Genomic DNA, 288,358 nt, shown 5'->3' with positions numbered 1-288,358 from the left:
TGTGGTTGTCTGCATTTCATTCTCTCCTTACTAGTTCTGTTCATCAGCATTATTGTTTTCCTCTTACTATGTTGTCCTTAGGATAAAACGGGTGTGTTATTCACTTTGGCCCCCTGAGTCCAGCAAGGTAAAGTTTCTCTCTCAGTGATGGTAGAATTGATCTCTTTCTATCCGCCTTTCAAAGCCTGCCTGCAGATTGTTACATGGTCAGTCCTCCTAAAACTCAAACCAAAAAGCCGCCCTACAAAACCCAGTAAGGACAACAACAACAACAGATAAACACGCATGATCAAAACTCTTCCCTGGATGTCCAGGATGACAGAATCCCAAATGCCAATCCAGGGGTCAGATAGTAAATATCTATGGTGTCTGTTACAAGGATTCAGTTCTCCTGCTGCAACATGAGAGGGGCCATAGCCCACCCATAATCAATGGGTGTGGCTGGGTTCCAATAAACCTTTATTCACAAAAGCAGGGAGTAGGCAGAATTTCACTGTAGTTTTTAAAATACCTGCTTTTTATTTAGCCCATTGGAGTTTAAGCATTTTGGGGCCATGGAGCTTTCTCTCCCAATAAAATCTTAAATGCTCTTCATCACACCCACATAATAAATGTTGCACACAATGAAGCATCCTTTTTTGGTTTCAAGTTACACATCTCCAAAGGGCAGTCTCTCTAGTGCCTTCTGCCTGCATAGCCATCACCTTCCTCTTTACATGCAAAAAGGTCACTTCTGAAAAGTCTTTCCCTCTTGGCAATCCAATTAAGGGTGTTTTTTCTTTCTTTCTCCTATAGTGTTTCATTCTGATTTCTCCCAATTCTTAGCATGCTGCTATATGTATACTTATCTCTATTCTGCTCCCCCCACCTGAGTTTCAGTCTCCAGATGGGATGTCCATGCCTGCCTCTGGTAGACATGTAATATTTCTTGAATTCAGATTTCATTGAATTATTTCTTCTGTAAGCTTAGCTGAAGAATTCCTGTTGTCCTTTTCACGAAGCCATGTGTGTGTGTTACTATTTGGAGGGAAGAGAGAGAGTCAAACAGATATGGGTTAACTCTGGCCACTGGTCAGCCTCAGGAAAGTTCTTGAAGTTATCATTTTTTCATGATGTTCCACCATATAAACAAGCACACCCAGTGCCTGGCACATTGCAGGCATGGAATAATATGTGCTCTACAAACCATTAAATGTTGCTTTTATTGTAAGACTGCCGGGCATATGAAATGGAACCATTTATATAAAGCACTAGGCCTATAGGAAAGCACATACTACATGAAAAAGAATGGTAGTTGTTATTAATCATGTGATCTTTCTACCTGCAGTAAATTTTGATGTCCTCTAAATAGCAGATCATTTTGTACTTTGGTGCTTATCACTTTCTATTTGACATTACAGTTTTTGAATGAATAACTTCATGATCCCTCAATGCCTTAAGGCACTTGAAGGTAGAATCTTTATGTTGACATCACCCAGCGCAACCCAAGGCGCAGATGGAGAGCTCAGTAAATGTGTTTTGTAGAAATCAATCGCCAGTGAATGTGTCATCCCTTAAATCCATCAGGCAAGAGACTATTAGGACTCCTTACTCGAGTGACTGGGGAGGGGAGATTTTCAGGGTCTGAATGGAGCCTCTGAGCACAAGTGTATGATGTCGTATGTGCCGTGACTCTGGGGTATGCATGCTGTGGGGATGGAAACTCTGGAATTGGACAATGAGGTAAAGTAGATGGGCACCTGCAAACCAAGCAGATCACAGGTGATTTATTTATTTATTTCACCTGTATCATCACATCTGGACTTTGGAATGTGAAGAATAGTGTTCAGTTGTTGAATTAAGTAGTACTTGAAATAACAAGTAATACTTGAAATATTAAGTAGTACACAGGAGACCTTGCATATCAGATAGATCCCTGGAATAGGAATTCCAACAGCTAGACCCAGGCAGAATACTAATCAGTGGTTTATCAAATTAATTGGATGATGTTGGATGAACCAAATATTAATTCAATGACATTACTCACAAGCTGTTTGACTATATAAAACCTGGTTAACCACTCTAGCCTTAAGATTTCTAACGTGGGTCAAATATTACCTATTTTACCCATTTGTTGGAACTGAAGAAAAAGGAAAAAACAAACACCAAACTGTAAAATTCCAGCAGTGTCTAACTAACACATGTGTAATCTTGCTATTTCTCTCCCAACCCCACCTCATTATCTGTTGGCAGTCAGCTTAGCACTCCTAAAATCAGAGGTCTGCAGATAGTGTCATGGAGCTTGATAATCCTGTAGGATGTTTTATAATCATATTGTGTGTTAAAGACAAATGTCATTATGAGAAGTTTTCAGAAAAGAGCATGGCCCCAATTTAGTGGGCCAGAGGTCGAAGATTATATGGGCTGGTCTGATATAACTCCAGGTACCACAGTAAGGAAGCAGAGATCTTGAAAAATGATAAGTAATGCCATCTCAGTGCTGGGCATGATGCCAGGCATGTCAGTTTTTTTGTGGTTTTTTTGTGTGTGTTTTAATGAAAAAGGAGAAAAATGGAGGAAATGAATAACTGAGTCCTCCTGTACACAAGAGAAAACGCAGGAGCACAAGAATGAGTCTGGCCCTGCCATTTGCCATAGGGGGGACGTCAGTTTGTGGGTGAGGAGGCTCGATCAGTGTGTCCTTCTGCTACCGTCTGTCTGATCAAACTAAGGTGAACCTCAGAGATTTTAACTAGAGAAATACATCTGTAATACCTGCCACTGGGTTTGACCAAGGTGAACCAAAGCAAATTTTGACAAGGTGCTTTGTAAAGCACAGTTAGTAAATCCTCAGCTTCCCTGAATAGTAGGTTTTATTTGTAAATAACAAATAAAAGAGTCCATTTTTACAAAATTCTCTCGTTTCTTTTCTTCTTTTGACTATAATGCCAAGCATGTCAGGAAGGAGACTCGGGAGATGAGGCTGAGGAGGGACAGCTTGTTCTCAATGGCAGGAGTGTTTGGAGAGCCAGCCACTCTTGAGGGTGGGCACTGGGTTTATTCAACTGTGTCATCTCAACACTGGGCATGATGTCAGGCACCTAAGGTTTTTGTTTGTTTGTTTGTTTAATGAATGAGGGAGAAAAGGAATAACTAAATTCTCCTGCACAGAAGAGAAAATACAGGCACAGAGGCATGAGTTTGGCCCTGCAAAAAGAAGTGCTCATACTTTCTCTAACTAGACACCCTCAGACCCTCACCACCTGCTGTGATTATGAGGCCTGTGGCAGGAAAGGGCTTCAGACCACTTTGGCCAGCGGTTACAGGCTGTTCGCATCCAAACAAGACCAAGTTCCACATCTACATCCCAAATCAGTGGGCCCCCTCTCTGCTTTCTTCTTCCAGAAATGGTATGAGGCATGCTCAGTCATGCAAAGCCCTCTGCTCTGCTCACTTCTCCCCTGCTCCATCTCTCCAGGCATTAGCCTCAAGCATCAGCTCTGAGAACCACACTGAAGAGAGAGTAACCTACTGAGGCTGACAGGGAAAGAGAAGAGAATATGCAGGTCTTGGAATAAAATACAGTGAGAATTCAATTCCAGGAAGGAGTACTGTGTCCAAACAGTTGATAGACGTAGATGTCTTTCTTCTCTGACAGAGGACAACGGATAGCCTTGCCAAAGAGGAAACCTCCCTCAAATGACCTTGTGAAGTCTCCAGGGAATATCGATACAAGGCTGGAACATGAGATAGGGAAGGGAGGATGATTATCTGCCTTCCCCCCCTTCACTTGTCAGCCCCACTTCCCCCTTGACTTGCCAGTACCTCTTCTTTCCCCCTGATTCCCATGCTCTGTCTCTGCACACTTCCTGCTAATAACCCGCACCCAGCCCAGCCCAAAAGCCTAGACCTGCAACTGGCTCCTTTCTCTTCCTTCCACATCTCTTCTCCCAGGTGATTCCATACCTGAGATGCTCAGATCTGTCATTGAGCCTAAGTGACTGTTCCTCCTGAGCTCCAGACATCTCTACAAGAGGTGGGGGTGAAGGCGAGTGTACCAAGTTAGGAACGTAACAGTAACATAGTCAAAAAGAGAAGCCAGTGGAGCTTTAGCTGAAGACCGCTAACATGAAGCCAAAACCAGAGGGATGTCTCGAGAATAAGATGAAGAGACGACATGCAGTGCAGGGAGGCAGAGTGGTTCAGAATGAAGACCACAGGTGTCAAGAGTGCACGGGGTCTTCCTCTTTCAAAAAGTTTCCTGGGGCGCCTGGATGGCTTAGTCGTTAAGCGTCTGACTTCGGCTCAGGTCATGGTCCCAGGGTCCTGGGATCGAGCCCCACATCGGGCTCCCTGCTCCACGGGAAGCCTGCTTCTCCCTCTCCCACTCCCCCTGCTTGTGTTCCTTCTCTCACTGTGTCTCTCTCTGTCAAATAAATAAATAAAATCTTTAAAAATGTTTCCTTCCAGGTCATGCATGCAAATTTAGTAACTTTGTAATTTTTCTGCTAATTCACCTCTCAGTGTTTGCTGCTTGGTAGATCCTGAGCTTCTTGAAGCTGGGATATTATTAACTAGTCATGTCTCAAACAAGTGGCCATTACAATGTCGAACATATACAAGGATTGATACAGAAGATGTTTAAAATAAGCATATGTCTTCAAGCCAACACAAAAAGAGTCATGTAGCTTAAAAATATCCCAACTCTAATTTTTTAGGTGCTCTGCTAATACTTTGTATGAAAAATCCTTTTGTCAAGGACACAGCAGTATTCTAGAGGAGGATTCAGTTAGCCTCAGTTATTGTCAGCAACAGAACCTTCAGAATCCAGGGTGGACCCAGAACTTTTTGCCAAACATGCCTCTGATGGCAATCCAAAAGATACTGAACGGAGAAGTGCTTCTAGATCCATATACCTCTCCCATGCCATGTAGGAGATTGCTCTAGAATATTTCAGCCAGTTCATTTATTTTGAATGATATTAATTACATCAAGAGTCTATTTCAGAGTCTGGTATGCTATTTATAAAGTCTATAATTTCACCAGTGACAACTTACATCTCCTTTTATTATGCTAATTAGCAAAACATCTGGTGTTGACCAGAGTTAAAGATAACAGAAACCCCTAGCTGCCATCTGTGGAGTTATGTATTTCTAATTAAGACAAGCAATAGCTTCTACAGTTTAAACTATCACACACTAATATCATAATACCCATGCTGAAGGCTTCCAAAGAAGACTGCTGATATTCTAACACCTCTTATCCTCTCCTCTCTCAGGGCTTTTGGAACTCTTTCTTCGGGCGCATTTTTTTTTTTTTTTCTGTGCAACTGTCTAAAGAAATCTACATGTGGTAGTCACGATTTTAATCCTTAAAGGTTTTAAAATACAGAACTTCTAGACTTAGTCCCTAAGATAAGAAATAACAATGTAGACATTTAGAAACAGTGCTGAATTTTCTTGTTCAGGGCAGTGATGGGTGGGGAGGGGAAGATGCTAAAGTTTCTGGACCCAATTCCTGTGGGGGGGGTAGGGGGGTTCCTACGATTCAATCCCATCCTGACACTGTCTTCCGTGAAGAAGGCATCGGATCTCAGGATTAAGGGCTCAGTCCTGCAAGACTGCTCCACCCTCTTCAGATGTCACTCAAAAGTCTGGGTTATCACCTGTGCTTCTCATCAACCAGCTTTAGATCAGGGATTCCAACGACCCTTTCTTGGGTTTGATTAATTTGCTAGAGTGGCTTACAGAGAAGCATTTTACTTACTAGATATTTATTATAAAAGGATATAATTGAGCAATAGGCAGATGGAAGAGATGCACAAGGCCAGGCATGGAGAATAGTCTCTGTCCTCACAGACGTGTATGACAGTGGTTGGTGCTTTGAAATGGAAGACAAGGATTTGGTTTAATGGAAAAAATGGAACTTGTGTGACACTTGCTGGTGGGCACAGTGATGTGGACAGGGAGGCAGAAGAAGAGGAAATGCATCAGGGAAGGCAAGGAAGTCTTCTGGGAGGGGTGTTTGTAAACTCACTTCCATTTGTATTAAGATGCATTCTGAGGGAAATGTCAAATTTTTAAAAAGATTTATTTATATATTTTAGAGAGAGAGTGAGTGTGCAAGCAGTGGGGGGAGGGGCAGAAGGAGAGGGAAAGAAGCACACTCCCCGCTGAGTATGGAACCCAACACTGGGCTCAATCGCAGGACCCTGAGATCATGACCTGAGCTGAAACCAAGAAACAGATGCTTAACTGAAGAGCCACCCAGGAGCCCCGGAAATGTCAATTTTTAAGAAAATAAGAAAATAAAGGCATGAGCTGCTCCCCAGGCCCCCTTCCAGCATTTGCACTGTCCTGCTTACAATAGCAGTGGAGGTCCCAAACTATACTTGCATGCCCCCACCATTTAATTCCTTCCTTCTGCCCTAGGGTCCCTGAGGGGACTCCAGGGCATCCCACAGCTCTTGGGAATCTAATATAAAACCTTCACTTTAGGGTCAGTTCTATCAACAAGAGAGTGCAGCTCCTTGAAAACAAGAGGAGTCGATGTCACTGCCTGGAAGTCCTCCCAGCCCAATGACTGCTTTTCCAACGAGGACAGAGAGCAGCAATATAGATCATAACCAGCTGTGCTAATGATGTTTGAGCACTTACTGTATGCTCCATACTGGCCACAACTTTATATGTATTATTTCATTTAATCCTTTCCACAGGCTTATAATAAAGAGTTTGTTAGCATTTCCAGCTTAGGGAAAACAGGCTCAGGAAGGATTAGTCACTTGTTGGAGTTTGTACACAGGATGCACCTGGAGCCACAGAGAAGGCCATGGGCACCTCACCTCCTGGACAGTCTGCCTCTCAAGTGCTGGACTTTACCTCTTAACTCCTCCCCACTCCCCACCCCCGGTCCCTGAGCTGTTGCTTACAAAGGTGGCATGCTCTAGGGCAGACAGCTAGGCTGGGAAGTCAGACAAAGACCCTTAGCCTTGGCTGTGTGACCCTGGGAAATGTACACAAGCTCTCTGAGTTTCCATGCTTCATCCCTTGCTCAGGATGATATCCCTCCCTCCCCCCCGACTCTTGGGAGCATTAAATGGGTGGCTGGCTTCAAATGCTCAGCTCACTGCAGCCGATCTCAGCAGTTGAGAGCCCCCCCACCCTCTGCCTCTCTGCCTGGGTGCCTCTTCCCAGCTTCAGCCCATTAGAATGTGCTCAGCCAGCAGCTCATTTGGAGGCTGCCACATCAAATCAGATAATAAGCTGCACAACACTGTCTCCATCACCACCTGTGCTTCACGGAAATCACATTCCGTTCAATTAAGTTAAGTGGACTCTGAAGTAGAGTCACATGGCTCTGCCATTCGCCTGATTTGGACAGAAAGGCAGGAGAGGTGCAGGGAGGGGAATGGGCCTCCTGGCCTGGGGTGTCCTGATGTGAGGACATAACAGGATGCCGTTTCAGAGAGGAGATAGGGTGCCCTCCTGCAGCCTTCATTTCCAAGGCCCTGAGTCCCTTCAAGGCACCAGCCCTGATTATGAACTTTTGGAAAACCAAGTAATGACAGAAGCCACCCAAGGTGACACTGCGGGGCCACAGCAGTCTGCAGGGGGGTCTCTGTGTAAGGTGTCTCAGCAGGCAGGTGTGCCTGGGAAATCCCTCTGCAGCGTCCAGGGTGGTCTCTGTTAGATGCCTTGTCTCACTTTTCATTCTCAGCAAACATGGATTATGTCCTTTTTTGGTGCCCGGGACTCAGCAGTTCTGTGGAGGCATGAGCTGCTCCCCAGGCCCCCTTCCAGCATTTGCACTAGACCAGCTTCAGTTGCCATGGTCTCTGAATATCACTATTCTGTCCCATAAAATGGGCATGACAGTTGTAAATCTTCACCTTGGAGCAGGTGAAGGTCAACTTCATAGCGTATGTTAAACTACTTTGCAAATTGGGAAGCAGGCCTGTGTTCTTTTCTCTTCTAAAATATGAGGCGTGCATCAATAGAGTATCGGTGTCCCATTGGTGTTGTAACGGATGGTCGGAACTTAGTGGCTTATTATCTTAAAGGTCTGGAGGTCAGGAGTCCAAGATTGGTCAAGGTCGAATCGGTCTATAATCAAGGTCGCATTGGGTGATAATCACTTGCATTCCTTTCTGGAGGTGCTGAGGAATAATCTGTTTTCTCACCTCTGCCAGCATTTAGGGGCCACCTGCCGCCCGTGGCTTCTAGCCTCATTCTTCGGTCTTCAAAACCAACAACCTGAAGCCAATCCTTATCACGTTGCCATCTCTCTGGTTCCCTATTGTCTGCTTCCCTCTCCCTTTATAAGGACACTTGAGATTACATGTGGCCCACCCAGATGATCTCAAAATCAGCTGATTGGTGACCTTAACCGATCTGCAGTCTTTGCTGTGTAAACTAACATATTCACATGTTCTGGGAACACGAAGGGGTTGCTGAGCTGGGGTGGATACAAGAGTTTATAAACAAGAGGCAGAACTGCTCCAATTTTTAAGAAGCTTGCACTCAATTGTGATTTGAATCCTGGGTTTGAATCCTGGTTCACCATTTCTCGGTGTGGCCCACCCAGATGATCTCAAAATCAGCTGATTGGTGACCTTAACCGATCTGCAGTCTTTGCTGTGTAAACTAACATATTCACATGTTCTGGGAACACAAGGGGTTGCTGAGCTGGGGTGGATACAAGAGTTTATAAACAAGAGGCAGAACTGCTCCAATTTTTAAGAAGCTTGCATTCAATTGTGATTTGAATCCTGGGTTTGAATCCTGGTTCACCATTTCTCAGTGTGGCCTTGGGTAAGTGACTTAATCTCTCTGGGCCTCAGGTGCCTCCTTAGTTCAGTGTGGGTAATAACAATAGTGTCTATTTCCTGAGGTTGTGGCTGAGTTTAAGTAAGCTAATGCATGAAGAGTGTTGCATACTGAGAATAGTAGGCCCATAACAAATAGCCAGTAGCCATCATCATTAATGTGATAGAATGTATCTGTTGAATGAATGAATATAGAAAGAAGCAAAAGGAGTCTTACCTGAGACAAACTCTGGATATCATGTAACCAAATTTCAAACTACATTCTACTGAGGAACAAGACATAGAGTCTGTTTGGACAGGATGAGAAAAGGGTTCTTAGAGAGGAGGCAATAGTTGGGGCTTGCAAACCCTGTACCCACGCTGCTAAGGAAGCCATGAGCATTGTCTCAAGGAATCTGCATAATAACCCATCCGACCAATAAGAACCCTGAAGTTCAGAGAAGATACGAATGTCTGAAGTCATGCAGCCTGTAGCGAATTCAAGCCTGCAACAGAGCTTTGTCAGAGTCAAAAGCTCCTGTCACGCAGTAATTACTCTGGAGAAATTAAATAGAGTCACTGTGATAGTTTACAGATTGGCGTGGCTAGGCTGTGGGGCCTAGCTGTGTGGTTAAACACAAGCCTGGATGTTGCTGTAAAGGTATTTTTTAGATGTGGTTAACCTTTAAATCAATAGACTTTGAGTCTACCGTCTAAAGCAGATTACCCTCCACAACGTGAGTAGGCTTCACTTAAATAAACCCTTGACAGCCTCAAGAGAAGAGGCTCAAATTTCCTGAAAGGGAATGGAGTCTGGAATTCTCAAGACTAGACAGAGACAGCATAGACACCCTGCCTAAGTTTCCAGCCTGCTGCCGTGTGAAATCTGGACTCAAGATCACAATGTCCCCTTTTCCCTGGGTCTCCAGCTTGCCAGATTTCAGACTTGTCAGCCCCCACCTTGTTATCTTTGTCAGTCCCCCTCCCCTACCTCTCTCTTTTTCTCTGGAGAACCCTGGGCAAAACAGTCACCACATTCTATGTTTAAATGTACCAGGGCAGAGCCATATAATTCAGATTAGCTTAAATAAGTGAAGGAGAACTCATGGAATTTGCATGGTTTGGTGTGAGGTGAACTATAGTGGGAATACAGGACTAGACCCAGCTTGCAGCTAAATATCCTGTGCCTCTGGGCACCCCACCCAACCTCTGGAGGCCCCAGCCCCATGCAGTCCATGGACCCTAGCTAGTTTTACAAAGCAATTGCCCTGACTCTTGAGAAACACTGTTTACTCTGGCAAGAAGTTGCAGACAAACTCAGGGTGCTTGAGGGTGTGTAATTACCCTTGATGTAACTTTAGGAAGTTCTCAAACCTCCAACACAAAAGTTTCCATGGATACCGAACTTTGGTGCTGAAAAGATATCAGTGATCCACCTCATCCTCTCCTCTTTGTTATGCATATGAGCAACTGTGACCCACAGGGCAAGTGACCAGACCAGGGTCACCAAGAGTGTGGAGTGAGTCAGAGCAGATTCCGCTCCACATTTCCAGTGCATGCCCTTAGGAGTTAAGGTATGATAAATGATGCCCCTGCTCCCAACCGACAAGAAGAGTAACATTTTATGTCAGAGCTGCTCCCATCCTCATGACTGGAAGTTTTCCAGAAAGGGCCATCAGGGGCCTCTTTAACAGAAGCAGGACATTCACAGGAAATGCCAAGTGCTGAGTCGTCTCTGCACAGAACCCTAACCAGGGCCTTCCAAATGTCAGTAGCTCAGGGAAAGACAGTATCCAACTATATGAATTCAAGACCCACCTCCCCAAATAGTCATTATTCAAAACTATCTCTTAGTGAAAATGGAACATAAAGCTGATTCTCTCTCTCTCCTTTTTTTTTTTTTTTTTTTTTAATTCTTCTTTGCCACAGATGCTTGCTGTGTTTGTCCAGGTCTGCTCCTGGGGCACCTTAGCATCAGGCTGCTGGCCGTTATAAGCCACTGTTGGTCTTCGGTCTCCAGTAGTAGTTTGCCAGGTGCTGATGCTAGTTGGTTGTTTTAGGAGCTACTCCGGGATACACCCAACTTTTGGACTTGATGGTAGGATATGGTTTCCCTCGGTCAGACTTACAAGCATCTAAGATGTCCATGGATGGTCCAGACATGGAGTCAGTGGCACAATGGGCATTAAGGCTGTTATCTGCACTCCACTTCCTTTGTTAGCAGCCTGGTCTGAATAGAAGTTTCTCCTTCCTCTCTGAGTGGTCCCTGAGAAGGCAGTAACCTCTACCACCAAGAGCTTTGTGCCTATATGAGAATGCCTAGGGCATGTTCAGCACCCATTAATGGCTTCTTAGCTGTGAAACTCGCATTTCTGTCGTCTGTTTGGAAGTCCTCGTGAGGGAGAGAACAAGTTCCTGAGACAAGTCCCTCTAGCTGACCAGGTTGTGTTGTCTGAACCTTTATTGCCTTGCCTCGTGGTGGGAGCATTTTGACCATTAAGACCCATGAAATGGTAGGGTCACGGTGGTAATATGATTAAAGTCTACTGACAGTATATTTTATATTACTTTGGAACACAAACATGTATTGTGCATGCAAGGGCTTATGCGATGTGCATTTAGTTATTGGTTAGGTTAATATTAAACAAAGGTAGTGACCATCTGCTATGGGTATCTTTTCTTTCTTTCCTTCCTTTTCACGTCTTCCTTCCTTCCTCCCTTCCCTCTTTTTCTTTTCTTTTTGGTATTGTGCGAGGTGTTTCACATGTGTAACACAGACTGAGAGACTCCTTCTATCCCCAGGGTTGCTCAGGCAGATGTAAGCAACTTACCTGTTAGAGCACCTTAGTTTAGGACTAAAAAAACAGCTGCTAAGTGATCCTTAAAACACATAACCTTGAACTTTAATTGTTGTAAGACAAAATTGGAAGGTTGATTTCTACTTTTTAAAAATGTTTTGAAGGACCCACTTTTAAAATGTCTGTTTTTTCAAGAAAAGTATTATCTTTGGGTGTATCCCGGAGTAGTTCCTAAAACAACCAACTAGCATCAGCCTCCAAAAACAGGCTGGGGTAAAATATTGGAAGTATTTTTCCATGTCAAAATCAGGTGATTTAAAAAATAAATAAATAATTGAAACTAATTTACACTAAATGCAAATCTTAAATCTCTAAGGTGTGTCTCATTTATTAGAAGTTAGATAACCATGTGCGATGCTGCTTAATAAAGTTTTGGAGTTTCTTTCATTCATTAGCTTGCATGACTTTTGGAAACTTAATTTTTCTGAGCCATTTTCTTTAACTGTCACAGAAGTGCTGTTCACGCCTCCCAGGGGGCTCCGTGAAGATTAAATATGGCTCCACATGTGACAGAGCCCGGTGCTGTGCCTGGAGTGGCATATGCCAGCCTGATAACCCCCTTCCCCCAACTGCACCTTCCTGATGCTTGTCCCTGGGATGCAGCAAAATAACTTTCTTCTAGATCCCAGAACTCTTTCTTTCACCTCTGAGAGGTCGTGATTTTCAGGTGGAGCAGCCTGTGAACAATCAGAGGGTAGGTCTGGCACATGATGCAATAGCCAAAGGATTAATTCTAAGAGAAATAATAGCAAACCTTGAATGGCTTCTAAGTGTCTCCATTCCTTCTCTGATGCCATCCTAACACCAATGTTGTAAAGTGACTACCATGTCTGCCCACATTTTTCAGTGGGAAAATGGGCACAGGGAGATTCAGTAGTTGTAGAGATGGCAAGACAGGTTATTAAGCCTCTTTGTCATGCCATGTCCTCATCTTAAAATGGGGATAACAATAATAGCTCTCTCATAGGGTTGCCTTTTAGGATTGAATGAAAGCAAAGCATTTAGCACAGTGTCTGGTCCAAGGAAAATGGTTCACCAAACCTTGAGCATCTATGATGTCGACATTCACAGGGTGGAACACAGAATTTAAAAAGTAGTGGCTCTTCATTAAATATGAGTCCAGAGGACATACACAGAACAGTGAATAGCAGTCTCAAGGAGCAGGAAGCATTAAACACAAGGCTCACTCTGCGTTCAGACTGTTTTGACGACAACACTACTCTGATATTTCTAAGTGGTGTGGAGGTGATGTGAGAGCATGTGGTCCTTGCATTAATGACCCAGCCTTTGGAAAGAAACCCAGCAGATCTTTTCTCCCTGCTATGGATCAGGTTCCAAGCATATTTCAATACCTGAAAAGATTCTTGTCCCTCTGCCCAACAAGGACCATGTCTGTCTTGATAAAGTCTTAGCGACCAGGCTTACCACAGTCTAGAGAAGGCAGCCTTTTTGTCCTGGAGACCTGCCCTGACCACTAGCCAGAGTGACTTCTGTTTTCGTTCATCCACTTACCATACAGCTACTGCCACCCCACCCTATGCCAGACACTGTGTCAGGTATAGAGGGGAGACTATGAGCAAGCCAGGCATCATCTTTGCTTTCACGGAATTTTTGGTGTATTACAAGTGTTAGCTTTTAATAATCTCATAAAGGAATGTAAAATCTTACAGGTTACAAAGTGCTTTTCACGATATGATATGAGGATGTGGAGACCTGACAGGGAGAAATGACCATGTCCAGGAGGTTGGAGGTGGGGGATCCTCACTGAGAAATGATGGTTGAGTTGAGGTTTGAAACAAAAGAGAAGGACTGACGGGTAAAGATATGAGTGTGAGTGTGTGTGAGTGTGAGTGAGTGTGAGTGTGAGTGTGTGGGGGGGCAGGTGCAGATTGTATGCATATATAGGCGTGTGCTGAGAGTAGCAGGTGCATTTTAAGAGCATTCTGAAATGGGAGAAAGCCCTGTCTAAAAGGAGGCATGGAGTGTTTGAGGTAGTGAAGCAAGGAGAGGGAGGCGGGGTCACAGCACATGCCCTTTTGACTGCTTACTGTTGTGATGGGTGGCCTATCCACGCACTTCTAGAAAAGTGCTGTCCAGTGGAACTTTCTTCGATGATGTCAAGGTTCTATGTCTGCACTATCCAGTTTGCTAGCTGCTGACCACATGTGGCTAGGATGACCAAAGGATTGAGTTTAAAATTTCATTTCATTATAATTAATTCAACTATAAAAAGACACAGTGGCTAGTGACTTCTTGTTGTATTGCTCAGGTCCACAGCCTGCTCCACAGTCATCCTAGATCCTAATAAGACTCTTACAGCTGATCACTCCCTGGTCTACCGTTTTATTATACAAAGAGCCCAAAATGGTGAAACTCCTATAGAAGACAGTGATCTGGGTCACCTGGGTGGCTCAGTCAGTTAAGCGGCTGCCTTCAGCTCAGGTCCCCAGGGTCCTGGGATCGACCCTCGCATTGGGCTCCCTGCTCTGCAGGGAGCCTGCTTCTCCCTCTCCTTCTCCCACCTATTACCCCTGCTTGTGTTCTCTCTCTGTCAAATAAATAAATACAATATTTTTTTAATAAAAGACACTGATTTGATATTTATTAGGATGAAGAAGGTGAAGAAAGAGAATAAAAAAGACAATTTGAAAGGGTAATAATACCCTTAATCTAGAGCTTTCTGAAGGGTTGATAGTGTTGATAATTGATGCTGATCTCACCGATATAGAGTTCCAGCCACTAACACTGATCTTACTGTTAACAGTATAAGTTCAGTGCTTACTGAGGGTTTTTATGCACCAGTCATTGCTTTGAGAACTCAGTCCTGTGCTACCCCAAGTTACCTCTGCAATGGCACTATCAGGGAGGTATTCTTTTTATCTTGGTTTTTTGAGTGTCAAAAGATGAATGCAGAGGTCCCACCTCTGTCTCGTGTAGGCGTCCATGATCTGTCACTGACAGCTGTCCATTCTTTGTCAGCTGGAACGAGTTCAGGATAAAAGTCTGGGGTCACTCATTCTGTTTGAGTGTTACTGACAGTTTCCTGCTTTGTTGCAAAATATGCCTTCTTCTGATTCCGTCCATTGTCCAGCTTCTTGCCCTCGGAGCAAAGCAGAACAAGGTAAAACGGAATGGAAAAGTCACCCAGTGGCTTGTGCAGGTAAAAGACCACACTTTGGGGGCAGAGGCTGGGTTTCCATAGAATTGTTGACTCCAGCTTCATCATGGCCATGGTGAGAGGCCTTCTGAAAGTCTCTAAATGGTCCCCTGCCTCTAAATACTGTATGGAACTCCACAGGAGGCAGCAAGCACCTCGACATCCTCAGGCCAGGAAGAGGGCAGCAGGTACCTCCTCAGACTTCCCCAGTTCTTCAGTTTTTTCACGTGTTGCATTCTCTGAGCCTTCTCTGTCCATCCCACCTCTGCCACCACTGCCCTGGCAGGGCACCTCCAACAATTTACTCATCCACACTGCTTACTTTGATTACTGGGTTCAGCACCCTAACTCTAGCACCCGGAATAGTGCAGGGCTCAGAGTAAATGCTACATATTGGTTGAACAAATGAGTCGGGAGCAATGATATTACTTTGTAAATACTCGTCTGTAGGTCTGTCTCCCACCCAAGAGTGAGAGCATCTTCATTCAGGGCTGTGGTGAGTGGCTGGCAGGTAATGTATATGCATGTGGGGACGGTTGGGTAGGGAATGTGGACCTGCATTTATTAAGAGTGTGCTGAGCCTGATGCTGGGCACTTTGTGTGAGCAGTCTTCATTGGTCTTCCCACAAACCTATGGGGAGATATTTTAAAGGCAAGAACACTGCTACTCAGAGAGCTTATATAGCTTGTCCAGCTTAGGCACTGCTTTTTGGAATAGTAATAGGCAAATCTAGTTCTCAAAATTCTGTCTTGCCTCTGCTCCACATGTATCCCCAAACCCACTTGATTATTATCTTATTTCTCTTTCTAACGTAAACTTGTTTCTAGTCACTTTCAGTGTTTTCAGGTTGGGGAAATGTATGATTTTCCTTGTTCCTACAGTTGGACAGTTTGATTTCTTATCTTTTCTATCACTGACACAAAGGGGTTTATTTGCCCCTATAAATCTACAAAATGAGAGTAATGGGATCATAGGATGACTTTAACCTTGGCGTGACTAGTTAGAACAGTGCCTAGCACACAGTGAGGCTCAGAAGGAAGGAGGGAGGGAAGGAAGGAAGAAAAATGCATCATGGTTGATAGATTTTGGTGCAGGAAAATCTGGTTTCACACATTGTGTGAGCTTGGAGGTGACTTCACTTTTTGGGTCCCCTTTCCCTGCATCTGTGCAGTGGGGAGAACAACACTCATTCGCAAGGGTTGTTTTGAGAATCATCTAAAATCAAGAATGACAACAGCTCTACCAATAGAAGGCACATTACAAGGGTTAGTGTGTTCCTCTTCACTCTGTATTTTGTCATACAAAGGGGTTCTCCTGGGGCTGAGTATTAGATAATATCCACAGTGGCGTGTGGGAGCCACAGTACAATGAACCTGATTATCCATCACACTGATGCCCACTGAAGTCTCCAGGATGAAATAGTTACACATTGTTATTCCAGGTGCTCTGTTGGCTGGATTTGACCTGATAGGTAAAGATGGATAATAATGATGATTTTTTTTCTAAAAAAAAAAAAAAAACATAGTAAAAGTAAGATATGCTTATGGTAGGAATTTGGCAAAATAAAAAATAAGAGTGGCAACTAGATATGAGCAACAGTCTCATGATTCAGAGAAGTCACCCTCACATTCCAGTATGTTCACCACAGATGTGTTTTCTTTGCATCTACACCTACCTGGACCTATTAATCATGTATGATTTATTGTACTTCTGGATTTTTAAGCTCCTTGAGGGCAGGGGTTTTCACAAAGAGTTGTGTTCTTTGACTCTATCTCTGATTCCTAAAGTAATGCCTGGCACATGAAGCGGGTTCTCAAATCACAAACATTTATTGGATTAATGGTGATTTACATGACTGGAATTTTCTATATTTCTATATTTTCTATAAAGCTGCATATCTTACATTTTCACTTAAGTGTTTTTATACAGCATTCAAAATTCTTTGACACACTATGCAAATAGGTGCATAACGCTAAACCTTTGGACCTGCTGTGATTTATGCAATTGATTCTTAATGTAGAAGAATTTAAATATCTTCAGTATTTTCAAAATTACTAATAATACTGTCATAAAGATCTTCATATGGAAATACAGAGAGATAATTGAAGCACAGTGTTCAGGACCTTAGGAGGCCACAAAAATCATATTAGACTATTTCTTTCAGAACGACTCCTTAATATAGATGCATGTCAGTTGGTTTTGAGGCTGTTGATGTACTTTGTGAAATTGCATCTAGAAGGATTCAGTATTTTTCACTTGTACCACCAGCATAGGAGAGCAGTCCTCTCAACCTTTGCTCATTACCAATATATATTTTCATTTTTGCTAGTTTGCAGTTGACACATGGTACCAAACTGTTACATTAATAAGCATTTCAGTAAGGCAAGGCTATTTATTTTTGTTAAAATTATTCAATGGTGTCAAGATGCTTTGTGTTAGCAACAAGTCAGTGTTGGCATGCAGGACTTAGGTATGCCTCTAGAAGAAAGACTAACACAATTGGAAAGTAAAACAGTAAACCCTCTGGCTTGTGGTCATGGAGCAAATGTGGCAGAGAATGCTTGGCTGTGAGGAGCAGAGAACATTACTTATTGCACATAACACAGATAAACCCAATAAATCATCTCTGTTAAAAAAATACAGATATTAGATATCATTGATGTCTAGTCAATATTAAGTAAATATTTATTGGGTTAATTGAATAAATAGACCTAGCTACTTTGACAAATAAGATTTGTCTTATTTATCTTCTGGTTAAATTGAGGCTTCTATCCGGTGGTAGATGCACTGATGAGAGTTACTTAAAATTCTAAGTCTTACATGGTACCGTTCAAAAAACAGTGCACCTTGTTAAGAGGGATGTGGCTAAGAATGCCTGAAAAAACAAACAAATAAACAAACAAAAAAACGCAGGGAAGGTGGGCCTCCAAGCATGAGGGTGTTTTACTAGGTAGCAAAGAGTTTTTTTTTTTAAAATGGACTCGTAAATGTCTGCTCCGTTTTTGCATAGCTAGTGCAAGTCATGCTTACCCATGCATTGCCCAGCCAACTAACCACACTGGGAAGTGCAACTTTAAATAATAGAGCTAGACATTGGGATTAATGAAGCCAGTGTTTAGTGGAATTGCACAGAATGCTTAAGCACACAATTTCCCCTATCCACTTTTGCAGTTTGAATTCGGTTGTATTCCTATTGCTATTTTGTCAATAAAGTTTCTCCAATGGATGCACTTTTATTTTCCCCAGGTCACTGCTCTATAACATTAAATGAAACCTGTGTCAGAATTAATCTCTGCAGAGCTTAATCTCAGCTGTTTGTGTTTTTAATTATTCCACTTGCCATTTTATTTTGCTGAGCCTACATGGTGGAAGAAATGGGAAAAATTGATGAACAGCAGAATGAAGTATAAACACATAGTCATATGTACATATTTTGCACAAGCTCATGTATATATGTGCACAAAAGGCTCATGTCATAATTAATCCATATATTCAAATTATCGAGGGCCTGGTGTTAGTCCTTCCTGCATTTAGGAACTTGGTGCAAACTTAACTGTGATTGAGAAAAATATGACAACCCTAAACCTTTCCAGACCCCTTCTTTCAGCACCTTTGTCTGTTCCACATAGCTACTTTTAATCTGTTCCGTGCCATTTATATGTCCTAAACATCTCTACTAGAAATACACCTCTTCCTCTTCCCTGGCACCACATCCTTTTTCTAGGAGTGCCCTTAGATAAACTCGCCCCTCCAAGTCATGGAATGAGCTGTCAACAATCTCCATGACTCTTCCCCATTTCTCTGGATGGATATCGGTGACCTGAACCAGGGAGATGCAATTCAGTGATTGGGCTGGAAAAATTTGATTTTTCCTTAGAAATTCAGAACTGGGATATTGAAACAGGTTTAATTAGTCATAGGCTCCAGACTAGATGAAAAGACTCCCATAATTCAATGCTGCAGGCTAAATTGGGGTTGTCAAGATGGAATACATGTAAAAGAAAAAGGAAACTTGTATGCAGAGAGAGAAAAAAAATATATATATATATGAGGAGAGATGCAAAATTAAGGGAACAAAAGTATAGTGGTCTTCTGTTGCTGCGGTAACACAACACCACACATTTAGTGGCTTAACAGAACATAGCATTATTATCTCACGGTTCAGTCAGAAGTCAGACACGGGTCTCACTAGGCCAAAATCAAGGGATTGGAAGGGCTGGATTCCTTTCTGGAAGCTTTGGGGAACATCCATGTTCAAGCTCATCCAGGTGGTTGGCAGAATTCAGGTCCATGGGAATTTAAGGACTGACGTCCCTGTTTACTTGCTGCCTATCAGCAGGAAGGAGAGGTCCCAGCTTCTAAAGGTCACCCACCTTCCCTGGCTCGTGGCCTTCTTCCTCCATCTTCGGAGGCAGCAATGGTGGTGATTCAGGTCCTTGTCACTGCAAATCTCACCTACCTGCTGCCTCTCCTTGCTTTCTCCTAATGCTATATCTCTTTTACACCAGCCCCCCATATTCTCTTGAGATTGGGCTCACCAGATGACCCAGGGCAATCTCCTGGTCCCTGCCCTTAATTATAGCTGCAGAGTCCCTTCCCAGCAGGACCGAGGTGGGTGTTTGACTGAGTCACCAGGGTGCGGGACGATGGAGGAGCATGTGCAGAACCTGCGACCCCAGGGAGAAGCAGACAGAGCTGTGGAGGCAGGGAGCCAGATGCTGGGAGGAGCAGACTGCCTTGATAACACTTAAACCCCTGGTTCAAATCCATCCTGAGGCTTTGAAGTGTCTCCTTCCCTGGGATTCCACGAGGTGTCCCTATGTCCTTGCAATAGAGCCCCTATTTGCTTACCTGGGCTTAAAAGGGTTCTGCTAACAAAAAGAAAAATAAACAATTCCCTCCATCTAAGACTTTTTGTCACAATTAAAATTTCCCAACATTAAACAAGATAGTGTTTAAGAAAGTGTACACTGGGTTCATTCTACATTGATTCAGACCAGGCTTGCCTATTTTCTAGAAGTTTGATTTCTCAGAGCCTCGGTTTTCTTATCTTCACAAGTGAGATTAGGTAGAATTTAACTCATAGAATTCTGGTAAGGATTAAGCAGAGAATGTGAGCAAAAATTATCCCTGCCAACAACATATAATACAAGCAGATGTGACAAAGTGAGCCAACAAAACTTCTAAGTTCATTTTTAAAGTTCCTTCACCCTTGGTTAGTAAGAGATACAGTAAGCAAGCTGAATTTCCCCAAATTCTCCAAATATTCACCAAAACACTCATGTATTTTTTCTCTTTCTTTTCTCTGTCCTTTCAAAGTCATTCAAACTCCAGCCAGATTTCATCCTTCTCTCCTAGTGGGATTAACCAGGCTTAGGTCCTACTAAGCAAAATACGGCTTATCTTATTATGCTTTGCGCCAGTCTCAGCCTACTGATAACCAGTGTGGTGGCTGGACCAACCCTTTTGGTTTTGATTGTGATTGCAAGATGCCTTTGGCAATAACCGTCAGGAAAAAAGAAAAAAAGATAAAAAATAAGATAAAAAGATAAAAAAAAGATAAAAAGAAAAAAAAAATAAAAAGCCTTGTTACTTACAAATCCTGGAAATTTCATAGCACACCTGGTGCCACACAATGAGGTTAGAGAGAAAAAGAGAGCGAGAGGGCCTGAAGTTCTGCATTGTTTGGGGTAGATGGTGGGGGGCCTAGGTTTTTACAGACTCACTCTCTATTGGTGAATTTAAAATATGAGTGTGGGAAGAGAACAGTGCAAGTAGTCCAAATGGTCAATTATCTAAATGATCTAAGAGTCCCTAAAACAAAGGAGCCTGGGTGGGGAGGGGAGGATTGGCTCTTTATCCAGTGGCAGGCAATGTTTATTGGAGACAGCCATCTATGCAGTGGGCGCCATCTTTGAAGGGGGTGCCTTGGCAATCCAAGCTTAAGATAGGTACTTGCATTACAGAAAGAAAACCCAACTCTCAGGGCTTATACTAGATTTTATAATGTTATTAGCATGATCAGTTTTACATTTATTTTAAAGGAAATGGAAAATTATGAGTTTTGAGCACTAGGGTCACAGATCTTTTTTTTCCCCTAAAACATTCGTTTGTTAAGTGTAAAGAACAGCTTAGAGAATCCATATTAGACAGGAGCTGGGAGACCAGCTGGATGGAACAAATGTCTGCAGGTGTGTGCACTGGTGGGGCAAGAGCCAAAGGAGTTCCTTTCTGAGGGAAGCTATTTTTGCCTGGGAAGGCTGTGTCAAGGTTGTCAGGTAAAAATAAATGAAACCTTCTCAGTCGGTGGTCAAGGTGTAACCAGATTGCAGAGTTTGAAGTCGTCCCTGTGGGAACAGTCAGGATGTCTGGGAATCATATAAGGATGTCTGGGCAGTGCTGAATCACAGACAACATGGGGTTGCTATGACAGAATCATATCTAGCAATCTCTCAGGGCTGTAAGGAGGAAATTAATGATGGAATTTGGAAAACTAAATGCAGTCATTTTAATAATAGTTATTAATAGTTAACATTGACTGAGGGCCAGCTTAGTGCTGGTAGTAAATTCTTTTGTAATACTAGCCATCAAACAGAATGAAATCTTGCCATCTACAATGACATGGATAGAACTAGAGTGTATTATGCTAAGCAAAATAAGTCAGTCAGAGAAAAACAAATACTGTATGATTTCACTCATATGTGGAAATTAAGAAACAAAACAGATGAGCATAGGGGAAGGGAAGAAAAAATAAAATAAGATGAAAATTGAGAGGGAGGCAAACCATAAGAGATGCTGAACTCTAGGAAACAAACTGAGGGTTGCTGGAGGGGAGGTGGGTAGGGGGATGGGGTAACTGAGTGATGGGCATGAAGGAAGGCACTTGATGGAATGAGCAACTGATGAATCACTAAATTCTACTTCTGAAACTAACAAACGAAAAAAAGTAATACCACAAAGCAAGGAATGCTAGTGGTCATCCTTTTAAATAAGTAAACAGAGAAACAGAGAGGTTAATGAACCAACCTCAAACCACATCACTCATAAAGGAGGATCCAGAGTTTGAACACAGGCCAAGACGTCTGAGGTCAGAACCTAAAATCTCAGTGGCAGTCTATCTGGGGAAATGTCCGAGGGAGCAATATAGGCAGGGAGGGACCTCTATTAAGAATAAGTGCTCCAGCCTTTAATATGTTGTTATTTTTTGGTGGGAAGAGGGAAGCAGAAGGAAATGAGAGAGTGGTGAGAAAAATCTTTGCCAGGTCTGATTGGCATGTTTTATGAATATTTCTCTTTGATGGTGTGCATGGTCTCTATACGAAAATGGTTCAGTTCTCTCAGTGGAAAACTCTACACTCCTACACACACAGATGTTTCAACGACCCTGGAGAGCTGACAGACTGTTGCACATGGAACACTTTCTCATCGCCTGTGGTCTCACACAGCTTATTAAATTAAGACTTCCAAAAGAGAGAGGCTATCAAGTTTACACCAATAGATAAATTGAGATTGTACTTACAGTTTACAGGGATTAGGAAAGTTGGCTCAGAAGCTTGTTCTATGTGTGTTCTTGTAACTGGAGCTAATAAAATGGACATAAATCAAGAGTAATGGGTGTTCTCCAGTGAGTACTTCCACAGATTAAATGAATGCTTAAACAATATTGATAGTCATTTATAAAAGGCTTTGAGGATAAAACCATTCTAACTTTGAAGTTTTATTGTAATGTAAATGAGGAAGATCAGTCTCCTACAAAGTCTTCAAGATAAGTTAAAAATGGAGAGGTGGTGATTCCTGGAGGGGTGGAGGAAGATGGCGGAGGAGTAGGAGACCTTGGTTCCGTCTGGTCTCAGGAATTCAGCTGAATAGGGATCAAACCATTCTGATCACCTACGAACTCAACAGGAGATAGAAAAAAAGAATAGCAACAACTCTCTGAACAGAAAAGCGACCACTTTCTGGAAGGTAGGACCTATGGAGAAGTGAATCAGAGGCGATATTCGGGAGGATAGACGGCGGGGGAGGGGGCCTCCGTTGGCCGCTTCTGGCAAGTGATAGAGCCTCGGAGCACAAAATCGGAACTTTTAGAAGTCGGCTCCGCTGAGGGACATCACTCCAGTGGCTAAGCGGGGGGTGGAACCCTCGCGGGACAGGGTGGTCTCAGGACCCTCGGGGTCAAGAAAGACCAGGGGTGCCTGAGTGCGGCAGAGCTCCCATGTATTGGAATGGGGAAGCCGGCTGCAGAGACAGAGCCGAGGCGCGGGCTATCAGCTTGGGGTTGCCATAAACTGTGATCAGCGACACAGTCGGGCCACTGCTCCTCCAGCAGGGACCCAACAAGCGGCAGATCCGGGGAGACTCCCCTCCCTCCCCCGGGAGGAGCGGTGCAGGAGCACACTGCAGGGACCTGCTGGGTTTGGAGACTCCACATGGGGTTGGGTGCCAGAGATAGAAACACTCGGTCACAGGCCGGGTGAGCATGGAGTGCGGCCGGAGACCGGGGACACGGGAGTGACTGCTTTTCTCTGGGGGTGCACTGAGGAGCGGGGCCCCGAGTTCTCAGCTCCTTTGGGTGGAGATCAGGAGGGCACCATTTTCACTCTGGTCCTCCAAAGCTCTACCGAGAGCTTGGAGGGAACAAAAGCACCAGAGAGCAAACCTGAGCTGATTGCTTAGCCTGGACCCACAAGGGCAGGGCAATTCCACCTCCAGCAAAGACATTTGGGAACCACGGCAACAGGCCCCTCCCCCAGAAGATCAACACAAACAGCCAGCCAAGACCAAGTTTACCAATCAAGGAGAACGGGAGAACTCCAGCGTTAGGGGAATACTGCACATAGAACTCATGGCTTTTTTACCATGATTCATTAGTTTTTCAAAGTTGATTTTTTTAACTGTTTTTTCCTTTTTTTTTGAATTTTTCTTTTTCCCTTTTTCAACCAAAATCTTATCGATCTGTTTTTTTAAAAAAAATTATTTTTCATTTTTTAGAGTCATATTTTATCCCTTCATAGTAGTTACCCTTATTTTTGGCATATATATATATAAGTTGTTCTCTCTTTAAAATTTTGAGATACAGTTTCTTCTAACAGATCAAAATATACCCTAAATCACTAGTGTATGGCTTTGTTCTAGTCTCCTGCATGATCACATTCTCTACCTTTTCTTTTTTCCTTTTCTTCTTTGTTTTTTAATCTTCTTCTTTCTTTTTTTAAACAACTTCTTATCTCATCAATTCCTTTTATAAAATATTTTATAATTTTCATCTTTACAGTCATCTTCCATCCCTTCATTGTATCAACCCTTTTTTGTACATATATAAGTCTTTCTTCCTTTAAAATATTAGGAGGCACTTTCTTCTAACCGACCAAAATACACCCAAAATCTAGTGTGTGGCACTGATCTATACACTAGTCTGATCATATTTGATCATATTCTGTTTTTTTTTCTTTTGTTCTGTTTTTGTTTTTATCTTTATCTTTTTCTTTTTTCTTTTTTTTCTCTTTCTTTCCCTTTCTTACACCCGGTTTCAGGTCTTTTCTCATTTGTATAGAGTATATTTGCTGCGGACGTTGTTAACGTGTTAGCATTTTGTTCTCTCATTCATCTATTCTCCTCTGGACAAAATGACAAGATGAAAAAAATAACCTCAGCAAAAAGAACAAGAGGAAGTACCGTCTGCCAGGGACCTACTCAATATGGACATTAGTACAATGTCAGACCTAGAGTTCAGAATCATGATTTTAAAGATACTAGCTGGGCTTGAAAAAAGCATGGAAGTTATTAGAGACACCTTTCTGGAGAAATAAAAGAACTAAAATCTAACCAAGTCGAAATCAAAAAGGCTATTAATGAGGTGCATTTAAAAATGGGGGCACTAACTGCTAGGATAAATGAGGCAGAAGAGAGAATCAGCGATATAGAAGACCAAAGGATGGAAAATAAAGAAGCTGAGAAAAAGAGAGAGAAACAACTACTGGATCACGAGGGCAGAATTTGAGAGATAAGCGATATGATAAGACAAAACAACATTAGAATAATTGGGATCCCAGAAGAAGAAGAAAGAGAGAGAGGGGCAGAAGGTATATTGGAGCAAATAATAGCAGAGAACTTCCCTAACATGGGGAAGGAAACAGGCATCAAAATCCAGGAGGCACAGAGAACCCTTCTCAAAATCAATAAAAATAGGTCAACACCCCGACATCTAATAGGAAAACTTACGAGTCTCAGAGACAAAGAGAAAATCCTGAAAGCAGCTCAGGAGAAGAGAGATGTAACCTACAATTGTAGAAACATTACATTGGCAACAGACCTATCCACGGAGACCTGGCAGGCCAGAAAGGACTAGCATGATATTTTCAGAGCACTTAATGAGAAAAATATGCAGCCAAAAACACTATCTCCAGCTAGGCTATCATTGAAAATAGAAGGAGAGATAAAAAGCTTCCAGGACAAACAAAAACTAAAGGAATTTGCAAACACGAAACCAGCCCTACAATAAATTTTGAAAGGGGTCCTCTAAGCAAAGAGAGAGCCCAAAAGCAGCATAGATCAGAAAGGAACACAGACAATATACAGTCACAGTCACCTTACAAGCAATACAATGGCACTAAATTCCTATCTTTCAATAATTACCCTGAATGTAAATGGGCTCAATGCCCCAATCAAAAGACACAGGCTATCAGATTGGATTAAAAAACAAGACCCATCGATATGCTGTCTGCAAGAGACTCATTTTAGACCCAAAGACACCCCCACATTGAAAGTGAGGGGGTGGAAAACCATTTACCATACTAATGGACACCAAAAGAAAGCTGGGGTGGCAATCCTTATGTCAGACAAATTAGATTTTAAAACAAAGACTGTAATAAGAGATGAAGAAGGACACTATATCCTACTTCAAGGGTCTATCCAACAAGAAGATCTAACAATTGTAAATATCTATGCCCCGAACATGGGAGCAGCCAATTATATAAGGCAATTAATAACAAAAGCAAAGAAACACATTGACAACAATACAATAATAGTTGGGGACTTTAACACCCCCTCACTGAAATGGACAGATCATCTAAGCAAAAGATCAACAAGGAAATAAAGACTTTAAATGACACACTGGACCTAATGGACTTCACAGACATATTCTGAACATTCCATCCCAAAGCAATGGAATACACATTCTTCTCTAGTGCCCATGGAATATTCTCCAGAATAGATCATATCCTAGGTCACAAATCAGGTCTCAAACGGTACCAAAAGATTGGAAATATTCCCTGCATATTTTCAGACCACAATGCTTTGAAACGAGAACTCAATCACAAGAGGGAAGTCGGAAAGAACTCAAATACATGGAGGCTAAAGAGCATCCTACTAAAGAATGAATGGGTCAAGCAGGAAATTAAAGAAGAATTAAAAAAATTCATGGAAACCAATGAAAATGAAAACACAACTGTTCAAAATCTTTGGGATATAGCAAAAGCAGTCCTGAGAGGAAAGTATATAGCAATACAAGCCTTTCTCAAGAAACAAGAAAGGTCTCAAATACACAACCTAACCCTACACCTAAAGGAGCTGAAGAAAAAACAGCAAATAAAGCCTAAACCCAGCAGGAGAAGAGAAATAATAAAGATCAGAGCAGAAATCAATGAACTAGAAACCAAAAGAACAGTAGAACAGATCAACGAAACTAAGAGCTGGTTCTTTGAAAGAATTAACAAGATTGATATACCCCTGGCCAGACTTATCAAAAAGAAAAGAGAAAGGACCCAAATCAACAAAATCATGAATGAAAGAGGAGAAATCACAACCAATAGCAAAGAAATACAAACAATTATAAGAACATATTATGAGCAACTCTATGCCAGCAAATTAGATAACCTGGAAGAAATGGGTGCATTCCTAGAGATGTATCAACTACGAAAATTGAACCAGGAAGAAATAGAAAACCTGAACAGACATATAACCACTAAGGAAATTGAAGCAGTCATCAAAAATCTGCGAACAAACAAAAGCCCAGGGCCAGATAGCTTCCCAGGGGAATTCTACCAAACATTTAAAGAATTAATACCTATTCTCCTGAAACTGTTCCAAAAAATAGAAATGGAAGGAAAACTTCCAAAGTCATTTTATGAGGCCACCATTACCTTGATCCCAGAACCAGACAAAGACCCCACCAAAAAGGAGAATTACAGACCAATATCCTTGATGAACGTAGATGCAAAAATTCTCACCAAAATACTAGCCAATGGGATCCAACAGCACATTAAATGGATTATTCACCATGACCAAGTGGGATTTATCCCTCGGCTACAAGGTTGGTTCAACATCCACAAATCAATCAACGTGATACAACACATTAACAAAAGAAAGAACAAGAATCATATGATCCTCTCAATAGATGCAGAAAAAGCATTTGACAAAGTACAGCATCCTTTCTTGATCAAAACTCTTCAGAGGATAGGGATAGAGGGTACATACCTCAATATCATAAAAGCCATGTCTGAAAAACCTACAGTGAATATCATTCTCAATGGGGAAAAGCTAAGAGCTTTTCCCCTAAGGTCAGGAACGCGGCAGGGATATCCACTATCACCACTGCTATTCAACATAATATTAGAAGTCCTAGGCACAGCAATCAGACAACAAAAAGAAATCAAAGGCACCCAAATCGGCAAAGAGGAAATCAAACTCTCACTCTTTGCAGATGATATGATACTGTATGTGGAAAACCCAAAAGACCACCCCAAAACTGCTAGAACTCATACAGGAAATCAGTAAAGTAGCAGGATATAAAATCAATGCACAGAAATCAGTGGCATTTCTATACACCAACAACAAGACAGAAGAGAGACAAATTAAGGAGTCGATCCCATTTACAATTGCACCCAAAGCCATAAGATACCTAGGAATAAATCTAACCAAAGAGGCAAAGGATCTGTACTCAGAAAACTATAAGATACTCATGAAAGAAATTAAAGAAGACACAAAGAAATGGAAAAAACGTTCCATGCTCATGGATTGGAAGAACAAACATTGTGAAGATGTCAATCTACCTAGAGCAATCTACACATTCAATGCAATCCCCATCAAAATACCACCAACTTTTTTCAAAGAAATGGAACAAATAATCCTAAAATTTGTATGGAAGCAGAAGAGACCCCAAATAGCCAGAGGAATGTTGAAAAAGCAAAGCAAAGCTAGTGGCATCACAATTCCGGACTTCCAGCTCTATTACAAAACTGTCATCATCAAGACCGTATGGTACTGGCACAAAAACAGACACATAGATCAATGGAACAGAATAGAGAGCCCAGAAAGGGACCCTCAACTCTATGGTCAACTCATCTTTCACAAAGCAGGAAAGAATGTCCAGAGGAAAAAAGACAGTTTCTTCCACAAATTGTGTTGGGAAAATTGGACAGCCACATGCAGAAGAATGAAACTGGACCATTTCCTTACACCACACACAAAAATAGACTCCAAATGTTTGAAAGACCTAAACATGAGACAGGAGTCCATCGAAATCCTAAAGGAGAACACAGGCAGCAACCTCTTGGACCTCAGCCACAGCAACTTCTTCCTAGAATCATCACCAAAGGCAAGGGAAGCAAGGGCAAAAATGAACTTTTGGGATTTCATGAAGATAAAAATCTTTTGCACAGCAAAAGAAACAGTCCACAAAACCAAAAGACAACCGACAGAATGGGAGAAAATATTTGCAAATGACATATCAGGTAAAGGCTATTATCCAAAATCTATAAAGAACTTATCAAACTCAACACCCAAAGAACAAATGATCCAGTCAAGAAATGGGCAGAAGACATGAACAGACATTTTTCCAAAGAAGACCTCCAAATGGTGAACAGACACAGGAAAATGTGCTCAACATCGCTCGGCATCAAGAAAATCCAAATCAAAACCTCAATGAGATACCACCTCACACCAGTCAGAATGGCTAAAATTAACAAGTCAGGAAAGGACAGATGTTGGCGGGGATGTGGAAAAGGGGGAACCCTCCTACACTTTTGGTGGGAATGCAAGTTGGTGCAACCCCTCTGGAAAACAGTATGGAGTTTCCTCAAACAGTTGAAAATAGAGCTACCATACGATCCAGCAATTGCACTACTGGGTCTTTACCACAAAGATACAAATGTAGGGATCCGAAGGGGTACGTGCACCCCTATGTTTATAGCAGAAATGTCCACAATAGCCAAACTGTGGAAAGAGCCACGATGTCCATTGACAGATGAATGGATAAAGAAGAAGTGGTATATATATACACAATGGAATATTATGCAGCCATCAAAAGGAATGAGAGTTTGCCATTTGCAACAACGTGGCTGGAACTGGAGGGTGTTATGCTGAGTGAAATAAGTCAATCAGGGAAAGACATGTATCATATGACCTCACTGATATGAGGAATTCTTAATCTCAGGAAACAAACTGAGGGTTGCTAGAGTGGTGGGGTTGGGAGGGATGGGGTGGCTGGGTGATAGACATTGGGGAGCGTATGTGCTAAGTTGAGCGCTGTGAATTGTGCAAGACTGTTTAATCACAGATCTGTACTTCTGAAACAAATAATGCAATATATGTTAAAAATAAATTAAGAAGAAGATAGCAGCAGGGGATGAATGAAGGGGATTAAGTTGGAGGGGGAGATGAGCCATGAGAGACGATGGACTCTGAAAAACCAACTGAGGGTTCTAGAGGGGAGGGGGGTGGGGGGATGGGTTAGCCTGGTGATGGGTATTAAAGAGGGCACATTCTGCGTGGAGCACTGGGTGTTATGCACAAACAACGAATCATGGAACACTACATCAAAAACTAATGATGTAATGTATGGTGATTAACATAACAATAAAATAATGAAAAAAAAGAAACTTAAAAAAAAATAGAGAGGTGGCACAATTACCATTTTTAAATTCTTCAAATCGGATCAATATGATTGTCTTTATTGTGTTAGTTCATGATTTTGGGTTTTTTTCATCAAATTTTTAAACTTAATGAAATGCAAATAAAGTATTCCTTTTACTATCCCATCCTTCTCTCTCTTCATATACATTTAGAAAGAAGAATATATAGAGATATTAATGATATGGATAAATCAAGGAACTTTATTGACATAAATAACTTCTTATACATTTGATTCTTATATAGTTCATCTATCTGTCTGTCATCTTATCTGTCTAACTATCAAACTCCTACTTTCCATTTCTTATCTCCCAGCTAATCTGTCACATCCATTTCAGGAATCACTTCTCCAAAAAGTTTTCTTGGGTTCTTCGGAGGTGTGAAGAGGAAACTTATTTTTACATTAATAGTCACATTTGTATTCAAAATGTTTAGGTATGTGGTAAAATCCCCAGTATGCTGCCCTAGGCACAGCCCCCAGCAGTGTCTTGCACACAGCAGATGCTTGTATTTCTTGTACTGTTTAACAGTGCTGAAATGAACTGATAGAGTGGTCAAAGAAGTGAGCTCACAAATGTCAAAATTATAATTAAAATCCCAGTCTTCTGTCTTTAAATTCTCTAGCATGAAGCAAAAATGTCAACTTTATTACTCAGTGTACTTTATTAATTAGCTAGCAAATATTTATGTAATTTCTGCTATGCATCTGGGTAATGTTCTTTGTGGGGAGTGTATGAAACAAGGTCACTAAGTTGCTGCTCTTAATGGCGCTTACATTCTCAACTCAACTAAGTTTACTTTGGTATATTAATGGGCAAGAATGAATATTTTACATTTGAGAATGATTTTCAAAGTTGAAGAAAGAAGGAGAGGCACCTGCTCAAACCTTACTTCCTGCTCTGTAAATTTATACTATCCATTTCAGGCACAACCCATTCTATCCGACTCTCTAAGAGTGATGCTTTTTAAAGCTCAAAGCAGTTTCTTCTTTCTTATAATTAGGAGCTTGTGTGTATTAAATACAGATCCCTTATGTCTTTTTATGACCCACATTTATGTTCCACTGCAAATGCTTTTTTTTTTTTCAAAAGAATATTAGTTAATGAATGTCCTTTTGGGATTAGATTCTCTAGTTTAATTACAGACAATCCCTGACTTAACGATGGTTCAACTTAGATTTTTGTACTTCATTGTGGCACCCAAGTGATCTGCATTCAGTAGATTCCATACAAGAAATTTGGAATGTGGATCTTTTCCCAGGCTAGGGACACAAGGTGTGCTACTCTCCCAATCCTCTCCGATGATGCCATATGGTAACAGCACCCAGTTAGCCAGAGATCATAAGGGTCAACAACCAACATACTGACAACCATTCTGCACTGACATAAACATTCCATGGGTCACTTTCAGCACAGTATTCAATAAATTACATGAGGTAGTCAACCCTTTATTATAAAATATGCTTTGTGTTAGATGGTGTTTCCCAACTTTAGGCTCAGGTAAGTGTTCTGAATTCATTAAAGTAGGCTAGGTTAAGGTGTGATGTTCAGTAGGTTAGTGTATTACATGCATTTTTGACTTAAAATATTTCCCATTTACCATGGGTTTATTGGGACAAGAACTCATCATAAGCCAAGGAAGATCTATATTATTCTTCCGAGATCTGTAAATTAATCTCTCTAAGTTATTGGTTTTTATTCTTTTATTATAGCATAATACTAGTAAATTCCTTAAACCCTTACTATCAGATTATCAGAGGATAAATGTTAACAATACATTGATTTAACCTGATATTTTACAGAGTACTTTCACCTTCTTTATTTCATTTGATGGCACTTTTGTAAACTTACATTTCCTGTTGTAATTTAGACACTTTTAGAAATTCTGTAAATAAAATTAAAGTCATTTAACACCAATATATTCAAGAAAAGGGCTCATGTATACTATATAAATATAAAACATAAATCAGTAAAGAAAACATAAATACAAAATTAATTTTACCAGATAGATACAGTTAATTTATCCATTAGATTTGCACCCAATTGGAATGCTATTTGGAAAGATAGTCAAAACTTCCAGTAATCAAAGGAAGTAAAATTTATAGCAATGGACATTTAAAAACCTAAAACGAACATAGTTTAAAAATGTGATTGTGCATTAGTTATTAATGACTGTAATGAAACATCAAATAAATGTGGTGAATAAAAGCAAGAATGAATGACCCAGGAAAAATTGCCAGCAGGAGTGTAATCTTGATAACAGAAGTGTGGTAAGAAGACGTGAAATAGGAAATGCAGTATAAGATTATCATGGAAATAGGCACACCTTGTATCTGTGTTTCTTCCTGTTAAACCTAAGGGAATATTATAGATGCATAAAAAAGTACATGTATTAACATGCTGGAGGGGAAGCAAAATTTTACTTCTGCCCTCTCAGGCTTTTTCTGTTGGCCCAGAGAGTTAAAGGGACATGAGACAGGCCAGCAGGAGAACAACACACACATTTCTAGGAGTTGTGCATGGCACAGAAGTCCTCACAAGGAAAAAAGACCCAAAGAAATAGTGCAAGCTACAGGCTTTTCTATGAGGTTGGACAAAGGCAATTGTGGGAAATCAACTAACCTCTGTGGGGAGGCTGAAGGGAGATGAGAATTATTTCAACAAAGTCTGTTTTTATAGAATTTTCTTGGTCTCAACTTTTCATCCTTGATGACGGGAATGTGACTTTCCTTCTGGTGTAGAGAGGGCACCATTTATGAGTGTTTTCATCTCCTGTTTCCAGGAAGAACAGGGAGATTAGAATGCTCTTTTCACATCTGCTGTTTTTCAAGTGCCTTTAGCTCAAAATAATCCATATGCAGAAGTGGCCTATTCTGGGATGGCATGTTCTGCCACCCTTCAATACTTACCACAGCACTACCTATAGGTAGCAAACAGAAAGCAGTGCAAAATTACAGTATTATGTGGATTGTTATGAAACATTATCCTGGTAAAACATTATAAAAACATTAAAAAATAATAGTTATAAAAGATGATGAGGGAATGCTATGAATAACTCCATGCCCACAAATTTGATAAATTAGACAAAATGAGCTAATACCTTGAAAGACACAACCTACCCAAACTTATACAAAGAGTAAAACAATCTAAATTCACCTATACCTATTAAACGGAACAAAGAATTAAAAAATTCTTCTGAAAAAGAAAACATCCAATCCAGATGGTCTTACTGATCAATTCTACCAAATATTTAAGGAAGAAATATACCAGTTCTCAGCAAACTATTCCAGAAAGCAGAGGTAGAAGAAACACTTCTTAATTCATTTCATGTGACTGCAATTATCTGAATACCAAGTACTACAACCACATAAGGACTTTACAATGGAAGGAAACTATAGACCAATATCTCTCATAGTCATAAATGAAAAGATCCTCAACAAAATATTAGCATTATTAATCCAAAAAAAATTTAGGACTCACACCATCCTATTTTAAGAATTATTACAAATTCACGGTATTCAAGACAATATAGTATTGGTGAAAGGACAGATGCATAGATCAATGGAATAAAATATAGAACTCAGAGGCAGACTCACTGAATTTTAGTGATGAAACAGCCCAGATATAGCCCAGCAAAATTTAACAAAGGCACAAAGGCAACTCAATGGAGAAAGGATAGATTTTTCAGCAAAGATGCTAAACTATTTGGATATCCATATACAAACAGAAAGACGAAAAACAGACAAAGACCTTGCACCTTATATAAGAATTAACACAAATGCATCACAGACTTAAAGATAAAATGAAAATATGCAGTGTGCCAAGTTAGATTTTGAGACTGCCATGACTGTGGAGACAGAACTACAGAAAGAATGGTGCTTAACTAGGGGTAATAGTTAATTATTCAGTGTAGTTTTATTTCTTTCCAAATTTGTGCATCTTGCAAATTTTCTATAATGAATGTCTATTATTTTTATAAGGGGGGAATTACACTAGACCTTTAAAGGCAGAGTAAAATTCATTAACTGACACAAGAATGAAGACTGTTGGCACAGCCAGGTTAGTGCTACCTGAGGGAACAGAGGGTACCCATCCCATCAGCCACGCTGGTGTGAATCTCCTTCTCTTTTATGGCTCTTTGCCTAGACATGGCAGCTGGAGGTCAGTGAACGTGGTGCTGTGAGTTGCTGCACATCATTCCCTTGCATAAAAGCAATGATAAAATAGGGGGAAACCAGTCAGAATCCACTTTTTTTTTTTGTACTTTGGAAATGAATCAAAAGCTTGCAACCTCCCAAGAAGCCTCTGTTACACATCAAAAAGGCTGGTTCTTAGTAAGAACAGTGGCTTCGTGGCATCTTAACATACTTCAGCCCTATCTTGCACTGTCAAATTAAAAATAACCAGGAAACTACCGGCCTGCATTCCCTGTGCTGTAGGGAGGAGAATGGGCCTCACTCACAAAAAATTGCAGTTTATCATTTGTTCTCACCAGTCTGGTGGCTCCTTGTTAGACTGACTTCAATGGATTGTTGTTATTTTGACTAACTTGAAATTAGCTTCCTGCTTAGGGTCCTAGGGAAGTGGGAGGGGGCATCTGTGGAAAACACAGGCATTTTCCTGGCTGTCATGGCCTGGGAGACAAATCACAGCTGGTATGACAATGGAACCACAAAGCTTGGGAGGAAAGACTAGGGAATTAGGTGTCCCTAAGGGCTTTGAAAAATTCTACCACATTCCCGAAATCTAGGAAGCCAGCTCATGCTCAGGAAAGATCTGAGAAGACCTGAGACTGTCACCTCCTGATAGTCTTGAGGTTCTGTTGAAGCTGGACTAGAAGGTTGAACGGTTGGAGCAGGTCATGGAGAGGACTCAGGTGGACTGCAGAGTTGGTGCCGGCAATGGGAAGCTCCCCTGTCCTTAGAATATGCACTCTGACCTCATCCAGTTCCCACAATGGGGGCCATTTCCAACAGTGCAGCCCTAAGAGAGCCATGTGGAAGTGATTGGACATGATGAGATCTCTCTGTAAACTCTGAAGATCCCAAAGGCAGGTGGGAGACTGCTGGTCCTGCGGCCAAGACAAGCTTCCTGAGTAAGTCCCCCTGCTCCTTCAACCTGCCACCCATCCTGGAGTGCCTGCCCTTTCCTCCCTCACTTTCTGACCTCCCTGCACAGCACCAGGTGATTGGGATTTCCTGGGAAGCTACCAAGGATGCTGGGAACAACAATGGTGCGGTCAGCCAGGTGGTTGGAGGCTGGGCCCTGGGACAGGAGCATCCTGGGGACCCCAGCTTGGCCACCAGCTCTGTGGGCAGAGTGGTGGCTAGTGTGTTCAGTGCTTGGGTACGTGGAACATGCTGCAGAGGTCTGGGTCTAACAAGCTGCCGGACAGGCACATGGGCCCCTGGCACCTAAGCAGAGGCTGGGAACTGGTATACTGGTGTTGGGGAGTGAAGCCAGCAAAGTGCCTACACCATTGAACTTCTAATACAAAGGAAAGCGAAAGCAGAGCAACAGTAACCCCAGCCAGTGGGGCAGCCTCCCCAATTCTGGAAATGTTTATCATGAGAGAATTTATACCTGCTGAGCTAATTGATTTAGCTGGCAAATTCAGGCCAGGAAAAAGTATCCAAGCATGGTTGGCACAGTGATGGGATGGGTGATGGCATTTTCCTGACCAGGCAGGAGGCAAAGAAAATGAGCAATGTCACTCCACTCCCTGCCCTCTGGCAGTGCTGCATGGAGCTCGGAGGTTCAATAACCCACTCTCTTCTTGAGTGGATTATTCTAGCCTGTGGGGAGGCTGGGGCCAATGAGGGGGAACTCCCTGGGCTCATGGAACCCTGGAAATCTATAGAGGAGGTACAACAAATCCTTGGAAAGTCGGGAATGAGACAGGCCATCTCTGCTCCTGTCTTTGAGGTCCCTGATGAGTCTACCTTCCTTTCAGGAATGAAAGCTAAGATGCTCCAGTCTGCCTGCTATGGAACTTGGATATTCACGCTGAGCCCAGTTTTGAGGCAAGGCATTTATGATGTTGGGCAATCCATTGCTGATCTGGGGAAACTGGCAAATCCAAGGTACTGGCTGTGGGAAAGACCAGGGAGAGAGAGGAGAGAGGGAGTTTGAAAACCCAGAAGGCTATTCCAATCTGTTGTAAAGCGTATGGTAAAAGTAATCTGGAAGCAAATGCAGTTGGATTTCACTGCTGTGGGCATCCCACCAGAAAAGGTAGACCAGCAACCCAATGCTTAAAACCTGAGCTGCAGTTCAGACCTGTGTCACCTGCAAATTTGTATTTAAATTCTAATTTGTTAACATATAGTGTAATCGTTTCAGGAGTAGAATTTAGTGATTCATCACTTACACACAACACCCAGTGCCCTCCTTAATGCCCATCCCCCATCTAGCCCATCCCCCATGCACCTCCCTCCATTAACCCTCAGTTTGTTCTCTCTCCTAAGTCTCTTATGATTTGATTCCCTCTCTCTCTCCTCTTTTTTCCCTTTCCACACATTCATCTATTTTGTTTCCTAAATTCCACATATGAGTGAAATCATATGGTATTTGTCTTTCTCTGACTGACTTATTTCACTTAGCATAATACACTCTAGCTCCATCTACATCATTGTAAATAGCAAGATTTCATACTTTTTGATGGCTGAGTAATATTCCATTGTATATATACACCACATCTTCTTTATTCACTCATCACTTGATGGACATTTGGACTCTTTCCATAGTTTGGCTATTGTGGACATTGCTGCTATAAACATTGGGGTGTATGTGCCCCTTCAAATCTGTATTTTTATATTCTTTGGGTAAATACCTAGTGCAATTGCTGGATCATAGGGGTGTTCTATTTCTAAGTTTTTGAGGAACTTCTATGCTATTTTACAGAGTTACTGCACCAATTTGCATTCCCAACTTATGGTCCTTTTGATGCTACAAATTGGGTGCCCCCCTCACCCCCAACCCCACTGAGAATAGGAGGATTTTATCTCTCCCAAAGCAGAGAGCATACTGAGCAATGATATCCTACAAAGTCAGACTTTGCAAACCTCTATTGGTGAATTCTACTTTTGGTTAGAGAAATCACACCAACACTGAGCAGGAATGCCAACTGGTAACCAGTAAGTCTACCACTCCCACAAAGGGTGGTGACTGCTCAACGGTACAAACTGCTTGGGGAACATAAGGAAATGAGAGGAACTATCCAAGAACTGCACCCAGTGGGTAATGCACACCCTGTCAGAGTGCTTTCAATGGCCCAGTGTGAAGTGAAGAAAAGTAAACAGCCTAAAAGTTGTGTAGGATGAAATCAAGTGCCAACACACACAGAGCAAGTTCCAGAAGAAGAGATGGAAGGGAATAGAAAAAAATATTTGAAGAAATAATAGTTAAACCTTTCCCATATTAGATGAAAACATTAGTCTACTTATACAATAAGCTGAACAAATTCCAAGTAGGATAAATTTAAAGAGATCCACACCAAAGCACATCATAATTAAATTGTTGAATGTGAAGACAAAGATGCTTGAAAACAGCAAGAAAGAAGCAACTCATAAGGAACAAGGAATCTTCAAAAAGATGAACAGTTTCTCATCAGAAACCATGGAGGCCAGAAGGGAGTTGGAGGACTTACTCAAATCACTGAAAGGAAAATCACTGACAACCAAAGAATTCTGTATCCGGCAAAACTATCTTCAAATAGGAGAAATTCAGATATTCTCAGAGAAAAAGTGAAATTTAGTTGCTATCAGAGCTTCCCTACAACAAATGCTATAGAGAGTGTTGCAAGCTGGAAAGAAAGGACACTAAGCAGTAACTCAAACCCACATGAAAAAAATAATAGTGGGAAATATAACATGTAGGCAAATATTGAAAAGAAAAACAGTACAATGTATTTTTTAAATCCTCTCAAAACTTCAGGATTTCAATTCTTGTGCTCATTTTATTTCCAGTTCATTACAGGTTCCAAATATTATGGATCCTCATGTTAATCCTAAAGAGCCCTCCTATGAATCCTGTGTTCCAGGCAATTTTAATGATCCATTTCTTTTATAAAATTTTGACAGTCTTTTTTCTCATTGTTCATGACTTTGCTATGGCTAGGGCAAATCTAATAGGCTCGTTTGGGAAGTATTACTGCATTGTTAGCTCAAGGACAATGCTGAGGTCCTTGTGTATTTCTCAATCTTATCTGGATATTTAGGAATATCTCCAGTGATCTTATGTGTGGATATGATACTAAAATGTGGATAAGAAAATAAATATTTAAAAAAATAAATACTTTAGGTGATATTTTATTAAAATATAATTGACATGCAATGTCCTATTAGTGTCAGGCATGCATCAGAATGATTTCATATTTTTACATGTTATGAAATGTTCCCCATGATAAGTCTACTTACCATCTGTCACCATATAAAGTTATTACTGTATTATTGACTTCATATCCTATACTGTATATTACTTCACCATGACTTATTTATTTTATAAATGGAAGTTTGTATCTCTTTATCTCCACCTGTTTCATCTGCCCTTCAAAACTTCTGCAACCCTCTGGTAACCGACAATTTGTTCTCTATCTATAAGTCTGTTTCTGTTTTGTTTTATTTGTTCATTTGTTTTGTTTTTTAGATTCCACATATAACTGAAATCATACAGTACTTGTCTTACTTTGTCTGGCTTATTTCACTTAGTATAATAACCTCTAGGTCCATCCATGTTGTTGAAAATGGCAAGATTTCATTATTTTTATGGCTGACAATATTCCATACATACATGTTCTTTATCCATTCATGTATTGATTGACACTTAGGTTGCTTCCTTATTTTGGCTATTGTAAAAACATTCTGCAGTGAATATAGGAATGCACATATGTCTTTGAATTTGTGTTTTCATTTTATTTGGATAAATACTTAGAAGTGGAATTGCTGAACTATATGGTAGTTCTACTTTTAATTTTCTGAAGAACCTCCATACTGGCTGCCCCAGTTTGCATTCCCACTACCAACAGTACAGAAGGGTACCCTTTTCTCCTCCTCCTCACCAACTGTTATTTTTGTCTTTTTGATGATAGTCAATTTGACAGGTATAAGGTAAAATCTCATTGTGGTTTTGATTTCCATTTCTCTGATGATTAGTGATGCTGAGCATCTTTTCAGGTGCCTGTTGCCCATTTGTGTGTCTTCTTTGGAAAAAATATTTATTCAAGTTATTTGCCCATTTTTGTTTGTTGGGGGGGGGATGCAGAGAGAGAATCTTAGGCAGGCTCCACACCCAGCATGGAGCCCAAAACACAGCTCAACTTCACAACCTTGAGATCATGACCTGAGCTGAAATCAACAGTCAGATGTTTAACCAACTGAGCCTCCCAGACTCCCTGTAACTGGCATTGATTTATAGTTACCATTAGGTTTAGATATAATGTCATGCATATTACAGTCTATATTAAGTTGATGGTCCCTTAAATTTGAACTCATTCTTTACTCTTCTCCCCTCCATGTTTTAGGTATATGTGCTCATACATTAAATTATTTTATTTTGTGAATCCTTTGACTTATCTTTACAGATACACTTAATTTTACTGCTTTTTTTTTTTTTTTTTTTGCTTCCTACTGTTCTTATTCCTTCTTATGGTCTTCCTTTCCACTCAAAAAGTCCCCTTTAACACACCTTGTAGGGCTGGTTAAGTGGTCATGAATTCCTTTAACTTTTGTTTGGGAAACTCTTTGTCTCTCCTTCTATCCTAAATGATAGCCTTGATGGATGGAATATTCTTGGTTGCAGGTTTTTTTCTTTCAGCACTTTGAATATATCATGCCTCTCTCTTCTGGCCTGCAAAGTTTCTCCTGAAAAGTTCACTGATAGCTTTATGGGGTTTCCTTTGTAATTAACTGTTTTCTTTTATCTTGCTGTTTTCAAAATTCTCTCTCAATCACCACTTTTTCCATTTTATTACTATGTGTCTTGGTGTGGACCACCTTGGGTTGATTTTGTTGGGGCCTCTCTGTGCCTCCTGGATCTGAATTTCTGTTTCCTTCCCCAAATTCAGAAAGTTTTCAGTTATTATTTCTTCAAATTTATTTTCTGCTACTTTTTCTCTCTCTTCTCCTTCTGTGATCCCTGTAAAGCAAATGTTATTATATATTATATTATATTATATTAATTATATTATAAATTATATTAACCATTTTAGCTTGATAGTGTCACTGAGTTGTCTAAGTCTATTTTCATTTATTATCTTCTTCTCTCCTCTTCAACTTGATTGCTTTCTATTACTCTGTCCTCCAGATGGATGATGCATTCCTCTGTTTCCTCTAGCCTACTATTAATTCTATCTGATTTCAGTTATTGAGTGCTTCATCTCTGATTGGTTCTTTTTTATGTTATCTCTTTGTTGAAGGTCTGAGGTCCTCCACTCTTCTCAACGTCAGTAAGTATCTTCATGACCATTATTTTAAATTCTCTATCAAGTGTTTTATTTATCTCTGTTTCATTTATCTCTCTTGCCATGATTTTGTCCTGTTCTTTAATTTGGGATATAGTCCTCTGTCTCCTCATTTTGTCTAACTCTGTGTGTCTGTTTCTCTGTGTTAAGAAAGTCAACTATGCCTCTTGCCCTTTAAAGCAGGGCCTTATGAAGAAGAGGTCCTGTAGTACTCTGCACTGCATTGTCCCCTTTTTGCTAGAACTTGGTGCTTCAGCAGTGTCTTCTATATATGTTGTATGCACCCTACTGTTGTGACCAGACTGTTTTTGTTTTAATCTGGTCATCTGCAATATCTCTCTTTGCCTGTCGTGGGCAGAGTTTTGTCCCTATGTTGTTTAGTGGTCCAGTCTGGGGCCACCTTGGGCTTGAGTTGAATCAGACCAGGCATTTGCCAGAGATGCAGTAGCACCAAACTGCAGGATGATTTCCCTATGTTGTCCCCTGAGAAGCTTTGGTTGGTAGATGGGGCTAGATGTCTGCCCCTAGCCCACTGCTGGGGCCCTGGTCAGACCAGTGCCAAAGCTTGTAGCACAGCTCTGGATGGGCTCCAGCCAAGGGCAGATGAGAAGGGGCAGGTCTACAGGAGGACACAGGGGCAGGATGTGCCATGTCAGTAAGGTTTGTGCAGGTCAGCTCTAGGAGGAGACATGGATCCAAGGCCTGGCTCTGGGGGTGCATCCTCAGGAGAACATGAAGGTATCTTGTTACTAAGTTAGGTGGTGAGCGTTGGCACTATGCTGGTTCCCCCTGGTGTCCATGTATTTAGGATGGCAGGGAGGGGAATGGAAATGGTACCTACTCACTCTTTTTTTCTTGGAGAATTCTCCCAAGGTCCTCTGCCCCTCCAGCACAGGCTCTGAGATAATTAAATACATCTCCATTCCATATACCTCAGGTGTTTCTCAGGTTGTTGCTTCTCTGCTATATCTCAGTAGGGCCATTTGCTGTGGTTCTCTTTAAGGGTGGGCCTCAGTTTCCTATCACCTTCCAACTCTCCCAAAGCTGAGCCCCCTGATTTTTAAAGTCCCAGGTGGTAAGCCCCACTGATGGTGAGAACTCATGAAATTTGACCCTTCCGGCTTTCAAACCCAAATATTATGGGGATTTGTCTTCCCTATGCAGATCCCCTTGTGCCCAGGGTGCCTGGGGTAGGATCTGTTTCTCTCCCCTCTCTGCACCTGCAGCGTCCCTCCCTCCCATGGACAGTCCCACTGGGAAGTTTAGCTCCCAACTGCTACCTACCTACCTCCCAACCTTCCCTACCCTCTTCTATGTGAATTCTTCTCTACATTTTGCTCTGGAGAGTTTGTTCTTCCAGTATTTAGGTCATTTTGGGGGTTATTTACACTGATGTGGGTGTTATCTAGTTGTCTCCATGGGATGAGGTGAGCTTAGGTGAGCTTAGACCTCCTACTCTGCTGTCTTCCCCAGAGGTCTTCTCCACCCATTTTTTAAATCAGGTTGTTTGTTGTTTTGATATGAAGTTGTGTACGTTCTTTATATATTTTGGATATTAAACCTTTACCAGATATATGATTTGCAAATATCTTCTCCCATTTGGTAGGTTTTCTTTTTGTTTTGTTGATAGTTTCCTTCACTGTGAAAAAAAAATTTTAATTTGATATAATTCAAATTGTTTATTTTAGTTGTTTGTTGACCTTACCTGAGGTGACTTGTCCAAGAAAATACTGCTAAGACTGATGTCAAGGAGATTACTGCCTATGTTTTCTCCTAGGAGTTTTATGATTTCAGGTCTTACATTCAAGTCTTTAATCTATTTTGAATTTATTTTTGTATAAGGTGTAAAATAGTGGTTGAGTTTCCTTATTTTTCCTATTTTAGGTGAGTTTTTAGTCAATCATTGGGAACTTCTCCTAATCCCTGCCACCCTGACACAAAACGTGCAGGCTAATAATTGGGAAATCTCCATTTACAGTGGGATATTGACAGGCTGGATTACAGGCTGAGAAAGGTTAATAGAGTGGAGTGTGTTTGGAAACTATCTCTCAAGAGGAACAGAAAAGACTGATAACATTAATCTTAGAAAAGAAGAGATTAAAATAGTACTTTTCAAAAATGCTTTTAAATTACTAGAAGACTTTGATTTTGTGACAATTAAAATCCTAAGTCACAAAGCTGATAAAAAGGAGAGATGCTGTGTTTGAAACAAGGTCAAAACCTTGAGGCCAGTCTCTGGAACTTAACTCAGCTCCTTTATCTTGGGATCCTTCCTGGAGTTATAGAAAAGCACTTTTCTAAGAAGATAGTCTTAGGTGTTGTACTATGTGATACTTCAAATTTCATCATAAGGAATAAATAAAAGTAAATTGTATTGACTTAAAAGAGAGCTTCAATACTATTTTTAAAATGGATAACTGGCTTATAATAGAACACATGGTATAGTGTATGCTAATTAATTTAATAATAATTATTATTTTTACCAGTTATTGGGTGATTACCGTGGTTATGAATTAGGAGTTAAAACCAGAATTCTAACTCTCCCACTTACTGTTTTACCTTGGGCAAATAATTTAAGCTATCTATGATTGAGTTTCCTCATCTGTAGAATGGGCATATAATATACCTTTCTCATAAATTTTATGCCAAATGTTTAAATAATTTAATATTTGTGATGCATTTATAATGGTGCCTGGCACCTAGGTGCTATTAATTATGTGCTTGATATATATACATATATACCAAATCAATGCACAAACAAATCTACAAGCAAAAATTTACAGAATATGTGTAAACTTTAATTATTAAAATTAGAACAACAGAGGTTTAATGACAAAAGAAAGTTTCTTTAAAACATCCTTGTGATAGCTAAGAAAGTTCAACATTGTATCTGATAATGAATTTGTGATTTAAAAAAAAATTTATTATTTATTTGAGACAGAGAGATCACGAGCAAAGGGAGGAGCAGAGGGAGAGGGACAAGCAGACTCTGCGCTGAACACAGAGCCTGATGCAGGGCTCGATCTCAGGACTCTGAGATCATGACCTGAGCCAAAATCAAGAGTTGGACGTTTAACCAATTGAGGCACCCGGGCACCCTGAATTTGTGATATATTTTTTATCAATACACTGATATTCATCTCAATCACTTCAGAACAAACAGATAGATATTTTCTCTTACACGATTTTTAAGTTTAATCCCTTAGGAATGTATTTTGTTCAAATGAACATCCAGCATCAGAGTCCTGATATATCTATATTTATTTCTAATATACAAACTTCAAAGGAGATCTGTTGTGGTGAGTTCTGAATACTGACACTAGACATAATATTAGGTTGTGTGACAATGTGCAAGGGTCTGAGTAGAAGTAACCAAAATACCAAAATTATGGAGGATTCAAAACCAGCCAGAAGATGTCCCTGGGTCCATGCTAGTAGTCAGATAAATCACTTAAGTTACAGCAACACCCTGGTGCATTTAGTGAAATAGGAAGTGAGTTTAAGGTTGAAACATCTGATGTCAGCTTTAGTGACTCTTCTGTCTTCTTCCTCCTGATGGTAACAGAGCCAGGGTTTGGCTGACAAGGCAACAAGCTGGGGATTAGGCAGAAATTTTCCCTGGAGCTTCTTCAACCTGAAACTCATACTAACATGACAAGGAGTTTGCAGTAGAGTTGAAATGATGCATTGTTACTCCACAAATTCCCCTTAGACATTGCAACTGGGGATGGTAACCCAAAAGAAAGATTGCAGTATTCCCAAGGATGTTCTTTCTCTGTTAGAGGTCATTTTGAAAAGTTTCTCTAAATAAATAGTTTCTCTGTCATAGGACTTCTTTGCCTACATCTTCTTCTCACATAAAATATTGATGTAAAAGAGAGCAAAAATGCTAGGTATTGTATTTTATTCATAATATCTTTTCTGCTAAATGGCTTCAGAGTAGGAATCTCCGATTGCAAAGTTTCATTGTAGGGACTGTGCTCTCCCCCATCTGGGGTGAAAAAGCAGAGAGTTCTTGTGTTAGGCTTCTAAGATGCTCATGCTTTTGAGCGTTAGGACAAATTAGCCCATCTACCTTTCACAGTAGTGTTGTTAGTGCTTCCATTCAAACAGATGGATTCCTGGATTAATACATGGAAAGGAACAGCTGATGTGCTGGCTCTATTTATTAAATATAAGGGGTAGAGGGTTGGAAATATGTGTAACAGTATTTCTGACCCCATTATTATCACCTTCAAGGACATGAAACCTATCAGATGGTTTAAAAGAAATAGAGAAGAACTTTGATGCTGTACCAGAACAGGTCAGCAAACTTTGAAGGGGTAGGACAATTATTCTGACTTCTTTTTAAAATGCTATGGTAAGAATAAAAATGAGGTATTGATTAGCAAAAACAAAACAAAAGACACCATGTCTATAAAAGAAAATGTACCCATGAGAATGGCAGAAGAGAAAGAAAGTGTTTATTCATTGATTTATTGTTTGGTTGAATGATTAGTTAGTTCACACATTCATTCACTCAGCAAATAGATATTGAGTATGTAGCTACGGCATTTTCCTTAGTGCCTTTTTCTGCACTTGTCTCCTATCATTGATATTTGTGTTTCCTATGCTCTAACTGCACTTAACTAATCACAGTTCTTAGAAATCATGGTGCCATGTTATGTTGCCAAATAGTTAAGTATGTATTAGTTTTTGGAATACTCACTTTCCTGCCAAAGTCTTTCCTAATCATTTTTAAAAGACCTTGTTCAAATTTTACGTCTGTGACATCACCTAAGACTGCTTAAAGTAGTTAGCGTACCTTTTGCTATGTCCCTACAGTCTACAGCTTTGCAAATGTCATGATTCTAGAGAACTTAGGAGGAAAGTCACATGGGCTACCGATGTGCCAACCACATTCTAATACATAGACATTTGAAGAAGAGAGAAAAATCCACACTGAAAAACTAATCCTGAAAAGGAAAAATTAGGAAATAGAAAACCACTTCAAACTTCCCGCTAGCGTCCTCCATGATTTGCAGGGGGATATTGCCTCCACAAGAAAGAGAACAGGAATGCCCAACAGTACAGGTGGTGGGAAAATTTGGAGAAAAGGAGCGGCTGAGTTAAGATGAATGCGCTAGGGCCTGGCAGGAGGGGGTGCGGGGCAGAAGGCAGAGCTGAGTGTGAAGCATGTGAGCTAATAACGCCGCTAACTACCTGCATCATGGGCAGGTGATTCACAGCCACTCTACCTTTCAAGGCCATTAATGACCAGTTTAGAATATCCAGGAGATGGATTACTGTACTAACTACTTTGCACACTGGATTTACAAGGAGGATTTAGTAGACTATTTCCTCCTCTGATAAATCACACTATGAATATTGATTGTGGTACCCTGCACTTATCTAAAAGTTTTATGCGAATTATAAAAAAAGCAGTGACTATTTCAGTAGAAGGATTTGAAAAGGGGAAGGATCTTGTCAAGAAAACAAATCTATGGACGTGTTCTAAAATATGCCAGGCCCGTGTTATACAGTGAGGGATGAGTATATAACACACCTCAGCCTATTGGGACCAATTTATTAGACGCTATACAAGTGCTAAACTGCCTTAAATCAATAGTTTGCAAGGCAGCAGAAGGTTGGGCGTAATAAGTCATCATCTTAATGAAATATAGATTATTCCAAAACTATTAAACAAGCAGTTGGTGTCAGGAAAATTGTTCACTTTTTCACAGCTAAACAAAACCATCTATTTCAGAAGAAGGAAATCAATAGACATCTGTGGCCTGGCATGGAGCATGAATATATAAATAAATATATAGCTAAAATTATTCATTGACAGCTACTCGGAGTATACTATCTTCACCGTTACTTAATTTCTAAAAGATAATTTTATTGAATTATACTGAAATAGAGAATAAAGGCAAATACTTCTCTTTCCCCTCATCTTCACTTTCCTTCCTTTTGTTTCTCCTCTCTCTCTTTGCTGCCATTTCAGAAGAGTATCTATTATGTGATAATAGATAGTGTCCTCAGTGATTGGTGGGGGTTAATTTAGTTAGTGTTTAAAACAGTGCTGAGAAATAGGTATTACTACTTTGTGCCACTGTCTAGGTAATAGGTGTTCAGAATAATTACATAACTGCCCAATGTTGAACTTTCAGTCTTATAGAATTGGGGATGCAATGCAGACATTTGAATGGACTCTGCTTTACATTTGGAGATCTCGAGGACTTCCAAATCAGTCTCTCCACACGGACACCATATGGACACATGCTGTCCACATTTCCCTCCTCTACGTGGCTGCATGGGTGAGTCCTACCCCAGGGCAATAAACTTCCAAACAGGCATTTCCCAACATGGCCCCTCATCAAAGTAACCAATGGTCAAGGTCAATAATATGGATTCCCCAGGTCATGCTGAAATTATAAGTGAGATTTCTAAGAGGAAGTCTGGATACTTTTCTTTCTTTCCTTGAGGATTTCAAGGTTGAGAAACATTCCAATAACATATATCTTCAGCTCCTTGCTGAGATCCTTGGGTTCTGAAATCTGTCATAAAAGCCTCATATCCTCTAATAAAGGAATAAGGGAAACCCTGCAGTGTTTTCTCTGTTAATGTTATCTTTCTTTCCTCTCCATTTCATTTTCTTGGTCTCTTCCTCTATCATATTCCATTAACGCCATCAGTATATCCCTGACCCTCACCTTCTAGGCTTATTATAGATATTTTTAGTAGACTTTCATACATTCATCTACTTATGCATTCAACAGGTATTTATTGAATACCTATGTCTGAAAGGCGTGGTGCTATTTAATGATTCTGACAACATTTTAAGATAGACTTTAAGATGATGGCACAGAAGTGTTCACTTATTTAAATTAAGTGAAAGATCCAGGGGCACCTGGGTGGCTCAGTCGGTTAGGTGTCTGCCTTCAACTCAGGTCATGATCCTGGGATCCTGGGATCAAGTCCCACATCAGGCTCCCTGCTCTGCAGGGAGTCTGCTTTTCCCTCTCCCTCTGACCTTCCCCTCTGCTTGTGCTCTTGCTCTGTCTCTCAAATGAATAAATACAAAATCTTTTAAAAATTAATTAATTAACTAATTAAGTGGAAGGTCCAGAACTTGATTTAAGTTCTTGTGATTGGGAGTTTGCATCTTTCCAAAGGGTTTCCACATGTGTCAATTCACCTGAATCCTTAATAACTCCTAATATTCCCCTCTTAAGGCTAATTTCACTTATTCATATATTAAAAATTTTTTTTAATTTATTTATTTGACAGAGAGAGATTGAGAGAGAGAGAGAGCATAAGCAGGGAGAGCAGCAGAGGGAGAGGGAGAAGCAGAATCCCTGCTGAGCAGGGAGCCTGATGTGGGGCTTGATCCCAGGACCCCGGGATCATGACCTGAGCTGAAGGCAGATGCCTAACCAACTGAGCCACCCAGACACCCCTATTCATTTATTTAAAAAATATTTGTTAAGATATCTTCTTCATTTCATATTTTCTAATATGAAATGTTAAGTTTAAAAGAAACATAAACACTAGCTTTCTAAAGCTTGGAGTGCCGGGGAAAGCAGTAACCGAATAGTTATCCAAATAATATACAATTATAATTGATGATGAATGTTACAAAGAAAGATACAGAATTCTAAGAGAGAATGTAAGGTGAGGCAGGATTAGTTGGCTTACCACAATTTCCCTAAAGAAGAAGTGATTTTTCAGGTGATTCTTCACCTGAAAACCTGGATGAAGTGGAGAAACTCACCAAGCACTCAGAGCAGCTGCAGCTTGTGCAAAGGCCCTGGGGGCAGCAGGATGCAATGAATCATGAAGGAAATGAAAGAGAGACACTGTGGCTGAGCAGAAAGACCAAAAGGGGAACATAGGGCTATAGAGGAAGAAAGCGAGAACTGTGCAAGAGCTTTCATGTTGTGTGAGCATTTTGGTGTTTACCCTTACAGAAAGGGACATGTAAGGATATTGAGCAGGAGAGTGATATAACCAGCCAAGTCGAAGGACATCAGGCTTGCTCTCCACTCCAAGATACCTCCTCCTCTAGGATGGAATGTGACCTCTCATCAGAGTCCTGTCTGCTTGATTTCACACCCACACCCACCTACTCACTGCTCACCTCCACTGATATCACACTCATGGATGGCATTCCTGGGAAAAGTTCCAAGACAGCATAAACTTCATGCATTGTCCTGTGAAATATACCCCCAATCTGGTGGGATCTACTGGGTTATAGGCAGATGACTATCAACACAATCATTAGAAAGCTTTAACTTTTGAAGGAAAGTGATTTATTTCTTTTGGTCCCTATATAAACTAATCAAACTTGGAGCCATGTCAGGCTCATACTGAGAAAAGGTAGGAGGGAAATCAGAAAAGCAGGTGAAGAGGTGAATCTAAACAGCACCATGGTAGATGTGTGCAGAGGTAATATAGGACAAGCATGATAGAATACATCAGAGGACCTGGCAGTGGAGGTGAGGCTGTGTTGAGGGAGATGGCTAGAAATTCACCCAAAGTGACTGTTACAAACAAGAATGGAGAAATTTATTTGGCCTTCAAACAAAGCTTCCTCCAATCAGATGGCACAATCGGGAGGCTATCATAATGCAATTGGAGGTAATGCATGTGATTTGTAAATTCTGGGAATCACTGCTGCTCCCAGCAGCCCACGATGGATTGTATAATAATCTTGTACAAATCCCCGCCAAATGTTATAAAGTAGGAACTCCAAACGCATTCATCTTTCCTGGCAAACTGATGCTCAATTTTTTATTAAGTAATGAGTGATAAAATGCAATTTGCTTCTGTTTTTGCTCTGAATACCAGAAAGCTCTCAAATAAAGTTAATGCTTTTTAGTCGTTTTCCATGTTCTGGAGGTTTTGAAGAATTGATTTCCTTGTCCAAGCTACCATTATTTAAACAATAGATTGTAGCCTTTATATTCTTTTTTTTCTTCAAAAATGCATGGAATTTTTTAATGCATGTGACTCCAGATTACTTTATGCATGATGATGTAATGTGTACAAAAAATATCAATGAATGAGCTTCCATTGTTCATTATCTATCAAAGCATTTGTCCATGTGTGTTGCATAGACTTTGTTAGAAATAAAGACCATGTATTTAATTATCTAACTTGAGCCAATCTATGATGATGTGTTTTGAAAATGGGCTTTAATGTTTAAGGAAAGATAGTATTCAGCCGTGGTAACTTTTTAGCTATGTGACATCAGGCAAGCTGCTTCATCTCCATGTGCTTTCAATCTCTCTTTGCAAATGGGGACAGCAGTAACTCTTGCACCACTGGAAGGACTGAGCAATGTGATGATGCCCACTGGGTTGTCCGCAAGAGATACTCCTTTTTCCCTCCAGTAATTTCACCCAAACTAAAGAAGTTAATGATTCTAACAAAAATAAAAGCTGGCAAATTTAAATTTCATTCCTACCACGTGGTGCTGGTGAACATAGAGGAAGAAAATGCGGATGAAATCTCTAATTTCTCAAGGCTGCTAAATTCAGCTGGAAATATCAAAGCACCAGGATTCTTCACAGACACTTTCAATACTTCAGCGGGAACTCCTTTCTGGAAATAGCTCCCAGCCCACTTCTGTATGGTAGCTTCATGCTTAGAGCTCTGGACCTAGCTGGAACTCCAAAGTACAGGGAAAGGAAGAATACCATTGTTAGCATTTAACATTCAGTGAACAGCATAATTTTGAAAACTCCCTGCCTAGGAGGACTTATACTTTGGACAATAAATGTAGGAAGACACTTTGGCACTTAGAAAAAAAATAAATAACCCAAAATAAATCCTTCTAGGCCCAGCTGGTTTAGAAAATGAATTAAGTAGGGATTTGAGGAGAGCCTGTTTCTTCTTTTCTGGGTATGTTTTCATTTTAATCCTTGTCATCATGAGCACTGTTTTAGGAACACCATCTGAATTTCTGTAAGCAGAAGCAGTGTTCTACTGTTCCCACATCGCTGTAAGGAAATGTAGAAAGAACTGAATGTCAATATGCAGTCTCCAGATGATGAGTTTATGTCCTTTCTTTGTGTGCAATATTCCGTCTATCTGGAATATGTTTACCATTGCTCCTTTAAATCCGGCTAATCTGTCACCTCCTCTCCACATGCAGGCCAACAACTCGTGGCTCAGGCTCACGTGACACCTTCATTTGAACCATCATCCTCTGGGAGCACAGTGCTCAGTGGTATGCTAGCATCATATCATTTAATCCTCATGAGAATTAATGTGCTATTACCTCCATGGTGCAGGTGTTAACACCCAAGCGACTTGGGTTATCTGCTTAAGGCTATACACCCAGCAGATGCCTGGACCTGAATTTGAATCCGAGTATCCCTGGCCCCTAACCTACCCTATCTCGCTAGCTTTTGTCAGAACTCCTTTCCCAGTCTGGAAGGGGTGTACACATCACAAACCTGTTATACTCCCTGGTATTTAGTCTGAGACAAACATGGGTCACACGAGAGCACTTCAGATGTAGATCATTTGATTTGCAGAAGGACGGGCCTGCATTCAGTTTCAAGTTCTGTCCCATGGCTTGGTAGCTTTAGCTCATTTAAACTTTGAGCTGCAGTTTCCTTAAGTGTTGAAGAAAAATTCAACACCTCACACACACAAATTTTTACCTTATGATTTTGTGAGAGTTAATTGAGATACTGCTATAAAACGATTGATAAAGTACCTGCTCTACAGTGTTGATACATGATAGTTATAAAGATAATAGGAGTCTTTATCACTTTCATCTTAATTATAAGAGATCTCAAAACTGGAAAGGAGAATGAATTAAAAAATATCTGAGTCCAGTAAAATGGTCTGGACACTTGTGTGCCCCTCTTCTTAAATGTTCTTCTCTGTAACATTCATATTAATGTATTCATTCATTCAACAAAAATTTATTAAGCAGCTACTATATGCCAGGTGCTATCCTAGTGCTGGGCTTGTCATTCTTTAAGTTGTGGGTTAACTCACTTCTGCAGGGAAGCATCTCCTGCTCATCTTATCTAAAACACCTGAGAGAATTCTCTACTCAGTTCTCTCCTTAGCTCCTTGTTTGCTTCCTTCAGATGCACTTGTATTAAATTTTTCTGTTTACTTGCTCTATGTCCATCTTCCCCTTGGAGAACTGTGCCAGGACTTAGCACAGTGCTTAGCTCATTAGAGTTGTCCAGTTGATAGTAAAGAATGAATGGCATGAGCTAAAGAGAAACCAGAAGCTGTCAAGTAGAAGGAGCCAGATCAATTAACCCAAACTAGAAGACATACATGGTATGTATATGGAGAAAGAGAGAGAGAGAGGGAGAGAGAGAGAGGGAGAGAGAGATTACATAATAAATGCCAGGAAAAGCAGGTAAAGAGCAACTGAAGTAGAAAACTGAAAATATATCATGAAATGCTCCCATATCTAATTCCCGAGGGCAATAACAAACTAGAGTAAAGACCAGCAAAATTATTTAGAAACAAAAATCAGACAGGAAAAGAGCATGAATTAATAGGTGACTTAGGGACAGAAATAAGGTAGTATGGAGTAGAATAATCCCAACTTTATAAAAATTTCACTCCATCATACCCACACCTATGCCTCCATATTGGTGTATATTTACTGAAAGGGGCTAACCATGATGGCACCTGGCCCTGCTGGTAGTTACGTTCAGGAGGCTTGCAAGTGATATTTTGTTGTCTTCATTCTCCTTATGCATGTAAACTTTTTAATAATCACGTATCATTTTTATGAAACTTATTTTTCTTTAACATAAAAATGGACAATGACTAGATTCTAACAGTGATTGATTCTTGGATATGTAGATAAGGACTAGTGTCATATTATTCTCTGTAATTTTATGTGTATTTTTCAATTGAAATCATTTTTATTTTTCAATTGAAAACTATAGAGCCAATGCTGGATTATCTGAGGCAATCATACCAAACAATTCCCATGACCCTCCAGTGGCATATATATGCCAGCACAGTGGGACAATTTGGGAAAATGTGTAGGTCAAGTTTGAAGAATTGGAACAAAGTTATACACCTTGTGTATTGATTCATTCTTGAGTTTACGGCAGCATTGTGAATGTATTTGTTTATATCTCTGTTCTACCAGAATATGAGGCCCTCAGGACAGGATATTTGTCTTACTTCTTCACTTTCTACAGAGCCTGACACATTACAAGTGCTCAGTACCAGGTCTTGAAAGAAAGTGCATTGACTTAGGTCTAACCAGCTGTGAAGGCTTAACCATGCCTTTGTCCTTCTTGATAGGAACATTTTCTGTTTTTTTCCCCCATCAGCAGTATAATGCACTCTGCCTTGCGCTTAAGAATCCTGTCTTCAGATGATGGAAATCCTTAGACACTTGACTCAGGTAAGACACTTGGGTTTCCTCCAAATAGAAGCAGGGCTTCAGAATCTCATCATATGCTCCATTTAATTACTTGCCAATTCACAGTGTTGAGTTTCTCATGGTGCTAATGGAGCCCCCGAGAAAGCTGAGAGAATGGCATAAAATGTGCTGGTATTTTAATGGGGTTGGGTGTGGTGAGTGTTAGATATAATTTAATCTATAGAAACTAATAGCTTTTGAAATAATGATGCCTCTTGACTATCGATTTGAAAGCTACTCAGAGTAATTGAACACTTACTCCAACTCAGAGAAGTGTTGCTTTTATTTTTGTGTTCTTGATTTAAGACTGGAGTGATTGGTTCACAGTATGAGACACCAGTGTGTGGCAAGCAATTATGGCTTAATTCAGTTATCACTTTAAAAAAATTTTTAAATATATTTAAGCTTAAAACAATGAACATGCATCATGCTATAGGTATATGCATTTATCTTAAATTATATATATATCTTAATGTATTACCATATGTCTTCATATATATGAACATATGGAATATTTTAATTTTTGAAAGTGAGAGAAATGTAAATGAAAGTTGTAATATTTTCTTCTGGCATCCAGCAAACGAATTTGGGCATCCATAGAGTGATAGCATTCATCCATAGAGACCACTCACTCATGAATGGCTTGAATCATATTGTGAGGGTTAATCCTGAGTCCTCCAGAATCAGCTGGTTCTGAGACACAGGGAGCATTTTGTCCTCTCCTTGCTTCATTTGTCCTTCATAAAATGGTCTTCCCTGGCAACCACAGGCAGGTGTTTTCCTGCCACGTTTGTCTAGTATGGAATTTCATGCATACCTTTGTTCGGCCTCTTTTACATTTCCTTGTGGGGGCTGTCTATCTCCCACATAAAAATGTTCCTAGAGCTCAGTACTTGACTTTCAACCTAATCTGATGAGGCTCCAGGAAGTTCCAGGAAGGTCAAAAGAAGACAGCAATATTTATTTTATTTTCTTTGTCTTGTGTTTCCTTTTATTCAAAAAATATTTGTTGAGTTCTTCCTATGTACAAATGACTGGCTCATAGGAAGTACTCAACAAATATTAGTTGTTATATTATGTATGGTAGCATCTTGACAGGAAGGTAACATCCTACAAACGACAGTCTTTCCAGTGTGTTCTGTATGTATCCCACTGGACTTGGTATTCTGCCATCATCTAAGGATTATTTCTTGCAAGTGTTCTAAAATAGAAACCATTCTGCTAAAATACCTATTTTAGGATTATTTATATATGCATTATACATGCATTGTCCTACATTTTCAAGTTTTCGATAAGCAAAGTGTCCTGAATTGTGACTGGTCATATTCTCTAGATATTTATATGTTTTTATTCTCTGTAATGTGACCTCCTGATTATCCTAGTAGTGGGATTCCTGCACACAACTGCTAGAAGGACACAGCAAAACCCCACCTATACAAATGGTTGCCAACAGGCATACCAATTAAAAATCATACAATGAAAGAATAGGTTCTCAGGCAAAGATCAGGCAAAAGATATATAGAAGTGGTATGAATCACAGAATCTTAACATATTAAGATTCAAGGTGTGGTGGTTTTAAAACTTACCTCCAAGTTTTCTGATGGTCCTCCCATAAAAAGTGAAGGATAATTCCTTTCCCCATGAATATGGGCTGGCCTTTGTGACACTTTATAATGAATAGAATGGGCTGAAGCCATGCAGCGTGACTTCCAAGACTAATTAGAAAGGGGATACATCTTCTACCTGTTCCTCCCTGTCTTTGTTACTCTCTCTTGTGATGTGGCTTTAGAGCACCAAGCTGCCATGTTTAAAAGCCACATGCCCTGAAACCACCATGTTAGAAAGCCCACTTGAAGAGCCAATCTGGAGGAGTCTTACCTCCAGGCCCCAGCCCCAGTTGAATCCTGCCCCTGCCAATCCCTGTTTAAACTGTAGTTTCATGGGGCCCCTGGGTGGCTCAGTTGGTTAAGTGTCTGCTTTCAGCTCAGGTTCTGGTCCCAGGGTTCTGGGATCAAGCCCCGCTTCTGGCTCCCTGCTCGGTGGTGGGAAGTCTGCTTCTCCCTGCTTATAATCTCTCTAGCTCTCTCTCATGCACTTTCTCTCTCAAATCAATAAAACCTTTAAAAAATTGTAGTTTCATGAGAAAAAAATGAATATTGCTATAGTTTTATGTGCGTAAATATCAAGGTGTTTTGTTATGCCAATAAATAGAACACAAGGAATGTTCTGGGAAGCAGGGCAATATATGCTGGAAAGCATAAAGAACTTCAAAGTCCCATGATTAGGCTATTGACCCAAATTTGCTTGGCTCCACCTGCCTTCTGGGTTTTGGACACTTGCTCATTGGAGAACCCAGAGGTTCTGTCCCATCATCATCTAGCACTACTGTCTTTCTCAGCATCCATTCTGCTGAGGATCAGATTTCAGGAGAGACACATTGTGCTGGGAAGAGCCACCTGCATCAGCTCTGGACCTGGTGTGATCTGATAGGGTCTGTAGAATTGCTGGCTCCTTCTGATAGTAGTTCAACCAGGAGAGAGTCCTAGTTATCACAGGATTTAATAGATCTGAGAATGCAGAAGGAAGGATGGTAACAATCTAGCTGTTATTTTTGCTGCTTGGCATCTATTAATTTATCCTCTGGTAATCTTAATTTCCTTTATTACTTTACTACTTGAAACATAGGGTTTTTAAATGTGGGCTCTTCCTTGATTTATGAATTTTAGATGTGAAGAAAAACAGTAGAACTATCTTAGGTGAGAAGAGATGATAAAAACCCCAAAGCCTGGATCCTTAAAACTTCTTTCCAAGTCTTATGGGTAAATGTTTCATGTTAGAAAATGCCACAGGTTACACGAAGACTAAATGATAGCCTACCTATTTTTTTTTCTTGGTATGTGTCTACTGCTTTGTCATGGGGGATGGGGTCATTGTGTGGGGAATGGCTGATCCTGGGGGTTTATTGTGAAAAGTTCCATTGGAAGAAAGTAGGAATTTTGTTTTTATACTCCTTTTTCAGAATCTTCCCCTTGTGACTGGTCTTGTTCTAGTGAAGAAACAGAGGGATGCCATTAATAACAGTTTTTTAGGGGCACCTGAGTGGCTCAGTCATTAAGCGTCTGCCTTCCGCTCAGGTCATGATCCCAGGGCCCTGCTTGGGCTTCCTGCTTGGCGAGAAACCTCCTTCTCCCTCTCCCACTCTCCCTGCTTGTGTTCCCTCTCTCTCTGTCTCTCTCGTCCGTAAAAAAAAAAAAAAAAAAATCCTTATTAAGAAGTGAGTTTTTTGAAATATTTATGTGTCTTTGTCCAGTCGTTCTAATTAGTTTTTACATTACATACAAATTCGAAAAAGCCATAGCAGAGAGAGTGTGAGAGGGATTCCAGGATTGTATAGGTGTTGTTCCCTAGCAGTGGGACACAAGCAATGTAGCTTTGGATAAGTCTAGAAAGAGAAACAGGTCTTTAAAGTGATCAAGAGTATGGCTTTCAGTGATGAGGTTAAATGGAATCAAATTCACAGAAGACCCATAAAATACATGAAAGTGTTACTTCATGGACATCCATGCATGACCGCTTCCTCAAGTTCCAGTCGGAGTTTGGGTCTAAAACCTACCTAAAAATCAATCATCATTTGGGCTTCGACCTGAAGGTGTCACCAACTGTTTGACCCACACATGGAGCAAAGTTGGGCCAAAGAGCTGACTTAGGCATGCTTGGGTCTTTGGCCACTGCCTCACACAAATGCACCACGTCACCATCAAAATAAGCAGCAGTCAGCTTCATAGCCCTCTCCTGAAATGTAAATCAGTGTATATAAACCTGTAGAAATTGCTCGTACCAGCGAATGATGGTACAGTGGGAGAGAGAAGATCAGGGGTCACTTAATGACTGTCCTTACTTTCATTGGAACTCCAAACCAAAATTTGTTCCAAAAACTAACCAACAAGCTGAGGGTTCTAGAGGGGAGGAGGGTGGGGGGATGGGTTAGCCTGGTGATGGGTATTAAAGAGGGCACGTTCTGCGTGGAGCACTGTGTGTTATGCACAAACAATGAGTCATGGAACACTACATCAAGAACTAATGATGTAATGTATGGTGATTAACATAACAATAAAAAAAAAAAACTAACCAACAAACAAATACCAAACAACCAGCAAGCAACAAGCATAGTAGTATCAGTGGCCTCTGAGCTTCCTGCCTGGTGGAGATTGGAAGCCAGATCCAGATTGGGTCTGAGCAAGCAACAATGAGAGAAAGGATGAAATGTTCAGGAAATGAGAGAAATCAACAGACGGCTGAGTGATTTGATTGCAGCTCAGGGGCAGTATTCTTTATGTAATAATATTCTGGTCTGTTAAATTTAATAAATCTCCTTTTGATATAGTGCCAGGCACTTGCTGTGGTGAGAGAGTCAATCCACATGGCCTCAAAGGAAGAGTTTATCTTTGAAGAGGGCTCTCAAATGGCCAAGAACTCCGACACTCATGACTCCCAATAAATGGTCCATCAGATGCTTGTCCCACTTCAGTTGTTTTATTCTCTCCCAAAGCATTCAAGTCCCCTTCCTTCTAAGTGCCACTCAGGGGTGCTAGCTCTGCATTTTGGAAAGCAAATATATGTATTTCCTCACCTCAAAGCCTTTCGATATTTCCATGTGTTTATATAATAGATATATTGCGCATCTACCACTTACAGAACCCTGTGGGACTCTGGAGACTTAATAATTTAAAAGGGGGTGGAAAGCTCTGCCCTGAGGGAGTGCATGGTCCAGTTAAAAAAGATAGTGCATGAAATTAGAAAAAATATAAAAGGATTCTCAATTATGAAATAATGTAATACGAAATTACGGTGTTAAGAAGTAGTTTAGCTTTTCTAAGTCAACAACCTTCCATTTCTTTAATCATCCCTGAGTATTCTGAATATATGTATTATATATCTAATATATACATGAGATAAAAGAACAAGTATGTGTGCAAACACCACAATAGTTATTGGGTATACAACAACCACTCTTGTTTTTAAGATGTGGTGTGATAAGAGCTATGATGGATGTAAGAATGTTTCTCAGTGGGACTCTCACACAAGAGCACCCAGTTCCCATTAAGGGTGGGAAGGGAAGGCTTCCTGGAGGAGGGGAAGGGTGACTTAGTGCTACGCACACAAATGCATTAACAGTAGCAGTCGGGAAGTTAAGGAGGTACATGAAGCAGAAATGGTGCCTGTCGTAGCCTCTCATCTACCTGTGGTAGAATTCACAGACACTCCTAGCAACTAAACACATTTACATGTGACTTAAAACAAAAACAAAAAAAATGCGGGCCAAATCAGATCCGGGAGCTGCAGGAATGTGGTCTGACTTAGAGTTTGTCCCATGGAGAAGGAGGCCCAGAGGCTCAGAGGGAAGGCTTGGGGGCGAGGGAGCTGGTAGGGCTCAGGACAACTGGCCGAGTCTCTGCTAGAACTTGAGGAGATGGGACAGGTCTTCACCCACACATGCTCTCCCGGGAGACCAGCCCCTTTGCTGAGATCTCAGGAACGCTTCTCTGATATGGTGAGTTTGGGCCCCTTTTCCCACATGATATGCCATGATTAGCCTCTAAGACTTGACTTTCCCTTTAGCTTAAAAGCTGAGGGGCTCCTTGGTTCCTTACCTACTAGTTTTTTTTAGAAACTTGATTTTTCCTGGGTGAAAGGGAGCATCAAAGACAGGGTCTTTTTGGGGTTCAGTTTATTCAGCACAATGTTCGATCTTTGCTGGCAGTCTAGAATCCTCACCTGTGAACTTGAAGTGAACATGGGCATGTCGGATTTATGGATGCCTGCATCCTGAGGAAGACAGGGACCCTCCTATGAGCCCCCACCTCCTCTAAAGGGGGGACACTGGGGCTGCAGGACATGGGTACTTGAGGGAGGTGACCCCTATTACACTCCAAACTGTCCTTTTCATCAACATTTGAATTCTCCAAGACTTGGCTAAGCTCTGCTACTCGAGAGCATCACAAAACATATGTTCTAGCACTTTTTCACTAGTGGTGATTTCTTTGGGAAACTTAAGCTAGTCGCTTGGCCCAGGCTGACACAGAGGAAGCTCAGCATCCAACGGCGGGGACGAGTGGCTGCCATGTCATCCACCAAAGACTGCACATACGTGCTCTCTCCATTTGGATATGATACTCCTTCTTTCAGGAAATGACTCGTTTCCCCCCTAACAAGGCCAGATCTTGGCTCCTCAGCCAACGCCTGCCCGTTCCTGCCTCCTTTCCAAGAACTGTTTTCTCTGCAGGAAAGCCAGGTGCTCTGTTATTTCAGTTTTCTTAGCCAACCCCTCTTCCAGTCCCATCTTTACCTTTATTTGTGGGTCTCTGCCAGCTCTCATGGTATCTGTGCCAGGAGAAGCCACAGGCGATGGCAGGCCTGACCTCCGGCTCCTAAACCAGTTTTGAGTGGCCATCCTAAGTTTCTGATAGTATGTGAAAAAGACAAACTCAGAGGAAATGAGTATTTAATTTTCTTCCTCGTTTCAGCATTTGACACTCAAATCTCTCTGAAGATTATACCCTGGTGAGGCATGACTGCAAATGAACTTCCAGGATTCGTTCTGTTCACTGATTGAAAGCCTAGATTTCACTGTATATCACACCTGAAGACATGAGGAGAGTATGTCTTGCATACCTGTCACTTGGTGCACTGTAGCTTTTAAAGGATGTGACACAGAGAAGAGAGGCTGGACACACTTTTTAACATGCTGTCTGTAAGATCATGACACATGGCCTGCCTGATAGAGCAGCGGGAATCCTTAGTGTGCACCACTAGGTGCACACTAGGCTCAGGCACTGTTGGTGGGTGCAAAGGCTTTATGATTTTGGTGGAGGTGTGAGGAGGTGTGAAAGAGGTGTGAAAAGAAGGAAGAGCTATTATGATAGGCAACAAACTCTCTATAAGTCTGTTAAGAAAAAAAAAAGTCCTCAATCACCTGTTCCATTGAGAAGAAATGAAGTCAAAGTTAAGATAAGTGCGTTCACTATTCGTGTGTTGGGGAAGTCTCTCAGGGTCAAGGACTGATAGTGACAATTGGGTTGGCATGCAGGTACATTGGGCATTGCCCAGAAAGATATAGGAGAGGTACTATGTGAGGAGCAACCATGTTTGTATGGAAAGCAAGTCTGAACATCCTTTTTAAGGCGACAAGCCGAGGAAGGATAATAGGAAGGAGGTAAACTTGAGGCTTCTATTTCTCTCTTAAGCTGTATTGTGAAGGATTTAACACAGTAAAGGAGAGGTGGTCTGAGCATTGAGGAGTAAAACATTAAATATATCCCTTGTCCTGGATTCTAACGCCCAAATACATTCATCACTGACATAGCTGTCCCATGGCACTAAGAAGGGACCGTGTCCCTGCCTCCTGGCTCAGGGATTCCTGGTGCTCTTTCCTGCCCCCTGGAACTTCCTCTCATTGCCTTGGTAGCCTGGGAGCATATCTAGTGGAGGGTGACATGTGTGCCTTGGGCAGGAACTGGCCTCACAATAGCTTCAGGCTCACTCCTATCAGGACCTGGAGACAGATTAATTAGTATCCAGTGCGGAAAGAGGATGGAGCTCTTCTCAGCAGTCAGGAAGATTAAGACCAGTTACTAGAAAAAGGCCACAGAAAAACTTTATTTGGAGTTATTTAAACTTCTCTAATCTCCCATAAGAATATCATTTTTGTTGTGGTTAAGTTTGCAATTGGTTACAGGCCTGGAGGAAGAATGGACACCATGTCCTGGCACCTGGGCTGGCTTCCCATCTCTCCTCTCCCTAATGATAATGGTGGCTGCCCTTTATGGGGCCATACATTGCATATAGATTGCCCCTACTTCTCATAAAACCTTGCTAAGTGTTGCCACCAGAGAAATGAAGAGACTTTCAGGTTGAAACCAATGATAAGCACATAAATGTTTACAAATGGCCATTGATTATTGAATCTATACCATTAAAAATATATTGTGCTAGGAGCTTTACATGCATTTTTAGTTTCTTCTTCACAGTTAACCTACAAAGTAGGTTAAATTATTTCCATTTTACAGGTGTCAAACAGAAATCCATAAAGGTAGAGTAACTAAGGTCTTATACCTATTAGTAATTAGGTCCAGGATACAAACAAATGTTTGTCTGGCTACAAAATCCATTTTCTGAGCATCAAGACAATGCAATATTTAGAAAACATTCTACATAACTCCTCTCATTGCTAAATAAATCTGATATTTCAGGCTTCTAATAACCGACCGAGTCCATGTTAGTACTTTAAATTACTATAAGTACTCTAGAGTAAAAGAGTATATTTGCTTAAATTCAAAATGATATATAAATGGATATCCCAAATATTACTGGTAAAAACAATGTAGGGGCCCCTGGGGGACACAGTCAGTTAAGCATCTGACTCTTGGTTTCTGTTCAGGTCATGATTTCAGGGTCATGAGATGGAGCCCTGCATCGGGCTTCAAGCTCAGCATGGCTTCTGCTAAAGTTTCTGTTTTCCCTCTCTCTCCGCCCCTCCGCATGCATGCTCACTCACACTCTCTCTCTCTAAAATAAATAAATAATTTTTTTAAAAAATTCAATCATAATAAAGTGAGAATAATTCATAATAATTTGTAGGTAGGTTTGTTTGTTTTTCATACATACACTTGTGTTAGCTGGAGTCCCCATAGGACACATGGAAAAAGAGTGACTGAAGAAGGGGCTTTTCCAAGGCTATGGGCAAGGTTAAAGCCACCTAGCAGGAATGGAGAAGCTTCCTTGGACTAGGCTAGGCACAAGGAGTCCATGATCCCTGGGCTTGAAGTTTCAAGGGAAGGGAGTAGTCACTGGAAAAGTAGCTGTAGGACTAGGTCCCCTGACAGGAGCTGAGGCATAAACAAGGGAGTGTAGGCACTCAAAACCCACAGAAAGAACCAGAAACTTGAATGCGGAGACCTCAATCTCCTGCCACTGTCCAGGTTCCTTTGGGATTTCCCATTGTTCTTACCATCCCCATCCCACCCCCAGGAGGTCGCAATGCAAGTAAAGCTCTTCAGGGCATAGGGTAGGGTGGAGGGGGGTTAGAAAATGGATCTGGAGGGACCCGCAAAGACATTCAACACAATATCTACTTTCATGGTTGCTGGTTACAGCAAGGTAAAGGTTAGATATTATCCTTACTGTACAACTCTGGAATCAGAATATATCTGCCTCAATCTGTTTACTAGTTATAAACAACAGACCCTGACCTTAGCTCTCTTTTAGAAGAGATTTCCCCAGAATAGACCCTGAGTAAAAAGTATGGGTGCAGGTGATACTTCATAAAAGGGTTCCCAGATAGGGTTGTCAGATAAAATACAGGACACCCAGTTAAGTTTGGATTTGAGATAAGCAATAAATAAATTTGTGGTATAACTCTATCTCAAATATCCCATCAGACATAGATATACTAAAGACAAAACAAAACAAACTTTGTTTTCCTTTCTAACACCAGGAAGAAAAACAGTAAGGGGATTGTTGAAGCATGAAGGACATGGGCAAGAGCCCAACAAGGCTACACTTGCCTAAGCCCCAGACACGGCTTGATTAGGAAGGGAGCTCTGGAATGTGGATCACACCTCAGAGTCAATCCCTCATCCTTGCAAAGGGACTGGGCTCCTGCTCTCTTCCATCACACCAGCCGGTCATTGAGGATGAGCTCTGTGTGTGGGGCAGGGGTTGTGAGGAGGGGCAGTGGGAGATGTATAGTTCTACTCTCAGGCACTTCTGGATCTTCCTAACAGCTGTCAATGTGGCTCTAGTGTCCAAGGCATTCCCCAGAAAATCACATGTGTCATCAGTTAATGTTGGTCACACAGAAACTGAGGGATGAATGCTCAGATCTGGTAAAAAGGATAGGAAGGGGAAACGGCTATGGCCATCCAGTGTCCACTACAATATCTTAAACAAAATTGAAATTTATTAAAATGTTTCAGGGAACTGACAGTGGGAACTGGAAAATGGAGGCCACAACAGGTTGTTTCTAGAGGCTAGGTTCTTGGAATGCTGGCCATTCCTTTGGATTGGCCAATGCTAGCTGCCTCTGCCACTGTGGCTCTTGACTCACAGAACCAGGAGAGGGCTCTGACTGGCCCCCCAAAGTTGCAGTCCATCCTCCCTCCCTCTGGACGGCTGCCCTCAAATAGAGCATCTGGTGCTAATACCAAGTGATGGCTAGGTGCAGGCAGCCAAACAATGACAAACACTAGAAACCCATCCACACACATGTGGCAAGTGGACATCACTTTTTCACACTATAAGTGACCAAAATTAGAGAAAGGAATAAATAATTTAATGATTTTTTTCATGAAATTTTCATTGAGTACCTACCATGTGTTTTCCAGAATTTTCTATTTCTATCTTTGTGACTATTGTCCACAGATCATTTCAGGTGAAAATCATATCGTACTTCTGTTTAGTGTTCTGCAAAGCCTTCTCAAATTTGGAACACATGATGTGCTCTACACGCTCTTGTCAACGAGAGCAACCTGTCACCTCTCCCACCTGTATTCTTACGATGTCCAAGCTTGTTTGGCTGCAGATGTTCCAGACCTTTTACTCTCATTTGAACCTATTAAGACCATTCCCACCTCACTCCTTGATATTTTCTCTGCCTGAAATATTCTTCCCCAGAATATGTACATGATTATTATTTTATCACTTTATTTATGTATCTGTTCATCTCTCATCTCCACAGAGGTGTTCTTCCCACAGAGCAGCTTCTACCCCCGTCGTCCCTATTCCCTTATCCTGCTTTATTTTTGCTCACAATTAATGTCATTCAGGTTATAACATATATTTATTTGCTTGCTTTCTGTCTCATTCCTTACCTCTCATATATATGAAGGTGGATCACGTGCTTATGATCATTTCCAAGAAGGCAAGAGCTTAGTTTGCTGTGTTCATTGTTGGTCCCCAGGCCCTAAAACAGAGTCTGGCACATAGGTGATTTTTGAAATATTGGTTGAAATGAGGAAGAGAAGGAAAGAAAGAAGGAAGGAAGGAAGGTAAGGAAGAGGAAGGAAGGAAGGAAGGAAGGAAGGAAGGAAGGAAGGAAGGAAGGAAATCCAAGATTGACAGATGCAAAGTGGTAATAAGAGATCAAGAGCTTGCCCACATCTTCATGCTCTTTTCCAAATGATCTCCTCACCTCCTTGTTTAAGTGAAAACGTGTCTGTCTTCAGAGAAGCCTTTAGCTCTCAGAAGAGGAAGGCCCCCCTTACCACATAGCCAGGTGTACATGAGCATGCCAGTGTTATGATTATTGCTTTTACTCCCTGCAAACACACTACTCTAGATTTCTGGGGGTCACACCACCCAGCTAGGCCTGCCCTCACCCCCCTTTTTGTAAATGTGATCTTGAACACTAAGCTCTAGTTTGGGTTCATGGTCTTTCTCCCCTTATAAGACCCTATCTTTACTCCATCAATAGCAGTTTCTTGACTCAATAACACAGTGTCAGCAAATTCTCAAACTTAAGATGCCATGGACTGATGATGCTTTAATAGAGCAAGAAATAGAAACCTTAATTAAGGAGCGTGCAGATACCACATCTGATTTACTAAGCAGCCTGGGCCCTGTATGGGCAATCCTGACTACCAATAAGATGTGTTATGAGCCATATAATATTGGCATCAAAGAGCAGAAGTCTGAAAATTTGGGGAGCAGGTAAAACATTATATACTTTTAAAGTATTATTATAATTCCTAGAATATTAAATGGGCTATGAAAACCATAATTCAGAGAGGGTTCACTACATTGGGATATAATATTAAAGAAAGAACTTGATGTTTATTGTATGCTCTGAGGTATATTTTTATATTTTTTTCCCTATGAATTTAGATTGCTAAGTCATGAAAATAAAACTTGAGTGATGTGTCACTGCCTCTCCTGGCCATTGGTTTGCAGCTGTGATCCCGCTTGTGGGAGGCCAGGCAATTGTTCTAGAAATGAGGGCTGCTCACAGTGACATACAGCAGGACTGCTCTTTCCCATTCCTATTGAAACTAGACATGGTAACGTGTGATTTGATTTGATCAATAACAATGAGCAGAACATCTGTGAGTCACTTCAATGAAACTCTGCAAGTCAGTGGATAATTTGCTTTCTTCCCTTCACCTTGTTTGCTTCTCACGTTTGTTAGATAGGGTCTCCATCTTCATGGGTCATAGTGACTATAGTAAGACAAAGCACCTGTTGGCCATGGGGTATAACTAAACAACTTGGCTTTCTTAAGTCACTGGATTGGGAGTTGTTCCTGCAGCATAAACCTGCTTATTCTGACTACTACAGAGATTGGCAGTCAAGATAGGGAGAGAGAATTATGGCAAACATTATGGTTTTGTTATAGAATGTGCGAGTTCTAGTGTAGAACAATGGGATGGTAAATGTGGCTATTATACTCATGATTGGGAGACAGGGATCAAACTTAATAAGCAAGTCCAGGAAAGAAAATGCTGTAAAATAAAGAAAGCCCTGAGGCATGGGATCAAATCCAGGAATCAACAGTTATTTATGAGAATATGGAAGGCAATGAGAACGAGATATCTGTTTTGATAAGTTCATGGGATCACTTGCAAAAGTCTTCTGGATCAGAGAAGGCTTTAAGCCATTATCTGCTTTGGTTAGTTTCATGTTAGGTAGGAAATAAAACAAACAAGACAAGGATAGCAACAGTGATCCCTGAATGCCTATTGAGTGGGTTCTATATTTCCAGTCCACAGGAGACCACAACTGCTAAGTGAAGTGACATGAATTTTAAATTGTCATTCATCCTACTGCTACTGTATAGTGCAGGAATACTGCAGAGCCACATACAATAGGATGAGGACACAGCATGATCCCACAGCAGCAAAATAACATGGAATACAGATGCACCAAAGTAGAGTTGGTGAAGATATGGCAGGTTCATTATGAAGATGTAAATCTTGTACAGGAAAGCCATGATGGCATATTCTAAAAAGCAGCACTAGATGGTAGTCAAGAGGATGACTTGGTGTAACCAACAGATTGCTGAATGGCTGAGTGTTCAGCTCCAGTCCTATGACAGTCACTTCCTGCATGAATCACCTTGGATAAGCTGTTCACATTCTCCACACTTCGTTTCTTCATCTTTAAAATTACAAGAATGTCCACCTGAAATATAGCATTTCCCGGTAAATGTTAACTATATGTACTCAAATAAACTTTCAAGGCTATGTGTGGTAACAGGAACAGAAAGGGCACTGCAGTCTGATCAATTTGTGGGAAGCACCAATGAGATCGTGTCTGTGAGGGCAATAGAAGGGGGCAGTCATCCAGACATTTTGTAGTTATAGTTTTTATAGATGGAGAGGTTTCTGGTACTACACCTACTGCCTGCAGCTCAACATCAGTGCATCACTGGATGACCAGACCTCCAGGGTCTTCTCAAAGTGCTCCTCAGTTATTTGGGGGAATCCCAAGAGGTCACAGGCTCCTCAAAAGAAGCTGCCACCCTGCAATTCTCCTCTCCTGCCCATTTCCCCCTGTTGTCTGCTTCCGAGTTGTTTAGATAAAACTCAAGCTTCTGAAGTGGGGGAAAATATGGCAGAGGAGTAGGGGACCCTATTCCAACTGGTCCCCAGAATTGAGCTGGATATCTACCAGACCACTCTGAACACCCACAAAATCAGCCTGAGATGTAAGAAGATCTGGATCTCCACAAACAGAATATCGCAGGCAGTTGGTTTTGAGGTACAAAGTGGGGAGCCATGATTCCATGGGCAGATATTGGAGGATAAATGGCAGGGGGAGGGAGCCTGGCCATCGGGATCCTACACCACTGGTGAGCAATAGCCTCCTGAGCTGGGGATGGGGCAGAAACTTGCAGACTGGTAGCAGTGGGGAAAGGACTTTAGGACAACCCCCCAGATGGAAACCCAGAGCACTGGGGCCGTGTGTGTGAACTGGGGGTGCCTGAGGGTTTTAGAAGCACAAAGGGCAGAGATGTGCCGCAACCTGGAGGGGAGGACTGGGAGCGCTGCTGAGGGGTGCACAACCCAGGACGCTGCAGTTTATAGCAGCACAGACAGAAACAGAGATAGTGTGGCCTGGAGAGCTCACTGAAGAACAGACTGAGATCTCTCTGCTCTGAGGCAGAGGGTTGGAAACAGTCTCTTCTGCTCTGACTCTTGGAAGAGATGCGGAAAGCCACCAGGGAAAGCTGCCAGAGAACAAAAGCCCCCAAAACTGTTTATATGTTTTCACTGAGCCCATCCTCTGCCACAGGAGGCAGAGCAACTCTGCCCAAACAGGAATGCCTGAGTAACAGCGTGGCAGGCCCCTCCCCAAGAAGACAGGCTGGGAAAACAAGAAGCCAGCAACCCTAAGGTCCCTAGAAAACAGGTGCATCTTGCTTGGGTTCTGGTCAATAATTTGGACTCTATACATTCCCTCAACCACCCCTCAACAGAATGACTAGGAGGAGGAACCCCCAAAATAGGAAAGACTCGGAGACTATGACTTATGCCACAGATTTACAAATGGATTCAGATATAACCAAGATGTCGGAGATGGAATTCAGGTTAACAATTGTGAAGACAATAGCCAGAATGGAGAAATCAATTAATGGCAACATAGAGTCTCTAGGCAGAAATGAAAGCTGAATTGGCAGAACTTAAAAATGCTATCAATTAGATCCAATCTAATTTAGATAATATAACAGCTAGGGTAAGTGAAGCAGAAGAACGAATTAGTGACCTAGAAGACCATTTAATAGATAAAAAGGGAAAAGAGGAGGCCAGGGAAAAATAACTCAGAATCCATGAAAATAGAATCAGGGAAATAAGTAGCACCATGAAACATTCCAATGTCAGAATTATTGGAATCCCTGAGGGGGTGGAGAGAGAGAGAGAGAGGAATAGAAGATATATTTGAGCAAATCGTAGCTGAGAACTTCCCTAATCTGGGGAATGAAACAAACATTTGTGTCTTAGAGGCAGAGAAGACAACTCCCAAGATCAAGGAAAACAGGCCAACACCCCGGCATGTAATAGTAAAACTCAAAAATCTTAGAACCAAGGAAACCATCTTAGGGGTAGTTAGGGGGAAGAGAGTCCTTATGTACAGAGGGAGGAACATCAGAATAATGTCAGACCTATCCACAGAGACCTGGCAAGCTAGAAAGGCCTGGAAAGACATATTCAGGGTACTAAACAAGAAGAACATGCAGCCAAGAATACTTTATCCAGCAAGGCTGTCATTTAGAATGGATGGAGAGATGCAGAGTTTCCAAGTCCAGCAGAAACTGAAAGAATATGTGACCACTAAGCTGGCCCTGCAAGAAATATTAAGGGGGGGTTCTATAAAAGGAGAAAGACCCCAAGAGTGATACAAAACAGAAATTTACAGGGACAATCTATAAAAACAATTTCTTCACAGGCAACGTGATGACAATAAATTCATATCTTTCAATAATCACCCTCAATGTGAACTGCCCAAATGCTCCCATAAAAAGGCATAGGGTTTGCAGATTGGATAAAAAGACAGGACCATCCATATGCTGTCTACAAGAGACTCATTTTGAACCTAAAGACACATCCAGACTGAAAGTGAAGGGATGGAGATCCATCTTCCATGCCAACGGACCTCAAAAGAAAGCTAGGGTATCAATTCTTATATCAGACAAATTAGATTTTAAAATAAAGACTGTAGTTAGAGACACAGAAGGACACTGTATCATTCTTAAAGGGTCTATCCAACAAGAAGATCTAACAATTGTAAATATCTACGCCCCCAACATGGAAGCAGCCATCTACATAAGCCAACTGTTAACCAAAATATTGTTAAGTTGTTAATTGTAGGAAACCTCAATACTCAACTCTCAGCAATAGACACATCATCTTAGCAGAAAATCAACAAAGAAACAAGAGCTTTGAATGACACACTAGACCAGATGGACCTCATAGATATACAGAACATTCCACCCTAAAACAGCAGAATACTCATTCTTCTCGAGCGCACATGGAAATTTCTCCAGAATAGACCACATACTGGGTCACAAATCAAGTCTCAACTGATACCAAAAGATTGAGATTATTCCCTGCATTTTCTCAGACCATAATACTTTAAAACTGGAACTCAATCACAAGAAAAAATTTGGAAGAAATTCAAACAGTTGGAAGCTAAAGACCACTTCACTCAAGAATGTTTGGGTCAACTAGGAAATCAAAGAAGAATTTAAATAATTCATGGAAACCAATGAGAATGAAAACACATCGGTCCAAAACCTATGGGATATGGCAAAGGCGGTCCTAAGAGGAAAATACATAGCCATCCAAGCCTCACTCAAAAAAAAAAAATAGAAAAATCCCGAATTCACCAACTCTACACCTTAAAGAACTAGAGAAAAAGCAACAAACGATGCCTAAGCCACGCATTAAAAGAGAAATAATTAATATTAGAGCAGAGATCAATGAATTAGAAACCAGAAACAGTAGATCAGATCAATGAAACTAGAAGCTGGTTCTTTGAAAGAATTAATAAGATTGATAAACCACTGACCAGACTTATCCAAAGGAAAAGAGAAAGGACTCAAATTAATAAAATTATGAATGAAAGGAGAGAGATCACGACTAACACCAAGGAAATAGAAACAATTATTAGAAATTATTATCAACAAAAATATGCCAATAAACTGAGCAATCTAGATAAAATGGATCCTTTCCTGGAAACCTATAAACTGCCAAGACTGAAACAGGAAGAAACTGACAACCTGAATAGGCCAATAACCAGTAACGAGATTGAAACACTGATCAAAAACCTCCCAGAAAACAAGAGTCCAGGGCCTGATGGATTCCCTGGGGAATTCTACCAAACAGTCAAAGAAGAAATAATAGCTATTATCCTGAAGCTCTTTCAAAAAATAGAAACAGAAGGAAAGTTTCCAGGCTCATTCTATGAGGTCAGGATTACCTTACTCCCCAAACCAGGCAAAGACCCCATCAAAAAGGAGAATTTCAGACTGATATCCCTGATGAATATGTATTCCAAAATCCTCAACAAAATTCTAGCTAATAGGATCCAACAATACATTAAAAGGATTATCTACTACGACAAAGTGGGATTTATCCCTGGGATGCAAAGGTGGTTCAACATTCGCAAATCAATCAATGTGATAGAACACATTAATAAGAGGAGAGAGAAGAAACATATGGTCCTCTCAATTGATGCATAAAAAGCATTTGACAAAATACAGCAACCTTTCCTGATTAAAACTGTTCAGAGTATAGGGATAGAGGGAACATTCCTCAAGTTCATAAACTCCATCTATGAAAAATGCACAGCGAATATCATCTTCAATGAGGGAAAGCTGAAACCTTTCCCTGAAGATCAGGAACATGTCAAGGAAGCCCATTCTCGCCACTATTGTTCAACATAGTACTAGAAGTCCTAGCAACAGCAATCAGACAACAAAAATAAATAAAGGGTATTCAAATTGGCAAAGAAGAAGTCACACTCTCTCTTTTCGCAGATGACATGATACTTTATGTGGAAAATCCAAAAGACTCCACCCCCAAATTACTAGAACTCATAGAGCAATTCAGTAATGTGGCAGGATAGAAAATCAATGCACAGAAATCAGTTGCTTTCTTATGCACTAACAATGCAACTGTATAAAGAGAAATTAGAGAAACGATTCCATTTACAATAGCAGCAAAAAACATAAGATACCTCAGAATAAACCTAACCAAAGAGGTTAAAGATCTATGCTCTAGGAACTACAGAACACTCATGAAAGAAATTGAAGAAGACACAAAAAGATGGAAAAACATTCCATGCTCATGGATCAGAAGAATAAACATTGTTAAAATGTCTATGCTACCCAGAGCAATCTACACCTTCAAAGCCATCCAGATCAAAATTCCAATGACATTTTTCAAAGTGCTGGAACAAACAATCCTAAATTTGTATGGAATCAGAAGAGACCCCGAATCGCCAAGGAAATGTTGAAAAAGAAAACAAAGCTGGGGGTATCACGTTGCCTGATTTCAAGCTATATTACAAAGCTGTGATCACCAAGACAGCATGGTACTGGCACAAAAACAGACATATAGACCAATGGAACAGAATAGAGAGCCCAGATATGGACCCTCAACTCTATGGTCAAATAATCTTCGACAAAGCAAGAAAAAATATGCAATGGTAAAAAGACAGTCTCTTCAATAAGTGGTGCTAGGAAAATTGGACAGCCACGTGCAGAAGAATTAAACTCGACCATTCTCTAACACCATACACAAAGATAAACTCAAAACGGATGAAAGGCCTCAATGTGAGACAGGAATCCATCAAAACCTAGAGTTCTATAAAGAACTTCTCAAACTCAACACCCAAAAAACAAATAAGTCAAAAAATGGGCAGAAGACATGAACAGACACCTCTCTGAAGAAGACATACAAATGGCTAAAAGACACATGAAAAAATGTTCATCATCATTAGCCATCAGGGAAATTCAAATCAAAATCACACTGAGATACCACCTTACACCAGTTAGAATGGCAAAAATTGACAAGGCAAGAAACAACAAATGTTGGAGAGGTTGTGGAGAAAGGGGAACCGTCTTACACTGTTGGTGGGAATGCAAGTTGGTACAGCCACTTGGGAAAACAGTGTGGAGGTGCCTCAAAAAATTAAAAATAGAGCTACCCTATGACCCAGCAATTGCACTCCTGGGTATTTACCCCAAAGACACAGATGTAGTGAAAAGAAGGGCCATATGCACCCCAATGTTCAGAGCAGCAACGTCCGCAATAGCCAAACTGTGGAAGGAACCGAGATGGATAAAGAAGATGTGATCCATATATACAATGGAATATTACTCAGCCATCAGAAAGGATGAATACCCAGCTTTTATGTAGGAGATGATGCTAAGTGAAATAAGTCAAGCAGAGAAAGTCAATTATCATATGGTTTCACTTATCTGTGGAACATAAGGAGGATATTAGGTGAAGGAAGGGAAAAATGAAGGGGGGGAAAACGGAGGGAGAGACAAACCACGAGAGACTATGGACTCTGAGAAGCAATCTGAGGGTTCTAGAGGGGAGGTGGGTGGGGGGATGGGTTAGCCCAATGTTGGGTATTAAACAGGGCACGTACTGCATGGTGCACTGGGTGTTATATGAAAACAATGAATCGTAGATCACTACATCAAAAACTAATGATGTATTGCATAGTGACTAACATAACATAATAAAATAAAATAAAAAATCAAACAAAACAAAAAAACTCAAGCTTCTGGTCCATCAGGACAGTTCCATGGTCGGGGCTGTTGAACCAGCTCAGGATGCTCTCAAGCCATGGGGTTTGGAAGTCCTTTGACATTTCCTCTTCCTTTTGGAAAAAAAAAAATCATAGTAATGATCCTTCTTTTCTGTATTCTTTAGTTCTAAATGATTAATTAAAAAAGAAGACCAACATTCAATTTTAAAATATTATTAAATTCGGTAAAAGCTTTCAGTAGAATTGGAACTAAAATCTGCACTCACCAAGTAGCCACCTCACCACTCCCAATTAATACACTGTTTCACTGCTTTAAACATTAAACATGAAAACTGCAAGTGCTCACCAAGGAGGCCAGAGCTGTGCACGCACACACTTATCTTTCCTTGTCTTTGCAATCTCTGTGCAATCCCCATTCACCATGAATCTGCAGCTCTGACGTGGAAACACGTGGCAGGCTCCACAGGGATGGGAACCCAGACTGCACCTGAAGCACGTTCGGATGAGTTCAATACTTCACTAAGTTATTCTTGAAGCAAGCCTGTGTAGCTGAGCCCATGTGCATGTCAGAGTCTGATTCAATCACTGAGCATCTGAAGGACTGACCTTTATATAGAATGCAGTGTTTATTTAAAGGTAAGTTGTATGAATGTGCTAATTTGAAACAAATATACGTGCGTGAACGTGTGTGGTGTATGGTGCTGTGTGTGTGCTTGGGACTCCAGCAGGTATAGCAATTCTACAAGACTCAAATCAAGAGTTTGTTCATTTGTTTGTTTCAAGGAAGAGTATCTCATCACTGACATTAAGAATTTCTGGTCATGGTGATTCTAAGGCAGACTGACATTTGGTCAGCCTTATTACGTTTTTGTGGATTTTTTTCTACATTTTCCAAGGTAATGAAGCCCCTCATGGCCCACCTTCAGGACAGACCACCCCACTGCCCTGCCTTCAGTGCCTTTTCTGTAGGGTCCTGGCCCCCGTCGGGATTACCTGCTGTTGGATGGAGAACCATGTTCTCCTCTCCATGCCTCATTTGATCCCTTGGGCCTGACAAAATTGGACAAATGCCCAGTGGGTCTGAAAATCTCTCCAGAATATTTGCAATAGCTTCTGCTTTCCACTGTGTGGACAGTGCTATCCAGGTCACCAGGAAGTGGCAGAAGTCGGAGGCCACACTGTCCCACACTCCTTCTGTTCTAACTCTGGCTCCTTGTGCCTCTGAACTCTCCATCATGCAGTTACAGACCCATGTGTCTGTGCACAGCAGAGGAGATGGTACTGATTCCTGTGTGTGGAGTGCGCTGGGTAGGACGGTGAGTAGGGGGTGGAGAGAGGAAGCCAATGCGGCAGAAGTGGCCTGCAAACCCGTGTTGTGTCATGAACCTCTGTGACATCAGCATTGTCCGTGCCAAACCCCTGCTGCTGATAAAGCAGAGAGAAATCTATAAGATACATACATGTATGCATGTCTACGTCTATGTGTATATATACACATGCATACATAAAGATTTAGCTTGTTTGCTTTCTTTCCAAACATCTGATTATATAAAAAAGAATGATAAGGAAAAAAATTACAGAGAAAACAATGAGCTAAATCAAGGCATTGTTGTCACATATGTACCAAGCACAGCAACTGTCAGAACTGTGATAAGAAGGTGACTTTGCTACCAAGACAGAAGGGCAGCCCTCCTCCTCCTTCTTCACCCCATGCCTCCCTTTCTCTGGTTGTTATTCAGCTTCAAAACCCCCCAGTTCCACGCGTAATTGACTGCAGTTTTAGAGTTTTCAAAGAAAAGCCTTCTGGACACAATTTTTCATTAATTTATTTTTAGCCAGAGAGAAACAGGTGATAACCTTTAAAAATAAGTAAATGGAACAGCTGAAACACACACACACACACACACACACACACACACACACACAAGGGAAATGAATTAGTTATTTTCCTTTTTTGCCGTTTTCCTGAAAGTTTAGTATTTTTTTTCTGTGACTCTTTTTTGTCTTGTTAAACATCCCAAAAAGACATCGTACCATAAAATGCAAGAAGGGAATAGAGTCTCTCATTAAACTTGGCTCCTGAGATAAAGTCTCAGGGGAGCTCAGGAGATAAAAGCAGTGTCTATCTGAGACATGTTGTAAAAGACTAATAGTTTGAACCATAGTTCACATTAGTGAAGACATTTTAATTAAATTCCCTAATATAACATTATTGAGAGCTAATATGTGCTGTGCCTCTTAAAAAATCACACACATTCCCTATCCTTAAGAGATCTTTTCGTCTGGGAAAGTGGTAGGATGGATCCAGGGATGGATCTGGTGGTGGTTGGAGGAGATTTAAGTAGTTATTTCACCTAATGCTCACTGCATACCCGTGATAGTGATGGCCAACGGGGTCCTTGTTTTGTCGTTGGGAAACTAATGGTCAGAAAGGTGAGGGAATTAGGTCTAAACCACACACACAGCTCCTTGGTAGTTCAGGTTGGATTCAAGGAGGTAGAAAAAGAGACACATAAATTGTTGTGGGCTTCCAAAGGAAGGACCGATGACATTTCCCTGTTGTGGGGTGGCAGGAATAGAAACACGCCATGGAAGGTGACTTAGACACAACTCAAATGAAGGGGTTTGCTCAGGAAGCTGGGGAGGGGTGTTGTGGGTGGAGAAGATCGGATAAGAACAGGGGAGGGAGGAATGTGGTGCCTGGGGAAGGAGTGACCTGAGGGCAGGGATGGGCTGTGTAGGGTCCACGGTTTGCAAGGGAATAGTAAGACCAGAGAATGGAGAGTTTGGTCTGGAGTTCATACGGGGCAAAAGTTATAGTCTGAAAAAAATATTTATTTTAGGCAATAACAAACCACTGGAGTCTATGAAGTAAACAGTGGTGTGGTCAGTATTGGCTTGGGATATCAATCTGCTCTAATGCATAAAATGCTCTGAGGTGAAAAATCCCCTAAACGGCTCCATGGGAAATGTAGTGGAGATGGAACATTCTGGAAACAGAAGCTGTAGGTTGCATTCTATCTGCAGGGAAAAATAACTGGTGTTTTTTTGAGTACTTATCATAGTCTTGCTCTAACAATCCTTCCAAACCCTTCCAAATCCCATGAAAATGTAAGAAGTCTGGGAAATGCCTTCTTGTTTGTCAAGGCCAAAAAGAGAGTAATTTGCTGAGCACACAATATTGTGCCAGCAGAGGAGTGGAGGGTGACATAGAGCTTCAGCGGAAGCGACTGGATGTGGCAGAGATTACTGGCACTTCTCAGTACCTGAGCTTACCCCTCCTTCCTTAGCACTTGGGGGACAGCGTTTACCAGCACCTTGACGCAGTACAGATGTGACTTTGAAATGGGGTGAACCGCTCAGTAAAGCATGCCATTGGCCAGGGTAACATGAGAGTCATACCATGGAACAATTGAGATTCTGTTTGCAGAGAAATGCATCACCGGCCTCCACAGAAACATAAATAGATAAATAGAAATAAATAAAACAATGAAACAAGCCTTGTTGTATCAAACCACTGAGACTTTAGTACCCTGGCAAACAGCTCCATGATAGGCATGACATAGGATGGCCCTACTGAGAATGACGGAGACATCACATGCGTCGAGTAATATTCCATCCAGGTGAGGAGCCTGAATTCTGGAGTCAAGCAGAACTTTTCCTACCAGCCTAGGTTTGGAAACCGACAACTCTTAAGTCACTGCTATGTGTCAGGTGCTTTAAACGTTAAACATAATATTTGGGGAAAGTGCAGATTATTAGATATTTTTGTTTAAATGGGGACAAGGTTTAAATATGTTTCCTGAGGAGACAAAGATAGTAATGGAAGACACCAGGTTTCGTCATGAAATCCTGGGGATGTGTGAACATTCTGTTTTTGTCTTTGGCAGGTGAACTGTTAAGGTAATTGTTGAAGTTTAAATCTCATTTCAAAAGAAGGGAGATAACACATTTTTTTTTAAGCAAGTGCACAATCTCTTTATGTAATTGTTGACATGGAGTAAAAAAAATAAATCTAGAAAGTGCTCTTAAACAAAAAATCATGCTGATTCTTTTTGCTAACTTATTTCCAGATAACTTCCCCTTTTAGGTATTTTAGCTTACGAATTGTTCCCTATAAATATTGTCATGACTCTTTATTCCCCTTCGGTAGCAGAGCAGGATTACATGTCCATACCCTGGAGGGGCCTGGTGGTGGTAGAATATATTTCTCTTATCCCTTGACTTTGTGCTGGGCCACTGGTTCATGTGGCCAATGCTTGGTGCAGACACAAGGCAAGCTGAGGCTTTAAATGTGCCTACGTACCCCTGCCTTTTTGTCCTGTCATTACCATGAAAAGACCATGTAATATTTTGTCAGTAATTTTATAAGAACAAGACAAATGGGGAGACCTGGACATAGTTTACAGCCTGGACATATGCCAAGGTCCAGCTGAGTCATCAACACTAAAGGCAGAAATAAATGCTTTTCCTTTACAAGCCACCGGATTTGGTGGTGGCTGGTGCTTGGCATATTGTGCAAATAGCTAGCCAGAACAATAAGCTGTATGTCTTGGGGTCATTCCTGTTGCAGAGATGGTGTCTGTGCACTTCTTCTCCCTGAAATAGCATCTACCCAAAGAAGGGAACTTTTGTGTCTTCCTATCAATGCTACCTCTTTCTTTTACCAATATTTACCCAGTGCCTGCAAAGTGTCACAGGTTGTATTGGATGCGGTGGCCACAAGGAAGAATCAGTGTTTGATTTTCTAGAATCTTGCAATACAGCAAACCTTTACATCAGCAGATCTGTACTAAGCAAGGTTTTCCCTTTCTCTGCCTTTGATACCAACTCTATTCACCAGGAAGGCCCAACCATGGTATTTTTAAAACTAAACCTTGAGGAAACTGCTGATACTGGCATGAATCCTCAGAGTGCCTTGATCATCACTTAAGAGAGGATAAAGACACAGGTCCTGGTGAAGAAGCTTGGGCCCACCCCAGAGCCGCACACGGATGTCTCTGACGGAGAAGCGCGGATACCCAGTAAATGAGAACACGGAGCTCGCTCACATCCAGCTCTGAGTGTGCAGATTGCAGTTGGGATTCAGCGGGGCATGAACACGAACACTGGAATGCAGATGAACTGAAAAATTGGGCTGATGCTTACATCTTAACTTACTGCGAAGTCAAATTGAAGCAACACCAAATATATTTTCTTGAGGAAGCTGTTTAATCAGCATCTCTGTGCTTCCACTTCTGAGTTGACATGTTTAAGCTGCTACCTGATTCCTACCACCAGCTCCACTCTCCCATAGCAGAGGGAGTTCCAATTCCATACCCCTGAGGCTTTGCTCTGTGCTCAGCAAAAACCCACCAAGTAATTAAGCAGCCCGATTAAGCCATTCACCTCATTGTGTTTGATTTTGACTAGTAGAGAAATCCACCTCTTTCCTTGGTGGGCAGGAAGGGGGGGCAGGAGATGATAGATAGATAGATACATAGATAGATAGATGATAGATGATAGATAGTGATAGATAGATACATATAGATAGATGAGAGACCGATCTATATAGATCTATAGACATATATATCTTTTGTATATCAAAGAATAACGATGCTCTACTTCTGAATATCGCAACACCGAGTAGCATTATGGCTGCTTTGTGAAAGCTTGAAGCAGATGGCTCTAAAATAAATGTAGGAATGGGGCACCTGGGTGGGTCAGCTGGTTGAGCATTTGATTCTTGATTTCAGCTCAGGTCATGATCTCAGGTTCATGAGATCAAGCCCGGCATTGGACTCCCCACTCAGCAGGGATCCTGCTTGAGGATTCTCTCTTTCCCTTCCCCTCTGTCCCTCCCCCCAGTCACACATGCTTGATCTCTCTCTCTAAAATAAAATAAATAAAATCTTTAAAAAAATGAATGTAGGAGTTAAAAAAAAGAGGCATGAGAGATGGATAAGATTTGAAGGGAAAACACATTTGTTTCCAAAAGAAGTTTTTAGAAGTTCTGTTGCAGTTCATTTTCTGTTCAGAGCATTGCACGATGAGTAAAACTAATAGGGAAATGAGTAAGTAAGAAAGTAAATAAATAAAGTGTTTTCAAACACAATTACGAAGTAAGACATTAATACTAAAATAAACTGGAACTAATATAAGCTGTGTTTCTCTTCTTCCCATTATGCCCTCAAACTAGAAATTAAATTACACTGTACTCTTTAATCTCTGGCACTGTCCAAATTGAGAGAAGCAATTTAGAAAGGCTCATGCATAATTTATTAAAGGTTCCCTGTGTAGTGTATTTGCCCTAATTCAATAACATCACACTATTATAATTTGACTTTTAATATATTATGGTTATTTATTAAATTTTTAATTAGTCTCAGAATTGCTTTCAGCAGGCTCTAAAATCCATTTTAATAACAGAACTGGATAAAATGAACTACTTTAAGTCTCTGTGTCTTTTTTTTAATTTTATTTTATTATGTTATGTTAATCACCATACATTACATCATTAGTTTTTGATGTAGTGTTCCATGATTCATTGTTTGCGTATAACACCCAGTGCTCCATTCAATACATGCCCTCTTTAATACCCATCACCAGGCTAACCCATCCTCCCAGCCCCCCTCCACTCTAGAACTCTCTGTTTCTCAGAGTCCATAGTCTCTCATGGTTCATCTCCCCCTCTGATTTCCGCCCCCTTCATTTTTCCCTTCCTACTATCTTCTCTCTTTTCTGTTTTTTAACATATAAAGAATTATTTGTTTCAGAGGTACAGGTCTGTGATTAATCAGTCTTACACAATTCACAGCGCTCACCATAGCACATACCCTCCCCAATGTCTATCACCCAGCCACCCCATCCCTCCCACCCCCCACCACTCGAGCAACCCTCAGTTTGTCTCCTGAGATTAAGAATTTCTCATAACAGTGTGATCATATGATACATGTCTTTCTCTGATTGCATTATTTTGCTTAGCATAATACCCCCTAGTTCCATCCACATCATTGCAAATGGCAAGATTTTGTTTTGTTTTGTTTTTTTGATGGCTACATAATATTCCATTGTGTGTATGTGTGTATATATATATATATATATATATATATATATATATATATATATACCACTTCTTCTTTATCCATTCATCTGTTGATGGACATCTTGGCTCTTTCCATAGTTTGGCTACTGTGGACATTGTTGCTATAAACATTAGGGTGCACGTACCCCTTCGGATCCCTACATTTGTATCTCTGGGGTAAATACCCAGTAGTGCAATTGCTGGATCACAGGGTAGCTCTGTTTTCAGCTTTTTGAGGAACCTCCATACTGTTTTCCAGAGTGGCTGCACCAGCTTGCATTCCCACCAACAGTGTAGGAGGGTTCCCCTTTCTCCGCATCCTCGCCAACATCTGTCGTTTCCTGACATTTATTTTAGCCATTCTGACTGGTGTGAGTTGATATCTCATTAAGGTTTTGATTTGGATTTCCCTGATGCCGAGTGATGTTGAGCACTTTTTCATGTGTTTGTTGGCCATTTGGATGTCTTCTTTGGAAAAATGTCTGTTCTTGTCTTCTGCCCATTTCATGATTGGATTATTTGTTCTTTGGGTGTTGAGTTTGATAAGTTCTTTATAGATTTTGGATACTAGCCCTTTATCTGATATGTCATTTGCAAATATCTTCTCCCATTCTGTCAGTTGTCTTTTGGTTTTATTGATGGTTTCCTTTCCTATTCAAAAGCTTTTGATCTTGATGAAATCCCAATAGTTCATTTTTGCCCTTGCTTCCCTTGCCTTTAGCGATGTTTCTAGGAAGAAGCTGCTGCAGCTGAGGTCGAAGAGGTTGCTGCCTGTGTTCTCCTCTAGGATTTTGATGGACTCCTGTCTCACATTTAGGTCTTTCAACCATTTGGATTCTATTTTTGTGTGTGGTGTAAGGAAATGGTCCATTTTCATTCTTCTGCATGTGGCTGTCCAATTTTCCCAACACCATTTGTTCAAGAGACTGTCTTTTTTCCATTGGACATTCTTTCCTGCTTTGTTGAAGATTAGTTGACCATAGGGTTGAGGGTCCATTTCTGGGCTCTCTATTCTGTTCCATTGATCTATGTGTCTGTTTCTGTGCCGGTACCATACGGTCTTGATGATTATAGCTTTTTAATAGAGCTTGAAGTCCGGATTTGAGATGCCACCAGCTTTGCTTTTCTTTTTCAACATTCCTCTGGCTATTTGAGGTTTTATGGTCCCATACAGATTTTAGGATTATTTGTTCCACTTCTTTGAAAAAAGTTGATGGTATTTTGATAGGGATTGCATTAAATGTGTAGATTGCTCTAGGTAGCATTGACATCTTCATAATATTTGTTCTTCCAATCCATGAGCATGGAACATTTTTCCATTTCTTTGTGTCTCCCTCAATTTCTTTCATGAGTATTTTATAGTTTTCTGAGTACAGATCCTTTGCCTCTTTGGTTAGATTTATTCCTAGGTATCTTACGGTTTGGGGTGCAATTGTAAATGCGATTGACTCCTTAATTTCTCTTTCTTCTGTCTTGTTGGTGTATAGGAATGTCACTGATTTCTGTGCATTGATTTTATAGCCTGCCACTTTACTGAATTCCTGTATGAGTTCTAGCAGTTTTGGGGTGGAGTCTTTTGGCTTTTCCACATAAAGTATCATATCATCAGCAAAGAGTGAGAGTTTGACTTCTTCTTTGCTGATTCAGATGCCATTGATTTCTTTTTGTTGTCTAATTTCTGTGGCTAGGACTTCTAGTACTATGTTGAATAGCAGTGGTAATAGTGGACATCCCTGCCATGTTCCTGACCTTAGGGGGAAAGCTTTCAGTTTTTCCCCATTGAGAATAATATTTGCTGTGGGTTTTTCATAGATGGCTTTTATGATATTGAGGTATGTACCCTCTATCCCTATACTCTGAAGAGTTTTAATCAAGAAAGGATGCTGTACTTCGTCAAATGCTTTTCCTGCATCTATTGAGAGGATCATATGGTTCTTGTTCTTTCTTTTATTAATGTATTATATCACATTGATTTGCAGATGTTGAACCAAACTTGCAGCCCAGGAATAAATTCCACTTGGTCACGGTGAATAATCCTTTTAATGTACTGTTAGATCCTGTTGGCTAGTATTTTGGTGAGAATTTTTGCATCCATCTTCATCAGGGATATAGGTCTATAATTCTCCTTTTAATGGGGTCTTTGGTTTGGGGATCAAGGTAATGATGGCCTCATAAAACGAGTTTGGAAGTTTTCCTTCCATTTCTAGTTTTTGGAACAGTTTCAGAAGAATAGGTATTAATTCTTCTTTAAATGTTTGGTAGAATTCCCCCAGGAAGCCATCTGGCCCTGGGCTTTTGTTTGTTGGCAGATTTTTGATGACTGCTTCAAATTCCTTAGTGGTTATAGGTCTGTTCAGGTTTTCTATTTCTTCTTGGTTCAGTTTTAGTAGTTGATACATCTCTAGGAATGTATCCATTTCTTCCAGGTTATCTAATTTGCTGGCATAGAGTTGCTCATAATATCTTCTTATAATTGTTTTTATTTCTTTGGTGTTGGTTGTGATCTCTCCTCTTTCATTCATGATTTTATTTATTTGGTTCCTTTCTCTTTTCTTTTTGATAAGCCTGGCCAGGAGTTTATCAATCTTGTTAATTCTTTCAAAGAACCACCTCCTAGTTTCGTTGATCTGTTCTACTGTTCTTTTGGTTTCTATTTTACTGATTTCTGCTCTGATCTTTATTATTTCTCTTTTCCTGCTGGGTTTAAGCTTTATTTGCTGTTCTTTCTCCAGCTCCTTTAGGTGTAGGATTAGGTTGTGTATTTGAGACCTTTCTTGTTTCTTGAGAAAGGCTTGTATTGCTATATACTTCCCTCTTAGGACCGCCTTTGCTGCATCCCAAAGATTTTGAACAGTTGTGTTTTCATTTTCATTGGTTTCCATGAATTTTTTAAATTCTTCTTTAATTTCCTGGTTGACCCATTCATTCTTTAGTAGGATGTTCTTTAGCCTCCATGTATTTGAGTTCTTTCTGATTTTCCTCTTTTGACTGAGTTCTAGTTTCAAAGCCTTTTTGTCCAAAAATATGCAGGGTATGATCCCAAACTTTTAGTACCAGTTGAGACCTGATTTTTGACCTAGGATGTGATCTATTCTGGAGAATGTTCCATGGGCACTAGAGAAGAATGTGTATTCTGTTGCTTTGTGATGGATTGTTCTGAATATATCTGTGAAGTCCATTTAGTCCGGTGTGTCATTTAAAGTCTTTATTTCCTTGTTGATCTTTTGCTTAGATGATCTGTCCATTTCAGTGAGGAGGTGTTAAACTCCCCTACTATTATTATACTGTTGTCAATGTGTTTCTTTGCTTTTGTTATTAATTGGCTTATATAATTGGCTGCTCCCATGTTAGGGGCATAGATATTTATAATTGTTAGATCTTCTTGTTGGATAGACCCTTTATGTATTATATAGTGTCCTTCCTCATCTCTTATTACAGTCTTTGGTAAAATCTAATTTTTGTCTGATATAAGGATTGCCACCCCAGCTTTCTTTTGGTGTCCATTAGCATGGTAAATGGTTTTCCACCTCCTTACTTTCAGTCTGGAGGTGTCTTTCGGTCTAAAATGAGTCTCTTGCAGACAGTATATCAATGGGTCTTGTGTTTTTTTTTTTTTTTTTTTCCAATTTGATAGCCTGTGTCTTTTGATTGTGGCACTTATCCCATTTACATTCAAGGCAACTACTGAAAGATATGAATTCAGTGGCTTTTTATTGCGTGTAAGGTGGCTGTTACTGTATATTGTCTCTCTTCCTTTCTGGTCTATGTTACTTTTAGCCTCTCTCTTTGCTTAGAGGAACCCTTTCAATATTTCTTTTTTTTTTTTTAAGATTTTATTTATTTATTTGAGAGAGAGAGAAAGCACATGAGATGGGGGAAGGGTCAGAGGGAGAAGCAGACTCTCTGCTGAGCAGGGAGCCCAATGTGGGACTCGATCCGGGGACTCCAGGACATGACCTGAGCCGAAGGCAGTCGCTTAACCAACTGAGTCACCCAGGTGCCCCTCAATATTTCTTATAGGGCTGGTTTCATGTTTGCAAATTCGTTTAGTTTTTTTTTTTTTTTTTGTCCTGGAAGATTTTTATCTCTCCTTCTATTTTCAGTGACAGCCTAGATGGATATTGTATTCTTGGCTGCATATTTTTCTCATTTAGGGCTCTGAATATATCATGCCAGTCCTTTCTGGCCTGCCAGATCTCTGTGGATAGGTCTGTAGCCAATCTAATATTTCTACCATTGTAGGTTATAGACCTCTTGTCCTGAGCTGTTTTCAGGATTTTCTCCTTGTCTCTGAGACTTGTAATTTTTACTCTTAGATGTCAGGGTGTTGACCTATTTTTATTAATTTTGAGGGGGACTCTCTGTGCCTCTTGGTTTTTGATGCTTGTTTCCTTTCCCAAATTAGGGAAGTTCTCTGCTATAATTTGCTCCCATATACCTTCTGCCCCTCTCTCTCTTTCTTCTTCTTCTGGGATCCCAACTATTCTAATATTGATTTGTCTTATGGTATCACTTATTTCTTGAATTCTGCCCTTGTGATCCAGTAATTGTTTATCCCTCTTTTTCTCAGCTTCTTTATTCTCCATCATTTGGTCTTCTTTATCACTAGTTCTCTCTTCTGCCTCATTTATTCTAGCAGTTAGAGCCTCCATTTTTGATTGCACCTCATTAATAACCTTTTTTTTATTTCAACATAGTTAGATTTTACTTATTTTATTTCTCCAGAAAGGGTTTCTCTAATAACTTCCGCTTTTTTCAAGCCCAGCTAGTATCTTTATAATCGTCATTCTGAACTCTAGTTCCAACATCTCACTAATGTCCATATTGATTAGGTCCCTGGCAGTTGATACTGCCTCTTGTTCTTTTTTTTCCTGAGGTGAGTTTTCCCGTCTTGTCATTTTGTCCAGAAGAGAACAGATGAATGAGAGAACAAAATGCTAACAGGGTAACATCAACCCCAGAAAAATATACACTAAACAAATTAGAAGAGACCTGAAACTGGGGGAAAAGAAAGGGAAAGAAAGAATAAAGAAAAAGAAAAAAACAGAATATGATCAAATATGATCAGGCTGGTGCATAGGTCAGTGCCACACACTAGATTTTGGGTGTATTTTGGTCTATTAGAAGAAAGTGCTTCCCAAAATTTTAAAGAACGAAAAACTTACATATGTACAAAAATAAGGGTAAATATGATGAAGGGATAGAATATGACTGGAAAGATGAAAATTAGAAAAGATTTTATAAAAGGAATTAATAAGATGAAGTTGGGTAAAAAGGAAAGAAGAGAAATTAAAAAAAAGGAGGGGAGAGAATGTGATCAGTCAGGAGGCTAGAACAAAGCCATACACTAGAGATTTAGGGTATATTTTGGTCTGTTAGAAGAAACTGTATCCCAAAATTTTAAAGAGACAAGAACTTATATATATATACCAAAATATGTTTAACTATAATGAAGGGATAGAATATGACTCTAAAAATGAAAAATAAAGATTTTTAAAAAGGAATTGATAAGATGTTGGTTGAAAAAGGGAAAAAGAAAAATTTTAAAAAATAGAAAAAGAAAAAAAAAAGAAAATTAAAAAATTAACTTTGAAAGACTACAGAATCAAGGGGAAAAAAGCCATGAATTCTTTGTGCTGTATTCCCTTAGTGCGTGCATTCTTCCGTTCTCATTGACTGGTAAACTTGGTCTTGGCTGGCTGTTCTTGCTGATCTTCTGGGGGAGGGGCCTGTTGCCGTGGTTCTCAAAAGTCTGCCGGAGGTGGAACTGACCCCCCCTTGCTGGGTCCAGGCTAAGTAATCTGCTCGGGTTTGCTCTCGGGAGGTTTTGTTCCCTGCAAGCTTTCGGTACAGCTTTGGAGGATGAGAGTGAAAATGGCAGCCTCCCATCAAAATGGAGTTAATTTAGAAATCAGTAACAATAAGACATCTAGAAAATTCTCAAATACCTGGAAATTAAGCAGCATACTTCTAAATATCTTACTGATTGAAAATAAAATTGCAAGGGGAATTGGAAAATACTATGAACTGAAGGAAAATATAGCTAACATGGAGGAAACTTAGAGCTCTAAAATGCTTATATTAGAAAATAATGATATAAAATCAGTGCCCTAAGGATCCATGCTAGTAATAGAAAAAAATAATGAAATAAACCTGAAATAGAAGACAAGAGCGACATAGAGAACAGACAAACAGGACCTACCTTCAATAGTACCTTGGAAACATCAAGGGAATTTCCCAATTAAGCTGATCACAGAAAGGAAGAACACAAATCACCAATAGCAGGAGTCAGAACGAGGCAATTACTATACCTTTTACGAATAGTAAAAGGGTAATAAGACAATACATCAACAATTTTATATCAACACATTTGACAACTTAGATCATATGGACAAGTTTCTTGAAAAAAACAGAGATGACATAAGAAGAATAGACATAAGACATTTCCTGTCTTACCGAAGAAGTTGAATTTTGTTAGCAAAACTTTCCCAAAATGACAACTCCGACCAATTTTCTTTTTTCTGGTAAATACGACCAAGCAATCAAGAATAGAGAGATAACAGAGAAACAAAGAATTTATATATGTATAATTAGACTGGGTACGTTTTAAGATGTTTTATAGATTTAAAAATCTTTAATATTCCCCAAATTAAAATATTTTTACAATATGATCCAAATATCTTTGTAAAAATTCATAGATTATAGAATTGTAAACTGTAAAATGTGAAGGTATAACATTTCCTTTCATTTTTTGACTATACCCAATCCCATTCCTCACCATCCCCATTTTTAAGACTTTTCTCTATATTCTCCCCAATAATTTCTGTACACTCCTAGACACACGTGCTTCTAAATGAGCCCATCCTAAACTCCTTCAAAATGCCATATATCTTGTATTTTTCAGTGAGCACCTAGATTTGATTGTTTCTGATAATGATAAATGTACTAAAAATGACTCATTTAAACTCATCAATTAGTAATCTTGATTATTTTCACTCAAATTCTATCCATCCTTTAAGACCTAATTCAGATGAGGATCAAGCATATACGTGAACATCTGAATAAATCAGTGGCCTAATATCATATTCAATCTGGACCCTAAATCATAATTTTGCCACAGTTTCCTGATACTTCCATCCCACCACACAGTGGCCAGGTTAGATATATATCTTTTGTTGAAAATACCAGACATCTGGAAATAATTTATTTAAATAAAACCAGAGGTGACGCATTACGTATCTTTCCCTCCTTGTATCTTTACTGATGTTCTTCCCTCTAGCTGATGAGCCCTTTTCTTTTCTTAAAACACAAACAAAACTTATATTATAGTTTTGCTTTGTTTTAATTTTTGTTTCCTGAGGTTTTGTTGTATCTGAAAGTAAGTTGCTGCTTTTCTGGTATGTGGCAGAAAAAAAGAAAATGTGAAATGAATTTGAAGTTGAAAACAGGGGCCACCTTTCAGGAAAAATACCTGCATTTCAGGTAAGCAGGGATGATTTGAAAGCTGGTACCCTCTGGACATTTCAGTATGTTTCTTGAAAATTAAGCCCTCACTCTGTTCCTTAATATACTCTTCTAAACCAGATTTTCATAATATATTTGCAAAGCACCTTTAATGTCAAATGATTTCCTGTACTCAACTTCATTATCATAAAAATGCCAGTTTTTCTGTAGTAAGGAAATCCAATTACTTATGACTAAGGTGTTTGGATGAAAATGACAAAATCAACAACTGTTAGTGGAAAAAAGGCCAACGTTCTCTGTAATCTCACTGGGGTTCCAATAAGGCTTTATGAATATGGAAACAGGAAACCAAAAGAGGAGGCTTTGCAAAGCTTAGACCACATTCAGTTCTTTCTTCATCTCAATTTTGTTGGCTTTCAAGAATAGCATCAGAGGGAGATTATTCCTCATTATATTTTCTTTTCCATTAATTTGTCAGATTTGAAGGAAATGAGGGAAATTAATACAGACCAAGATGAGCAGTCCAGAACAGAAGAGAACAAGTTTATATTGTGTTTATTTATCAGAAGGGTTTTAGTGAAGAGAGCACAGGGTTTTGACATGAGAAGCATAGTTATGGAATCGTGGCTTCACCAGAGGATGTGTCCCTTGGGCAGCCTGCCCAGATGCTCCAACCCTCATATCTCATCATTAAAACTAGGGGGAATCATGGCCACCTCAAGGTGACATTGTTAGGGCAATATAATTGAGTTCATTATTGTATGTAAAGTTGCAACATAGAGTAGATGCACATTGCACAAGTTCAAAGTCAGTTCCTGTCATTAAATAGTATCTAATATTTTCTAAAGAGTGCTTTAGAGTAAGATAGAGCTAGGTGAGTGTCCCAGATCTGCGTTTGTTATGTATTTGATCTGGGGCAGTGTGATTAATTATTCCGCATCTCAGTTTTCTGTCCTGAAAACCAGAGATGGTAAGTCTCAGTTGCAAGGTTGTCATGAGTTAAATGAGACTGGAAAGAAATGTGTGGTGCGTGGTCAACCCCAAGACCTCAACTCACGCCCTGGTTCCTCAAATGCTTTTCCTCGTGTCTTCACCATGTGCAGAGAATGAGTTGAAGTGATGCTCATAGTAAAAGGGTTAAGTCCAGTGAGTAATAACAAGGAAGATTTTCTTTTAAAGATAGATCTTATTACTCTAGATGTGAATGCCAACTCACTTTTTCTGAGAGGACTTCCTTTTCCTACCCAAAATGAAATAATGCCTACGAGAAACACAGACCTTCCTAAGAAAATGATGGAGTTATTTATTTGTGAAAGTCTCTGAGGGAAATATGTCTCTGAACTCTGTCCCAGCAGCTGACTCTAGGAAAAATGAGTATCTGCTTTCCAGAGCTTTCTTAAAACTAGCTTTACAGCTAAATGATTTTAAGATTCTGACATCCTATAATTTTATGGCCCTCGGGTGCTAACTCTGTGATCATAAAGATTAAGATTTGTAAAGTCTGTTAATCTAAAATTTAACATGCTGAAGGTCTATGATTTCAGCTCTTATTTGAATATTCCCATAAAATATGTAGATCCTACATATTATACCTGACTGGTAAGGGGCCTCTCTGGCCTTCCTAGCCAGTCCCTTTCTCTTCTACTCTAGAACCTAAAAATAATAAACCCCTCATATTTCCATGTGGCATCGACTGAATGAGTTGAACACCTATGCACTCTGCTTTTAAAAAAATTTATTCTGGTTATTTATCCTTTTACCAAATCCAATTTTCATATGTAATACAGCCTAAGGGGATAAATGTCTGATCCAGAAATAACCGGAGTTTTAACCTGATGCAAAGGCAATGCCTCTTTCATCAATATCTACTTCCATGCCCTCATTATAAAAATCACAAATCTAGGATTCGCACTCCTCCTGGAAGCCTGCCTGGATTAACCAGAGAGAATTTCCAAACACATGAAATCTCAATTAAAATTGTTCCTTTAATAAAGTCATGATATTGTAACTCTCTAAATATTTTAAATACATGCTGTACTCTTTAATTTGTTTAGACCACAGATTCCCAGATGGCAAGATCACAGCTGGAGTATAAATCATGGGCAGGGCAAGCGTGCCAAATTGTGTACACTGAGGGCCGCTACGGTCTGTCAGACTGTGCACAACTTGATGAAGTGACCGCTAGGTGGGGGTGTTGCCTTGCATTCTAGGGCAAGGGCGGTGTCCAAGCTCACCAGATCCACCATCGTTAGTGCAAAATCAATCGATAAAGCCTTTCCAAATAGCTGCATTAGTTCTGGTCTAAGCAGGCGAAATCAACCAGCAATTTCCACTCTGATAAGGATGGCACATTTTCGCAAAGGATTTTGGACGTAGAAATACCTGTCTTTGCCACATTAGGTTTAGAGATTTTCCCAAGGGAAATATATCCCACCGCCCCCCCCCCCCATCAGTAGTTTATTTTGACATGAAATTTTAACCTGTTTTGTGGAAGGTGGCATATGACACCAATGTCTTGGCTTTTGGATTGTCATTAACCTTTTTCTGTCATTTTAAACAGGGTATTTGATAGGTCTGGGTTCAGTCTGTCTCTGTGTAAAGATGAGTTTGGTTTGTGTAAGGTGGCATCTTCATCTAAGGCCATGCACCACTTAGGTGTAATCTGTGGACCTGCAGTCAAGTTCCAGGCTCTGCCTCTGGCCCCATGTACCAGGGATTCTGAGATATGAGGTGTGCAGAAATTTTCTTGCTGATAGGCCAAGGTGTGATGGGTTTGTCTAGGGAAGGAGATGCATGACATTCATTTGAACAGCACGACCCAACACCACCCTAACGGTCCAACACCACCCAATGCCACATAAACTTCTCTAATAGTTATATTTTTTTAAAAAGTGTAGAAAAAGGTAAATTTAACATAATTATGTATTCATGTAACCCAGTGTATCCAATACGTCATTTCAACATACAATCAACATAAAACATTTATTAATGAGATAGCTTACCTTCTGTTTTCCTTGTGCTAAATCTTACACACGAGTGTGCATTTTATACTTTTGGCACATCTCAATCCAGATACTATGCTTTTATAGGGAGTATGTGATCTATATTAGGATTTCATATTCCTCGCAGTTGCAAAAGTAGATCCACATACCCAGACTGTCACAAACATAAATGTTTTCCAGTTACTGATTATCAGATTCTTTAAATTTTGAATTAATTACAGTGACATAAAACAAAACAATTCAGTTCTTCAGATGTACATGCCGTATGTCAAGTGCTCAATAACCATGAGAGGCTAAAATGTAAGGTACCATGCTACACTGAAAATACTCTCTGTGAATCTTGCTATGAAAAAAAGAGACAATCATTCTATAACCCTCTGGGAATTTCCTGAGCTGGGAACAACTGTACCACTGGCATAACTCATCTCCCCAACATGACCAGACACCTTTTGAAAGCAGGACCCTACATTTATGAATGTTTTGTTTTTACAGAGTCTAGTACAGAATTTGATAAATACTTGTCAATTTAAATTAATAATGCATCTCTTTGCAGATATAATTTAACCCATGAAAATTGATGGAATTCATTAATTATTATTAATATGTTCCTAGCATTCATCAAATATGACTGCTAGTTGATTGGTATTGAGCTAAAGCCTCCTCATGACCCTGATAATCCCAACTCAAATGGAGTTCACAGAGATGACCATCGTCAGTCTATTTGACTGAGAGACAAAAAAAAAAAAAAAAGAAAGAAAAAAAAGAAACTTGCCTTTTATTACATTTATATTCTGCCCCTGACAATTATCGAACTTTACGAATCTCAACCTCATTACATTTGGATGGGAGCCAACTGTCTTCAGGAAAGAGTACTAAAAATTAATGATGGTGAATTGCTGGGAAAAAAAGTGGTAGAAAGAAGACATATGGTTAATGATGACATATTATTGCAGAAAAATGCAGTAGTTTGCACAAGTGCTAGAACAGCAGTTAGAAAAGGGATGCTGGTAACTCCAGGGGGCAGAGTGGGGACCATGCAGGTCCTCCAGAAGCTGCTTTGTGACAGGACTCTTCCTCCAGGATCATCTGTGATATGTGCCATCACATCCTGGTTGCTGAGGTTCAGCATGTGATGGGACTTTGTCACAAACCACAAACAGAGACAATTGCAGGGAGAGGGGTCTTTCTCGGTGTCCTTTAAATTGAATCTAGTGGTGTGTGAGTTCAGCACAAACATATGAAACATTTGTACACCCAGCTCACCAGCATGGATGCAGAGATGGCTGCATTCTGAAATCTCTTGCCCAGAATAATGAACTCGTTCTTCCGGTCATCAGGAAATAATGGAATCTGAATGAAAGACATTCACTCTTTTCAAACATAGAAATGGTGTCCAACCTAATGTTTACCAAAGGAATGCCCTCTCAGAATGCTGTGTTCAGATGTTTTGTTTTCTGGAGTGGATGAAGGACACTGTAAGTTTATTTTGGGGAAAGAACATGAAAGAAATGGAGTTTAGTGCAAGCATCTGGAATTTAAAAAGAACAATGCACACTGACTTTGCCTTGTCCATCTTGAATGCCGCATAAATGTTGAGAGTGATTTGCTCATGATTCTTTAACTGCTAATGCAATTTAAATTCTTTTATTCAAATGAAAGAAGACATTGGTGGGGACAAAATGATTATTAACATTGAATTAGGATTAGAGAATAGATTGCAGAAAAGCCTCCATCCTGCCCAAGCCTACAGTCCATCCTACCTGCAAGCTCCTGAAAGCAGGTGCATAAAGCAGAAAGAATGACCAACATATCAAAGAATATTTATTCTTAGAAAGTTTGGCAACTAAACTCTGAAACACAAGTTTGAGTCTCAAAGCTTACCATGCTTTTTTTTAAGAATCCTTTTCAAACCAGGTCTCAGTCAGATTGAACTCAGGATAAATGAGTGGAAGAAGAAACACATAAACACACAGAGTAAACTACGCTTCAAATTGAAGCCTATAACTTACTAGATATGGGACATTGGGCTAATTTTATTCAAATGGAAGGAACCAAAATATCAACTTCATTATTCTTGTAAAAGATTGAATGCGTGTCACTCTCTCAGGACCTGAAATACAGCAAGTGATGACTGCATATTTTTTGACTGACAAAACTAGTGAATGCAGAAACACTTTACGTGACTGCCTGAAAGTGTCTATAAATGCTATGCAGGCGTGTATATTTATTTTAATTTTTAAAAATTTTGAGATAATAGTAGATTCGTATATGGTCATAACGAAAAATCCAGAGAGTTCCTGGATCCCCTTCACTCTGTTCTCCCAACTTTTAACGTCTGGGTCATGACTTGAAGAATCTACGTATCCCCCACTCTTTCTTGTGTGGGGTGCTGAAGATAGCAGCAGCTCCAGCTCAGTGGAATTTGAATGAATCAAGATTCGGAGTGAAGATGTTGGCTTTAGCATCTCTGTGACTGCCCCTCACCGAGTGAGCTATGAAACTCCTGAAGAAGAAAAGGAGAGGTGTGTTCTTCAGACTCTTGTTTCCGCTCTACCTGCATGTACTGCTTCAGCCGTCTGGGGGATTTATAGCCAAGACTCAAGTGGACCTGCTGCCAGGCCAGAGGCTGGGCGGGGAGTGTTTTTTCTGCTCTGAGGAGTTTGACCCAGTGTTGTTCAGCAAGCTGGTTCCGCGGGTCTACTGGGACTGCAGCACCCAGGGACCCCACTGCACCCCACTCCCCAGTCCCAGGCCCATCCTCCATCTTTCTCAGGAAACAGAGGCCTTCAGTTAAGACTGCCTCTACTTCCTACTCTTTCATATTAATGCATATCACCTGGGAGATTAGGGCTATCCACTTCAGCCCCATCCAAATCTTCCTTGTGAGGGGCAGTCCTATGCACTGTAGGATGTTTAGCAGCATTCCGGTCTCTCCTCACTAGAAGCTGATAACATAACTCTGACAACCAGGAATGACTCTTGACCTGGCCCCAAGTCCCCTGGGTGTGGGGGTGAGATCTCCCCTTGTTTGAGAAGCACTGCAATAGACTTCTCTCTCTCTCATAACTGTCCTCTCTTGCCTTCTTGGACATCTTGCTTCATTGCATATTTACTATTTACTTTTTGTCTTCCCACTCTCAAAGTTCTTATGTCCACTGTCTCCTTTCATAGTGTATATAAAGACATAACTGCTACTCCTTGTGGAAAATAAATAAATAGCAAAGCTATACAAAAGAAACTAATGCCAAACTACCTTGACTTTGTGATCCTTCTAGCTACTGGACCATTGCTCTTCCGTCCTTCCACTTCCAAGAAAGAGCTACACTTAACACACATGTGTGCACACTGTGTCCTGTCCATTCTGGTTTTGAGCCCATGATTCTTGGGATTATTTTGCCAAAGTTTCAAATGGCCTCCCTCTTGCTTAAATCCTGTGGAAATGTCTAATTTTTCATGTTTTATATAGCCTCTGCAAATTATACATCTTTCAACCAGTTCTCTACCCACACACATTTTATACAGTTCTGCATTTGTGCCAGGCTGGGGTATAATTCATCGGATGCTATACATGCATCTAGCTTCTCCCTCATCATTGTTCTAAGTGATTTCTTCATATGACAGCCTCTCGGGCTGTTCAGTGACTCCTGGTCCATGCACCATTGACTTGTATAGAATCAGCAAGAGAATGGTGTCCAACATAAAGTCTGTAGTTGAAATGATGGATTTTAATGGTCCATTTAGCTGTTTTCCCTCTGTCAATGGCACCCTTTCTGTCTTCTTCACTGGCTACTCTTCATCTGGAAACAGGTTTTTCTTTCATCCAAACATCTTCCTGTTCACTAACATCCTCCCAGGGTGAACACAACAATGTCTGGAGCTTCAGCAACCTTGAAATTGTATCAGAAACATCTCTAGTCAAGACATCCACCCTTGACTCCATGTTCATATTTTCAGAAGCTCTCTAGACAGATATCACCAAGACATTACCCAGACACCTCAGGCTAAGAATGTACAAAATGAACTAATTAGATTCTGAACGCTCAGTGCCTAACTCATGGAAGAAGAAAACTAAAGGGAAAAAAAAAAAAATTTAAAACGAGGAGAAGAAAAAGGAAAAAAAAAACCACACATTTTTCCCATATGTTCCTTTCCCATATTGCTTATCTGGAATCAATTTGACAAAACTAGGAAACAGTGTCTTTGTTACTGAATCCCCATAAATATCACCAGCCCTTTAACTCCTACCTTCCATATCTCTTTGAAAATAAGTCCCCCCTTTCCTTCATTCTTGTTGCTATTACCTGAATTCAAACATGTTTCATCTCCATTTCAGTTCTCTTCCTGTTCTGATGTTGCATCTCTGCTAGAATACAAAAGTGAACACATAGGTTGCTGGGCTACTTCTTTTTCTGCAAGACAGATGCAGTAAGCCTGTGCCGTACAGCTCGTCATCTCATTCCATTCCTGGGCACATTCACATCTGTAGCTTCAGCCTCTCTCCTGATATATTCCAGACTACTTGCTGAAATACAGAGGATCTGCTCCCCATGTCACCAAGCCTTTGCTCCATTCCCACATCTCATGAGGCCAGCAAGCCTTTGCTCTACCTTTAAAAGTACACTGAAGAATTGCATTCCACTGGAAAGCCTTTCTCATGACAATTTCTTCACACTCTGACTCTTCCTCTGAGCTTCCAGAAAGCTCATTAGGTCATAACCATTTACATATATGATGCCCTCTTTCACACTAGCAGCTCTTTCTTACCAGGGACCATATATTATGCACATTTTTGTCTACAGAACTTAGCAATGATCAGCACTTAGTGGATTACCAATAAATGTTTGTTGATACAAGGAAACAAAATCACAACATTCTTATTCCACTTCTCCTTTATTTTTGAACTAGGTAATACTGTTTCTATTCTCAGTGGAATATGTGGTGAATTTATACTAAAAGGTAACATTTAAATTAATATAATTAAGTTCACAACTTATAACAGTCCTGTGGTTTGCCAATCTGATGAAAACAGAAAGGCTCATCTGCTAAAATTGAAATTTCCCACTCCGAATGTTTCATTTGATGATGTTTGGTGTGTGCAGTTTGCAGACAGGCTTGTGTAGACTGTCTACAGTCTAGACTCAGTTGGTTTCACGTGACCTTTCTACATTTGCAGACTCCTGACATTTGGGCTTGCTACCACATACCTCGTCAATGGATCCTGCCTTGAAAGATGAGAAAGAGATGCTTGTTACTTCTATCAATCCCATTTCCGCTTTTAATAGTTGACTTAATGGAATTTTATAGCTCACCTCTTTCCTCGCAATACAGATTTTAATTTCTACAAATTGACTTCTAGTTTGAGGCTTGCTTTATTATTTTATTACAACAAGGGCAAGCATGATCTCTTGTTTCTCCAAGGGGTTACATGTGCCTTATCACAGAACACGTTCAACTCAGGTGGGGGTTGTTGTCCCCATTTTCTGGATAAAATGACTGAGACTATTGATTTGTTCAGATGGCAAATAAAGGTTTTGAATTTAGGTCTTCTAGCTCAAAATGTATAGCTCAATTCTGTGTATCCAAAGCTTCTTCTTAAGTCTACAAATACAAGTAAGGGGAAAACTGTGCCCTAATTCTGGGATAGGGTTAGAGAAAAGGGGGAAATAAAAAACAATGGCTTCCTTGAGAAAGAATCTCCCTCAGATTAATTTCTTTTTTTTTTAAGATTTTATTTATTTATTCATGAGAGACAGAGAGAGAGAGAGAGAGAGAGAGAGAGAGAGGCAGAGGGAGAAGCAGGCTCCCGAGGAGCAGGGAGCCTGACGCAGGACCCGATCCCAGGACCCTGGGATCATGACCTGAGCCGAAGGCAGACGCTTAACCAACTGAGCCACCCAGGCGCCCCCCTCAGATTAATTTCTAATAGAAGCTGCTTACCAGGCAAAATCCCCAGAATGCTCAAGTCTCTCACCAGCTTCACACTCCATTTAAGATATTATTGAAAGAAACAGTGACAAGTATGACACTGGGGATGCTCTGGGAGCAATTTATATGGCCAAAAGATGTGGTCAGCTTTCTTCATCTTATGTGACTTTTGGCTTCCTTTTCCATCAAGATCAGATGATACAACTTACATGCATCAGGCTTTAGGGAACTCAAGCTTTCCACCTGTCTGTCCAGTATGGCAGTCACTAGTCATATGTGACTATTCACAAAAAAATTTAAATTAATGAAAATGAGATAAAATTAAATATTCTCTTCCTCCATTGCACTAGTTACATTTCAGCAGCTCAATAGCTAAGTGTTCCAAATGAACATTCTCATCATCACAAAAAGTTCTATGGGACAGTGCTATTCTAGACCCAATGCCATTTGCTGCTATCCATAGAATCCTGGGTAAGGTACATACCAAGAATTCAGTTCCAAATCTGTACAATCTCTTATTTATCCTCCAAAAAAATACATGGGAAAAAGCAGCTCTCACTAGATTTGGAGATCTTGGGACTATAAATCTCATTTTGTTTCTGTTTTTGTTTTCAGAGACCTGTACAGGCATGATGTACAATAGCTGTCCTATATAAGCTTGCTGGAAGAATAAACAAATGCATGACTTTGTTTTTCCTTTAGTGGTAGGATTTGTGATATTTCTGCAGTCAGCCCTATTCATTTGCTAGGAAATGTATGCAACTGCTAAGAAAAGTGACCAAAAACGTATTGGATATCCATTGCTTAACCATGAGTTAGGCTCATATATTTATTATTTAATTGTACTTCCTACAATAAACCCACTGAAGAAAATATTACAACATTAAGATATCTGCCCAGAAATAACTGCAGAATTGGCTGCACCAAGATTCACACTCAAGTCTGTCAGAAGGCAAGCCCATGTTTGTCCTAGTACCCCAGTTTTCCTGTGCAAGACAGTACCATATTTAGCATATAAAGGCTTACTTGCAGTGTTTAATGTGTCTATACTGCTTCCATTTCTGGAAACGAAACCCTTCCTTGACTTTCAGGATACCATATTATTTTCCTATTCAAATTCAAATCCTCCAGTTACCCCTTTCAAGTCCGCTTAGCATGTCTGACCGTGTTGGAGCAGTGGAGAGAAGGTTAAGTCTTTGTTTTCTTGGACCTTGGCAAAAGTGTAAGTACACAGGGGGTCCTTTCAAATATTGGTTGAACATTTCAAAAAACACTGAATGAAATAGTGGATAAGAAACACAAATACACAAAACTAGAGGCTTAAGGTTACCTTAAATATAATTGATCCCCACCTATCAACCTGATACTATCATATTCTTGATAGCAATCACTTGGTTACTTGAAACTTCCAGTGAGGGGAAAAATTAACTTTTCCTCCATCAGCTGTTGCTTTTGGCGGAGGATTCCCTGTGATGAGTGCAACTCTTTCCCTACAAATATTTGCCCACTCTACCTCCCTCTGCTCCCTCGAGTCTCACTGAAGGAGCCTATCACCTCTTCCACACGGTAGTTTTTTGGATGTATGAAGGCACAAAGGTGACTTAACAAACAACTTAAAATAGACCTGAGACCACAGATATCAAGCTCCAGGTCACTGGAGCTTGGTATATAAAGTGACACTGGAAGCTCCTTGATGCCACCATACTGGCCTTGCTTGCTTCATCATAATTTTTCTTTAAACTTTTGATGAGCACCAGCATTCAAGCGCCACACATCTGAACATGCACTCGCCCTTAGCTTAAATTCATAGAGGCATGCCGTGTGAAAATACAAAGGACAGAAAATATTCTGTATCCCTCTTGTGTAAGGATGGACAAAGAGAAGTCCAGGATGGTAAAGTGACTCAAAGTTATATTACTGGTGAGTAATAAAGAGCCAGGACTGTTTTGTTTTGTCTTCCTGTGAGTGGAATGTTATCTTCTTCAGTAAACTTTTTTTTTTTTTTTTTCTAAGTAAGCTCCATGCCCAGCATAAATCCCAATACAGGGCTTGAACTCAGGACCCTGAGATCAAGATTTGACCTGAGGTCAAGAGTCCAGAGCTTAACCGACTGAGCCACCCAGGCACTCCTTCTTGAGTGCGCTTCTTAATACAATTTATCTTTCTTTTTTGGGAAGTATTATTCTACCTCAAAGAAATGAGGAACCCTGGTGGCCAACTGAATAGTTTGAGCAATAAGCAGTAATTTATCCCATTTTCTCCTGCAAGTCACACAGTGAACTGCTACTTTCCCCATTGGCCCAAGCTTACAAGTTTTAAGAGCAGAAGGAAAGAACAGTAAACTGTATTTGAAATACTCCATGTTGTCATCTTACCCTTGTCAAAAACTGTCAGTTTTCATAACTGGTAAATGTAATGATCTCTACCCCATAATCACTTAGCCCTGTGACTCTCTGTTTAATACCCATTACCTCCAGTAGATAATGCCACCACACAGCGGGGACCGTGTCCATTATATTCTGGGGGACTTGTTCATGTAAACCAAACCCCATCTGTTGATTTTGCTAAGATGATGGATGGGAAAGTGCAGTGCAATATCTCAAAGCCAAGGGCCCAAACTTATACCTTAAGGCCAGAATAAAGTCCCCACTTGCCATATCTCAGTTATTGCTTCCAGAGCATTTTGAGTACTCTAGTGCTGTACAAAGCCCAAATCATGCCTCAGATGGTAGAATCTGACTTTTTCCTTGCTGTCACTCTCTTCTTGTGGTAAGGATCTCTTGTTATGTTTGGCTTTGTCATTCCAGAACCCATAGACATCCCATAAAAAGAATTAACTGTTCCTGGGTGATCTGTGGCACACTGTTTTGGAAATGGGTTGCATTTTTGCCTTCTTTCATTCAATTACGCTTGTTTCACTTTTGGCTGGATTGCAGTCCAAATTGATCAAGCCTTGGCCAAGAGGCCAGATTTTGGCATTACTATTTGGAACGTGTCCCTTATGGAATTCCTTAGCCTTTCAAGGAGATAAATACAAATTAGTGTAAATTAGGTTCAGGGGACGTTCTAGAGTTTTCATCATCTATTTTTTTTTCCTAGTTGATTCTAGCTGCCATGTACCAGGGGCACAATAGATTTCCATCTTAGCTCATGATGCTCATTTGTTTAATTGGAACTGGTTCCACATGTGAGCACCTAGACTTGAGGGAGAATCAGGTAGGCCTCAAAATGGTTACATTTTCTCCAATTTCCCAGAGCTTACTAAACAAGGTCTTTGCTTTTATTGTTGTACCTTCTGATCCATTCTTTACCCTGTAACCAGCACAATCTGCTAACAATATAAATCAGATTATGTCCTTCTTCTGTCTAAACACCCTTCAATAAATTCTCATTGCACTCATAATAAAGTTCAGATGCTTCCCCATGATGAATGAGGGCCCGTTTAAATTACACCCACCACCTCTTCAACTTCACCCCATCTCGTCCTTGTTGCCCCTCCTGGGATGCTGCTCTCACAGCTCACTGTATTTCTGGTGCCTTCCTGGACTTCCACTCTTGGCCTTAAAGTATTTGTCTAAAATAGGTCTCCTAATTATCATGCATCAGGGTGTTCTGTTTGTTTTATAGTTTTCTTTCAATTTGCATCTACATAGTTCATGTGCTTATTAATTACTTGTGTTCTGTCCTTTGGCCTCCTAGCAAGTAAACTCCAGACAGGCACCACTCCTGTTGAGCCTGTTTTCCATTATCATGTCAGTGCCTCACGTGGGGCCCACGTACAGAAAGCCACGAATAAATGCTGATTGAAGATTTATTTGGGGTAATATCATTAGAAGCATTTTTATACTATTAGGAGCCATGTCTGTTACTTGCTGGATGCCTTCACATCCAATAACAGGTGTTTTCTAATAGGTAATCAAAGCATCCTTGATATAAATAAATCTTTGATGTCATTAAGATGATTTTATTACAGAGGACCCAGGGATGACTAAATCTGTCTCTGTCAATCACTTATTTCTCCCCAGAGGTCTCCAAAAGAGATGTATGTATAAGCCACAATGGAAAAGGAAAAGATGTAGCAATTGAATGCTTCCTGGCTGTATCTTTACAATCCCAGGAGAAAACATTCGGTAATCAGGGCTGGAGCACCTCATCCAGAAAGTGGTCATGGTTCCTATTTTACTCATCTAAGCTTTAAAAATGTTCCGTAGGGAGGGACAGATGAATGAGAAAAAGGAGAAAGACCAAAACATAGGGAAAGGTAGAGATGGTCCTCTCCTCCATGCTACTGTGGCTCTGATTCTTCTACATGTAACAGGAGAAAAGAGAAACCATGCTCCAACTCAGGCCCTTTAAATAACCGTGACCTCATTCACTATACAACATAGCGCAGGTGGCACAGAATCCTTTTTGCTGTGTTCACAGGAAGGGGAAGCCAAAGTGAGAAGCATCAGGAACATCTCTCCATATGGTCCCTGTTGTCATGGACTTGCATCCACATGTTTTCAGGTGGTAAAGACATGAGAGACTGAACAAGGCCAGTACTGGAATGCAGGTCTTCTGGGATGGTAGATAGTGCTATTTCAATAGCCACATCACATGGAATCCAGTGGCTTGGACAGAGGTAGAACACAGGAAGCACTCTGAGAGAAGACGAGCTCAAGCCTAGCAACACAGAGGAGCCACTGGTCACAACAGAACTTATGCTGTCATGCTTGTGGTTTTTAGAATTTTTTTAAAAGATTTTATTTATTTATTTGACAGAGAGAGACACAGCGAGAGGGAACACAAGCAGGGGGAGTGGGAGAGGGAGAAGCAGGCTTCCCGCGGAGCAGGGAGCCTGATGCGGGGCTCGATCCCTGGACCCTGAGATCATGACCTGAGCCCAAGGCAGAGGCTTAACGACTGAGCCACCCAGGCGCCCCTAGAATTTTTTTTTTTTTATGTGATTTTGTGGTTATCCTATCCCTTAGTGGATGAATAGTTGTAAGGAGTCTCCTTATGGCCATGGGGTAGGGGGAATGGTAAAGAAACACTTAACAGCTCCATTTATTTTCTGACTTTCTCTAGGTCTGAAATGTGCAACACCCCCCCACCCCTCAACTGTATGACTTCTTTCCTGGAATGCACACAACAGGGGCCAAGTCAGGACTGTCTACTTTGTTAATCAAGGTTGCAGGACCACTAGCATGTCCAAAATATTTGTCTTTGTTATGAGTAGCTATTTCATGGCTTCACTAGCTGAAGATTTTATTTTATTTTATAGTCTCGAGAAAACAAAATAAATAAGGAGACTAAAAGCAACCACGTCAGATACATCTTTCAAGGATTCTGCCAAGATCTGTTAACCTGCATCTCTAAATAACCAGTGACAAATGTTGTGTTGACATATTTCTCCATTTCCCAGTGAATAATTAACAACAAATGTCAGGGAAGGCTGGTGAAATAATTTCAAACAAATAAAAACCTACTTCCAACTCATTTCAAGCATCCATAACCCTCTCTGCTACAGACACACTTAGGAAACAAAGCAAACTATTTCCCAAATTATCAGAAACCTGGGTGATGTCTAGGCATGGTGGAATTCTTTCTTTCTTATCATGTCAAAGTGAAAATATGTAGAGAGTTCAAAGTGTGGAAAGTCACTTGGAAACACTTAACAAAGGGAATCTGTTATTTCTAAGACAGTGGGGGCAGTGTGGTATGAAATGAGCAGAGCCTCTTAAGTCAAATAAATGCACGTTCCATCTTGGTACTAACACATTCTCACACCGTGACCTTGAGCTCCTGAATTCTTATCTTGGTCTTTTCATTCATTAGACAGGAGTAATAACCTCTAGTTTGCAAGGCTCTTGGAAGTTTGAGGTAATATGCTTACTTTATGAGGGTCACACTCAGTTTGGTTACACTGGCAACCATGGAGATTGTCCATGAGTCAATGAGATCGATGAGTGGATATGCTTTGTACCTCCCATAACACCTTGCATGCAGTAGACACCCACAGATTGTGCTCTCTTTCTTTCGCCACTATCTTTCCCATTGAACACTCGTCTTTGATAACTGTCTGTGTATATTGACTCTGTGTTGTGGGGACAGCCAGGGAATATCAAGGTAGGAACAACAAGTTAATGAAACTCTCCAGGTTTCTTCATCCATACTGAAATTTTACAGTCTACTGCAAAGGGTATTTTCTATGTTATCGAATTATAGGTAGAATACTATATTATATATTACATTAGCTGATTAAGGGTAGGCACTCAATAAATATAAATAAAATTTGAACCATCTGAGGTTTTTTTTGGCTAATGGCCAAATTTAGAGTTTGTTCTTCCAAATATTTAGAAGGAAAAGTTTTTTCTCAGTATCCCTACATACCTTTCATAGGAGAAACATTGAAAAATATATTTCACCTTGGTAGAGATTGATTAATTTACATCTACTCTTCAATTACACAGTTTACACAAACTTTGTATTCGAAGAGAATTAGCAATGAAGACTGAAATGGAAACATTATGCTTATTTCCTGATGCACACTCCATAATGATCTATGACTATCCCTTGCCTTATAAGATTAAGAAAATCATATTTTTAATTAAAAAGATAATTTTAAGTTTTATTTCCACAGCTGCCTTCCTGATGAAAGTAGAATAGTTTTTGCAGCTAGATGAAATATCAGAGATTTTCTAGAGCTGTACCAATTAGTATGTTTGTCTATTAATGTTTTTAAATTGGCTGAGCCATAAACTTACCCATTTTTATTTGGTATTATGAAAATATCATCTCAAAGTATTTTTTTTGTATTTGCAATTTTGTTATATTTTTTACATACCTCTAAGATTAAAGTAGTTACAGATGTATCCTTTTACAACAGAAGTCAGTAAACAATGGCTCCCTGGTTAAATATGATCAACCACCTATTTTCATATGGCCCTCAAAACTAAGAATGGTTCTTAGCTTTAAAATTATTTAAGAAAAAAAAAGTACAGCAATTTTTGTGACATATGAAAATTATACAACCTTCAAATTTCAAGGTCCATAAATAAAGTCTTGTGGGGACATAGCCCAGCTCATTTGTTCCCCCGTTGTCCACACTGCCTTGATGCTGCAGTAGCCAAGTCAAGTATTTGTGTTAGAAATTGTATGGCCTGCAAAGCCCCAAATATTTGCTATCTTGCCCTTTACAGAAAACGTTTGCCAAACTCCACTCTGCAGTATATTAAGAGATTTCCATATATCCAAACATAAATTTTGAGCCAGTAGGACAGCAGAGGCCCGGAGATTTTATGCTTTCTGTGAAGGTGTATCACTCATCAGAGATGTAGCTTACACTGGAAAGTAGATCTTCTTGTGAAGGCATTTGGTGAATAAAGATGTGAAGAAGTAATGATATTACATTAAAGAGGCCTTATAAATTGCATGAAGGATTTATGAAAATTCAAACTTGCTAACTATGAATTTTTCTGTGAATGTCTAGAAACTGCTGTGCTTCGCAAAAGAATTCCTTCCCAATTCAAATCAAATTCGTTTTCTTTTTTGTGGATTAAACATTTATGAGTTACATTTATTGGATCCTGAATAGGATTTTCATTTGCTGATACGAATACTTTGCTGGCCAAGGGCTCTGTCTGATTGATGCATGGTCCTCTTTCCTCTCGCATCCAAATCCTCAGGCTTACTATTTCCACCCCTTTTTTGTTGGCATCCAGGAAGTTTGATCTTATGAAAAAAAAAAGTGGGAGCACAGAGGACACAAGAATTGTTTGATTCAAAAAACTGATGAAGTTTACAGAACTCTGACCTAAAATAGGACTGTCAGGTGGATTTTAATCAGACTGTCTTTTTATTAAAAATCCAATTTTTTTCTAATACAGTTCAACTCTGAGACTGGAGTTATTTTTCTTAGTGATTTTGCCAGCAAAAACAGGAACATAGGTGTTCTGCTCTTTCTCTTTTTGATATAATGGCTCACCAAAAACAGCTTGTCTCAAAATTTAGTTGGTTGTGCCTGTCTTTCCAGTAGGCAAGATAAGACCAGTTGTGAACATGAAAAGAAACTAACTGTAGGCAAAGCAACCAACTCTGACGGTCTGGTGCATGCAGACAACTTTGCTGCTTATTTGCTCCATGATTAAGACTGATTTACAGAGGAAGTGATAGTGCTCATCCAAACAAAAGGATGACAGAGCTTCAGAGGCAGAGGTTATCACAGATAAACCATATTGACTAAAAGCATGGTTTTGGGATTCAGACAAGTCTGAGTTGAAGTACAACTGTATCACCCAAATGTTATAAGTGTAAGAATATTTTTTGACTTTCTGAATCCCTTACCTAAAAATGATTGTAATGATGATGATAGTGTCCTAGTTACTTCCTTTTAAGTTGTTAGATTGATTAAATGAAGTATCATACATAAAGTCTTTAGCACAGTGCCTGGTACACATAGAAATAATAGATGTCGTTCAGAATAATAAAAATGAAATAAGAACACCAACTACTATTGGTTTTGCACCATGGCATGGAGGGACATATTCTGACTGTAAGGTCAAGGTGACCTTACCTGGAACACAAGCTGGCAAAACTTAGCTCATCCGTTAGTAAATAAATTGTCATGTTACTAGAAGATGTCGTTGAGGGTAAAATCCAACACAGTGAATTGGTCCAAAGCCAGGCTCCATGGTGGTAGTTGGGACAAAGAGAGGAGAGAGGCTCAGTTGTTAGAACTGGGCACCTGGTTTCTGCTAGATATGTCTGGGTCTGATTCTGGCACCACCATCATGAAGTTAGAGATGTTTATTTACTAAATTCCCCCAACTCTGGGTGACTGAGAGGAATGAATTCAAGGCTCAGAAAGGATCTAACAAAAACGGAAATTCACAATCAGCATGCACTGATCAGAAAGCCCAGACTTCTTTTTTCATATGCTTCCTTCAAAGTCTCAGAAAATACTGCTAATTAACATTTATATACTTCATAAACGTTTCCTAGCTTTGCAAAGTGGCTGCAACATACAAGATCATAGTAAGTGCTAGTTGAATTAATAAACAAATGAAATTAATATTGACAGAAGGGTACTGCTTATGTGTTGAAGATGTGATGGCGAATAAGATATCATAGGTGAATTTAAGGAGCTAAGAGTTTAGTGGTTTAAGGGAACGTTTTTAGTGAAAACTAATATAACTGTTTGATATAATTCATTTGGGGCCTGCATTGTAGAGTTTTCAAAGTGCCTTCAAACATATTCCTTCATTTGATCTTCAGAATAGCTATGTGAGAAAGATATTTTATTTCTAAGCTACAGTTCAGAAAACAAAAGTCCAAAGAAATTATATCATTAACCTAAAGTTTCATAGCTAATGAATGCAGAGAGTAGGACCAGAAACAACCCTTAGCCCCTGCCTCTAATCCTAGCACGTCTTCTCCCTTGGCAACAATGCTCAGAGGGATTACAGCATTAACAAGATATTTTGAACTCAAAAGCTGATGCCATCCATCTTAGGAGTTTTCCTGATTCCACGATGTAGGCAGGGATGCAGTTGAGATGGGAGCCATCAAGGCTTAATGCAAAGAACCTAGATTGGGCCATCCATCATATGATATAGTTAGATGGGGAAACATTTGACAAGAAGGTATGGAGACACTCTCAGAACTTAGATCTGATGTTTTTCGACAGTGTAATGGTTAATTTTATATGTCAACTAGGCTGAGCCATGGTGCCAGATATGTGAACAAACATTATCGAGGGTGTTTAGAGGGGGGGAGATTAATATTTAAAGTGGTGGACTTCAAATAAAGCAGATTGCCCCATTCGTGTGGGTGAGCCTTATCTAATCAGTTGAGGGTCTCAAAAGAACTGAAGACTGACCTCGCCAAGCAAGAGGGAATTATGTCAGCTGACAGGTTTTAGACTTGGACTACAATATCAACTCTTCCCTGGGTCTCCAGGTTGCTGGCCCACCCCCCACAGTTGGACGAGCCAATACCCTGAAATCACTCTCTCTAGATAGATTTTTATATATACATATATAAAAGATAAAAGGAGACAAATGATAAATTCACTCCTACATGCAAACAATCCTGAGTTTGTAATCCTTAGAGAATCAAGATTCATGACAAGTGGAGCCTTCTTGCAAGACGTCTTTGCAAGGAGATATTCAAAGGACATCTGGATATAGATTCTATCATTATTTCTAGGATATAATGGCTTGTTTTGAGACTATTTTTTCACTAGGAGGCTGAGTCTCAAAGAGCAGGCTGACTGACTGGAAAGTAGCAACCAATGGCATGTGATTGACTGGTTGAGGTTGACATGTCTCCAATGGGTCTGGTCTGCTGAGTGAGGGCTTTGGCAGCAGGAGTGGCTGGGTCAAGGTGTTTACAGTTAGGCCCATAATATCCTCTCTGTTCTACATGGACGGATCAGTTTAAGTTAACACAGGACCCAACCAGCCCACTAAGATTATAGGTCCTGGGTCAACTGATCCCCAAAGCAGGGAACTTAGGAGGCACTGAAGGAACCCCAGCCATGTAGATTGGGATGCAGGACAGAACTTTGGATCCAGTGAAGAATTTGAGTTCACTTAGTGATCCAAAGGAGAGACGAAATCATGTAATCAAGGACAGATCTAGGGTTTAGAGGAGGAGAATGCTGCTCTAGGGTATGTATACATGAGCATTTCGCTATGAGCAGATGTAGTCCCTGACAGGCAGACAAACACCAGGTCTTGCATTAACACACTACAAGGATTAGTTTGAAAGCCTCATGGAACACAGAAGGCTGAGTCTTAACGGATGAAGACTTCTATTCCCAACAGCTTTATTGGACTCTGGCTGTCTGAGGCCAGTTGCAGAAGTAGTGACCAAATAGTCTAGAGAACTTATGTATTGTGTACAGTAGCATCAATGCACCACTCTCCTGGGAAATCAGAAACATAGATTTGGGTCACACATGTACTGAATTTGGATAAAGGGACATCACTCATATATTACCATTATTAACTGATATTATTCATTGAGACGGATGTTTTTTCCTCTGCGTAAGACAGACAAAAAAGAACACAGTCTAGAGAATCAGAATCCTGGCTGAGCTACAATCAATCCCTATCTTCAGTTGGCAGATCAATTTTTGGAGATGAAAAATAATAAAAAGAAAATCTTAAAATTTAAATTCCATTTGCTCAGTGCTATCTGAGTATGGTTATCATTTTGTTTCATTGGTCCAGAAATTTATCAAATCCTAATTTGGCAGCATAACTTCTGTCATCCATTCTGCACACCCCTCCTCTATAGAGGGAGACTGTGAAGTCTTCCAAACTAGGTCCCCATACACCTGTAGAATTGCAAAGCTAGAAAGTAGCTCTAAAACCCAGGGTGTCCAAAACCTTTCATTTTGAAGATGTGAAAACCCAGAGAACTCCAAGGGTGAAGATGTCTATCAGATGCAAATTTCCAAGTGCTCTGAACTAAAATCAAAGGAGCGAGAAACAGATATGACCCTGGGGTTACGATGCGTCCCTACGTGCTGACCTCTGAATGTTCTCAAAGCTCCTGCCTGATTTCCTCCACGAGTGAGGGAGAGAAACACAGATACTCGTCAAGGCCAGGCTACTGGGAAAATGGAGCTTCTGACAAAGCTAGAAAAAATTTAAAATCACTTGCATTTTTATGGCAGATTATGTAGAATAATGGTATTGGCCTCCTCTTTTCCAAAAGGCTGATGTGGTGGTAAGAGGGCTGGAGCCTCCTTCTCGCTGGGAGACGTAGCTTCTTCACCGTTATAAGTCAAAACAGGAACAGGTGACTTAGGGAGAGGGAAATTGGAGTAAAGTTTTGGCCTTTTTCTAGTTCAGGCCAAATAAATTACTATAGTTCACACATAGTTCAGATGACCCCACTGGATGCACGCTCCATATTGAACACTGAGTTGGAAATTACTTATTTTGAAGTGATTTTTTTCTGGTCTAGCCATCTTTAAGCACAGATCTCTGTAAGCCAGGCTGGTGGCTGTGACCATGCTAAGTAGGTGGCAAGTCACCACCAACAAATCCCTTCCTTCCAAGGTTCTCCCTGACCTCCGCTGACCTCCCCATCCCCTGGACACCCTAATCTCATCCCTGTCCTCTCCCCCAGCCAGATGCTAGAACTCCACCACCCCTTAATGAGTATTTGCCTCTTCTCATCCTGGCTTATCATTTGGAGGGTAACACATTGTGATATTGTTATTTATAGTACAAATATGTATTTGGTCTGTGTCCCAGTTTCCGGCACAGAGCTCCTAAAACACTTGAAATTTCCTAAGTGTGGAGAATAGTAAAGGTGTCTTCTGTATGTTAATGAAGTGACTTTTGGAAAGCACTTAAGGATGGGGGCTGGTTGTCAGGGGAGTCAGTCCTGTGACTAGAGGGTTAGAACTTGCAGTCCCGGGGCGCTCAGTCGTTGGGCGTCTGCCTTCAGCTCAGGTCCTGGTCCCAGGGTCCTGGGATCGAGCCCCGCATCGGGCTCCCTGCTCAGAGGGAAGCCTGCTTCTCCCTCTCCCACTCGCCCTGCTTGTGTTCCCTCTCTCACTGTGTCTCTCTTTGTCAAATGAATAAAATCTTTAAAGAAAAAAAAGGACTTTCAGTCCCATCCCCCGACCTCCAGGGAGGAGAGGGGCTGGGGATTGAGTTAAATCACCAATGGCTAACACCCTATGTATCTCCACCTGGCATTGATTCATATCTTTTAATATCTTTTATAATAAATCGGCAATCTAGTGACTAAACAGGTTCCCTGAGTTCTGTTAGTCACTCTAACAAATTAACACAACCCAAGGAGGGGGTCATGGGAACCTCAAAACTGTAACCAGTTGTTCAAAAGCCCTGGACGCAACCTGGCCTTCCGATTGGTATCTCAAGGGAGGGCAGTCCTACAAGACTCAGCCCTGAACCTGTGGAATTGGATGCAGTTTTCAGGTAGATAGTGTCAGAATTGAGTAGAATTGTAGTTCATCCAGCTAGTGCCAGAGAATTGCTTGGTGGTGTGGGGAACCCCCACTCCAACACACACACATACATGCTCTTGCATGCCCAGCTCTCCTGCTCTCAGCTCTGTGCTCTGCTCCATCTATTTCTTTGAAGGTGGTATTGATGGCTTCATCCTAATATCTATGAGTCTTTTTACTAAGGGAAAAAATAATAACAAACTTCTATGTCCATTTACATGTGATTGCAATGCCTCTCCCTCATTTTTCTTCCTTATACTTTCTTGAAGGTGGTATTGATGGCTTCATCCTAATATCTATGAGTCTTTTTACTAAGGGAAAAAATAATAACAAACTTCTATGTCCATTTACATGTGATTGCAATGCCTCTCCCTCATTTTTCTTCCTTATACTTTCCTCATTTTTGAAAACACCCTGCAAGAGATTCAGGAACACATATCTTAATCTCAGGAAAACCAAACCAATGTTTTGGAAATTTTGTCTACTCTGACAGCATGAATGAAACAAAGAAGCAGCAGAGAAACAACATGTACTCAGCTGTCCAGAAGGTAGGTTTGGGAACTACATATTTTTAAGCTCAGATGACAGAAAGGAAATAATCTTGGAAGGGAAAGAAGTAAAAGACTCACATGCGTGCATCACCTTTTCAATTGCTGAAACCCCAGTTACTCTAAACGTGGCCAAGAAAAGTATGTTTAATCTACCAAACCACACTTGTATTTGCTTCTTGTGGGAAATACTGAATGAAGAGATGGAGAGGAGTCTACCTCCTCTGACTCGTATCCCTGCTATGAACACAAACCCCGGGGTTATGCTAGAGAAGACATAAGCCCCTTTTGGATATCTTTCAACAAAAGAAAGGAAAGAAACAGCTCATAATCTTAAAATAGACAAATATAATGTCTATGATCGGAAATCTTGGATTTTTTTCTTCACTTTTAAAGACAACATTCCATTCTTTTCTGGCTTTCATCTTCCTTATTGTTGCAAAGGTCAGCCATCAACATAACTGCTGCTCTAATAAAGATAATGTGTGTTTCCTCCAGCCGGTTTAATAATTTTTCTCATTATCTTTAATTTGATCAGTTTGAGAGGTGTCTTGATGGGGTTTTTCTTGGTGTTTCTGTTTTTTTTTTTTTTAAGATTTATTTATTTATTTTAGTCGGGGGGAGGAACAGAGAAGGGGAGAGAGAGAGAGAATCTCCAGCAGACTCCCTGCTGAGCATGGAGCTTGACATGGGGCTCAATCTCATGACCCTGAGACCATGACCTGAACCAAAGCCGAGTCAGACGCTTAACCAACTGAACCACCCAGGAGCCTCTTCTTTGTGTTTTTGAGCACAGAGTTTACTAAGCTTATTGAATTTGTGTGTTGATATCTTTCATCACTTTTGAACATCCCTGGACATTATTTCTGCACAGTTTACTTTTAACCTATTTCCACATAAACATGAGAACTGAGTCCCACACTTCTTTTAAGTTCTGTTAAGTTCTTTTTTTTTTTTTCCCTTTCTGTGTTTCAGTTTGGATAGTTTCAATTGAGCTCTCTCTGTCTCTTGATCCAATGAGTTTTTTATTTTTGGTTTTGTAGTTCTGGGGTCCAGAATATCTATTTGAATTTTCTTTTAAAATATTATTTTCTGTTATTGTCTCATTTTTAATAGTTGCTTTATGTATTTATTAAAAGATTTTATTTATTATTTATGTGAGAGACAGAGAGCACACAAGCAAGGGGGTGGGAGGAGAGGCAGAGAGAGAGGGAGAAGCAGGCTCCCGGCTGATCAGGGAGCCCGACATGGAGCTCAATCCAGGGACCCTGAGATCATGATCTGAGCCAAAGGCAGACGCTTAACCAACTGAGCCACCCAGCCATGCCAATAGTTGTTTTAAAGTCCTTTTGTGCCATTTGGTGGGCAGTAAATAGATCTGCCTTTGTGTCTTTTTCTTTTTTTCTTTGGTTGTCAGCTACATTTTTCTGCTTCCATATATATGTGTGTGTGTTTGTGTGTGTGTATATGTAAGTTTTCACCTGGCATTTTATGTACAAGAAACATATGAGGCGAAGTTAATGTTACTTGTCTATAGTCATACTTTGCCCTCTTCCCAGATAGACTAGGGGCTGGTCAGAAACTGAGCTGGGTCAAGATTGAATCTCAGTTTTTGGTAGCTTCAAGAGTGTCCCTCTTTTAACCCAACCCCTCCTTCAAGCGCCAACACTCTGGGTTTTTGTTTGAGAGCTTTGCCTGCCTCTGTCTTAAGTCCTGATAATTCTGTAGTTCAGAGATTTTGAATTTCTCTTTTTATTCCTCTGCCCCACACAGGTTCAAGTCTGACAAAGTTCTCGAGTGCAGGGTCTGCATGAGCTTATTGTATGTCCCTCCTTCTGGTAGGACATTCTTCTCCTGGGTCATCTGTGACCTCCCTCTGTATCCCCAGCCCAGGCTCCAGCTTGCTGGCAGCTGCCAACTTTATGGGGGTGTTTTGGCTCCACGTGGCTGTGGCAGCAAGTGTAGCCCCCAGGAACCCCACTGTCTGACCTTTCCCATGTAGGGTCCCCGACCTCAGTAAGCCCACGGTCAGGGTCAGCAAGTGCCCCTGAGAAAGAAAAAAGTAGGAGGTCTTAACTCACCTTGGAGGGCCTCCTCCTACTCTGGAATTTTATTTTATTTCATATTTCATATTTTATTTATTTATTTGACAGAGAGAGAGAGAGAGAGCACAAGCAGAGGAAGCAGGAGAGGGAGAAGCAGGCTATCTGCTGAGCAGGGAGCCCAATGCGGGGCTCGATCCCAGGACCCTGGAATCATGACCTGAGCGGAAGGCAGACCCTTAACTGAGCCACCCAGGAATCCCATGGAGTTTTAGTTCATGAAGTTCTGTTTACACAAATATCCAATAATTGCAAACATGCACATTTAATAATTTATCTATCTTCCTGTATATTTTTCTCTGGTCATTCCAATGTGAGTGACAGCCAGCCACAGTTAGTCAACTACTCGGAAATGGAGGTGCAAAAACCTGGATTTAAATCCCAACTTATGCACTTGCCAGAACTGGGGGCAATTCTGGACAAAACACTTCTCTCCGAGTGTCGGTCTTTTCATGTAGAAAGTGGGGTTGGTGTTGTATTAAATGCGTGACCTCCATCTGGAAGGTACACTATAAGGTTTTATATTTCCAACCTGCAAGTTTTCATCTTTCTCCCACAATATTTTTGACCTTTATTATTAATTCAACAATGACATGTTTTTAGGTTTGTTTTCTTTTGTAACCAATTCTTTTTGTGTCACCTGCTCCCTAGTGGTGAAAGATTGTAAGCTTCTGGGCATGATATTCATAGTGCGTAAAATATGAAACTGCACAGAGGAGCAATGTTCTGGAGCCCAGGCATCAAACCAACAGAGGCTTGACTCATGCCAATAGAACAGCAGCTTGTAGATCATCCAAGGGGAAGTCAAGGTCAAAACAAACCAAAGAAATCATCATGTGTCATTCCCCAACAACACAACCCTGGTGCCATTGTGTAGATTGAGTATATAGAACATGGTAAGGGGGGGGGCGGACTACAGGACTACATTTGAAGGTCAGAGAAAGGAGGTGGGCAGAGGAAGAGAGGCAAAGAGTGAGGGAATAACAACCAAATGAGCAGGAGCGAAGAGGATGCAGAGAGTGAAAGGTATGCAGGGACTCAAGGACCTCCACAAGAAGAGGCACAGACGCTAGCTGTGCGCCAAGGAAACTGATGAAAAACGGCCAGAGAAGGAAGGACGCTGAGTGAAAGGGGAGGCACCCAGCCGAGCGGTTGGCAAGATGTAAGGAGAACGGGAGAGCTGTGCTCAGAAGGAGGGGTGGGGAGACCGCAGGGCTAACCAAACGTAAAGAGCTTTAGCAGGAGAGAAAGGGCAGGAAACACTAGGACCTGGTCTGGGAGAGCTAAGGTTGCCGGGAGGAGGCAGGATGGAAGCTAAGTGCAGATGCAGAGAGAATCGAGATAGGGCTGGAAAAAAGGCAAATGAGAGAAAGAGTGGGAAGACAAGAAAATATGATGAAATGTAACATGTAATTCAATTAAACAGCTGCAGTGAGCTAGACACCTTGCAAACCTGAATTCACTTAATTCACCAAAAGAGCATGCAATGCATCTACTCTCTCCTCTCCATTTTATAAAGGTTTAAACTATTGCCCAAGGCCACGGAGTTGGTGGTTAAGCTGGAAATCCATTCCAGGTCTGTATGTCTCTAAAGATCCTGTCTTTTCCACTCTGTCAAGCACAGTGATAGGAGTGTGCCGGGTGAACAGGGGATCGTTGCTAAAAGGGATGACGGATGGAGACAGAGGGGCCTTTGATACAGGGCTGTGGACCCAAGGCTCTCTTTGTCAAGACTGCAAGTTGTCTTGCTCTAAAACAAATTAGATTTGCCAAGTTGATTTACCCAGTGTGGGAATGTCTCCAAAGCAAATCACCATCTCCTGGTGTTACACCACCCTGATTTAGGGAGGTGAACACCTAACTTACTCAAGCAAGTCTGAGAGGCAGTCTCTGTTCTCCAGTGGTAGCTTGATGTCAGATTGAATCAGCAACCTCTGAGAAGGCTGCCCTGGCTTCCTAGGCTGCCTCTATGAGAAAGCCACACTGTTTGCCCCGGGGACATGCATCCGTCAAGGAAAAAAACAGGGGACACATTACAAGACAGGATTGGAGCAAATGCAGGTTAAGTGCAGGTCACACACATGTACAGAGGAAATTGGAGCCAAGTTGTGACCCAAGGGCTTCCGGAGAAGTGCTGCATGCAGAATGGCTATGTTGGAAAGGGATCCCAGAACAACCAGAGGAGCAAACAACCCCGTCCTTCCGGATCCCGAATTCTGGTCATCTCTGTCATTCTGCAGTTATCACCTAGTGACAGCCTTGTCCCCAGCCTGATCCTCTTCTGTTTCACCATGCATGTGTCTCCTGGATGCATCTGCTTACCGTCCACCCGGCCATCCCATTCTATGGCTCATGGGACATTTGCTGCTCACTTGTTAGCTAATTTAACAATTAGCCTTAAAGAAAAAAAAAAAAAAATCTACCCTTATTTCCCGTATCTTCCTTTGATGCATTTTAAACTCAAATTACGTTTTCATTTTTGCTTGTCCATGAACCTGTCTTAGGATAGTTAACTTCAAGGATGAGAGGGGTTTGCAGCAGCATGGGGTTGTCCGGCACTGAGCTTTATAAAATGAACTTGAGTGAGTGTAAGAGACACTGCAGACTGGCCACATAAGGGTTCGGGGTAGTAAACTGTTTTCTGCTAATATGAAGTCACGAACTCTCTAGGAGCAAGAAAGCCCAAGCATCTCCAGGCCTCCTCTGTGGATGCACAGGTTCCCCTAGTCAAACCTTTACTTGCATGCAGATGTGCCACATGGCTCTTGGTCTCAGAGCCTGAACTATAATGTGAAAGGAACACAAAGCACGTTCCAAGGCCTTGACAGTTGATAATCAGGCATCACTTTCTTCTAAATGCATGCAATTTGAAAGTAGAAAACCAGACCACCTTCTAGACTTACCTCTGCATCTCACTGTCTTGCGCATTCTTGGGAAAGTAGCTTCAATTCTCAGGGACTAAAGTATTAAATCTGGGAAAAATAAAAAGCCAAGCTAGAATGATTCATCAAAATTTCTTTCACACCTAACAGTGATCCTGAGATGATTCTTCTAGCAAAGAATACAGCCTTATGAAATTGTAATTTGCTTTGTTACTAACTTGTCAGAATGCTATTGGATAGGTCAGTTATGTCCTTTCCTTAGGACTCAGTTGTCTCAACTGGACTAAATCAGTTGCAAACTGGTTGCCCAGGGCCCCAAACCCTCTTGAATATGCCTGTGTTTTATTTAGTCCTGTCACTATACGTATAAGTATGTACATGTGTGTTGGCATTCATATACCAAATATTGTTAAAGTAAGATATTTATAAGTATTTATAAAAGTTATTTGTAATCGAGGGTATCCTGACAAGTCAGAGGACCTGGCAACATGGAGCCTGCTTTCCTTCCCGGAGCATGAGTTCCTGGGTGTGAGCACCTTCTTTCTTTTGACCTGGTTTGTGTTTTCCCGGCTCCCACCTCCCTTGTGATGCATTATTACTCACTTTTTATCATCTGCCTAGCCCCTGAAGTGTCTGAATTTCTGGCTGCTGAGATAATTTCTAGGATCCTTTCAACTTTAAAATTGTGTGACTCTAGGCATCAGACGTGACCTCTGCTCTCAAGAATGTGTTTTCAATCAATGAAGAAAATGATTGGGAATATAAAGGATCTAAGGATCACGGGTGGTGTCTTCATGATTATCTGCCAAATTACTTTCTCTCCTCTTTTGTGTATTTTTTCATGAAGGATGCCTGCATCGACTCCCCTTGACATTAATTCTATTATTCCTGTGCCTACGACAGGTATGCAAAACTACAAAATCCTTACAAGGGATTTCTTTATCACAGCCAAAGTTAAGAGGTCTGCTAATTGTTAATGCTAATAAAAGTAGCTGCTATTACTTGGCTTTTAAAATATAATTACATGACAGGAATGCTCTGCTTCATTTTCCTCACATAGCCCATGTAATCACCATGTAACAAAATTAGCGATGGATGAGGCTTCCTTGAAAAGGCAGACTTAGCCATTTAGGAGATGGGAAATGTCCGAGATTTAAAACAAAAAAATCATTGAAACCTTTTAGTGGATCCAGGGAGAAATTAAAGCACAACCAGAGGGATCTTTTTAAAGTGTAAGTCAGATCAGGTAACTCCGCAGTTGGAGCCTGTCGAAAGTTTCCCACCCGTGACAATGTCAACACGCCCCACATGACCTTCGCAACCTCGCATTATGCCCCTTGTCTCAGGTTCTCAAGAGCTTCTTCATCTCACATTGCCCCAGCCACCTGGCTTCGTTTCACACTTCCTTCTTCCAAGCTTCCCGGCATGCGTTCACTGCTGGATTTTCACATTCTAGTGCCTCCGCCAGACACCGTCCTCCTCCAGGTATACATGCACTGGCCGCTTCTTCACCTCCATCGGCTCTGAGCTCAGGAGGCACCTGCTCCGTGGCTCTTCTGCAGACCTCCCTACAACACTGAGACCCCACCCTGCAGGTGCTCCTATATCCCTTCCTGCTCTTTCCTCCACAGCACACATCACTCACTGGTGCACTGGGCATCACACCATGTGTTTACTGTCTGTCTTCACCCCTGAAGACAGGTGTTTTTGTCTGGCGTGTCCAATGATGTATCCCCAGGAAATAAGAAGGGCGTGTGGCATATAGTAAGTATTCGATAAGTATTGGTGGAATACTGAACAATCGTACATTTATCTAATTTCCAAAAAAAGATTTGAAATGGCATTAAACATTAAGTCTCGCATATGACTTGTCAGTGGTTGAAGGATTAAAAACTGGATTTGACCTCTAGCTCAACTGCAGAACAATCTTATAGCACCTTCTTTGAGATTCATGTTATTTTAGTGCTTCAGGCCACTTCTAGGAATGTGGCGGCCCTCTGTGACCACTGTCTCTCCCCCACCACCTCTCCCAGTTCCTGAAAGGACACTTGGAAGCCAGTTTGTCCCCATTTATCCCTTGTCCCCCCCTGTCTATGCACTGCCCTTCTTTGCCCACTAAGCCCTGTGGACTGCATCACAGGCATCCCTTCCCCTGACATCCAGGAGCGTTCTTCAAAGGGGCACATCCAATGAGGAGAGAATAGAGGGACTTCTTGCCACTTCCCTGCTCTGGAGTGTCTCTTTCCAAGGCTGGCCCTCCATGTCTACAGTGCAGTGCACACCTCCTTTTCAGGGCTCAGCTTCCAACCAGCCTCCAGTAATGATGCTCCTCCCCTATGGCCTTTCAGACTCAAGGGTGGCAATGATTTTCTCTCGCCAGCACGTCAGTGTCATATGCTCATTCCCCTCACCCAGGCTCCCCTCTTAAAGAGTCCCTTCATTTAAATGTCTCTTCAGGAATGCAGTGGAGTGTGCCTCCTCCCTCTGGTCTGTATGCTTCTTGTCTGTCTGCCGGTCCTCCCTCCCGTTTCCTGCCTGATCCAGCACTTTCTCGAGGAGGCAGAGTCAGACTCAATGTGGACTCTGACAGGGTACACAATCCCACACACAAAGCATTGTCTTGCCCAACATTGAAAATATCTCTTCGTTTGTCCAAAACACGTCTTGAACACTTACTGTGTGCCAGATGTTAAGGAAAAATCCTCGCTACGAATTGCGTCATTTCTAGTGTAGACGGATAGCAGGCAGCACCACCCGTGTGGTGGTCATCGGAGGAATGCAGAAGCATTCTGTGAAGCTTACCCACACACCCACCCAGAAGAAGATTTTCAATGTGCCACGGACCTGTGGCTTAGCATGGAAGACAGTCTTGGGTCTGATAGAGACCCTGGTCACCTCCAACCCCTTGTGTTCTGAGAAACATGTAAAACAAAAGAAGAGACTTGAGTATCTTTTTAGGAGTTGTTAGAATGAAGCTCCCTTTTCCAATGAGTTGAAGACAGGGAAAAAGCCCTGGTCATAATCTTCCCAACAGTGGTAGGTTAGTGTGGACTGTTCCATCTCAACCTTCTTTCTTTCCTCAGGACTCACCTATCCCACACTGTGAGATTGCTAACATTTGTTAAATCATGCCCCTTGTTAACTTTCTGACAGGTATATAAGAGCAAGGGATAGCAAGGGTGTATTTGCTTAAAAAAATGGTAATACACACCTAGGATTTCTAACCTGGAACTCTGTAGGACACAGACAACCCCGGCCATCACCCTGAACACACTCTTTCAGCTCTGCTCATAGACAAAGCCAGGAGGTTCCACAGCCCTCGCATTTGGGGCCTGGCCTTCTTGTTTTGATGTATCTCTTTGTTTCCATCATTTTCTGTCACTCAGTGCCCTGTGTGAATTCAAGCTTCTCCTACTGTCCTTACTTCATTCCCTGCTTGATCCTGCCCCCTTCCATTTCCACCCACACCTTGCCCCCGCTCTCACTCATCAACCTGAATCACAGTGATCCCCTAACACTTGTCCCCCTGCAAGATTTGAACAAAAATATCCATTTTGGTCCCCAGGAAGTGTTCACAAGTAAAGTTTTTTCTGGGGTCTTATTTTCTGTGTTAAAGTTAATTAATATGGTTGATACCAGTAGAGTAGTTAAGTGTTCAGTGTGGCAATATGGCAGTGTTCGGTGTCAGAAGGATATAAGCTGTGTTTTGAATAGTTAATCATTTATTGGTAAGTCCATGGTTTCAGTGGCAATGATAAATTCACATGAACAGGAGACAGTATCAGGTCAAACAAATAGATGCTCCCTAATCATCACAAAATCTGTGGCCATTAGGGCTGTCACATGGAAATCAATGTTGCTCAGAAGCCAAATCTTAAGAAGACAGATCCTCTTATTAGTCCAAATGGAATAGTTCTATAATACCTGGAATCTGTAGAATCTTGCCGATCGTCATCTTCTAACCAAACATGACCTGTTGGTGCATAATCATGGCTTGTAAAGAAATCTGATGGACTGTTGGTGAGGATTTTGTCTCCTTCCGAACCAAGTATTCTTACAAACACTTGATTTGGATCACTAGAGCTTTTTGCAATCACAGTGTCACCTCTTTGGACACCGTGAAAATGTTGATTAAGATTTTTTGCAAAGAAAATGTCTCAGTTTTGTAGGGAAGGCTCCACTGATGGTCCCCTACATAACAGTACCACTAGGGTATTCAGAAGCATAAGTATATGCATAGCCATACAGAAAAATACAGCCAAGATGGAAGTTTTTTGCCCAGAACACCATGAAGCAAGGTTCTGTGTAGATTTTGTCACCACTGGCCATAGATCTATTCTACAATACTTTCAAATTTGAGGGCAGTTGTGAGACTTCCAGAAAATAAACAAATGAAACAAAAACATCTAAAGCCTGTCTCAAAGCCTGTGTGGGTGATCTACTATTTCAGGATTCCTCTGGCTCCAAAGAAGACCCTAAGGGCCTAAGCTTTTTAACTTAATGAATATTTCTTATATTTGTCCCTGCAATAATCTGTGTGTTTTGCCTCTGTCCACTGGAGAGATGCTATACTGTACTTTCACTACATTGGATTCTGGAGAGTCTAACAGTGAGAAATCCCCATCTCACCCCGTCCATTGACCCAGGATAGGCAGAGGGAGAGGGAAGGAGGGGGAGCTTCAGGAGGAAGATGAGAAAATGTTTTTAGTTCTGGAACCAGGAGATGCATTAACTCTCTACCGCTGTCTATCCAAGGTATAGAGTCTTGAGGCCAGTGAATTGCTGTCTTTGCGTTCATGAATTTCAGTTGGAATACTGTCACTTGTTATCAAATAGTTCTGAATAATACAGTAAGATGAGATTATTTTTCTTCACAGTTTAGGATAAAAACAATACCTACCTCTAGGATTATTGTTCAGGTGAAAATTTGAAACAAATCTCATGAAAATGTTGGTGAAATATAAAATCCTAGATAGCCATTACATGGAATTATTGTTAATTATGGCTTGGCACTTGCTGACTTAGCAGATGTGTAGATTCCATGTTGATTAAGGTTTCCCTGTATTAATTTTTTAAAAGATTTTATTTATTTATCTGAGAGAGATAAAGAGAGAAGAAGTGGAGGGAGGGGAAGTGGAGAAGCAGACTCCCCATGGAGCAGGGAACCCAGTGCGGGACTTGATCCCAGGACACTGGGATCATGACCTGAGCCCTGAGCTCAAGGCAGACGCTTAACCGACTGAGCCACCCAGGTGTCCAGCATTTCTCTGTATTATTTACAAAATAAAAGGACTATGGAAAGAGAGAAAAACCTGCCCAACCATCTTCTTTGTCCTTTCCCCTAGAATCCCGATGTTCATAAACCAAGTCTTATGCCATCTGGCTTCTGAAATCAGGAAAAAAAAAAACCTGGTGTGTTCAGGATGGCATGTCCCTAAAATCATGATTTTTAACACTGGTTAAGTATCATATTACCTTTGGAACTAATAAAAATAAATACATTCCTAATGATACTCTCTTCTTTTAGTAGGTCTTGGGTGAGTTGCCTGCGTCTGTATTTTAACACTGTGTAAGTTTCTGATTTATTCAGCAAGTATTTATGAGCGGTTTACTACATGTCTGACACTTAGTAATGATGAGCGAGACAAAAATTCTGCCGCTACAGAGCATAGAATGCCCTAGGTATCTGGGTAGAGCAGAGAACTATTGTAAACATTTCCAATCGCAAATTTTTCTCCATGATTCACTGGTTAATTGGAACTGTGTCACTTTAAATCCAATCCAAGTCTCAGACCCCTGGGTTATATTCAGCTTAGTTAGCTGAATGTCTTAGCTAGATGTCTTTATTTAGTCCTATTATATTTTTTATGCATGAGGTCTTTTAGGAAACTAAAAATTCTGTCAACAATTTGAGATAATGGACATTTTAGATTATTGTACTAATGGTCAGTAAAATATACCCCAGGTTAAACAAAGAGCTTTATCTCTTGTATGGATATTATTTACAGTGAGACTGAAGGCTTGGATGTTTTAACAGTTTTTTTTTTTTTTTCCCAACAAGGAGATTTGATAGGGTGCTTGCATGCTATAACCTGAGAGCCCAGTGAATCAATACCTGTGATTGAAGAACAGATATCCTTTCTCTGAGAGGCCACATTGGGTTGACATTTCACCTTTGAGGGTGACTCACTAAAAGCAGTGAGTTGGAAGGGGACCCACAACAGGTCAACAAGATGAGACAAATCAACCCTAGAAACCATAAAGTGGAAGATACAAAGGCCATAATCTTTCTGTAGAAAAACGTAATACCATTCTCATTTGTTTACTTTTGCAAAGAAGACAAAGCCTTTGCTTTTGTTTTCTTGACCTCTAAATGAACACTCAATTTTGTGCCCATGAGAGGTGGTGGGAAGATGGGGGCTGATTTGAGGAGTCAAGATGTCAAAGTGTTAGTCCTGATGCACGACTTACTCAACGTGCCCCTGAAATATTCATGTTTCCAGTTTTCTCTCTGCAGAGAAAGAGAGTTTACAAGATGCGCTCCAGCTCTAACCTGATTCCATCTGCTTTTTGGCAAATTCATTATTGTCTTAGCCATCAATTATTAACGTAAAATCTTTTGAATCAATGCTGCTATAAATAAAAACTTCCCTTAGATAAAAATCTAAGCCACAGGTGAAATTGGGCAATACTTCTACCCCACCTCCTCAGGAAAGTTCCCTATTCCGTTGTTTCTGGCAATGCATGAATTATTAACATGGCAACAGTGTTTACATTTCAGAGGTTACCTTTCAGAGGTTACCTTTCCGAGGCCGTGAAACTGACATGTAGAGTTCTGCTTTCAAGTGTATTCAATGAGGGTGTTCATGTTATTTTTTGAGGTATATTTAATGGGTATATACAAACCCAATCATCCCTAGTAACTTTTTTCTTTTCCTATTTTCCCTCTTCAAGTTCCACAAAAGAGTCTTTTAGATGTTAGGAATGATGTCCCACTGGAAGAAAGGTTAGGGAAAATTATACTTAGACAATGTTGCTTCATTTTATCAATCAATTATTTCAGGCCAGCAGCCTGAATATGCCTTGTGCTTTTGGAATACTGGTTGTTTCTTTTACCCTGTTTGCTGGGTGATTTCAGAATAAAATCTTCTCTAAATGTAAAGGATTTTAGTTGTTTGAACATGATTTAGGCTTTTCCTCTCCTCTTTAAAGTGTAGCTTCTTTTAACTGCCATCAGCAGAGAAGTAATAAACAGATCATTAGCACTGATGATGTCATAATGGGTAATGGAAAACCATTAATTTTCATAATATCATCATTAATTATAGCTAACATTGAAATGCTGTGGGGCTGACTTTGTCTTATTAAATGAAGCAAATGCTTTGAAATATTAATTAGTAAGATCAATCTCAATAAATTGGTGATAGCAAAATTTATTGTTTAAAAACGTTTAAGCACACAAAGTAAAGAAAGTTTTGTAGTTTAAGAAGACACCATTAATATCATTTAGTGCTTCCATTTTACATCACATTATGCCTTGGAAAATCACCAGAAAATTCCAGGAATATCTGTTAATTTTCCTCAATCTCAGTTTTCATCATCACACTGAGAATGATATGGCCTATTTCCTATGTTAGTGTGTGGATTAAATGAGATTATTAATGGGAAAGTATTTATAAATAATCAAACACCTCATGCCCGTGAAGGATCACTTATTACTCCAATAGGCAAGATGGGCTTGGCTGGAGGAAGGTTCACCCTTCACTTTGCATTTCCAAAATAATAATCATAGTTTCACCAAAGATCACAAATAGTCAACAGTTAATATCCTGTGTGCCAGCCATGTCTTTAAGCCCTTTTGATAGATTATTTTAGGTAATCCTCATAACAAACATTTAAGGAAGATATTTTAATGCTCACTTCACCAAAAACAAAACAAAGAAGATTTATGAGGCTAAGTTCCCTGCTCAAGGTCACAAAGGTGACAGGTGATGGCACCAGACCTCGTTTATCACAGAGCCCACGTCCTTAAACACAAGGCTATTCTGTCTCAGAGAATATCTAGGCAGCTTCCCTGGATTAGTCTGCATCATCAAGTCTCTGGTAGACCAGTTGGTTTTCTGTAATTATTTTATTTAGGTCAACATATGAGGGAGGAATCAGTGAAGAGACTGAGGTTGGATAAAGAATCTTCAGGGGAGGTACTTGAGCTGGCCTGACATATGTAAAAATGAATTGGTGAGAAGACTATATCTGTATGGTCTCCAAATGAGTGAATGCCAATTTTGCTATCATCACTATGTCAGTACCCAAAGTTCAGGGAGATGTAGATTTGTTTTTAAGAAATGTATGGCATTTTATCTGATCCTAAGTAGTAAATTTTAATCCTTATATTTTTAAGAAATTGAATTTGAAAAACAAACAGAAATAAAATTTAATAGTATGTGCTCCTGTGCTCTCATAATACTGTGTGCATATGCCAGTTATGACCCTTCCTGACTTATATGTCAATTGATTGGTTTTCCTGTTTTCCTCTTGACTCTACAATTCTCAGGAACTGTGAACATCACTCATTTTAGGAGTTAGCATAACATGGGGATTAAGACTCTGCCCCACCCCCAAAACAAGGTAGTGGTGTGACTATAGGCAAATTATCTTTTAAAACATCACTTTTCTCATACTAACTTGGAGTTAATAATAATGTGAAATTATAAGTTTCTCGGGATGATTAAATGAGACTGTATATAGAACCTGGCTTGTAGAAGAACTCAACATAGGGAGACTGTTATTGTCACCAACAACTAACCTGAAATAGGAAACCATTAATTTTGAATTAATTAATTGATTAATTGATAACAGGTTGATTATATCCAGAGCTGTCCATAAAGAAAACCACTTCCTGTGAAATAGTAAACTTCCTATCATTAATAAGGAAGACACTAGATGCACACCTGGCAGGTGTGTAACAAGATGGTAGCTTAAGAAAGTGTAGAGTCAGTCCTGCCCAAACTTTCATGTCTGTGAGTCTATGAGCTGCAAATTAAATTCAGTATCATCTAAGATTCTTTTAAAGACATGTTTCCATTTGTCTCTGAAGTAATGAAACAGGATAATATTGATATAATTTACATTTGGGAATCACATTAGCAAGAGGTTTATTTATAAACCATGGCATTTGCATGTAGAAATTTATTTTAATGTTCACTACTTAAAGGATTGTATTGGGAGCTATTTCTCAATCTCTCACTTTGCCAAGAAGATGGCTGCAAAATGAATATTGTCTGCTTAATTATTGATGCTGCATTGATTTGTTTTCTCATAGTCCAAGGAACAAAACAAAAAAATCCATTCAGAAATATAAGCAATAAAGTCATGGATAAAACTTATGGTTTAACTCAAGAGAAAAAATATATTTAGCTCGATCTGGCTAATCTTTCAAATTTAATTTCCATTCATTTAAAATGGAGGTTATAAGGAAAGGAGGATCATTTTAGCAAAACAATATAAATATTGATAGTGTTAATAGCATTCTTTATTTAGGACTTATTATGTGTTAAGCATAGACTAGATATTTGTATACACCCTATCGTCATTCATCCAATGTGTCCCTCAAGGCTGGCTGGATTATGCCTAGTTTACAGAGGCATAATCTGTGACAGAGAATGAACTTCTTTAAGTTTTTTATCTTTTTTTGAGAAAGTGACAAAGTAGAGGTTGATCAGACCCCAGTGTACTTTCTCTTTCCATTGCTACTTGTGGTTTAAATCACGATCCTTTCCATATATTCTTCCCTTAATACTCTCTGTTCTCTCCTCTGTCTGTTGTGATAAGATTGGTGTGGGCCAAGGTCCTAGGACCCCATATGATGTCAATGGGCTTTATACAAGCAAAAGTAGAAATAACACACATTTGTTAAGCTGTTCACATAATAACACATAAGTCATATGGGAAATCAGCTCAGAAGTCAGAAAGAGGGTCAGAATACTAAAAACGGAACCATGGTGTTTGAGTTCTTCAATCTGTGGTGGAGCCTGCTAGCCCTCTACCAAAATCCATCCTTCCTTTCTTCATTGTAGCATCATGGCAAGTTCTAGCTAAACTTCATTCATATCCTTCCTTGCAGTCTTGTGTGGCTAGGTTTCTAACATCTCTTTGGTGGAATATGAGCAGAAATTACACGTGCTGATTTGGGACTGAGGCTTTGAAGTGTGAGGGTGCATTCTTCAATGTCTCTTTCCACCTTCCACTGGCTGGACACAGTTAGCAAGGTTTGAGGGCAGGTTAGTGACCCACAATGGACACAAATTAAATTCCTGAAAGTCTCTTGCTAAAATAAGTACCAGATCTAGACTACATGACAGAGGGAAAAGTTAACTGGTCTGTTTGTTTTTCTTCTTTCTTTTTCATCTTCCATGCTCTGAACCTTTTGTGACCATTGTGACCCTTCTTTTTTCTTTCTGGGTTGTACTTTGTCCATGATTTTCCAATTATGTAAATGGTATGAATCACATAATATTGAATAACATTCTATAATTTCAAGTGATATGCACTAGTTCCTAATTTAAGTGGTATCATTGTTGTTAGGGGAATGCTGAACCCCAAAGATACCCATGTCCTAATCCCAGAGATTTATATGTCATGTTGCATGAGAGGGGGAAATTGGGGTTACAGATGGAGCTAATTGCTAATCAGCTGACCTTGAGATAGGGGGATTATCCTGGGTTACCTGTGTGGGCCCAATGTAATCCCCAGGGTCCTTATGAATAACAGAAGGCAGGAGAGCCAGAGTCAGGGTCACAGAGAGATTTGAAGAAGCTACACTTCCAGCTTTGAAGATAGAGAGAGGGGCCATATGCCAGGGAATACAGGAAGCTTCCAGAAACCAGAAAAGATACAGAGAAAAGTTTCTTTCCTACAGGCTGCAGAAGGAACATAACTTTGTGGACATCTTGATGTTAGCCCAGTGAGACCCCTCTCAGATTCTGATCACCAGAACTATAAGATAATAAATTTGTGTTGCTTGAAGGCCCCAATTTTGTAGTGACTTGGTATAACAATAGGAAACTATACACTCACACAGCTGAAGTAGAAGTCATTTGGTCAGTATCCAAGATACTCCATCTTATCTTTCACAGAACCTAGAATATCACAAGGCCCACATTTGACCCTCACTCTAAAGCTGATGGAAAGTTATAATGGCCAGCCCTCAGATGTAGTCATAGAAAATCAAGGCAGGTATGTTTTCTTTGGCAAACTTTAACCAACTATGAAAGCACAGCTGGTGTCAAATGATGTAGAAACATGGAGTAGTCATATCTTCTCCGGGTAGCAGGCATGCGAGTACAACCCAAATTCAACAGGAGCCCCTGAAGTGAACCTTGTCATATGCAATCAACATTTATCCAAGGATTCTGGCCAAATGTACTGACAAATACCAGTGAACAGGTCTGGAACAATTTAGGAGAAACATGTCTGTTGAGAATAGAGAAAATCAGCTCTAGGGCTCATTGCAGTCATTTTTATTAATACATCCACTAAGGGCACAAATGATGCCAAACAAGAAGGGGATGCAAATATGCATCAGGGTAAATGCAACACAGAGGGGAATGGGGTGAGACACAGATTTGTGGAAGCATACATTGCTTTTTTACAGATGCCATTAAAAGGGACGTATTCCCACACACTCCACTTTTTAGCTCTTGTGTTCTTTTCTCCCTGAAAATACTGCAGAAGCGGCTTACATTTTATTATTGTTATTAATATTACATAGAACAGTTATTGCAGTACTAATAAAAAGGAATATTTTGTGCTTAAAATCTCTTTCTGTAGGAGAAGAATAAGCCTCTCTTGAAAGTCCAGAGTAAAGCATTTGCATCTTCATTTTATGAGTATAATTAGCACATTTGTCGGTGCTGTCATCAATGATAATCAACATCATAATAACCCCTTATGTTTATATAGCCATATACAATTTACCAAGCATTTCCCCATCCTTTATAATGTTATATCCACTGTGTCTCTGGATTTTGTTAATGATTCTTAAGGGAAGGCAGGACAGGGAGGGATGCTTCCACAGTTTTTTTTGTTTGTTTGTTTTGTTTTTTTTAAGAGAGGGAAACAAAGGTTCCAAGAGAGGCACAGCTAGGTCTTGGATTAGGTCCCTAGTCCCCTAGTCTACTAAATTTTGAGTTAGACAAAACCATGTAAAGGTCAGTTCCCTCAAAACCTTTCTTTCTTTCTTTTGCCCTTTTTTTCAACTTTACTAAAGTATAATTGATAAATAAAATTGTAATATACATAAAGTGAAAACATGGTGTTTCTATATATATATATATATATATATACATTGTCAATAGATTCCATAATTGAGTTATTCAATGCATCCATCAAATCACATATTTAACTTTTTTTGTGTATGATAACACTTTAGTTCTACTCTTTTAGCAAACTTCAACAATACAATATAGTGTTATCAGCTATAGTCACTATGTTGTACATTACATCCTCAGACCCTATACATCTTATAACTAAAAGTTTATACCCTCAAAACCTTTCATTCTCCATGCTGTTCTAGACGATGTTTAGTGAATTTCACATCAACATTGCTTTCCTTTCCTACTATTTCATGATGAGATAAGACTATGCTATAATTTGAAAGACAGCCCAGATGTTAGTGAAACATTGTCTTCATTTACTTACACCAAAAATGCATGTAATTCCTTTGTGTGACTCCCCCCTACGAAAACTATCTGCACCCTAAGGGAGAGTTTCTAGGGACAGGCTTAGTAAATCTTACAGTGTCATTTAAATAACTGGAGATTTCAGATCCCTGCCAGGTCCTTGGAGTCGTTATTTTATATTGTGTAGACTATGTTGTAAGCAGAAATTATTAGGAAGAGCAAGAAAACAGACGGGCATGGTCCAGGATCCTGAGTTTTACCCCTACCTAACAAATTGAATGTATATAATTTCCTTGAACAGTATATTGATAAAAAGGAGTTAACGAAACCACTTTAATATCTGGTTGTGAAGAGGTAAATTCAGTAATTCAGTTATGCTATGCAAGGCAGAATAAATTTTAATTAAATATAACTATTATAGGATTATTGTTATTATATTGTTGTCCCTCAGATAACAACCCAATTATCTCAAACGATGTTGTGTGGTCAAGTGTGCAAAAACAAATGGAGATTGGTCTAGTCCATGCTGTAACTTTCCTCATCCTCTGACTCTGTCTCTGTATTATCCTGAAAATGTTCGGAGTTGCTTTGTCACTTTGGGAGCACTGTCACCAAAGTTAGATAGCCATCATTGTCTGAATTTCTCTCTCCTAGGTCACCTTTCACCATCATTTTGTCTCTATGCTGTGTGTTTACATCTCAGGACAGAAAATAGCAGGTACCTCACACTAGAGAGGTGCCCTCAGGTTAATATATATGTCCTTTTGGGTTTTTATGGAGGCTTCATGATATAGGCATGATCAATTAAGTGATTGACCATTGGTGATTGAATCAATCTCAAGCCCCTCTCCTTTCCCCAGATCAGGGAGTAGAGCTGAAAGTTTCAATCCTCTAATCACAGGGTTGGTTCCCTTGACCACCTGCCCCCATCCTTAGGCGATTTCCAAAAGCCACATTAGCATAGCAAAAGACACTTGTCTGCTCTCACCACAGGAAATTCCAAGGGTTTTTAGGAGTTCTGTGCCAGGAAAGGGCCCAAAGACCAAATATACATTTCTTACAAAATACCCTATCAGAGCTATCATTAACAAACCATATATAATTAATATAAAAATAAAGGAAGAAGGCAAATGGAACTTTGGCCAATATTTACCACTTACGCGGTGTGACTGTAATGCTTTAGGGTGTCAGCCAAGCCTCTCTTTTTCTTAATGTATCTGTCTCTCACTTTCCCTACCATTCTGGTTCTCAGTTCTCTTCAAACCCAAATACAAGTACATAATGAATACCTACAAGGTGTCAGACACTGAGCAGAGAGGAGATAAAAATAAACAGGACAAAAATCACAACTCCCCATCCAGAAAGAGGATTAGGGCAGGTATGGGAACCAAAGTGAGCGTGATCCATGATAAAACTAGGTACAAGTTTCAGCTACTTTACCAAGATGGGTTCACCTAATGTCTGTTATATCAAGGAAGGAGCTATTATCCCTTTGTTTTCAGATGAGAAGAGTGAGGGTCACAGTGCCTCAGTAACTGGTCCAAAGTCACACAGCAGGTGTGAGTAGTCTGACTCCAGTGCTCTTGCACTTTCCTTGGTAATGTGTGTGAGTTGTACTCCAGATGTAAGGGGTTATATGGCACCCATGTTCTGGACCTAGCTTATAGGAAAAAATAGGGACAGTAGGTGGAACAAGATGCCTGGAGGAGAGACTTACCTAGCTCCAGTACCCACTTGATTTTTCTAATAACAATTAAGACTATGTAAGGGGAAAAGAGAAAGAAAGAAAGAAAGAAAGAAAGAAAGAAAGAAAGAAAGAAAGAAAGAAAGAAAGAAAGAAAGAAAGAAAGAGAAAGAAAGAAAGAAAGCAGAATGAAAAGAGGAATCGGCAGTGTGAACGCAGCCAGGAGCTCACCTCACTACTTATAAACCTTAATTAAAGCTAATTTGTAAATCTTAATTGAACCACATGTACAGGCATTAATGAAGCAGTATAATAACAGTGCTCTCCCAACAAGACAACACACTAATACTAAATACTATATTCCTGGAAAATGTACTCACGTGGGCCTCATCAAAGCATAATGGGGAAGTAGATAAACAATTATTCTCATTAATTGCAATCAAAGGACAAAGAGTACAAACTAGTTGCCTAGAGGAATCAAGTTTGCCAGATTTCCTCACAAACAGATATGGTGCTAATGAAATGACAGTGTGAAGTAAGTGAACGTCTGAGGAATTAAAAGGACTCCGTTGGAATGTCACGAGAAGGACCTTCAAACTGGGGAAAATCAAGGCCTTCCCATACAAAACTCAACCTTGGCAAGACTCCTCTTAGATTAGCCCATTCTTTTATTCAACAAACCAACGCTTAACACCCACTCTGGTAATCCTTTTGCAATACATGTGTGTATCATATCATCACTCTGTACACCTTAAACTTACACAGTGTAGCATGTCAATTACATCCGAATGAAGCTGGAGGAAAAAACACTGCTCTATATGGTGCCGGCATGCTCTTGAAAATGAGGCTTGAAACCTAAAGGAGACATGGGCCTTGATAAGATGTGTTAGAAGAGAGACTGAGGGACTATTTTGGGTCGGATACTTTCACAAGTATCTCATTCAACGTTTTATTTAAAGAAATAAAATAAAACACAGAACCTTGAGAGTCAGGTTATCTAACTGGAGTTAGATAAGTCTCTCTCCACATTTTACAGATAAAAATACTTTGAGGTTCAGTAATTTGCTCCCTGCATATTTAGTGAGTATGTAGACGAGAGGACTTAATAAGTCATCTGATTCGCAAGGCCATGGTTATTATAAAATAAATAAATATATATATGGATATAGATATCTAGACCAGTTCCGTAAGCAGACTTGTTTACAGAGATTGGACTCTTATTTCTTCTTCTGTGAAGCTTCAGAGGTGTCCTCTAGGAAATCACCTCTCGGCCTTGATTATCCTTCCTAATTGTCATGCTGACACTCCCAGCTATCTGCTTTTACTCCAGGCACCATCTTCCCCTGGTGTCCTTCTGGTCTACCCAGTATCTTTATTCTAGCAGTGGTCCCAATGGTCCTGAAACGGGAGCGAGACTTTACCCATTCAGGATCCACAATGATCCAGGTCTTTCCTGATCATCACACATTAACTCCAGAGCAAGTCCAATGGTGCTGCTTTATAAGTGTGTCCCTGTTCCTTTTCCTTTCCCTTTGTCTGGCTTGAATGCCCTTCCATCACCTTAGGGACATCTCAGTTGATCCCTCAATATTGGGTTTTGTCAGTGAAAAAAGGCAAAACCTCTCGGGTTTGTGCTTGGTCCATTTCCCTACTAATGGAGCATAGTCACTTGTTTTCATGTGCTGACTTTCACCATATGGTGAATTTCTAAACTGAAGGGTTCACCATATTTATCTCTGCATCCCCAGCATAGGGCAATGGGGACTATTTCCATTGACTGTATGAACAAAACTGAAAAGGTCTGACACCAAACTGCATGCAGTGGATCTCCCCAATGCCCTCACTACCCAGAAACAAAGTAAGGAAGAGGCCAATTCTTCCTGACTGTAAACAGACAACATGAGGAAGTTATTATTCAGCCCATGAGCTTGTGGTTTGCAACTACCTATAGCAAATATGGACCTCCTTCCAAAACCAGGGAGGAGCTTTGTTTGCCCATGATGTCTGCATAGGTCTTAGATAGCAAAACGTTTCCCCTCTTTATGTTTCAACTGGTCCAAGTTCTCAGGGTCCGATATCAATCTTGCTTTAGACCACCAAAGGACATCCAAATCCTTCTAAGTGATGCCTTATCATTAAGCTTTGAATCCCTTCAATCTATCCTCCTAAGAGTTTCTTGAAAGATCTCACAACACAACACACACAGAGTGATATTTGATGGCATTACTTCACTGCTGATATAATTTAATGTCTCAGGAATGAAGGCCTAAGTCTTCTGATTGTCCTTGAAGGTTTCCATGATCCCACTCCTGCTCATCTCTAAGTGTGCTCTTACTCCATTCTCTCTGTCGACATTACACATTCTAATCATGCATTGTAGCTTTGTGTTCTCGAAACCATGCCATCTCTAATTTTAGCCTTTTAAAGAAATCGTATTTCTTTTAGAGTGCTTTGAGGTTTATAGAAAAACTGAGCAGAAAATACAGAGAGCTCTTTTATATGCTTCTTCACATGCCCCAACCCTCACAGTTCCCACTATTATTAAGATTTTGTGTTAGACTGTTATGTTACAACTGATGAACCAATATTTACACACTCTGATTAACTGAAGTCCATAGTTTACATTAAGTTTCACTCCTTGTGTTGTTCATTCTATGACTTTAAGCTTTTTTAAGTGTTGTGCCTTCTGAGTAGGAGGCCCTGCTATCTGTCCTTTGTTTGACTCACTAATCCCTCAGGTTTCAGCTTAGAGGTCACCTCCTCCAGGAAGTCTTCCTTGGCACTTATACTGCCCCAGGTCACATTGTTAGAGAGTAAGTGGACAAGTAAACATTTAAGTTATTTTAAACAGGCCCACGTTCTGTGTGCTCCAGACACGCTCTCTGATTAGCTTTATTTTGGCACTTATGTTATTGTATTTTAATACTATCCTTCTTAACTGTGATATTCTTAAATGTGGAAGCTATGTTTCATCTATTCTCATATGTTCATTGCCTCGCAGAGTAACTGGCAAACATAAATAATAAATATTTTTTGTTGTTGACTGCATAAATAAGTCCATCTTTCATTTTCTGCTGGAACATGTTTGGAGTCCTTCAACAGTGGAATTACATTTGACTGCTGGGATCCACAGCCCACAGTTCCTTAGAGAGGTGAATATCAAAAGAACAAAGGGTGTTGGAGGGTAGTATGTACTATAGAATAACTCAACAAAAGGCAGTGGGTAGAAACGTCTCACATGTTCACTTTCAACTCTGCCTTAGAAGGGGGCCAGGACGATCTTGTGTGGCTCCTCCCTCTAGGTACCCTTGACTTATGACAGGTGTGACGGGAAATGATATGATAGGCCAATGATATTAAAACATACTTTACATTTATGGCATTATCAGTGATCTGATAGTATAAAATTAAAGATGACCCTTGATTATTAAACACACTCTTAAGCTGTGAAACCCTCTTATCTCAAAGTTGTATAATATTGAAGGCACATTAGATTTAAAAATATTCGTCCATTTTCCAGGCGTACATTGCCTTTATCCTATATTTGATTAACTATTGTGTCTTGAAAAATAAATACAAATAAGTTGAATACAGGATAGAGGAGGCAAAAGTGAAAATACACCATGGGTTTGAGCTGGGACAGAGACGAGGCAAAGCTGTGGGCACATCCACCTGAGGTCAGGGGGACCAGGCACAGGGCAGGAGGCAAAGAAGCTGGTGGGCAGTGAGAAGGAGCAAAACAAAGGAATCATGTTCCTGAGATAGCACCTCATGTGTAATTATCAGATATGTGAATGAACCAAAGGAGCTATGCTAGTTCAATAAGCCCCGTGTGTAATGTTTCCCATGTGTCAACACTTACTTGGTGCCAGTAAGTCATTACATCCATTATTTCTTTAATATTTATCCCCTCACTTTAGAGGAGGAAATTATCACTTGGAAATGTTAATCACCTTCTGAATTTATACACTAAGTCAAAGATTTAGTGGTCCCTTAGGGCTGATTCTAGTCTGCTTTTTGTTTGTTTGTTTGTTTGTTTTGTTTTGTTTTTTAAGAGAGAGGAAGAGAGCATGTGCACACAAGTTGGGGGCCTGGGTGAGAGTAGGGCAGAGGGAGAGGAGAGAGAATCTCAAGCAGGTTCCATGCCCAGCGCAGAGCCGATGTGGGGCTTGATCTCAGGACTCTGAAATCATAACCTGAGCAGAAATCAAGAGTTGGTCCCTTAACCAACTAAGCCACGCAGTCATCCCTAGTCTGTGTTCTTAAGCAGGGGTTTGAGAGCCTCTGATGATAATATTTTCTATGAGAGGTTGTTGGTTCTAAGTATTCACAGGTTTTTTTGGGGGGGTGTACAGTCTCTGCTCACAGCTACTCAACTCTGCATGAAAGCTGCCACAGACAATGTGTAGATGAGTGAGGATTTTGCAAAACTTTATTTGCAAAAATGGGCAGCAGGCTAGATTTGGCCTATGCAGCATAATGTGGAAATATTTCAAGGCAGTGTTTCTCAAATTATTTCTGGCAGAGCCCAGAGCTACTGTATAACATTATTTATATGCATCTTTATTATTTATTATTAATAACAGAGGTTCTCAGAAAATACTTCAATCTTTCTAGACTTGATGCACAAAATTGATTTTTTATTTTCTATTTTATTTCATGAAAAGAAAAAAGCTTTGGTCCTTAACCATTAAAATGACTTCAAAATCTACTAATGTGTCATGATGCACATTTTGAAAAACAAAATGTTATGAAGATAAAAAAAGAAAAAAACCCTGAATTATAGAAAACTCTTGTAGAGGATCCTGAATTACAGGAATCAACAATAATAAAAGGAGCAGAATCTTGGATCTGGATGTGTCCTTAAAATTCCTAAAATAATTGCTTAGTCAATGAACAATTTAATAAATTTTAAAAAAAGCTCATCTCTTTACAAAGCGAAATATCATTTTCTATCATCCAAAGAAATGTATCTCTTTCAGTGAGATTTTAGGCTTCAGTTTTGCCATGTAGGTAGTTCTGATTAAGGAAACTTCCTAGAGGGGCGCCTGGGTGGCTCAATGGTTAAGCGTCTGCCTTCGGCTCAGGTCATGATCCCGGGGTCCTGGGATGGAGCCCCGCATCGGGCTCCCTGCTCAGCGGAAAGCCTGCTTCTCCCTCTCCCACTCCCCCTGCTTGTGTTCCCTCTCTCACTGTGTCTCTCTCTGTCAAATAGATAAATAAAATCTTTTAAAAAAAAGAGGAACCTTCTTAGAATCTACAAATCAGACCCTTTTTTTAAAAAAGATTTTATTTATTTATTTGAGAGAAAGAGAGAGATGACAGAGGGAGAGGGAGAATCAGACTCCCCGCTGAGCAGGAACCCCTATGCGGGACTCGATCCCAGGACCCTGAGATCATGACCTGAGCCGAAGGCAGACGCCTAACTGACCGAGCCACCCAGGTGTCCCAGCAAATCTGACCCTTCCATTCAAAATATATCTGTGGGGTTTTCCCTGTGTTTCAGGGAGTATCCTGGACAAGTTAGGTGACAAGAATGGCAAAAGTCACCGTGTGTGGGAGAGGTGGTGTGAACTGACGGGATGCCACGTTGTGGGAAGCAGTATGCATCGTAAAAGCAAAGAGATAGGCATCTAAACCAGGTTGAATCTCTTTGTATATGGGCACATGTCTTTTAAAAAGCTTTTTCTAAAATTAGGAGGTCAGAAAAATGGATAAAATATTATTTTTAGCTTTCCTTGCAGGAATCCTGTAAGCACAAAACAACAGACTTAATGGCCCTCCTGTAGCCCCCTCTTTACCACACCAACAAAAATCCCAGAGTTAAGTGTGATACTCTCACTTAGAAACTTAATTATCCCAGGTATCAGATTAATCTGTTTCTCTCCACCTTAATTTTTATGTATTTGTGTATTTGATCACATACGTGTAGCTGCTTTTAATTTTTTATTGTAACTAGTATATGTATACAATTGTAACTGTCACACACATATATGTGTGTGTATGTGTGTATAATTCTGCCTTCAGAAAGTTATGTTTCTCTATCTTTTTGCTGTGTTCTAAATCTAATTGTACTGCGGAATCTGCACATGGCAAACCTATTTTTCTCTGAGAGGGTGTTTGGAGTCTAAGGTCTGATGAGGGCAGGGTTTTTTTTTTTGTAATTTTTTTATTGTTATGTTAATCACCATATATTACATAATTTGTTTTGGTGTACTGTTCCATGATTCATTGTTTGTTCATAACACCCAGTGCTCCATGCAGAACGTGGAGGGCAGGGTTTTAAGAGGAGAGTTTGTACTGACCAAGGCTGAAGCCTCCAGGCCAACAGTAGCAGCTCATTAGTCTCCCTGCATTCAGCTTTGATCTCCAGAACCTTCATGTGAAAGCATTTCATATACAACCTTCTTATTCCCTTCTTGGTTCATTAATTTGAACCATAATCTTACCCATTTCAGCATTGAGTTTTTACCGTGCACTGTCTAGATGAGCTGTTCAGCCCATAAATCCAATAAAGTCATTTCCCCAAGTGGAGAGATTTCACCCACGGAACCACAGACTCTCTAGGCAAAGATGTGCCTGATGCTCTCAAAGTCGGGGACTGATCGAAATGTGGATCTTGTTTCTAGTTTTCCTAAGGAATTTTGAAGGAAGGGAAGAAAAGCTGGTTGGAGCTATCTCATTTCTTACAAGGGAATTGGGTTTTGAGGACTCACACTCATCCCGACCCCTCCTTGTTATATTTAAAAACAATGTTAGAGTACCTCTGGTGAGTGCTTTTCCGTTTGGAAGGCTGTCAATGAGCATCATCTCATGTGGGCGTCAAAAACAATACATTGGTCAATATTAGTCTAAGTGGGACGCCTGGGTGGTTCAGTCAGTTACGCGTCTGCCCTTGGCTCAGGTCAGGATCCCAGGGTCCTGGGATCGAGTCATGCATCGGGCTTCCTGATAAGCAGGGACCGTGCTTCTCCCTCTGCCTGCTGTTCTCCTTGCTTGTGCTCTCTCTCTCTCTCTCTCTCTGACAAATAAGTAAGTAAATTTTTAAAAAAATATCAGACCATTTTCCCCTGCACGGGTTTCGACTAGGAGATATTTTATTGGCTTTGCCCAAGACCACACCATTCTTCACTATCTGAAGTTTCTATTGCGTGTGAAGCCACACAAAGTAATCACGATTCAGAATCTAATGAATCTACTTCAGAATTTTTGTCCAAGTTCATTGTAAAAAATGAATCTGATTCTAATTAGTTTCATCCCTAAAATAACTGGGGGAAACAATTAACAACAATAACAGTTATCCTTCGCTGGGTGTCTACTATAACCCCCAAGCTAACAAGTGTCTCTATTTTACAGATAAGGAAAATGAAGTCACTCAGCTCATCAGTAAAAGAATGAGCATTAGAGCCTACTTCTGCTGGCCTCCAAGCCTGTGTCTCCCTCCTGGGGCTTTCTGTTCAGTACTCCCCGCGACAGACATTACTGATACTCTTTTCTGGGACAGATGCTGTGTGAGCACAGGCAAAAACTATGGACATGTTTCCTCTTACAGAGCCTTCATTCAGTGTGACAAGCAGGAAATCAACAAGAAAAGACTCACACACAACACAGGTACACATTGTGTGATTGCCATGCTGTACCTGTAGTGATGAACAGTAATGGGCACAAAAGAGGGTCTTCCCTACACGCTGTTGTCAGAGGCCTGTCTGAAGCCAAACCTCACCTGAAAAATAGGCCAGAGTCTGTTCTGGGGAGAGCGTGAGATGAAGATTTCAGCTAGAAATGTGAAGGCTTTGAAGCAAGTAAGAAAATAACATTCATGATGGCCTGCAGAAGAGGTTAGTAAAACTATTTGTGTAGACGAACAGGAGGAAGTTGTATAAACTGGGGTGGAGGGGAGGAAATGGAAGGGATTCATCAGGCAGAGCCTACAGGTCTCAAGAAGTGTTCTAAACTTAAGAAGAACTCACTGGAGGGATTTGAGAAAATAAACGACATATAATGCAATGCTGCAATTCTTACTTGAAATTCTCTTTTGTTTATGGATTCCAAGGTTATTAATTTAAAAAGAAAAAGGTCTGAGTCTTGCTACACTTAATAGGTTCTATGAATTAGAAAAGATTTGCTCATGCCCTTGGACAGGTGATGGCCCAGGGCAGAACCAGGGCTAGGTAGAAGGAACTTCTTCTCTTCCCCCATCTAGATGGAGAAAGGCAATGTTACTTAGGAAAGTTGTAACATGAAAGCAGACAAGGGAGATAGTGCAGCAGGACCACCTCTACTGTAAGGACATTTCTAGAAAGAAAGCTAGAGTTCATTTTTTTCAAATTCAAGTATAGAGTTTAGAAGCTCAGAGAGTGGAGTTGGATTAGAACTTTTAGAATGCAGAAGGTAACGGTGCTTTTGCTTACCAAAAATTTTTAAAAGACTATCAAAGGGGCACCTGGGCAGCTCAGTTGGTTAAGCTTTCTCTTGATTTTAGCTCAGATCATGATCTCGGGGTCATGAGGTGGAGCCTTGTGTGGACTCCACACTCAGCAGGGAGTCTACTGGAGATTTTCTTCCTCTGCACCTCCCTACCCCGCTCACTCTCTCCCCCTCTCTTTCTCAAATAGTAAATAAATAAATCTGTTTTAAAAGACTATTAAAATGGTTAGTTTTCCCAAATACAAGTTTCTGAACCTTACACAGTTAACCTTTCTAACCCAAGCCCAATTGCAAACTCCCTGGTGTCTGGACTCTACAGTGATAGAGTATGTGTCCAAGTAGAATCTAGAAGACGTGACCCAGAGATCGCTTGGAGGACTTGATTTATTTAGTATTCACAGGAGCTTGTTTCATAGCCGATAACGCCATCCCTCAGCTACAGCTGCTGCTCCTTTTTTAGGGAAGAGGAGGAGTCCATTCAGCAGCTGCTCTGCCAAGTGAAGTTGGCTCTGGAAGCTGGTTAGTCATCCCCCCTCTCCACAGAGCATAACAATATGAACCAGCATGTGATTGTCACCTTTGAACTCAAAGATAAGAGTGTGACTCTGAGGATAATATTGTCTTTATTCTATTTTCAATTATATGATCGAGTCCTGCTCCAGGATTATAGACACTCCAAGAGACAAGGACTATCATCATCATGATCGCTTCCCCTGCCAGCCAGCTTCTTCTGCTCTGAGTTGCTGAGGTCTCAGCTGATCTGGGTGAAAGTCTGGGGGCAGGACAGGGCATTGCCTTCTATTCTTCCTATAAAATGCAAACCCTGAAGCCAAAGAAAGCAATACTGGAGATCAGGTTTGGATATTTGTTGAAAGCATCAGATATTTGAAAATAAGCCATCAAAGTGATGAGGCTAGACAGAGAAAATTCTGAGATGATCTGGCATCTCAAAAGCCAAGAACTCAAGACCAGAGCAAGGCTGACGAACAACATGAGGAGATGAACCCTCTTGTATGCACGTGGAGTCTGGGGTCACATGGACCAGGTGGAAGGCTGTCCTCTACCTCTCAAAGCTCTTGTCACACCCGTGGAAAGGGTGTTATGCTCTCTAAATGTCGATTCCAGTTCCAAAATTAGTGCTTACCTAAATATGTGATCACTTCTTCAAATTTTACGTGCTGTCTTATTTAAATTCATGACAAACCTATGAAATAGACAGCATTTTATTTCCAATTTACATTTGAGAACTTGAGAACAGAGATACTAAGTTTCTTGCTCAAGGTCACACAGTCTCTGCATGGTGGAATCAGTACCCAAACTGACACATCTGATCCCAGAGCCCAGCTTCTCAACATTCTTCTGGATGAATTTGTGGAGAACGGCAAAAGATACATGATAATAGTAGTCATTGGTATTAAAAATATTATTTTTCATCCTTAGAATTACAGTTGGGTATTTTTTGAATATCTTCCATTTTTCCTCATCTTATTCATGTTGTCCATTATACCCTTGAGCATTTGGGGAATATTTATAATAGCTGCTTCCTGCAAATCCCATCATCTCTGCTTTCTGAGTTACATTTTCCTAATTCTTTTACAGCTTTCTGAGTTACATTTTCCTAATTCCTTTACTGTCTACATCCAATTAAAGTACTTTTAAGACATTGCCCATTTTATGTTGTGAAGCATTTTGATGCATTCCTTTAAAGAGTGCTGGACGTTTACTTCCAGAAAGCTGAGTTATTTGTGGATTCATTTGATCCTTTGAGTTCTTCTTTTAGACTGTCTCAAGGCAGGTCAAGATTTGCCCTTATTCTAGCACTATTTGAGCCACAATCATTAGGTCATTCTAGGATCTCTGTGGAAAGTCCCATATATTCAACAGTTTTGGTACTCTAGCTGGAGGGAATGCCAATAATTTCCAATCTGTGTCAACAATGGGAATTGTTAATTTTATAGCTTCCTGTGTTCCATGTAAGTTATATAACTGAGTACTCAGTTATTGCTTTCTGGTAATTATTCTCGGAAATTTTTCCTATTTCGCTTTATGGGGTTTCTCTCTACAAATGCACACATTGGTGTTCACCAGAGACCTAAGGGGGTCTTTGTTGAATCCACAGATTTTAGCTGCCCTGGCTTCTTCAAACTTTCCTCTGTCTCCTCAACTCAGTAAGACGGCTGTCATTTATTCCTATTTTCCCTGTTGTGCCAAAGTTCTTAGGGTAGAAAGCTTGGGTGATGGTTGGGTTCTCCTTGCTTGTGTTTTCTTTCTGAGGGATTGCAGTCCTGTGCTGCAGTTGTCCAATAAATGACCACAAGTCTTTCTCACATTGTCTTGTCCTGTTTTCTCGTTGTCTTTTATAGGAGTATAATTCTGGACCATCTTACTCCCTCATGGGAAGAAGCAGAAATCCATTAATATGAATTTCTCATGAGGCGGTACTTGTAATATCTCCTAGAGGCTGTTAAACCCTCTGGGGAGGGGCAAGGAGTGTACAGTAGAGGTACAACTCAGTGTGGAAAGGTCGAAGTAGGCAAGGAAGACTTCTTGGAAGAGGTGGGACTTGAGCTGGGTCCCAAAAGTCAAATGAGTCTTCATATATTAACACTCTTTTAGTTTAATTAGCATGCTAAATTTAAAGAGAGCATAAATGAGTGATTGAAATGGCTTGACTTAATGAAGCCTTAATAATAACCCTAATTCAGTTTATTCGACATCTATCACTCAGATGAATAGCTAATGCCTTTTCTAATAAAACAGTCATAATAAAATAAAGCAAGCCATAAAATGTATTATTTTCATTCTCTTAATCACATACATTCTAAGTGAGGATACCGAACCCATTAGAATAGCTCTACAAAATGCTTCCCCCTCCTTTTTTTTTTTAATTTCAAAATTGAATTTACTTGATGCCACAACAGGAATATTTCAATGCTATTTTCTTATCCTCCCAATAATTAAATGAAAACTGATTCTAATTACACCTCCACACATTATGTCCTGGAAAGTGACTCTTCTCAGAGGTGGAGGAAACTGACCAAGTGGCCTGGATTTTGATCCTCCCACCGAACTCCTTTCTTTGGGAACATTCAGGTTCTACTGCCTTCATGCATTTAGGCCAGCAGAACAGAAAGTCGGTAGCCTGTGGCCTCACGTGGATACAAGGGCCCTTCCCTCAGTTCTACTTACAACAGCTTAAGGCATAGCAGCATCTTCAAGAAGCTGTGCTAAGTGTGAACAAAACACGGCATTATCACAGGAAATAGAAATGATACAAACCCCTTCAGTTTCCCGAATGGTTTTCTCATCCTACCATGGCAGAGTATCTGTTAGTCTTGGGGTTTCTATGCTGTGCACAGCGTCTTCCCTCCCTGTCTTGCCTTGGGCTCGTAACAACTCTGAGACTGTGTCCCCACACTTCTATGAACAAGCCTGTGCTCAGTCACCTGAAAATGGCACCTGCAAAGCCTGGCCTCTTTGGCATCCAGACTAAAGGAAGGAAGGAAATTAAATTTCCAGACCACCTATAACACATCAGGCTCTGTGCTAGACATCTGAAAATATCTGTGTCCCTTTACAGTGTCCTTGTTAGTCTTTAACTAAACTCTGAGGGCATTTCTCTTTTTATTTTCCATTACTGAGGTAAAGTGAAGTGAGTTGCTTAACATCATATGGTGAGTGAATGGCAGATCTGGATTTTAGTCTCACCTGATTCACACACACGCGTGCGCAGAAAACACGCTCATGCACATGCTCGGCCAATGTGCAGGCAGAAAACATGCTTCTGGCCGGCATGCTTCCTACTCACCTCTGGCTTCTGCTGGGAGGAACATGCCTATTTTTTTCACTAACTTATTCAACAAATACTGATTGGAGACTTACAGGGGCTTTGCATGAGACTACCTACCTCAAGAAGCATAGTAAGGAACCCCTGAGCTCTGCACTATGAAGTCTCACAAACAGAAAAGAAAATCATTATTTGCCATAGTGCATGAGAGGTGTTTCAGTAAAAAACCAGGGTCAGATATAATGGGAGCCTAAAGGAGAGAAAGTTAACCTGGCCCTGCTTATGGATGCAGTGAGGGCAGCAGATAGGATTTCTCTGTGGAAGTTATGCTGAGACCATACCTTAAACAAAACAAAACAAAAACAGAGCCTTTCAGATACGTAAGGATGGGAACGTTTTCAGAACAAGGGTGGCTCATCACAGAGGACAGAAGGCCACTACTGGTAGGATCCTGTGGTTTATGTTAGTGGAGCTCAGTTATTAGCACAGAGTTATAACGAGGGTGGGTGGGTAGTGGGATGGGGACTAAGTATGGGAGATGCCTGGGCTAATTTGCACCTCATTCTTTGCTTTAGGCAATTTTTGCATCCAAAGTGCTCTCCACCTTTTTCTGCAATTTGTCCACCTGTCGAGCTTCACGTTTCCAGAATGATCTAAATTCTAAAGCAGTTACTCCTTTGCCCGTGTTTCTACCATATGTTACAGGTGCCTCTGGTTTTGTTCTTATCCCCAGTACAACAAATGGTGTGCATCTGTCCACCAGCCCCTCTAGACTGGGTGCTATTTAGGAAAGGGAAGGTGGTGTCCTATTTAATTCTTATTTCCAGACCTAGGATCGTCATAGTGCTAGGCACGGAGTGGGCACTCAATGGATGTTTGTTCAGGGCACCAATAAACTGACTTTTCTGCATGCAATGAGAAAAATATAGTGATGCATTTACATTCTTCCTCCAGACCCTTGGGATTATCTATTCTATTTACAGGTTATTAAAGTACTGCTTCGTGTCTCACCCTCTCACCCCGTCTTTCCCTCCAGCAAGTATTCTTAGGACAATTGTTTCTTAGTGAATTTGTTTTAACCACATCCAATTTTTCTATTATCTGCCTGGGTTTCTCACCCCTCAAAGTCCATTTGTATTATATCTCTATTCACTCTGTTGCTCGCTACATCTTCCAATTTAGTATAATTTGTGAATTTCATTAACATGCTATTTACTCTCACTTTGAAATCTCATGTACTCTTTCGTGTAGCTTATCACCAAAAGTAAAGTAGATGCCTACTAAATTAAATGTGCCAATGGTGTTTAATTTGGAAGGGTTATGAATACAAAGGGAGAAAAATAATAGAGGAGGACTGAATAGATTTTGAAGGGGAAAAAAAAGCTCAGAGATGCTTCTAAAGAGTTATTCCTCGTGGACTATTCCTCCTGGACAAATATGCTCGAGGAAAAAAGATAAAACATATGTGCATTGAAGGTGTGAAATAATTGGAAAATAGTCATCTAGAAGAAAATGGTAGAAGTGTTAATAGATAATGCAGAACTTATATTAACAAAAAAGTAATAATGTATATATGAGAAGAGTAGAGTTTTGGAGCTGAAAGCCACTCTGGGGATTATTAAATGTTTCCTTCTCTTTTTACAGACAAGAAGAATAAGCCCCAAGGGACTCGCTGAAGGGCTCGCCCCAAATGGTTGCAGAGCAAATCCTAGAAGCCAGGTTTTCTGTTTCCTAATTAGCTGTTCTTTCCTCTGAAGCACCAGGCTTTACACATGTAAGCCCTTAGGGCTTATACATGATTGGCACATAAATCATTTTGATTTGTATAATATACTTGTAAAATTAGGCAGAATAGTTATTTTCCTTATTCGACACATTAAAAAAAATATGAGTCTCAGAGAAGCATTGACCAGTGAAAAAAGGACGGGCTCCTGGTTCGCGGCAAGGTCAGATCCGAAGCTTTTCTTCTTCTTCTTTTTTTTTTTTTTTTTTTGTAATTCCAAAATTGGCATTCTTGCAAATTTACACACTAACCTTGACATAGAATGAACATCAAGTTATATTTGAAAGGAACATGAGGACTAACAACTCATCTTGAGTCTAAAAGCTAAAGCAATGTAGTGGCTGCTGAAAAGACAGAAAAATGAATTTTAGAAATATGGCCACGGATGTGCAGCCTGGAGGGGAAATACACCTCAGCCTGGGTTCAGACAACCCGGAGATGCAATCTAGCGTTGATGTTTCTGGTCCACGTTGACTGTTTGAGTGAGACAGTCAGCCTAAAGCCATTCCCATCTAAGCTGTAAATGTGTCATTTGGGAATGTCTGCTTGTGATGATTGTACTTGGCCGAGGCCATAAAATATCATTGGCCTGTTTCCTGACGTTCATCTGTGTGGCGGAATGGGTACCGGGAAGCCATGCCCTGCCTTCCAGGCCTTGGCTTCCCACATTTCTATGTAAGCATCCGATTCTGGGAACCAGAACACCAGGTCAAAAGCATTGACACATAGATCTGAATTTCTAGAATAGCTACGGAAAGAGCTGACAGAGGGGAACATTCCCAAAGTGAGGTGGAGAAAAATAAAGATGGGGTGTGTCAACATCGATCAGAAATGGGTATTGTTTTGAAATATTCTTTACTTTAGGCTGGACGTCAGCCCTATTTGATTTTTCACAGCACTTTATAAAAATGTGTGTTCGACGCAAATCCAACAATACTCTTGTTTAGAAAAAATATGTACACTCTTCTTACAGATATCATGGCCACTAAACTAAAAATTAACATTCACTTTGTATAAAGTGTCTCCATATTCAGAAGCAGATATTCAGAAGTGTACTTGAAACCTGCCCCCACATACGTTGCTAATCATACGGTGATTACATAAGTATTTATATAAGAATTCTGGTAGAAATATTTGAAAAAAAAAAAAAACAGCATTTGATTTGTACTAGAAGAGTACATGATGATTCTTGTCCAATTTCCTGCTGTTCTTATTAGCTGTGTTACTTTGAGCTGGTCACTTAATTTTTCAGAATCCATTTTATCAACTTTAAAGGAAAGGAGTAACATTTGCTTTAATCCAACAGAGAACGGTCATTAATAGTACCAGTATAACACCCCTTTGTGGGTTCTGGCTGTTCAGCATGTGGGCAGCATGGAAGACAGAAGAATGCCCTTCCCCAAAGATACCCACGTCCTAATTGCTGGAACCTGTGAACGTGGCCATACCTTACTGTACAAAGGGGATTTTACAGATGTGATTAAATTGACAATCTTGAGATGGCAAGATTATCTTAGATTATGTCCAAAGTAATCACACAAAAGCCCCTTAAGAGGAGGCAGGGGGTTAGCATCAGAGTAGACTATGTGACAACTGAAGCAGAGGTTGGCTGATGTGGCTAGAAGCCAAGGGATGTGGGAAACCTCTAGAAGCTGGAAGAGTCAAAGAACAGATTCTTCCCTAGAGCTACCAAAAGGAATGCACTCCTGTCAACAACCTGATTTTGGTCCTATACGACATATTTCAGACTTCTGACCTCCTAAACTGTAAGAGAATAAATAAACATATGTTATTTCAAGCTGTTAAGTTTGTGATAATTTGTTATAGGAGCAATAGAAGAGTAATACAAGTAGATCAGCCCAGTTTTAGGATTGACTTGGGGATTTGGAAGATCTCTCTGTAGGTTCTTAGCAGATTTGAGGAGAGGCGGAAGGGGCTTCTTTGGGGAGGGGAAGGTAAGGTCATGCAAGAATAACTTTCAGTAAGGCCATCTTGAAGGATATTTTAGCAACATTACGCTATATTTATAAAATCTTAAATCCCTCATTCTCTGAATATTCCTATTCATCTGATCATATATAAAATAGTAGTTGACCTTCTAATTAAAACTACTTAGATTTTGCTACTGGTAAATATCAGAGATTTTTTTTTATAAATACAAATAAAGGGGGAGTTGCCATCCAATAGAATATTTTTAATCATAACGATTAAAAAAAAGTTGAGAAACCTTGCAAGTCAAACAGAATACTTTTTCCTTACTAGAAAAAAATAGCTATTTCATAAAAAATGTCCTATTTCGATTTTTTATACTGTTTAAATCCCATACAACTTTTAATAACAACAGCAAATAGTATATTCCAACCATCTGTATTTTTCCTCTATTGTGGAGTACATAAAAAGGTTTCTTGTAGCTTGTTACTAATCATCATTAATCATCACAATCCACTTTCTTAGGGTTTTTGGCCAAATTCACAAATTATTTTCTGTTCCTGAAGGCTTTTCCCACCCATGGTAGTGAGTGTCACAGTCATGTCTATACTATTATAATATGAGTTCTGTACGTGAATACTAGGAGCAGGGGTAGATGTCTGACCTCAGACTGGCTTGAGACTCTCTCTCCCTAGAATCTGGAATCTTTCTCTCTAGAATCTGGGACCCTGATCTGTTGATGCTTTCCACCTGTGACTTAATAAAGGATATTCAGAACTAAAGCTTCTATTTGTAACCAAATTACAAAATGCATGCTTTGATATGCTGCTGGTGCGACGGTCTAATGGAACAGAATTTCTGGAGAAAAACCTTGCACTATAGCAAGTGTATAATAAATGAAATGACTGTATAGATCAGTAATTTCTCTTCTGTGATTTAACACAGAAGAAACACCCACGGATGTTCACAAAATTTGTAAGCAATAATATTCATAGTAGCATTATTTATAAATGTAACAATTTAGAGATAACCAAAATGCCTAATAAAAGGTGACTAGTATTATATATGCTGATACTTCCATAAGATAATATAAGCCACTATAATTGTGATTTTGCAATAGGTGTTCTTTATGATATTTGAAGTTTCACAACAGAAGTCAAAAACAAGGATGTAAAAATTACACTTACTACGAGACCCCCAACTGTAGAAAACAATATATATTTATGACCAGAAAAAAGTTCACAGTGATTATCTAGTGGAATCTATGCTAATTTTAATTTTTTTAATGCTCTTCCACACTTTGCAAATTAGCTACCATGAAGATGTACCACCAGTCAGAAACCAGGACAGGATTCTCTCCCTCAGACTCTATTTCTGATCAATTTAACTCCTGCAATGCTTTTTAATTCATTGATTCCTCTCTGTACTCATTGCTAACACTCAAACACAAGCTTCTGTCACCTTCTTCTCCATTGCCTGAGTCCCCTAAGTGGTGTATCACCCACCACTCTTGAGCTTTTTCAGTTTATTATATAAACTTCGGCAAGAATAATAGTAAAACATAAATTGCATCATGCAAATCCTCATTTTAAAAACCTCTAATAGCTTCCCCTCAAACTTGGAATAAATAACAAATGTTTGCTCTGCTTCTCAGGTTCATGTGATCTCACTCCGACCTACATTCCGTTCATCTTCAACCACTCCCCTGCAGAATTCTCCAGGTATCTGTTCTTCACTCAATCGACTTCTCATGTCCTGCCTGACATTGCGATCTTGGCTTCAAATCACATCTTTGTTTTAAAGATTTTATTTATTTATTTGAGAGAGAGAGACAGAGTGAGAGAGCCAGCATGCACAGAGGGGACACTTAACCGACTGAGCCACCCAGGTGCCCCCAAATCACATCTTCAAAGCCTTCTGGATTATTCTGGTTTCTCCCCTTAATATCCTTGCGTGATGTTGCATAATTCTCCCTCCTAACAAACAGCACAATTCTACAAAATAACATTGTATGAAGGTTTTGACAAATCTGTTTCCACTTGTTGATTTCCTAAAAATTCTTTCTTGTTTCCTCATGCAAGGCAAACACTCTTTCTACCTCCTTTGGATTTGGTAACTCATTCCATACTTGGTCTGGCTTCTGCATTTGGGTTCTCCCATATTGAGCACTCTTCTTATCACCCACTTTGGTTCTGCAAGTGCATCCCATAGATAAATGATATGCAAGCCAACATTTTGCCCTCCCCTGCATCATGCACCCAGAATTGGGCCAACAAACCTGGATCTTATCTCCCACGATGGTGATAGTTTTTATAGGTTTACCTGGGTTTATTTCTTAATCATCTTCTTTTGATGGATGACTCACACATAGTGTGGTTCTGACTTGATACTGTCCAAGAATGCTATTTCCAGCCATTGCTCTTTGGATTTTACGAAATTTCACATGGTCCTGAGGTTTATTTGTACATAGCCTTGCCTTTCTTACCGAGGTAGCTACTAAATCTCTTTCTCTACAGAAACCCTGTAACACTTGGTAGGTGCATATGCATAGTAAATACTCAATCCATGTTTACCAGAAGAAATTGGAGGTCAAAACTGCAGAAGTTATCCTGGGCGTTTCTTGGGTTATGTCAGTATCAGATATCTAACGTCGAGGCCGATTGCTACTGCTTAACTATTGCACCTGGAATTATGTATGCTAGGATAGGCAGAGGGCTGTCATCGCCTCCTTTGACAATCTAACAGTAAGCTTACAAATTCAGTTTCTCTGTAATATCCCTGCAAAAGCCTGGAAAATGATATTTCCTTTCTGCACTGGGAGAAATATTGATGGGAGTTAAATGACCAGCCTTGCAAAACATGTATTTAAGAGTTAGAAGAATGAGGACAATAAAAGCCAAACTAAATTTTAGTCCACCTAATTTAAGTATCTCTAATTCAACAGCATGACTATTTCATCTTAATGGCGCTATCTAGTGTAGTATTGTCGTTCTCTTGCCAAAAATTGATTAGATGAGCTCTTTGTAAAAATTATGATGACTGGGAAAATATGGGCAAGTTTAATTTCATCAGTTCAGAAAATATGATCTCCTTTCCTAATGGAGTGGAACATAAAAAGAGGAAATAGAGGGCTAAGTTAGTTGCAGTAATTAGGGAGCTGGCCAAGAAACTAGAGTTATGGTTACTTAAGACACATTTCCATGAAGTCTGGGCAAAGGAGGCCTCTATTTTACTCAGCTGATAGAAGAGATATAGTTTATATAAAGTGGTGAGTACAAAATAGACAGCATTTTGACTGAAGCTTTGGTGTTTTTCTATTAAACATGAGTTCAGTGTTGTCGAAATCTCCAAGTACTAATCTGAACCAGAGTTTTCCGTTCTCATTTTCAATGAATGAATAGACCAAAGATCCTTTGGAACCTAAAAGTCACTAAAAACCTTAGTTTACCCAAGTTATAAACTATTTAATTGAGATCCATTAGATATCCCAGAGAATCTGAAAGACTGCTTGAAATGGTGGAAAACCAGATTGGGGGAATATTAAATTTTCATATTAAATATTAATTTTCCTAATAACAAATATCTAGAAAGGCAATTCTGTTATTTACACAAATAAATATCAAAAAGGCAGAACGATAAATACAAAGTCATGGTAAGACTTGGGAGAGGAATTTCATTTTCTTGATGAGGTTCTAATCAAATTTAATAAGTTTTATAAAATAGGTGAAATTTGCCCTGAGAATGGAAACATTGCGTGCAATTGCAGAAGCTCTAGCTTTTCAAAGAATTAGAAAAGCAGAAGGGTTTAAAGACTCATTACCATAAATCCTGAAGTAGAAAGATGTCACAGAGCTCAAGTCCAAAATTCTGGTCTTACACTTTTCAGGGATAAAATAATTTTATTTTATTTTTAAGTAATAATAACATCATTACATATCATTTAAAATGGTCTATTATTACATTAGTTTGAAGTAATGTCATAATTTTGTGCATTTGTTTCTAGAGCATACTAAAAAAAGGATTAATCTTTTATGTCTTATGTACAGTCTTATGTACAAGAGTTATTGAAGAAATGATTTCTGTTTCTTATATGGTGTAGAACATATAACCATATATTTGTGGTCCAGAAGCTCTTTATATAAGATTCCTTACTTTGAAAATGAAGAATCAAACAATAAAGAATATGATGCACAAAGAGTAAACAGAGAAGATAAAACAAATGCCATGAAGGGGCGCCTGGGTGGCTCAGTCAGCTAAACATCTGCCTTTGGCTCAGGTCATGATCCCAGGGTGCCGGGATCCAGGCCCACGTGGGGCTCCCTGCTCACTGGGGAGTCTGCTTCTCCCTCTGTCACTCCACCTTCCCCTGCTCTCTTTCTCTCTCAAATAAATAAATAAATAAATAAATAAATAAAATATTGGAAAAAAAATGAAATGCTATCAGGGAGAAATGCTGTTTATGTTGTAATTTGTCAATAATATATTCTGGGTATTTGTATTGCTTATTGTAATATCATCCACATATATCCTGTGTAAGTTACCGAAACTTGTATGTCCCCTATAATGTTGAGTTTCTCAAAAACTCTTCAAGGAGTTCTGGATAACATTATAATCTCAGTTACAGAGATGAAGTATCTCATTCTCAGAATATTAAATGACTTCCCCAAGGCTACCCAGCTATTACATCAGCCACTCTTTTTTATTTTAATTTCTAGCTATTAAGACTCATTAGTTTCTGCCATATATGCATAAAGGATAAACTTATAAGATTTTTGAAAGAAAATTTGGGACAACATCTTTGCAAAGAGGGATTAGGCAAACATTTTTAGATGGGATACAGGATGCAATCAGCATAAAATAACTAAGGATAAATTAGACTACATCTAAATTCACATCCTTATTCCTATCAGAAGACATCGTTGGGAAAATGAATTGGCAAGTTACAGACTGAGAGATTTTTTATAATACATATATTCCACAGAGGACTTATGCCCATAGTATATGAAGAACTCTCATAATCCTATAATAGAAAAACAAACAACCCACTAAAAATGTAAAATATTGGAAGAGACAGTTTATGCATAAGTGAAGCAAATGGCCACAAGCACATGAGAAGATGTGCAACTTCATTAATCATCCAGGAAATGCAAAGTAAAGCCACAATGAAATATCACTACACACTCATTAGGATGGGTAAACATGGTTTTCTTAAAATCCACAATATAAAGTGTTGGTGAAAATGTGGAGCAATTGGAACTCTCCTACATTGCTGGAGGGAGTGCAAAATGATATGACTTTGGACAATAGCTTACCTTTTTTTAAGTTAAACAAACACCAACCATACAGTCGTGCAATCCCACTACTCAGTATTTTACACAAGAGAAATAAAAATATATGTCAACACAAATATTTGTGTATAGTTGTTTATAGTGGCCTCATCCATACCAGCCAAAACCTGGAAGCAACACAAATGTCCATGAAGACATCTGTTGTGTAAATAAAGAGGGGTAGTATGTATATCAAATCATTGCAATGTACACTTTAAATGCCTTACAATTCTATATGTCAATTATACCTCAATAAAAATTAAAAAAATAAAGTGAGATAGGTCCATACAATAGAATATTATTTGTCAGTAAAAGGAGTGAGGTAAAGATGCCCATGGCAACATGGATGAATCTCAAAAACATTTAGAACAAATGGGCCCTGGAAACAAAAGATTGTATGATTCCATTTATATGAAAATCTAGAAGACTCAAATCCTTTCTCTTGTGAGAGAAAGCAGATCAGCTGGTGGCACCTGGGTGGCTCAGTCGTTAAGCATCTGTCTTCAGCTCAGGTCATGGTTCCAGGATCCTGGGATTGAGCCCCGCATCGGGCTCCCTGCTCCATGGGAAGCCTTCTTCTCCCTCTCCCACTCCCCCTGCTTGTGTTCCCTCTCTCGCTGTGTCTCTCTCTGTCAAATAAATAAACAAAATCTTAAAAAAAAAAAAAAGAAAGAAAGAAAGAAAGCAGATCAGCCAGGCATCTGGGTTGGGGTGGGAATTCTCTGGGATTGGGCACAGGCAACTCTGAGGGATGGAAATATTCTGTATCTTGATCATGGTGACAGTTTCACAGATATATATACATGTGTCAAAACTCATCAAAGTGTGCACTTAAACTGTGTGCATTTTGTTACATATAAATTATACATCACAAAATTTATTAATAAAAATGTACCACATTGCACTGTGATATGCACTTTACCACAGAATAGAACTGTGCACTGTTTTAGACCTTGCATTATTTATCTATTGCTGTAACACAAACATCCCCAAAATTTAATGGCTTGAAACAATATGCATTTATTATATCACACAGTGTCTCTGGGTCAAAAATCTGGGAGTAGCTTAGCCAGTGTTGTGGTTTGGTATCAAGGTCTCATGAGGTTGCTATCAACTGGTTGGCTGGGGCTATAGTCACCCGAAGGTTTTACTGGAACAGAGGGAATGATGTCCTAGATGACTCGCTAACTTACCTGGGAATACTGATTTTAGCCCTGGTTATTAGCAGAGACCTCAGGCTCCTGCCACATGGGCCATTCCATAGGAATGCTTGAGTATGGTCATGACACGGCAGCTGTTTTTCCCTGAAAAAGTAATCCAAAAGACAGAAAGGGGGAAACCAGAATATTATTTACATCCTATTCTCAGAAGCCACATGTATCATTTCCACAATATAATATTGATTATACAGGTCAGCACCATCAGTGGTGGGGCGGACTGCTACCCGAAGTCATGATACCAGGAAGCCAAAATCATGGGGTCAGTTTGGACACTGACTCCCACAGATCTCTGCTCAAAACCTTCAACAGTCCAAGCATGTTATTTTCTTATACATAATGTAAATTAATTAATTATATATAATTAATTTTTATTCACTGAGTATCTGATAGCTTTTAAGTCCCTGAACACTGTTCCATGGAAAATTTCAATGGAGTTCTCATCAAATGGGTCATTTGTTTTTAGTGTATATAAATTTACTGTAATTGATGGATACTAAGTTGAATGAAGTTGTATTTTATATAGTTGAAGTTGAGTTATGGGCAAAAAGAGAATGACAACCAAAGACGTCAGTTCCTCTCACAAGCTCACTGATAATCATCAGTCAATCTGGGAGTAAAGTTCAAGTGGTCAAACTTCCAGTTCTCTTTCCAGAAGGATGTCAAATCAGATCATAAGTTTTATCATTGGTATTATCTTGAATACTCTTACAACTGTACTCAAATGTCCTATATCATTTTCTGGCATGATTTGTTGTTCTCTAAGGTGTATTACAGGTATTCCACAGTGTCCATTTTAAAATTTTTTTTAAAGGAACCACTTCTTTACAGCACTTGATTGTGTATATACTTTCTTTCATATATATTCCATGCAGTTCCTACTATAATCCAATGAGGTAGGTTGATGTTTATTTCCCACCTTTTTAAGATGGAATCATGAGTCTCAGAAGGGCTTTATTTAAACTAGTAGAGATGACACATCTCTTCGAAGATAGAATCAGGACTCATTGCCAGGACTTTGGTGCCAAATTCTAGAATTTGATTTTAAAGCAAAATGTCATCCTTTCATGTTTAGGTTCTCACTTTTGATACTTGGTACCTTGGGGTTGTTTTTTGTTTTTTTTACCAGTAGCACATAGTGGAGACTATAGATTTATTTTTAATCAGCTATCTTCATGTGACTACAAAGAATGAAATTAGCTGTTTGACATGGTTATATCCATCAGTGGTAGTTTCACTTAGTTCTTTAAATATTTATCTAACACTTAATGTATGCTATTTTACTCTTTGAGAATACAACATGGAGCATATCATGGCCCTAACCTCAAAAATGCAAAATTACAAAGAATATTTATTGAATCCCATGTACTATCACAGAGGTTCAATGATCATGACTATTTTGCAAATGTGTAAAATATTTTACACATCTCTCTTTTCAAAAATTATGATTCTTTCTCTTTACAAATTTATGGGATAATATTTGTGCCCTAGCAACTTCCAAAGTTGACCCAATATTTTTTGGGTGCCATTATGAATTAAAAGGTTAGCTATTGTTTGGATGTGATTTAATTCATTGTAGTCCATATTTTTTTTTTTTGATGCTTAAATCATCTCATTTGGAGGCATCAAGAGATTCTTCAAGTTGATGCTCTTGGCCCTTCAGTTTGGCCAAGGTGTTCTTTGATAAAAAGGTTTCTATTTAACATATGGAACAGTTATGTGAATGCATAATTGGAACTGAGTGTGCTATGTTTGTGCTGAGGTGTAGAAAGGTGCAGTAAATACTGGGCCTAGATTCCTTTTCTGAAGATGTCCATAAGTTGACTCTGTCAATATGTTTCCAAAGAATCAGTCAGCAGGCAGAAGCTTTAGTTTGAAAAAGGGAAATGCAGTTTGAGGAGGTGTAAGGTACTCAATGCAACAGAAGACGAACAAAGTGAAACAAGTAAGAGTTGGCAATTCTCAGGACAGCATGAACTCCTGACATGTAGAGAGGGTACACCACTGAAGGTGTGCAGGTGTATACTGTAGTGTTGAAAACCATGGGCTGTTAAGTCTGAGCTGTGCAGGGAGACTTTTCGCCAAGAAGTTCTGCAGGAAAGGGGAAATGAATGAGTGACTTTACAGCGAATAAACTGACAAAGGGGGCCCAGCCACGTGGTCAAGGTTAATGTCCACAGTGATGACTCATGCAATTGTATGTATCCTACACGTTATGTGATGAAATGGCTATAGATAGATGTATAATTAAACATGTATACACAAACATAAAGAAATATATTATTGAACATCTACTTGCTCTGTTGCCCAAGTACATTCTAGACATAAACTTTGAGTTTATATCTAGAAGACAGGAAAACATAGGTTTATAGCAGCTTTTTAAAAAAGATTTATTTATTTGGGGGAGAGAGAGAGAGAGAAGGGGGAGGGGCAGAGGAGAGTTAGACAGTTTTAATCAGACTCTACTCTGAGTGCGGAGCCCAACACAGGGCTCGATCTCAGACCCTGAGATCATGACCCGAGCCGAAATCAAGAGTTGGACAGTCAATGCTGAGCCACCCAGATGCCCCCACATCAGCTTTTTTGTAACAACCCAGAGTTGGAATCAACCCCAAAACTCATTAGCAGGAGAAGAGAACAAATTGTGACATATTCATACACTAGAATACTAGTCAGCAAGAAAAAAAAAACAAAAAACGAAATGTCATGCCAATACTTGCAATGAGAAGGATGAATTTTTTAAAAAGAAAGTGGAAAAGAAGCCAGGCATGAAAATTCATGCTGTGATTCCACGGATATGAACTACAAGAACAGAGAAAGTCAGGCTATACTGATAGAAATACAAACTGTGGTGGCTTATCGGGTGTTAGAGTCACTGAAAGGGGCCATGAGGGAAACTTCGGGGGTAAGTGAATCAACATGTGTGTTTTAAATTTCCTTGAAACTGCACCTTCTTGGACCAACCAACTGCTAAGCCAGAGATGAAAAATCCTTGGCATGCCGACTGCCCGCCCATCGTTCCTCAAACCACCATGAGGCAGGAACCTTGAATCGATCACCATCCTTAGTCCCAGTGTCACCTTGGGGCTTTTGTCACAATTGGGCTCCAGGCAGCTGCTTCCAAGTGATCCAAGTAACTTTGAAAAATAGTAATGATGATGACAACAAAAAATAAGAGGAAAATCATAACAATAAAATGAATAGCAAAAAACAACAGGTACCTTGCCTTGATAGGTATCTGGTGGTCCTCAGCCAGATCATCTCCTTTCAAACCCTTAGCAACGGCTCAGGTTCATCGTGTCATTTTTCCCATTTTCAAAGAGGATAACAGTCTCAGAACAATTGTGATTGCTTGAGATTATATATTCAATAATTTAGCGGTATAGGAATGTGAAAGACTCTAACGGCCCATATGAATGCTTCAAAAATTAAAAAAAATAATTTAGTTTTAGATTTACAGAAAAGTCGTAATAGTTCAGAGCTCCTCCAATACCCTGGACTCTTATATGTATGCGTAGAGGTCTATTTCTAGTACATTTCATCCCTCCCTATAGAAATGATCTACCCCAGTGTCATTTCCACTCAGCATCAAGAACTTCCTTTAGTGTTTTACGTAATATTGTTCAGTTGATGGTAAATTCTCTCAGATTTTGTTTAGTTAAAAGTGCCTGTATTATTCTTTCACATTTTTGAATAATATTTCTACTGGACATATGAATTCTGGGTTGATAGTTTTTGTGTGTGTGTGTTTTAATTACTTTAAGGATGCCATTTCATTGTGTTTTTTTCTTATTGTCTCTTATAAAATGTCAATTATTTTTTGTTTCATAATTCCTTGCAAGTTCTGGATCTTTTTTTTTCCTGACTGCTTTAAAAATCCTATCATTTTCAGTGATTTTCAGCAGCTATGCCTAAGTTTGGTTTTAGTGCTTTTGTGTTGCTATGTACTTTAGATTCTTCTTAGATCTGTAGATTGAGTTTTTAAACCAAATTTTTGGTGCTTTTGGTAATTTATTAATCTTTCTCCTTTCCTATCACTTCTCTATTCTCTATCTAGAACTCCAATTATATGAATGTTGACTTTTATATTATCCCATGCGCCATCTCTTTTTCTATTTTTCCTATTTGAAGATTTGTGTTGATCTACCCTCATGTCTACTGACTTTTTCTCCCATGGCCTTCAATCTGATGCTTAGACTCAGCATTTTAAATTTCATTTTAAATACACTACTTTTCAGTTCTAAGGTTTCTTTCTAGGATCTTTTTTTATAGCACTTTTTGGGGGGGTTCACAACTTTCTCATTGTGTCTATCCTTCCATTTAAGTCCTTCAACAAATTTATGACAGCTATTATAAAGTCCTTGCCTGACGCGTCTAACATTTGTGTCATCTTTGTGTTTGTTTATGTTGACTGATTATTTTTCTTGACCAGAGTCTCTGATTCCAAGCATTTCTAGATCTTTTACATGTTAATATTGAACACTGTGAATGATTAATTGTAGGGGCTCAAGATTATGTTGTCTTCCCTTAAAGTGTATTATGTTTTTCTCTGGCATGTTACTGAATTACTGTTATTTGTTCTTGCATATAGTTGGGTATTATTCCTTATGTCAGTTTGACCCTTAGTCCAAGATTGTGACTTTTATTCTAAAATGTAGTCCTTACCTCTGCAGTATGACTTTTCGAGAACCTCAACTCTGTCACTGAGGTGCTCATTGAGAATTTGCTATACTGCTAGGCCAGAAATATGGTATCTTCTAGCTCTGCAAGACCTTCAGCATCTTTGTTCAGAGCTCAGCCTTGCCTCAACCACTCTTTATTAGACACTGCAAAGTTTACTTGATGTAAACACAGGCCAACTGTTGGCCAAGCACCTGTGGACATGCCCTGTGTCTGTGTCCTCACCCAAGCTCTCTCCCCTCCGGTACCCAGTCCAGCATAAGAAAGTTGCTTTAGTAGCCTTAAACGCTTGTCTCTGCTTCATCAACTCAGTGAACCTGTCATTCTTGGTTTGGGTTCCACCTAATTACATTACTCTCCAGAAAGTATCTTCAGACAGAAAGACAGGCAAACATGAGACTCATCTAATGTGTTCCCATTTTCTTTGGGATCATAGTACTGGGCTACCGTCCTATTGCTCAAAGTTTGAATGTTGTGTCTAATTTTATAGTTGTTTATAGTTGGAATACAGTGCTATAGTAGCTTCTACACCCTGACCAGAAGTAGAAGTCCATGATTTAAACTAGGTAAATTACTCCAACAAAGGAGACATCTCCAGTGGCTTTGGTAGAAGTACATCAAAGTAGAATCATTAGAGAATCCTAATGAACTATGGGGGTTACCCTCCCATTCCCCAAAAGGGTCCTAGTCAGCTCAGGCTGCCATAACAAAATACCATAGATTGAGGGGCTTAAACAACAGAAGTCTATTTTCTCACAGTTCTGGAGGCTGTAAGTTCTAGATTAGGGTGCCAGCATGGTCAGGCTCCTGGTGAGGACTCTACTCCTGCCTTGCAGACAGCTGCCTTCTCACTGTATCCTCACATGGCAGAGAGAAAGAGAAAATAAGCTCTCTGGTGTCTCTTCCTAGCAGGCCACTAATCCCATCGCCTGACTCTAATTACCTCCCAAAGGCCCCATCTCCCAATAACATCACATTAGAGATGAGGGGCTCGGCATATGAATTTTGGGGGAGAGACAAATATTTGGTCTGTAATAGAGAACCCTCTTCTCAAGATTGGTGCTATTTTATCCACAGGGAGATGCAGTACCAGAAGTTCAGTAAGTTTAGTAAAATAGTTCAGAGTATATACCAAGAGAGCAGAGAAGAATGATCAATTTTAATAGTTTAGAGAAGATGTCATGAAAATGCTAGAATTTGGATTGTTTCAAAGTGTGAAAAAGTGGCAGGAAGATAGGGTCAAGTGGAGAAAGTAGGCATTAGGAAATTAACGTATAATATTCAAGGAAATTGAAGCTAAAGATACCATCAACTTTTGCTTTAAACAAGCAAAAACCATAGCCTCATTCCCCACTCTGATCATCCGTTTAGGTTTGTACATTCCCTTGTACCAAATACTTATTCTCTTCCATGCAGATGTTTATGTGTTTTTAAGGTTTGCTCAGAGAATGAGCATATTGATTCAAGTATACATATGTGGATTACCTGAACACTTTGAATATCACTGGGTCTTAATTTTAAAACACACATATATTTATATTTATAATTTATGTCTATACACACATTTCCAATATATAGATATATATCAGTACATGCACATAAATACATGAACTATTCATATATATATCGCACATACATGTATATGTGTACACATGCTTGCTTAATAATGGCTTAGCTCTGGTCGGAAATCTGGAACCATGTATATATATACATTTACATGCATCAAGACTTTCAGTTTAAGTGATGTACTAAAGAAGTATGAATTAGAGCACATGGAAAACAGCACACTTTAGTTTTCTATTCACTTGGGAGGAATTATCTAGCTATAATTGAGTGTCAGAAGTACCTTAGTGCTCCAGGTTATGTTACAGGCGAATGCTACATTTAGAAAAACAAATACCATTTTATTAGTTGTTTGGGAAATAATTGGCTTTCCTCAACACCTTCCTTCTGAGGAGGCTTCTTCATTGCTCATCACATTCTGCTTATGGTAAGTCAGACATTGGTTCCTGCCAGAACACATATTTATGGCTTGGTAAGATGTTGAACTGTGGTATCTGCAACACTCCGGAACTATCCTGTGCTCACGTGAGCAGATGACAGCACTCAGATCTGCCCACCAAAAAGATTTGATGCAGTATCTAACCTCTGTGAAACTGACTCCCACATCTCTGTTAAGCTTCCGTATCACTCCAAGATTGTCATTCCGTGCTTTTTATCTGCCTGATGAACCTCACCACTCGGGTGTTCAACCAGCCTCTCAAACTCGTCCTGGATGCAGTTGAATTTACCACCATTGCCTCCCTAATCCCCTATCTTCTCCAATTTATGGCACCATCACCACTTGTCAGGCTCTGATGTATGTAGACTTCTCTTCAAAACCAGTCAGTAAAATTTCTAATTCAGATACTAATTTCCTGTACTCTTTCACTAATCTCTTAAATACTCCCAACTGCATTCACTCTTCCCTTTGATTCAACACACTGTCCGTTCACCCGCGTGATAACGCAGTTCGATGAGAAGATAACCAGGTCGGGAGGCACAGGTGTGAGTCTCCATTCAGCCACTGGCGAGCTGTTTACCTTAAGTGGGTTATTCTAAAGCCCTCACTTCCCTTCAAAAAGGGGAGTTTACCAAAGTAAAGTGATAGTGGATTTAATCTGCTTATGTTTCTTAATTTCTTAAAAACATATTCTGGTTTGTTAAGTATGAAAATATGCACTCATAGAACATACAGAAATTATAGACAAATATAAGGAAAAAAATAGGTATCACCATACATTTATTCAACAGACACATTACTGTGTCAAAAGCTGTTAAGCATTTGGGAGAGAGGGACGAATAAGAGAGGCTGATTCACTGACCTTAAGAGAGGGACTTTCTTGCAGTGGCAAACTGTTATTTTTGTAAACTTTTTTTTCAAAAAATTATATATATATATGCAGCATATATATTCAATATATGTATTATATATTTAGCAAATGTTTGAACAAACTATTTTTATCTTGCTTCATTTATCTATAGTTTTATATATATATGAATAAATTGTATTTTTTCATCCTACATTGTTTTTCCCTTAACATTAATCTAATCATTTTCTCACATCTTTGGTTATATTATAGTTTTAATGATTGCCCAATCTTCAGAAAACAGATATACCTATAAAACAAAGCATTTTCCAATCATTAAGTATATATATTATGTATGATTATTTGCCTCTTTGAATAATATGAGGATGATTTGCTTTTACATGGATTTCTAAATGCATCTCTGAGTAGCTGATTAAGATATAGTCAAAATAAATTAATATTTCTAGACCCCAAATCTATTCTAGATCACTGCTAATAGAAAATTAATGCAAGCCACATACGTAATTTCAAATTTTCTAGTGGCCACACTTAAAAAAAGTAAAAAGAAATAGATGACATTTATTTTTATCATTTATTTAGCCCAATATTTCAAAAATATCATTTGAACATATAATCATTCTAATGTTAATAACATAACCATATTTTTCTTTCTATTGTACTAAGCCGTCAAAATTGGGTGGGTATTTTACACTTAGATCACATCTCTGTTTGGGCAGTTTGGACCACATTTCAAATGCTCAATAACTGCCTGTAGCTAGTGGTTTCCATTAGCAGTGCAATTCTAGACTGTATAACTAGAATGAAAGCTAGTCCATTTAGCTATTTTAAGAATTTGAATTTATAGTTACACCCCCAGTACCTATAATAGTATCTCATCCATACACAAATACAATAAATCATTTCTTTAAAGAATGAATGAATGAGTGAATGAATGTATGAATAATAACAAAACAAATTTCAACCCCAATGTGTACCAACTCCAAATCCTGTTTGCATGATTGTTGATCACCCATCTCTCAATGCACACTCTACCTTTACTATTTGTCAGCTGGATGGGCAAATACTGACATGTCACTATTATTTTATATTTTTTCTTGTTTATATGTTTTTGGACATATTTTCCATATAATAATTGACCATTTGCCTTTCTCATTTTGTTTGTATTTAAGCTCCATTTCCAATTTTTTAGTGGGAATATTTTTATCCTTTGTAAAATCTGTGTGTACTTTATGTATGTGTGTGTCTACCTGTGTATCCATAACATTGCCTTCCATGTTTCTGTGGTGAATTTTTGTGTGTGTGTGTGAGTTTCGTTTATATTTTAAATTTGGTCATGATTGGTTTTGGCTTCTAACATTAAAAAGATATTATTTTTTTAAAAGATTTTATTTATTTATTTGCCAGAGAGAGAGAGAGAGAGCACGCACGAGCACAGGGAGCGGCAGGCAGAGGGAGGAGCAGACTCCCTGCTCAGCAAGGAGCCCAACATAGGACTCGAACCCAGGACTCTGGGACCATGACCTGAGCCAAAGGTAGCCGCTTAACTGACTGAACCCCCCAGGTACCCCTAAAAAGATATCATTAAATATTCCCAGGTTTTGTCTATTCTGTGCTTCCTTAATGATATACAATTGAAATTATTGATTACTATATCTTATCTGATGTTTAAATTAAAAATTAACTTACACAAACACACGGTAAGTTCAGCAAAACACAAAGCCAATTCAGAAGAATTCAGTTTAATTCTGGGCCCTCTTATTTTCTTATTATATGCCTTCTGATTAGAAATGTCATCCATTCCTTTTGTTTTGAATATCAACTACGTGTCTACAGTTCTAAAGTCTTACTGTCCACCTAAATCGAGCTCCTCGGGTCTATAACCTCATTGCAGCCTTTCTATCAGGCATCTGCACCTGAATATTGTGCAGATACTTCAATAATGTTTGTCCAACTCGATTGTGCTTTACCTCAAGACCAGCACCACCACTGAGTGGAGTGAGAAACATGGGAGACATGCTGGCCTCATCGTTTCTCCCTCTACCCACTGTACAGACCCTCTTCCATATCTTCAACATTGACCTGTCTGAGTCTCTCAATCTCTTCCCTATAGACACCACCCTTACTCCTGACCACCATCATTTTCTCTCAGGATTTTTACAGTGGTTTCCTAAGAACCTCACCTGCCTTGAGTCTGACATGACTTCTAATGCCCTGCAAGACCAGATCACCACCCATATTTGTAACCTAATTTCCTATGCTCTTCCCCATCTCACACAGTGGTTATCTAATTTTTGAGGATCATACAGTTAATATAATTTAAAACCAAATAGAGTTGTAAAATGCAGAATTTGAGAAACCCTATTTTGTAAATTTTATGTGTAGGTCTATATGATCCATCTGAATTAATTTTGAGGTATGAAATGGGATAGGGAATAATGTATTTTTTTTCATCACTGTTTCTTAAAAACTCTTTTTCTTTCTCCCTAAATTCCTTTGGCTACTTTTTCAAAAATTAATTACTCCAAGACATGTGGGTCTACTTTTCATGCCCTCCTGTCTCATGGACTTTTACTTTTTGCCTATTGTTTATCAATTCCACATCATTTTGATTACTCTACATTTATTTTATGTCTAATTAGTCAAATAAAATCAACTTTACTAAATAGTCTAATTAAATCAACTTTCTTTTTTCCCGTTTGTTTTACTTTTCCCGATAACTTTGAGTATAAGCTTCTTAACTGCTATAAAACAAAATTTTGATTGAGATTGTATGGAAATTATGGATGAATTTGGAGAAAATTGACATCTTAACAACACAGTGCATTTTGATCCATAAATATGGTGCATCTCTTTATTTAGGTGTTACAAATTTGTCTCCTCAAGATTTTATAGCTTTCAGGCTAGAGATCTCAAAACTCATTTGTTATTTTATTCCCTAAGTATTTAATTTATTTTTGTTAGCTACATTTTATTAGGTCCTTTGTCCTTATTATTTCATGATGCCATTTATAAATGATATTTTAAAATTTTTAGTTTCCAGTTGTCCCTTGACAGTGTATAGAAAGAGTTGATTTCTGTATGATTGGGTTTGTATCCTGCTACCTTTTAAAATTCCCTAGTTCCTTATGGCAGTAGTCTAAGATAGATTTCTTTAAGATTTTCCATTTACTCAAACATGCCATCTGCCAATAAAACAAGGTTTCATTTCTTTCTTTCTCAAATTCCTGCCTTTTATCTTTTTGTCTTATATTTACTGCACTGGCCGGGACCTCCAGCTCAAAGCTGAATAGAATTAATGAGACTGAACATTCTTGCTTTTTCCTGATCTTAGGCGGGAAACATTCAAGCCTTCACCATTAACTATGATACTAGCTGTGTGATTTTACAGATGACCTTTACCAGGTTGGGGAAATTGCCTTATATTACTACTTCATTAACATTTTTATCATGAATTAGTTACTAATTGTGTCCTTTTTCTCTTTGGATCTCCTAAGATGATTATACGATTTTTTTTCTCTCTTATTCCTTAATGTAGTGAATTACACTGATTAGTTTTTGTCATGATAGATTGCACTTTTATATTTTATTCCATTCAAGTGGCTCATATTTTGTTAAATATTATTTTAACCATACTTCTAAAAGAACTGGTGCAATTTTGTTTTTTGCAATATTTATATGTTTTTATATCATATATGCATATATGATGTAAAAGATCCCATTACAATTGAATGATTCATATAATTTATATGTTATGTATTTTATATTGTATCTAAATAGGTATATATTTTATATAGTTTTATAATATATATAGGATCTGTTACAATAGAATAATTTATATGCAACATCCTACTCTCTCTCTTTTGGAGACCTAAAATCTTGGAAAATACATTTTCCTGGCTTCCTTACTAAACAGGTTTGGTTTATATTCTTCTAACTAAAAGTACTTCAGCGAGCTGTGAATGGCAGAAGGAAAAACAAATCCTTATTTCCTGGCTACAGCTACAAGAAGACATTGACAGACGGTGGGCCATGTTTTCCCAGCAGCTTCCAAAAGCACGCCCGGGAGTCACCCACATAATGTCCAGGCACTGAGTTCATTGCGTCCTGCAACTGATTAATTTCCTGGTGTCTTGAGGCTAGTAGAGGCTACACTGAACTTTGCTCCTCCAACCCTTCTCATTTATGTATGAAACATGTTACTGCTCAAAAAACTAGAGCTATGTTTGTTTTTCTCATCAAACCCAGACTAATAAAATTAGAGATAATCATATTTCCTTTTTGTGTTTTTTTCTTTTTCTTTTTCCTTTTTTTTTAAAGATTTTATTTATTTATTTGAGAGAGAGAGAATGAGAGACAGAGAGCACGAGAGGGAAGAGGGTCAGAGGGAGAAGCAGACTCCCTGCTGAGCAGGGTGCCTGATATGGGACTCGATCCCGGGACTCCAGGATCATGACCTGAGCCAAAGGCAGTCGCTTAACCAACTGAGCCACCCAGGCGCCCTTGTGTTTTTTTCAAAGATGTATTTATTTCAGACAGAGAGAGAGAGAGAGCATGAGTACGAGGAGGGGCAGAGGGAAAGGGGGAGAGGAAACAGACTCCCCACTGACTGCAGAGCCCATTGCGGGAATCCTGACTGGGAGATCACGACCTCAGCTGAAACCAAGGGTCAGATGCTTAACCAACTGAGCCACCCAGGTGCCCCATGGATAATCAAATTTCAACAACAAGTCACAGCGTCCTAAGTTACAGAACTAACACACAAATCAACACAGACGTGCATCAAGATCTACTCTTACATTAACAACTACTCTACTGATTAGTCATTAGGATGCCAAATTGTAACTCATTAAAGTGGCATGTATCAGACAGTATATTTGCTATATAAATTATAAATTAATATTTTTGGATTTGAAATTATTACTAATAATAAATATTGGAAGATACATAACTGCAGGGAGCATGGATAACTTCTCATCACATGTAGTCAGGAACTTGGCAACAGAAGGTTTGCCGTGTGGTTGGAAGGACATATTCTACAGAATCTCCCACTGCACACTTATTAACAATGCTAAATTTGATCATGTGGTTGATTCCATACCTTGGATAATCTGACCCAATTCTTCCCTTGGGGAGTGAAGCTTGTGCTCCCTCTCTCCTTACTCTCCCTTGATTTTCCTCATCGGAGAAAGAGCGACATCTCCCAGGGGAGATTATCGGTGCTGATGTGTGGCCAGACTAGATGCCCGCTTAGCTATTGGCCATCTGAGGTTTTCCTCTTCCATGATCACCCTGTTTGTATATTCTCTCTCTTTCTCTTTCCATGAAAATCAAGCACCCATTAGGGTAGTTCGTCTTCTCAGAACCTGGAACAGTGACTGGCACGGAATGTTCAATAACTATTTGAGAAATGAATGAAGGAATAATCAGTTGGGCATTTTTTTCACTGATCAGCGTATTAAAATTCAACATCACTTTAGACTTCATAGCTCTCTGCTTGCTACGCCAGTTCTAGAAACACTACAAGAGGAGAGACGTTTAAGTCATTCCAAGGTAGTAAGAGGAGATCAGAAGAAAGTGACATTTGACATTGCTCCTTTGGTAAGAAAATGCTGCCTGGAAAGCAGCCCAGTTATTCAACACAAAATGTCTCTCGTCCCTGTCTCCAGGCACCCTGGGACTGTGGCTTCCTGAGCCACTGTAGCCGGGCCATACCACTAACACCTAATGGGAGCAGTATTAAATATACAAAGATGGATACGGCTGTAGTCCTGGGGAAATCTGACACTTCTGTGCCAAAATGAGTTATTTCAAAGAATCAAATATTTAATGAGTACACCACAGTTTCTGAAAACCTATCACAAGAGATGAAGTTAAGCCAGTCTCTCAAGAGTGATGGAGTAATAATAAAGTTAGCACGTGGCTGGTTTTGCTGACCGTGCGTCTGGATTCACCGACCATTGGTTACTCTATAACCCTTGGATCTCTAGTGAGCCCTGCTTTGGGTTTAACTAAGTATAAAATGAGGAGAAATAATCCCAGACATTTCAAATTTCATAGAATTCAAATTCCAAAGCTTAAAGGCTTTGAAAAGACATTTAAAAACAGAGTTGAATTGGAAAAAATGAATCTCCTGCCTTTTGGCCTCTTGGCAAGGAAGATCATCCCTCAACTAATTAGTAGAAGAAATAAGCCCGCACTTTAACCTGCTTACTTTTGGAACTAATCATCCCAAGTCTACCTATTTTAATTAAGTGTATTTAAGGTTCACACAAAGGGATTTAATTAGACTTAGATACAGCGCCAAGCTGGGAATCCCAGAAAGGGTACTTATGCCTTAAAAAAGCAGACCATTATGGAGCAAGATTGACCTCATGCCCTCTGAGATGTAAGTTCTGTGTTTCCCTTAAAGATGCGGAAGTCTTGATTTGTTAAACCTGAAAATGTTCTTTTGGTTGATTTTGCCATTTAATCGTTTTTTTAATGATATATTTGAATTGGAAGGTTATAATGGGAAAAGATCTTAAATTTCATCTGGTCCAATTCCCTTGCTTTTCCTATAAGAACACAGAATGTTTTAAAGAGTAAATGTCTAAGTGGGAGATAAATTGTATAGTGACAGAGCTCAGCAGAGAATCTAGTTCTCTGGACTTGAGGATGAGTCCTGCAATTTACCACATTGCACATGGTAAACAGGAATTATCACCTGTTAAAGACGATCTATTCATTATTATTTGTTAATCACTTACTCTTAATGATGGTAAAGATGCTATTGAAAATGCAGCTATCTCATTTTCAAAAACCACACCCTGCTTAACAATTGTTTGGTTAAAATATTATTGAAGTCGACCTTGACTCTTTGATTAGTTGCCTTTTTATGAACGATTCTTGATAAGTGGAATACCGTGCCATTACCTTCAACAAATGGACAATGTAGCTGTGCTTTTAAGGCCAAAGCATGCAAAGAATATAGAAGAGAAATTGGGAGAAGACATCGAAAGCTAAGAATTATCAAATTTGCAGATTACACAAAGTTGGGGAGTCAAAGTTAAATTTCTCATAATCTCAGATACTCTTCTGGGTGTATAAGGAAATGCAGTACATATGAACAAATAGACCTAACTCAGGCAGAGCCCCTGTCAGTCTCATATTCTAGATGGGAAGATGCTTAGAACACATCGTGGAAGGTGTTAAGATTTTCTGAATGTGTTTATTAAGGATGCCCACGCAATCAGCTTGTAGAGGGAAGGTAAACAAAAGTTCGAGAAGGTTTTCTTGGTCTTTGCTTTTCTCATAAGCTAGGAGTTTATTTTATTTTTAGGACATTTATCACAATCATAATTAGTGTTTCAGCAATTCATTCATTGATTCATGCAATGTATGTTGAGTATCTGTTATGTGTCAAGGGTCTTTCCATATCTTTCCATACCTTTCTGGGTATATAGATTGAACAAGCATGATCGCTGCATATGTATTCTAAAGCAGAAGCTAACTGAGAAATAAGAAATGATAACAATAATATAATCTCAATTAAGCAGTCCACACCATGAAGAAATTAAGACAGGATGAAAAGGACCGAAGTGACATGGAAGCTATTTCACATGCGAGAAACCTAAAAGTTCCCTTGGGAAGTGCTGTCTGAACAGAGACCTGAAGGTAGTCAGAGAAGGTGATAGGAAGGCATCTGGGAAAAGGAAGATTCGGACAGAAGGAACATCAAATGCAAAAGGCTGTGGGACTCGGCATGGCAGGATTGCGTGAGTGATCATATCAACATCACACATAGTTTTCGTGTTGAGTGCTTACTTACAAAAGCCGGATACTTTTCTAAGCTTCTTTCGTATATTAGCTCCTTTCATAATCACAGTAACCCAGTGAAATGGATATTTTATTGTTTTTCTCATTTTATAGATGTTTAAATGGAGGCAGAGAGAGTATTAATAATTTTCTCAAGGTCAGACAGGTAGAAAGTATTTGTCCAATGAATGCAAGTATAGACAGAGGGGAGAAAACCCAAACAGCGAGTTGATGGAAATGAGGCTTGAGTTCTCCAGACTGCCAAAATGGAGAGTAAAGTTCGGAAGAGTGAAATTAGAGGCAGAACATCAGCTTAAGGAAACTTTGCAGTAATTCTGGCAAGAAATGGTGTGGGGCTGATCTAAGGAAGCAGCTGTAGGAGTTGGCAGGAGACAATGACTTTGAGCAATGTGTAGGAGGTAGAACTTGTAAGAATTGGTGACTTAAGAGGATATGAATGATAAGGATTAGGTTATAGGGAGAGTTTTTTAGAAGAGATGGCAGATTGAAATAATGCAGCTTTCTTCCTGATTCTTCTCAAGTTATGGGAGCCTTGAATCTGAAATGCTGGGCTTTTCACTCAATGTTAAAGTCCTAGAATTTTAGTTCCAGAAGGGATAATGTGGATCTTATCATTTTATATCCTTGTTTAAGGATGAAAAGATACAGAGACCCAGTAGGCAAAGTGAGTGACCTGAAGTCATTTAACAGATGAAAGCAGAATCAATATGGAAAACCTAGTCTCTCGTGGCTCCTACCTTAGGAGGAAACCTAAGTAGTTATGCATTTCAGAGTACACCGGATTTTTTCTGACATCTTTCCCTCGTTTGGTATCATCCCCTAAAGTTCATTTGAATGTCCTGATAAATAATGCTGAGAAGGTTTGTTCATTTATTCTCCAATCACCATTTATTCTATTGTCATCAATATGGCAGGCGTCCTGTTAGGTCCTGGGATTTGTCCTCTGTGGCCCTTATATTACTGATACAATTTTCACTGAGTACCGATTGCATAGCAGGCATTGTTCAAAACCCTATTCTCATAGGGTGTGAGTTCTAATACCTAGATTCAAGTTCAAGTTCATTTTATGCCAAAGTCCACATTTTCTGCCAGGCTGAGAATGTTAGGCTGAGAACCGTCTTCAGTTTGTTTTTGTGGTCATTACTCGCTCCCCTGTTTCTTCTGGCTCCTCCATATCTTATGAATTATAGCTGGCAGTAAGTTATTCTCTACCACACTTCCTTCTCTTTTCCTTACAGAAAAGAGGATTTTTTATCCCAGTACCAGTGCAAATAATGACTTCTTGGAAACAAAGTTCCTAGTAGACACCCAGGGAGTAACTAGCATCCTACACTATAGGAACATCTTGTCTGTGAACATCACTAAAGGAGTGACAAGGATGGTGCCTTGTCAGCTGTCAGGGCTGGTTATTTACAGACAGTCCCACCCTCCACAGAGCAGCGAAGTTTTTGTTTGTTTGTTTGTTTGTTTGTTTGTTTGTTTTTTAAGAGAGTCAGAGAATGAAGGTGGGGAAAGGGCAGAGGGAGAGAGGTTGAGGGAATCTCAAGCAGCCTCCATGCCCAGCATGTGAGCCCAATGCAAGGCTTGATCTCACGACCCTGAGATCTTGACCTTAGCCTAAATCAAGAGTCGGACGCTTCACCGACTGAGCCACCTGGGCACCTCCCCCCACCCCCGAAGCTGATTTTTATGGAAATTCTAATCTTGGTGGAATCAGGGCATGCCTTCTTCAAATCATCTCCCTGTCTCAAATTTGTCATCATTCTTTGATGAGGTAATTTTCTTACCATCAATGCAAGCTACCCCTAAGTAGGCTTTCCTGGGAAGAAGATGGGGGAAAGATTAAATGTCAACATTTTTTCAGTAAACTATATGCAAAAACCTTTAACTACCTCCATAAATGGGATCTGTGATTATTTTGGAATGGGCCTGTAATGGCAACGCTAATGCCTATTTTTATAAGAATCTGCATCAGACTAACTACGCTCACAGTAAACTTGTCAGATGTCAACAATACGGGAGCTCTAATCTAGTTCCCAGGTTTATTAACTGCTGTGCCCTGTGGCATTTTCTCAGAATGACTGTATAACATGGAGCCAGAGGCCGCTTTTACTTCTAACATAAATACAAGAACAACCTTAATAAAACAGATGAATTACACTGCAGTGTAAATTAGACTGTTCTAATGGACTCCGGCGGCGAATGCAGTGAAATAGTAACCAGTGTGATTAGGTTTACTACACCAAAGACAGTGACCGTAAATCATGAAAGGCTGCCAATTTTTATTTTATTTTATTTTACTTTATTTTATTGGTTTTCCCATTCACATCTCTCACCTCTTGAGGGAGCAATTGATTTGCCCACAGACCACAGCTCCATCTTCTGCAGTCTGGGGTCAGCTTTTTCAGGGCTATACTCAGAATCATAATACAAATGCAGAGGAAGTCCACAAAACCCAAGTAGCACATGAATTCTACAAAGATATTTGAGCCCAAGCATGGTGGAATTTAACATCGCGTCTTCTGAGGCATGGGATGTAGAGTTTGAATTATCTGTGTGAAGGTGATATGTTCCCTAGATTGTAGGAGGTATCACACAAACGTATGTTTTGAAAATCCCTTTACAGCTGGTGTTGTTTGTTTTTTTGTTTTTGTTTTTGTTTAGAAGAAGCAAGAATTTTAGTGAATGCTGTAATAAAAGGGGTGTGAGACCTATTTTCAAGGATGGTTTTGGGGACCAAAAAGCACTGTTTTACAGAAGTGGCATGTGGGGGTGAGTGGTTGAGAGGACACCAAGGAAAGTCACCATAGAAATGCTATTTTGGGGGAAATAACCTTAATTTTTAAAAAGCAGGCAGCACGTCTAAAGTATTCAACCTAGCAGGTAAAAGGGATAATCCAAGTGTAAAATACAAGGGCATAGATGGGGCAGGAGTAGTAACTTCCAGGGGGGGAAGGTGAGTGTTTGTAAACATTCCTCACTAGAACATCGACAAGAAAAGAAGTCAGCAATTTTTCCAAGGGGAAAACAAAAACAAAAACAAAAACAAAATGTGAGCCCACCAGGGAGAGCGCATGCCCCATGAGAAAGCATCACGGTCACTGGACTCTCCTTTCGATTCCCAGTCTTGGGGACCAGAGGAAGGACTTGTGAGAAGAGCATATTGCCCAGCATTTGTATCAGCCTAGTCTCTAGGGTATTCACGCAGAAGAGGAGAGCTGAGAAGAGCATAAAAGTGGGTTGTTTCCCTGAAAGTATTGGGGCAAAGGCCACCCGTCCTTGGCAACATTTCTTTCAGAGCTTAATGCATAGCAGAAGAGGAACTTGGCTGTCGGCATCATAGTTAATATCAGGCAGATGCCTGGAGAGATGGCTTCTTTGTGGGGGAGACCTTCGTGGGAATAGCAGTTGTCTGCATGGAGATCGGAGATTGTCTGCATTTCTACATATTCCCTGCCAGACTAAAAAATGCTCCACAGTGGGAGCTGTGCCCAGATCATCTCTACAGCTTAAGACCCATCACAGAACAGAGTGCAAAGCCTGTGTTCTGTAAATAGGCACCAAATCCTTTTCTGAAGGGGAGAACCAGGGAAAAAACACAGGCTTGCACAGCACTCAGGGATAGGACTTACCAGAAAAAGTTATCTCCGTGCTGAATATATCCAGAGCAGGCCAGAAGGACCAAGAAGTGATTTTGGTGGTTGTGCTTTGCAAAAAAAAAAAAAAAAAAAAAAAAAGAAGAAGAAGAAGAAGAAGTATGGCCTGAAGTTTTGACAGGTGCAGGGTAACTGGCTGTGTCTCTCTCAAAGTGCATCTGCAGCAGATAATTTGACAAGGAAAAGAGATGTGCTCTGTGAAGGCCACATACTGTGGGCCATTTGCAAGGGACTACAAATGAGCAAGAATTTGTGGACCCCTCTGCTGGGGGTTCTGCTGCAGACCACCCAGAACACTGGGAAGGAGAGGAGAGATGACCAGGTTCAAGAACCTATTGGAATCAAAGTAGGTAATCGCACAATTGTCTTAACCCAGAAAAGGAAGCCGCCACATCTGTGTCACAATCAGCACCAGCCCTGCAGAGTAGATGATATCTAGAACAATTCTCTCTTAATCTAAGTGGAGAAATTTAGTCAGAGGCCAGGATGAACCAAAATATATGGCAGATCTGGGCTTGAAAATCCAGTCTCTTGACTTACATACTTCTCAATTCCTTTAATTCTTCATTTTTTAAAATTCTTATATAAAACTTGATGCTACCAAGTGAACTAAGAATCAAAGTTGGAGCTTCTGCAGTCTCATGTCCTGTCAACTATTTTTAGAAGAGGTAAGAATAAATCCTGATAAAAATGTGATTCCCTCATTTGCTTAATAAATATTTATTGAGTTTCAACTTTGATTCTGGCCCTGTTCTTCAGGCTGAGATGACTTGTACCCAGGTTCCCCTTCGATCTACGAGTAGACATGCTTGCTCAAAGATTTAGTGGAAAGAGATGCGATGACTTTTGGATAAAAATTACAGACACAATGCAATTCAAATCTAGGGTTAGTTCTGAAGTCATTCATATGGAATAAAAATGTGTAGGCTACTTTTGGGGGTGCCAATGGAGTGAAAACCCCAATAAGGCCAAAAGGGTACTGTGTTACTGTTCTTGGTGCGTTCTTAATCCACTTTGCAGTTCCTTCGTGCTAAGCAGCTGGGTTGAATGATTTCACCTTCAAGATCAAAAGACAATTGGGAACTGAGGAAAGAGAATTGTGGGTACCAAGGACGAAGTTGCTGACAAAGACCAAAGTTTAAATAAAACATGTTCGGTGGAGATGAATCAATACTTTATTTGTTAAGGAGAAGTAAAAGTACAAAAAGTCTTGTACAACAGAGCATAAAAAAAGTGGGAAATCAATTTTACTTAATTCAGAATGCTTGAAGAGTCACCTATGTCATTAGGTATGAATAATTCAGGAACAGGAATTTATTGCAGACACATATTGTTTGGCTTGGATTTAGCACTGCCCCTCGTTTGACCTAAATCCTGTAAAAAATGATATTCAACTAATTGAAATAACATTTTTCAAGTAAGACAATGCCTCGGGGGGATTCCAATAATAGAATTTGGACAATGAAGTATCAGGTAAAATTTATTTAAATGGTGCAGTGTTATAGCACGTTAGCAATGATGAGTGAAGATGGCTTAGTTGTCCATTGTCACAGGTGAGAAATGAAATGGGAAGCAAAGGAGCATGACATCCCACTGATGTCAATCATGCCTAAGCAATGTCCCTCATTACTTCCCAGTGCCCACAGGCTAGCCCTGTAGACACTGCCAAAAACAGTAAAATAAAACCTAGGAAGGGTACAATGAGTTGGTGGCAAACAGAGTATCAGTGCTCCCTAAATCTAGTCTAGAGGAAATGCACAAGGACTAGTCCTGCGGCGCGAATTTAGAAATGAGGAACATGGCGTTTCAGAACCACAGCAACTTAATGCAAAGTCATCCAACCAGCCCGTGTAGAGCTCGAACCCACATTAGGACCCTTCCTTATTACACTCAAGTCCTCTCCAGTTTACTGTGAATCTGGCTTTTTGTTGTTGTTACTTCGATTACAATTAATCCTGCGCAGTGGCTTTCTATGCTATGTCATGCCCTGTCCTGGGAACATGATTGATCAAATCTTCATGAAGGAAGAAAATGAAGTCCAATGGCTAAACTGGATGCATGTCCCAGAGTATGTAGTCAAGCAAATTCAGTGCCTTTCAAGAGTGCTTATCAGAAGTGACTGTTTAACAGATTGCCTGCCGGTTGTTACAATGCAGGTTCTGATCTGCTGGGTCTGGAGGAGGACCTTAAAATCTGCATTTATAACCAGCTTCTTAGGTAATGGCTACTAGTGCACAGAACATAGTTTGAGGGACAAGGCTCAGAGTGGTTCTGTTTGCTATTTGGGTGGGACTAAATAGTTTTTTTGTTTTTTTAAGAAAATACAGTAAATCTTTGAAATCATACAATGATGAAGACACAGAAAATACAATAAAAATCATGCAGGCTAATTATTTGCCAGGGTTTTCCGGGGAAACAGAAAGAATATGATATGTGTGTATACATATATATATATATATATATATATATATATATATATATATATGTATGGAGAGAGAGGGGGAGAGAGATTTATTATAGGAAATTGGCTCACACAATTATTGAGACCAACAAGCACCAAGATCTGCCTAGTAAGTCAGCAAGCTAGAGACCCAGGAGAGCCGTTGCTGTAGCACCAGCCTGAAAACCAGTATACTCAGGGAAAGCCGATGTTCCAGTCTGAGTCTGAAAGCAGAAAAAAAACCTGTAGCTCAGTTCAAAGGCAGTCAAGCAGGAGGAATTCCATTTTTCTCTGGGGAGAGTCAGCCTTCAGCTGATTAGATGAGGCCCACCTCCATTAAGATGCAATCTGCTTTATTCAGTCTACTGATTTAAATGTTAATCTAATCCAAAACAACCTCACAGAAACACCTAGAATAATGTTTGACCAAATGTCTGGGCACTTAATGGCCCAGTCAAGTTGACATAAAATTAATCATCAAAGTAGTATTACTTTGCTGCTAATAAATAGACCAGGGAAATCACATGCAATTGGCTAGAATAGAGATGGTTTCTCAGTCAAAATCTGCCTACTGTTGCCTGGTGTTGAATACATTGGTTTAGATATGGATGGGGAGCTCTGTTTATCCTGTCTTTACTGGATCCAAAAGAGCAGTGGGAATTCGAGAATCCTCTCGTTGTGTTAGTATCACTTTCTTTGAACTTATTTAGGAAGAATGGTCCAGGAGATCATCCTGGAAGACTTGGCCAGCCTCACTCCCTCATCCCAATTCCCCAGGCTGTTAGGTCTGTTTTTCAATACCAATTTTCACCCTGCCTTTATAGCTAGACCACAATGGATTGAAAAAAGCTAATTTTCAACAGTTTACTGCATTTTTTCATTCAGCCTGCTAGAGTACTAAAAATTGATTATTGACTCATCAGATGAAGAATTTTTATCCCCATGAATCCAGTTAAAGTGCAGGTATTGATTTCCTTCATGGGAGCTAGATTGCTAGGTGGCTTTTCATAAATGGCAACAAGCTGAGGATGGTGCATGGCTGTATTAAGTTTAATATCATGGAATTACTGCATTTTTAGGCGGTAGCATTTTGTTTGGTTTCGTTAGTTTTTGTTTTTTCTACCTAAGTAGCAGCCTTTGATCCTAAAATAGAAAGTGTTAAAACTTAGAGACAAACATACCTTGATCCTCACCTGGCTCCAATTTGTTCTAGGTGTGTGACCTTGATGAAGTAACTCAGCCTCTTGATTTCATAGGCCTCATCTATAACAAGGGAATGATAAAACCAATGCAGAAGGGTTATTTTAAGTCAGAAGATTAATTGAAGTACAGCCCTGGTGGCTGCACATAGTAGGTATTCAACACGTTGTCAGGTGCTAGCCCTTGCCAGGTTTCAGGGCCTATGCTAATAAATGTGAGTATACAGGCAGAAATAGAGCTTAATATCCAGACTCTTTGCAGGCTCCATGAGTCCCCGCAATGGCAGATATAATTTAAGGAGATATTCTAGATGCAAGTAGAGAGGGTGGTAAAATTTTCTTTGGGATTGGACATGACTTTGGTGTGCATCACTGAGTGTGCACCCTGTTCCGAAGGAGACCAAAGATGGATCGCATCACACTTTGGCTCAGGATCATGTTTGAAGAATTTACAGTTTGTGTTTGGGACTTGACAAATCATCTCTTGACCAGCAGTTGGACTCCTTTTCCTGGGAGCTGCGGATGGGAAGTAGGGGAGGTGGTTGGAGAATCTAACTCATTATTAACCTTTTTTTCATTATCACCTCACCTAAGGAGACTTTTTGGACATTGTTTTCCTTACTCCTCCCTTGAAATTTTAATATCACATATGTACCATATCTCATGTCTTATGTGTCTGTCTGTTCTTTACACGTTACAAGAGATTTTGGCCCCCACCCCAGTACCAACTTGTGTCCTCTTGGGGGCGATATTGCTCCTGTTTAGAAGATAAGATCAAATCTCATTGATTTCTGGCCTTAACCAGGTCTGGAGTGAAAGACAATGCTACTCACTGGAGCCAGTTGGAGCACAGTTACAAACATGAACAGGAAGGCAGCCCTTCCCTTTTGAGACCTCTGAACTCTGGAAAGTCATTTAATTCAGGAATTGTTCAAAGAGAGGAGGGAATAGACAGGTACTTCCTCGGGCAAAGTATCACAGGCTGGAGATGTCAGTCCTACACCGTTCAATAGGAATGTCGCCCTGTTCTCCATGAGATGCTTCTGAAATCGGCACACTGTTAACAATGCAATGCCAGTTAGGATTGGCTGCTTCTAACTTTCCCCTATCTGCAATATGAGATGTGGAAAGGAGACACGTGTTTCTTGCTATTTTGTAACAGTGGGATCTGCTTAGTGCTGGGGCTCATGGAAACCAGCTGGGTTTAGGGAAGGTCTTCCAGCTCAAGGCAGAGTCAGTAGATGAGGTGAAGCTGGAGGTGGGATGGGGAAGATGACATTCCTAGGAAAGAGGTGAGTCATGTGGTTCAGAAGCTCTGCAGTGGGAGGAGTCCTGGAGGGTGCAGTCAGAACGGCTGTCATAGGCCCAGAGGCGGGGTGACGCTGTGAGGATGAAGCTGGAGAGGTAGGACGCAGGGAGACAGCAGGGGGCTGGAGCCATCGGGGACATTTGTCTTGATCCCCGGAGCAGTATGAAACCAGGACAGTGTCTTAAGTTAGGGTGTGGGTTTGTGACATGATTAAATTCTCTTGGCTGTATTGTGAGAACAGATGGAAATAGGGCACGGATAAGGAGGAGGGAGGGCCCTCAAATAGAGAAGGGAATGAGACTGGTCCAATTAGGAAATTGTAGGCATCCAGAGGAGAGATGATTACTTACAGCAGGGCGCTTTAGTGGTAGCAGAAAAAAGAGAGGAAGGATTGAGGAGGCGTACTTAATAAAATTGTTTTAGGGGTTGAATGAGGGGCACAAAGAGACAATGCCAATGTACCTGTTTGCTCCACTGGATGGATGAAAGGGGCATCAGCCCCTACATAAGCGAGAGGACCAAGTTTAGGATGAAAGATGAGTTTGCTCTTAGATGTCTTGATTTTAGATGTCTCTGAGACCATGAATGAAGACATCCTGGGGAAAATTAGAAATGTGTGCTGGAGATGCTGGATGGGGATCTGGCTTGACCCATACATGTGGCCTTCACCTGTGCCTCCATGCTCACCATGGTCACCCTGAGAAGGAGAGGGCTGAGATAGGGCACTCTGGGGCCCCAGGAAAGAGTAAGCAGTGAGAGAGGGGCAGAGGGAGGAGGCAGGCATTAAAGCAGCTTATGATCCAGGAGGACAGTGTGAAAACCAGGCTGCGGTGGACGCAGAGAGAATCACGCCTTCCAGTGGAGGACCCGTCGGTGAGGCCAGCCCTGCTCAGGACCCAAGACACGGGAGGGCTGGGTATGGCAGCTGAGCATAAAGACACGACTGGCACTGGTCTCTGTGGCTGCCACCACGACCAGCAGCAGAGCTGTGACTGATCTGATGGGAAGTGTCCTCCAGAGCCGGGCTGAGATGGGGAGAAACGTGCCTGAGAACAAGAGAGGCTCTAAACACCCGGGAACTGTGAGGCAGGAGAGGAGGCTCATGTGGGTCAAAAATATTTGTTTGTTTCTTGTTTTTCTGTGTGTGTGTGTTTTGGTTTGTTTTGAAACTGGAGAGATTTTAAGCATGTTAAAGCTAGTAGGGAGAGGGAGAGGTCGGAGGGAAGCACTAAATATAACAGAGAGAGAGAGAGAGAATGTCAGCAGTGTTTAGGTGAAGAAAGGAAGGGGCTCCATAGCAGAGCAGAGATGCTCTGTCTTCCTAACAGAAGAGGCAGCCTCTCTACCATTATGGGCTCTGCACAGGGTAGCTAAGAGTGCAAGGAGCAGGAGACAGAGAGGTGGAAATTGCAAATTTTGCCCAGAAATGGAAAAGCTGGTCTCCTCGCTGTGAAATTAAATGTCAGTCCCGGCAAAGACGCAGCATCTGAAATCTTCGGTGGGCTCAGCCCCAGCCTGAAGGAGGTGGCTCTGTCTACATCGCTTGCTGGGACACCTCCGTGCCCAGAAGCTCTGCCAGGGACTGTACTGGCACCACGCATTTTCCCAGGGAACTCTGCAACCCTTATGGCCACCAGAATATTCCACTGAGTATTATAAAAATACACAGTGGCAATTTAAGGGAAGAAAAAATGCACCAGTGAATATGAGTTAAATGGCCTGTAAATGAAATTATAATTATGCCAAATTTTATTTGATGGAGGCCTACGTCATTATCTTCTAGCTAAATTATTTAGTGATCCATCAGCCAGAATGAGGTGTTTAGTTTATTACTTATGCAAAAGTTTTGAGAAGCGTTGACCCTATTATGGGACACAGAGGGTCTTTTCTGCATTAACTTCCTGAGGCTGCATCATGTGGTAGGGGCAATTTGGTTTCAGACAGATCCAGCTTCAAACCCAATGCTACATATCACTCACTGTCTGTGTGATCATGGGCAAATATTTGAACTTCTTTGAAATTTAGATTTCTTTCTTTTTTTAAATGGTGAATTCATAGAGCTGAAGTGGAGACTAACTGAGACATTAGAGGTCAAGACTTTCAACTTAGATCATGACACATAGTAGATGCTCATTACAGATAAGGCTGTCCTTGAAGGAATCTGTGCCAGAGAGTGCTAAATTGTCCAGATGGCTTTTATTCGAACTTCTTCCAGATCCATAATTTTATACAGGGTTGTAACACTCCCAGTGAGGAACCACATATTCCTGCTTTGCAGTTTGGTGTGTCCAGTGAGAGTTGGGGGATGACCCAGAAGCCTCCTTAAAAGAAGCTGACCCAAGAAGAGTTCAGCCCACCCCATTCTGCTTTCTTTCCTCCTTGAAATATGGAGGTGATGATTAGAATTGTAGCCATCATTTAGAAATACAAAGTCATATTTGAAATGGAAAAAGAACCTTAAAGTCTTTAGGACTGCAAAGCTGTCATATCAGTCTCAGGCTTCCTAGCTCCTTACTTACGTTTATATGGGATTTAAGTCCCTATAATGTTGGGTTTTCTGATACAGAACTAAGAGGTTTTCTTTTTTTTTTTTTCCTTTTCCATCACTGCACAAACCAAGCATGCTCAATCTCACTGAATTTCTCAGTGTAAACTTAAAAAAATAATTTTTTCCTGCCTCTGTGCTTTTGAATGTACTATTCTTGATTTTAGAATACACCTTCTTACTGTCCACACTCTCCACGAAGAGGCAAATTCTTAACTTTCAAAATAAAGATCATTGATACCAACCTTTGTGAAGACCTACCTCACCACCCCCACACTACTATTCACTCCCTTCTCAATGTCTTTCTATTTATAGGGGACATTTTTATAGCTCTACCTCATAAAAATCAGCTAACCTGGTTTTAAAATCCTCCAGAGCTTGAGGGGAAAAAAATCACGTGTATATGTGTATTGACTGTTTGCTTTGTTGAGGACCCCATGTGAAATCACACACACACACACACACACACACACACACACACATACACACACATATATGTATAAATGCAAATAATTTTGTATGCTTTATGAGTATATAAGTATAAATATACATAAATAAAATATGGATATGTATTTGTATGTGCACACACACACACACACACACACACACACGGTCCAATCAGGGCCTTGAAGAGAACAAGTGCTTGATTACAATTTGTTGAGTAAATAAACACACAATTCTCTTAAGGAAATAAAATTATGGGTGAAGGTTACTATTTTTTTCTCTCCTCAGTTGGAATATGTAATTCTGAGGTCTAGCTTGAGTCTGATGGTGTGATGTATATTTGGCAATGGTTAAGTGACTCAGTTTGGTTGTTGCCCATGAAATATTAGCTAAAGAAATTTATCATCCTGAGAAGAAACTGGAAGGGACTGTTGTATGGAAGTATCTTACCTGTCTAGCAGCAAAAAATATTTTTGCAACTAATGATTAATTCAAGTGTTGTAATCACCTTATGAAATAATTGTTATCTTCTTTGATAAAAAGTTGAAACAGTTTCCGTGTTCAGTGATAGGAACATCTTGTGAACTCAGAATCAACATTAAGGCCTATAAGCCAAGTTCAGTTGACCTTCCATGACCTCATGATACCGTGGTAGGCAAGTGTTGGATTAAAGAACACCAGCCAGAGAGTCATACCCACCACTCAGGAAGAAATGCTTAGATTCCATGGGCCGGAAAATCTGACATGCTCATCCTCATTGAATCCAAAGGCTATGTTTCTTAGTTGTAAAACCTCCTGGGCACCTGGGTGGCTCAGTTGGTTAAGCGACTGCCTTCAGCTCAGGTCATGATCCTGGAGTCCCTGGATCGAGTACCGCATCGGGCTCCCTGCCAAGCAGGGAGTCTGCTTTGCCCTCTGACCCTCCCCCCTCTTATGTACTTTCTCTCTCTCTCATTTTCTCTCTCTCAAATAAATAAATAAAATCTTTAAAAAATAAAATAAAATAAAACCTCCTAATATCCCTCTAAGCATAAGACATGCCAAAACACGGTAACTGCAGAGTGAGTCTTGTGACCAATTGAGAGGGAGGTAGAATCACACAGCAGGACAATCCAGCGTTGTAACAGCCTGCTGGTTCTTAGAAAATAACAGGCTTTCCAGACCGCCTGGGACTGCCCAACACCAAGTATTTTAATACACATGAGCATCTTATTTGCCCACTGAGAAGTTTTCAGTTTTCATCTCTTGAATATTGTAGTGGCAGTAACCCAAGTGGTGGAGAATCATTCCAGGGCACAGCAGAGGAGTCAACAATAGCTTATGTTCTCTTGATTTGGTGAGTGTGCTTATGGGGGTGGGGTGCTCACTTAACTCTAGGGGAGTTTTGGAAAAATAGCAACCCGAGTTAATGCCATCACCTGTTCCCACTTGTACAATCTCTCGGCATCCTTGCACTGACTTCGTCTCTCACCTCTGGATTTGCAACCACTCCTTAAATAGCACACCTGGAGTTTCACTCTGGTGCCCATCTGTTTCTACTCCTCTGTGCCTTTTTAAAATCTGCCACAGTATATTCGGCTAATTTAGCCAGGAAAGTCTTTAACAAGGCACACCCTTTGAGGCTTGATTTTTCCTTCCTTCTGTATTTCTAATACGTCGCTTTTATTGCTGTTAGATCACAGATCAGAGCATGGGGTTGAAGCATGAGTTCTAAATTACTCTGATGGATTTTTACAGTATTTAGAGAGGCATCAGTGAAATGAGTAGTCTGCACGTCTGCTGATTCCCACAGAGGTTAAACAGTCTCTCGGGAGATCAGCTTGGATTCAGCCGTTGAATAAAGTTTAGGTGAGATGATGCTTAGGTCATAATCAAACCTGATTTTTTAAAACAATTTTCTCTGCATAAATCTCCAGATGCTATTTTACTTTGTACAATATGATATTAATGATACAAATAGATATTAAGTTTAACAATATTTGAAAATGCTTTTTCCGTTTTTGTGCCATTCAACCAGGGAATTCAATGGCTTGGAAACTGTAGAGATTATGATTTTACAATCTCTTGCACATCCATCTGGTTTAGGTATTATCATTATTCTTCTTATTGTTATATCCATTTAAAAATTGCTACCAGGTATGGGGGAGCACACTTTTTTCTTTTTTAGTCTCCTAGCAACAAACGTGATTGAGGACATTTGCCTCAGTCCAGGAGGATGATTGGTGGAATGTAGTGCTTAACCGCATGAGGCTACTCTCCCAGCTCTTCTGCGAACAGTTGTAAACTTGACCTACAGCTGCCAACGAAGTTGTCATGTGACACCGTCTTATAGGTCCATGGTACCCTAAGAAAGAAAGATCCAGGAAGCATATCCTGTGCAGACACCTTTAATCCTATCTCCAGTTACCAGGGGATGTGTTTGTATAGTTATTTAAAAAAAAAAAAAAAAAATAGATCTAGGACCCTATGGCAGAATTAGATAAACCAATTGATTGACTGGACAAGATCAATCTTTACTAAAGCCTGAAAATCATGCTATTATTTGATTGACTCAGGATTACCTGGTTACCAATTTCCAAATATGCAAAAGTCTTTGGTAACTGTATCTGGTAAAGAGATAACTAAAGCAGGTAACTTCCCATGGGGGAAAATTTAGTATTTTCCAAATATTTTTAGTGTCTATCCTTCAGACACTGGGCTATTTAGTGGGTATAGAGACGAATACAATAGAAACAAAATCCCTTTTCTCATGGATTTATTGTCTAGTGGAGGAGGCAGACCATATTCAAATAAATGGAAAATATATATAATTATAAATAGGGATACCTGCAATTCTGTTCTTCCTCCTTTACCACATTATACAGTATACATGGCCAATGCCTGGATGTGATTTACTGCAAACTGATCCTTTAAACAGTGCTGTACGTGGAACATAGAAGTTGCTGATTATATATATTTTTGAGTGAATGAATGCATGAATGAAAAGCTATTTCTTGATAGTACCCTGGGAACAGACCTCTCTGGGCAGCCTAATAACCACCTCTTTTCGACAGAATCCAGCATATTTCTGTTTGTTTGCTTTTACTTGAATGAACCAGATATTTAGCAAGACAATAATAGATGTTTTGCAAAATAACCACAACTCTAGTCATTCTAGATAAAGACAGGAAAATGCATGCAATGGGTGGGGGGTGGGGCTAGGGAAGAACACTGTCTAGAGGGAGCTCACATGAACATTCGGGGAGGTAATTCCCATTTCTCCTGCATGTACGGGTTGGCTTATTTCTTTGTTTTGGCAATATTTCTTAGGACTTCCGTGGCCCTTCATTTTTACATGTCCTTCAGCTGTAAGAGAATTCCAGAATTATGACATTTCTCCGTAAGCAGATTTGCTTCTTCTATGGATTATCCATGTTTCCCAAGGGGAAGTCATAGAGGTTTAATTTTATTCAATTAAAAATAAAAATATAAACAAATACATATTGATAGTATATATTTAAGGTGCTCTTATTCTAATAAACATTGCCGTGGAATAAGATATATAAAAATGGATAAAGAAAGACAGATTATCAGCCCAGGGTGGGATGATACAAGATATATGGATCAAAAATGCCACTTAATCTAGCCCCAGAGCTCTTCAAGCTCTATCCAGACGCCAAATCACATTTAAAGCAGTTAAAAATGACCAATAGTGGATTAAAATTTTTTTCTGTCATTTGTTACAAATGGCCAAGTGAATTATGCTTCACTTTTTTTTTAAATCTTGAACTCATGCAATCCTTCAGGAGTGAGAGAATTTGGAAATAAATGTTATTGACCCCAAAGTATATAAAGTATATAGTAATTCATTAGTAATTAAATTTATTTATAATATTCAAGAGCTTTATAGTCTAAAAAGGATAGGATAGGGAAGACATAGACAAATATAAGTATGAGGTTTTGGGACAATTAATTTTCTAAGAGAGAGATTTTTCAAGTTATAGGATTTGTGATTTTAGCAAGAAAATGCCAACGGAGGAGAAAGGATGAACGCAAACCCAAAATGAAAAGAGGGGATACTTAGAAAAGGGCAGCACTTCTGTGGATGGAAAGGAGAGAGAGATGAGAAAGACGTTGAAGGGACCATCAGGAGGACTGGTTGACCATGATTGTGGAGCTGAGTGAACAGCACAGGTGGAGGTGTCTGGAGCTTCTTGTTTTTATTTTTTTAAAGATTTTATTTATTTATTTGAGAGAGAGAGAGAGCACCAGCAGGGGAGGAACATAGGGAGAGGGAGAGGGAGAAGTGGGGAGTCAGACACAGGGCTAGATCCCAGGACCCTGAGATCATGACCTGAGCAGAAGTCAGATGCTTGACTGACTGAGCCACCCAGGTGCCCCTAGAGCTTCTTGTCTATATAGTAGACTTATCAGGGAGGCTCCCCTGGGGTAATGGCAAATTTTGTAGGTCATAGAGAGTTGGAAGTGCCTACCGGACACCTATTTGCTAATTATTAATTAGAATGGATTAATTAGAATGGATTCCATTAGAATGGAATTAAATAATTGGAACATGAATTACAGATTTTGAAGTCTTGGACAACTGGGTGGAATTTGAGAGGCAATAAAATCTATTGAACAAATCAGTGTAGGTAGGATTTAAAAAGAAGCCAGCAAGAGTATGTATCTTCAAAGACTCTTGTTGTCAGTAAGAACCGATACAAGCTATCAACTGAAATGCAATGCAAAGAATTCAAAATGCGTGGAGGTTAAGAGAAAGAACCAGGTTGAAGTCACAGAAAGGATGAAAACAATGAGTACTATGTACCCCTAGAGGATCCATGAGAATATGTGTTCAAAGACTTAAACATTATAAATGTCAGTATAATAAATTATGTAGCCTTGCAAAGGTTCCTGTCTTTAAATTGTAAATATGCTTAGTTACACAAAGTGGGAACTTGTTCACAGATGAAACTTTGTACTGGACAGCCATCTCTGCTAATGTAGTCCTCAGTGTCATTTCCTCCCCCACTGTTACTGAGCATTGTGGGTATGTCAAGGGTCTTCATTTGTTCCTGTATCTAAGTGTCTCTATATTATCCCATGTTCATTATTATCCCCAGTTGAGAGATGAGATAACGCACTAAAATTTCATTCAGCATGTGTAGGGAAGTGTCATGATGACACTTCTGTGTTCAACATCTGTTTGATGTCCAACTTCACACTCTTGACTACTGGCACTGACTTTCACAAGGCACCTCTGAGAGACACAAATGGGAAGAACGGGTGAAGACATTGGATAGTCTTTAGGGGAGGAACTGAGGGAAATTGTTACAAGCACCTTTGTTTTATTTCCTTTTCATGAAGCAGAAGTCTAAATGATGTCTTTTGGCTATAGTTCTAAAATGAAACTACAGAAAGGCATAACTCATGTCATTAAAAATGCATCATCATTATCATGTTGCCCCTCTGCACAGATGTACTGTTTATTAAGAGCCCACAGTCCAAGTGATTATAGAAATGACACTGCTTTGGTAGTGATTTCTACAGGTATTCTCTGAAGCAGGGCATGCAATATAGACGTAGACATCTGGGCCTGTCAACACTAATTTTCAAACAATGTGACATAGGGCTTTGAACTTTCTGCTTTTGTGGAATATCATTCCCCTAGAAGTCAATATTAGTTAATGATAAGTTATTCTCTTTGCATTTTTATTCTGGCAGTGCTACAGGCTACAAGAAGTATTCAGGCTGAAGTCCATGCATAAAAATGTTTTTTTTTTTTTTCCTAAAAGCAATTGCATGTTTAATCACTGACGATATTGCTCTCTGTCTGAAGATGGTATAGTTACTGTGCTACTCTACCTGATGGCTTTATTTAACTGTGTATCATATTAGCTATAAAGGTAGTCAATAGGGCAGATCAATATTTATGATGTAATTTATGAGATAGATAGACACAGAAAACAGAAAATCTTTAAGCTCTGGATTGGGTACTAGGTGCTTAGGAAGGATAGATTTCTACTAAAATGTACCTTTGAGATTCGATCACGCTCTCCAGAAACAGCGCTAAACATAGTTGAAACATTTCACCTGGGCAGCTATGCAAATCTGTACCAATTTTCATCTAAACACATCCTAGAAGATGTTGTATAATGAGAGATTTGTGGTCTCAAAAGGTAGAACTTTCTCTGTAAATCATGCCAGAATTTAATCTTAAATCTTGAACTCCAAAGCCTAGGCTATCTTCATCCTACCATGGGCAGTATGAGACTAGCCATTACTTACCATCCTGTTGAATTAAAAAGTCGGCTCATTTATAGATTCTTTTTAGGGATAGCTTTTGGAAAAAGTTAATGAACAACATGCCCAACATTTATGGGCACAGTTCTCTAAAGGTAATTACACAGGGGAAGAAAGAAAGGAAAAATAAAGAAAGCTGGGCCAAGGAAAGGTCACATTCATTTTTACATTTGTGTTTTGTGGGCTGTGGTCACAGCCAAAATATTTGGAGACCATGAATAGATTTTCCAGGACAAAACTGCTACAGGTAAAATGCTTTCTGCATCAGATAAGAGGAAGCGTTCTCCAATGGCCAGCAGGCCTGAAGATGGAGCTATCATCTATGGACAAATTTAACAAGGGAAGATTAATTCAGAGATAAGGAAACGCCTGTTTATCAACAATAAAAAATGTATTTTGGGGGGCAGAGCTGCTTCATAGATTCTCAATAAGCTACATGGAAAATGTAAAATTGATAAATGTTCAATGATCTTTCCATTATCAGCAGGTACTCATATTGAAGGGGTTGGAAGAGGCAGCCAAGTCCACTCTTTCTGTGCTACCATCTCTTCCCAATCAGAACAGCAGCCCTTGTGCATATATGAGGACCGTGCACCCCAAATCTACCAATGGATTTAGAAATATCTTATTACTTGACTTTATGCTTCTTTTGAATAGCTCCAAAACTAAATGGCATTTTCTCATTAAGGCAAAAATCTCCCAAACTTTATAATTCCTCAAGGCCATACAATTGCCCTGAATTGGCCATTTACCCCTAAACCCATGGGTGATTGAGACACCTCATGACCCCATTTCCACATCTTGTCTGAAATATCAGCCAAGAGGTCCTCCCTACAGCGGGGGTCTTCTACTGTGGGCTGAGGTGGGGGGAGGCAAGAATGAGTGGGTGCTGAATGCCTGAGGTCTGTCAAGAACTGAGTGACGGAAACTATGGATCTCATTTCATAGAACTTAATGTAGCCAAAAGCACACTGGCCTTGGAGATGCTCAGACCCATTTTCAAATTCCAATTCCAACTGTGTGAACTTGTGCAACCCATTAATCTCGTTTCCATTCAGTTGTTCATCTCTGAGACAATTATAAATGATACCTGGGCCCTAAGGCTGGTGTGTGGCCATTGAGTAAGATATTATATGTAAGGTGCCTGACTGGGTGTCTGCATTACAGCAAGCACTTATTTGGATGATGGTGATGATACTGTATACTTAGCTCTCTAAAGCAGTCTCTCTACCTATAAAATGACAATTAAAAAAAACCAAACACCTACTTCAAGGGTCCTTGTAAGAATTAAGTGACTTATGAAATGCAAAGCCCTTCATACAGAGTCTGGCATACAGTAAGGACTGTTGAATTGTTAGCTACTGTTAATATTATAAAACCTATGTCCTGTAGGTATATTATATTTAGTTTACAGAGAAGAGAAACAACCCCTAAGGATCTGAAACAATAACCAGTGAATAAGTAGCCAGACTCTAATCAGCCCTGACCTCTAAACTGCTGAGGAAACAATTCAGAGAGAGAATCACAAAACCATGGGCCTGAAGGGAAGCTGGGGATGTCCCGAGTGCAGACCCGTCCTTGTGGACACTCAAAGTAGGTGCAGAGAGGGGGCCCGCTGAGCCTAGTCACTCAGTCAGGCTTCCTGGCATCTTATCTACCCCATCCTAACTTTTCATGGGATACCACTTGTTCCTTTGCCCCATGTGCCACCATGCACAGACTTTTCCACCTTGGAGCCCTTGGAGTTTTCTCCCCACTGCTGTTCCTGTGGCCATGTTCCCTCTCCACTTCAGCATCTCTCTGGTGTCTGTCCTGCATCCTGTATGGTTTCTTTAGAATGGTTTCTCCCAAGAGTGTTTAATCCTGTGAATCACCAGAGTCCCTTGAAATGCAGATATCAAAGCTCCTTCCCTAAAAAGTTGGCCTATTTTTGTGTGTGGTGTAAGGAAATGGTCCAGTTTAATTCTTCTGCAGGTGGCTGTCCAATTTTCCCAACACAATTTGTTGAAGAGACTGTCTTTTTTCCATTGGACGTTCTTTCCCGCTTTGTCAAAGATGAGATGACCATAGAATCGAGGGTCCATTTCTGGGCTCTCTATTCTGTTCCATTGATCTATGTGTCTGTTTTTGTGCCAGTACCATACTCTCTTGATGATGACAGCTTTGTAATAGAGCTGGAAGTCCGAAATTGTGATGCCGCCAGCTTTGCTTTGCTTTTTCAACAGTCCTCTGGCTATTCGGGGTCTCTTCTGGTTCCATACAAATTTTAGGATTATTTGTTCCATTTCTTTGAACAAAGTGGATGGTATTTTGATGGGGATTGCATTGAATGTGTAGATTGCTCTAGGTAGCATTGACATCTTCCCAATGTTTGTTCTTCCAATCCATGAGCATGGAACGTTTTTCTATTTCTTTGTGTCTTCTTCAATTTCTTTCATGAGTATTTTATAGTTTTCTGAGTACAGATCCTTTGCCTCTTTGGTTAGATTTATTCCTAGGTATCTTATGGTTTTGGGTGCAATTGTAAATGGGATCGACTCCTTAATTTCTCTCTCTTCTGTCTTGTTGTTGGTGCATAGGAATGCCACTGATTTCTGTGCATTGATTTTATATCCTGCTACTTTACTGAATTCCTGTATGAGTTCTAGCAGTTTTGGGGTGGAGTCTTTTGGATTTTCCACATAAAGTATCATATCATCTGCAAAGAGTGAGAGTTTGACTTCCTCTTTGCCGATTTGGATGCCTTTGATTTCTTTTTGTTGTCTGATTGCTGTGGCTAGGACTTCTAATACTATGTTGAATAGCAGTGGTGATAGTGGGCATCCCTGCCGTGTTCCTGACCTTAGGGGGAAAGCTCTCAGTTTTTCCCCATTGAGAATGATATTCGCTGTAGGTTTTTCATAGATGGCTTTTATGATATTGAGGTAGGTACCCTCTATCCCTATACTCTGAAGAGTTTTAATCAAGAAATGATGCTGTACTTTGTCAAATGCTTTTTCTTTCTTTTTTTTAAAGATTTTATTTATTTATTCATGAGAGACAGAGAGAGAGAGGCAGAGGGAGAAGCAGGCTCCCAAGGAGCAGGGAGCCCAATGTGGAACTCGATCCCAGGACCCTGGGATCATGACCTGAGCCGAAGGCAGAGGCTCAACCATCTGAGCCACCCAGGCGCCCTGTCAAATGCTTTTTCTGCATCTATTGAGAGAATCATATGATTCTTGTCCTTTCTTTTCTTAATGTATTTTATCACGTTGATTGACTTGCGGATGTTGAACCAACCTTGCGGCCCAGGGATAAATCCCACTTGGTCACGGTGAATAATCCTTTTAATGTACTGTGGGATCCTATTGGGTAGTATTTTGGTGAGAATTTTTGCATCCATGTTCATCAAGGATATTGGTCTGTAATTCTCCTTTTTGATGGGGTCTTTGTCTGGTTTTGGGATCAAGGTAATAGTGGATAGAGGCAGTGTTTTCTTAGCTTTCAGATTAGCAAAGAGACCATGATCCAAAGAACTCAAAGGAGAAAGCAGTGTTATTTTTTTATTATTATTATTTACTAACTTGACCAAATAGGGGCAGTGTCTGAAACTTACCCTTGGTATTTCCAATATAATAGTTCCAGTGTAATATTTATATCAGATGCCGAAATAGCGATGTCTGGTTTCTGCCAACTATCAAGCATGTCTGTTCCAGTTAGTTATATATTTAGGGTCAGGGGGTTGATCACTGGGTAGGTTCATGGACATAGTGTGTTCCCTGTGAGCCACAACGTACCTATTACTTATGTGGTCCTTATACACCCCTCCTCTACAGGAGCTGTGATGACACTTTAGATTCCCAGGGATCAGTGTCAACTAAGATCCTGTATCCATCAGTCCTCAAAAGACTGGAGAATTAATTTCCCCTAAGTGCACAATTACATGAATGGCTAGAGATCCCTTTGGGACATGATTAGAGAAGGTACCCCCACATATATGAGTATGGTGTTTCAAGTCCTTCCTCATAGGGACCTGGTTTCCTTGTCAGTTAGTGAGTTCTGGCATATGTCTGGAAGCTGGGTGAAAGATTATTACTTTTTATCAGAGTCACTATCCTCAGGTTGCTAATGGTGCATGCTTGATTTATTTTATTGATGTAGATTGAGCAATACTTTTTCTGGACATCATCTCTTGCCTGTGGAAATGCCCTGTTCTTTAATTATCTCAAGGATTTTCAGTAGGTCAGGTCTTCCTGCCCATCTTGCAACTCATGACTATAATTGTGTCCACCTGGCTTCTGAATAGTTAAACGCTGACCCTTGGCCTCTATTATTTAGCATCTTATTTCCTTTGTTACCAAAGAGGCAGGTCTATTATGGTGGCCAAGACAATGGCTACCACTCCTGAGCCTCTCACTGATACTAGTGGCCCTCTCAGCAACACATTTTTGTTGCATTGTTAAACAATTTCCTCTGAGCCCTTTCTGCAGAGCATAGTTTGCTGGTAGTTTTCTGGCTTTATATAGAATACCTACTCCAGTACAACTCTGTGGCTGTGTTTTTTATCCCTCCTTTTGTGGTCTGCCTTAGTTGTTCTGAAGTTTCTATTCCACTTAGTGTGGACCATCACTGTATTTAATCTTTTATTTATTTATTTATTATGTTATGTTAGTCACCATACAGTACTTCATTAATTCCCAATGTAGTGTTCCATGATTCATCGTTTGTGCACAACACCCAGTGCTCCTTGCAATATGTGCCCTCTTTAATACACATCACTGGGCTAACCCATGTCCCCACTAAAACCCTCAGTTTGTTTCTTAAAGTCCATAGTCTCTCATGGTTCATCTCCCCCTCCAAATCCCCCCCTCATTTTTCCCTTCCTTCTCCTAATGTCCTCCCTGCTATTCCTTATGTTCCACATATAAGTGAAACCATATGATAACTGTCTTTCTCTGCTTGACTTATTTCACTTAGCATAATCCCCTCCATTTCCATCCATGTCGATGTAAAATTTGGGTTTTCATCCTTTCTGATGGCTGAGTAACAGTCCATTGTATATATGGACCACTCTTCTTTATCCATTCATCTGCTGAAGGGCATCTCAGCTCCTTCCACAGTTTGGCTATTGTGGACATTACTGCTATGAACATTGGGGTGCATATGGCCCTTCTTTTCACTACATCTGTATCTTTGGGTTAAATACACAGCAGTGCAATTGCTGGATCATAGGGTAGCTCTATTTTTAACATTTTGAGGAACTTCCATACTGTTTTCCAAAGTGGCTGTGAAAAGCCCACAGCGAATATCATTCTCAATGGGGAAAACCTGACAGCTTTTCCCTTAAGATCAGGAGCACAATAAGGGTGCCCACTCTTGCCACTATTGTTCAACATAGTACTAGAAGTCCTAGCATCAGCAATCAGACAACAAAAATAAATAGAAGGTATTCAAATTTGCAAATAGAAGTCAAACTCTCTCTCTTCACAGATGACATGATACTCCACGTGGAAAACCCAAAAGACTTCACACCCAAATTACTAGAACTCATACAGCAATTCAGTAATGTGGCAGGATACAAACTCAATGCACAGAAATCAGTTGCTTTCCTGTACACTAACAATGTAACTGTAGAAAGAGAAATTAGAGAATCAGTTCCATTTACAATAACACCAAAAACCATAAGATACCTTAGAATAAACCTAACCAAAGAGGTAAAGGATCTATACTCTAGAAACTACAAAACACTTATGGAATAAATTGAGGAAGACACAAAGAAATGGAAAAACATTCCATGCTCATGGATTGGAAGAATAAACATTATTAAAATATCTATGCTTCCCAGAGCAATCTATACTTTCAATGCCATCCCAATCAAAATACCAATGACATTTCTCAAACAGCTGGAGCAAACAATCTTAAAATTTGTATGGAACCAGAAAAGACCCCGACTCACCAAAGAAATGTTGAAAAAGAAAAACAAAGCTGGGGGCATTACGTTGCCTGATTTCAAGCTATATTACAAAGCTGTGATCACCAAGACAACATGGCACTGGCACAAAAACAGACACACAGATCAATGGAACAGAACAGAGAACCTAGATATGTACCTAATCTTCTGTGACATCCTAGCCATGTGTTAGCATCACCTCCAGGGACTTTGCCAGGCTGCCAAATCCTGTGTTCCCTGATAGGGCTCTTTGTTGATGAACTCATTCCTATTGAACTTGATGTTCTGCCATCATTAGATTTTGCACATTCAGAATCTCATGTCTTATCCATGGACCCTGCTGCCATAGATATATGTTCCCCAGGTTCTGAACGTCCTTTGGCATCAGGTCTCCTCTCTCCCTTACCAGGCCCAGCACTTTCTCATCATATTATAGAGTGGGTTGGACCCTAGTTATAGACCAAATATTTGTGTTTACCCACAAATTCATATGTTAGAGCCCTGATCCCCAGTGTGATGACACTCAGAGATGGAGCCATTAAGAGGTATTAGGATTAGATGAGAGGGGGTGCTATGATGGGATTAGTGCCCTCGCAAGAAGAGATGCCAGAGAGCTTGTTTCCTCTTAATCTTTCTTTCTATGGGCACACAAAGGGTCATGTGAACACACAGCTAGAAGATGGCTGTCTGAAAGCCAGGAAGAGCACCCTCACCAGGACCTGACCATTCTGGCACTGTGATCTCAGATTTCCAGCCTCCAGAATGTGGGAAAATAAATTTCTGTCGTTTAAGTCACCTACTCTATGATCTATTGTTATGGCAGCCTGAGATAAGACACCATCCCACTTTGCAACTAGTGAGTTTTAATAATTGCACCATTGCAGCCCACAAGGGACTGACAGTGCCCCACCCGCCAGTGGCCAGGACTTTCTGCCAGCCTGTCAGCAAGTAACCCACCTTCAAAACCCCAGTTCAGACTCCATCCCTTTGGTCCACTCCTGGTCCCAACTTTTCTGGGTGAGTTCTTCCAGGAACAGACTCTGAATTGGAGACTTGTGTGCAAGAAGTTTACTAGAGAGTTCTTGTGGGAATAACACTTAGAAAGAGTGGAGAAGCAGGATTGGGTTAAAAGAATCCACGTTAAAATGTGTTGTAGCTGCAACAAAGGGCACAGCTGATCCCATGTGAGCTCTGAGCACAGACAGGCCTTTGAGATGACCTACATGATGCATGGAACCTGGACCATTGTGCTCCAGGTCAACTGGCTAGTGACTGCAGCTCAGCCCTACGTAAGGAGCCTAAATTTGGATGAGGTAGCCAGAAGGCCAATGTCTGGGAAGAGAGTCAGCTCTGAGACATCAGAGGCCATAGTCCTGGCAGGGAAGGGAATCAGGGCCTTTGTCTAGACAAGGGTTGGGTTCTCAAGGTTCATCATAACATCTACTGCACTACCTATGCCACAGAGGCTGGAAAGACATGCAGGGAGTCACTGCTGTTGAAGTCTGTCCATCAAGATGTCCTGCCCACATTCTGATAGACAGCTGACAAATAGAGTTTGTTTAGAGGAGTCACAGCACAAGAACTGGCAACTGACTCAGACCGTGACCTTTAGAATCAAAGAGGTGGCATCCCAGTGCTGAGCCTACCTCTAACTACATAATGTTGAATCTTGAGTCTGCCTTACTTGTAAATTGACCATCATCAGACTTACATCATCTAACAGATTTGAGGATTACAAATACAATATATTACAAGCACAGTGCTCAGCAAATGGAAAGTACATTGCAAGTGATGAATTACTATTATAAACTATATTTTTACCTCTTGTAAATCTGACCCCCTGATGAATCCAATGCCAGAAGAGTCAGGTGTAGAGATGAATATCTGGTCGAAGGCTTGGACTTAGAAGACAGGCCTCTAGTCCAAATTCTGCCACATGTCTTTTCACTTCCCTAGGATGATTTTCTTCTCCAATATTATTTTTCTAATATTAAAAATGACCTATTTATTTCCAAAAGCCCTTTAGGTCCTGGGCTTTGATTTTCCATCATCTGTAAAATGAGCATAATGAAGTGAATCTCTCTGGATTATGTGGAATAAAATAAGGTCACATACGGGAACATATTTTATAAATTGTAAAGGTTGTGTGACTTTTTCATGAATAATAACCACAAACAGAACCATGATACAATCCTTTAAAGTTAAGCCCCAGGCTTAGTCCAGCAGTAAAGACAAGTCACACTTGCACTTAAAGACACTTATTCTCCCCTGGTTTTTCATGTCAGGACCTCACTAGGCTAACCTAACCATCTCTCTTGTTAGGAGTCCCCCAGTCAGATTTCTCCCACGTAGAATATTTGACAGTGTACTGGGGTGGAGATGACAGGTACACCACTTGTATTAACTTGAAAGGTGGTCACAAACAAGCACATTATCTCTGCCAGCCTCGGTTTCCTATTTGTAAAATAAGTGATTTTTAAGGCTCTTTCCAGCTTTATTTCTTAATAGTTTAGAGTTGAATTGTCTTGGGGGAAGGGTGTATATATGTTTCTGTGATTAAAAAAAATAACTATGTCATCAATTCTACATATCTAAAAAATTATTGGACAATTCTGTGCAAACGTTGGGTTGTTGGTGAAACCACCTGCTGAAAGCTATTAATGTGCCTGACAATATGCCAAGGGATTTGTATGATAAAAGTTTCTTAATGTCCATTGCAATCCTCTGGGGTAGGTGTTATTTATGAATAATCCATCTTCAGAGGGATTAACCAGCTTGAGTAATTTTTTTTAACTTATATTTAATTCCAGTTAGTTAACACACAGTGTTATATTAGTTTCAGGTATACAAAATAGTGATTCAACAATTCCATACATCACCCAGTGCTCATCGCAATAAGTGCTCTCCTTAATCCCCATCACCTATTTATTTTTTTCTTTAAATTTTTTGTTATGTTAATCACCGTACATCACATCATTAGTTTTTGATGTAGTGTTCCATGATTCATTGTTTGTGCATAACACACAGTACTCCACGCAGAATGTGCCCTCTTTAATACCCATCACCAGGCTAACGCATCCCCCACCCCCTTCCCCTCTAGAACCCTCAGTTTGTTTTTCAGAGTCCATTGGCTCTCATGGTTCGTCTCACCCTCCAATTTTCCCCCTTTCATTCTTCCCCTTCTGCTATCTTCTTTTTTATTTCTTAACATGTATTGCATTATTTGTTTCAGAGGTACAAATCTGTGATTCAACAGTCTTGCACAGTTCACAGCGCTCACCATAGCACATAAAATCCCCAATGTCTATCACCCAGCCACCCCATCCCTCCCACCCCACCGCCACTTGAGCAACCCTCAGTTTGTTTCCTGAGATAAAGAATTCCTCATATCAGTGAGGTCATATGATACAGGTCTTTCTCTGATTGACTTATTTCACTCAGCATAACAGCCTCCAGTTCCATCCACGTTGTTGCAAATGGCAAGATCTCATTCCTTTTCATGGCTGCATTAGATTCCATTGTGTATATACACCACCTCTTCTTTATTCATTCATCTGTTGATGGACATCTTGGCTCTTTCCACAGTTTGGCTATTGTGGATGTTGCTGCTATGAACATTGGGGTGCATGTACCCCTTCGGATCCCTACATTTGTATATTTGGGGTAAATACCCAGTAGTGCAATGGCTTGATCGTATGGTAGCTCTATTTTCAACTTTTTGGGGAGACTCCATACCGTTTTCCAGAGTGGTTGCACCAGCTTGCTTTCCCACCAACAGTGTAGGAGGGCTCCCCTTTCTCCACATCTGTCATTTCCTGACTTGTTAATTTTAGCCATTCTGACGGGTGTGAGGTGGTATCTCATTGAGGTTTTGATTTGGATTTCCCTGACGTTGAGCAATATTGAACACTTTTTCATCTGTCTGTTGGCCATTTGGATGTCTTCTTTGGAAAAATGTCTGTTCATGTCTTCTGCCCATTTATTGATTGGATCATTTGTTCTTTGGGAGTTGAGTTTGATAAGTTCTTTATAGATTTTGGACACTAGCCCTTTGTCTGATATGTCATTTGCAAATATTTTCTCCCATTCTGTCGGTTGTCTTTTGGTTTTGGTGACTGTTTCTTTTCCTGTGCAAAAAATTTTTATCTTGTTGAGGTACCAATAGTTCATTTTTGCCCTTGCTTCCCTTGCCTTTGGCGATGATTTGAGGAAGAAGTTGCTGCGGCTGAAGTTGAAGAGGTACTTGCCTGTGTTCTCCTTTAGGATTTCAATGGATTCTGTCTCACGTTTAGGTCTTTCAACCATTTGCAGTCTATTTTTGTGTGTGGTGTAAGGAAATGGTCCAGTTTCATTCTTCTGCAGGTGGCTGTCCAATTTTCCCAACAACATTGGTTGAAGAGACTGTCTTTTTCCATTGGACATTCTTTCCCGCTTTGTCAATGAGTTGACCATAGAGTTGAGGGTCAATTTCTGGGCTGTCTATTCTGTTCCATTGATCTGTGTGTCTGTTTTTGTGCCAGTACCATACTGTCTTGATGATGACAGCTTTGTAATAGAGCTGGAAGTCCGGAATTGTGATGCCGCCAGCTTTCCTTTTCTTTTTCAACATCCCTCTGGCTATTTGGAATCTTTCTTGGTTCCATACAAATTTTAGGATTATTTGTTCCATTTCTTTGAACAAAGTGGATGGTATTTTGATGGGGATTGCATTGAATGTGTAGATTGCTCTAGGTAGCACTGACATCTTCACAATGTTTGTTCTTCCAATCCATGAGCATGGAACGTTTTTCCTTTTCTTGGTGTCTTCCTCAATACCTTTCATGAGTATTTCATAGTTTTCTGAGTACAGATCCTTTGCCTCTTTGGTTAGATTTATTCCTAGGGATCTTATGGTTTTGGGTGCAGCTGTAAATGGGATGGCCTTCTTAATTTCTCTCTCCTGTCTTGTTGTTGGTATATAGGAATGCCACTGATTTCTGTGCATTGATTTTATATCCTGCTACTTTACTGAATTCCTGTATGAGTTCTAGCAGTTTTGGGGTGGAGTCTTTTGGGTTTTCCACATACAGTATCATATCATCTGCAAAGAGTGAGAGTTTGACTTCCTTTTTGCTGATTTGGATGCATTTAATTTCTTTTTGTTGTCTCATTGCTGTGCCTAGGACGTCTAATACTATATTGAATAGCAGTGGTGATAGTGGGCATCCCTGCCCCGTTCCTGACCTCAGGGAGAAAGCTCTCAGTTTTTCCCCATTGAGAATGATATTCGCTCTAGGTTTTTCATAGATGGCTTTATTGATATTGAGGTATGTACCCTCTATCCCTATACTCTGAAGAGTTTTGATCAAGAAAGGATGCTGTACCTTGTCAAATGTTTTTCTGCATCTATTGAGAGGATCATATGATTCTTTTCCTTTCTTTTTTTTAATTTTTTTATTATTATATTAATCACCACACATTACATCATTAGTTTTTGATGTAGAGTTCCATGATTCATTGTTTGTGCATAACACCCAGTGCTCCATGCAGAATGTGCCCTCTTTAATACCCATCACCAGGCTAACCCATTCCCTCACCCCTTTCCCCTCTAGAACCCTCAGTATGTTTTTCAGAGTCAATCGTCTCTCATGGTTCGCCTCACCCTCCGACTTACTTCCCTTCCTTCTTCCCCTCCTGCTATTTCTTCTTCTTTTTTTCTTAACATATATTGCATTATTTGTCTCAGAAGTACAGATCTGTGATTCAACAGTCTAGCACAATTCACAGCGCACACCAGCGCACATACCTCCCCAATGTCTATCATCCAACCACCCCATCCCTCCCAAGCCCACCACTCCAGCAACTTTCAAATTGTTTCCTGAGATTAAGAATTCCTCATATTAGTGACGTCATATGATACATGTCCTTCTCTGATTGACTTATTTCACTCAGCATAACACCCTCCAGTTCCATCCATGTTGTTGCAAATGGCAAGATCTCATTCCTTTTGATGGCTGCATAATATTCCATTGTGTATATATACCACCTCTTCTTTATCCATTCATCTGTCGATGGACATCTTGGTTCTTTCCACACTTTGGCTATTGTGGACATTGCTGCTATAATCATTGGGGTGCACGTACCCATCCGGATCCCTACATTTGTATCTTTGGGGTAAATACCCAGTAGTGCAATTGCTGGATCATATGGTAGCTCTATTTTCAACTGTTTGAGGAACCTCCATAATGTTTTCCAGAGTGGTTGCACCAGCTTCCATTCCCACCAACAGTGTAGGAGGGTTTCCTTTTCTCTGCATCCCTGCCAACATCTGTCGTTTCCTGACTTGTTAAATTTAGCCATTCTGACAGGTGTGAGGTGGTATCTCATTGAGGTTTTGATTTGGATTTCCCTGAAGCCGAGCAATGTTGACCACCTTTTCATGTGTCTGTTGGCCATTTGGATGTCTTCTTTGGAAAAATGTCTGTTCATGTTTTCTGCCCATTTCTTGGTTGGATTATTTGTTCTTTGGGAGTTGAGTTTGATAAGTTCTTTATAGATTTTGGATACTAGCCCTTTATCTGATATGTCATTTGCAAATATTTTCTCCCATTCTGTCAGTTGTCTTTTGGTTTTGGTGACTGTTTCTTTTGCTGGGCAAAAGTTTTTATCTTGATGAAACCCCAATAGTTCATTTTTGCCCTTGCTTCCCTTGCTTTTGGTGATGTTTCTAGGAAGAAGTTGCTGCGGCTGAGGTCGAAGAAGTACCTGCCTGTGTTCTCCTTTAGAATTTTGATGGACTCCTGTCTCATGTTTAGGTCTTTCAACCATTTGGAGTCTATTTTTGTGTGTGGTGTAAAGAAATGTTCCAGTTTCATTATTCTGCTTGTGCCTGTCCAATTTTCCCAACACCATTTGTTGAAGAGACTGTCTTTTTTCCATTGGACATTCTTTCTAGCTTTGTCAAAGATGAGTTGACCAAAGAGTTGAGGGGCCATTTCTGGGCTCTCGATTATGTTACATTGATCTATGTGTCTGTTTTTGTGCCGGTTCCATACTATCTTGATCATGACAGCTTTGTAATATAGCTGGAAGTCCAGAATTGTGATGCCGCCAGCTTTGCTTTCCTTTTTCAATATTCCTCTGGGTATTCGGGGTCTCTCTGGTTCCAAACAAATTTTAGGATTATTTCTTCCATTTCTTTGAAAAAAGTGGATGGTATTTTAATGGGGATTGCATTGAATGTGTAGATTGCTCTAGGTAGCATTGACATCTTCACAATGTTTGTTCTTCCAATCCATGAGCATGGAAAGTTTTTCCATTTCTTCGTGTCTTCTTCAATTTCTTTCATGAGTATTTTATAATTTTCTGAGTACAGATCCTTTGCCTCTTTGGTTAGATTTATTCCTAGGTATCTTATGGTTTTGGGTGCAGTTGTAAATGGGATCAACTCCTTGATTCGTCTCTCTTCTATCTTGTTGGTGTATAGGAATGCCACTGATTTCTGTGCATTGATTTTATATCCTGCTACTTTACTGAATGCCTGTATGAGTTCTAGCACTTTTGGGGTGCGGTCTTTTAGGTTTTCCACATACAGAATTATATCATCTAGAAAGACTGAGAGTTTGACTTCCTCTTTGCTGATTTGGATGAATTTGACTTCTTTTTGTTGTCTGATTGCTCTGGCTAGGACTTTATATACTATGTCGAATAGCAGTGGTTATAGTGGACATCCCTGCCGCATACCTGACCTTAGTGGAAAAGCTCTCACTTTTCCCCATTGAGAATGATATTCACTGTAGGTTTTTCATAGATGGCTTTTATGATACTGAGGTATGTACCCTCTATCCTTATACTCTGAAGGATTTGAACAAGAAAGGATGCTGTACTTTGTCAAATGCTTTTTCTGCATCTAATGAGAGGATCATATGATTCTTGTTCTTTCATTGGTTAATGTGTTGTATCACGTTGATTGATTTGCGGATGTTGAACCACCCTTGCAGCCCAGGGATATATCCCACCTGGTCGTGGTGAATAATCCTTTTAATGTACTGTTGGATCCTATTGGCTAGTATTTTGGTGAGAATTTTTGCATCCATGTTCATCAAGGATATTGGTCTCTAATTCTCCTTTTTGATGGGGTCTTTGTCGGGTTTTAGGATCAAGGGAACGGTGGCCTCATAAAATGAGTTTGGAAGTTTTCCTTCCATTTCTATTTTTTGGAACAGTTTCAGGACATTACGTATTAACTCTTTTTAAATGTTTGGTAGAAATCCCCTGGGAAGCCATCTGTCCCTGGGCTTTTGTTTCTTGGGAGATTTTTGATGACTGCTTCAATTTCCTTAGGTATTATATGTGTGTTCACGTTTTCTATTTCTTCCTGGTTCAATTTGGTACTTGATACATCTCTAGGAATGCACCCATTTCTTCCAGGTTATCTAATTTGCTGGCATAGAGTTGCTCATAATATGTTCTTATAATTCTTTGTGTTTCTTTGGTGTTGGTCGTTATCTCTCCTCTTTCATTCATGATTTTGTTGATTTGGGTCATTTCTCTTTTCTTTTTGATAAGTCTGGCCAGGGTTTTATCAGTTTGTTAATTCTTTCAAAGAACCTGCTCCTAGTTTCGTTGATCTGTTCTACTGTTCTTTTGGTCTCTAGTTCATTGATTTCTGCTCTGATCTTTATTATTTCTCTTCTCCTGCTGGGTTTAGGCTTTGTTTTCTGTTTTTTCTCCAGTTCCTTTAGGTGTAGGGTTAGATTGTGTATTTGAGACCTTTCTTGTTTCTTGAGAAAGGCTTGTATTGCTATATACTTTCCTCTTAGGACTGCCTTTGCTGCATCCCAAAGATTTTGAACACTTGTGTTTTCATTTTCTTTTTTTTTTTAATTTTAGTTGTGTTTTCATTTTCATTGGTTTCCATGAATTTTTTAAATTCTTTTAATTCTTCTTTGATTTCCTGGTTGACCCATTCATTCTTTAGTAGGATGAACTTTAGCATCCATATATTTGAGTTCTTTCCGACATTCCTCTTGTGATTGAGTTCTAGTTTCAAAGCATTGTGGTCTGAAATATGCAGGGAATGATCCCAATCTTTTGGTACCGGTTGAGACCTGATTCATGACCTGGAATGTGAACAATTCTGGAGACTGTTCCATGGGCACTAGAGAAGAATGTGTATTCTGTAGCTTTGGGATGGAATGTTCTGAATATGTCTGTGTAGTCCATTTGTTCCAGTGTTTCATTTAAAGTCTTTATTTCCTTGTTGATTTTTGCTTAGATGATCAGTCCATTTCAGTCAGGGGCAGTGTTCAAGTCCCTCACTATTATTGTATTGTTGTCAATGTGTTTCTGTGCTTTTGTTGTTAATTGCCCTATATAATTGGCTGCTCTGATTTATGGGCATAGATACTTAGAATTGTTAGATCTTCTTGTTGGACTGACCCTTTAAGTAGGATATAGTGTCCTTCCTCACCTCTTATTACAATCTTTGGTTTAAAGTCTAATTCGTCTGATCTAAGGATTGCCACCCCAGCTTTCTTTTGGTGTCCATTAGCATGATAAATTGTTTTGCACCCCCTCACTTTCAATCTGGGGCTGTCTTTGGTGTAAAATGAGTCTCTTGCAGACAGCATATCGATAGGACATGTTTTTTAATCCAATCTGATAGCCTGTGTCTTTTGATTGGGGCATTGAGCCCATTTACATTCAGGGTAACTAATGAAAGATAGGAATTTAGTGCCATTGTATTGCCTGTAAGGTGACTGTTCCTGTATACTGTCTGTGTACCTTTCAGGTCTATGCTGCTTTTAGGCTCCCTCTTTGCTTAGAGGACCCCTTTCAATATTTCTTGTAGGGCTGTTTCGTGTTTCCAAATTCCTTTATTTTTTGTTTGTCCTGGAAGCTTTTTATCTCTCCTTCTATTTTCAATGACCGCCTAGCTGGTCATTCCATAGTATTCTTGGCTGCATATTTTTCTCATTTGGTGCTCTGAATATATACCAGTCCTTTCTGGCCTGCCAGGTGTCTGTAGATATGTGTGTTGCCAATATAATGTTTCTACCATTGTAGGTTATATATCTTTTTTCCTGAGCTGCTTTCAGGATTTTCTCTTTGTCTCTGAGACTCGTAAATTTTACTATTAGATGTCGGGGTGTTGACCTATTTTTATTGATTTTGAGAGGGGTTCTCTATGCCTCCTGGATTTTGATGCCTGTTCCCTTCCCCACATTAGGGAAGTTCTCTGCTATTATTTGCTCCAATATACCTTCTGCCCCTCTCCCTCTTTCTTCTTCTTCTGGGATCCCAATTATTCTAATGTTGTTTTGTCTTATCATATCACTTATCTCTCGAATTCTGCCCTCGTGATCCTATAGTTGTTTCTCTCTCTTTTCCTCAGCCTCTTTATTTTCCATTATTTGGCTGATTGTCTCTTCTACCTCATTTATCCTAGCAGTCATTGCCCCCATTTTTGATTCCACCTCATGAATAGCCTTTTTGATTTCGACTTGGTTAGATTTTAATTCTTTTAGTTCTCCAGAAAGGGTTTCTCTAATAACTTCCATGCTTTTTTCAAGCCCAGCTAATATCTTTAAAGTCATGATTCTGAACTCTAGGTCTGACATCGTACTAATGTCCGTATTGAGTAGGTCCCTGGCAGACGGTACTACCTCTTGTTCTTTTTGCTGAGGTGATTTTTTTCGTCTTGCCATTTTGTCCAGAGGAGAATAGATGAATGAGAGAACAACATACTAACAGGTTAACAATGTCCCCAGCAAATATACTCTATACAAATCAGAAAAGACCTGAAACCAGGGGAAAAGAAACAGAAGGAAAGAAAAAATAAAGAGAAAAAAAAAAGAAAAAGATAAAAATAAACAAAAACAGAACAAAACAAAACAAAAAAACAGAATATGATCAAATATGATCAGGCTAGTGCATAGATCAGTGCCACACACTAGATTTTGGGCATATTTCGGTCTGTTAGAAGAAAGTGCCTGCTAAAATTTTAAAGGAAGAAAGACTTATATATGTACAAAATATGGGTTGATACAATGGGATGGAAGATGACCGTAAAGATGAAAATTATAAAAGATTTTACAAAAGGAATTGATAAGATAAGAAGTTGTTTGAAAAAGAAAGAAGAAGGGGGGTGGAGCAAGATGGCAGAGGAGTAGGAGACCTGGATTACCTCTGGTCTCAGGAATTCAGTTGAATAGGGATCAAACCATTCTGAACACCTACAAACTCAACAGGAGATCAAAGACAAGAAGAGTAACAACACTCTGAACAGAAAAGCGACCACTTTCTGGAAGATAAGGAAACTGAAGTGAAGGAATTTTTCCCAAACCAAGCAGCTGGATCTTTCATATATTCTGAATTTGATTTATTTGTTGACAATAGATGGATAGATAGAGAGAGAGAGAGAATCTTCTACTCTGTGAGTTGCCTTTCCATTATCTAAATAGTATAAATGAGGGAGTGGAGCAAGATGGTGGAGGAGTAGCAGACTTGGATTTCGTCTGGTCTCAGGAATTCAGCTGAATAGGGATCAAACCATTCTGAACAACTACGAACTCAACAGGAGATCAAAGATAAGAATAGTAACAACACTCTGAACAGAAAAGCGACCACTTTCTGGAAGGTAGGACGTGCGGAGAAGTGAATCCAAGGCAATATTCGGGAGGATAGACGGCGGGGGAGGGGGCCTCTGTCGGCCGCTTCTGGCAAGTGCTAGAGCCGCGGAGCACAAAATCGGAAATTTTAGAAGCCGTCTCCATGGAGGGACGTCGCTCCACTGGCTAAGCGGGGGGTGGAACCCTCGCGGGACAGTGTGGTCTCAGGACCCTCGGGGTCACAGAAAGACCAGGGGTGCCTGAGTGCAGCAGAGCTCCTAGGTTTCGGAGGGGGAAGCCGGCTGCAGAGATTGAGCTGAGGCACGGGGCTCTTAGCTCAGGGTAGCCATAAACTGTGATCCGCAGCCCAGTCGGGCTACTGCTCCTCCAGCAGGGATCCAACAAGTGGCAGAGCCGGGAGACTCCCCTTTCTCCCCCTGACAGGAGCGGTGCAGGAGCGCACCCCAGGGATCTGCTGGGTTTGGAGACTCCACATGGGGTCGGGTGCCAGAGATAGAAACGCTCGGTCACAGGCCGGGTGAGCACGGAGTGCGGCTGGAGGCCGGGGAGACAGGAGTGAATGCTTTTCTCTGGGGGCGCACTGAGGAGTGGGGCCCTGAGTTCTCAGCTACTCCGGGTGGAGATTGGGAGGCCACCATTTTCACCCTGGTCCTCCAAAGGTGTACCAAGAGCATGCAGGGAACAAAAGCTCCTGAGAGCAAACTGGAGCAGCTTGCTTAGCCCGGACTCACAAGGGCGGGGCAATTCCGCCTCCCGCAAAGATATTTGGGAAACACGGCAAAAGGCCCCTCCCCCAGGAGATCAGCACGAACAGCCAGCAAGCCAAGACCAAGTTTACCGATCAAGGAGAACGGGAGAACTCCAGCGCTAGGGGAATACTGCACATAGAACTCATGGCTTTTTTACCATAATTCATTAGTTTTTCAAAGTTAGTTTTTTTTACTTTTTTTTTTAATTTTTTTCCCTTTTTCAAACAACATCTTATCAATCCCCAAAAAACATTTTTTATTTTTCATTTTTAGAGTCATATTTTTATCCCTTCATAGTAGTTACCCTTATTTTTGGCATATATATATATATAAGTTGTTCTCTCTTTAAAATTTTGAGATACAATTTCTTCTAACAGATCAAAATATACCCTAAATCACTAGTGTATGGCTTTGTTCTATTCTCCTGCCTGATCACATTCTCTCCCTTTTTATTTTCTTTTATCTTTTTCTTTTTAAAATTCTTCTTACTTTTTAAAAACAACTTCTTATCTTATCAATTCCTTTTATAAAATCATTTATAATTTTCATCTTTACATTCATCTGCCATCCCTTCATTGTATCACCCCTTATTTTGTACATATATAAGTCTTTCTTCCTTTAAAATTTTAGCAGGCACTTACTTCTAACAGAACAAAATATGCCCAAAACTAGTGTGTGGCATTGATCTATGCACTAGCCTGATCATATATGATCATATTCTGTTTTTTTTGTTTTGTTCAGTTTTTGTTTGTTTTTATCTTTTTCTTTTTCCTTTTTTTCCCTCTTCTTTCTTTCCCTTTCTTGTCCCCTGGCTTTAGGTCTTTTCTGATTTGTATAGAGTATATTTGCTGGGGACGTTGTTAACCTGTTAGCATTCTGTTCTCTCATTCATCTGTTCTCCACTGGACAAAATGACAAGACGAAAAAAATCACCTCAGCAAAAAGAACAAGAGGTAGTACCGTCTGCCAGGGACCTACTCAAAACTGACATTAGTACGATGTCGGACCTAGAGTTCAGAATCATGACTTTAAAGATACTAGCTGGGCTTGAAAAAAGCATGGAAGTTATTAGAGAAACCCTTTCTGGAGAAATAAAGAACTAAAATCTAACCAAGTCGAAATCAAAAAGGCTATTCATGAGGTGCAGTCAAAAATGGGGGCACTAACTGCTAGGATAAATGAGGCAGAAGAGAGAAGCAGCGATATAGAAGACCAAATGATGGAAAATAAAGAGGCTGAGAAAAAGAGAGAGAAACAACTACAGGATCACGAGGGCAGAATTCGAGAGATAAGCAATACGATAAGACGAAACAACATTAGAATAATTGGGATCCCAGAAGAAGAAGAAAGAGAGAGAGGGGCAGAAGGTATATTGGAGCAAATAATAGCAGAGAACTTCCCTAATGTGGGGAAGGGAACAGACATCAAAATCCAGGAGGCACAGAGAACCCCTCTCAAAATCAATAAAAATAGGTCAACACCCCAACATCTAATAGGAAAACTCACGAGTCTCAGAGACAGAGAAAATCCTGCAAACAGCTCGGGAAAAGAGATATGTAACCTACAATGGTAGAAACATTAGATTGGCAACACACCTATCCATAGACACCTGGCAGGCCAGAAAGGACTGGCATGATATCTTCAGAGCACTAAAGGAGAAAAATATGCAGCCAGGAATACCATATCCAGCTAGGCGGTCATTGAAAATAGAAGGAGAGATAAAAAGCTTCCAGGACAAACAAAAACTAAAGGAACTTGCAAACACAAAACCAGCCCTACAAGAAATATTGAAAGAGGTCCTCTAAGGAAAAAGAGAGCCTAAACGCAGCATAGATCAGAAAGGAACACAGACAATATACAGTAACAGTCACCTTACAAGCAATACAATGGCACTAAATTCATACCTTTCAATAGTTACCCTGAATGTAAATGGGCTCAATGCCCCATTCAAAACACACAGGCTATCAGATTGGATTAAAAAACAAGACCCATCAATATACTGTCTGCAAGAGACCCATTTTAGACCCACGACATCCCCAGATTGAAAGTGAGGGGGTGGAAAACCATTTACCATGCTAATGGACACCAAAAGAAAGCTGGGGTGGCAATCCTTATGTCAGACGAATTAGATTTTAAACCAAAGACTGTAATAAGAGATGACGAAGGACACTATATCCTACCTAAAGGGTCTATCCAACAAGAATATTTAACAATTGTAAATATCTATGCCCCTAACATGGGAGTAGCCAATTGCATAAGGCAATTAATCACAAAAGCAAAGAAACACATGAACAAAAATACAATAATAGTGGGGGACTTTAACACCCCCCTGACTGAAATGGACAGAGCATCTAACCAAAAGATCAACAAGGAAATAAAGACTTTAAATGAAACACTGGAACAAATGTATTTCACAGACATATTCAGAACATTCCATCCCAAAGCACCAGAATACACATTCTTTTCTAGTGCCCATGGAACATTCTCCAGAATTGGTCACATCCTAGTTCACAAATCAGGTCTCAACCGGTACCAAAAGATTGGGATTATTCCCTGCATATTTTCAGACCACAATGCTTTGAAACTAGAACTCAATCACAAGAGGAAACTCAGAACGAACTCAAATACATGGAGGCTAAAGAGCATCCTACTAAAGAATGAATGGTCAACCAGGAAATTAAAGAAGAATTAAAAAAATTCATGGAAACCAATGAAAATGAAAACACAACTGTTCAAAATTTTGGGATACAGCAAAGGCAGTCCTGAGAGAAAAGTATACAGCAATACAAGCCTTTCTCAAGAAAGAAGAACGGTCTCAAATACACAACCTAACCCTACACCTAAAGGAGCTAGAGAAAAAACAGCAAACAAAGCCTAAACCCAGCAGGAGAAGAGAAATAATAAAGATCAGAGCAGAAATCAATGAACTAGAGACCAAAAGAACAGTAGAACAGATCAACGAAACTAGGAGCAGGTTCTTTGAAAGAATTAGCAAGATTGATAAACCCCTGGCCAGACGTATCAAAAAGAAAAGAGAAATGACCCAAATCAACAAAATCATGAATGGAAGAGGAGAGATCACAACCAACACCAAAGAAATACAAACAATTCTAAGAACATATTATGAGCAACTCTATGCCAGCAAATTAGATAACCTGGAAGAATTGGGTGCATTCCTTGAGATGTATCAACTACCAAAATTGAACCAGGAAGAAATAGAAAACCTGAACAGACCTATAACCACTAAGGATATAGAAGCAGTCATTAAAATCTCCCAAGAAAAAAAACCCAGGGCCAGATGGCTTCCCAGGGGAATTCTATCAGACTTTTAAAGAAGAATTAATACGTATTGTCCTGAAACTGTTCCAAAAAATAGAAATAGAAGGAAAACTTCCAAACTCATTTTATGAGGCCACTATTCCCTTGATCCCAAAACCAGACAAAGACCCCATCAAAAAGGAGAATTAGAGACCAATATCCTTGATGTACATGGATTCAAAAATTCTCCCCAAAGTACTAGCCAATAGGATCCAACAGTACATTAAAAGGATTATTCACCATGACCAAGTGGGCTTTATCCCTGGGTTGCAAGACTGGTTCAACATCCGCAAATCAATCACCGTGATACAATACATTAACCAATGAAAGAACAAGAATCATATGATCCTCTCAATAGATGCAGAAAAAGCATTTGACAAAGTACAGCATCCCTCCTTGATCAAAACTCTTCAGAGTATAGGGATAGAGGGTACATACCTCAATATCATAAAAGCCATCTATGAAAAACCTACAGCGAATATCATTCTCATCCCCCTAAGGTCAGGAACGCGGCAGGGATGTCCACTCTCACCACTGCTATTCAACATAGTATTAGAAGTCCTAGCCACAGCAATCAGACAACAAAAAGAAATCAAAGGCATCGAAATTGGCAAAGAGGAAGTCAAACTCTCACTCTTTGCAGATGATATGATAGTGTATGTGGAAAACCCAAAAGACTCCACCCCAAAACTGCTAGAACTCATACAGGAATTCAGTAAAGTAGCAGGATATAAAATCAATGCACAGAAATCAGTGGCATTCCTATACACCAACAATAAGAGTGAAGAGAGACAAATCAAGGAGTCAATCCCATTTACAATTGTACCCAAAATCATAAGATACCTAGGAATAAATTTAAGCAATAAGGCAAAGGATCTGTACTCAGAAAACTATAAAATACTCATGAAAGAAATTGAAGAAGACACGAAGAAATGGAAAAACGTTCCATGCTCATGAATTGGAATAATAAACATTGTGAAGATGTCAGTGCTACCTAGAGCAATCTACACATTCAATGCAATCCCCATCAAAATACCATCCACCTTTTTCTAAGAAGTGGAACAAATAATCCTAAAGTTTGGATGGAACCAGAAAGACCCCGAATAGCCAGAGGAATATTGAAAATGAAAAGCAAAGCTGGCGGCATCACAATTCCGGACTTCCAGCTCTATTATAAGCTGTCATCATCAAGACAGTATGGTACTGGCACAAAAACAGACACACAGATCAATGGAACAGAATAGAGAGCCCAGAAATGGCCCCTCAACTCTATGGTCAACTCATCTTTGACAAAGCAGGAAAGAATGTCCAATGGAAAAATGATAGTTTCTTCAACAAATGGTGTTGGGAAAATTGGACAGCCACCTGCAGAAGAATGAAACTGGACCATTTCCTTACACCACACACAAAAATAGACTGCAAATGGTTGAAAGACCTAAACGTGAGACAGGAGTCCATCAAAATTCTAAAGGAGAACACAGGCAGCAACCTCTTCCACCTCAGCCACAGCAACTTCTTCCTAGAAACATCGCCAAAGGCAAGGGAAGCCAGGGCAAAAATGAACTATTGGGGTTTCATCAAGATAAAAACTTTTGCACAGCAAAAGAAAGTCACCAAAACCGAAAGACAACCGACAGAATGGGAGAAAATATTTGCAAATGACATATCAGATAAAGGGCTAGTATCCAAAATTTATAAAGAACTTATCAAACTCAACACCCAAAAAACAAATAATCCAAACCAAGAAATGGGCAGAAGACATGAACAGATATTTTTCCAAAGAAGACATCCAAATGGCCAACAGACACATGAAAAAGTGGTCAACATTGCTCAGCTTCAGGGAAATCAAATCAAAACCTCAATGAGATACCACCTCACACCTGTTAGAATGGCTAAAATTAACAAGTCGGGAAATGACAGAAGTTGGCGGGGATGTGGAGAAAGGGGAACCCTCCTACACTGTTGGTGGGAATGCAAGCTGGTGCAACGACTCTGGGAAACAGTATGGAGGTACCTCAAACTGTTGAAAATAGAGCTACCATACGATCCAGCAATTGCACTACTGGGTATTTACCACAAAGATAAAAATGTAGGGATCCAGAGGGGTACGTGCACCCCAATGTTTATAGCAGCAACATCCACAATAGCCAAACTGTGGAAAGAGCCAAGATGTCCATCGACAGATGAATGGATAAAGAAGAGGTGGTATATATACACAATGGAATATTATGCAGCCATCAAAAGGAATGAGATCTCGTCATTTGCAATGACGTGGATGGAACTGGAGGGTGTTATGCTGAGTGAAATAAATCAATCAGAGAAAGACATGTATCATATGACCTCACTGATATGAGGAATACTTATTCTCAGGAAACAAACTGAGGTTTGCTGGATTGGTGGGAGGTGGGAGGGTTTGGGTGGCTAGGTGATATACATTGGGGAGGGAATGTGCTATGGTGAGCACTCTGAATTGTATAAGATTGATGAATCACGGATCTGTATTTCTGAAACAAATAATGCAATATATGTTAAGAAAAAAAAAAGAAGAAGAAGATAACAGGAGGGGAAGAATGAAGGGGAGTATGTCGGAGGGGGAGACGAACCACTAGAGACGATGGACTCTGAAAAACAAACTGAGGGTTCTAGAGGGGAGGGGGGTGGCGGCATGGGTTAGCCTGGTGATGGGTATTAAAGAGGGCGCATTCTGCATGGAGCCCTGGGTGTTATGCACAAACAATGAATCATGGAACACTACATCAAAAACTAATGATGTAATGTATGGTGATTAACATAACAATAAAATATTATTTAGAAAATAAGAAAAAAAAGAAGATTTAAAAAAACAAGAAAAGAAAAAAAAGGGAGAGAATTTGATCAGGCAGGAGACTAGAACAAAGCCATACACTAGTGATTTAGGGTATATTTTGATCTGTTTGAAGAATCTGTATCCAAAATTTTAAAGAGAGAACAACTTATATATATATATGCCAAAAATAAGGGTAACTCCTATGAAGGGATAAAATATGACTCTAAAAATGAAAAATAAAAATGTGTTTTTAAAAAAGGGATTGATAAGATTTTGTTTGAAAAAGGGAAAAAGAAAAATTAAAAAAAAATCAGTTAAAAAAATTAACTTTGAAAAACTAATGAATCATCGTAAAAAATCCATGAATTCTATGTGCAGTATTCCCCTAGCGCTGGAGTTCTCCCGTTCTCATTGATTGGTAAACTTGGTCTTCGCTGGCTGTTCGTGCTGATCTTCTGGGGGAAGAGCCTGTTGCCATGGTTCCCAAATGTCTTTGCCGGAGGCGGAATTGCCCCACCCTTGCCGGTCCGGGCTAAGCAATCTGCTCCGGTTTGCTCTCGGGAGCTTTTGTTCCCTGCAAGCTCTCGGTACAGCTTTGGAGGACCAGGGCAAAAATGGTGGCCTCCCAATCTCCACCTGGAGGAGCTGAGAACTTGGGGCCTCGCTCCTCAGTGCGCCCCCAGAGCAAAGCAGTCACTCCCGTCTCCCTGGTCTCCGGCCGCACTCCATGCTCACGCGGCCTGTGACGGAGCGTTTCTATCTCTGGCTCCTGACTCCGTGTGGAGTCTCCAAACCCAGTAGATCCCTGTGGTGCGCTCCCGTGCCGCTCCTCCCGGGGGAGAAAGGGGAGTCTCCCTGGATCTGCCACTTGTTGGGACCCTGCTGGAGGAGCAGTGGCCCAACTGGGCCGCGGATCACAGTTTATGGCAACCCGGAGCTGAGATCCCATGCCTTCGCTCCGTCTCTGTAGCCGGCTTTCCCTCTCCAATACCTGGGAGCTCTGCTGCACTCAAGCACCCCCAGTCTTTCTGTTACCCTGAGGGCCCGGAGACCACACTGTCCCACAAGGGTTCCCCTCCCAGCTTAGCCACTGGAGCGACGTCCCTCAGCGGAGCCGACTTCTAAAAGTTCCGATTTTGTGCTCCGTGGCTCTATCACTTGCCAGAAGCAGCCGACGGAGGGCCCCTCCCCCACCGTCTATCCTCCAGAATATTGCCTCGGATTCACTTCTCCGCATGTCCTACCTTCCAGTAAGTGGTCTTTTCTCTGTTCAGAGAGTTGTTGCTACTCTCTTCTTCGATCTCCTATTGAGTTCGTAGGTGTTCAGAATGGTTTGATCCCTATTCAGCTGAATTCCTGAGACCAGATGAAATCCACGTCACCTACTCTTCCGCCATCTTGCTCCGCTCCCTCTTGTTCTTTCTTTTGTTAATGTATTGTATCACGTTGATTGATTTGCGGATGTTGAACCAACCTTTCAGCCCAGGGATAAATCCTAGTTGGTCGTAGTGAATAATCCATTTAATGTACTGTTGGATCCTACCGCTAGTATTTTGGTGAGAATTTTTGCATCCATGTTCATCAAAGATATTGGTCTCTAATTCTCCTTTTTGATGGGGTCTTTGTCTGGTTTGGGGATCAAGGGAATGGTGGCCTCATAAAACGAGTTTGGAAGTTTTCCTTCCATTTCTATTTTTTGGAACAGTTTCAGAAGAATGAGTACTAATTCTTCTTTAAATATTTGGTAGAATTCCCCTGGGAAGCCATCTGGCCCTGGGCTTTTCTTTGTTGGGAGATTTTTGATGACTGCTTCAATTTCCTTAGTGATTATAAGTCTGTTCAGGTTTTCTATTTCTTTTGGTTCAGTTTTGGTAGTTGATACATCTCTAGGAATGCAATCATTTCTTCCAGGTTATCTAATTTGCTGTCATAGGGTTGCTCATAAATATGTTCTTATAATTGTTTGTGTTTCTTTGGTGTTGGTTGTGATCTCTCCTCTTTCATTCATGATTTTGTTGATTTGGGTCATTTCTCTTTTCTTTTTGATACGTCTGGCTAGGGGTTTATCAACCTTGTTAATTCTTTCAAAGAACCTGCTCCTAGTTTCTTTGATCTGTTCCACTGTTCTTTTGGTTTCTAGTTCATTGATTTCTGCTCTGATCTTTATTATGTCTCTTCTCCTGCTGAGTTTAGGCTTTATTTGCTGTTTTTTCTCTAGCTCCTTTAGGTGTAGGGTTAGGTTGTATATTTGAGACCTTTCTTGTTTCTTGAGAAAGGCTTGTATTGCTATATACTTTCCTCTTAGGACTGCCTTTGCTGCATCCCAAAGATTTTGAACACTTGTGTTTTCATTTTCATTGGTTTCCATGAATTTTTTAAATTCTTCTTTAATTTCCTGGTTGACCCATTCATTCTTTAGTAGGATGCTCTTTAGCCTCCATGTATTGAGTTCTTTCTGACTTTCCTCTTGTGATTGAGTTCTAGTTTCAAAGCATTGTGGTCTGAAAATATGCAGGGAATAATCCCAATCTTTTGCTACCAGTTGAGACCTGATTTGTGATCTAGGATGTGATCTATTCTGGGGAATGTTCCATAGGCACTAGAGAAGAATGTGTATTCTGTTGCTTGGGGATGGAATGTTCTGAATATGTCTGTGAAGTCCATTTGGTCCAGTGTTTCATTTAAAGTCTTTATGTCCTTGTTGATCTTTTGGTTAGATGATCTGTCCATTTCAGTCAGGGTGGGTGTTAAAGTCCCCCACTATTATTGTATTGTTGTCGATGTGTTTCTTTGCTTTTGTTATTAATTGCCTTATATAATTGGCTGCTCCCATGTTAGGGGCATAGACATTTACAATTGTTAGGTCTTCTTTTTGGATAGACCCTTTAAGTAGGATATAGTGTCCTTCGTCATCTCTTATTACAGTCTTTGGTTTAAAATCTAATTCGTCTGACATAAGGATTGCCACCCCAGCTTTCTTTTGGTGTCCATTAGCATGTAAATGGTTTTATACCCCCTCACTTTCAGTCTGGGGCTGTCTTTGGTCTAAAATGAGTCTCTTGCAGACAGCATATCGATAGGTCTTGTTTTTTAATCCAATCTGATAGCCTGTGTGTTTAGAATGGGGCATTTAGCCCATTTACATTCATGGTAACTATTGAAAGATATGAATTTACGGCCATTGTATTGCCTGTAAGGTGACTGTTACTGTATATCGTCTGTGTTCCTTTCTGATCTATGCTGCTTTTAGGCTCTCTCTCTTTTCTTAGAGGACCCCTTTCAATATTTCTTGTAGGGCTGGTTTTGTGTTCACAAATTCCTTTAGTTTTTGTTTGTCCTGGAAGTTTTTTTATCTCTCCTTCAATTTTCAGTGAGAGCCTAGCTGGATATAGTATTCTTGGCTGCATATTTTTCTCCTTTAGTTCTCTGAAGATCTCATGCCAGTCCTTTCTGGCCTGCCAGGTCTCTGTGGATAGGTGTGTTGCCAATCTAATGTTTCTACCATTGTAGGTTACATATCTCTTTTCCCGAGCTGTTTTCAGAATTTTCTCTGTCTCTGAGACTCGTGAGTTTTCCTATTAGATGTTGGGGTGTTGACCTATTTTTATTGATTTTGAGAGGGGTTCTCTGTGCCTCCTGGATTTTGATGCCTGTTCCCTTCCCCACATTAGGGAAGTTCTCTGCTATTATTTGCTCCAATATACCTTCTGCCCCTCTCTCTCTTTCTTCTTCTTCTGGGATCCCAATTATTCTAATATTGTTTCGTCTTATTGTATCGCTTATCTCTCGAATTCTGCCCTCGCGATCCTGTAGTTGTTTCTCTCTCTTTTTCTCAGCCTCTTTATTTTCCATCATTTGGTCTTCTATATCGCTGCTTCTCTCTTCTGCCTCATTTATCCTAGCAGTTAGGGCCCCCATTTTTGATTGCACCTCATGAATAACCTTTTTGATTTCGACTTGGTTAGATTTTAGTTCTTTTATTTCTCCAGAAAGGCTTTTTCTAAAACTTCCATGCTTTTTTCAAGTCCAGCTAGTATCTTTAAAATCACGATTCTGAACTCTAGGACTGACATTGTACTAATATCCATATTGAGTAGGTCCCTGGGAGACGGTACTACCTCTTGTTCTTTTTGTTGAGGTTTTTTTTTCCATCATGTCATTTTTGTCCAGTGGAGAACAGATGAATGAGAGTACAAAATGCTAACAGGGTAACAATATCCCCAGAAAATATACTCAAATCAAATCAGAAAAGACCTGAAACTAGGGGAAAAGAAAGGGAAAGAAAGAAAAAAGAAAGAGAAAAGAAAAGGAAAGGAAAAAGATAAAAATAAACAAAAACAGAACAAAACAACCAAAGCAGAATATGATCAAATATGATCAGGCTGATTCATAGATCAGTGCCACACACTAGATTTTGGGTGTATTTTGTTTTGTTAGAAGAAAGTGCCTCCCAAAATTTTATTTTATTTTATTTTATTTTTAATTTTTTTTTAAGATTTTATTTATTTATTTGAGAGAGAGAGAATGAGAGATAGTGAGCATGATAATGAAGAGGGTCAGAGGGAGAAGTAGACTCCCTGCTGAGCAAGGAGCCCGATGTGGGCCTTGATCCCGGGACTCCAGGATCATGACCTGAGCCGAAGGCAGTCGCTTAACCAACTGAGCCACCCAGGCACCCCAGCCTCCCAAATTTTTAAAGAAAGACTTATATATGCACAAAATAAGGGTTGATATGATGAAGGGATGGAATATGACTGTAAAGATTAAAATTATAAAAAAATTTATAAAAGGAATTGATAAGCAGTTGTTTGAAAAAAGAAAAGTGGATTTAAAAAAAAAAGAAAGAAAAAAAAGGAGAGAGAATGTGATCAGGTAGGATACTAGAACAAAGCCATACACTAGAGATTTAACGTATATTTTAGCTGTTAGAAGAAACTGTATCTTAAAATTTTGATGAGAGAACCACTTATATATATACGCTAAAAATAAGGGTAACTACTCTGAAGGGATAGAATATGACTCTAAAAATGAAAAATAAAATTTTTTTTTTAAAAAAGGGTTTGAATAAGATGTTGGTTGAAAAAGGGAAAAAGAAAAATTCAAAAAAAAAGAACAGTTAAAAAAATTAACTTTGAAAGACTAAAGAATTATGGCCATGAATTCTATGTGCAGTATTCCCCTAACGCTGGAGTTCTGCCATTCTCATTGATCGGTAAACTTGGTCTTGGTTGGCTGTTCTTGCTGATCTGAGGGAGAGGCCTGTTGCCGTGGTTCTCAAATGTCTGTGCCAGAGGCAGAATTGTCCTGCCCTTGTTGGTCCAGGCTAAGTAGTCTGCTCCGGTTTGCTCTCCATAGCTTTTGTTCCCTGCAAGCTTTCAGTACAGCTTTGGAGGACGAGAGTGAAAATGGCGGCCTCCCATTCTCCGCATTGGGGGAGCCGAGAATTCAGGGCCCCACTCCTCAGTGAGCCCCCAGAGAAAAGCAGTCAATCACTCCTGTCTCCCTGGTCTCCGGCTACTCTCCGTGCTCACCCGGCCTGTGATGAGTGTTTCTATCTCTGGCACCTGATACTTTTTGGAGTCTCCAAACCAGCAGTTTCCTGTGGTGCACTTCCACACCTCTCCTCCCAGGGGAGGAAGGGGAGTCTCCCCAGATCTGCTGCTTGTTGGGTGCCTCCTGGAGGAGCAGTGGCCCGACTGTGCTGCGAATCACGGTTTATGGCAACCCCGAGCTGAGAGCCCACTTGGCTCCATCTCCGTAGCCAGCTTCCCGGCTCTGAATCCTGGGAGCTCTGCTGCACTCAGGCACCCCTGGTCTTTCTGTGACCCTGAGGGTCCTGAGACCACACTGTTCCAGTGAAAGTTCCACCCCCCACTTAGCCACTGGAGCAACGTCCCTCAGCGGAGAGGACTTCTAAAATTTCCGATTTTGTGCTCCGCTGCTCTATCACTTGCCAGAAACGGCTGATGGAGGCCCCCTCTCCCATCGTTTATCTTCCCGAATATTGCCTCAGATTCATTTCTCCGTATGTCCTACCTTCCAGAAAGTGGTCACTTTTCTGTTCAGACAGTTGCTGCTATTCTTTTCTTCGATCTCCTGTTGAGTTCGTAGGTGTTCAGAATGGTTTGATCCCTATCCAGCTGAATTCCTGGGACCAGACGAAATTTAGGTCTCCTACTCCTCTGCCATCTTGCTCTTCCCTCTAAACAAAGGTTTTGAAATGATTAAGTTATGAATATACATTTAACAAATCACTCCAAGTTAAAAAATTAGAATTGTATGAAGTCTGGATTGTTGTAGAAAGCTATACATTTTCTTTAAATTTTGCATACGTAAGAAACACCTGCAGACCCCGGGAACAATCTGAGGGTTTCAGAAGGGATAAGAGTGGGGGGAGGGGGTAACAGGGTGATGGGTATTGAGGAGTGCATGTGTTGTGATGAGCACTGGGTGTTATACTTAACTAATGAATCATTGAACACTACATCAAAAACTGATTATATACTATACAGTGACTAACTGAACTTAATAAAAAAAAATAAACAAAAATTTAAAAATTGCAGATTCTTGCACTTTGCCATCCACAGAGCCTGGTTTTGTAAGTGTAGTATCAGACATGGAATCTTGGTGAAACTTGAAATGATGCAGGAGGCTCCTGAACACTCTATTGGGATATCCTGATTGCATTAGGGTGGCTGCTACTGATAGGGTTGCTTTATATATCAAATGTTTGATCATCTCCTTAGTGCCACATGGGTTGATAACCATTTTCCAGATGTCATCTTTAAAAAATCCACGAAACAAGCCTGTGATACACACTATCACCACTTAGCAACTGAAGAAATCAAAGCCCAGAGAGATTAAGGGAAATAGATCAGGAGAGCCAGGTTTAAGGGACTGACTTGGAATCAGACCCACATTTGTAGACCAATCGCATATGTTCTTTTAGGGAAGGAAACTTGCCAGAGATAAAAAAGACTAATATCATAATTTTTTCAAGATGGGGAGAGCTTAAAAATCATTGACTATTATTAAACTATTATAAAGGATTTTGGGGGGACAGGGTAGGTAAGACAGATGGACAGACGTATAGATAGATAATTAAAACTGTATAGCATGTTCTTCCCTATCCCAAAATGACTGATTTCTTTAAAAGTGTACAATAAAGAAGAGTCATAACATCATTTTACTGGGTATTTTAATTAATTTTACCTTCAAATTCTAGCTAGTTTTTAAGGAGCTGTGGCTCTTTGGCTGTAGAAAATTGGTCTTCTCTTCATTCTGAAGCCACATGCAACAAGCAACATAGGTCACACTGTTTATCAAGTACCAAGAAAGTTAAATATATTTGACCAGAGACGTGCACGTAAAGAAAACACTTTTCAACAGTGATGCATTACACACATTTCTCCCAAGTAACCCCCCACCCTTAAAATACATTAACGGGGGCGCCTGGGTGGCTCAGTTGGTTAAGCGTCTGCCTTCAGCTCAGGTCATGATCCCAGGGTCCTGGGATCGAGCCCCACATCAGGATCTCTGCTCAGTGGGGAGTCTGTTTCTCCCTCTGTGCATGCTCAATCTCTTTCTCTCTCTCAAATAAGTAAATCTTTAAAAAATAAAAATAAAATACATTAACCATTCAACATGGAAGATTAGGGGAATTATTTCCAGGAAAGATAGGGAAAATCACCCAACCCTAGAGCTTATTCCTTATCCTCTCTCCTTGATGAGCATGTACCATTCTCTTTCTGCCAACACAGTCAGAGCCAGAGTTTATCCACCATCTCAATGCTTGGGTCATTGCCAACTAATAGCCATCAATTTTCAGTGAAGAAATCATAGAGTATGTACACCATCTAGGGAATAGATGAAGCATTCCAAAACAAAGAGGAAACACATCTGACTGGGTGGTGTTGCTTAATAAATGAGGAAATATAGACAGAAGAGCCATACAAGACCAAGGGTGACTTTGGATCCGGAAGAAATTCATGAGTGTTAGAAAAGTTGTGGATTTGGATTCTATTAGATGTGAATAAGGCCAGGAAATCCAGAGTTTCTTAAATCCTGCTCCTTTGTTCATGACATGAAAAGCTTACGTCAACATCTGATCTTTGCTGCCTCCACCAATGAGTCCTGAAGAGGCTGTAACTTCTGTGAACCTCCCTTTCACTATGGAGACTTTACTGAAAAAAAAAAGGGGGGGAGGAAGGTAGGCGGAATGAAAATAAATATTATTTATCATCAACCTGACACTTTTTCAGATTTATTTTTTGTTTGTTATATACACCAACTTTCTTTGTGACCCTAATCAAGACACATTTACTGTGCAATTGCTAGATTCCCTTTATATTAATTAGAAAAAGGGGGAAAATTTTAATGAAGTCTCCTAATGTCCTCCACAGGATAAAATTTCTCATTTGTATTTTATTTCACTTGCCATTTTACCTTCTAACAGCAGTTATGCCTGCGTGTCTTCTGAGTCTCATGGAGCAAATGTCTGTTGCATACCTTCAGAACTCATAGGCATTTCCATTTTAACAACGACAAAGGCAGGGCTGGGATTGCCCAATTACATTGTTTCATCATGAAGCTGCCACACTGTTTTCTAATTTGAGCCTCTCTGGGTTTGGAAAAAAAGACTAACCATCTTTGGATGTTTTCCTTAAGGAATTCACCCAGGCATGAGCAACAGGGAGCATCTAGGTGGACCCAAGCATTGACTATGATTTTCCCTTTAACATATCCCTTGGATATCCCAGTTGGAACCTTGATCATCTGTGAATCTGCATTAGAAGACCCCTGATCTTTCAGCTTGAGCCATTTGCAAATATATTCAGGGAAGGCCAAACTAGCTACATGTTGTTTGAGCACATAGCACATGCCAGGCATCATGCTCTGTGCTAAGGATTCACTAGTGACCCAGGCAGGCTCACACTCCACCCCCATGAAATTTGTGGGGGTATAACTAAGGCACTTGAATGGGGAGATAGGAGAAACATGTTGAACTGAAAGATGAGGAGATGGGAATTGGAGCCCCTCACCTGCCCCAGGTCTACAACCTAGGTGAGGCAGGTGTTCTCTGGAGCCACTTCAGCACTAGATATAGTGGAAGACTCACTGTAAGTGAGTGTCAGCTCCACAGATAAGCATCAGCATACCTTTAGAAGTTCTCCTTGCTGACTTCACACAGTTGACCCTTGAAAAACAGGGATTTGAAGTAGGTGGGTACACTTACATGTGGATTTTTTTTTTTTTGATAAATGCAGTGCAGTATTGTAAATGTCTTTTCCTTATGACTTTCTTGCTTTCTTTCTATTTAAATTCAATTAATTAACATACAGTGTATTGTTAGCTTCAGAGGTAGAGTTCAGTAATTCATCAGTCTTATATAATACCCAGTACTCATTATATCATATGCCCTCCTTAATGTCCATCACTCAGTTACCCCACTCTCCCACCCACCTCCCCTCTAGCAACCCTCAGTTTATTTCCTATGATTAAGAGTCTCTTATGGTTTATTTCCCTCTCTGATTTCATCTTGTTTTATTTTTCCCTTCCTTCCCCTATGCTCCTCTGTTTTGTTTCTGAAATTCCACATATGAGTGAAATCATACGATAATTTTCTTTCTCTGATCGACTTATTTAGCTTAGCATAATACCCTCTAGTTCCATCCAGATCTTTGAAAATGGCAATATTCCATTTTCTGATGGCTGAGTAATATTCCATATATATATACATATATATATACCACATCTTTTTTATCCATTCATCTATTGATGGACGTCTGGGCTCTTTCCATAGTTTGGCTATTGTGGACATTGCTGCTGTAAACACTGGGGTACATATGCCCCTTTGAATCACTATGTTTGTATTTTTGGGGTAAATACCTAGTAGTGTAATTGCTAAGTCATAGGGTAGCTCCTTTTTCAACTTTTTGATGAGCATCCATACTGTTTTCCAGAGTGGCTGTACCAGCTAGCATTCCCACCACCATTGTAAGAGGGTTCCCCTTTTTTTGCATCCTTGCCGACATCTGTTGTTTCCTGAGTTGTTAATTTTACCTATTCTGGTCCGTGTGAGGTGTTATCTCATTGTGGTTTTGATGCTTGTATTTCCCTGATGCCTGGTGATGTTGAGCACTTTTTCATGTGTCTGTGGTCATTTGGATGTCTTCTTTGCAGAAATGTCTGTTCATGTCTTCTGCCCATTTCTTGATTCGATTGTTTGTTTTTTGGGTGTTGAGTTTGATAAGTTCTTTATAGATTTTGGATATTAACCCTTTATCTGAAAATACATTTGCAAATATCTTCTCCCATTCTGTCGGTTGTCTTTTGGTTTTGTCAACTGTTTCCTTTGCCGTGCAAAAGCTTTTTATCTTGATGAAGTCCTAATAGTTCATTTTGCCTTTATTTCCTTGCCTTTGAAGACATGTCTAGCAAGAAGTTGCTGCAGCCAAGATCACAGAGTTTGCTACCTGTGTTCTCCTCTAGGATTTTGATGGACTCCTGTCTCACATTTAGGTCTTTCATCCATTTTGAGTTTATCTTTGTGTATGGTGTAAGAAAACAGTCCAGTTTCATTCTTCTGCATGTGATTGTCCAATTTTCCCAGCATGATTTGTTGAAGAGACTGTCTTTTCTCCAATGGATATCCTTTCCTGCTTTGTTGAAGATTAGTTGACCATAGAGTTGAGGGTCCATTTCTGGGTTCTCTAGTCTGTTCCATTTATCTATGTGTCTGTTTTTGTGCCAATACCATACTGTCTTGATGAATACAGCTTTGTGATATAACTTGAAGCCCAGAATTGTGATGTTACCAGCTAAGGTTTTCTTTTTCACCATTCCTTTGGCTATTCAGGGTCTTTTCTGGTTCCATGCAAATTTTAGGATTTTTTTATTCCAGCTCTGTGAAAAAAGTTGATGGTATTTTTATAGGGATTGCATTGAATGTATAGATTTCTCTAGGTAGCATAGACATTTTAACAATATTTGTTTTTCAAATCCATGAGCATGAAACGTTTTTCCATCTCTTTGTGTCTTCCTCACAATTTCTTTCACGAGTATTCTACAGTTTTCAGAGTACAGATCCTTTGCCTCTTTGGTTAGGTTTATTCCTGGTTATCTTATGGTTTTGGGTGCAATAGTAAATGGGATTGATTCTTTAATTTCTCTTTCTTCTGTCTCATTGTTAGTGTATAGAAATGCAACTAATTTCTGTGCATTAATGTTATATCCTGCCACTTTGCTGAATTCCTGTGTGAGTTCTAGCAATTCTTTTCGCTTTTCTGCATAGAGTATCATATATTCTGCGAAGAGTGAGAATTTGGCTTCTCTTTGTTGATTCAGATGCCTTTTATCTCTTTTTGTTATCTGGTTGCTGAGGCTAGGACTTCTAGTACTATGTTGAATAACAGTGGTGAGAATGGACACCCTTATCATGTTCCTGACCTTAGGGGGAAAGCTCTCAGTTTTTCCCCATTGAGAATGATATTCACTGTGGGCTTTTCATAGATGGCTTTTATGATATTGAGGTGTTTCCTCTATCTCTACACTGTGAAGAGTTTTAATCAAGAAATGTTGCTGTACTTTGTCAAATGCTTTTTCTGCATCTATTGAGAGGATCATATGGTTTTCTTGTCCTTTCTTTTATTAATGTAGTGTATCACATTGATTGATTTGTGGATGTTGAACCACCCTTGCAGCCCAGGAATAAATCTCACTTGGTTGTGATGAATATTCTTTTAATGTACTGTTGGATGCTATTGGTCAGTATCTTGGTGATAATTTTTGCATCCCTGTTGGGATCTTAGTCTGTATTTCTTATGACTTTCTTAATAACATTTTGTCCTCTCTAGCTTACTTTATTGTAAGAATTCTGTATATAATATATATAACATACAAAACGTGTCTTCATTGACTGTTTATGTTATCTGTAAGGATTCCAGTCAACAGTAGACAATTAGTGGTTAAGTTCTGGGGAAGTCAGAGTTATATAAGGATTTTCAGCTGCACAGTGGAGTTGGTGACCTGAACCCCTGCATGGTTCAAGGGTCAAGTGTATTCTGAAGGAAAAACAAAGATAGTTGCTCTAAGAAGCAGTAAAGTTCTAGAGAAAACATTAAGGTGGAAATTTTTTAATTTGGAATTTTCTTGATAAATCTGCCATATGTGGTAGTTTTAATTTAATTGGGATAAGAACACAAATTCTGAATCAGCACTAGTTATATTTTTCTAAATTTTGCCAATTAGTTATGCAATGAAAATAACTAATTTTCAAATGTAAGATATATTTGTTTTACTAGTTAAATTGAGAACTGGTTTTTAATACTTTTATTATAAGCTTTTGAGCCATGGCATTTTAATTGTGTGTGCTTGTGTGTGTGTGTGTGTGTGTGTGTGTGTATGTGTGAGAGAGGGAGAGAGAGAGAGAGAGAATGAGGATTCCTTCTTTGCTTATTTTATTATTGGTATACTGCTTTTCTAATTTACTAAATTTACTTTTCTAATTTACTAAAGCCCTTTAAAAATATCAACTCTATATTTTTCCTATGCATTGGAAATATATTTTTCTTAACTTGTTGGTTTTGAATATTTTATTACGTCCTTTTATGTACACCAATTTTATAGTTTTATTTTATCAATCCTATGTACATTTATCTTTATGATTTTCTCCATGTTATTATTCTTAAAGAGGCATTTCCCATCCTGTGGTTAAAATTATTTATTTTCCTTATGGTGCTTTTAAAATTTTATTGGTAATATTTTAAACTTGAAATTACATTAGTAGATACTTGAATTAAGTACCAGATTTTTCCAAATAATTAACCAGTTTCCCTAACATTTTTTATTGATCAATCTATTCCATTCCTCAGATTTGACTTAATTCCCTTTATCATAGAAAACGATAAAAATATAACAAATACGTGCATATGCACACCCACTTTGAGGTGTTTCTGCACTTCTAATTTTGTCTCTGTATCTCTAGTTCAAAACCTCTCTCATACTCTTGTAGACCCTTGTGCTGTTACTATTTGTGGGTGCCTTTAAAGTTATTTCATTGTTTGTGTTTGTAAATAGCATGACTTTGAAAGATGACTTTAAAAACATAGGGCAGCTGAGGGGACCATGTCTCCTTAGGCAGTTTGATGCCTGCTTACTAAGTAAGTAGGCAGGAAACTGGAGAAGGGGATTATTTAAGAGATCTCTCCCAGTGAGAAATAATAGAAAGGGATAAATGATGGCTGCAAGAAAGAGGGAAGATAAAGAGCAAAGTGATTCTGAGGTCCTACCTCTTGACTAGTTATAGCATTGCTCAAGTCAAAGGACTGGATGCCAGGAATGGTCTGGGGCAAATGGATTGGGCAGACTTCCATTTTGACAGAACACCAAGGTATATAAATTAGCAATGGTCCATCTTTTCCTAATGCCATGAAGCTGTCCATTTCTGGAATGATCATCAGTATTAAAGTCATAATGGTTTTAATGAAGATGTCATCCAACTGACACTTTGAAAATAAAGTGTGATGGTGACTGAATTGGAGGCTTGGAACGACCTTAGAAAAATACTTCAGGAAATTTGAGAGTGTCCCATTTATTGAAGGAAATCTGAGTCAGCCGCATGACTCATCCATTCATTTGCTTAGTATTAGAGAGATTTATTTGGATTGACATTCCTTGGAGCTCTTTGCCTCCCAGAGAGCCCCACACAAGCCATCGCTCTGCTCTCTGGAGAAGCACGGAGACCAAAGCTTCCTTAAATCTGGCTTCAAGCGTTTTTCAAACAATTAGACAAACAACATATACAGACACCTGCAAACCATAAGTATGACATGATTTGTCTGATTAAAGAGGAGTTCAAGTAATTGTTTATTAAAATTCCTAGTAAGTGAACAAGCTATTGGTGCGTCTGGCAAAAATTTCAGGCACTTTCTGATTTTCCTGTTTCTGCCAATGTTTATAGAATACGAACGTTTATTAGGACAGTTGCATTCTTGACTCAAATATGCAAAAGTGCTACCAGATTCCAACCCAGTATTATGCAAAATATACCTTTAAGTAATCATGTCTACCTTGTGTGAGGGCCACACAACACTGTGGAAGGCACAAACAAGGCCTCACATGCTCAGGTTTGAAATATTAAAACCCACCTTCATTGTTTAAATCTGAGTGTTTGGGTTATCTCACTTCTTAGGTTTTAGGAAATGGAGTCAGAAGTCTACTGTACCAGATGAGAGATGATGGGGATCTGGATTAGGGCCAGGCCAATGGTGGAGTCGAGTGAATGAAGACAGAATCAATCTTGAAGGTAGAAGATTCCACCAGGAGACAGTATTGTACAGTAAGACAAGCACAGGCTTACCTCCATGGATCCATGGGGAGCCTGGCTTTACCCACTCCTCATTGTGTGACTTGGAGGAAGCTGCTTAACCTCCCAGTCTCTGTTTCAGTGGATCTGAAATCCCTCCTTAAAGAGCTCTTGTGCTTAGCTGAATGCTTCATGCATAGTGTGTACTTAACTAATATTTGTTCTGCACCTTTATATTAATTTAATTTCCTTGATTCCCATGGCAACCCAGATGTCTTATATCACCATCTCATCTCTTTGTTCTGAAAACTTCAAACCAATCTTCTTCTTTTTTGCCTCCTGTCTCAGATTCTTTCTGCAGACCCTATTTAGAATTACTATCCTAAATGACTATCTCCACACTCAATATCCTTATACAATAATTTGTGATAGCTCATCATTTCTTGGGAACTAAATGTCTTAGCTGTTCATTGTCTGGGATGGTGAATGGTGGCTGTTTGAAGATGTTAGCATGAGATTTTGGCAGATGTACTTGGATACAATAGCTGAAGCTTGGAGTCAACACCATTATATCCTTACCCACTAGGCCATCCAGGGAGATCTTGTACACTGAGAATGAGGCAAAGCAGAGATGAGTTATTTAGGCTGGTTCTCATAAGAAAATCTTTTAACTGAGATGCATCAACTTGAATCACCTAGATGCTTATATTTCATCCTTTTAATTCAGAGAGAGGAGAAACTGTACATGAACATCCATGCATGCCCTTGCATAAGCAAATACATTTGCTTATGGATTTGCATTTACCCCTATTCCCTCACATTACCCATATCCACCTCCAATCTATGGACAATTCTGATCTTCTCCATGTGCAGAATATTTCCTACATCTGATGGGACTCTTTTTCTACTGCTTCCTCTGTATCCCCACTCATGGCCCTCACCTGGTTGCTGAAATTGTCTCCTCCCTAGCCTGCCAGCTTTTGTTCTTGCCTCTCTAGAGTCTATCTCCCATAGAGCAGCCAGAGTGAAATTTTAATAACCTAAGTCAAATTAATATTTGCCAATGCAAAACCCTCCAGTGGCTTCTACTAATAGGAAGTATAAATCTATTTTACTCACCCTGACTTGAAAGAATCTACACAGCATGGTCCTTTGCATCTTGCCAGACCTACTTCCTACCATTCTCTCCTCCATTCATTATATACTATTGGTCTTGTCTTGTCTTCTCTTTTCTTTCTCCATCCCTTCCTCCTTCCTAATTCCCTTCCCTTCCCTTTTCTTTTCTTTTCTTTTTTTCTTTTCTTTACTTTTTCCTTCCTTCCTTCCTTCCTTCCTTCCTTCCTTCCTTCCTTCCTTCCTTCTTCCTCCCTCCCTCCCTCCCTTCCTCCTTTCCTTCCTTCTTTATTGATATAACTGATATGCAAGTAATTGCTCAGATTTAATATATACCTCTTGATTAGTTTCTACGTATGTATTATATACTCATGATATCATCACTGGAACCAAAGTACTAAGCATATCCATTATATTCACAACTTTTCTTATGCTCTTGTATGTGTGTGTGTGTGTGTCAGCTTGTGTATTTTGGTAAGAACATGTAACATGAGAACTACCCTATTAACATATTTTAAAAGTGTAAAATACTGTATTGTTAACTACAGGTACCATGTTGTATAGCAGAGCTCTAGAACTTGAATTCATCTTGCATAACAGAAACTTTATACAAATTGAAAAACAATTCCCCATTTCCCTCTCTCCCCTGGCTCCTGGCAACCATCATTCTGTTCTCTGCTTCTATGAGTCTGACTATTTTAGACACTTCATATAACTGGAATCATGCAGTATTTGTCCATCCGTCTTTTCCCTTTGTTGAAAAATTTTAGCTCTTTCTGGTCTCATAGCCTGTTTCACATGATGCCCTGTCTTTTTAAGGTATTCTTCTCCAACATTCAAATATAGCTGCATCCTAGTTAGCATGCAGCTATTGTTCATATGTTACTCTTCGTTGAGATTTCTCTTAACGATCCACCCTCTTCCTACCTAAAGTCACTCTCTATCACATGACATACTATATTTTCATTATAAATATTAATGCCCATCTTAAATTATTTTTTTATTTACTTACTTTCTTATTATGATTGGTTATCTTCTTGCCACTAGCACCTAAACTGTTTATCAGTGCCCAGAACAATGTGTGTTCCACCAGGAGGCACTCATTCAATGCTTGTTTAAAGATAAGTGAATCTGAACAGGATCATACTGATTCATGCCGCCAGACCACCCCACTTTACAGATGGTGAAACCACCTTATTCATCCTGACAAGGGTTAGGCTCCCACCCTACAACATCGCCCCTTCCTTCTGCCATGTTTTTGTCAGCTTTTATTATTCTCCATGATAACTTCCTCATAACAGAGCACACTTAGGAAATAGATAACAACAGTATGGCTTGTTTATTATATGTCTGAGAGTAATGTTTAAAGCTTTAAAATGTTATGTACAAATTTTATAGAAAAATGAGAGAGGGATAACCCAACCTTATAAGTTTGGATGGATGATGGCTCCCAAGGTCCCCATATTTTGTGGTATCACAATTACAGGAATGTTCATCAACCTTCTGTTTTCTATTCCCTCCACCAGTCCCCATGTCTTGCTGCTCTTTCTCTCCTGGGCTGTTTTTTTTTTTTTTTTTTCACTAAGAATTTCCTTTTATTCTTGAAGCCAAATGTGTACACACCACATGCTTTTCAGAATGGAGGCAGCTGTCTCCAGAATTGTTTGTCTTTGTGTTGTTACTGCATTGTTATTAAAAGTGCTCATTCATTTACTAATCCTTAAATCGGTGATTTCTTTGGGAAACTCTAAGCAAATGTAAATATTTAGAAACACTTTTACATTTTTGGCACTGTTTCCATCCACCTTCTTTAGTATTGCATGTAATTTCACTCCATACTCGTTATAAACCGGTAATGAAGTTAGGGTTATTTAGGGACCTTTTCTTATAAAATTGGAGCTGGTTTTGTTCTAGTCACATTCAGTCCTACCCAGACTATCTTTGTGTGTTTTCTATTGTTTTGTTTTTTGTTCTTCCTTTTGGTGACATCTCATGGATGTCTCATGCAGTTTTATGCTAAGAGTTGGTAGGATCCATTAAACTTAATTTATTTTACATTTGATTGTTTAAAAAAAAAGTGTTGAATTTCTTGTGCCCACACTTAAAATTGGATGTGAACTGCATTTGCCTGTTAAAATTGAAATAGAAAATGGGAGGGAAAGGCAGGAAAAATATGGTGATAAGCATATGGTTTCAAAAAAAATCTGAACAAGTTGGAATTTGTTAAATCCCATCCTGAATTTTTAAATTTGACACTTTCTATCATCTAAATGTAGAGAAGCAGCCATATTTTTCTACTAATTTTTCTTCTTATTATTGTCACCATGCTCCCTATCATTGCAAATTGGCACTAGAAGTAGAAAGAAAAAGAAACACATAATGCTAATTATTCCTAAAATTACAGTTAATGATTTGAAAGCTGTTGAGATTTTATTAACTCACCCACTAAATAACTATTGTTTTCAGTTTTTTGTTTGTTTGTTTTTGTTTTTGTTTTTGTTTGGTTTGGTGTGGTTTGGTTTGGGGTACAATTCTGATTTTTGTAGGCTCTGTGCTAGGCTCTGGAGAACTCAGTGGAAAACCTCACATAATCCCTCCTCTGAATTTCATGGGGGACACAGATGATAGACAGGCATGGCAACCAGATTGGGCACATGCTACTAGATGGAACGTTGCAGGGTGCTAACAAATACGTAGTACAAGGGTGGAGTTGGTGGAGGTCAGCCCCTTGGAGGAAAGCAACATGGAGCTGAAAATTGGAGAATGAGTGGGATTTACCTGGAGGAGGAAGGGAAAGGAAGCGCGAGCAGACCTGGGTAAGAAAAGACCCTGTGGAGGGCGGAGCAAGATGGTGGAGGAGTAGGAGACCTAGATTTCGTCTGGTCTCAGGAATTCAGCTGAATAGGGATCAAACCATTCTGAACACCTACGAACTCAACAGGAGATCAAAGAGGAGAGTAGCAACAACTCTCTGAACAGAGAAGCGACCACTTACTGGAAGGTAGGACGTGCAGAGAAGTGAATCCGAGGCGATATTCGGGAGGATAGACGGCAGGGCAGGGGCCTCCGCCGGCCGCTTCTGGCAAGTGATAGAGCTGCGGAGCACAAAATCGGACCTTTTAGAAGTCGGCTCCGCTGAGGGACGTCACTCCAGTGGCTAAGCGGGGGTGGAAACCTCGCGGGACAGTGAGGTCTCAGGACCCTCGGGGTCACAGAAAGACCGGGGGTGCCTGAGTGCGACAGAGCTCCCGGGTATCGGAGCGGGGAAGCCGGCTGCAGATACGGAGCCGAGTCGCGGGCTCTCAGCTTGGGGTGGCCATAAACTGTGATCCGCGGCCCAGTCGGGCCACTTCTCCTGCAGCAGGGACCGAACAGGCAGCAGATCCGGGGAGACTCCCCTTCCTTCCCGGGGAGGAGTGGCGCGGGAGTGCACCTCAGGGATCTGCTGGGTTTGGAGACTCCACACGGGGTCGGGTGCCAGAGATACAAACGCTCGGTCACAGGCCGGGTGAGCGCGGAGTGCGGCCAGAGACCAGGGACAAGGGAGTGACTGCTTTTCTCTGGGGGCGCACTGAGGAGCGGGGCCCTGAGTTCTCAGCTCCTCCGGGTGGAGATTGGGAGGCCACCATTTTTGCCCTGGTCCTCCAAGGCTGTACAGAGAGCTTGCAGGGAACAAAAGCTCCTGAGATCAAACCCGAGCAGCTTGCTTAGCCCGGACCGAAAAGGGCGGGGCAATTCAGCCTCCGGCAAAGACATTTGGAAACCACAGCAACAGGCCCCTCCCCCAGAAGATCAGCACGAACAGCCAGCAAGCCAAGACCAAGTTTACCGATCAAGGAGAACGGGAGAACTCCAGCGCTAGGGGAATACTGCACATAGAATTCATGGCTTTTTTTTACCATGATTCATTAGTTCATCAAAGTTAATTTTTGTTAACTGTTTTTTTCTTTTTCTTCTTTTTCCCTTTTTCAACCAACATCTTATCAATCTCTTTTTTTTAAAAAAAAAATTTTTATTTTTCATTTTTAGAGTCATATTTTATACCTTCATAGTAGTTACCCTTATTTTTGGCATATATATATAAGTTGTTCTCTCTTCAAAATTTTGAGATACAGTTTCTTCTAACAGATAAAAATATACCCAAAATCACTAGTGTATGGTTCTGTTCTAGTCTCCTGCCTGATCACATTCTCTCCCTTTTTTTCTCTATTTTTAAATCTTCTTTCTTTTTTCAAACAACTTCTTATCTTATCAAGTCCTTTTATAAAATCTTTTATAATTTTCATCTTTACAGTCATCTTCTATCCCTTCATTGTATCAACCCTTATTTTGTACATATATGTCTTTGTTCCTTTAAAATTTTAGGAGCCACTTTTTTCTAACAGACCAAAATACGCCCAAAATCTAGTGTGTGGCACTGATCTATACACTACCCTCATCATATTTGATCACATTCTGCTTTTTTTTGTATTGTTCTGTTTTTGTTTTTATCTTTTTTTCTTTTTTCTTTTTTCTTTCTCTTTCTTTTTTCTTTCTTTCCCTTTCTTTTCCCCTGGTTTCAGGTCTTTTCTGATTTGTATACAGTATATTTGCTGGGGACGTTGTAAACCTGTTAGCATTTTGTTCTCTCATTCATCTATTCTCCTCTGGACAAAATGACAAGACGAAAAAAATCACCTCAGCAAAAGAACAAGAGGTAGTACCATCAGCCAGGGACCTATTCAATACGGACATTAGTACAATGTCAGACCTAGAGTTCAGAATCATGACTTTAAAGATACTAGCTGGGCTTGAAAAAGCATGGAAGTTATTAGAGAAACCCTTTCTGGAGAAATAAAAGAACTAAAATCTAACCAAGTCGAAATCAAAAAGGCTATTGATGAGGTGCAATCAAAAATGGGGGCACTAACTGCTAGGATAAATGAAGCAGAAGAGAGAATCAGTGATATAGAAGACCAAATGATGGAAAGTAAAGAGGCTGAGAAAAAGAGGGAGAAACAACTATAGGATCACGAGGGCAGAATTCGAGAGATAAGTGATTCGATAAGACGAAACAACATTAGAATAATTGGGATCCCAGAAGAAGAAGAAAGAGAGAGAGGGGCAGAAGGTATATTGGAGCAAATAATAGCAGAGAACTTCCCTAATGTGAGGAAGAAAACAGGCATCAAAATCCAGGAGGCACAGAGAACCCCTCTCAAAATCAATAAAAATAGGTCAACACCCCGACATCTAATAGTAAAACTTACGAGTCTCAGAGACAAAGAGAAAATCCTGAAAGCAGCTCGGGAGAAGAGATATGTAACCTACAATGGTAAAAATATTAGAGTGGCAACAGACCTATCCACAGAGACCTGGCAGGCCAGAAAGGACTGTCAAGATATCTTCAGAGCACTAAACAAGAAAAATATGCAGCCAAGAATACTATATCCAGCTAGGCTGTCATTGAAAATAGAAGGAGAGATAAAAAGCTTCCAGAACAAACAAAAACTAAAGGAATTTGCAAACACGAAACCAGCCCTCCAAGAAATATTGAAAGGGGTCCTCTAAGCAAAGAGAGAGCCTAAAAGCAGCAAAGATCAGAAAGGAACACAGACAACATACAGTAACAGTCACCTTACAGGCAATACAATGGCACTAAATTCATACCTTTCAATAGTTACCCTGAATGTAAATGGGCTCAATGCCCCAATCAAAAGACATAGGCTATCAGATTGGATTAAAACACAAGACCCATCCATATGCTGTCTGCAAGAGACTCATTTTAGACCCAAAGACACCCGCAGATTGAAAGTGAGGGGGTGGAAAACCATTTACCATGCTAATGGACACCAAAAGAAAGCTGGGGTGGCAATCCTTATATCAGACAAACTAGATTTTAAAACAAAGACTGTAATAAGAGATGAGGAAGGACACTATATCCTACTTAAAGGGTCTATCCAACAAGAAGATCTAACAATTGTAAATATCTATGACCCGAACATGGGAGCAGCCAATTATATAAGGCAATTAATAACAAAAGCAAAGAAACACATTGACAACAATACAATAATAGTGGGGACTTTAACACCCCCCTGACTGAAATGGACAGATCCTCTAAGCAAAAGATCAACAAGGAAATAAAGACTTTTAATGACACACTGGACCAAATGGACTTCACAGACATATTCAGAACATTCCATCCCAAAGCAACGGAATACACATTCTTCTCTAGTGCCCATGGAACATTCTCCAGAATTGATCACATCCTAGGTCACGAATCAGGTCTCAACCGGTACCAAAAGATTGGGATCATTCGCTGCATATTTTCAGACCACAATGCTTTGAAACTAGAACTCAATCACAAGAGGAAACTCAGAACGAACTCCAATACATGGAGGCTAAAGAGCATCCTACTAAAGAATGAATGGTCAACCAGGAAATTAAAGAAGAATTAAAAAAATTCATAGAAACCAATGAAAATGAAAACACAACTGTCCAAAATCTTTGGGATACAGCAAAGGCAGTCCTGAGAGAAAAGTATATAGCAATACAAGCCTTTCTCAAGAAACAAGAAAAGTCTCAAATACACAACCTAACCCTACACCTAAAGGAGCTGGAGAAAGAACAGCAAATAAAGCCTAAACCCAGCAGGAGAAGAGAAATAATAAAGATCAGAGCAGAAATCAATGAACTAGAAATCAAAAGAACAGTAGAACAGATCAACGAAACTAGGAGCTTGTTCTTTGAAAGAATTAACAAGATTGATAAACCCCTGGCCAGACTGATCAAAAAGAAAAGAGAAATGACCCAAATCAACAAAATCATGAATGAAAGAGGAGAGATCACAACCAACACCAAAGAAATACAAACAATTATAAGAACATATTATGAGCAACTCTATGCCAGCAAATTAGATAACCTGGAAGAAATGGGTGCATTCCTAGAGATGTATCAACTACCAAAATTGAACCAGGAAGAAATAGAAAACCTGAACAGACCTATAACCACTAAGGAAATTGAAGCAGTCATCAAAAATCTCCCAAGAAACAAAAGCCCAGGGCCAGATGGCTTCCCGGGGGAATTGTATCAGACATTTAAAGAAGAATTAATACCTATTCTTCTGAAACTGTTCCAAAAAATAGAAATGGAAGGAAAACTTCCAAATTCATTTTATGAGGCCACCATTCCCTTGATCCCAAAACCAGACAAAGATCCCATCAAAAAGGAGAATTACAGACCAATATCCTTGATGAACATGGATGCAAAAATTCTCACCAAAATACTAGCCAATAGGATCCAACAGTACATTAAAAGGATTATTCACCACGACCAAGTGGGATTTATCCCTGGGCTGCAAGGCTGGTTCAACATCCGCAAATCAATCAACGTGATACAATACATTAACAAAAGAAAGAACAAGAATCCTATGATCCTCTCAATAGATGCAGAAAAAGCATTTGACAAAGTACAGCATCCTTTCTTGATCAAAACTCTTCAGAGTATAGGGGTAGAGGGTACATACCTCAATATCATAAAAGCCATCTATGAAAAACCTATAGCGAATATCATTCTCAATGGGGAAAGGCTGAGAGCTTTTCCCCTAAGGTCAGGAACGTGGCAGGGATGTCCACTCTCACCACTGCTATTCAACATAGTATTAGAAGTCCTAGCCACAGCAATCAGACAACAAAAAGAAATCAAAGGCATCCAAATCGGCAAAGAGGAAGTCAAACTCTCACTCTTTGCAGATGATATGATACTTTATGTGGAAAACCTAAAAGACTCCACCCCAAAACTGCTAGAACTCATACAGGAATTCAGTCAAGTAGCAGGATATAAAATCAATGCACAGAAATCAGTGGCATTCCTATACACCAACAACAAGACAGAAGAGAGACAAATCAAGGAGTCGATCCCATTCACAATTGCACCCAAAACCATAAGATAGCTAGGAATAAATTTAACCAAAGAGGCAAAGGATCTGTACTCAGAAAACTATAAAATTCTCAGGAAAGAAATTGAAGAAGACACAAAGAAATGCAAAAACGTTCCATGCTCATGGATTGGAAGAACCAACATTGTGAAGATATCAATGCTACCTAGAGCAATCTACACATTCAATGCAGACGAGATCGGGCGCGTTCAGGGTGGTATGGCCGTAGACTACACATTCAATGCAATCCCCATCAAAATACCATCCACTTTGTTCAAAGAAATGGAACAAATAATCCTAAAATTTGTATGGAATCACAAGAGACCCCGAATAGCCAGAGGAATATTGAAAAAGAAAAGCAAAGCTGGCGGCATCACAATTCCTGACTTCCAGCTCTATTACAAAGCTGTCATCATCAAGACAGTATGGTACTGGCACAAAAACAGACACATTAATCAATGCAACAGAATAGAGAGCCCAGAAACGGACCCTCAACTCTATGGTCAACTCATCTTTGACAAAGCAGGAAAGAATGTCCAATGGATAAAAGACAGTCTCTTCAACAAATGGTCTTGGGAAAATTGGACAGCCACATGCAGAAGAATGAAACTGGACCATTTCCTTACACCACACACAAAAATAGACTCCAAATGGTTGAAAGACCTAAACGTGAGACAGGAGTCCATCCAAATCCTAAAGGAGAACACAGGTAGCAACCTCTTCGACCTCAGCCGCAGCAACTTCTTCCTAGAAACATCACCAAAGGCACAGGAAGCCAGGGCAAAAATGAACTATTGGGATTTCATCAAGATAAAAATCTTTTGCACAGCAAAAGAAACAGTCAACAAAACCAAAAGACACCTGAGAGAATGGGAGAAAATATTTGCGAATGACATATCAGATAAAGGGCTAGTATCCAAAATCTATAAAGAACTTATCAAACTCAACACCCAAAGAACAAATAATCCAGTCAAGAAATGGGCAGAAGACATGAACAGACATTTTTCCAAAGAAGACATCCAAATGGCCAACAGGCACATGAAAAAGTGCTCAACATCGCTCGGCATCAGTGAAATCCAAATCAAAACCTCAATGTGATACCACCTCACACCCGTCAGAATGGCTAAAATTAACACGTCAGGGAACGACAGATGTTGGCGGGGATGTGGAGAAAGGGGAACCCTCCTACACTTTTGGTGGGAATGCAAGCTGGTGCAACCACTCTGGAAAACAGTATGGAGGTTCCTCAAACAGTTGAAATTAGAGCTACCATTCGATCCAGCAATTGCACTACTGGGTATTTACCCCAAAGATACAAATGTAGGGACCCGAAGGGGTACATGCACCCCAATGTTTATAGCAGCAAGGTCCACAATAGCCAAACTGTGGAAAGAGCCAAGATGTCCATCAACAGATGAATGGATAAAGAAGAAGTGGTATATATACACAATGGAATATTATGCAGCCATCAAAAGGAATGAGATCTTGCCATTTGCAATGACGTGGATGGAACTGGAGGGTGTTATGCTGAGTGAAATAAGTCAATCAGAGAAAGACATGTATCATATGACCTCACTGATATGAGGAATTCTTAATCTCAGGAACAAACTGAGGGTTGCTGGAGTGGTCGGGGGTGGGAGGGATGGGGTGGCTGGGTGATGGACATTGGGGAAGATATGTGCTACAGTGAGCGCTGTGAATTGTGTAAGACTGTTGAATCACAGATCTGTACTTCTCAAACAAATAACGCAACATATTTTAAGAAAAAGAAGAAGATAGCAGGAGAGGAAGAATGAAGGGGAGTAAGTCAGAGGGGGAGAAAAACCAGGAGAGATGATGGACTCTGAAAAACAAACTGAGGTTTCTGGAGGGGAGGAGGGTAGGGGATGTGTTAGCCTGGTGATGGGTATTGAGGAGGGCACATTCTGCATGGAGCACTGGGTGTTATGACCAAACAATGAATCATGGAACACTACACCAAAACAAATTATGTAATATATGGTGATTAACATAACAATAAAAATTAAAAAAAAAAGAAAAGACCCTGTGTCTTGCTGTCCAAAGACAATGGAAATGATGGTGTGTGTCAGAGTGTAGGCAGCAGAAGAGGCTGGAGTGTGTCTGCTGAGGAGGTTGACAAGGAACAGGCTGAATCTCCCAAAGTGAAGCAGGCATCCAGTGTTAGAATGGCTTGTGAGTCAGCTTAAGGGGTTGGAATTCCATCAGTCTGAGAGCACTAGGGAACCCCTGAGCGTTTTCAGCCAGAGGTGACACAGGTGTTCTTCTGCCAGTGAGCCCCTTTGCTTCTCCAATTCTAGATCTTGACACTTAAAGTCACGAGTCCTGAAAATCTGATGCAGCAGGCAGTTAAGCACACACCTCTTCCCAGAGTGGTCTTCTGCATGCATTCCCACTGGGCAGAGTGGTGAAAGGGTTCAACACAGACTTGCAGGTAGATTGCCTGGGAACAAATCTTACTGGGTGTCTGTGGGTGAGTGGCTTTATCTCTGTGCCCTAGTGTCTTCATTTGTAAAATGGGGTGTTTAATAGTGCCCTAATTCATAATGTTGTATGACTCAAAAGTCATGCTGCCATTTGTACAACCAAAGGGGCTTCATGCTCATTAGAGTCTGTATGACTGAATGGTAAGGGTTAGATGGGGTCATATCTGTAATGGGCTTAGAACAGAGCCTGGCCCACAGCAAGCCAATACGTAAGTGCCAACTATTGTTATTAACAGTATGGTGGGCCTTACTCCATGCAACTTTTATGACCTCCATTTTTCCATCTCTTATATAAGCTAGGTCACAGCCTCATGCCCAACCCTAACACTCCCAGGGCATGAAGCAGGAGTTCCAAGGGAGGCCTCGGCCTAGTACCTTCTCCTTGATTCCTGCCACCACCCTATCTTAAGAGAGGCCCTGTGGGTACACCTGTTGACAAGCTACCTACCCATCAACCTGAGCCCCACTTACAGCACTGCAACCCCTGAGATCACATACTTTTTTCTACCCCTGAAGCTGAAAAGCATATACACCTGCAGGAGCATTCGTCTTTGGAAGGAAAGGCTGTTAGAAAGTGACTCATGTAGGCCTGGCCGTGGGCAGAAAGCTGTTAGGGATTTCAGAGGCCTGAGTCTCCAGATAGTGGTTTAAGAGAAAGAACTAGGTCTCAGTAGGTACACAGTGCATCCTGTGACTCCACGGACTCCATGCCCTGTGGTGGGGGGGGGCACAGCTGCTGAAGGAGGTAATGGGGCATGCCAGAGTTTGGGGGCCCAGAGGGGGAGCCCCAGTTGCCGGGTCTACAAGTACCTTGAATAACCATCATTAGGAATATATCCCTCCTAATTCCCTCTAGGCCCTTGAACCCTGGCAGCCTCAAAACAGAAGACAGAGACAAATTTAAATTTTATCACCATGATGATCAGCCAAGAAGTAAGCGCCTGAGGTAGGGGAATAGTCCATTATCAGAAGTCTACCCCTCTTTCCCTTGGCTAAGTCTCCTTTGGGTGTGTTGTAGTTCTATTTCACCACATAGATAGAAGCAGGAAGAGGTTGATGAAGAACACAGCATAGAAATGAGATACCATGTTTTTCATGAACCCCTTCCTGCATGGAAAGCCATTCCCCAAGCTGAATGATAGGGTCTCAATCAGAGGCCGTGTCTTATTCAGCAACATGTCAGTAGAGGCTAACACAGAATCTGCTTATGGCTCAGACCCACCATCCACCTCCATTACAGAATTCAACCAAGGCCAATTAGAGGCATACAGAAGGGCAACTGTGCCATTTTAATCTAACTGAGCTGGAAAGAACATGGCCTCTCTTTTCCTAAGGAACAAAATCAAAGTCTAAATCAAATTAATGTGCTAAGGTTTTGGATTCATCCCTTCCAAAAACCAGTATCATCTTTGGGTGTTTGGGGGTCCAGTTAAAACACCAATTGTTGCAGGGATGATCAGTGAATAGTAAGATTTTAGATGTTTAAAGAAATCATCCTATTTTTATTCCCCCCCAACTTACTAAACCTTTGAGATTCTTCAATTATTCAGTCTCTCTTCTAAGTTCGGGGTTACCTAGAATAAAAGACAGGGAATTGGAAATTCATCAAGCAGAAAATGTAATTAAAATGTGTTTGCCACAATGGAGGTACGTGCAAGTTAATAATAGAAGCAGAGAGAAAAAAATATTGAAGTCGGAGCTTTTAGACCATAAATAGATGTAATAGGAAAGAATGAATTTTCCTTTATACATTTGATATTACTTATGGGAAGGCTGCTTATTTGGATTGTAATATCATGGTCAAAACAAGGCTCTCCCTTGTGTCAGCGTACCTCCAAAAATATAAGCAATTCTAAAAGCTTCATGAGCTCCCCTCTTATTTCTCAAAACCAAAAATGGAATGAAACCATTTAAGAGATAACTTTCTCCCATCCAATGAAAAAAATCTTCTAACGTACTCAAATTTAGGATGTAAAAAGCCTTGTAATTTCAGTATAACACACCCACATAAATGACCCCGTTAGCAAAGATTTCGGTGTTCTCTGCTACGTTTTCAGCTTCCTTTTTCTCCTTCTTTTTATTTAAGGATGAGGTAATCTGGAGAATGTGCCTTGTTCACATGGCCTTTGCTGTCCTGTGTTCCTGTTTCAGCAAGAAATTCAAGAAGTAATTTGCATACTGCATGCATAATCTGCTTCTGGGAAACACGCTATTGATGTTTCCTTTAAAACTGTCTCTTTTGGGGCGCCTGGGTGGCTCAGATGGTTAAGCGTCTGCCTTCAGCTCGGGTCATGATCCCAGAGTCCTGGGATCGAGTCCCGCATTGGGCTCCCTGCTCCTTGGGAGCCTGCTTCTCCTCTGCCTCTCTCTCTCTCTCTCTCTCTGCGTGTCTCTCATGAATAAATAAATAAAATCTTAAAAAAAAAACAAAAAAAAAGAATCATTTCTTAAAAAAAAAAAAAAAAAACTGTCTCTTTTGCCTTCTTGGATGTTTGTCACCATGCATCAGAAGCCTGAATTGGAATTATCAAAGTGACAGCCTAGAATATAGGTACTAGGGATATACTTTGTTCTGTACTTCCCACTTCATTTTTTTCTCTTTTGTCAGTGAAGCTCCAATGTGAGTGATTTGCAATTCTGGTTATGCTACAGAGTGGTCATCTCCATTCTCTAAGGAGTGTTACAGGTGTCTCGAAATACACTCGAATCAATTTCTTAGTCTCTTCAAAACCCATCAAGGGAATACCATATGGCACTTTAGGGGAAATGGTGCCACAAAAAAAAGAACCAATAAAAATTAAATTAAAAACAAGATAGTGTATTACACATCTGGTGAGTTTGAGAATCAATGCGACATTTTTAATCCTGTAGATTTCAAAATAGAGACTATATTTTAGAATAAAAGAATAGATACAACTGGCTTTTGATGTAATCAAAGTAATCTTCAAATCGCTATACTAACTTGTACATCTGTGAATATAAAGAATTCACTCTATCTTCAGATTTCAGTAAGTACGAATATGATGTAAAAATTAGCCTCACCGTATCAATTAGTGAGGATATGTTTTTATCTTATATTACTCTCTATGGTTATTAGTGAAAACCAGTGCCAAACAAATTATCCTCATGGTCAGTAAACATTTAATGAGCACCTATGGAGAGTCCCATGCGAGGTAGTGACAGACTGCTGCTACCTGCAGCTGTCCTAATGTTTGCATGAGGCAAATCTTTTTCTCAGAATTTCTCTAGCAACAAAAAGCAATTGTGCAACCAAAGTATTTAGTATTTTTTATATCTTATTTTATTTAAATTCAATTAATTAACATAGAGTGTACCATTAGTTTCAGAGGTAGAGTTCAGTGATTCATCAGTTGCATACAATACCCAGTGCTCATTCCATCAAGCGCCCTCCCTGAGTTTGTTCCCTAGGGTTAAGCGTCTCATGGTTTGTTTCCCTCTCTGATTTTGTCTTATTTTATTTTTCCCTCCCTTCCCCTATGATTCTCTGTTTTGTTTCTTAAATTCCACATACGATTTAGTATTTACACAGAAGAATTCCACTAGTCAAAAACATCTGGCTTAGTCCTGTGAAGTTGACCATACCTTTTACCTTAGCATAACTAGCACTCAGTTACTTCTAATCTTCAGATGGAGGCAGTAAGTTTCCCAAAGCATATGTATTTTGCGTTCAACATTTGATAACTCCGCACTTGGCTGGTGAGGGGACATAAAATATTGATACTTTTGTGGGCACATGTGTTCAAGATGGGAGGCGGGAGAGCGCCTACTTCATGTTTTGTTCTCGTTATCATATCAACTCCATGAAGAAGTATTATTATTGTTGTCATTGTTTTCTTCTGTTTCACAAACGAGGAAAATAAGATTAGTAAGGCTAAGTGATCTGTCCAAGATTGCCAGGTGGGGTTTAGCCAAGATGTGGATTAAGTTGACTCCAGAACCCATAAATGAAATAGAAATGACAAAGGTCTCTAATGCTACTCATTATGCTCTAGTCAAGGAGGGGAAGAAATCTGTATTTCTGGCACCTTCTGTATTTCAGACACCTATATTACTACCAAACACATACTGTGCCTCTGATACTTTGCTAATTGGAAAGGTCAGTACATGTCCATTCTTGCCCTCAGGGAGCACCCAGCGTGGGGCGGGGCATATAAACAGATAATTGTATCCAGTGCGGAAGATGGCTGATGTCCATGGAGTCTCTTGCCAAAACAATGAAGCTGACCTAGGACTTCCCCTGAATCACCTCCATACTCCTCTCTTCCCCCAGTTGCTTCTCATAAACAGGACGGTGATCAGTCAGGAATGGTCCTCCTGTGAATGATGCATTTAGTTTCAGCTTTATTTTGCAAACTCAGGCAAATTCCCTAACCTTCCCCATCCAGTGCTCCTATGTAAAAAGCAGAAATAATACACTGAGAGAGGTGCAAGTCAGGTTAGTTAATATTTGCAGATTGTTTTGGAAATGTTAAAGACTAGGGGTTTTTAAGACTGCACTGTGGTGTAATAAAAAGACATAAAACCAGAAAGCGGAACAAACCATTCTTTGGAGCCCTTGCATAAATGGTTGGAGCCAAAGAGATAAAAACACAATTATAATGAAGAGAGTGAAGTCTGAGCTAGGGCAAGAAATTACATCATCACTTGTTGAGTGAGTGAGAAGACACTTTGGTGGCATTAATCCAAAGGATGAGAGGGACACATGAAAGGAGAAAGGCAGGCTCTTGAGGAGGAAGGAGCCTGTTGAGCCCAGAGCTAATGACTGATTTAATGCATCATGTATTCAGAAATTCACACCCTCCTGCTACAACTCAGTCCAAATCCTTATCTACCCTCTTCTGGAATGCTGCCCACGTTCTCTTCTGAATGCCAAATTGCCTAATCCTCTGTCTCTGTCTCTCCCTGACAGTCCTATATAGAGAAGCAGGAGAGCTAGAGCTAAATGGAAAAATTGGCTGCATTGCTTACGCTCCTTTACCCGGCTATTTGAAAACAAAATAATCCAAATGTTTTAGGCATGGCATCCAAGGCACTCAGCGACGGGCCAGATTGCCTCTCCACCCATGTCCTCCAGCTGTCCATGCTCTCCGCTCCCAGCTATGGCAAATGACAGGCACAGTGTGCCTCATGCTTCTGTCCTGCCTCTGTCCCTTCCTGAATGTCCCTCTTCTTCATCTGTCCAGTTTCCACTCAGACCAGATACGTGTCTGTCTCATGCCCCCGTACCAGCCACTTCAGAAGTAACCCCAGTTCCTCAACAGCCGTACTGTCTTGCATACTCTCTTGTGCCCTGTGAGGGATGTTATGATGCTGAGTTCTGGAAGTTAGCTTCTCAGAGAAAGGACCATGCCCGCCTGTGCTTTGTGTCCCTACCACATGCCAATTAGCGGAGGCTTCCAGGAAAAGTATAAGAGCAGAAGAAGAGAGGAAATGAGGATAGAAAGAGAAGGGTCTGAATGGGATGGAAAAGAGCTTCTCAGCTTCTGACCTAAAAATTTTATGATCTACAGCGGGGGAAATTTAAAACACAAAAAAGCAAAAATTTACCACTAATGTTATATTACTTGATATTCCCTCAAACCTCGGCGAATAGTTTCTTGTTAAGCCCTTTTGCATGTGAGTAAAATGAGGCTCAAAGAGGTAACTCATCCGCACTCACACAGTGAATCAACAACGAAGCTCAGAAATGACAAAACCCGCTGTTGACCCCAGGAGGTCTGAGTGCTAATAGAGGCATGAGCATGCTACTTCAAGAGCGACAATCTCCCTGAAGGCGGCAGAGTTTTCCAAAGGAGACACCATTTTATCTGGATCTTGCCAAAGAAGTGTGATCTCACTATACACATAGGAAAAGAGAGGGCATTCTAGGCAGACGGATGCATCTAAAGGTATAAGGACCCTAAGGTGAATAGTATCATCAGACAGAGGAGGACTAAGTGAAGAGTCCTAGGCAACTAAGCTGAGAACATTCAGTGAGAGATGGGGTTGGAGAGAGGATGTAGGGAAATGTTTTTGGAAGAACCATTTACTCCACGCTCGGAAGTTTAGGCTTGTACAAAGGGGAAGCCCTAAATAGCAAAGGTCTCTCTGGAAGATCAGAGAGCAAATGCCCACATTTTTAATACTACAGGATAAAAACAGAGAGTGAGGTTTGCGAAATTACCTAAAATTACTACCTTGTGAAAGGTAGCTATCTGAACTTTTAAACTGCAGAAGAACTACATTTACTTCTAAATGAGCAAGAGAGCAGCATGGTGATCAATTTCCCTACAAAGTCACCACAAGAAAAAGAAGGAGAACAAGATCCTGGAGAAAATGAAAACATGCCAGGAGATCAAAACTGCAACACACTACTTCAAAATTGGCTAAAAGACATTAAGAAATGTATACAAGACATGAAGGGAAAATGCATATCAGAATTTACAAAAAAAAAAAAAAAAAAAACAGAAATTAGGTGACAGAACTCACAAAAGAATTATAAATAAATTAATTTTAGAAAATAAGAGTTAATCAAATGGGCATTAAGCAAATAGACATGATTAATACGACCTGAAAAAGGAGAAGATGTTTTAAAGTGGAAAATAAAAAAGCCTAAGCTGAGAATCCTCCAGGACGCACTGCAGAGCCATCCGGGGCCAGCCCACGGCCCGGCCTCTTGGCCGGGAAAGAGACACCTCCCCGGGCCTATCCAGGTCTGCTGTGGAAATTTCCTCTGCCATATATGCTGAGAAGGTGAGGGTTTTCCTGTGGCAGGAAGAGAAGAACATGAGAGGCAGCCGGCCTGGGGGGCATGAAGCACGTGGACGGCCGCTGGGAGCTCCGGGACAGAAAGAGCCCCTCTGCCCGGGCCCTGCAGGTGCAAGTTGACCTGGGCCGTGGTGGGAGGGGCTGCCAGGCAGGAGCATGCGGGAGGAAGGAATGCCCCCTCCCAGACCCATCTCTCCTACATTTCTGAGGAAGTGACTGATAGCTAAATAAGGGATGGTGCCCAGAGGCCTTGGAACCAGAAGTGGATTCTCGGGGGACACATGGGAGATCATCACGTGACTGTGATGGGGAAGGGGGGGCAGAGGCATGCCATTCATGTTTGAAGGATCTTTATTCATATTTCCTTTTATGAGGTGAGGTGAGTACAGCATCCCGTCGGAATGAACTTCAGGAAAACTTACACATGGAACAAATTCTTCTGTTTTAGAGTATTTATCAGATTTTTTGAGGAAGGACGGAAGGAAGGGGCAGAAGGGAGGTGAGCACAACAGCAGATGGCTGGGAACATCGCAGAGCTGTGTGGAAGGAACCTCTGTGCAGAGCATGGCATTGTGGGCTCTGTCCCAGTTCTGCCTCTGAGTACTGGAAAACTGTCTAAACCCGCAACTTTTCTCACCTGAAAAATGAGAACATTGAGCCAAATGATCTGTTTCAGGTTAGTCAATGAACATCTCAGAAAGAGAGTAAGTGAAGCAGCGCTGGATATTTTAGGGAGATCTTAAGCCTACAGGGTGTATTAGAGAAACTAAGGATAGGTGTGTACACCTGTGTGTGTGTGTGTGTGTGTGTGTGTGTGTGTGTGTGTGTGTGTGTGTGTAGTATTTCCTCCTTTGGCATCTCTGCCCTGTCTGATGAGCCCATGTGTCCAGGACAGGGGAGCATTCTAATGATCTCTATGTATGTGGCTGGGATTTGCCAAGATCGCATGGCCCTTAGAAGCCATCCAGTCTCCTCTTCTCTTCCTTTGTACATTTCCCCGCCAGTCTTCCAGTTATATTCCAAGTCTCTTCTTCACTGAGATTTCTGTTGCTTATGTCAGGGATCACTGAGGTTTACTGCTCATGTTCCAATTCTTCACGTTCCTGAAGACACTCACTCCAGTGATTTACAAAGCTGTAACTCCGGAGCGATGTTTGCAGCAATAAGGAATTGTCTTGTAGGCGTGTTCATTCTTCGAAGATTATTTACTGCTTCCCAGGGCAGCATTTCTCCCACAATCTCCACACTAAATCAGGGGCCCGGTCCTGCTGATTCTCCCTCCTAAACATCTCTCATAGCTGTCTCCCCACACCGACTCTTCTCTAAAGTCATGATGTTGGCACCCGCCTTCATTCTTTCTGTCCTGGACGACAACTACTATAAGACTCTAAACCCCTGTGTGTGATTCATCTTGCTACTCCACACTGCTGTTAGGGTGATTATGTTGATTCCTAAAATGGAAATATCACCCTGAAAACTTCCTTATTTAAAATATTTCAGTGACTCTGAGTTGCCTTCAGGATACACTCCACATACCTGCCAATATATTTTAAGTTCTAGATTAATAATAACATTAGTAGCAAGTGAAGAATAAGAGCTAACCACGTGCCAGTGTTCTGAATGGTTTACATACATTAACTTACATCAAAACGCTTGGAGAAGTTTCCATTTCCCTGATGAGGAAACACAAGGAAACAGAAATTTCAAATCATTCTCTACGGTCATGCAGCTAGCAAGTAGTGAGCTACTGCTCAGACTCAGGCGTGATGATGGCAAAGTCTGTGTTCTTACCTACTCATCCACTTTAGCCTGACTATCCTCATTAAGCTGAGCTCTGCCTCACCCTCCAGATCATGGTCCTAAATTTCAGCCACATGGCACCTGTGTTTTGGATGTATATATCTCCAAATCTTGGGGCATGTCACCTTCTCCAGGAAGCTTTCCCTGACTTACACACAATCTGCACATTACCGTCACAGAAGCTCTCCTAGAACTCTGAGGAGCTCTACTGCAGCATATATTACCTTGAGTTTTACACCCAACTTGGTGGTTGTGTTGAATACTTTTTTGTGGATTGTTGGATTTCATTTGCTAATATTTTGCAGAGGACATTTTCATCTATGTTCATGAGACATACTTGTCAGTGGTTTTCCTTTCTTGCAATGCCTGTATCTGGTTTTTTGTTGTTGTTGTTGTTGTTTTGTATTGTTTTTAAAGATTTTATTTATTTATTTGACAGAGAGAGAGAGCACAACTAGGCAGAGCAGCAAGAAGAGGGAGAGGGAGAAGCAGGCTCCCCGCTGAGTAGAGAGCCCGATGTGGGACTAGATCCCAGGACCCCGGGATCACGACCTGAGCTGAAGGCAGATGCTTAACTAACTGAGCCACCCAGGAGCCCCTGATTTTGGTTTTAGAGTGATGCTAGCTTCATTGAATAAGTTAGGAAATATTCCCTTGGCTTCTATTATCTGGACGAGTTTGTGAAGAATTGGTACAATTTCTTCTTAAATGTTTGGTAATATTCATGACTGAAATCATCCGGGTCTGGTGCTTTCTTTTTGAAAGTTTATTTGCTATTGATTCAATTTATTTAATAGATATAAGACTGTTAATATTATCTATTTCTCTTTGTGTAAGCTTTTGTAGTTTGTGTCTTTTAAAGAATTTGTCCCATTTCATCTAAGGTATGAAATTTGTGGGCAGAGAGTTACTTGTGGTATTCGTTATCTTTTTTTAAGGTTTTATTTATTTATTTGTCAGAGAGAGCGAGGGAGAGAGAGAGCACAAGCAGGGGAAGGGGCAGGCAGAGGGAGAAGCAGGCTCCCCGCTGAGCAGGCTCTCTGGTATTCCTTATCTTTTTGATGTCTATAGGGTCGGTGGTGATGAATGCTTTTTAAAATTTCAGATATTAGGGGCACCTGGGTGGCTCAGTTGTTAAGCGTCTGCCTTCGGCTCAGGTCATGATCCCGGGGTCCTGGATGGAGCCCCGCATCAGGCTCCCTGCTCAGCGGGAAGCCTGCTTCTCCCTCTCCCGCTCCCCCTGCTTGTGTTCCCTCTCTTGCTGTTTCTCTCTGTCAAATAAATAAATAAAATCTTAAAAAATAAAAAATAATAAAATAAAATTTTGGATATTAGTGATTTGTATTTTTTTCTTTTTTTCCTGGTTAACTTGCCTAGAGGTTTATAATTTTTTTCTACCCAGAAATTTATCAGAATTGCCACCTAAATGTTCCTATCAGTTTTAGCTCCAGTGTGGAGCTCATTTTCCTCATTTTCCTTGTATGGAAAATGTGCCCCAATTTTCTTATTCCTTCCTCTCCTGCTTCCTTGTTCTCCCACCAACACCACTCCTACTGCGCTTCGCTATAATACTTGCACTTGAATATTTGGCTAGAGTCTACTTTTGGGAGACCCAACCCAAGGCTGTGTAAGTGCATGTAAGTGTCATGTACCTTTTTTAAAATAAATTAAGCTATGGTTCAAGATTTATTGTTTTGCATTTGGATGACCAATTCTGCCAGTATCATTTGTTGAAAATACAATCCTTTCTCTACCAACTTGCCTTTGTACCTTTTTGAGATTCAATTGATCGTATGTGTGTATGGGTCTATTTCTGGGCTCTTTATTATGTTCCATTGATTTATGTGTTTGTGCTTTTGCCAATAGAAGCCTGTCCAGCTTACTGAAGCTTTAGACTACATCTTGAAAGCAGGTACTTTCCTCCAACTTTGTTCTTTTCCAAATTGTTTCGGCTATCTTTACTTTTTGCTTTTCAAAATAAATTTAGAATTTGCTTGTTGATTTCTCCAAAAGTCTTGCTAATATTTTCTTAAGGACTATTTTCATCTACAGGTGAATTTATTGGAATTGACATCTTAAACAGTGTAGGGTCTTCCAATTCAATGTGGTATTGTATATTTCTCCATTAATTTAGCCTTCTTTCAATCCTTTCATGACTGTTTTGTTTACAAATCTTGCACATATATTAAATTTATTTTCAAGCATTTCATGTTTTTGTGTGTTTTTACCGGTTTTCAGTTTTCATTACTAGTATACAGAAATGCAATGGATTTTTATATCCTGTATATCCTTTTTTATATCCATTTTATATCCTGTAATCTTCATAAACTCGTTTATTAGTTCTCATATTTTGTACCCCAAATTGGTCATGGCATATTTTCATTTAATACATTTCTGAATTCCATTTTCTAATATTTTATAAAAATACATTTTTTTCGTATTAACAGGACATATTGTTCTGTAATTTTCATTCCTTCTGATGTCTTTGTCTGGTTTTGGGATCATACTTGCCTCAAGAAATGAACTCAGAAATGTTTCCTCCTTTTCTATTGTTGTAGGACAGTATGTATAAAAGGGGTAGTTTATCTCCTCAAAAATTTGGTAAAATTTGCTAGTGAAGATCTTTGAGCCAGTCTTTTTCCTTTTTGGAAGGTATTCCATTTCATCAAAAGTTATAAGAATATGCAGGTCATCAATTTTTACTTCACTGATTTTGGTAGTTTTTGTCTTACCAGTGAGTGGTTCACTTCATCTAAGATGTAGAATTTTCTGGCATATGTCGTTTGTGTTCGTTTCATGTTTCCTTGTAATGTCTTTCTTGCATTAGTGATAATCTTTCTTGCATTTCTGGTAGTGGCAATGTGTGACTTCCATCATTTTCTTTTTCAGTCAACCTGGCTATATATTTATCAGTTTTATTGATCTTTTTTGCAAATTTTGTGTTTTGTTTCATTGATTTTCTATTAGTTTTGCTGTTCTCAATTTCATTCCAATTTGCTCTCATCTTTATTATTTCATTTCTTCTGCATGTTTGGGTTTAATTTGTTCTTCTCTAGGTTTTTTTTCTTTTTTTCTCTTTAGTTTTTTTTAAGGAGGTAATTGATTTCTGGCCATTATTTTAAAAACTAATTTACTTAAAAAAATTAAACATTTAATGCTATAAATTTCCTTCCAAGCACTGTTTTAGCTACTTTAAACAAATTTCCTTTCCTAAATTATCACTTTGCTCAATTAAAATTATTTTCTAATTTCCCATGCGAGTTCCTCGTTGATCCATGTATTCTTAAATATATTGTTTATTTTCCAAACTTAGATCTTTTTCAGCTCTCTTTCTGTTACTGATTTTAGTTTCATTCCATTAGGGTTCAGAGCATATGCCTTGTAGGATTTCAAATGAATGATAAGGATGCCCACATCTATTTTGGATTCCACTGTGCTCTTCTCTGCTCTGTCAGTTCTGTCAGTAATGTTTAAGGAAGCTCTGCTTTTAGGGGTGCCTGGGTGGCCCAGTCAGTTGAGCATGGACTCTTGATTTCAGCTCAGTTCATGATCTCAAGGTTGTGAGTTTGAGCCCCATGTCAGGCTCTGCACTCAGCGTGGAGTCTGCTCCAGATTCTCTCTCTCCCTCTCCTTCTTCCTCTGCCCTTCCCCTGCCAAAAAACAATAATTAATAAAATCTTTAAGGAAGCTCTGCTTTTAGGTTCATATACTACATTGAGGATTAGTTTGCTTCTTACCCCTTTATCATCATCTTGTTTTCCTTATGAAAGTCCTTTTATATCCTAGCAATAATACTGCTTCCAAAGCCTCTTTCTCATATTAATATGGCCATTTCAGTCTTATTTTTTTAGTGTTTGCATGGTATATCATTTCCCATACTTATATTTTTAAGTTGTTTTATGTCAACAACAATAAAAAGAAAAAGACAAATGTCCTGTTCATTAGAAAACTGAAAGGAAATGAAGAGATAGGGTACACACTGGGAATGTCATGTAATAGTGTATATATATTAGATATTTTATATATATGCTTTCTCTTTTTCTCTCTATGGAGGATGGTATAGCTTTGGTTCTATTCCTAATAACTCTTTGCTAGAGGAAGGCAACTTCTAGCATGAAACCGCAATGTACTTTGAAGGTCCATTTATGATTTCTTTAATCTTTCAAATATGAATTTAATTAATAATCATAATAATAAAGTAATGGTGATATAACAGTAATAATTATGGTGATGCTAAATCTTCTTAAATGTACTATGTGCTAGCAATAATTTTTTTACCTACATAATGTCATTTAATTTTCATAATTGTCCAGTGGATTAAATTCTTCTATTAACCCCATTTATAGCTTATGGTAAGCAACATTCTAAGAATGCCACCCCCCCAAGATTCTGTTTTTTCTGGCTACCCAATCAAACCATAAACTAGGTACAGCCATGAAGAAACTTTATAGATGCAGTTAGGATTGTTCATCACTTGACACTAAGAAAGAGGGAATTTTCAGGCAGGATTAACTTAATCACATGAACCCCTAACAGCAAGGAATTGTCTCTGGATGCAGACAAGAGGAAGATGCAAAGGCGAATCAGAGAGATTTGAAGCACAAAAATGGCCAGGTATGCACTGTTGGTTTGAAGTTGGAGAGGACCATGTGAGAAGGAATGATCTTTAGGAGAAGAGAGGAACCCTCAGTTAACCCCAGTAACCTCAGGAAATAGACCTCAGTGCTCCAAGCACAAGGAACTGGATTTTGCCAGCTCCCTGAAGGAGCTTGAAAGTGGATTCTTCTCCAGATCCTCCAGATAAGAGCTTGACCATCCAACACCCGTTTCAGGCTAGCAAAGGCTCTAAACAGACTCCAATTGAACCCTATTGTCTCACCTACAGAATTGGAATTTAATAAATGGGCATTGCTTTGAATCGCTAAGTTTGTGATAATTTGTTACCCATCAAGAGAAAACTAATACACAGTCAAAATAAATAGAATTTAGAATGATTACATAACTTGCCCAGTTTAGTGTGAATTGAAAACCTTTGCATTCTACCACTATGCTAATACAAAAAAAAAAACCCTTTATTTTTTTGCCATATATTTAAACTCCGTTCTCTTGTGTAAATACCAAATTCTCTTTTTTAGTCATTATTACCAACCATTTATAATTCTTTCCATTCTCAGAAGCATCTAACACCACACAAGCACATAGCTGGAATTCAAGAAAGGAAAAGTCTTATTAAATTGATTTGAATTCTTAAATCTGATGCATTTCCTATCCCCCTCAGATCTTAAGCTGAAAAAGATTTTAATGAAGCTTGCATAAATCAGAGTGGCATTATATGGTCTAATAGTTAACTAATCTTTAATTGTGCAGCACTTTGAAATTTAATGACCATTATAGAGAATTCTGTCAGGATTAAAATGAACCAGGGAGGCTCACAATAGAAGAATGAAGTCGAAAAATGCACATTGCTGATGCCAAAAGTGGCATTTTTGTTGCTATCTTCCTACGGGAGATTTTGCAGTAAAATTAAAATTGGGTCTATTGTTCAATTGTTTTTGAGAGTTTCCTTTCCTATTGTTTGCTGACTTGAGTTGTCATGTGTTGACAAATGGAACCGTAGGAATAAATCAATCAAGATTTTTCTGTATATGAGGACAATAGGTCTAGGAAACAAAGGTAGGGAGGGAGATGTAGCCTGATTTGCTATCCTCACAAAAAGACTTTTAAAACATTAAAATAGAAAACACAAGGAACATATAAAATAACAGCAACAATCAATGCCAAATAGAACTTAATCATTTTACTTCATGAGATATATTGCTTGAAACTTCATAGAAACATTTCAAAATCCTAACTAGATTCATTGACCATTTATTGAGCCCCTCCCATGGACTGAGAAACTGTGTTTCATGCATTATCTAATTTCCTTTTCAGTATTTCTATAGAGCAAGCAAAGCAGGTATTTTTTCCCAATTTACAAATGAGAAATCAGATACTCAAAATACTTATGAAACTTTCTCAAGTGCCAAAAACTTGTTTGTAACATAATATGAAACAGTAACATGAAGCCAGATGTCAACTCATATTTTAATGACTATCCTAAAATGTCAGAATTGAAAAAATAACCTCACTAATCCAAAATAAGTTATCTTTACATGTTGAATAGCCATATTTACCAAACTCAAAATAGACGTATGCAATAGAACAATGAGAATATTTGAAATTCAATGACCTGGAATACACAAATCATGCAGGCCATTAATACATATGCATGGCTACTGGAGATGGTGAAAATAAATGCCTTTATAATTCAGCTTGACAAATGAAAGCAACTCATATGGATGCTCTGATACATAGACAGTTTACTTAAAAATAGACAAAATAGGCTTCAGGTTGGGAGTATGGCAATCTCCATCCTAATGAGTTGTTTTATATACACAAAGAAATATTGTTTCGGGGCGCCTGGGTGGCTCAGTCGTTAAGCGTCTGCCTTCGGCTCGGGTCATGATCCCGGGGTCCTGGGATCGAGCCCTGCGTCGGGCTCCCTGCTCGGCAGGGAGCCTGCTTCTCCCTCTCCCACTCCCCCTGCTTGTGTTCCCTCTCTCACTGTGTCTCTCTCTGTCAAATAAATAAAATCTTTACAAAAAAAAAAAAGAAAAAGAAATATTGTTTCAGTCAAGAGCAGGGTGGTCAACATGAATCCAAATGACACTATCCAGTTGGCCTTGTGTTCTCTTTTGCCAGGACAGGGAACACACAATAACCCACCCACCCCAGTGATGGTGCTTCTTGTATTAGGGATCCATAGGCTAAGGCCACGAGAGACATTACCCCGTAAAGTTCTGCCCTGAGTTCACACTCACCAAGCCGGGTGCTGTTATTCACTTGACATCCTAGTAGATTTGCTTTTAAAAGAAAACATTCTGATCAATCAAAACAAATATCCAGGTTACTTAGCAAAAATAGTCAACTCTGTATAAGTTAATTAACGGACATCCTGATGTGCACATTAGTCTCAGTTTAAACCGAGTCTCAAAGTCTGATTCAGTCAGTGACAAAGCCGAGCTGCTGGATGGGCAAACCTCAGGTTCGCTCTAGCTCTGCCCATGGCCTTGTGAGTCAGGCACACAAACACAAATACCATGTACCCATCTTTTCTTAAGGATTACTCAGAAAAGCCACTGTTTGCCCACTGGTGATGGATTGTCCTTCAGCAAATACTTCCTTCTCTCCCACACCAGGTGGGGTGGAGCATACTTCCCGGACTCACTAACTTTGCATTTAGCCATGACTTGCTTTGGACAATGGAATATAAAGGGATATGATATGGGTAGAGAGGTTAAACATGTATGTGGTTTCATCTGTCCACTTGTGTTGCTGTAATCCTCCAAAAGAAGCACAAACTCCAGGTGGACACTGCCTCTGCAGACTGGGCCTCAGAAGCAAATGGACAGAGCCAAGACAGATCTCACCTGTAGCCTGTAGATGAGTTCACTGGACCCAGATGAGATCAGCCTTGTCCCTGCCGAGCAAGGAAAACAACATGTGTTATTGTAGGCCACTGAGATTCTGAGTGTTCTGCTATACTACACAGTAGATCGATGATAGATAGAGAGAGAGGTAGATAGATACACACACATATGCATTTGGCTAATATACTCTGCTATTAATGACAATTTCTTTAGTGTTTGTATTTTCCTTGACTTGACCTATTTCCACTTAGTTTACATTTCTGCCCAGATGTGACCTCCAGAATTAATGCTGTTTCCCAGGATGTCTGTTTCTGTCCCCGCTGACTTCAGTTTTTGGGCTCGGACGTTTTAATATTTAGACGATAGCTTTCACCAGTGCACAAGTCTGCCCTTGGGCTTCCTGGGTCTCCTTCATTGCCTATGATTAGAATTCTTTCCCTTATTTTCGATTTTCTAAACCAAAAATTCAAACTTACATCCTGGCTGGGCCTGCTCTGGCTCCCCTCCAAGATGGGCAAAGGGGAGGCCTTGGGTTCTGAGGATCCACAGACGGGCGTTTAGCAAGATCAGGCCACTCTGTGATGCCTGAGGCAGAAACCAGCCTTCTCATCTTCCCAGTGCAGACTACAGTAATGCTGGAAAAGGGGGAAACAACAGAAATAAGAGGTGTCCCAAGCCCTCACACGTTGACTGGGAAGGCGTGAGGCAGGGAGCATGAGATATAACCTCCTTTTCCACAGCTCAGATTTATTGTGTCTCCTTTAGCTCCAAAAGTCAGCTTCCATGTCATGGCCAACCTCAACCTCTATAAAAGACTCAATTTAGGTAAAGTAGAACTAACCATCCTCTCTTCCTGCCTCTATTCCCAAGTCCAAGATTGTGACTCAACATTTCCACCAACCACCATTCTGAATGTCCTCAGCCAGCGCCTTAGCCTGTTGCGTGGTGCAGTTAGTGGGCTGACCCTGAATCTGGTTCTCTGAGGCTGTGATTAGCATCTCATGGAAGGCCACGGTTGCCATAATTGCCCATTTATATTTGTCCTCAGTGATTCCAGAATGGGAGTTACTCCAGCGGTCTTCCTGGTTCCAGGCACATTCCTTTCTATCCTCCTAGTTAAGCAACAACCCTAGAGAATCAAGGTCATCAGCATCAGTGACTCCATCAATAAAGTAACAACTACTTTGTCTGCTGGACTCTTTTCACAACCTAAATGCCAGGATGGGATTGACAGTTTTCAGTTTGGGGGTTCTCTTACACTGTGGCCTTATAAAAGCAGTCTCTTCTTGGGACTAAGACCTAAGTTCTACTAGGTAAGCCCAAGTTTCATAGTTGGGAAGCACAAGTTCCACAAATGAGGTATATTGGTGATTTGTTGAGAGGAGCCAACCTGCTTTGACCCCATAGAACACAGATGCATGCATTCCAGCTCTTGAGACACTGCATAAAATATATGCCACTGGTATGCATATATAGCTCCATGGAGTGCACCAGCCCAAAGCTGAATGTCCTAAATTTCATCTAGCCACTTTCTAGTCTCTTGGAGCGTATTATAATTGTGTTAATTGTCGTCTCTCCATAATAAAATGGGTCCCTGGGTCTGATACAGTGTTGAGTGGGATTCTATGCTGATAGGTCAGATTGTCTTGAAATAGTAGTGTGAGAGAAGCACGGTGAGCAGGAAAGCAAACCCAGCTCTGTTTTTTAGGTGATGGTATCCAGTTAGAAATGCTGCCATTCAGAGCTCCACCATCCCAGCTCCCCACCCCCAGATGGTACATGAGTGCCTAAGAGAAGGTGTGAGTCACAGGATCTTATGGTGGAGAGAGAGTTGGGGTCCTTCCATAGAGGAAGCATCCTGAATCCTCCCTGGTCTTTGTTTCAGGGAGGCTTCTGTTTGTGGGCTGCTCAGTGGATGGAAGAACAATGAAGTGTGTCCTCCCCAAGGCATTCCGCTGTTGTTTGCTGCCAAGGTCTATTGATGAGATCGCTTCTGGTGTGATCTTGTAGCTTGAGAGAGGGTGAGGAGAAAGTCTTCCATACCCATGTGCTGGGTAGACTCCATCTCAATCCCCACTCCTGACTATGATGACTGCATGACTGTCAGGCAAGGAGCTTAGCTCCAGTCTTTGGCAACATCTGTGGTGCTCTGGTCCCTTCAGCATTGTCTCCTTCATCTGCCTACCTTTCTACAAGACAGAGGAGAAACTAGGCTACCTGCCACACTCTGGTAGTGAGAGACCAAGGTCCCCCTCTGCTTCACCAAAGCTGGCTACCCCATTCACTGGGATGTTCCTGCCCCCGGTTTGATGCAAGGGTTGAGAAAATTGGTAAGGGTGCATGTGGAGGCACACTGCTGGAGATCTCCTTCTAGAATTCCAGAAAGGGACCTGAGCCCTGGCTTTGTCATCATCCTTACGAGCACCCCTGCTCTCCTCCCTCTCTGGGCCTTTGCACTGCTCATCACATCCTGCTTCCTATAAGCACGCTTCACAAAGCAATGTTTATTCTTGATGTGAATGATACATTCCATCGGTATTTTATTCTAATCAATTCTGTTGTGTCTTAATCAATAACTGGGGACAAACACACCAAAAAAAAAAAAAAACCCACAAAAAACAAGCACACAAAAATTTATCTTAATGTCACTTAATCAATTTTATGACCCATTCTTGAGTGTGAAAAACAGAACTACAGGAAATCTGAAAGTTCTTTCCTAAGTTCACATGCCTAGTTTGTTTTTGTTTTTAGTTGTTGTTGTTTTGTTTTATCTTTACAAAACAACTAGCAAGTGAAAAAAACCCAGGTTCCTACCTCAAAGCTTCTCTGTGACCTCTGTTCTAGGACACATAGCAAGGAAGCTGAGGGCTCGGGCAGGGAGATAGAAGACTGCATAGGAGCCTGGCTTAGGAGTAAATTAAAATGGGTGGGTTTCATATGTGCAAAACATTATCCTCATTATAGGACCTTCTATTATCTCAGTGTGAATGAAGTAAGGTAATATCAGCCAAATGCTAAATCCTGATTCTGGCTGTTTCCCTTCCTTTCTGTCTTTTTCTTCACAGCACACCGACGGAGATCTCTTCTGTTCAGGTCTCTGGATTTTGGCCCAGTTAGGGGTTGATCGTGAACAAGAATATGGCTGTTAATAGTGAAAGGAGGCTCCACTCCTTATTCCCACCTAGAAACCAAATCCAGGCACGGTCAAACAAACATCTTTGAAACTAGTCAGAGAACATGTATCTCAACATGGCTTGTTTGGTTTACCCAAGGACAGAGTGAGGCCTCCCAGGTGAGAGGCTGCCTCGGTGAGCTGCCTCACCCTACAACCCTATACCCCCTGCCTCCCATTACATGGACACAGATGGGCATGGTTATAGGGCACATTAGGGAGGGGAGGTGACCAATGGGAAGGTTTAGAAACTATTCTGATTTAGGATCTTAAAATTCTTGTGAAAACATCTCTGGATCATTAGGATGGGGACATGACTCCACTGGCACCTGGTCGGTCCAGTGACTAATAAAGTTTGCTACAATTCCCCAGTCACTGTGCTCAACTGACACTTCCATAGGTCCATAGAGTGCAGGCTAAATGAGGTAATGTGGCCTGGAGGCTATAGCAATCCATTTCAAGGGAAAAATTGCAGCACGAGCCAGTCCATTTCCATGCCTGGTTTGGATAGCACTGTTTGCACAGTACAAAAGGTGCTACAGAATGAATAAAGGGATAGAGGAACACATAAATGGACGCCTTAGTGCATGGTCAACTGAGAGGGGGATTGGTATTGGGAAATAGTAGAAAACCCATAGATTGGTCTCTGCTTCCAGTTCCTGGCACAGGGCCCCTAAAGCCCTTGGAATTTGGTGGGAAATAAGAATGTCTTTTGTTATAACAAGGCGACACTTGGGCTCCTGGATTAGCACCAGGTTCGTGTCAGAACTGAATTGAATGGTGGGGTATCCAGGTGGTGTTGCAGAGAATTGCTTGGTGTGGGGAATGAACCCACCCATCTGGTGTCAGAAGTGTTGTGAGTGTGTTGTAGTGAGCGTAAAGGAAGAGGGGAGAAGTTTTTTATTTGCAGGTATGTCAAAATAAAATTCATCAGGTATATTTACTGCAAAGGCCCCAGCGCCTTTTGGATGCATTCTAAGTATTCAAAGGAGAGCTAAAATACACGAGTTCTTAAACATGGATGATCATTGGCTCCTTTGGCGTGAACTTTGAGTGGAGAACACGCTCTGGAAACCAGTGATGCAGACACAAGAGGATACACTTTAGCCAGAATCAGATATTCAAACTGTCACCCTCTTTCTTTAGCTTTGCCCCCCAAAATAGTCATGGTTTAGATGATCTAGTCTTAATTTTTTAAATATTAGTTTATTTCATTGTAGCAATAGTAACAAGGTCATGTAATGAATTTTCTCCATTCTTTATAAAAATTACTGAAGTTGCTCCTGTCCTTCCCTATCCCTCAAACCCACTAATCACTCCCCTTTTCTTTCAATTAATCTTTTCACCCCCAGTCTACAAGCAAATCTCATTATGGAACGTTAACTCTCAAACCTGAAGATAAAATATTCTTTGATGAGTCTGTCCCTATAATTATTTGCAGGATAATCTTTCATTTAAATATTAGCAAATTGTTGGCAATCTCTTTGCATACCAATGCACGATTCATTGACAATTCTCTATGGTTGTATTCTTAGTGCAAGTTTTAAAGTAAATAATGCTGGCTTATGAGCTGACAAATCTGCTGTTGAAATACTTTCATTTTCTATCTACCAGCTGTCCTCTCTGAGAGGCAAGATGTAATGAATCCCAGGAAGAGGATTATATAGTACCACCTATTCCATTAGGATATTTTATTTCTAAGTTTGTGAGCAGCCAGTTGTGAGCTTAAATATTATATCACAGAGCTTTTGATTAGAATGTTTTTTTTGTTATTCATTTTATACTGCAGAGGTTCAAAATGTATTTCTAATTTAATTTTTTTTTCAAATGAATATCAGGAGTGATAGCAGCTACGATATTTCTTCAAAGAGTTTCTAGGAAAAAAAAAGTGGTTATTAACTTGGAGTTCAAAGTATGCTCTAGAGAGCAGGTACAAAAGAAAATCTCTAAGCGCTGGCAAATAAAACAGCATCATTTATTTTGTTGTTAGTAAAATCTTTTTGACTATCTACTACATGTAAGTCACCATGTAATGTTTGTAGATTTACCATGTCTGCACGTATTCTTGCCCGACAGAAAGTCTGGCATGCAGCTGGTACTTAATAATTGGAATTCTTTCCCCAACTCTATCCTGTGCTGAGAGTTTGGACAAAACAGGTCACAGGAGTTGTCTGACCCTAATGATAGCTGAGGGGATGTCATGCCAACAGAAGTGTTGAGAGGGGAGACTTTGGGCCATTAGCTCCACAGGATTCCGACAAGCAGGGGAACCAAACGGATTAAGATGCTCTCTGCGCATTCAGAGAATAGCAGGGCTCTAGCACTGTTTTGTTGTTAATGGGAACTGGGTACTTTTCTTTTATATCGAGCACAATGGTATTTTGATTGTAATAACTACTCAAATGGATAACGTTTTCAAAAGCAGACCTGTACTGAAAATATGCCCCCGATAATTATCCTTTGCTTCCTTGCTCAAGGTGTGTTGCTCTCACAGTACTTTGACCCAACACAAATCACTGCGAAGTCCTGACTTCAGCCCTTGCTTCCTTGCTGGATCTGCTCAAATCTCAGGGTTCACCGTTCAATCCCCTAGCCCATTCTGTCTTTCTCCACAGACCTCCAGTCCCAGATAAAATCAACCTCTGTGCGTTTGTACCAGAGTGGCTGAACATCGCTGGAGAAAAATCACACAGCCTAGAATATTGGTTTTGCTTTATTTTTGTGATTTTGCACTTGTAACAGACTCTGTGAGCAGCTGGGATTACACATCACCTTGCTTGCAGAGTCTTGCTCTCCTGCTGTCTGAAATGTGTATTTCACACCTTCTCTTTTCTCCCCGGAACTTCACATGGTACTTCTCACTCTCAGCTGCTGACCTAACTCTATGCCTGGACACCAAAGGACATTGCACAAGAGCACCTCATTTTTGGTGCAGCTTGAGAATTGCTTTAAGGCTGGGCTGCAGGGCTGGTGACCCCTCTCAATTGTCCATGCTCTTTGCCAATTCCCTTTCCTCCTTTCTTTACCTTGCCTCTGTCACTGGGAATACCTAGAGTTCTACCAAGGACACTTTGTCTATGTCGAGATATGATCCATAATCCCTATTAATTACAGGTGCCAGCTGGGCCCGTTATTCCATTTCAACCCCCAGGCCCAATTTAACTTCTTCCATTTTTGTCTTTTAGCTCAGGACCCTGGCAGAAGACCATGAGTAGTGGGATGGAAAATGACATGAGGGAATAACACATCCAAGGGGATTCTGAGACTTTTAAAGCAGAATTTGCAGGAGCTGGAGTTACACCAGGATGATTGGGAAGGGCCAAAGGGGTATCATGGTGATAAAGATTTTATCCCCTGAATTTTCTTTCTTGAGCTAGAGGTGATAAGTTTCAATAAGTAACAGAGATCATAAATTATAAGCCATATGTACGTGTTTGCCATATGTACCCTAGAAGCTTCTACAGATTATTTTAGGAAATTATCTTATTTAAACTTAAGACATTTTGGGCGTCTGGGTGGCTCAGTTGGTTAAGCGACTGCCTTCGGCTCAGGTCATGATCCTGGAGTCCCGGGATCGAGTCCCGCATCGGGCTCCCTGCTCAGCGGGGAGTCTGCTTCTCCCTCTGACCTTCTTCCCTCTCATGCTCTCTCTCTACCATTCTCTCTCTCTCTCAATAAATAAATAAAAATCTTTAAAAAAATAAATAAACTTAAGACATTTCATTAAATATAGCCTTGACTGTCATTTGAGTTTTGTGATTTTTGCAAGACTAACGTAAAGGAATTAAATTGCAGTTGTTAAATTGTTTCTGTGGAAGTTTATCATGCACTGATGTCTCTCTTCCTCCTAAACTCTGACTCAATGGGAGTACACACAATTCATTCACCTGCTTATTCATTTCACAAGAAGAAATACTTCTGAACTCCCTACACTATTTCAGGTTTTTTTTTTTTAATCCTAGTCTTTGATACTTAATATATAATCAAAATAGATAAAACTGTTGTTTTCAAAGAGCTTACGTTGTGTAGAAGGGGATTACAATAAGCTTACATCTCTATATATTGGTAGATGCATATATGTGTACATAGGGTGATAAACACTATGAGGGAAGATAAAACAGGCTGAGGAGAAGGTACTAAAACACGGCACGGGTGGGTAACTCTTTTATATGGACTTGTCAGCAAAGGCCTCATCAAGTAGGCTACATTTGATCAGAGTTTAAAGGAAAGGAGAGAATAAGCCCAGAAGAGGCAGGCCCAAGGCCATTGCAAGTGTGCAGACACTGGGGAAGAAGCATGCTGAGTGTGCCTGAAAGACAACAGGAGGTGAGCAAGACTGCAGGAGAGCTATTGGAAGGGTGAGCCAAGGGGGTGGGATCAAAGATAAGTACAGATTGCAGATCTCCTGGGAAAGATTTCTTAGGAAGAGCACTGAATGCACAGATCTCTAATAAAAGAGAATTATAGTTTGGACTTCATCATAATTAAAGACTTCTATTCCTCAAAAGTCATTGATAATTAAAGAAAACTATAAGTCCAAGACTGATAGAAAATATTTGTAAGATACATATCTTATAAAGCACTTGCATCTAGGATATATAAAGAACTCTCAAAATTCAATAAGAAAATAAAATTTCAATTAAAACAAAATTAGCAAAAGATCTGAACAGACACTTCACCCAAAAAACAGAATAGCAGGTAAGCACATGAAAAATAAAAACAACAACAACAACAAAAACAAGGCCCAACATCATTAATCAAGAATAAAATTATGGAAAAGTACAATGACACATCTATTAGAAAAACAAAAAAACCCTGACTGTGCATATACATATTCATTGCTGGAGAAGAGACAGAGAGACTAGAACTCACATACATTTCTAGTAGGAATGCAAAATGGTGCAGATATTTTGGAAAGTAGTTTTTATATAGTCTTAAAAAATTAAACATTTATCATTTGGTCTAGTACTCCTACTTACATGTATTTGACCCTAGAGAAATGAAAATTTAAGTTCCCACAAAAATCTATCTGCAAATGTTTATAGCATCTTTCATTGTAATCACCAAAGCTGAAAAAAATCTAATCAACTTGGGTTTTTCAAAATAGCAAATGGATCAATAGACAGTGTTATGTGCATACGATGGAATATTACCAAGCAATAAAAAGTAACATACTATTGTTACACAAAGGAACAAGGGAGAATCTCAAGTGCATAATATTAAATGAAGGAAGCCAACATTTCCATACTATATCATTCCTTTGTGTGACATTGTGGAAAAGGAAAAATCACAGTGGTAGAAATGATCGCTGGTGGCAGGGGACGACATAGGGGAAGGATGATGACACTTTGGGGTGATAGAAATGTTCTATATATTGATTGTGGTGGTGGTTACAGAACCTATTGCATTTATTAAAGTTTATGAGCTGTACACTCACTGTGTGTAAATTTTACCTTAATAGAGCTAATTAAAATATTAGAAGTCTGATTTATATGGATATTACACTAACCAATTCTGTATATCATTAGTGAAAATTATGAGGCAGGTGATAAAATCCTTAAGGAATAAGGATTTTGGGGTTTGTAGGTGACTCACACCGATGGTATTATTTGATTCCATGAGTTCCAAACCTGGGGACTCTTTAGGGAGAAAGCTAAATGAAAGGAGTTTACATCAAAGCTTTGGAAAGAGCAGTAAAAGGGAAGCTCCTTGAGCTGCATGAAGGGTGTGGATGGGTCAACAGTTGTGGTTTCAAGAAGATTTCAGAGAAAGCAGAGTTCTCCGTGGTGTCCCAGATTCCAATAAGAACACGAACAGCAACAACATTTAAGAAATGAGATTTAAAAAAAAAAAATAAGAGAATGTACTAATGACTAACATTTCCAAAAGGTAGAGTGGAAGTATTGAGGACACTGGTGATGAATGGAAGAAAGATCAGTTTAAGAACACACAGAACCACAGTGGAGGGAGAATCCAAGGGATGCAGGGGAACCTAGGCTTATTGACCCTCTGGGGGCTCATGACCTCCATGTCAAAGAACCATGGTGGGTGTACCTCTGAGTGTTGGCAGGAGGTGAGGGTAGAGGTGACCCGTGAGCACGTAGGGCTCTGGAGGCCCCTCTCCCCTCGTGCTGATAGTGCTGGCTATACAGAAACAGGGAGGTCTTCCCAAGGTCCCATGGAGGTTTTGGTGAATATCTCCAGTGCCTAATTTTAGAGTTTCTAACATCAGAAATTCACTTAATATTTTTATTTATTTATTTATTTATTTATTTATTTATTTTGAAAGATTTTATTTATTTATTTGACAGAGAGAGACACAGCGGGAGAGGGAACACAAGCAGGGGGAGTGGGAGAGGGAGAAGCAGGCTTCCCGCGGAGCAGGGAGCCCGATGCGGGGCTCGATCCCAGGACCCTGGGATCATGTCCTGAGCCGAAGGCAGACGCTTAACGACTGAGCCACCCAGGCGCCCCTCACTTAATATTTTTAAATGAATGGGTGGAAGGAAAATGATAAGCATTCAAGAATCCTTTGTCTAATCACACTACTTGACAGTCAGTCTTGATGTTTAGAGTCCATCAGCATGTGTGACAACAATCTTTTTAATAAAGTAAAACTGTAAATCTTCCTGTTTGTAGATGTAGCGTTCATATTAATTCAACTCCATTTGAAGGCCTACTAAGTGACTGCTGATTGACTGGGCTTGAACGAATTTACGGGAACAAAGATCCCTTCTCCTGGATAGAGAAAAGGTAGTTTCCTACTCTTTTGTATTGCTTGGATTAGTCTACTGCAGGAGAGTGAAATGTGCAGGGTATAATCAAGCCAGCATAATCCCTTGATCTGGCTACTCTGGGAGCTTGTTTACCCCTCCCAAATTTCTCTCATTGATGGAGTGCTTTCAGAAAGAGAGGGGGTTCCAGTGTAGGAGAGCCAAGGGCAGGTATCCTGGTGTCCATTATCAAGGGAGCCTGACCAAAGAATTGGTTCCAGTTCCTACCATGACAACCCCAGACCAGCTGGGTACTAGTATCATCTGTAACCACAGGTCCATGCATCTCCCAGTTCAGGCTGTAGAAGCTCCTTTGCTGTCCACATATGGCTATTCTTTGCCATTTATTTGTTTTGCTTCTCCTGGGGTTCTTTCTCTTGCCATGATTATATCCACCACCTTTCATGACTATGTGGCTCTTCAAAAAATTACACATTGATAAATGTTTTAAGGACAAAAGAGAAAGTTGTTTAGAGCTGACATGAAATTTTCTTTTGTTTCCTTAAAGCTTGTTTGCCAGGGAATGAAAAGCTACAATTACTTTAATGTGATCATGGGTTTTCACACCGATGCTGAATGCACAATTACTCTTGGCTTTGGGAATGAGTTTGAAAAGGGACACACGAAGGTAATCAACTGGGTGTCTTGGGCAGACAAAAGGAGGCTGATTCAGGAAGGGCCAGAGGGCAGAGGACAGGGATGCACAACCCCCTCCTCTCCCCCCACCCCACATCTGCAGAATGCTCACACTGTGGTTTAACCATTCCCAGAGCTCCTTTCTGGTCCTTATCAACAAATGGTTAATTTCCTTTTTTTTTTTAAGATTTTATTTATTCATTTGACAGAGACAGCAAGAGAGGGAACACAAGTGGCGGTGCGGGGGGTTGGCACTGGAGAGGGAGAAGCAGGCTCCCTGCTGAACAGGGAGTCCGATGCGGGGCTCAATCCTAGGATGCCAGGATCATGACCTGAGCCAAAGGCAGACGCCTAATGACTGAGCCACCCAGGTGCCCCAAATGGTTAATTTTCAAATGATCAGTTAGATCTGTTTGCCCTAACATGAGATTTCCACCATCTTAATCAGGAATGTGACAGAGGGGCACCTGGGTGGCTCAGTCGGTTAAGCGTCTGACTTCGGCTCAGGTCATGATCTCAGGGTCCTGGGATGGAGCCCTATGTCAGCCTCCTCACGCAGCAGGCAGTCTGCTTGTCCGTCTGTCCCTTCCCCTGTGCATGCTTTCACACACACACTCTCTCTCTCAAATAAATAAATAAAATCTTTAAAAAAGGAATGTGACAGAGTCTGATTGGGTTTTAATAATGGTATTAGTGGCCTTGGGTGAAGTCCGAAAGGAATGAACTCTGGGGGTTTTCTGGGGGTGAGAGGTGACCCCAAGTGTGAAGTCAGGCACTGCTTCCAGCTTTGAGAAACCTCAGGTGTGTTATTTTTCCTGGAAAACTCAGAGATGCTAATCTCTAAAAATCACTGTATGATCATTTTCAACGAAATCAAATAACACAAAAAATAGCATAACACAACACGAATGTATTTTATAGGTACCAGAGTGGGGTCAGTGGAGAGTTCCGGCTTTAAAACAGGGCAGAGCAAGTTTTGAATATACTCTGCTACTTTCCTAGCTGTGTGGCTTCATACGAGCCACTAACATTTGCTGAACAAGAGTTACCTCTTCATCACATTGAGTCAATAATTCTTATTTTACAAAGTTGTCAGCAGCATTTGGAAAAAGGGTGTTGACCTTAAAACAGCCAGTATTTTACCAGCAAAATGGGTTTATTCGGGAATAGCAGAAGAACTGCAGTTCCAGAGAAGCAAGTTATGGCAAAGATAGGTAAGCCCAGAGAAGGAAGGAGGACGATTATATTTTATAAAGTAAGCAGGGCGTTGGGAGGGGCTGCCTTGAAGGAAAGTCCACTGGAGGAAGGGGAGAGTTCAGGTGGTTGATGGTCTCTCATTGGCTGAGTTGTGGTATTTTCTTATTGGCGGAGCTTGCTGCAAGGACAAGTTTTTCCTTCCTTCTGCTATAGCAGAGTATAGGCTTCTTCAGTTTGGGAATTCAAGAGATTGCAAGGCTCATCTTTTCCAGATGGGTCTGCAATTGATGACAAGTGCTAGGACGTGAGAGCTCCCTCTTCTGGCAACAAAGGTAAAATGCTTGGTCCATAGCTTTTGATAACAGACTGCTTTCCAGAGGTTCCTGATACTAAAAATCACTCAAAGCTTTTCTTAAAAATAGTAGATGCCAACCCCCTCCTTTAGAGAGCCTGATGCAACAATTCAGGGTGAGCTCTGGAGTGTGGAAACACGAAGTAAGAAAGATTTGGGAAAGACTTCTGGGGAATGTGGCATTTCCGCTGGTGTTTGAAAGCTGGCAGGACTCCTGGCTTGCGGATATAGAAACGCACCTTTCAGTAGAGGACCCTGACAGGGCATGCGCACAGAGCTGGAAGTCTGCAGGGCGCACCGTGAGAGGCTGTAAGGCTGGGAGGTTAGCATGTAAACTGCACATAAGAAGAGATGCGAGGAGAGTGGAATATAATACACCTGGCATAAAAATCTCACATGTGTCAAAACCAGAAAAGAGACACCTTTGCTGGGACTGTTGCACACGCTACACTGTTCTATAATTTCTTAGGCAGTATAGTCAGATGAGGGATAAACTCGTTTTATCGCAGATACAGAGTTACATTTTGTTTCTTATACAGAGTCACATTTCTGTATCCACTGTACACATTTCTGTATACATTCTGCACACTTTTTTAGAAAACCCATAGGAGAATGCAATGCTTCTGTTAGTAGGTCATGAATAGGAATGTCTATTTTGAACTCACCAACACTACTTTCCTGAAAGTCTGACCCAGCACACATCATAATTCTAATAGGTTTATGTTTTTCTCTAAGTATATCGCACTTTTCTTCTCCCTGGAGCTTCAATGTCAGCTTTCAGTAAATGGTACAAGAATCTATTTTGTTGGTGATTTAACTACAGGGATTCATCCCTGCCTTCTTATTTAAATTCCACATTGAATTTAAATGTTTTATATTTATTTTTTCGCCAGTAATCACAAGCCTGAGGCCAGTGAATGAATCTTGAGTAAAAGAATAAATGAGCTGAACTTTTTCCAAAACGTAATTCATTTCCTATGAGCAAGTTGGGAGTCTAGGGAATTAACTGTTTCACACCAGCGGGTTATTTTATATCGCATAAGTCTGCTTCTTATTAAAATTAGTTTGAGAACAAGAGTAATTATCAATACATTTTTGTTGTTGTGGGTCCCACGCCACATAAAAATATTTCAGAAAGTACGCAGTAATAGAGTGTTGGATTATAACAGAAGACACCATCAGCTGGTGGGTTTTAATATCTCCTGACCAGTTTTCCTGCTTTTAAATTGCTTTCTCTCTCTCTTTCTCTCTTTAAAGAGACTTTATTTTTTAGAGCAATTTTAGGTTCACAGCAAAATTGAGCAGGGGGTACAGATTTCCCATCATGCATAGCCTTCCTGGATATCCACATCCCCCACCAGAATAGTACATTTATTACAATGGGTCAACCTGTATTGACACATCATAATCATCCAAAGTCCCTAGTTTATCTTAGCTCTTACTCTTGGTATTGTGCATTCTGTGAGTTTGGACAAATTTATGATGGCATGTATCCTCATTATAGTATCATACAGAGTATTTTCACTGTCCTACAAATCCTGTGTTCTGTCTGTTCATTCTTCCCTCCTGCTAACCCCTGGAAACCACTGATCTCTCTATTGCCTCCATAGCCCTACCTTTTTCCAGAATGTCATATAGTTGGAATCATATATATCATTTTCAGATTGGTTTCTTCCATTTAGTGATATGCATTTAAGTGTCCTCTGTGTCTTCTTTCTGTTTAGTGCTGAATAATATTCCATTAAATTGGTGTTTCTTAAACAATGAATTTAGATAGGCATACGGACATGGCGTTAAATAAATACTGAATTATTCATGAGTAAGTTCTTTCTATTTTTAATTTATATTTAATTTTTTTCTGATTACACCAAACTAGAATCTTCAGCAAATAAGACTACTACTAGCTTACATTTTCCCATAATGTGGAGTTTCATTTTAACATAATACACATGTAAGCAGAAACAATGAGTCCATGCAAATTAACATTATAAATATATTTAAGAGTAGCAGCTCACATCAGTTTAATAACACTAGAGGTTCATATGATTGCAGCAAAATTATAAAAGTCATGTTATTATAACAGTGCTTTAGGAAACTCTGCAGCCAGAATGACTTTTAAAATCCAATTTTGATTATGCCACACTTGCCTTAAAGCCTTTCATTTCATCCTGGAACATCTACGAGGGACTTATATCTTTCTCTAATCTTCTTCGTTAAATCTATCAGCAAGTTGTACCTCTAAAACATGTCTTCAACCTGATTCTCTCTGTTTCTACTACCACTCTAATCCAAGTCACCATCATTGACAACCTAAATGTCAGTAAGAACTTTCTACATTCCCATCCCCAACTTCAATCCAAGCAGCCAGACTAGTCTTTCTAAATTATAAGTTGGGTCAGCTCACCTAAATTATGAGGTGATGGCAGCTTGTGAGCACGTGGTGATTTTCAGCTCTACTGAAAAGCCTCCAACTACTGAGAAGAATGTGTTTGAACTAAGAATCAGGGGGTGGGGAGGAAGTACATTTATTTTCCATATCTCAGAAGTCCCAAATAGTCAGGCTCCTGACCACTTCACTGGCATCATTTCCTTCTGGCCTTCCCATTTCCAGCCACACTGGCCTTCTTGGGGACCCAGGATATGCCAACTTCATTTCCAGCATAGTATCTTAGGTGCCTTAGCACTATTTGACCTTTCTGCCCAGAATGTGCTCATTCTGCCCACCTACCCTCACCCCCTAAACATCACCAATCTGCATACTCATTCTCCCTGAGCATTCGGGTCTGAGTTTCAGTGGCCATCAAAAGATAACTCATCCTATGCATTCTATTTGAATTCTTTACTTAGTTCTCATTGTGAAATGGTTTGTGGTATCTGATAAAGATTTTATTAATTTGTTTGAGAGAGAGAGTGAGCGAGAGAGAGAGAGCATGAGCCGGGGGAGGGGCAGAGGACAGTAATTATCTGTTTTTCATTCATTCTACCTTTACTCACTGGAATTCTATTTTAAGAAAGAACTGTCTCCTTTCTTCCCCCTTTTATTTATATATTCAATTATTTATTTATATGAGTACAGCCCTGTGGATATTTATCTTATCCATTTGTATCATGACTTATATTGTTGCAGAAATTGTCCCAAGGGTAGTCATTGGGATCTCCAAGTTCACTTTTGTGCCCAACGTTTTGTGAGCACTGTCTTCATTTCTGGAGCCACTCTGCATTCCAGGCTTACCTTATATTTTCTCTGGAATAATTTCCTCCAAGGAGGCCAGGTTTCTTTTATCGGAAAAATGGATCTAAGCACTGATGTACACACATTAGTGGTTTTTCATTGCTACTGTGTTACACTTCCCAGTCCCTTAGAGCACAGGGCTGATGCGTGTGAAATCAAGGACAGTGGGGTTTCAGAATCAACTTGGTCTGAGAAAGACTAGGGAGAGGTAAATTGCCTTTTGAATGATGTACTGCTGGCCAGCCAGACTTCTTCCTGGTGTTACAGCTGCATTTCCTTATACCATCTTTTCAACAAGTCCACAGTTTAGCTCTTAGTATCCCTAACTTAGATTGAGGATAGAGAGGTTAACTTGTCCAAATTTCTACAGCTTTTTAAAACAAAATAAACAATATCAATCACCACAATGACCATTGAACAGAGCAGGGGCCAGGAACCAGGTCTTTCTCATGTCAAAGCCAGAGTTCTTTTCAGGGTCCATTGTTTTCCATCCAGGATGGCCCCCAAACCCAAGGAACAAATTGGGAGAAAGGGGATGTTCTTCTGCCTTCTCCTCTCACATTATCTCTGCTTCTGTCCTTCACCCAGTAAAGTGGCCAAGGCCAGGAGTAGGGTATTTGGTGGGTAGAATGAAGAAATAGTAAGGACTTTATTGACAACTTCTCCAAAACTATATTTGGGTAAGCTTTCATGCCTAAATAAATATAGATTACAGTTATCATGGAAGCTCTTGCTCTTCTCAGGGCTTTGGGAGACCTGTGAGCTGGACACACTGAGACTGAGGGGTGGAGAGAGACGTGGCTGCTGAGGGTTGGCTCCAGGACTTTTTGCCTTCTTTAGGGGAGACATAGCTGGGCTTTGAGTGGAGGCAGAGAATCCATAAACCTACAACATGAAGTGGTGTGCCAAGCCTGTGTAACACCAATGTACTCTCATAGATCCAGAATCCAGACAGTCTGGGGAGCCTGGGGGGCTCACTTGGTGAAGCATCTGCCTTCAGCTCAGGTCATGATCCCAGGGTCCTGGGATCCAGTCCTTCATCAGGATCTCTGCTCAGCGGGGAGCCTGCTTCTTCTTCTGCCTCTGCCTCTCCCCCTACTCGTGCTCTCTCTCACATGCGCTCTCTCTCAAATAAACAAATAAAATATTTAAGAAAATAGGATCAAGACATTCTGAAACCATACCCTGGTGGTCTTTCCATAATGACACTCAAAAATCCCAGCATTGAGTCAGAGGTGAGGTATGAACTGGCTCTCCCTCCGACTAGTTGTGCGACCCTTGGGGAAGTCACTTGAACATCTTGATCTTTCATCCCTCCCTCCCTCCCTCCCTCCCTTCCTTTCTTTCCTCATGTCATAGATAAATGCACTTAGCTGAACCTCCCTAATAATTAAACACAACCAAGGAAGGGAAGGTGTGTGGTCAGGTCAAGGCATGTGATAAACTGTGTTGAATCTGATGTTGCCCCTTATGGCCCTGCAGATTTTCCAGACTTGGAGACCCCTTGTGAATTATGGCTAGGCAGCAGTCTAGAAGAGAGAAGTTGAACGTTGGTATTTTAGTGTTATCTTGGTGGTTTTCTTGGGGGATAACACACAGGTTTTATTCTCCACTGGAATGGTTCACATTCAAGTCATCAATCATATCACTGCTTGTAAAATCAGTAATCAATTCTCCCTTTTCCTGTTTCCTGACCTCTCTGCAGTAGTTGCTGAGCTGATCACTTTATCCTTCTTCAAGCTGTGTTCTGTTGCCTTTTGCTCCATATCTACGTGGTTTTATGGAAACTCCTCGGCAATTACTTCGTATGTTTTCCGGACCTGCCTCTTCTGCCCCCCATGGTGTCTGGATGGTGTCTCCATGCTGTGTCTGGTGCCTATCTCGTGTCTCCATGCTGTGCTATCCACCTGTTTTCACTTCTTCGCAACACTGTCTGTTTAGGTGATTCTATCCATTTCCTTGGCTCAAAATACTCTCAAGAATTTGCAGACTTTCAGATTTATATCTTCACCTCAGAATTCTCCCCAAGTTCCAGAGGCATACACTTAGATGCCTTCTCCAAATCTCTGCTTGGATTAATGACAAGCACCGCAAACTTAACATGTTAAAATATTGATTCTATTTTTGCGCATAATGTACCCCCTACAAGCTTTTCCCATTTCAGTATGTGTCCCCAACGTGCATGCAGCTTCCATCCTTGTATTCAGTTAGGCATTACGCCTTCAAGATATACCCGAATTCTCATCACTCTGCACAATTTCTGCTACTAAAAACGAAGTCCACGACACATTCTTGTCTTCTCTGTGGTAATCCAGCAGCCCCCAAGCTGCTCTCCCTACTTCTGTTCTCATCTGCACACTTGTCTTATGCGCAGTGGCCTGGGGGACTTAGGATGATGGATTGCAAGATGCCACATCCCTAAAATGGCCTAGAGACTCCTCCATTCCCTAGAGGCTGCCTGCCCTCCCACCCCAGCCTTGCCACATCTTCCTTAAACACCACCAGCCTTCACAGTGTGCCTCAGATAGCGTAAACCTTCCTACCTAAAGATCACTGTACCCGCTGTCCTTTTTCTATATTTGCAGAAATATCTCCTCATTATTCAAATCAGAACTCAGTCTACACCTCCTCAGAGGCTCTTTTCCAGCTTCAGTAAAATAGCGGCCCCCTCCCTTACAATTTACCAGCTTCTCTTTACTTAGTACTGCATATATCTTGCCTGAAATCATTTTCTTTCCCTTCATCCTTCTTTCTTTCCCTTCTTCACCCTACTTTATGTCCTTCCTTCCTTTATACTCCATTTTCTTTCTTTGTTCATTTCTTTCTTTCTTCCTTTCCTTCCCACTAAAGTATATGCTCCAGAGTAGAAACCTCAAATGTCTTTTTAGCTGCTATGTTAGTCCAGGGCGTGCATGGAGCCAATGCATTAACAGATTTAAATGTATGAAGACGTTATTAGGGAAATCCCTGTGTGTCGGGAAATAGGGAGACATGACAGATAGTGACATCAGTCTGACTCTAGCTGAAGAAAAGATAAGAGTGGGTGGGAGCATCCCAGGCTTCCCATCACATCCTTGAGCTAAAATCGACTGATGGATGGTGCCTGGGTCTCCCAGAATTGGGTCTGCCTTACCATCCACACTACATGCGTTGCTGGTGGGGAGCGGCCGTAAGATGTTTAGCTTGAAAGAAAACAGCAATGGGTTTCAAAGCACAGCATCAATGACATTTGCTGGAGTGGAAACCTGCCAGGTACAATCTGTGCAAACCAACCGAACTGCCTTTTGCTCAAGAATAAGACCAATTTTTGACATCCAACTGGTGCCCAGAATTGGTTTTCCTGCTTCTTTCTATGAATGCAAATATATATTAAATATGTAAGAATATATGATTGCATCTATAGAAAGAAGCATTTTTCCGATGGCTTTCAGATAATTTTAAGAAAATGTGGTAGATGGGATCCCATCAAGTGTGTTAAGTATGCTTGTCACCATGAATGAGAAGCCGAAAGCACCTGTCCAAAAAGTCCAGAAGGACTCAGGAGTAATAAAAACCAACAAGAAGTACATTCTGGATAGCTAAAGTGAAAAGCAATAAGGTCAAATTATGAAAGAACCAAGGAAGGACTTCTAATCACATTTTATCTAAGTAGAATTCCATTTTTCAAGAGCATAATAGAAGATAATGAAAAGCACTCATAGCAAAGAGGAGAGAAAAAAGTAGAACTCATTAGTCTGTTCAACACTGCAGCGTATCACTGGTCACTTTTTTCCCCTCAGGTTATCAGATATATTTTAGTATCAGATGGCTAAAATCATTCCTTCTCTTTCTGAGCTAATGTTCTAGAGGCTCCCTTTCCCCCGGGAGTCCCTTCTTCCCAGAGGGCACTGCCCATGGAGATCACCAGCACAGTCTCAGCTCTGTACTGTTCTCCATGAAGGGGTGGTGAACTGTCCTTTGTCATGCTTGTCACTGCTGCAAATTAGAGTCACACGTGAGTGGGCCCGACTATATTTATTCCATAATAAAAATCACTTAACCTTTTCCTGCTTTCCTTGTGACCTTCTGTTAGGTGATCTACTGGGGAACATATCAGAGACTGACTTTGGTCTTTGGACTGAGGGAATTAGACAACCCTGGGAAATGGTGGGTCACATGGATTAACATGCTCTGGGGTCATAGTCTGTTTGCGTCATGGATCAAATTAAAACTAATCTCGGAGACACTCACAAAAAGCAATCATTCTTAGAGTCTGAAAAACCCAAGCTTAATAATTGTATACATCATTTTTCACAAAATATACAGAAGTATGCTTTTGCATAAATCAATTTGGCGGTAGGTGCCAGTTCTTGGAAAGAAAGCAGCAGATATATTTTCAGAAATGCCAGTGTCTTGTTTAAATGAATAAAGAGCAGAAACACATGGAGTATTGGAAGATGGTCAGGTGCAAGCTAAAGATGTTCATTCATTCAACAAATATTCTGCATGTCCTACTAAGTATTGTACACAAAGCATCCACACAGGAAGATGATTAGTGTCTCAATAAACACTCTTGGACTTAGGGAGCCATGTTCCAGAACACAGGATCCACAAAGGCTGAAGAAGAAGCCCTCACATCACAGAGACTCCTGCATGAATAAGGTACAACTATAGGAAGGTTTATGCTTGTAGGGACATCACAGAATTATCTGTTTAAGGGGCTCATTCTTAACTGCTTATGAAAACCACTTTTGTTATAAGTAGTATTAATTACAGTGATGTACATATATTCCTTCTAAGCTGACCTGGCATCTGCAGACGGAGTTTATATTCAGTTTCTCACTGTGTTCCACAACAGCCTCATGTGGGGTCCCCCATATCCCGTATTCCTCTGTCTGCTTACAACTTTACAAGTAAGCACCAGTCACTCCATTGGAAGGCTTTTTCCAGCTGTGTGTGGGGGGTGGGGTGGGGAGGTTGGTGTTTGGCCTGCTTGTGGGTAGGGAGATGGGAGGTCAGAAGTTCTGGCAGTTAACATTCCCTGGAGCAACTCTCAATCAGTGACAGCTGGGATTTGTATATAAATACCCCAGCTTCCTCCATCTCTGGTGGGACGATACTACATCACACATAACTTCCCACAAGTCCCAGGAGGACTGAATCCTGATTACACCGGAGGTCACCTCCCCTGACTTGCTCACTTCCTTGCCTAGCTTCCCACTCCCCCACTAGTGTATGCTGAAGATCTCCTACAAATAAACATCATGCCATCACAGCCCTGACGCAGTACCTTCTTTGAGGAAGCCTAACCTAACGCACATGGCATCCAGGGCAAGTTGCACTGCATTCCCGTTAGGCATGGAACCCACGGGCACAAGGCTTTCAAGCAACTTGCTCAAGATCACACATGAAACACAGGGAGCATATTTCTGCAAAGAGAAGAAAAACAAAGATTGGTAAGAGGGTTGGAAGGAACAGATGTCAGGAACCCTGGCAAGGTCACCGTTTCTGAAAGAGTGCATGCATCCCAAAGAGAGAAGTGTATATGCCCTCTCTGTAGTAGCAATGAGAGTGGGATCCAGTGTGATCAGGGATGGAAGGTGAACCTCTCCAAGGCCTGGTTCAGTCTGTAGAAACAAACGAGGTACTGCGATCTCAGAAATAACGCCCACACACCATATCTGAGGCAGAAGTCTGTCTCTGTGGCAGCAGACAGAAAGAGAACCTGGGGGATGTGAATGCCTTAAGATGATCCCAGCCATGCCCTACATATAGATCCAATTCCTGCAATTGACAATATCAGGGAAAAAAGCATTTATTGCATTAAAACACAGATGTTACATGAAATTAAAACTATGAAAAGATTAGTAAGACTGACAAACAGATGGAGAACAATCAGCACGCAAAGCAAATTCAGTTTATGGAAAAATATTCTCTGGTGTCTTGTATGTTCAATATTTTTGTGTGTAACTTCAATAGTTGAAGGACGGATTCCCTGGATTTAAAATTCTAGTGTTGTGCATTAGCTATCTATTGCCATATGACAAATTAACCCAGATCCTGTGGCATAAAACATCAGTACACCTTAAGGCCTCACGCAATTCCTGCAGGTCAGGAGAGAAGCCAGAAACCGTAGCAGTGAGAGCTTTCCCTGTATACATTTTTATATGTTGTGGATTTTGACTAAGTCACTTTGTTAATATTCAAAATTTAAAAAGCAATTTCATTTTGCTTAAAAGTGAGGGATTGATCACAGCCCCTTCTCCCTGAGGCCCCATCATGACTCAGGCTCCCCGACGGGACAGCTGATTTTCATAGCCAACATTTATAGCCCATAGACACCGTTCTCAACGTTAAGTAAGGTGTTTAATCTCATCCTCCTTATGAGGTAAGTCCCCATTATTAGTTTCCCTTTAACTGTGAGACAGTTGCCTGACAGAGGAATCAAGTAAGATATGTAGCCAGCGATGCACACTCCGGTGGATTTGAACCCAGGCTTTCTGGACCCAAAGCCTGCACCCAAATGATTATTCTCAAATTTCAAGGCAAACAAGTGCTATAAACATAAACTCTTGTTCAACAGCGGGAGGGCGTTTACAGAGCGAGTTCTGCTCCCCCCTCAATCCCCCTACCCCCCACACAGTTTAAGCAGTTCTCCCAGGCTGAGCTCAACCAGAGACTGATGTTGCTGGAAGTAACTTGCTTTGCTCTTGGGAAGGTTTTCTTGTTTACAGCTGTTTGGTGGGATTTTCATGGGGTAGAGGGAGATATGAAGTATCTCTTCTGATATTTATTCATTTAGGGAGAACGCGGTCCCTAGAAGGTGTTCATCTCCATCCCTTGCCATTTCCAATCAATCCGTGATGCAGAGGGTGAGCTGTGGGCTGTTCAATCAATGCTAATTATGACTGAGTGCCTATGTGGAGGTTCAATTGTCCAGAATTCTGTATCCGCCTCAATTTAGAGCCTCAGTGCTGAAGAAAATCTAAAATTCTCTTTCAGCGCTGTCGCCCTTAATTATAATATTTCAGAGGCATCAGAGATAATGGAGCTTGTGTCTTTCACACAAAATTGTTGAGTACCAGACAATTCCTCTGGCTTTCACCGGCCCCCTGCAAACAGGAGCCTAGGAGCACCCTCTCAAGTGTCCACGCGACAGAGCCATGCTTAGAGAAAGGGCACAGTGCCCATTCAGGCCATGTTTGATGGGACAGGAAGACAAACACCATCCACTGCACAGATATTCATGCACCGTGATGGCAAAAGAGGTGCACCCACGTTTTTAATGGGCACTATTTCGGGCATGGGTGCCCCTCGATTTTTTTATGGGAGTATGGAGATTTTTATTTTGTTTTGTTTTGATTTGTTTTTCTACGGACTCAGCACTGACTTTGCAAACAATGCTTTTGGGGAAAGTGTTAACTTTCTCTGGAAGGTGGTCTCTTGTGCCTAAAATGCCCTGTCCCTCCCTGCCTGCCCCAAGCCTCATGGGGTCAATCCCTGCTGTTCCTTTAAGACACATTTAGTCATTGTTTTACCCAGACAACCCCGCCCTTGAGCCCCCTGTCTCACTGAAGCTCTTCATTGCCCTGCTGAGCCTGGTGCCTTCCTCTTTCATCAGAGTCTCATCCCTATCTCTTACCTAGGATCCAGAAAAGGAGAGGATTTCTTTGAAGAAGGCTCAAGAAGAAATTGGCAAATTGCTCCAAGAGGTGAGAATAGAGGAGGAAGGAAGCGAGTGAGGAGGGGGAAAGAGATCAGATTGGTAGAGGAGAAGAAGAAGCTGTGATCTGCAGTCTCTGAGCCAAATCAAAGATCCCAAAAGAAGGAACTGCAGGGGCAATGTGGTCAGAAAGGATTGACGGACACGAGAATATCTTAAAATTCATATAAATTCGTGCTTTTGCTATCCTTTGTTTCCTTTCTAGTGAATGTTTTGGATGAGTTGTTTTAAGGTTCGCATTGGGTCCCTCCCAATTCTTCAGCACAGTTTAAGATAGACTGGGAGGCTGTGCTTCATGAATTTTTGAAAAACCAGTGGAGGGCTGGGGTGGATTCCCTGTCTGTGGTGAGGGACAGAAACAGCAGAGGTAAACAAAGGGCCCCAGAGGGAGGGAATCCATGGGTTGTCAGCTTTGAACATCACCAGCAACCTCAGGGAGGCTTTGAGGGGTGTGAAACAGAGGGAGAGAAATATTATCCACAGGTCAATGGCCATGCAAATCTCAGCTGATGATCCAGATTCTACAGGCAAGTATGAAAAGCCTGAACTTGGGCTTTGAAATTAGTTGGACCAACACTTTATTTTGTTCAGAATCTTCCTCTTATTAAATGTGTGACTTGGAATACATTGCATAACCAGTTCAGGCTCTGGGTGCTCATTTGCATGTGGGCACATTCAGAGCTCACTCTTGGGCACCAGTGATGAAGGACTAAGAGATACACGTGGCTGTCAAATGCTGTCTATCTGTGATTTTTTTTTTATTTGTCCAAGGTGTGGAAGAAAAAACACAGTTATTTAGAGGACAAAGAATCTTTCTCCACAGCTCAGTTCTCTGACTGTTCTTCTGAACATTACCTTTGAATGGTGTTTTAAATTGCATGTATCACTTCCAGAGTGTACCCAGCCCAGTGTGGAGGTTGTGCTGGATGCTTCTGCATAAGATGAGGTTTTGTTACTGGAAGGGGTGCTTAATTTCTCTGTGGAGAAAAAATTCCATGCACAAATGATGGAGCAGAAGAAAAGGGATTTGGATAAACTCTAAAATGAATGGAAACACTATTAATTGTCCTAGACAATGAAAGAAGAAAAGAGAGGGCATACTTAAAAATGGAGCCACAAGAAAGATGGAATTGCAATTTTCAGTGAATTTCTATGCCCAAAGTTTATATTTTCCAAATTTCCTATGATTTCTGAGATGTGGTACCTGGCATGACTCATCCTCTTATTTTATTAAAGAGCAGAGTTTTTTTTATATTTCTGTTGAGTGTGGATCAGATCGGTATTTAGTTTCCTAAAGAAATTGAGAGTATAGGAATTCAAAGTTCCATCTATTTAACTCTGTGAGGGTAAAAACCAACATTAAGGGCTGAACTGTACCCCACCCCCCCACATCTGGCCTCCAAAATTCATATGCTAGAGTACTGACCCCAGTACCTCAGCATGTGTATTTGGAAATAAGGTCTTTACAGAAGTAATTAAATTCAAATGGGACCATGCAGGAGACTGGGACAGAGACAGGGCCTCCTGCAAAACTAGGAGAGTGGGCTGGGGATCCTCCCCTCTTGGGCCTCAGAAGGAACTAACCTGCTGACACCACCATCTCAGACTCCTGGTCTCCAGAAGTGGGAGAAAATGAACTTCTGTGTAAGCCCCCAGTCTGTGGTGCTTTGGATAGCATCTTTATCAACCTCATACAGCCACCAAGCCAAGCAAATGTACCCTTTTCCAGTGCTCTCAACTCCACTAAAAAGTAGGTAGAGATAAGAATGCATAGATATCTTGTCTTTTCTCAGAGTCTTGATTTATTCAACCTTTCACTATATGATGCTATGTCAATGGGCAAATTTAATAAATTTGTCAATGGAAATTTTTGGAGTAAACCTTACACATGAGTGGTGAACCTTCTGGAATGCTTCATTGTCTGCTAAGAAGCATCTACATATGTGCAACACATATGAATATAGAATTTATATAGATTCACGAGGTTTTGTCAACGTGAGACCAAAAGTCCTTAAGTCAACCCAGCAAACACTGATCCTTCTTCTTAATTATGTGATATACTAATGGTGTTTCTTTATCTGTGAAATGACAATAAAACCTACCTCTCAACCGTTGTGTCGGTTAATGGAAATATTGTATATGAGACATCGAACACAGTCCTGCCCGGTATGAGATCAATGGTTGTAAGTTTCCTTACGATGCTTTGTAACAGCACCATGGAGCCTGGCAACAGAGTTCCAGGACACTTATTCTTGGCATGTATCTGTCCTGACGTGGTGTCTGCTGTCTTTTTCAAGCTCATGTTCACTATGCATTCACATTTCAAGCAGTAGCACAGGTCTGAATATCTCAAATGACTTATTCACAACACTCCCTTCAAAAAGAGCTTAGACTGAAGGGTTCTAGAGCCAATATCATGGTACAGTAAGGAAATGAAGAGATTTGCTTTATAATCTGACTCAAATGCAATAACTTGAGTGAATTCACTTCATTCACCAGCTTGGAAATCCTGGGATTCCACAGGCACTAAACAATTTTTGGAAGATTGTCCCGTGATTCTTAACTAAATGTTTCATATCAGAGAAAGATATTAGTTGTTAACACTGTTTTAATGTTTATCAATGAACCAGGAATTCGATTCATAAATTTTCAGCCTTAAAAATTAAAGATGCCTCTCAAATAGATAAGGAGAGAAGAGAATTTAAATAGAATTGCTTCCCCATGTGCTGACTCATTAATTCTAACTGAAGATGCCTCTTTTGATCAGGCAAGTCATTCTTAGACAACCCAGACAGTATCACCTGAAAGCTTTTGGGATCCATCTGTAGGGAACTAATATGTACTATGTTTTGCACCTTGCTTTGGGGTTTGCAGGACAGAGTTTAAAGTAATAACATACTTTGAAAGATGCATTCTTCATTCTGACTGTTGGTACGCTGCTAGTTTCATCTGTTTGATCATTTCCCCCATTCAAATATCCATTCTTTCATTCATTTTTGATAAGCTATGATCAAATATTACATTGCATTTTTGCTTAAAAATTCATAAATACTGCATAATATCTGCCCCCAAAGACTTCAAGTCTAATGGGAGAGTTGGTGAAAAACAAGAATCCATTTTGGCAGCGTCCCATAGCAGCAGCAAGTACAAAATCAAACAACAAAAACAAAAAGAAGAATGAAGAGTGAGGGTAGGGATGGAAGCATGAATCATCCCTGCAGGTGGATGCTGGGGGAGGATTCACATATGCACTGGGCTCCGACAGGCGGTAAACCATCATCCAAGAAAAGGCGTGACATATATATATATATATATCCATTTATTTTAAGGACAACAGAAATAGGAAATATATTTGATAATAATCTAACTAGGGACAGTCTGTCTTTGAGGCTCCAGGGATGGCAGAGAGAAACAGCTTACCCTTCCTAAGTGGTTTACAATCCTGGGAATCACATCTATGCGTGTGCTGAGTGCTCCCTCTCTGTCATGACCAGCCCATACCATGATACTAATTGGGTGTGTTCTGTATGTCAGGTATTACAAATGAAGCCTTTTGTTTAGCCCCTATTTTTAATTTTATTTTTTAAAAGATTTTATTTAACTATTTGAGAGAGAGAGAGAACAAGCAGGGAGGGGGAAGGGCAGAGAAAGAGGCAGAAGCAGGCTCCCTGCTCAGGGACTCGATCCCAGGACCCCAGGATCATGACCTGAGCCGAAGGCAGATGCTTGACTGAGCCACCCATGCACCCCAAGCCCCTATTTTTAAATTGGTGCTCTGAAACATATTGTATTGTTCTTTGCCAGACCTCTTTAAAAAAAAAGACAAGTTTTTACTTTAGAACAATTTTAGATTTTTTTTAAAGATTTATTTATTTTTTTTGAGAGAGTGAGAATGAGAGAGAGAGTACATGAGAGCGGGGAGGGTCAGAGGGAGAAGCAGACTCCCCGCTGAGCAGGGAGCCCGATGCGGGACTCGATCCCGGGACTCCAGGATCATGACCTGAGCTGAAGGCAGCTGCTCAACCAACCAAGCCACCCAGGTGCCCAGAACAATTTTAGATTTATAGAAAATTGTGAGGATAGTACAGAAAGTTCCCATGTATTCTGCATACAGTTTCCCCTATTACTAACATCTTAGAGTAGAACAGTATATTTGTTGCAGTTTATAAAAAGATATGGATACGTTATTCTTATCTAAAGTTCATCATTTATTCAGATTTCCTTAGTCTATACCTTAGTTTTACCTAATGTCCATTTTCTGTTCCAGGATCCCAACTAGGATATCAAATTACATGTAGCTACATATCTCGGATTCCTCTTGACTATAACAGTTTCTCCGGCTTTCCTTATTTTTGAGGACTTTGACAGTTTCAAGGAGTACTGGTCACATAATTTGTAGATTGTCCCTTAACTGATATTTGCCTGATGCTTTTTTCATAATTAGTTATAGATTTGGGGAGGAAGACCACCGAGGTAAAATGCCATTTTCATCATATCATGGTAATAGCACATATTATCGATGTGACTTATCAACAGGTTGACGTTGAACAGCCAGCTGCAGACTCCAGGTTCCCATGACTCCCTCCTTGGGTTCCATACCTCTGGCTGAGGTATTTTTTAAATCAGGTTTCTCCACTATCAAGTTACTCTTTTCTCTTTTCATACTCTATTCTTTGGAAGGAAGTCACTATGCACGGCTCACATTTTAGGAGTGAGGAGTTATGTTCTGCCTCCTTGTGAGTAAAATGTATAAACAAATTATTTGTATGTCTTCTGCATGGGAGATGTGTCTAATCTCCATTTATTTATTTATTGAATCACTTATGTATATCAGTTTAGACTCAGAGACACTGATTTCATACTTTGGGTTATAATCCAATAATACTTTATTTCTTTTGGTGATGAGATTGGTATAGTTTTGGCCATTGGGGAGACTTTCATCGAGTTGCTGTGTCCCCATCACAGAAATTGCTATATACATCAATGTTGGTATTATTTTATTTTTTTTAACACTTACTTTCTGGCATAAGATGCTCCCTCAATGCATTTTTATCCTTTCTCCATAGATGTGGAAATTGAGGCTCAGGGAGACTGAGTGATCAGTGACAAAATATCCCAGTTAGTGAGTAATTGTTCCATGTTTCAGAGTGAAGTCTATTTGGTTCCAGAATCTCCATGATTTACCATTATAATACCCTGTCTGCGAAAGACCAGAGGATAAGTTCTTTGACCTAAACATTTTTAAAAAGAACTAAACAATAGTTCTGATTCCAGGGAGTCTATAATATTGTCAACCCTATAATTTCAAACATCACAATATTTTAGGTATTTTATGTTCCTGGATGGTAGTTTATTCATTCAATAAATATGTTTGAGCACCTACTGTTGCCCACACACTCTGTTAGAAGCTGGGTTGGATCTTAAGGCAAGTGGAGACAGTCAAGGAGTCCACTCTCCTGACAGTTCAAAGACTAGGGTTGTGTGGCATTAATTGGGCAATCACACTAAGATTTGATGATTACAAATGCAGGTTAACCCTTCTGGAGATCAGAGGTCTGAAATCAGCTTTACTGGGCTAAAATCACAGTGTTATCAGACCAGAATTCTGGAGGCTATAGAGGATAATTCAGCTCCTTGACCTTTCTAACTTCTAGAAGCCACTTGGGTTCCTTGGCTCGTGGCCCCCTCCCCCACCTTCAAAGACCATTACTCAACCTTTCCTTCAATCATATCTTCTCTTCCTGCCTTTGACCTTCTTGCCTCCCTCTTATAAGGATCCTTGATTACATCAAGCCCACCAGGATGACCCTGAGCAATCTCCCTATCTCCAGATCCTTAGCATATCTACCAAGTGCCTTTTGATGGGGGAGGTAACATATTCACATTTCTGAGGATTAGAACGTGGCCCACTATTTAGCCTATCTCTGCCTTCTGTAAGGCCATGCTCAAGTGTTTATGCATGTCCTTAGAAGATTCTAGATCAGTGGCTCTCAGTCAGGGTGGTTGTGTTCCCACAAGGGATATCAGCAACACCTGGATATGTTCTAAGTTGTCACAACTAGGGGTGCTACTGGAATTTAGTTGGCAAAAATCAGGGATGCTGCTAAACATCCTATAATTCATACGACAGTCCAACACAACAAATAATTATTAAGTCCCAAAGCTAACTAGTTCCAAGGGTGAGAAACACTGATTTATAAAAACAGGCAGTGGCATGAACAGAGATTACTATAAAAGTGTGATCTTATGGTAGTAGTATGTAGAATTTGCAGAGGGAGAAAATTCATTGATTGCCCTGAGTAATAATAATTGAGATGATATAAAGGACGTACAAGATTCCCAATAAACCCAGCTGTGGGAAGACATCACAAAGAAGTGGGGGCTGGTGTGTAAATTTGCCATAGAATAGCATGGTACGTCCCGTGACTCTCCAAGAACTTGAGTATTGCTGGGGTATAAACTAAGTGATGGGTGGAAAGTGTTTTGGGAGATACAGTTTTGGATCAGAAGGTCGCTGGACCGTGAAGGATGTGGTATAGAACTGAGACAGTGTCCTGGGGCAGTGGAAAACCTCTGACGGGTTTAATAAATACAGGGATTTTAAAGTAGAGCTTACAGCAAGGCTTGGAATTATTTCTCCTTTCCTAAGGATAAACCATATCAAACATTCTGAGTATATCAACAAGTTATTTTCATAGACAAATAACTGGATCTTGGGATTTTCCAAGATAGCCTAGAGACTAAGTTAACTCCCTCAATTTTGTATTTTATAGTTGTCTGACATATTTCAAAAATAAAACTATTGATATCTAACAGCAAAAACTCCAGTCTCCCTCCTCTTGTACAAGGAAAGCCCAGTTCTTCCCCCTGTGTTGCCCTCCTGCGCATCTCTTTATCCTACCACAGCACACTTCGCTCTGACGTTTCTGGTCTCCAGATGTGTGGGGCTTTTCCCCACGACAAGCACTCTGTGACACCCGCCAGGGTTCTGCAGTTCACCACAGTTCTGACACTACCCGCCTGGAGACAGGATCAGATCCCACAGCTTGGGGGCTCAGTCCCACAAGACTGCCCGCCCCCGCCCCCCCAGCCTTGTGCTGCTGAGCAACCAGCTGCAGACTCCAGGTTCCCATGACTCCCTCCTTGGGTTCCATTAAATTGCTGGAGCAGCTCGCACAACTCAGAGAAACAGTTACATTGACCAGTTTATTCAAGGATACAACAGAGGATACATATGAGCTGCTGGATGAAGAGATACACAGGGTGAGGTCTGGGAGGGTCAAGAGTGCAGGGGCTTCTGTCCCCGGGCAGTTGGGGTGAGTCACCCTCCTAGTATGAATGTGTTCACTGATCGGGAAGCTCTCCAAGCCCTGTACTATTAGGATGTTATGGAGGCTTCCTCACATAGGCATGATCAGTCATTAATTAATTCCATTTTCAGACCTTCTCCCTTCTCAAGAGAATGGCAGGTGAGACGGGCAGTGCTTGGTCTTTCTGGTTACAGGCCTTCATCCGGGAGCCATTTAGGAGCCCACCCAGAGTCCCTTCATTAGAACAAAAGACACTCCTATCACCCAGGAAATTATAAGGGTTTCAGGAACTCTGTGTCAGGAACTGGGGGCAGAACTGATAGACATATTTTCTATTACCTCAGAATACCTTTAACTGGTTGTTCATACAACACACTTGTGAGCTATGCAGACATGAGCTTATTGTCACCATTTTACAGATGAAAAGAACAGATTTAGTGCATATGTGGTTGACCACAATTTGTATGTTCTTGTCCCGGGTCCTGCTGGAGCACAGTGGTCACTGGCCATTTACACCATAGTATGAATGGGCTCCAGAAATTTTATTCCAAACAGGTCACAATGAGGGAAGCAGAAAAATATAAGACATTGTATTGTCTGTTGTCCTGCCTTCCAGTTTCCACGTGGCTATTTATTTTCTTCTGGTGTCAGGCAAGCAATGTCTAATATCTTCTAGAAATATGTTTCTTAAAAAAAATACAATCGTTACTTCTTCCATGCAATATTTGTCATTGTGGAGATTCAATGAGATAGTGTAAATGTATTTATTTGTTCATAACGTATTGCATGTTATAATGTGCCAAGCAGCATTTTTCACACTGGGAATTTAAAAATGAATGAAAACATGTCTATGTTTTTGAGAGGTCACAACTTAATTGGGGAGACATAATTTAAAAAGTCATTACAAACTGTTGTCCACCATGATGATGCCAGGATGCTGTGTCAGGTTCTGTGGGGACACACAGGGAGACTGCTCAACCAGCAAGGCTTCAGGAGGCAGGGAGGCTGGGCTGAGTCTTCAAGATGTCAAATCATGCTGCCATGTCCAGCAGTGAGTTATTATTAATGAGGGAATGAGAAATAGGTTCTTTGTCAGGAAAGGGTATAGACATTCTGTTAGTCCACTAAGGACTACCATAACAAAACACTACAGATGGAGCTATTGAAACAACAGAATTTATTTTCTCACAATTCCTAAGGCTGGAAGTTCATGAGCAAGATCAGGGCCCATCCTATGACCTCATTTAACCTTAATTACTTGCCCTGTCTCCCAGTGCAGTCACACTGAGGGGGGGTATGGCTTTAACCTGTGAAATTTGGGGGTTCACAGCAGACACTTAGGTTTGGCAAACAGAACTAAACCCAGGGTCTGAATAAGCAGAGGCCCCTGCTACTTTAGAGTTTTGCAAGGAATCCGATAAGATTTGAATAAAAATGCGTGTCACTGGTTGGAAGTGCAGTGGGCTGGCTGTGCGTGTCTGGGAGAGCAGTCCCCAAGCAGGGTACGGAGCCCAAGGATTCTGTTGTAGTTCATCAAAATTCCAACTGAAACCAGAGCCCAAACAAATTAGGATGCTCACCTATCCTGCAGGGCAGCCGACAATGCCCAAGGTACAGTGGGCATGAGACAATACTGGGAGGGGGAAAAATGAGTACGAACAACATTTTACTTACCCTTCTTTACACTTAATGCTATAAATGTCTCCTGCTGTCATTGTATTGGGAATGGGTTATGAGACTTCTGTCCTCTGAAAAAAGTGATGTGAACATGGCCTACATCTTTAGAACAGAGCCTGTGTCTTGGAGATGGCATAACTGTCCTTGAATTTAGTCATCTTTCTGCTTTAAGGTATTTTAAAAAAAAAAGTCAGATCTACTAACAGTCTCTTCAAAATCCTTTAATGATAGTACAGGCTTGAGGAGGTGCGGTGGGTGTTAGAATGGAAACAGAATACGTTGGCCACAGAAACATTAAATGAAGTTCATCAACCCTCCTCTGTCTGTGACTCTCTGGGATTTGCTTAAACTCTTTGAACCACAGTTTTTGCATCTGTAAAACGGGAACAGTGATGTCTAGTTTACAAGCCTGTGCTGGCAATGCTGTGAGATTCTGTAGACCAGTCTCTAGTCATGTGTATAGCAGAAGTCCTAAAATGCCCTTCCGAAAGAAACACTTCCTTTGAACTTGGCTAAGCTGAAGAGGAGTAAGGATGCTGAACCCTGGGAGAGAACTCTCTGCTGGGAGAAGTGCAGGCTTGAGACCAGACGCAGTCTTACTGGTGATGATTTGGCATTTTTCCTAATCTCACTAAGCTTTAATCTGTTAACATGAATTTTCTTTAGAAGAGACTACAAATACATTCTTGTCTGGCTAATACATCTAACACTATGACACAGCAGCTTCAAGAAACAGTAGTTTCATTTCCTTCCTTCCTTCCTTTTATGTGTGGCTTAGCCATGGCATAAGAGGTCCCATAACTCTGGGATGATGGGTATATTCACATTCTTTCACCAGCTCTTTCTATTCTTTGCACCAGAGCCAGGAACTCAGGGGAGCCTGAACCTACAGGTGAGGCCCCCTTGGTACACAATTAGGGACTCTAGGAAAGTCCAGGCTATTTCATATGTACTCTATCAGGACAGGGTTGGGAACCCCAGTGGGATTGTCCCAACACTGCAGAGTCCAAGTCACCAGGAAAGCAGCAGAATGAGATTAAGTTAGGGCGTGTTTCCAGGTATGTCTGACTCAGGGTAGAACTGAGGCAGGGCATTCCCTGGGATTTTCTACATAAATTTTCTACATAAATTTAGATATGCATTCCCTGGGAGAATGCTTACACGTGTTTGTTTTTTTTTTTCTCCTCTGCTTTTTTTTTATTGTTATGTTAATCACCATATATTACATGATTAGTTTTTGATGTAGTGTTCCATGATTCATTGTTGGTGCATAACACCCAGTGCTCCATGCAGAACGTGCCCCCTTGAATACCCATCACCAGGCTAACCCATCCCCCCACCCTCCTCCCCTCTAGAACCCTCAGTTTGTTTTTCAGAGTCCATTGTCTCTCATGGTTCGTCTCCCCCCCTGACTTACTCCCCTTCATTCTTCCCCTCCTGCTATTTTCTTCTTTTTCTTTTTTGCACATCCAGGGACAAGCAGCCAGAGTAAAAGTTCCAAGCTCAAGAACAGGCCTTCGGCCAACACGACACAGATTGTAGGGATCCAGGGTAACCTGCGTGCAGCATGCCTGCCAACTCTGGCATATTGTCCGACTGTGAAGGCACTGAGTTCCAATCTACCACTGATCTGGCTGTAATTAAAAAACAGCACAGTTTGTAAGAGGAGTCATTTCATTTGGTTGACCACTGAGATACAAGAAAAAGATTTATTAAGATTGTTTGAGAGGCCCTACATTCTAAAGAAATAGAAGCAGTATATTTTTCTGACTAGCACATTGTCTTGTCTTTAATATACTTTTATTCCTACAATTTTATATATATATATGGATTTTCATGGATTTAAATTTATTAATTGAGGTTATTAGCCATATAAATTCCTCTGTGTCTCAGTGGAAAATTTGGGTTAGCCCATACGGATAATGGGGTGTTGGGCTAATGCAAGATGAAGGGTTTTATGGGGGTCAACTCTGAGTCTCTTCATAAGCTCCATAGATTCCCTCAGGTGGGCCTTGAAGTGTCTGCTGGAGACAATCTTAAACATCCAAGAGCATGAGTGAACCTGTGGGGACTTTCAAATAAAATACAGAATAAGAGAGAAAGAAGGAGGGAGGGAGGAAAGGAGAGAGAGAGAGAGAGTCTTCAATTCCAATTTGCAATAGATTTTCAAATAAATATCAATGCTTCGCCCCAAATGAAATCATGTCCTAGTTCCAAAATTGATGTTAATTAGGTATGAGAACAGAGACATTGCTACATGGCTCAGAGATCTGGACAAAGAAACAAGGTAAAAACCCTACCATGGAGACCAAGACTCCAAGGAAGAAATGCCTACATCAGAGACCAGGACAGAGACAGAATTCCAGTTCCAGAGACTGGTCCTGCACGTGATGGAGAGAAAGAGACACCTCCCATTCAAGAGTGTTGGGTGAGGCCATTTAGATAAGCGACAGGTTGGAGACCAAAGAGCTGAGCAGAGGAAGCTCCTGGGAACCCTGCTGTTGTGGCCAGCCCACCAGAAGCTGGGTCTTGGAGGGTGTGAATTTCAAATCTCATCACGTATTTACTCCCTTTTATCAGGCAGGACAGGGTTAGGAACCCCTGTGGGATGTTTCCAACACTGTAGACTGCACAGAACCGGAGTCACCGGGAAAGCAGCACCATGAGACAAAGTTAAGGCGTGTTTCCAGGTGTGTCTGATTCCTCACTAATTTTTCAACAAGCCATGCATTGCCCCTCCTTGTCCCTTTGCACGTGCTAGTCTTACCACCTGGAATGCTTTTCCTCCTCTTCTCAGGGTACCTCAGGTTCATTTCATTTTTCATCTCCAATGAGCCCTTCTTCCCTAGCCTTTCTTGAACTGCCCCCTCATAATGATAGATAGAACGCGTGTGGGGGGGCTCTGGACGCCCCTGGCACCTTGCACCTCTGTGAGTGCTGAAATTGCCTCACTGTGTCATAGGTACCTGTTCACTGGAGTTTTCTGAGCCAATCTGAGCTGACCAAAGGCATCTAGCACATTCACAGAGATATAACAAATAATCAAAAGAGATTTACTTTTTTACTGGCTTATAGGGAAATCTGGCGTCTAGGACCCGAAATTGTTGCAAGTTTAAAAATTTAGTAGCATAACAGCATCTGTCAGCAGGAAGCAGAACCTGTGTCACCGGCTTGTGATTTAATTCCCCAGGTTTAATCTCTGATGGGTTCAGAGAAGAGAGACCAGAATGCTAAGAAATGGAAGCCGCATGCTAGTCCTAATAAAAGTGGAGCTCTGACCATTGAAACAAATAAATATATAAACACCCATGGGAAAGATTTTCCCTCAGACGCCAAGTCCTAAACTAGGGGCTTGCAGTACCAAAGCCTGGGAGTGAAGAGCAAAATGAATTGCAGGATTATGTTTACGTTTAATCCTAAGGAACTGCTGGGGTTCACATTTACCCTAATGAGCCATGGGGTGGTACACAGGATCTTAGGGGAGGCTCAGTTGGTAGGCAGAAGGTAAAGTGTCCATAGCTCTAGACAGAGGAGGGTTGAAGGGTACGGAGGGAACTCTGGAGAAAGGAAAAGAGACATTCAGGAAAGGGATTGTCAAGAGCAGGGCCCGCAGATGAATACAGCATCTGCTGTGCGGGGTTTCTACACGACGTGCGTTACACTACGTTCTTTTTGGTAAACCCTTTTAATGAGTTCACGACCAAGATGTGGGCGTCTGAGTTTTGTACCCGAGGGAGCTGTGGCCTGGGATTGCTGATGTGACTTATCCAAAAATCACATATCACCTGCACTCCCCATGTGTCTGTCTCAGTTCCCTTCCACTCCCTTGCTCTGCTCTGCTCTGAGTGGCAGGATTCTGATCCCTGACCACTGCATTTCCCAGACTATGCTACCTGCTCGTTTCCCATTGGGTTCCACCAGTGGAAGGCACTGATGGGACAGCGAAGGCTGCATGAGCTGAGAATCCAGGCTACTGTCTCCTCTAGGGGCTTAGGGGACATTTCGGAGTGGGAGTAGTGGCTGGGTCTCTGGGGTTCCAGCTCCGGCTGCCCAGCCTTCCTTCCAGGTCCCAGCTCCTCCCGCAGCCCCTCCTCCCAGGTTCCTGCCCTATCCCTTTGCTCTGGCTCCAGGCTCTGGTTAAACCAGCTCCTCCCACAGCCCCTCTAGTCTGGGGTTGAAGCCTATAGTACCCTATTTTGAGCTTTATCACCATATCTACAACAAGCTTTCTACATCAAATCTCCTCTAACGAACTAGCTGGTGTGAGTTCTTTCCTGCTCGCACCTGACGGATCTCTTAAGTGGACTAAGCTGGATGAGAAAACCGAGTTGCCCCTATTTCCTGGTATGTGGCCAGTCTGATGGCAAGAGGGGTAATAAGGTCACCCACCAGGGTGGCCAACTTTTCCAGGAAAGAAAGGACCATGTTTGGGGCTTTGTGGGCCACAGAGTCCCGACTGCTTAAGGCTCTGCCTTTATAGCATAATCGCAGCCATGGACAACACACAAAAAATACGGGCATGGCTCTACTCCAATAAAACTTTGTTTACAAAACAGGTCGTTTTTGGCCCTCAGGCTTTTTAGTTTGCCGGGCGTCCTTATGGCAAACCACCTGTGTTACACAGGATAGGAGAGCACCTGCTGAAGGATCAGGAGACTTGCTTCATTTCCCTTTTGCCAGAGAGATTCTGAAGAGAATTCAGCAGGGGCAGAGTTAACAGACTCTTGATTGTAAAGCTCCAGGAACCCATCTGGATGGTGGAATGCTAATCACAGACAATGAGAGAAGCTGGGGCTGAATCAGATGTTTTGCCCCATTTCCTCAAACTTGTCAGTGAGAATGGAATCTAGCATTTGCAGTAATTAGATCCTTTTTATTGAGAAGAGAGGAAAAGAGGGAGGGAGGGGGAGAGAAAGAGAGAGAGAAAGAGGGAGAGAGAGAACAAGAGAAAGAGAGAGGGAGGGAGGGAGAGAGGAAGAAGGAGAGAACGAAAGAGAGAGAGAGAGGGAGGGAGGGAAGGAGGGAGGGAGTCAGCTAGGAATTAGGAGTTTCTCTTGCTGGCAGATACCAGTAGCTTTCAGGTTTCTCTGGTGGAATAATCAATGGAGTGTCCGGCTAAATGAGTAGAGAGCTACCTTTTTATTCTCACCTGAAGGAAACTGGTTTTTCTACACAAGCATATCTGCTGGCAAAACAGAATAAAACAAAGAAACAAATGAAAACTTTCCCCAAACCTGCTTGCTCTCCATTAGGAGTGAGAAGACCCAGTGTTGGAGATCACTTCAGCTGCAGGACCTGGGGAGTCCTCTCTGCTCTCTGGACTTTAGGCATCCTCTCTCAAGGGCCTGCTGAGCATCGTGTCACGTTGAGCTCCTTGCTAGGGCACCCGGACCCCGTGAGTGTCTGAGTCCAGGTTCCAGACCCCGAGGGGAGCAGGCAGGGATTCTAGTCACGAAGGCTGGTGCCAGAGAACGGGCTGTGAGAAGCCGGACACATCAGAACGCGGAAGGACCCGGAGAGGCACAATGCCCTACATCCAACACTGAAGTGTGTATCCTGTTCAAAAAGGGAACAGCCAAAGTCAGACCTAAAGGAGAGCTGTTCCCGAAACTTCTGGAAGCCAAGTATGAGCTGAGCTGAGCCGAGGTGTGGAGAGTCACAGCCGGACCGGGTGGGGACGGCGGCCACCCCCGCCTTCCCTGCGCACTGCGGACGGAACCACGCACCTCTGTGAAGGGCGCCCCGAGACTGACGCGGATGCATGCCGCGTACCCACATGCACAACTCTGCACGTTATCCTGGAAACAATCTCAACTGGGAATTAGAAGCCGGTGCTGAGGCCCTGTCTCGGCACCTACAAACCTCTAAGATGTCTACCACAAATATCTCTGCAGGTGCGGCCTGAACATTAAGTCAGGGTGAATGATGATTTTCGTATTCAGAAATTATTTTGACAATACATCATGTACCCTTCATTCTAAAAGCATAATAGGCTGTGGATATATGTATGTGAAGGTCAGATGCCAGCCTGTTGGGATGTGTGTGTACCTGTGTAAGAGAGAGAGGGAGAGAGAGAGGGAATGCTTGAGTGCATATGCCTTCTAATGCTCGCTTTCAACGTGTGAGCTCTCAATGTTTG

The 288,358-nt window shown here is 40.4% G+C and overlaps 1 pseudogene; it reads right to left on the bottom strand.

Moving 5' to 3' along the window:
• Nucleotides 1-117,611: 117,611 nt before the first annotated feature.
• Nucleotides 117,612-251,190, bottom strand: LOC113916469 (annotated as a pseudogene).
• Nucleotides 251,191-288,358: the final 37,168 nt, after the last annotated feature.

Source organism: Zalophus californianus, chromosome 4 (assembly GCF_009762305.2).
Source record: "Zalophus californianus isolate mZalCal1 chromosome 4, mZalCal1.pri.v2, whole genome shotgun sequence".
In the NCBI taxonomy this organism is placed as follows: Eukaryota; Metazoa; Chordata; class Mammalia; order Carnivora; family Otariidae; genus Zalophus; species Zalophus californianus.
The sequence above is the reverse complement of the archived record's forward strand: the minus strand, read 5'-3'. Positions and strand labels throughout refer to the sequence as shown.